Genomic DNA, 283,159 nt, shown 5'->3' on the forward strand with positions numbered 1-283,159 from the left:
GTCTCTGCTCCTCCAGCTCTCTACCCAGGTCTGCACACGTGCAGTCCTGCACGCTCCCCAGTCCCCGCACGGCCCCAGAACGGGCCCCGTCCCCGTGTCTTCCCCCTACCCCCATCCTGTCCCCAGGGCGGTTCTCCCTTGGTTGCGTGCTGGGCTCACCTCTCGGGGTGGTTGTGGTCGATCATGTCCTGGCTGCTGGCGGCCAGCTGGCGGACGGTCTGAGCGTAGTCGGCCAGGGCTTGCTCCAGCCCCTGATGCTTCTTCACCGCCGCCTGGGCGCTGAGCTCGTCCTGGGGACGACAGCGGGCGTCAGGGAGCGGCCTCTGCGGGGAGAGAGCGGCAGCCCCGCAGCCTGGCTCTGCCCGGCCTCTCACCTTGGCCTTCTCCTGGCCCATCATGTGCAGCTCCTGCTCACCCATCCAGGCCTCCGCCTCGGCGGCGTCGCGGTAGAACTGCTGGGCCCGCAGGGCGTCCTCCAGTCGCTTTCCTCGGAGCTCCAGCTCGCGGCCCAGCCGTCTCCACATCTCCTGCAGCTCGGCCAGCTCGGGGCCTGCCGCCGCGGTGCCCAGGGCACGCTGCCGCTCCGTGAGGTCCGCGATCCGCGGCTCGTGGCCCTGTATCTCCTTCTGCAGGGTCTGTCCCCAGTGGCAGAAGAGGTCACTCGGACAGGGGGCCCCTCCTCCTCCTCCCGTTCCCCCTCGCCCCTGCTCCGCAGCCAGCCCCTCACTCCCACGTCTTGTTCTCCCTCCGTCCTCCTCACTCGCTCCCTTTCAATCCACCTGGTCTGCGCTGGAGGGAACCCCCCCTCCCGCGGTGAGGGAAGGCCCACCCCTGCGGTGCGCGATCCCACACAGCCTTGAGGCGAGCCAGAGAAACCCCAAGGTTTTTAAAGAAAACACAAACTTCCGGGTCTGGGAGGCTCCTGGGACCTTTTTTTTTGCCCTTACACTTGGCCTCACCTGGTTTTTCTTCATGAGGAGCTGGACACTGGGCAGGTCCTTGCCGTGCTCCATGGAGCTAGCCATGGGCAGCCGCTCTGTCACCCACAACTGCAGGAGAAAGAGGGGGTCAGTGGAGGTCCTGAGGGCAAAGCAGGAGGAGGGACTGGACGGTGGGGAGACCTGCAGGGAGGTTTCTCTAGGTCTCCCAGTAAGTGTGTGCTGGGAACAGCCATCTCGGAGTCGGGCATGAAGGGCGTCCCCAAGAGTCCCTCGAGGGTCTCTGTTCAGCGCCAGACGTTACAGAGAACAGCACTGCTGGCATTGCCCCAGCATCCAGGAAGGAGACTAGAAAGCGACTGGCAGGGCGCAACTCGCCGGGACGCCGCCGCGACCCCATCGCAGCCCTAGCGACTCACGATCTCATCCTCCACGTCCCGGTGGAACTGGTGCTGCTCGCGAGAGGCCTGCAGGCGCTGGCAGCGCTCCTTCATGGGCTGGCACAGGGCCCGGAACTTCTCCTCCACGGCCCTCGAGGTCCTCTCCACCTCCCCTGCACCCTGGTCCTCCTGGGCCAGCGCTGTTGCCTGGGCCTGGATGGCCTCCACCTCCTTCTCTCGCACCGCCATCTCCCGTTCCAGCATCTGCGACCCGGGGAGGAAGGAGCCGTGGTCAGCGCGCGCACAGTTTATGCAGTCAACGGAGATTTCTCATCCCCAGGGTTCACCCCAGAGAGAGCATCCCCGCATGGCCTCACTCGGTGGAGCTCAACCCATAACACACGAGTCCAGGGCTGTGTGATAACTGGGCCACCTCCCGTTTATTGCTTCTCAGACCCAAATTCACCTCCGTGCCAGGTACATCTTACCCTGTTTTGAGACCTCGCAAGGGAACCCTGTCAATACTTGCCAGTGTTGGTGCAATGCTAGGCCTTGTGAGTAGGGGGCGCTAGAGGGACACTACAAGGCGCAGGAGGGGCGGCTGCTAGCTCGGGTTCCACTGTTGCCTTTCTTCTTGCTCCTGGGGCAAAACTAGCCCATCGTGTGCAGGAAATCCAGGGGCTCCCGCCCTCCAGCAAGTTTGGTGGCATCCCATCAGCAGCTTCCTAGTGGCCCGTCTTGGCCTGCCAGCTTTAGACCTGCTTGGTCCCATGATACCCTGGCAAAGTTCCACAACACCCAGTGGGCCTCAGCCCTCTCCATGGTCTGAAACGCCACCTTGGGGTGGTGGCGGGTGGGGGGCACCATGTTCCTCCTTGGGTACCCCTCCCCAGCCCTGGAGGTAGTAGCTGCTACTCCTGTATTCTTTATCGCAGGGACCAGCAAATCCTGCCCCCTGCCCGTTTTTGCAAATAAAGTTTTATTGGCACAGAGCCCTACCCATTACACATATAATTTTCCATTTTGCCTATGGCAGCTTTTACACTACAAGAATAGAGTTCTTGTGACGGACTCCGTATGACCTAAAGGAGCCAAACTGTTACTGTCTGTCTCCTTATAGTTTTCTGATCCCTACTTTTGAATTCTCTTTACCCTTTATGGTAGTTAGGCACCTTTTACTAATTGATACTTCTTTTTCTTAAAGTTTCCTTGTTCAAGTTAGAGTGTGGGTTCTGTCTCCTGACTTTGACCCGACTGATATGCATTCCCCAAGATTCTGATACTGTGGCCCACGGACCTCGCTTTGAGGAATACCAGGAAAGATGTTGTCTGTGAGGCCTTAGAATGACCTGCCAAGTCTCAGGAGCCACAGACCCCCTCCTCCTTTCTGCCGCAGTTCACTGTCCCCATCGCAACCACGGGCCTGCAGAGCACCTGTTGCTTTTTGAGCAGAATGTTGACGCTGGTGAGGTCCTTGCCGTAGTCGTCGGAGTGCAGCTGGGCCTGCAGACTCTCCAGCCAGCTCTCCAGGGCGGAGCAGCTCTGGGCAAACAGCTCGGCTCGGTTGGCATCGAAGAGGCTGCGGGCCTTGGCCTGGGTGGTGCTCTCCAGCCTGTCCCAGCGCTTGTGCAGGTCGTCCAGCTTCTCGGACACCAAAGCTTTCAGCTCTGGCTTCTCGAGGGTCAGCTCCCGCCCTTCCTGGGGGGTTGGGAGGGACACAGACAGGGTCAGTGTCAGAATTAGATGCCACGGGAACTTTATGGGTCAGTAGCGGCCCAGGGAGCTAAAGGGCAGTAGGAACCTGAGGTGTAGGCCACAAGTGCAAGTTCTTGGGTATTCTCTGCAACACACTCGTCTCAAAGGTTTCAAACCGCTCCTAAACCACGCCTCCCACTGCTGATTACACCCTACTTGTTCAAGGGCCAGCTCAAACCTCGTATCAACGAAGAAGCCACAGAGACCTTTCCTTTGTTGGGCTCCCTCGTGCTTACGGCTTCTGGGGCTGTGCACATGTGGTCTTGTGTACCCGCCGTCCTCTCCCGTTTCTCAGCGAGTCACCCTTCACCTGAGTTATGTACACGCGAGTCCCACCCGCTCTCCCCTCTCCCAGCCTTTCTGCTGGAGGACTTTGGTTGCTAGGGAGGTGGGGGAAGCATGGTCTCTTGACCTGTGTGCAAGGCAGACTGGAAGTGTCCGAGAAGCAGCCCAGGAGCTGGCGAGCAAACACTCAGCATCCTTGTGCCTTGGTTGGGATAACACCGATGCGTGTTCTACACTGTCTCCCAAGGTGCCTCGTTAGGACTGAGTGCCAGCTGCCCCCTGGGGTGACTGACGTGGCAGAGGACCCATTATTGAATGCCTTTCCTCTTCTATCCCAGCTCCCCACTCCCTTACTGGTGTTTTCTGTGCTCATCTCCCATATAAGTGGCCCGCACCAGAAGTCTCATTTCGGGGTCCGCTTCTAGAACACAAACCAAGGTGCTGCCTTGAAGCTGTCTTATGCCTGGCTGCCAGGATGAAAAGCTAGTGTTTAGCACTGCTCGGGCAACTCCGTGAGCCTTCGGCACAGTCCACACATCGACGCACAGTCCTTCTGTATGGTCAAGGCCCTTAGTGACCTGGCTGAGCAGGCTTTTCCCACCTTTTCTTCCGTGGGGCCCCTTTCCCCATTCTGTGCTCCTGCCAGACTGATTTAGCCCCTTGTTCCCGTACAGGCACCCCACGTTTCCTGTTTGTGCTGTTTTCTCTGCCTAAAAACATCATTCCTCAAATATCTCTGCTTGTCCAAATTCTACTCAAACTTCAGGGACTGCCCTGGAGGCTCCGGGCCCCTAGGATTCCTCTACCTCCTCTCTGCTTGTAAGCAGAGTTTTATGGGCACAGAGCTTTACGGGCACACGCAGAGGAACCAGGCTTTATCAGGCCCTCTCTTAACTGCATCTGTCATATTCTGCTTTGGATGTAACTTTGGTGTTTGCGGATCTGTCTCAAATCCTGGCGTAGCGTCATTTCTCAACGGCGCAGCCGGCAGCAGAATCTCCTTCACTCCGGCTCTCGGGGCCCTGTACAATGCTTCGCATATAGTAGCGCCAAATAAATATTTGCTGAACAAACGGAAACACCAGACATACACTGGTCTCCTCCTCTCCCCAGCCCTGCCCTTGAGGGAAGGAGAGTGTCTTTTTACATACCTTGCAGGGTGCTGAGCACACACAAGGTCGCCTGCCCAGGCATACTTGCTGAGCTGAAATAAAGTTTTACCTATACTCGGCTCTAGAGGAAGTGGTGGGTTTGGAGACTAAGCACCAGGAACAATAAGACTCATAAGCAGGGGTTGGTGAACTGGGCTCTGCGGGCCAAATGCGGCCCCCACCTGTTTTTATAAATAAAGTTTTATTGGAACACAGCTACGCTCAATCCTTATGTATTCTCAATGGCTGCTTTTACGGAGAGTTGAGTAGTCACAGCAGAAACCGTGTGGCCCGCAAAGCCGAAAATATTTACCACCTGGCGCTTGGCAGAAGTTTGCTGACCTCTGCTGAAGAGGGTCACCGTCATCGTGGTCCCGACCCAGGGATAGTTACCACGTTGATGCAAAGCTGCAGTTTGGCTCCCTACTGATTTGCACTTTTCCAAAGTTCTGGAGTCACTGTCTCAGAGACCTAAGACTTTCGTTCCCCAGAACTTAAGTTTCCATCTTGGAGGACTGGCACCAGAGACCCCATGGCCACTGACCCTGAAAGCACCCCAGCCCGAAGCCAGGATCCTGTCCTGAGGCGGCCCGGGGGCTCTCTTCTTGCTGCTGCTGTCACCCCACTCACCTTATCCACTTTGTCCAACCAGTCTTTGTTGGCGGCTAGCTCGGCCATGAACGCCTGGTGCTTCTGCCACTTGGTGTGCAGGTTGCGGGCCTCGTCGTAGGACACGTCCTGGGCTGTCAGCATCTTCTCGTCAATCCAGAGCTTCAGCTGCACCAAGCACCGAGCGGGGGTGGAGAAGGGCAGAGTACATTTCAGATGCGCGGAGGCACAAGGGGGTGAGGCGAGCTAGGAGAAGAGCTGGCTGCGGGGAGACGCCAGGCCAAGAGGGGGTCCGCGCTCTTACTCAGGAGCCACTGCAGTGGTCTTACTCTGGGCTCAGCAAGCCAGGGCACGTCGGCAAACGGATGGCTGGGAAATGCGGGAGGGGACATGGGGGAATAGGGAGCCTTACCTCCTGACAGTCTTGCAGGAAATGCTGCTGCTCTCGGTTGTCCCGAAGACGGCCCAGAAGCTGCTGCACTGCTTCTTGATTTTTCTTGTGTCTGTAATGACAGGCTCTTGTGAAGCCCTCGAACTTGCTGTCAAAGGGTTATGACCCTCTAATTAACCTAGAAGCCTGCAGTCCTCCTGCTACGGGCTCGATGCCTTCGAGGAGCACTAACCCGGGATCACTGATGCCCGGCGTCCGGCTAGGCCAGCGGACGTCGCCTCCCCTGGTGGGGGGTAGGCAGACCTTCCCAGCTCATGGCCTCAGCCCTCCCTGGCCACTAACTTCTTCCTCCTCTGCTTTTTGTCAGCCCCCACCACCATCCGTCTGTCCATGCTGCGTTCGGCAGCGTCTCCATCAGCGGAACAGGCCGGGCTGCTCTCGCTTGCTTCCCCATCACCATACCTCCTCTCGATGGAGTCGGCTTTCTCCTGGATCTTCTCGGCGTGGATATTGCCCCCAGACACAAGCTGGCGCCCAGACTCCAGCAGCCCGCGGATCCGTTCTCCGTTGGCATCCATGGTGCTCATGAAATCCTCCAGTTTTTTTATGGCGGCATCCGCGGCTTGGAGCGTCCCCGGCATCTCCGTGTGGGACAAAACGTAGTCCTGTGCGGGAGGACAGGGATGCAGCTCACTTCTCAAAAGTACACGTCGACCTTTCGGAAGGGCCCTACCACGAGGACACATCGGACGTGGCGGCCAGCTGGGGAGGGGAGGGAGGGTGGTCTGGCTCGAAGACCATGTGGGGGGGGGGCGCCCCGTTACCCCACGGGCTTGCAAAGTAACAGCGGAGCTGGGCCAGAGGAACTTAGCAGCCCAAATCCTGTTTCAAATTTTTTTTAGCCACTGATTTGATTCAGCAGCTACACAAGTCAGGTTTTCTATTTCTTCTCAAGTCAGTTTTGGCAAATTACATTTACATTTTTTTTTTTTTTTTAAAGTAAGCTCTACACCCAGAGTGGGCTTTGAACCCATGATCCTGAGATCAAGAGTCACACGTCCTACTGACTAAGCCAGTTGGGCACCTACATCTATTTTTTTTTTCCCTACATCCATATTTCCCTGCACGGTCTCCCTGTCCGTCCTGGTTTCTCAGTTTTTCCACCTGCTGCCATTTCCTTCCCATCCACCTCTCTCGTCCACCCTTCCCGGTCCCTAGTCCCTTCTTTGGAGGGGGGTGGGGAGTCTCTGTGTCCCCGGGCTCTCACCTGGCTGCTGAGCACACCCTCGGCCTGGCGCGCGTCCCGCAGAAAGCCTTGGAAGCCATGGGCCTGGGCCAGGCGGCCTTGCCGGCTCTCCCACATGCGGCCCAGCTCCTCCCAGCCGGTGCCCAGGGCTTCCAGGCGCTGCCGCAGGAAGAGGCACTGTGGGTCAGCCTGGTCCCTGGTCACCTCCTCTCCCAGGGCCCGGAGCCGGCTGTACTCGCCGCGGGCCCGCTCCACCTCTCCCCGCAGGCTGGCGTGTTGGGCCAGGAGGGCCTCTGCCTCCGGCAGGGTGGCTGGCCCTTCTTCCGAGGCCACGGAGGTCTGTGTGCGACCGAGCCACGCCTGGAAGTCATCCAAGCTGCGTAGGAAGTCCTGCAGCCGCCGCGCCTCGCCCAGTGACTCTTCTCGGCGCCGCATGGTGGCCCTCAGGTCTTCCCAGCCGGCTTGGACCTCTCCAAGCCGGGCGTGGATGGCAGGGGCTTGGGTGGGGTGGCCGGCGGCCAGGGCATCGGCCTCTCGGGCCAGTTCGCCCACCCGTGCGGCGATGGCCTCCAGGTCCCGCTCGGTGCCGGCCAGCTTCCGCTGCAGGGCCAGCACCCCGGCCAGGTCATTGCCCAGGCCCTGGGTGGACTCGATGACCTTGGTCTTTTCTCTCATCCAGGCCTGGGTCTCCGTACACTCCAGGTGGTAGTTCTGGATGCTCAGGGCTGACGTCAGAGCTGCCTTCTTGCCGTCGGCCAGGGTCCGGAACTGCTGCCACCTGAGGGTCGAGGGAGGGTCTGGTGATTGGAGTCACTCAGCTGCCCTGCGCTGCCCGGGTCTATCTGGAAGCTTCTTCCCTGCCTCCCTCTGCTTTGGGATATTCTACCACCAGCTCTGCTCCTGGCTCCTCCTCCCCTGAACCCCTGATTGCTCCCTGTCCAGCCTCAAGCCCGCTTGGACTACCTTCACCCCCTCCACTCCTTCCCTCATTTCCGGCCTCTGCCCTGCAAGGTACACCAGAGGGCCTTCCTGCCTCGTTTTCAGTCTCCATACCACGCCCTCCAGGACTCCCCTGCGGCTGCCATCCCCATCTGCTGCCCCCTTTCTGGGCTCCCCTCCCCAAGCCCACCTGTGGTTGAGCTGCTTCTGGGTAGTGACAATGCTGTCCTTGCCCGGCGGCTTGGCCTTCAGCAGCTGCTCCGCAATGTCGTTCACGGCAGTAATCCGGGCTGCGAGGGCGTTCATCTCGGGCTCCAGGGTCTCGAACCTGAGCAGGAGGAAGACGGTACAAGAGGTGGCCATGGGTCGTGGACGTGGTGGTGCACCAGCCCACCTCCCCTAGATGCCCAGGAAAATGCCTCTCTGTCAACGTGTGGCTGATTTATAGGACATCTGCACATCTGAACCTATGAGGTTTGCAGTATCTGTGGGTCAGGTGGGGAGCCCCAAGTCCCCCCAGACAAGTAGAAGAGCAGTCATCTCTAGAGCGACTCAAGTAGATGATGGTAGTTAAATATCGGGAACAGGTGCACGAACCAACGTAAGGCCTGGCCCAGTGCCTCGTTCTTTATTAGATCCTCCCTATACCTCCTGGGACTGACCCCTTAGCCGCCTAGTTGGGTCGCATCCTACTACCAGGTGTTAAAGAATGAATTGATAACCAAAAATATTTGTTTGAGTGATAAGGGTATGAAGCCCAACTTCTGTGATACTCTCACAGCCTGCAAACGGTTTCTATAAAGGGCCAGAGAGCAAATATTCCAGGCTGTGTGGGCCATAAGGTCCCTGTCACGAGTATTTAGCTCTGCTGTTGTAGTGCAAAAGCAGCCAGGGATGATATGGAAATGAATGAGCCTGGCTCTGTTCCAATAAAGCTTTATTTAAAAAAAAAAAAAAAAGGCAACAGGCTGGATTTGCCACTAGAATTATAGTATGCTGATCCCTGTCATAGCATATCTTGGAAACTTTAAAAAAAAATCCTAAATACATTTTTAAAACCATCAGGAAATTTGACTATAGGATGAGTAATAGATGATATCAAGGAATTGCTAATTCTGTTCTATGTGATAATTAACAGTAGGGTGGTTCTAAGAGAAAAATTTCTGGGGCTCAGTAGGTTAAAGCCTCTGCCTTCGGCTCAGTTCATGATCCCAGAGTCCTGGGATCAAGCCCCACACTGGGCTCTCTGCTTAGCAGGGAGCCTGCTTCCTCCTCTCTCTCTCTGCCTGCCTCTTTGCCTACTTGTGATCTCTGTCTGTTAAATAAACAATAAAACAAAACCTTTAAAAAAATTTCCTTTCTCACGGATTTATTATCCGTGAGATGTATTATCCTGTAAATACAGCTACTTGATGAAGTGAATCAGTGTACCTATCTAAAGGTCTATAACATAAAAGCCTCCACTATTTTAATTCTCCACAATTAAAAAATAATTTATTATATATTATACATTCTTCCTAATTCTTAGAGGACACATCGTGGGGAACACAGAAGTGAAATGATATTCTGGAGATCTGCTAATCTTTTAAAAAATATTTTATTTTTATTTATTTATTTGAGAGAGAGAGAGACAGCGAGAGAGAGCATGAGCGAGGAGAAGGTCAGAGGGAGAAGCAGACTCCCCGTGGAACTGGGAGTCCGATGTGGGACTCGATCCCAGGACTCCAGGATCATGACCTGAGCTAAAGGCAGCCACCTAACCAACTGAGCCACCCAGGCGCCCCTGGAGGTCTGCTAATTTTTAAAATGAAAAATAATCAAATATAGCAAGACGCCGACTATCGCTGAATCTGGTGATGGTGATGTAGGAGTTTGTGGTAGGTTTTCTCCCTTTGAGTATGTCTGACATTTTTCAAGAAAACAAAACCCAGACCACTGTTAAGACACAAAGGGTCGGAGGTGCCTGGGTGGTTCAGTGGTTGAGCCTCTGCCTTCGGCTCAGGTCATGATCCCAGAGTGCTGGGATCAAGCCCTGCATGCGGCTCCCTGCTTAGTGGGGAGCCTGCTTCTCCCTCTCCCTACTTGCACTCTCTTGCTCCCTGTCTCAAATAAATAAATAAAATCTTAAAAAGAAAGAAAAAAAAAGACTCAAAGGGTCGTAGCAAGAGCAGGCGGTTTATGGTAGGGCCGGTGGCCCAAACGTGGGCGGCCCCACTCGCCAGGCCTGCAGTGGTGGGGCTGGGGGAGGTCTGCGGGGGGGGGGGGGGTGCCTACCTCTGCTGCACCACCTCCAGGTCCTCCAGGCGCTCGGGCAGGGCCAGCCCATTGAGCCACTGCTCCTTCTCCTCCACCCACAGGCCGCAGGCCCCGGCCTCACTGAGCATGGTGTAGAGCGCCAGGCCCGCCTCCAGGGCCCGCGCACGCTCGCCTGCCTGGGCCTGCAGCTCCTCGTAGTGCCGCTCCAGGCTGGGCACCCTGCCCTGCACCTCCGGTGTGCGGCTCAGCGCAGGGGGCAGGGCGGCGGCCTGGTCCCTCAGGGCATCCAGGGCTGGCCGGTGGCTGCGGATCTCCTCCTCCAGGGCCCGGTGCTGTCGGGCCAGGGCCTGCGTGGAGAACTCGTCGTGCCCCAGCTCGGGGCTGGACACCAGGCGCAGCGCGTCCACCAGCCAGGCCTCCATGTCGTTCGCGTCGGCCTGGAACTGGTAGAGGCTGGCGGCCTGGGCGAGCCGCTGGGCGCGCTCCTCCGCCAGGGCCTCCAGCCGCTCCCACTGGGCCTGCAGCTCTGCGGTGCGGGCGGCGGCCTGGCTGGCGCCGGGGTGGCCCTCGGCGACCAGCTGCCGGCCCTGTTCCAGCGTCAGCTTCAAGGGCCCCAGGCGGCCGCTCATCTCGCCCCGCAGGGCCGTGTGTTTGTTGAGCAGGCGGAGGGCGCCGGTCAGGTCCCGGCCGGTGTCTGCGGAGGCCAGGAGGTGCTGCTGCTCCCGCACCCAGGCCTCGGCCTCACCCGCCTCCCAGAGGAAACGCCAGAGGCGCCGGGACTCCTCCAGCCGCGCCCTCCGGGTGGCGGCCAACTCGCACAGTGCCTCGTAGCTCTGCTCCAGGGAGGCCACCCGCTCCGACACCAGCTGGGGGTCGCAGGGTTTGTACTCTGAAAAGGTTGGGGTGGAGGGTTGAGAGCTGTAGCCCAGCCAGCCCGCTGCCCCGACCAGTCCCTGGTTGTGAATCTCCACCGCCCCCGCCCCTATCCCTGAGGCCCCCTCCCCAGCCCCAGCCCCTCCCATCTGCCCCCACGCTTCCCGTGCCAGCTTTTCCTCCTTCCCCAGGTTCACCTTTGCTTGGGTCGCAGAAGCGCAGGGCCGAGGCACTGACGGCGCGCACCCTCTCGGCCTGCACGGCGATGTCGGCTTCCACCAGCTCATGTAGCTGCAGCAGGTCCTCCACTCCGGCCAGGTGTTTGCCCAGGTCCTGAGACTGCAGCCGGCCCTGTGGGGACAGGCGGCATGCCGGTGCCCACCCGAGGGCCTCCCACCCAACCTCCTTGGGTGGCTGCGGGGGTCACACCCCGAGGAGCACAGCTGCCCCTGTCCGTGGGCTCCCACTCACACAGGCAGTGGCACCCCAGCTCTGGGCCGGCACCCCCGTCACCTTGTACTCAACTGCCCTCCTATGGAACGACCGACTTTCTTACTAAATCTTGCTCCCCAAATCTCTGTTCTGACTCATCTTGTCAGCCCCAGAATTCTCACCACCCTCCTGCGGGTCACTGCTCAGCCCCCTGCACCCCAGCAAGTCCAGGGTCTCTCCAGACCCACCGTCCTCTCCGTCCCTTGCCTAGATCCCCGCACCGCACCTAACTGCCCTTTGGGCTGTCCACGGCCCTCCTGCACATTGTGGTCACAGTGACCTTTAAAAACATGAAGGCAGAATCATGTCTCTCCTTTCCAGAAACTTCTGATCACGCTCAGTGATCCATGCTACTCTGAACAAGACCCAAAGCCTGAGCAGGCCTGGCAGGCCCAGGGAAGTGGGGGTGAGGGGCTGGCTGTTCCCACCCTTACCTCATCCACGGCCCCTCCTGTTCTTCCAGTGCCCCTGGCCCTCCTTCCGACGCGAACGCCGCACGCCTGTGCAGGCCCAGGGCTGTTCTTCTGCCTATGACACTCCCTGCTCACACCTCCCCACGCCGGCTCCTTGTGGGTCTGCGGTTCCTCAGAGGCCTTCCTGAATTTCACCCTGCGGCCCTGTGTCCCCGGAGGGTCTGCCTGCTATTCTGTTTCATGACAGGCCCAGGGGTTCCCTCAGCAGCCTCCTTCCACTAGAAGGTGAGCCCCACGATGGCAGGGCCCATTGGCTCTGCGTACGAGGCCCGGTGTGGGGACCTGCTCCCCCGAGAGGCTCCCCCACGCCCCCTGGGCCGTCGGTTACCTTCATCTCCTCCATCCAGTCCATGAGGTAGAGCAGGTCCTGAAACACCTTCTGCAGCTCCAGGGTGAGCAGGAGCCGCTCCCGCCGGGCCGCGACCATCTGCCGCAGGAAGTCCCAGAGCCGCGCCACGTTGTGCTGCCGCGCCGCGATGCGCCTGATGTCGTGGTAGCGCTCGGCCGCCAGCTCCGCGGCCACGGCGTCCACGGCCTGCACCCGGCCGCTGTAGGCCACGATGTCCGTCTCGATGGCCTCGTGCTTGCGCACGGCCGCCTCGACGGCCGCCAGCTCCAGCCCAAAGTTGTCCTAGGGCAGACGGCAGGCAAGGGGCAAGGGGAAGTGGGGGAGCGCAGGCCCCCAGCTCGGCCCACCGGCCGCGTCTGCCCTCCAGGGCACTCCCGCCTCGAGACGCCAACTCCACAAGGTGGCCCGTCTCCTCTCTATCCTGTCCCAGCCTGGCTCCCTTTCCCCAGTTCCAGCCTCCGGACCCTGGTGCCCCCGGTTCCGGGGACTCTGGGTTGTCTTCTGGTGATGGCCTCCTTGTTTCTTTAGCTTCCCCACATGGCAGGCCTCCTAACCCACCTCCCTCTCCCCCTCCCTCTCTCTCTGTACCTCCTGCCCAGCCTGCACAGACCAAGAGCCCCCGCCCCCCTCGCTCTACCTGGGACACGAGGCGCTGGTTCTCGCTAAGCCAGGTCTCCCGCATGGCCGCTTTGCGGTCGAAGCGGGCGGCCAGCTGCTCCAGCTTCTCCTGGCGGATCAGCTCGGTGCGCAGGGCCAGCTCGCGCTCGTGCTCCGCTTTCTCCAGCCGCTCCCAAGCCTGCGAGGTAGGGGGACAGGGTTGGTGAGGAGGGGTCATCGGGACTGGGGGGCACATGAGGAGTGCCAGAGGAGCTCTGTCTAGCGGGTGTGGTCGGACGTGGTCAGTGAGACACTTGTGCATGGAAGCAGGAGAAACGGACAGCATGAGGGCCACGCAACCACGTGAAAGCACTTCTGCTTGCGCATGAAAACCGGAAGGGGACAGGGAACAGTGAAGACCACTGGATTTGTCTGTGGTGGTGGGACTAGAGGTGAACCTTATCACTTATATTAATCTTATGCAGGAGGCCAGGACAAGCCTTCCGATCAGGGCCGTGGGGGGTGCTGGTGCCAAGGATGGGACATCTGTGGGGCAAGGAGGGGGGCCGGGCACCTTGTTGATGTCAGAGATGAGCCGGCCCTCGCGGGGCGTGTAGACCTTCTGATTGTTGGCCCGCAGCTTGCTCTGGATGGTGAAGAGCAGAACTTCCAAGTTCCCCTTCTCGGTGAACCTGAGGCAGGAGGCCGGGCTGGGGTCAGAGTCAAAGGCCACACAGGCACAAGGACTCTACATTTCAAACCGAAAGGACCTGTGGTGCTTGTCTTCTCGTGAGCTCAGTGCAAAAGCCAGAAAATATGGGCAAGCAAAAAGAACATAATTTGAAAACAAATGAAAACTAGACAGAAATGACCAGTTACACTTCGGCATGTGTGTACTTCTTCTTCCTTTCTCTTTTCTTTTTTTTTTTTGTTTTGGTTACACAGATGGGATTATTCCAGAACCACGGCTGACGATCACTGAGGACTCATCCACCATGAGGCAGGCCCTGCTCGTGTCTGGCTCTCACTGTCACCCGTATTCTCTCATCACTTTCATTTTCCAGTTGGGAAAACGGAGGCACGGAGAGGCCGGAGAAGCTGCCCAGTCCTCATGACTGCTTGACGGCAGAGGCAGGATTTGAACTCAGGTACTTCGAACCTGACCCCTTAGCCACGTGCTCCCTGCCGCCTACAAATAAGCGGGTCTGTAAACTGCTTCTTCGTTTCCGTTTCATGAACATCTTTTCATGCCAGTAAGTGCATTCCTTTAACACGATCTCTAGTGGCTCTCCCCGGACTTATTTTTCTTTTACAAAGGTCAGGTGAGTGAACATCCTGGAAGTTCTAACTTCCAGAAAGCAGAGGGCTTTCTGGGTCACAGGGCCCAAACCTCAACCATTCAAACCTCACCTCAAACCATTCTTGGAATGTGTAGGAACAGACGTTTTCTGGATTAGTATTAGTTTGGGGGCTAAACGTATTAACTGCGGAAGAGCTCAATACTGGGCAAGCGAAGGTTGTAGCATGTGCCGTAGAGAGCTGCCTCCTGGCGATCCCATTTAGAAAGTCCATTTCTAAAGCAGACCAACAGAGCCTTTGCAGCATGCGCAGAAGCAGCCACACTCCTGTGTTGCTGGTGATGATCTGCCCGTCAGATCCAGTCCGCCTGGCCCTAAGCTGGCATTGGGTTCTGGGACACTCCAGCCAGTAATATCGGAGTGGATTGCGTTGACTCTACCTACCATAGTAAGCATTTCCCCAATGTGATATATATATTTTTTTAATGGATCATCATTTAAAAAATTTATCTTGGAATTGCTTCTGGCACTTTGAACTGGGGGAAATGAGCCTTCCCTGCATTTATGTCCTGCCAAATCTCCCTCCCAAAAGACCATCCTAATTTAGGCTCAGGGCTGGCACGTTGCAGCCGGGGGCGGCCCAGGGACACCTACTTGGGTGGCTTTTCCACGGTGCGGTAAGAATTGAAGGACTGCAGCTGGTTCTGGACCCCACTCAGGGAGTTGGCCAGCTGCCTGTCATTGAGGGTCACAATTGTTTGCTCGATCCACTGCAGCAGCTCCGAGGCCAAGGACTCATACTTCTCCACGAGGCGCTCAGCCTCCATGGCATGGTCCAGCACCTGCGAGACAGCAACAAGGGGGTCTTGCCGACGGGGTCCCTGGCCCAGCACAGCAGCTCCCCACTGTCTCTGCTTTCAGGAAGGAAGACCCCTAGGCCTGAGCTCTGTCCCACCCGCCTCACGGCAGAGGGGTACCTTGCCAATCCTTTTGCCTTCCACGGCCAGAGCCTTCATCTTGGAGAAGTAGTGATAGTAAGTAGCCACATAAGTGATGATCGATTTCTCGTCTGGTTGGTCCACATTCACATCTGAGAAGAAGGAACACTCAGGTCAGGCCCTGATGTTTAGAGATTAGAAACCTGCCTTCTAGAAGTACACCTGCAACTTGGAGCGCTTACCCCAATCCCAGGGCCCCCACCTCAGCCCTCCGAAACTGACATCCTTCCTGCTCCTCTCAGGGCAAAAAGACAAATAAATCATTTGGACTAAAAGGACATGAGGAAGCGAAGTTTCTCCCCACCCCCCACCTCCTCTAGAAACAAGCAGAGGACAAAATGCAGAAGCCCAAGGAGACTTTTACCCAGTGTTTCTAAGGGAGACCAAAATTAGCTGTTGAGGGCAGGAAAGGCAAGAAAAGAAACAGCATTCCAGTTTGGGGATGGATCTTGTACTTAGGGGCTGGAAAACTGTCTAAGAAATCAGTGGATTTGGGGGCAGCAACATGGAAGATAAAAACCAAGCTTCCCGAAGCTGGAATGTGCAGAGGGAGGGGCCCAGCGAGCCCCAGCTGTTCTCAGGGCCATCTTGGGGCTCGGTCATGGCTATTTCTGACCTCAGTCCCAAAGCTCAGCTGTGAGTCTAAGGAGGTGAGTGTCCTTTGGGCAAACCAGCTTCTACCACAAAGACCAAGACTGGGACTTGAAATGCCTGGGTTCTACGCCCACAGTCGGCAGATTCTACCCTACCTACAGGGAACACTATAGGGCTGGAAGCTCTTGCGGTCCCCTCTGAAAGTCCACAGGCAAGAAGGGCCCATCGAAGTCATGTCATAAAGTTATAGGAGACTTTGTTTTACTTAAATGTTCTTTATCATAACTGTGCCTCTCAAATGCTTTCCCAGGAACCTGTGTGCGCGACTTCCGTCGCTAGATGGCTGATGAGTGTCGCTCTGGACTGAGATGGGGCTATGGTGGGACAGAAAACAGGGAGAAAAATACAGAGACGCAAGTCTGCGCAGTGAGCTTAGGGAGGAGCGTTTCCAGCAGGGAAGCCTCTTGGCCCTCCTCTGCCTCCCTTTTCTGGCAGCACCGAGCCTGCTCTCCCTGAGAACTGGCTGAGGAAGCAGGTCTGGAGTTTGGATCTCTGCCCCACCCGCTGTATGACCTCAGGAAAGCCACTTAACCCGGTGGATAGGTCCCCATCTTCTCTTCCATAAACTGAGGACAGTAACGGCCCTGATTTCCAGAGCGTGTAGTGAGGACTGAGTTGAGTAAAGCCTGTCGAGTGCAGGGCCAGGTCCGAAATAAGAGCCAGGGACCACTGCCTGTCTCAGCAACATCCAGATCACAACCAGCGGGGCCAGTCAGCAGGGCCCGCTGACCGTAAGGCCAGAGCTGGGTGAGATCTCAGTGTCACGCAGCTTAAGTTAGAACCCTAGAATTTTAGAGGAAGACGGAACCTTAGAGACCTCAGAGACCAATCTTCTCATTTTAGAGATGAGGAAAATGAGCCACAGAGAGGTTAAGCGACTGGCTCTAAGTCACAGAGCTGCTCTGTGGCGGGGCTGGCATAGAACCACATTCGAGGGCTCTTTCTGCCATAGGACTGCCCGTCTCCCTACATCTTTTTTTGGAGGAGGGATGTAATTTTCACATCATACAATTCCCCCTTTTATAGGGGACAATTCAGCGGCTTTTAGTACCTTCACAAAGTGGTGCAGTCCTCACCATGATCTGTTCCAGAACATTCTGATCACCCCCAGAGGAAACTCCATACCCATTAGCAGTCACCTGACCCCAGCCCCCTGCCCTTAGCCCCTGGCCCCCACTCATCTGCCTCTGCCTCTATCCCACAGCACTTTCTTTCCGTCACTTTGACCCACCTTCGGGATCCAGCAACTTCGTGAGCCCCAGCTCCTTCTCAGCCAGATTGAAAGCATTTTGCAGGTTATAATGTGCATTGCATTTCTTCAGAGACTCAAAATCCAGCAGATCCGGCCTACAAGGGGAGGGGGTAGAGAAGGTATCAAGAGCACGTGAGCCCCTAAAGAGGAAAAGTGAAGCCACCCCTGTCTTTATCCCTGCCACCAACTCCATTTTGTCCCGAACCAGGCACCCCAAGCCCACACCCACTGCTCCCACCTGCCCTGGCTCCCACCACTGCCCTCTGTGCAGCGTGGCGCCCCCACATCCCAGCTCTCGTCTGAACGTTCACCCTCGTCACTGCCGGGTAGCCCATCTCATGGTCCGTGTGGGCGTGTGCGCGCCCGAGGGCCATGAGCCCGTCCGGCCGCCCGGCAGGCTCGCCGACCCCAGCCCCTCACCGGTGCTTGTGCACAATGGCGTTGAAGGCCAGCCCGTCCCTCCAGCTGGTCGTGAAGTTGTGCACGTTGACATTGGGATACCTATAAATGGAGACCGGGAAGAACAGTGAGTAGGGCCTAGCCCCGGTCTGTGACTCAAGGATGGATCCCCAGCTCGTGGCTCGGGGAGCCCATCCCTCCTTTACCGCACAGCCTCGGTGCGGCCAACCCTCCAGGGCCACGGTCCCTGGGCAGCCTCACCCCGCCGTCTTCATCTGGCACCACAGCAGCAGGGCGTCCTTGGCCGACTTCTTCTCCTTGTTGTCTTCTGTTTCCACACTGATGTCTTGGATCTAAGAAGGAAAGAAGGGAGCGCCTCAGTCCCCCAACAGGGGCTCCTGGAGTTATCGGAGATACTTGGAGATACACAGCAGGAAACTGCTCTTTGTAGACTTCTGGAAGAAGGGTGCCGGGATGGAACCGGAGGACTTTTCCTCCTGGGATAATGACCACAAAACATCAGTTCAAAAGGATTTGAGGCAGCAGGATGGGGTCGGGAGTCAGAAGAGTGGAAGGGCCTCAAAGTGAAGGATGCTGGCTCCTTGGAGCGGGGAGTGGCGAGGGGGTGAGTGAGAGCGCTGCCTGGGAGCTGGGTTTCCAAGGGGACAGCTCTTTCCTGGAGCTCTGCTCCAGGCTGGGAGGAGCGCCGGGGAGTGAGGGGACCACCGGGAGAACTGCGATGGTATGGGGACACTGGCCTGCCTATGCTCAGAGCATAAGAAGCAACAGGGTGACTGTTCTAGAGAGGCAAGCAGAGTTGGAAGCGGACGAGTGGACCAATGACCAGGCCCCAGGTAGAGTTCTCAAACTCTCAGGGGTGAAGGTTGGTCCAGTTTGTACAATCTCCCGTCCCTTGTGGACCAACATGTGGTCCTACCACATGTGGCCAGTGAACAGACCAGGCCACGGGGGACCTGCCACAGAAGTCTGACAACACCCACACTGGTCTCTACCCCGTGGGAGGGGGAGGCGGTCTGGGTCTGGGGCTTGGATAGCACAGCAACCTCAAACACTCTATGAAGTTCTAGACCCTGCGTGTTTTCATCAGTCCCGCTGTGGACTGGCAGTGCCCGATGGCGGTACAGCGCCGATGTGGGACGTCCACTCTGCGAGACGCTGTGCCGGGCTACCTGGAACCGAAGGATGATGGTCCAGACCAGCCCAAGGGTCAGACGGTGGTTTCCATCCACAATGTCGTGGGAGCCCATGTTTTCCAAGTGCACTTTCTGCTCCTTCAGGAACTGGAGGGCCTTGTCCACGTTCTCCAGGCAGTGGATCCGCATGCGGCCTTTGGTGGGCTTTGGCTGTGAAGGGACAGGGGACACAACAACATGGGACTGTGGGGCTCCTCCTCTTTCCCTCTTAGCCTTCTCAGGGCCCTGATCTACGCACCTTCCCCAGGACCCCCGTTGGAAACGCGGGTACAGCCCCCAAGCCTGGGCCCAAGTTCAGGAGCCAAAGTGCAGTTTCCAGAAGTGGCTTGGGCAGATTAAGATTCCCAAGGGAATTAATTGCACCCAGAGTGGGTGGGAAAAGAAAAGTTTTCAATGGGGCCACTGTTCCTGTCTCCGTGAAGCAATGCTCTTATTTAATCCAGGTGGCAAAGCCTCTCAAAACAAAACCATCTTCTGAGCAGAGGGCAGCCAACTGCTTCCCGCTCTGCGCCGTCACTCTTCAAAGGGCGACACCCAGCTTGTCCCCCTGACCACTGTTTCTTGGGCTCCCTCCTCCCTCTGTGACCACAGCTCACCAGTGTCTCTCCCGAGAGCACCTCGAGGAGCCTCAGGAGGTTACGTCCATCCCGGAGGTCACTGTACAGGTCTCCTACCCGGCATGTCACCCGGGCCAGGTGCGAGTTCACCCACTTGGTGAAGGTTTTCTTCTGCACAGCTTCTCGCTCATCTGTGGCGGCAACAAGGGGTCATTTCTGTCCTTCAAGTACAGTGCACCTGCTTCTAAACACCAGCTGTCGGGGTTGGGGGGCTGGGGGGTGCTTGAGGACCCAAAAGTGAGGTCTAGGAAGGAGGAGGGGCAGGAAAACGCCTGAGACAAAATCCCTGACTTAAAAAGCAGGGAATAAAGAAATTGGGATGAGCTCATAGGGTAAAAAAGAGAAATGAGCAAACAGGCTTTGAGAAGAAAGGAGGAAAGAAATTAGAAGCAGTGAGACATGCGAGGAAGGGCTGGGATCTGGGATCAGGGCTGTCCTATAACAGTGGAGAGACACTGTTATCATCATCAGTCTTGCTGTCCTCATCTGTTAAATGGGCATACTGCTTGACTTTCCACTTCAACCCGTGACTGTTGACGAAATGAGACAATGTACGTCAGCTGCCCCGCACACATGATGCCTGCTCCTTGATGAGTTACAGTTATCCGGGCATGATCTAACCCGAAGGAGACCCAGAGCTCTCGGAAGCAGCAGGAGGCGTGGCCATTCTCTTTGCTGGCGGACAGGGCGTGGACTTAAATGACACCAGCAGCTCTTCCAAGTGGTCATTAGAAGGACAAGACATTACAGAGGCTCTAGCCTCCTGAGTCAGCTTGTTCTTCTGGGATAATTTAAAGAAAAGATGGGGCTCCTCTACTTCTGGGGTAGGCTCATTCAGTTCATTCAGGGCTACAGTGGGATCCAGTCCTGGGACAGCAACATCCCAACTCTAAGACGGAAAACAATCTTGAATGTTGGGAATAAGGAAATCGCTGAGCCCAGGACACACAGGGGGGATAAAACAGGCAGAGCTGGCTGCCGATCTCAAAGAAGGTGAGGAAATGCCTTGTTGCCTGGCCCACAGGACAGGCTGCTGATGAAGCATGCTTTCTAGGTTCCACAGGAAAATTTAACATTTTAGACGTTATAAACGACAAAGTGAGGGAAGAGGGTCTGGCCACTCGGATTTCTGCCTGTTTCCCCCACAGGAGCCCAGTGCGAGGACCCAATCCAAGGGGCTGAAGCCTGAAGAGTCACTTTTGTTTCCCTTCTCAGCCCCAGCATCTCAGAAACCGAAAAGACCCATCCCTGAATTTCACATTCCTGTGCACCTCACCCATAAAACATAACGACACACCCACGTCTATTCCTGTCTCTCTTACCTCCAAGCCCAGTACCTAAGCCAGCCTCCTCCGGGTCCTAACAACTACACCGGCAGGCCCCTGCTCTGTGGGCCGCCTTTCAGGGTCTCCAGGCCCTGCCTGAGCCCAGCACTGCCCAGAGCACCGGCCATGGCTGGAGGCGTGAAAATGGCCCTGATGCCAGGCACACTGGGGTGAGGCCATTCTGGCCTACAGGTAGAAAAAGAGAGGAAGACCAAATCCGTAGCAGCTAGGAGAAAACTGGGCAAAGCCAAGGCCCAGAGATAAAGCATCACTTTACAAGGTGTCCACAACATCCGCAGGCACCCCCCCCAGACTCAGTGGTCCTGGAAATACACTGAAATATCGGTGCCAGAATGAACACAGGCCTGCCCGTCCGCACCAACTCCCTTTGACACACTCCCTGGTTTACACACACACACACACACACACACACACACAGAGCTCCAGACACCCACTCAAAAAACAAAAGCCACAGGGACAAGCCCTGGGTGGCTCGGCCGGCCGGGTGACCGCTGTCTCTCCTAACAGCCATCCCAGCAGGTGCTTCTCCTCCAAACCCTTAGCGGGGACAGCGGACCGGCTCGGTGCTGACGCGGGCGCTGCCACCACGCTCACGTCCCTTCTTCCACGGGGGCCCAAGCCTTTCCCGACTCTGCGGGCGCCCATGGGTTGGGTCCCAGGTAGTCCGTCCCCGCGCACACGGTCTCGCCGGCTTTGCTCGGGCCCCTCCGTCCCGGGGCCCCTGGGCGCGGCCGCTCACCTTGAAGCTGCTTGAAGCGGCCTTCCAGCACGCTGGCGTACTGCGCCGGGTTGATGAAGGCGGCCGGCGACAGCAGGAGGCCCCCCGGGCTCTGAGCCCCCTCCACGGCCTCATAGTAGAAGTCGCCCGCGCCGTTGAGGCCGGGCCCGTGCGCCCCGCTCACCCCGTTCCCATTCATGCCGCCCGCTGCCTCTCACGCGGCCCGGGGCCCGCCGTCCATGCCCTGCCCGCGCCGCGCGCCACGGCTCCGCTCCGCGCCTCCCCCCTGCCCCACCGCAGCGCGGGGTCCCGAGCGCCCGGGCTCCCGGCGGGGAGTCGGTCCGAAGGCAGGGGACGTGTCGCGGAGCGGCGGGAAGCCGAGCGCCGGCCGTCTGAGCGCCCGAGCTCCGGGGCCCGTGGGCAGAGCACACCTGGCTGCGGCGAGGGGAGACCGAGGCGGCTCCCGACAAACAGGTCGGACGGTGCCGGGGGAGGGGCGGGAGGCGGGGCGCGGCTCGCGGCGGCGGCGGGCCGGGCCCTGCGCGGCGAACAGGGAACCGCCGGCGCCTTGCGGACCGGCCCCCCGCCCCACCCCCCGCCCCGGGCCCCAGCTGCTCAGCGCGGGTCCCCGAAGCAAACTCCTGCCTCTCGAAGGTCGGCAGGTGGGACAAGGATGGTCCCTCTTGGGGTGACTGTAGGAGGTCCCCCCTTCAGGACCTGAGCTCTGGTCCCCAGCTCGTAGGGCAGAGAGAGAGAGAAATCCCTGGAGAGGTGAAACCAGCTCCGTAGGTGCGGGGCACTCCGCTGGGCGGTTGCTTAAGTTCTCTGATCTGTGAAATTGGTGTTCCGGTCTTCCCCACTTGTTTGTCACCGCTTCTGGTTCCCGACCCTTCCCTGGCGGGAGGCTCACCAAGCCCTCCTCAACCAGGCCATCCCTGGCCCCCAGTGCATCCTGCTGCTGGGACGTCTGCCAGATTCTCTTCCCATCTCTCCCTGGGCTTCAGCTCATGGCCCTTACAGGCTACTCTCGGTCTCTCCTGTCTTCATTCATTATTTCTCTGACGCCTGCTGGTGCGAGGGGCCGTGCTAGGTGAAGCCCACACAGGAGAGCCCGGTTTGGTGGTGGAGAAATGACAGCTCAAAGTGGCATGTGTCACTTGGGCTACAAACATGGGGACAGTCCTGGGTGGCATGTGCACAGACATCATGACCCCAAAACCGGGGTACCAGGGAAACTTCTCCTCAAAGAGGTGACATTGTCCACAACCCACTGTTCTGTCTTCTCTTGTCTGCAGAAACACTGAAATGAGTATTTCACAAGCCAGCTTGAGACTCAACCAGAAGGGCAGAGACGTCGGGGGAGAAAATACACGATAGGGCTTCCCAGACCTAAAGCCACCACGCAAGGGTCCTGGGATGCTGTGCTGCCGGAGAGGAATTACCTGGAGAGCTTTTTAAAAAATCCTCATTTCTGGACCATATATGGGTCCAACGATCCTAATTCAGTGCATCTCGGAGGGGGCTTCGGGATGTGTATTTGTAAAACTGTCCCTGGGTGAGCCTATAAAAAGTGCTGCCCGGTTTGGGAACCACCCCCTCAGTGTCTCCCTTCTCCCAGGAGGCCACCACCCACTCATGCTGGGGACTCTGCCTGCGATGGCGGGGCGTGGCTGTGGCTTCCTCCCAGGGCATGGGGCTGGGAGGCCAGCAGGTCGGTGGAGGAGATGAGGGTGGGCCGGAGGAGGGAAGCCAGACGGGGTGGGTGGCCTTAGGGTGTGTGGGTGACTCAGCCCCACGCCAGCCAGCCGCTGACGGTGTCAGGTGGCAGCTGCACTCTTGTTGCCATGACAACTCCTCCCGGAACGCAGGGAGGCCCGTCAGACGGGTTTGTTTGTGCTCAGCGGAGCTGAGGGAAGAGCCCAGGCCGTAGGGGAGGGCAGAGGAAGAGGCGGGTTGAGAACAAATCGGGGAGAATGGGCGGCTGCAGAAACCGGCGGCGGGTGGAGGGAACCTGCTTCAGGGAACAGGTAGACGAAATAATGGGAGGAACAGGAGGCAGGTGGAAGGAACAGGTGGGGAAGGAAGGGGGAGGGTCATGGACTGGGAGAGATAACAGGTGTGACAGGTGACAGGGAAAACCAAGGAAGGCCCAACGAGGGGATGAAAGGTAAGGGACAGATGGGTGGAGATGGCAGGACTAAATGCCAGAGAGTTAAAGACCATGACTCAGGGGCAGAGGGGAACAGAGCCGCGTCCTATGCTTGGGGAAGGGAAGATGGGGAACATTTTGGACTGTATGAAGTTTGTTCTTGGAACTGCAGTTGGGGACCAGGGGCTTGACGGGGTAATCCGGATCAGCTGGCAGCTTAGAAAGAAAGTTGGTCTTCCTGTGACATTGGAGGACTCTCCCTGACTAGTTTCTCTCCCCAGCCTCCTCAGCATCTCCCCTGGCCCTCCCCTGACCTCACCTGCCAGGGCCTTAATGCGGGACCTCTCAAAGAGGCGGGCTGAGCTGCTGTCATTGTCCCAGTCCGAGTCGGGCAGGTCCCAGCGGTTGTTGATGTCGCTGTACTGGCCCTGGATCTCCAAGCTGTCGAAGTCTGTGGGTGACAGGGTGCTGCTCATGGTGGTAGGTGGCCGCCTGCTCCTGCAAGGGGGAACGTGGCTGGTGAGGGGCATCTCAGGACCACTGCGCCCACTACTCACCATGTCCTTCTCTCCTCTTGCCCTAGATCTTCTCCACTCTCCTGAGGGCCAAAGGCTGTGGTTTCTCTTGTCAATGGAGATCAGCCCCTAGTGGGAGAGGGGAAGCCACAGTGGGGAAGCAGAGGACAGGAACCCAAGAGATGAACATGGAGGGGGACAGGAAGGCAAGAGTGTCTCAGAGTGCTGTGGCAGAGAAAACAGGCTCCAGGGAGGGACAGTGGGTGAAGCTGGAGACTGAAAATGACGATGGCTAACAGCATGGCTCGGGAGGGCAGTGCACAAACCAGGGTAGCACAGGAAGCAGACGTAGGACCCCAGTCTAAACTGGAGTTCTTCCATTTCGTGGTTCCACAAACTGCTCGGAGCTCCCACTCCACATAAGACGACCTCTTATACCCAGTCCGTGATCTGAGATGAAAAGACCCTAATCCTGCTCTCCAGCTGAGATGGATTTAGAATACACCAGGAAGCCTGTGATGCACTCTTAGGTAAGTAGAGACAAAGTGCCCAAGAGTTCAGAGGAGGACACGGTATGGTTCTCTCCCCCTTTGTTCCCTTTTGTTTGCTCCAGGGAATACCTGACAGGTGCTAGGTAAATGTCAGCTGTGAGACGTGGCCCTGCTATGTACATGTGTCACCTCACCACAACCCTTACGGGGCAAGGGTTCATGGTCATCCCCACTCATAGAGGAAGCTGCACGGTGAAAGTTAAGTCATGGTTCAAGGTCACACAGCTGGAAGGAGCAGAGCTGGGTTCCAGAGAGAGGTTCTTTCTGACTTTGGGGAACAAGCTCCCAATCATCACACTTACATGTTCCTCGAGCATCCTGGAGTCCTTTGGAGCTCCCTGGGAAGCATCAGCAGCCGGGGCTCCCTTCAAGGGCCCAGGCTAGGGAAATTAGGACCACATATGCTTGCCAGCACTACTCATGGGTCTACGTTATGCAAACTCTGTCCTTCTCAAAACGAACAAAGGAGATTCAGATTAGCTGCTCGGGATTTAAAAAACCCTCTACTGTCCAGTTTCTTGTATATTTCAGCATTCAGCAGCCGTTCAAGGGAATGGAGGGGGCTGGGTCTGCAACTTCATTAGAACCCCAAGTCTGCATTTCTCATTTTCCTAGTACTTTTCAAACATGAAGACATTTTAACCCTTAACACCACTTCCTAGGGTGAAGGCTATGATATTGGCAGTCTCTGGTTCCGGGAGGGTGGACAGGAGGATCTCGTGTGTAGTTTGGGGGAAAGGAGAAGGGATGGGTGGTGAGTTGTGGGTGGGTAGGGAGGTGTGTTCCCCTGGGCACGCAAAAGCAGAACTTGGCTTCTGTCATTAACTGGTTCCATGAAGCTGAACCTGACCCTGACCCACAGGGAGCCAGGACTGTCTGCCCCTCCCCTTTCTCTCAAAGAGAAATCAGGCACAAGGATTTCCCTGGGAGTAGCATTAATGAGGTGTGAGGTATAAGGTCCAAGGCTCCTAGACTGGGTTTTGCATTCCCTGTAATAGGGAAAAGAACTTAATTTCCACTAGCTGGGACACCTTGCTCCTTTAAAATTCATCATTTCTCTTAATACCCAACAGATTCTTTGAATTTTCTCTGTAAATATTTATATAAAAATAAATTCTAGGGCAGAATTGAGTCACCCTGAGCAAAGAGTGCTGTGGGCAAGGTGTGACCTGAACTAGAGTCACCTAATGCTGGCAGACACTGAACAGGGAAGGAGCTTAAGCCCCGAACTGGTACCAATTCCATTTTTCTCAGCCATTCAGGTCCAGGCTTCCTTGCCAGTAGCCATGCACACACTTAGCTCTGGGATTGACATTTCCAGCACTCACATGCTCTCTACATAGACCTCCCCACAAAAGTCCTACACACATACAATGCCCTTCAGCCTTCTGTTTCCATAACCCTTTTTCCTTTTATCAAGAGTCACAGAACCTACTAAAGCCAGCCCCCAGGCCTATGGCCAATAAACTGTTTAAAAAGGACTAATTTGGGGGGTACTTGGCTGGCTCATTCAGAAGAGCATGTGACTCTTGATCTCGGGGTCATGAGTTCGAGCCCCACATTGGGTATAGAGATTACTTAAACAAATAAAACTAAAAGATAACAAAAACAAACAAACAAAATACACAACTGAGTTTGGATTCCTTTAGGTGGGCCTGGCACTTTCCAGTTCTCTGCAGACCCCACCATTCCCTCTCTCCTTCCCAGCCATGTCACATATATATATATTTTTAGATTTTATTTATTTATTTGATGACAGAGATCACAAGTAGGCAGAGAGGCAGGCAGAGAGAGAGGAGGAAGCAGGCTCCCTGCTAAGCAGAGGGCCTGATATGGGGCTCGATCCCAGGGCCCTGGGATCATGACCTGAGCGGAAGGCAGAGGTTTTAACCCACTAAGTCACCCAGGCACCCCCATGTCACATATTTTTGTCATCTCTGGGGCCCCGAAGACCTCGAGATTCTTAAATCTTCCTTTATATCTTAGTACTACCAAAGAGCAGACCCTTAAAGAGATAGACTGACTCTGTCTCCAAACCACTGTGTGTCCTTGGGACCCCATAACCTGCACAAAACTTAAACATGTATTACTCTGGATTCCTTTTGGTGATCCAACCTGGTCTTCCCGTAGTGGGACCCAGGCGTGGGATCCAGACCTCCCAGTGAGGTCTGGCTGTTAGAGCCTCTCCATGGAATCCTATCATTTTGCAGAGAAAGTATGGATTTGGAATCTCCCCTCCTCCCAAAGAAAAATTCAGCTACTTAAATGCTCCTTTGGCCAAGTCAAATTTTGACACACATGCTTTGTGTCCTGAGTTCCCAGGGATGCCGTCAGATAGATAAGAACCAGGATGGCACCGGTGTCCTTCGATTACGGATCTCTCTAGGGCCACATGTTGGGATTCCAAGGAGTTGGTTCCCACGGACTTGCATGTGAATAGTGCTCTCTGGTGTTGTTCAGTGCTATTGCCTCTGAGGTTTGGCTGACAAGCATTTGCGCTCTGCAGTCCCTGGCCTTTGGGACAATACTTGGTGTTCTCTGTCCCCTGCTGCCATCTCCAGATTCCTACAGTTTTCTACGGAGTTTCTTTACATAGATCCTGCTCCGAGTTCTTTCATTGAGTACATCACTCCTCACCTAGGATCTGGGTCTCCATACTCACATCTGCTTAGTCTGCTTGTCCACCAGACTCATGACCCCTGTGTGTCTGTATGCTGAAGAATCCTCATTCTCCCCATGGATTCCCAAACTCCGGCAACAGGATGGCACGGCAGCTAATCCAGATTACAGTTCCACCGGCACCTTATTCTTAGCCACTGACCTCGAGGCCAGGCCCAAGTAGCTTACATTGTTCATGCTAGAATAAAGCCAACTCCCACCAGCTGCAAGCCTGGGGGTCCTGCTGGATTCTCCACCGGCTGCTGCTGGATTCAGCCGCGGGCGGGTCCTCAAGGGCAGCTGTCCCACTTCCCCTTTCCTCCCGTTTCAGCTGGCATGCAGGCTCGAAATCCTATCCCCTGGCTATATAGCCTGTCTTGTACCCTAATTCCTCCTCTGGCCACATATCGCTCCTGATTAAGTCTTTGCCTCCCTCAGAGACAGTTGATGGTTCTCTCCTCTGAGATCCCACAGCACATGGGAGAGAAGCTATTACTGCCCCCGTCACATTGTATTACTCTTGCTTGTTTATGAGCCTCTCTGCGAGCTCCATTTTTAACCCATGGAGGCAAGGGCTGCGTCTTATTCATGTTTGTCTTTTCCCAGCCTGGTACAAGAGGCATTCAGGAAAGAAATAGTGAATGACTCGACCGTAACTCTTTTTTCTTCTTTCTTTCTTTTCTGGTTTTTTTTTTTTTTTTTTTTTTTTTTTGCCAGCCAATTGATGTCTTTCTTAGAGCTGGAGAAAGACACAAGGAAAGAATAAAAATAGGAATGGAGGAGACCCTCTGTCGAAGTACGCTCAGGGTTAAACTCTATAGTTCAGGATGAGGGATTCTCCAACTTGCATGAATTACAATGACCTGGAGGCTATTAAAACACAGACCACTGGGCCCTGACCTGAGGGCCCCCTTGTCCCCTTCCTCCCTTACCCCCACCACAAGGTTTCTGATTCAGTAGATCTGGGGTGAGGCCCAGGAGCCTGCTTTTCCTCCTTGTTCCCAGAGGACACTAAAGACCTGATTTGAGGGTACCGTTGTCCAAAGATGAGGAGCGATAGAATTGGCTAGGGGAGCTATGAGGACTGAAGAGACACCAAGTTTCAGGGGTGAGGGTGATCCGAGGTTAACTTCTGGGTGGGTTCAGGCTCTATCCAATGCTGAACTCAAAATGTAACTTCTCTGAGAAACTTCAAGACCCACAAAGAACCAGAAGGGTCAGGCGATGAGAGAGGAAATGAAGACAGAGTGAACTCTGGATCTAATGAGACAAATAGAGCGGAGGCCCTGACACAGGCGAATCACAGATGTGCGGAAGAAGGACGAGATGGCTGGAGATGCTATGGGCGGTGGGGGGGGGGGGGGGGAGAGTTGACCAAATGACAGCAGGGTGAGTAACAGATGAGAAGAAATGGGGACCTTGGCCAAATAAAAATCTTAGACTCAAAGTCTGAGTGGACCGGCAGAGACATAAAAGGAAAAAGGGATTACAAATAAACTCAGGGCTCCTAGGAGGGCCAAAGAAAACGCACTCAGGGCAATCAGAGACCCTTGCAGAGAAAAACATCCTAACCCATTTCCCTCAAGGCTGTATTCCTGGTGAAACGCAGGGACTCTCCTCCACGGAACTTAAGGACCAGGCTGAAGAGTGGCACTGAATTGTTGTTTGATCCTCTCTGGAATCCTCCACTCAAGGCAGAATTATTCAGACTAATTTTCACTCCCTTGCTATGCCCCTCCCCCAAGCCTGCACCGGCTGGGTTACATCAGTTTCTCCAAGGGACAAATCTAAGATCCATAATAACTTTTTCCTCTCTAAACCTTTCCTCTTCCGAATTGACCAAGAGCTTGGTCCAGCACTCGACGCATATTTGGAACTCACTCTGCCCCTTCCACCTTCAAGGAAAACTGGTTCGTGGATACCCTGCCCGTGCCTGCCTGAACCGACCGGCTCGCCGGCGCTGGAACCGTGGCGGCTCGAGGGAGAGGAGGAGGGCGGCGGAGAAGCAACCCGCGGAGAAAACATGCAGCAGGTTAGGAAAGGGACAAGCCCGCGGCGCAGCCGAGCATGCAACGCCACGGGGTCAGTGGGGTGAAGTCGTCCCGCGCCAGAGTGGACAGTAAATGCCCACCGTGGTGCTGGAGTTGGAACACCCCAGCGCGGAGGCCTTGCGGGGTAGTTGTGTGCGGGGCGGACTCTAAGCCGTCCGGATGTCCCGGCCACAGAAACACCTTCCGCCGCTCCTTCCCCACCGGCCGAAGGGGGCTGCATGCTCCCTCTGCCAGCGCTCTGGTCCCCACGGCCAGCCGTGTCCCCTCTCACACACAGTCAGGAAGCATAAAGGGGCGCATGGGGATAGCTACCAAAGAGGCTTAGGAGGAGCCCCCCCGGCTCCCGAGGGAAGCCCCCAGCAAGCTCCGGAGAGGGAGCCGGGCGTCCGTACACGCCGGGCACAGACGACGGCAGAGCGTGTCCGCAGCACCTGGATCAGCGCCGGCGGTCGGCGGAGGAGCGGCGGCCACCGGCACAGCCGGCGCTGTCACACACGCTCCCAGCACAGCCGGCCCGAGCCCTCAACGCGTTTGTCAGCCGCAACTCTTGCAAGACTCTTCGCTCCGCTCCGGAAAGGCCCGCGTCCCCCACGCCTCGACCCTCACCCCCGGTACCTGGGTGGCTGGCACATGACTCTCCATCCTGTCCCCCGGACCGGGCGGGAGCGAGGGCCAGGCGCCGCATCCTCCCTCCTCGGCTCCCGCGGCCGGCCCCGAGCCCCGACCCCGACCCCAACCCCGCCGCCCGCACGCGGCCGCACAAAGCGCGCCGCCCCGCCGCCGGGACAAAGCGGGCCCGGGCGCCGGCACCTACCTCGGTGCGGAGCGCCGGCCGGCCAGGCGGGAGTGCGGCGGACGGGGGCGCACCGGTCGTCGCCGCGCCCGCAGCCCCGCCGCGAGGGGCGGTTGCGGGCGGCGGCGGCGGGTGGCCGGGCGGCAGCGGCGGGGCGCACGGCGAGCGGCGGCGGGCGCTGTCACGGGGCGCGAGCGGCGCGGGGGGCGCGCGGGGCCGGCGGCGGCGGGGCGCGTGGCGGCGCGCGGGCGCGAGCGGCGGGACTGCGGCGCCGCGGAAGGAGGACAATAGCCTCCCCCCTGCCGCAGGCCGCCGGCTCCCGCGGGAGGCCCGGGACCATCTGGAGCCGACGGCCCCGCGGGGCTCGGGGCGGGGCCCGAATCACCCCCTCCCCGCCCGGCGCCATGGTAACCGCGGCCCCTCTCGGTTCTCGGCACAGCTCCCCGGCCCCGGGGTCGCTGACCTTCCCCGGGGCGACCACGGCGGCCGCTCTGCGGCCGGCTCCCGACCCCCGCCACCTTCCGTGTGGGTGCTCCCCATAATGCTGCCTTCCGGTCAACCCTGGGCCATCTGGGTACCCCCCACAGCTGGCGGGGCTCGGGCTCCGCAGTTTGAGGACCCCCACCTTTGTCCCTACTCCTTCTTTCCTCCAAAACCTGTATCCCCGAGACACGCAATCCTGTCACGGCACTCACCGCCCGGAAGGTTTCCCCAAATTCAGCCTCCGTTTTCCTTTTCAAATTCTCTCTGGGCACCTCCAGTTCATCTCCCTTTAAGCAAGCCTCTCCTCCATCCTCTCTCCCGAGCATCCTCCTTCAGGCAGGTAGGGCGGCTCTCCTTCCCAAAGCGTCTCCATGGTCTCCGTGGTGGAGATTTCGCCTGCTTGCAGATCAGATTCTCGGAACAGTCATCCCCGCAGCTTCTCTCCGCTCCTTCTCAGCTCTTCTCATTTATCAACCGGGAGAATTCCGGCCTACTCACTGTCTTAAAAGGGAGTGGGGGTGGGGATGGACAGTTCTAGGCCTGGCACAGCTGGGTTTCTCCTTGATTTAGTAGCATCTGAGTGGTCCAAGGTCTTAGGTCGTTAAGCAATGTAAACTGCTATCTGTCTGCTTGAGAGAGAAAAGAATTATGCCCAAGTAATAATAAAGTTATAAAGTGCCAGTTGGGTATTAAAAGTGCATTATCCCATGTGACCCCCACCCCCACCCCCCACCAACTCCACACTCCAGCTCTAAGAGGTAGGTACTGTTCTTCCAGACTAGGAGACTAAACTTGGAGATGAACTAGTAATAATAGATAGGGTTTTGTACAGAGCAATCAGAATTTAACCATTAGATTATTCTGTCCCTGAGGATGTGGGCCTGTTTCCACAGGGGAAATGCCTGAAATGGCCAAGGAAGGGCAACGTGAAGAATGGGCTTGGCATGAATTATTGGGTTTAAGGATTTATTTATTTACGGGTAACGGAGTTGTAGGATTTTGCTCCTTTCTGAAAAGGTACACTTAGTGAAACAGACCTGTAAGTGACTGAAGTAGTTTACAGTTATGATTTTGGCAAGGTGAAATTATTTGTTTTAAACTTATTTGAAAACATTTTCAAGGGAAAAAAAAAAAAAAAGCCCTGCTACCAATCCTCTCTGGTTGTATCATCTCTCACCTACCTGGCCTTGGTTTTCCTAGACTATAAAATGGGTCGGGAGGCGTATCAGGGAGTTGTACTAAAAGATGACCCAGAAGCTCTCTTCTCGCTGATAGTCTGATTCCACCACTCAACTGGAACAGTGATTCCACCACCGAACTGAAACTGGGATGTGCCTCACCAGTAGCCACAACTGCTATTTATTACTTTTTTTATTTAAAGATTTCTATTTATTTATTTGACAGAGATTGCAAGTAGGCAGAGAGGCAGGCAGATGGGGGGGCAGGATCCCCGCTGAGCAGAGAGCCTGACACAGGGTTTGGGGTTCGATCCCAGGACTCTGAGATCATGACCTGAGCCAAAGGCAGAGGCTCAACCCACTGAGCTACCCAGACGCTCCTATTACTTGTTTTTTAACAGTCACGGAAATCAAAGAAGTGAGGGCATAAGCTGCAACCGTTCCCAAGGATACATGAGAGTTCAGGGGGCAAGGGGCCAATAAGGTGTTTTTGGTCATCAAGGAGACTTGGTCAGGGATATTAAAGCTGTTGGGATGAGAATCAGCTAATCTGCCAACGGAGCCAGGACACCTGCTATGCTGGTATGGGAACCAAGGGTCTGAAAAAAGCTATTGGATTGTGACCCAGTTAGAAGACAAGGATATTAGATCTTATGGGCAACATACTAATAAGATCTTTTCTATAGTATTTCCCATTTTTAGCATTTCATAGTCCTTTGAAAAGCCTTGTAGGGTAAACGTTATCATTCAGCAAACTGATGTTCAGATGCCTAAGTGAATGCCCAAGTTCAGAGTTAGTTCATGGTGGAGACGTCAGGTCTTCTGATCCCTAATATGTTCTTTCCCTTCTGCTAGAGAGAGTATAACAGAGTGGTTAAAGGCATCAATTTTGGAGTCAGACTCTTTGGGTTTAAAAGTGGTTTTGCCACTTACTTGCTATTGACCTCAAACAAATTACTTAAACTCTCTGGGATTCAGTCTCCTTACCTGCAAAATGGTATCAAAAGGTGGGGATCAGATGAGTTATTGCAGATAAACAAGAACAGCTCCTGGCACACAGTAAGCCCTCAACCAGCGTCAGCCGTTACTATTTTACCATGTTATTCTTTTACCATACTATTTCCCAGTTTGGGGAGGAAGCAGACTCAAAAAAAGGAACACTGAGATCGCTAGTTTCAGTTGCTTTGGAAACTTGTTATTTTGCTCTGTAGTGCATCAGCATAGTCAATGATGAAGGAAAAAAAGTCAGCTTCCTTTTTAGGTGAGTTGCAAAAGTGAATGGAATGAAATCAGCCAACTGTGCTGAGCTTCTCTGAGAATCCAGATTTGCTACTTAAGTTACCAAGATTCATGGAAAGGTCTGGTAACACTTCCTGCCACCAGACAGACCTAGCCGAATGTTCATCTCTCATTCCTGTATCATGGAAAAGGTGTCTCTTCTGTCTGAGACTGATTCTTCTGGCTTCTGCACGAAGTGCCATTCCCTCCTGCAGTCTCATGGCATCTAGTCATTCTGGTGAGTTCCCTCTCTTTGGGCTTCTTCCCATCAGCATGTGAACACGCTCAAGTTTTAACAAGTGAGAGATCCTGAGCCTCCTCCAAGTCTTTCCCTTACTCTTTATGACCACGATCTTCTTGGGTGATTTGAATGCATTGGCTCCACTACCTTGCCTCCCCTTTAACCAAACATTCATTTAAAAACAATTTGGCTTGGAGCACCTGGGTGTCTCAGTGGGTTAAAGCCTCTGCCTTCGGCTCAGGTCATGATCCTGGGATCCCGGAGCCTGTTTCCCCCTCCTCCCCTGCCTGCCTCTCTGCCTACTTGTGATCTCTGTCTGTCAAATAAATAAATAAAATTTTAAAAAAATTTTGGCTTAGGGGCGCTTGGGTGGCATAGTCGGTTGAGGGTCCAACTCTTGGTTTCCACTCAGGTCATGATCTCCGGGTCCTGGGATTGCGCCCCGTTTCAGGCTCCACACTCCACAGAGTCTGCTTGAGATTTTCTCTCTCCCTCTGCCCTTCCCTCTCATGTGCTCTGTCTCAAATAAAGAAATAGAACTTAAACAGACAAACAAACAAAAAAACTGCCTAGCTTATGTGTCAGGCACTGTGCTGGGTTCTGGGGCATCTAATGATGAGTAACATGGACAGTCTCTATCTTCTTGGAGCTTATATTCTGGGAGGGTTGACAGACATTAATAAAATAACCCCTGAGGTATATAATCACAAAGTATAATGAATGAAAGTTTCAGGATGCTAGGTGAGAGTCTAACAAAGAGTCATAATCTGGTTGGGGGAGTGTGAAGGGAGACCTCCCCCAGATCATTTGAGCTGAGATTTGACATAAGAGAAGTGTTAACTAGGCTGAGAATGGGGAAAATTGTAATGGTAACTAACTCTAATTGGGGACTGCATTTTTAATGCTTCACGCATGTAATTTCATTTCATTCTTATAAAAACCCTGACAGGTAAGTATTAACCTCATTTCACAGAAGAAAAAACGGAAGCATAGAAAGATGAAGTGTCTTGCCCAGGGTCAGTTAGCCAGGCTGGGGTAAAGCTAGGATTTTTAACCCAGACGTCTGACACCTGAACCATGTTCTTAGCTACAGAGACACAGAGCATGTGAATGCCAAACCCGAAGCAGCAAGATGCTTGGTACGTGTAGTAAATGGAGAGGACAGTGGAGGAAAAACAAGGGCAAGAGGAATGTGTTGTAAATCCGGGCTGGGAAAATCTGCAAGGACTACAACATGCAGGACTTTCCAGGTCATTTAAAGAATTTCGGTTTTCACCTTTGGAGCCTGCGGGAACTATTGGAGGATTTGAAGCAAAGAAGTGATCAACTATGTATTTTAAAAAGATGACTCCAGCTGCTGGGTGGGGAATGGAGGGGTGCGCCCGTTGACGTGAAAAACCAGTGAAGAGGCTACCACTGGGATTTAGATGGGAGAGAAGATGGTAGCTTGAATATGAATGCTGGCAGTGGAGATAGAGGACCACATAGGTAGGAAGAACTGACAAGAGGTGATGATGGCTTAGACACAGGGTCGGGAGAGAGTTGTCGTGGATAGATCGTGCAGCTGGAAGACTGGAGGTACCATTGACTGAGATGAAGCACACTGGGAGACGACCAGGTTTGGGTGGGGGGAGTGTCTTGGAACTTGCTGGGTTTGAGATATCTTTGAACTAATCAAGTGGACATTCTAAGTAGTCAGTGGTATCTGGGTGTGCAGCTCAAAGGGGGCCCTGGACTTATGATAAACATCTGGAAGACACCAGTGCAGGGCCAGATGGTGAGTGAAGGAGATGGACGGACACTGATGCAATTGGTTTAGTCCAACGCAGTATAACTTCTATTCCTCCGCAGCTGCTTTCAACAAAGTCATCATTAGTCCTCTTGCTAAATCCAGTGTTAATTTCCAGTTACTGTTCCTCTTGGCAGTGGTTGACTTCAATTATGTCTGCTTCTTGAAATTTTCTTCCTTTGGTTTACGGTTGCCACACTCCTGAATTTCCTTCAATTCCTGTGGTCCCTCCTTTGTTCCTTTTGTGAGTTCCTTTCCACTTGTCACTTAATTGTGTTGTTGCCATTGGTGGTTGTGGTTCACTCTAGGCCCTTTCTTCATTCTGTGCATTCTTCGTGGGCCCCCCATCTACCACTCTGCAGCCAGAGCATCTTTTTAATACAAAATTCTGACAGATTACTCCTCTGCTGAAACTCCTTCGGTGGCTTTGCAGTGCTTTGGGATAAAGTCCAGAGTTCTTTTTTTTTTTTTTTTTGAGATTTTATTTATTTATTTGACAGACAGAGACCACAAGTAGGCAGAGAGACACGCAGAGAGAGAGGAGGAAGCAGACTCCCTGCTGATCAGAGAGCCCGATGTGGCTTGATCCCAGGACCCTGGGATCACGACCTGAGCCGAAGGCAGATCCCTTAATCCACTGAGCCACTCAGGAGCCCCAAAGTCCAGAGCTCTTAACAGAGTTGACACACACTGCTTACTTCTCTAGCCTCATTGCTCACCACTCCTCACTTGATATCCTATGTCCTCTAGACATAAAGAATCTGTTTGGGTTTTTCCATTGTTTGTGGGATTTTGAACACAATATTCCCTTTGGAAACTCTTCCTTTTCGATTCACCTAGATTTTACTCATCTGTTATGTCTAAATTTAGGTGTCACTTCTGGACTCTAAGTCTGGGACAGGGGCCTTCTGACAGCACTCCCTGTGATTGGCACATCCACTGTGCTCCCTCTTAGATGGTGAACTCTGGGAGAGAAGGGAGCACATCCATGTCTTGGTTGTGTCCCCAGTAGAGCAGACATGTAAATATCTGTGCAATATATTGACGAATGACATAAAAGACTTCGGGAGAGAAGGGGATTCCTTGTTGTAAAATGATAAAACTAGATGTTTTCATATCAAACAATGCATTTTCTGTTTCCTGTTTCTTTAACCTTGACTCTATCTCCATCATTAAGCTGGAGCAAGTGCTTTTTAGAAGCAGTATCTTCTACATAGGGATGATATAGAAAGATCAGGGTCAAAGGCTTGGGCTTTTTAATCCTTAACTAGACCTTTTAAAATTGATCATAGAGGGGATGTCCCTCAAGGGGGAGGGATAGAGAGAGAGGGTGAAGCAGGCTTCCCACCGAGCAGGAAGTCCGATGTGGGCCTCAGTCCCAGGACCCTGGGATCATGACCTGAGCCTAAAGCAGATGCTTAACTGAGTAAGCCACCTAGGTGCCCCTAGAGGGATTTTTTTTTTCCCTTCAGAAGTTTCTGTTTAAATATCAAGAGACAGAATGTGACAAACCTAAAGCTTAGAATTTATACCATTATCTGGTGAAATGAGAAGGACATGTGGGTTTCCCCTCTACACAGAAATACAATCCTTTTTAAGTCTAGAGCAGAATTGGAAAAGATTAGAAAAAGAGGGAAAGAGTTTAGATGCACCTTTGGGCTCTGTTTTCTGTGCTCATCACAAATAATAGTAGACCGAAGAGTCTTATGCTCCATTCCATTCCTAGAACTCTGAGAAGACAAAGCATTTCAAAGTACCCTGTGCTAACAAGGGACAGCTGCCACAGAGTAGAAGTGGCATTGTCACCTGCGTAGGTAAAGCAGGTCTGAGATAAACTGCATTTCCTTACTACTTACAGCCTGAACCTGAGTCTCCTTGGCTCCTCTACTGTTGGGGGAAATTTTAAAAGTTCCTTGGTGTCCAGCCCCTGAGAGGGGTGTGAGAGTGAGCTGAGAGCCAGATGTCCATTGAGGATTGCTTTGGAGTTGGGGCTGAGCTGAGGGCTGCAAGACTCAAGCCAGAGGCCAGATGGAGACTCAGTAGTACCAGGAAGGGCTGAGATGGGAGCCACTGAGCTCCTCAGGAAGCAGTCACTGTACCTTTCTAATCCACCCACCAGGGAACGCCGTAGTAGGTGCAGTGGCCATAGAGTCCAATGGCCAAGATCAAGTGAGGCAAGAGAAACAGAAGATGGCCCTTGACCTTGATGCCCCTCCCTGAGGTCAGCATGATATGTGAACCACCAACTAGAACACTGTGGGGAGAAGGAAAGAGAATCCTAAGAGACGGAGTTTAAAACGGAAAGATTGAGTTGGCTGGAATTGGCAAAGTTCATTATTTTTCTGCCATTAGCAGAAATAGGGGGTTGAAGAGGTAGGTTAAGAAATACAGAGAATTGGGTGCCTGGGTGGCTCAGTCAGTTAAGTGTCTGCCTTCAGCTGAGGTCAGGATCCCAGAGTCCCGGGATCGAGTCCCGCATTGGGCTCTCCGCTCAGAGAGGAGTCCACTTCCCCTCTACCCTTCCTCCTTGCTGTGATCTCTCCTTCTCTCACTCCTTCTTTCTCTCAAATAAACAAAATCTTAAAAAAAGAAAAAGAAATACGGAAAATTGCGTACGTCCTCACCTGCGTGGATGACTTGAGGTTATAAACAAGCCTGGGGTAGAAAGTAAAGGTCAGAAAGGCGGACTTGAAAAGGAGAGTTCTGGTGCCTTACAAGGACTGACCTGATTTCCTGTCGGGGGCCCGGAAGCTTGTGTAACACAAGCTGGGGGCAAGATTTGCGAAGAACGATCATGTATTTGAAAGCAAAAGTCTGCGGATGAGTCAAGATAAAGTGTCAAGTCAAACCGGGTGTTCTGATGCTGGGGTGGGTGGAGGACGGGCACAGCAGACAGACTACTACCTGGAGCTCCCTTATATAGCGGAGAAAAGTCTGAGGTTCTAGGAGCCTTGAGGGGCATGTTCTGAGCTGCGCAACATTGTGTGTGCCTGCTGTTGGGGACTAAACTGGAGATACCGGGACAGATTTGAGGACATGGAAGTATTACATCCATTTGTCTTCGTCCAGTTTGGATTCAAACCAGCATTTTATTTATGGATCTTCCCTCCCCAACTATTTTTAACTTGCAACCCTAAATACAATTAAAAACTGGACCAAAACCATGTTTGAATGATTTCAGCCCGTCTAGGAGCAGACTGGGATCAACCATGATGCCAGTATCTTTGACTTTACCTGTCAATAACGAACACTTCTTTCTCCTAAGAAGCTTCTGCCACAAAGCCTTGAGAATACACAAATCCTTTGAAAAAGTGTCTGATCACACCCATCTGCCTGAAATAAATTTTGGCAGCATCTGCTTCATACTAACAGCTGAAGGGAAGTCTTTGGAGTTCTTTGATCAAATTGCACTGAGAAATGTGAGTTGTGTGGGAAACCTACAAAGAGTACATTTTTGGGTGCCAGAACCCAAAATGAGTAGACTTAGTGTACATCTTTGAAGCTGGAAACGTCTTAGGTCAGTTTTCCGTATTGTAGCCTAATTGTGCGGTAAACAGCTAGGTAGGTACACAGCTATGTAGCCAGTCATTTCGATTATTATTGGCATCTGAAACTTCCCCATGGTTAAGACTCTGGAGTTTTATGGCCTTGTTGGAACCTGGGTCCATCATTTTCTAATTCTGTGATCTTGCATAAGTTATGTAACTTCGCTAAGCCTTGGTTTCCTCATCTGTAAATAGGGGATAAGTTTAAAGGAATTGTGGTGAGAAATTAGTGTATTTCAGGTGCAGATTAGGGCTCAATAAATGTTAGCTATTGTTATTATCATCATTATTTTACTTGTTTTGTATGCAGGCAAATCTTGCCTTAAGTAGAATGTCATGTATGGAAATCTAGATTTGCATAAACGTTTAATGGGAAAGAACTTTGCATTACAACAAAATTCTTCAGTCTATGAAAGAAGCAATAACAGGGTTTCTTTGAGATAGTCAACTTCTCAGTGTGTCTAAAACAATTTGATTCACACACAACTAGATTTACACAATGCATTAGGAACATAGCTAGTGTACAAAGCACAGGACATCTGTAATACAATCATTCAGGCCAGGTCTGAACCACTATGAAAAGTTAACAATAACAATCCCGGGTATTCCCCTCTGTCCTTTATTAAAAGGATTAGGTGACTGCTCTGTGATTTCAAAGAGCAGAGCTGGGACCAACGGGTGGAAAAAAGAGTAGGGGAGTTTCAGTTCAATATAATGGAAAACTCCCTACCAAATCACTGCTGTCCAAAACTGGAATGGGTTGCTTCTGAGGTGGCAAATTTCCCAACACAAGGTATTCAAGTAAAAGCAAGATATCAACTTGTCAGGACTGTTGGAATGACTATTACATAAAACAGGGAGGTGAATTAGGGCAGTGTTTCACAACCCTAAGCACACAAAATATATTGTGCAAACTAGATCAGTTCTCTACCTTGGATACCAAGGGTTGAGGAAGGAGGCAGAGGGAGGCTATTCAGAGGAGGATTGGGGATAAAGGAAATGAACTGGAAAAAAAAAATATTGCTCCTCTGGTTGGGAAATACCAGATTAAATGACTACTAAGATTTTCTCTAATTTAAAGAGTATGGGGACTCCTGGCTGGCTCAGTTGGCAGAATGTGCAACTCTTTTGATTTTGGGTTATAAAAATCAGAGCCCCATGTTGGGTGGAGAGATTACTTCAGGATTAAAAAAAAGTATCTTAAGGTGAGCCTGGGTGGCTCAGTCGGTTAAGTGTCTGCCTTCGGCTCAGGTCATGATCCCAGGGTTGAGTCCACATTGGGCTCCCCACTCAGTGGGAAGCCTGCTTCTCCCTCTCCTACTCCCTGTTTGTGTCCCCTCTTTCACTGTGTGTGTGTGTCTCTCTCAAATAAATGGAGAAAATCTTTTTAAAAACTCTTAAAAAAGTAAAGATTCCAAGACTCTCAAATTGTTTCACAGATGTTATTTTAACTATATTCCTGGGATAATTTTCCTATTTTAGTTGAGGAAAACTAGAACATAACACTGAAAATGAGTGGTAAAATAGGAAAAGAATTCAGACATCCTCGCCCTTTTAGTCTTTTGATCCCACAGCCTCTTTTCAGCTAGTGAGAAGGGAAGTTGAATAAACAGAAGATGATAGTGGCCTTAAAGCTAGAATGGAGGAGATCAAGTCAGCTTCGGAGATGAAGGGAAAATCAGCTTCACCAAGGCTCTGTATTACTAGCTTTAAAGACTCCATATACTGGCATGCCTGGTAAAGTCCTTAGAGTACTGGAACCAGACAAAGATGGAACCAAGACTAAACTTGTGGAGCCAGTTCCTCTTGAATGTGGCTTCTAGAAGAAGAATCTTTTTTCCAGTTACCCCACTTGTCTTTTGAATAAACAGGATCATCTGGCCTTTGGACCAACAGACTTACTCAGCCATATGTGACCAGATCCCACTGCTGTTTCCATTCCTAAGGTTTCTATGCCACAAAGAATATCTGTCATCCAGTGGACATCAGCTAGTGGGACAAACCCAACCCTGCCTAGAGAGAAACTTAAAAGCCAATTAGAGAGCAGAATGAGCTGTGTGATATAGATTTTATTGGTTCTCTAGGAAGAATAGAAATTAGACATTAACAGGGAAGGAATGAAATCTCCTGGGCTGGCCCAGGAGCCTATTACTGATGGGTGAGGGATCAGACTCTGTGTACACAGGGGGACTGTCACCAGGAAAACCAGGAAGCTATCTGGTATCACAGTCATTCTAAAAGTAGAGGAAGGAAACATCAGGAAAAGAGGTGAGGAAAATAACACTCTAGCTATACAAACTCTAGTACTGTCTTGGGACAGAGTCGTTCCTTTCCCCATAAGTTTCAGAATAAGGAAGGACAAACGGTGTAGGCAAAGAATTGGCACAAAAGTCAGCACCACTATGGCTACCAGTGCCCCCACAACCCAACATACCTCTGCGAGAACATCCCTGTCTGACCCCGGATAGCAGAGGGAGGTGAGTAGAGAAGCTGCCCCAGATTCTGTGCTCCAGGTGGAGAAGGCCTCAAGAAGGTGAAGGGATGAGCTAATCTGAGCTTCCTGGCCCCATTTCCAAGGATGTGATTAGTGGAGAGGCACCTGGGACCTGCTCCATTTCAGGAAACCCGGTTATGGGAACTGGTGGGGGACAGACTTGGCTCAGGACCCGAGAGAAGCAGTTAACCCTTTCCTATTGCATGTATGGGAAACAGCCTCTTTTAATAGTTTCCCAGGGGGAAATAAACTTCTCAAATGGATTTACTTTTGCATCAGCCTCATAAGGGGGACCACGGGGATATTTTCCACTTAAGTTTCTATAGTCAATCTCTTCAGGGCCTCCTTAGAATGCTCTCAGGGAGCCTAAGCACAAGGTAGACCTAAGAGGTGTCTAGGAAAGATATCCACAGAGAGGGCACATTCGAAAGGGAAAGACAGCTTGGCAGTTCCTTAAATGTCACTGTTCATGGCAGCATTTCTTAGGATGTTCTTGGTTCCACTTAAATCCTTGGGCTTGGGTCAGAATCTTCAGATGGGGTCTCTTGTATCCAGACAGGGGATTTTTTCTCAGAATAAACAAGATGTTCAAAGCAGACATGCAACACTATTTCAAATACTGAGATGGGCAGAGGAATACAAGCAGAATTAATATGGCACTAAGTGTAAGGACTGGAGATAACTGGCCCCCTGAAGACACTGATAATAAGACCCTGAACACCAGGGCTGAAAATGTCCAGAGTAGCTTCCAAAAGCCCCTTGGCTGACCTGGTTGACTAAGGTGACCTTAACCTTGGGCAGGTCACTTAACGTCTTTGGACCTCAAATTTCTTCATCTATTTAAGATAATTGATAACCTCTACAGCCCCTTCTGACTCTGACATTCTATTGCTCTGAGGATAGGGTCTGAGTAAAAACAATTTTAACAATGTGGAGCCCAATAGTGTGTTAGTTACTAGACCCCAAGCAGGATGGGGGCACCCACTGATGGCTTAGGGAAGGTTTGGGAGCTGTGGCTCATTCAAACCTTAGTTTGTGGTAGAGGAGGGCATCTGAGTTCATTGGCTCCTTAGATTTTGAATGGAGGGGCTGGATTTTCACAGTAATGTTAATGTTCTCATACTATAGAACTCTGAGACAAGCAATCATATTCAAGTGGAGATGTACTGGGTAGCTGTAGGGGAGTGGAAAGAGGTGTTAAGAGATCTTGTTTGTTTCAGATTCTGGCCCTGTCATTTACAACTCACTGTCATACAAGCTCTTCTTGGAACCTCATCTTCATGTTTTATAAAACAAGGACAACACCTTCCATACAATGTTGGGAGGATTACTTAAGAAAAAGTGAAGATGGGCGCCTGGGTGGCTCAGTGGTTAAGCCGCTGCCTTCGGCTCAGGTCATGATCTCAGGGTCCTGGGATCGAGTCCCGCATCGGGCTCTCTGCTCGGCAGGGAGCCTGCTTCCTCCTCTCTCTCTCTCTGCCTGCCTCTCTGCCTGCTTGTGATCTCTCTCTGTCAAATAAATAAATAAAATCTTTAAAAAAAAAAAAAAAGAAAAAGAAAAAGTGAAGATCACGTAACACAGAGTAAATGCCCACCAAACGTTGAGACTGCATCAAATCTTGCCTAAAGGGGGCACCTGACTAGCCCCATCTGTTGAGTGTGGGGCTCTTGATCTCATGACATGAGTTCAAGCCCTATGTTGGGCATGGAGACTATGTTTAAAAAAAAAAAAAAAAAAAAAAAGGGCTTGCCTAACTGCAAGAGTTTATACTATGGAAGTCCTGATGGCAGCCCTCATATCAAAACTTCCCTTCCTCACTTCTGTCTACATCCTGTATGGAAGATGACTGTGTCCTTGGTCTCTGTCAGGCCTCCTCTGATTCTAGGATAGTGCTGGGTGTTCCACTGCAGGTTCATCCCTGAGGCTCACTCCAAGGCCAATGGCTGGAAGCCAGGAAAACCAACTCATCTGAAGTACTTCTACATTGGAAACTGTTCTCCACCCTTCATTCCCAATGCCACTCTCAAGGTGGGGCAATTCCTGCTGAGCCAGACTCTTTATGGGAGATGCTTTGAAAAGTCATCCTCAGAGACTTGGTTCCTCACTGATTGATAGCGAATATAGTGAAGATAGTTAAGTATCTCACAAGCTACTTGTGAGAGTGAAAAAACCGTGTGTAATGAGCCAGTGGTGTCAGACAACACGCAGTCATTCAGCAAACGTGAGCTCCCTTCTCCCTGGCAACTCCTTTGCCTAAAGGAATACTGGAGAGAGAAGAGAGTGAAAGGGAGAGGCAGGTTCCAACTCTCTTATCAAGTCTGAGATGGTTTTGTGATGAATTTTCCAGACATAAAAGCCACCTTTCTCCAGTAGGTCTACTGTGAGCCACTGAGATGGAGAGGGTGGTCAGTGGTGCTGAGCATGGACTGGCCAAGATTCAGGTCTCAGCAGACATGTTCTTTGGAGTGGAAGGAAGGCCATATACTGGACGGGCATTCTGATAGCTTCCCCCATCTGTTCTGCCCAATCCTGGCTTCTTGGAGCTGGGGTGGAAGAATTTCCCCTGAAGGACAGCAGCCAACACCCTGTACCACCCTTCTTCTTGGGCAACTCTTTGCCACACAGGAATCTCTCTCGCCTGTTTCTTTCAGCTGCCTGGGAACCAGCTGCCAGATTTTCAGTTTGGGCTCAAGCCCCGCTCACCTCATCCCTCCCTGAACCTGCCCAGAGTCCAGCAGCTGGTCTAGAGTAATACCATCCTTCCAGCTGGGAACACTCTGAAAACCCCAGAGCTTGTCGTGTCAGCCGGAGCCCGAGAAAGCCAGCTCCTGCGGTTGGCATAGTTAGTGCAGAGCCAAACGTGGGGCAGGACCTATTCCCCCGCGGGGGCCCTTCCACGTCCTGCCTGGGGCCAGCCAGGAAGCTCGGGATTAGGCTGGGGACATGCGTGGGGCAGGTTGCCAGATAAAATACAGGACGCCCAATTTTGAATTTCAGATGAGCGAAATATTTATTAGTATATGTATGTCCCATATAGTTCATGGGATAGACATATGCTTAAATTTTTTTAAAAAAATCTTAAATTCAATTTTAATTAGCCGTCCTGTATTTTTATTTGCTAAATCTGGGAACCAGAGGTTGGCCTAGGGCACTTGGGACAGCCCCCGCAGGAGGAGAGGCTGCTCAGGAGCCAAGAACCGGCTTGGGGATCCCGCACCGGGCCCCAGCAGCTTCTCCCGGCTGAGGGCTGCTTCTCCGCGGGACCGTGGGAAAGTCTCTTTCCGGAGGAAGGAGAGCCTTGGCCTGGCCCCATTCCCGCTCGCCTCGAGCTTCAGTCGGCGCCCGCGGGTTCTCCCCAGCTCGGCGGCCGACCCTCCCGCCCGCCCACGGGCCCTCGCGGCTCCCGGCACCTCCTCACCGCTCCTGGCAAGCCCCGGCGGTTCGCGGCCTGGGGGCGGTGCGGCGCGAAGTGCGCAAGCGCGGCGGGCCGGTGGGCGGGGCGCGCGCGCGCGGGCGGGAAGAACGCCCAGCGGCCGGGCGTGGGCGCCCGCGGAGGTCGACGTCCCGGCGGGCAGCCGGCGGTGGGCGTTGCTGCTGCTGCTGCCCCCGCGCCATGGAGGGCTCGGCCGTGGCAGTCTGCGAGGTGATGCCGGGGAGGGAGAGAAAACAGAAGACACTCTGGGAAGGGTTTTGTGAGGGGTCCGCGAAGTCTGGGCAGAAGGGTCTGGGAGTGCCTGAGGTGGAAATGAGGTGCTTCGGTGACAGCCCGCCGGCCCCACACGGGGCTGTGAGGAGCTAATGAGGGGGCCCCCGCGCAGAGAGGAACAGCCCCTCAGCTGGGGGGACGCCCCACCTGACAGCCCAGAAAACCCGGACCCCGGAGGCTGAAGTGCTGGCCAGGCGTTAGCGGACCGGGGTAGGGCGTGGAGAGCACCCGGGGAGCCCCCCCCCAACCCGGGCCGAGGGGGCGCGCACGAAGGTCGCCTGGGCAGCCGCGGGCGGAAGGCGGGAGCAGTGCGGGCTTAGTGGCAGTGAGCGAGAGTCGCGTGCAGCCGGCCGGTGGGCCACGGCGTGGGGCGCCTTCCTGGGTGGGGCCCCGAGCCGTCGGAGGATGGACAGGGGCCTCCCGGAGCTCCGACCACCCCGCGCGGGCCCGAGAACCTTCCCGCCCTGGGGGGTGGGGCGGAAGGCCCGGCGCCGCCACGCCACGTGAGCTCTCCCGGGGCGGCACCTTGCAGCCGCCGCCTGATGCGATTCTCAGGCACTGGTCTTGTAAGGGGAACGAGGCAGAACAGAACCACAGGCCAGACGGGGCTGACCTGAAGGCACGCGAGAGTTCGCCCGGTGCTCTTGCCTCCTCCGCTGTGCTCGAAGGAAGTTGGAGGATTCGATTTTACAGACGGCCGACGCTAGGCTAGAACCGAGGGCTTCTGACTCCCCGGCCAGTGTTCTTTTCCCAACCGCGCTCTCGCGGGTGAAGACCGTGCGGGAAAATCTTAACAGAGGGGAGCACGCTGCGTCCGACGGTTGTGAAGGAAGGGGTTAGATTGCAGGAACGCCTGGAAACCATTTTTATAAACTCTGGTACACATTAGGATCTTCATTCCCAAGGTCTCTTACTGAGATATGTTTGCCTTTAAGAAAAGGGGTACTTGGGGCGCTTGGTGGCTCAGTCGTTGAGTGTCTGCCTTTGGCTCAGGTCTTGATCCCAGGGTCTTGGGATCAGCCCCGCCTCGGGCTCCCTGCTGGGCAGAGTGGGGTGGGGTGGTGGGGGAGCTGGTTCTCCCTCTCCCACTTCTGCTTGTATTCCCTCTCTTGCTGGGTCTCTCTGTCAAATAAATAAATAAAATCTTTAAAAAAGAAAGAAAGAAAGAAAGAAAAGGGGTAATAATCTTCCCTAAGGTACCTGAGTGTGGAAGTGAGAGTGTACTTTCATAAGTGATGGAGTTAAATACAGTATATTTTAAATTTGTCTCATCAAGATTGAATGTTTTGTCTAGACATCTTGGAAACCTTAAAACTTACATTGTGTGCAGTCTTCACTGCAGATGAACTTATTCGAAATAAAAGCTAATGTCTATTAACCACTTACTATTATATACGCAGAGCACCGCGTTAAGCACTTTGCTCTTATTTTGTTTACATTTCACAGAAGCCATACCTGGTAGTTTTGTCTTCATTTTGGTAAATGAGGAAGCTGAGGTAGAGAGGAGTTAAATAACTTGCCCAAGGTCACATGGCACATCAGGGATTTGGACCCAGGCATCTGCCTCCAAAGCCAGTGCTCTTAACTTGTATTCTGATCTTCAGAAATGATGATTTAATGAAAGGTAAAGATGATTCATAGCTGGATGCTAGTCTTATTCATAATCTTCATATTGGTTTTTACTTGGGGAGAAAAAAAAGAAACAGGAAAAACAAACTCCTACACAATTTTTCCAAATTATTATTTCCAGATGAACTTACCCTTTGAATAAAGCAATTTATTGTCTCCATTTCCTCTCTTGTTGGGCATTTTGTTAATTTCCTTTGTCTCCTTTTTTATGTCACCTTTCTAGTTGTTTCTTCTGTAGACACAATGCTTTGTTCTGAACAAAATCTAAATCTGACATTTTGCAAGCAAGAATACTTTTTGGAAATTAAGATTGTTAACTGTGTCATAAATTTGATATTACCTTGATTTCTAAAGATTTGTTTACTTTGAATTGTGCCCTTTTCAGATTTTGAAATATTTAATAATTCACTGGAAGTGTGAAACAGCAGGAACATCAAAGGGAGCATTGCTAGAAGGACAGCTAGTGATTTCCATGGAAGCATTAAATTCTAAGCACCAAGAAAATACTCTTCATTGTGTAACAACTAGTAAGTAGATGAAGAAATATTGATTTTTCTCTCTTTGTTTTGTTATGATTTGTTATATTTAACTTAAAATTTTAAGTTAGTCAAAATCTTTTATCAAGTTATCACTTCAGGGTTATTCCATAGTTAAAATAAATAATTATGTAACAAGTATCTGGTGATAGATTTACAAGTGTGTTATACAGGAAAGGTGAGTACAATGACTCTTATCAGAAGACCATTAATTTTACTGGCTTAAGAATTCTTAGAAACTTAAAAAAAATTCTTAGAAACTGTCTCCTTGCTCTTGGTTTTAACCTCCTCTTTCATAGCAAAATTATATTACATTGAATTTTATCCTCTTTTACATGTCCAGCCTTTGGTAGTTGGAAGAGAGACTTCCAAAATAAAAAGGAGAAGAAATAATGATGAGCGGTGCATACCTTAAAAATCCCAACTTTGCAGTTAGTTTGAAAATAAACCTTTTCTATTTGGCTCTTTTTAAAAAAATATTTTATTTATTTATTTGACAGACAGAGATCACAAGTAGGCAGAGAGGCAGGCAGAGAGAGATAGGAAAGCAGGCTCCCTGCTGAGCATAGAGCCCAATGTGGGGCTCAATGACAGGACCCTGAGAACATGACTGGAGCCAAAGGCAGAGGCTTAACCCACTGAGCCACCCTTCCATTTGGCTTTTATCCCCTCATTATTTCTGCATATACTCTTGAGGGAAGGGTGATGCATGCATTGATTGTCTCTGGAACAACTAATTTTCTTCAGCTTTTGAAGCAATAACTTGTTTGGGGGTGTGTGTGTGTGTGTGTGTGTGTGTGTGTGTGTATCTATCTATCTAGGTTTCTTTGGGGGTGTGTGTGTGTGTGTGTGTGTGTGTGTGTGTGTATCTATCTATCTAGGTTTCTTTGGGGGTGTGTGTGTGTGTGTGTGTGTGTGTGTGTGTGTATCTATCTATCTAGGTTTACTGAAGGATACTTGGGGATGAAATTATCCCATCAGCCTTAGGGGAGTCATCCTGAGTACCAGCTGAGGCTGAATAGTACTTTAGACTCTACAAGACATTGTGTCACTGAACTGGAATGCCCTGTCTTCTCTTTGGGTACTAGTAGTACACATCCTTGAGAGAAGTATGATAGGTTGGTTTGCTCTTACTGTGCATGAACTGCATTCTGACTGGACAGAGTTCCCACCATGCATAAGAGAGTTTTGGTTAGCTAGATAGCTATGGTGATGCTGGTCTGTATATGGTTGTGTTAGTTTATGAATTGATTCTAATCCAATAAACTGGCCAAGGTAGCAGGGTTGAGGACTTGAGCCATAGTAGTAGCTTTTGGCAAAAAAACCAATTCCATAGGCATTTTGAGCTTAATGGACTTGTTCAGACCATGTGAAATATAGGGACCTTTTTATTGTCTTCATTGTCTCTCATCTTTATGTAATAATTTTCATAATTTTTTGGTAGAAGGAAGGGTGATACATGTTTATCATAAAGCATTCCAACATTACAGACACATATATTATGGAAAGGGAGACTTTCTAGTCTTTTCATCCCTTGATATAATTACTAATTAACATTCAATATGCCTTCTGCTAGATTTTTCTATGTGTAAATTCATAGTCTCTCACTATGAGAGAGGAAAGGCCAGATTGTGAATCTTCTGGGATGGAAGGGTAAGAGAGGTATCTCAGCATTTAGTCTTTATGTTCATTCAGGCCAGTTATTTTTAATACAACTTTGGTCCTCAACTCAAAAACCCATGCTTTGTCTTTATCAAAGGATAACCCTTTCTCCACTGCCTGCCAAGGTTAGGAAGGGTCAGTACCTAGAATGCTAGTGGAGCAAAGCATCTAAAGACCTGACTACTTCTTAAATTCATTTTTTCAACCAACTCTCCTTATTTTAGCTCCCATGCCACCTCTAATTCTGAAGGTTCCCGATTCTGCCATTCCTGAATCTTTGGGGGATTTTGTAGCGTCATTTGGGTTGTTTCTTGGCCGTTCTCTTTTTTGGATTATAATTCAATTTCTAAGGTCCCCTGAATCCTATCCCACTTGTCCTTCTGCTTTTCAGTTTCTAGAATTTAAATATCATCATCTTTGTTTCTTCTCTGTCCTAGTCGGTTTATTCCTCTTAAAAAATACCCCTTCTGTTGTTTTATTGCAGTTTCAGGAGGTGGTAGAAATAATGGGTATGTTCAATCTGTCATCTTTTTAAAGATTTATTTATTTATTTTAGAGACAGGAGTTAGAGAACTAGCTGGGGAAGGGCAGAGAGAGAGACTCGGAAGCAGGCTCCATTCCATGCCCAGCATGGAGTCCCAAAGAGGGCTCTATCTCGTGACCCTGATCAGAATCATGACCTGAGCTGAAACCAAGAGTCTGATGCCTGACCAACTGTGCTACTCAGGCGCTCCTTAGTCTGTCATCTTTGCTTGAAAGTATGAAGTGGTGTATTTGGTCTGAAATCTCTGATGATGAAAAACCATGTATTAGTTTTCTAGGGCTGCTATTAAAAAGTACCACAAACATAAAATAAGTTTATTCCCTCACAGGTATGGAGGCCAAAAGTCCAAAATCAAGGTCTAAGTAGGGTTGGTTCCTTCTGGACACTCTGAGCAAGGAATCTATTCCATGCCTCTCTCTTTTCCTTTGGTGATTGCCAGCAAGATCTTGGTGTTGGCTTTTAGGCGTATCACTTCAGTCTCTGCCTCTGCCTTCATGGGATAGTCTCCGTCTGTGTCTCCATGTAGTCTTAAAAGGACACCAGTTGGATTTAGGTCCACCATAACCAGTATGACCTCATCTTAATTTGATTACATTTGTGAAGACCCTGTTTCAAAGACATATTCACAAGTACTGGGGCTTAGTTCTTCAAAATCTCTTTCAGAAGCACAAAATTCAACTCACAACATGAGCAAATTTTATTGCTAGAATGACCCATCTATGAGAAACTGAAGAGATCACTACAGAGTTTTTCCATCAGTAATTGATGAAGTCTTTAACACATTATTTATTGCAGTGTTTTTCATAGTGTGCTACAGAATGTTTATATGAGTTATGAGGAAGGAGTTTGTATTCATATAAATTTGGGGAATGCTGATAAAAATCAAATGAGGGGTGCTGGGGTGTCTCAGTTGGTTGAGCAACCAACTCTTGATTTTGGCTCTGGTTGTGATCTCAGGGTTGTGAGAGTGAGCCCTACATTGGTCTCTGCACTGGGTGTGGAACCTGCTTAAGATTCTCTCTCTCCCTCTACTCCCCACCCTCCCCATTTGGTCTTGAAAAAAAAAAACCATTAAATGAGTTTCATTATATCTTCTCAAAACCTTTGATATGCTACTGTAGACCATGAATCTTCAAAAATGGGCAATAGTATACAATATTTCCCAAACATATTTGACCTCATAGCTCTTTTTAAAAAAAAAAAATCATTTGCTGTTCTTTAGAGGGAATTTTGGGGAATGCTGTTGTTTTATTTTATTTTATTATTTTTTTATTTTTTAAAGATTTTATTTATTTGACAGAGAGAGAGATCACAAGCAGGCAGAGAGGCAGGCAGAGAGAGGAGGAAGCAGGCTCCCTGTTGAGCAGGAGCCCGATGTGGGGCTCAATCCCAGGACCCTGAGATCATGACCTGAGCCGAAGGCAGAGGATTAACCCACTGAACCACCCAAGTGCTCCATTGCTGTTGCTTTAAAAATGATGTTTTACATATAAGTCTGTGTTGTTATCTTTGCATTTGAAGGATATCTCTTCATTACTTTAGTACAGAGACATTAGAAGGATAGCTGAAAATTGGGAGCTGGAAAGGGTGTGGAGCAGGCAGGATAATTGCTCTCTGAGTACATTCACTGAAAATGACCCATTTTCTTTCTTTCTTCTTCTTCTTATTTTTTTTTTTAAGATTTTTGTTTATTTCTTTGACGGAAAAAGCACACACACAAGTGGGGGAGCAGCAGGGAGAGGGAGAAGCAGGCCTCCCGCTGAGCAGGGAGCCCAATGCGGGACTCGATCCCAGGATCCTGGAATCGTGACCTGAACTGAAGGCAGCCGCTTAACTGACTGAGCCACCCAGGTGCCCTGAAAGTGACCTATTTCCAACAATAGTTGATATGGTACTTGTTAAAATTAAAAAGAATGTTTGAGGAGACAGTGTGACATATGCAATTGAGAATTATCATGGATGCACTGTGAGGTATATTGGTTCTATTTTTTTTTCTTATTAATGTTCAGTTCCTCAGTAATCACTAGTGTAGGCCTGCCACCACCTGCCATCCCTGTCCCAGTGATCTGCTCTCAAGTTAGAACCAGTGTTGTGCCTGTGAAGAATGTTAAGAAGAAAGATAATATTTTTTTAAAAAGATTTTACTTTTTTATTTGACAGAGAGAGCACAAACCGGGGGAGTGGCAGATAGAGAGGGAGAGGCAGGAAGCCTGATGTGGAGCTCCATCCCAGGACCTCACGATCCTGACCTGAATTGAAGGCAGATGCTTAACTGATTGAGCCACCCAGGCACCCTGAGATGATTTTTTTTAAAGATTTTATTCATTTATTTGACAGAGAGAGAAATCACAAGTAGGCAGAGAGGCAGGCGGAGAGAGAGGGGGAAGCAGGCTCCCTCCTGAGCAGAGAGCCCGATGCGGGGCTTAAATCATTCAAAATCTGGAAATGTAAAGCCCTGTTCTTTTTTTTTTAATTTTAAAGATTTTATTTATTTATTTGACAGAGAGAGAGAGATCAGAAGTAGACAGAGAGGAGGAAGCAGGCTCCCCACCAAGCAGAGTGCCTGACGCTGGACTCAATCAATCCCAGGACCCTGAGATCATGACCTGAGCTGAAGACAGAGGCTTAATGCACTGAGCCACCCATGCACCCTAAATCCCCGTTCTAATAGAATTTCAGTAGAACTTATTGTGATGACAGAAATGTTCTCTATCTGTGCTGTTTAGCACAGTAGCCATTAGCCACCCTTGGCTAATGACCACTTGAAATATGGCTAGTGTGACAGAGGAATCTTACTTTTCATTTGTTTTAATTTAGCTAAATTTAAATTTAAATTTAAATAGCTACATGTATCTAGTGGCTACTGTATTTTGACTGCACACATTTAGAGAACAATTGCCTCTCACTGTTCAGTTCTACTCAGCCTCTTTCCCCTGCGTGAGGAATATACATTTCTAGAGAGAGACACACACATTTTCATTGGTTCCTATAGCAGCGATTCTTAGATTCTTAACTGTGGGTTAACCCTCTGGGGGAGAGATGTTCAATTTAGAAAAAGTCTCTAGATGGTTCTGAGGGCATAGGTACCTGCTTCATTTTTCATCCTCTTCCCCTGAGGTATCATTGCTCTAGGGGCACCTGGCTGGATCAGGCAGTTGAGCATGTGACTCTTGATCTCAGGGTTGTGAGTTTGAGCCCCACATTGAGGGGTAAGAGTTTACTTAAAATTTTTTTTTTAAAAAGATTGTTGGTGTAAATGTTTTGATGTTCAGAGTTAGAACTCTAGATATGAAGAATTCTTACCTGGTAGTCTAATATTTTCTACTAGGGAATAAATTATTTAAAAGAAGGGCCAAATTTTTAAATTGAATCTTACACTGGAAGGTGAGTTATTGGCATGATATATTCTGATTACTAGCTATAGTTTGCACTCTTCCTATAATCATTTTCTCTCAGGAATAGTAATACCTAAAGAAGCGGTCTTGGTATTGGGAATAGGTGAAAAAGACTTGCCATTTAGTTCTCATCTCCAAAAAGTTATTCTGCTGCCAGAGAGTTGTTAAAGCCTCATAATGCTTCTTTGGTGTCTCCATTTTTAATAAACCCATTACAAAGTGGTCACCTTTTTTATGTTCTGTATCTATAAACTGTTTTTAGGCTCCCATTAGATTCTTTAGATAAATCTGTTTAATTGTTTGTGATATTTCTTTGTATTCTGTTTCTTACAGTTGCTTCTGCAGGAAACATTTACGGTGGTTTGGTTCTCAAGAAGTTCCTAAAAGGTAAAGAAAGAATTACTCTACTTTTGTGAGATTAAGTCTCTTCCTGGCAGTGAATTTGGTATTTTCTAAAACAGACAAACTGAATGATAGTGTTGCCAGATTTAGCAAATAAAAATACAGGATGCCCACTTAAATTTTAATTTCAGAAAAACAATGAGTAATTTTGTAGTGTAAGTGTGTTCCATGCAATATTTTGTCCTGTATTTTATCTGGCAATCCTACAGAAAGATGATGTATAAAATTGTATAGATACAGGAATGAACAAGATAACTAGGTCTCTAGCTTCTCTGAATACTATCTATACAACTTCAGGCAAAATTATCACAGATACAAAATAAAATTTTTGGTAAAGTATTTGTTTCCATCTACCTCAAAGAAATAATGCGTGGAGAAGGCATTATAAATTGTTTTGGCCAGTTTTAATACTGTACTCCACATGCCAAAGTTGGTGTGGTTTAGGAAGTTTTGGTGACCCTGGTTTTAGCTCTTCTTTCCTTTGACTTGAGAATAATCTAAACCAAAAGGATATATATTTATTTTAAGGAGATCAAAATGATCTGAGAATTGTTGTGCTTTCATGTTTATCTTCTATAGTTGTGTGGTTTGTAAATTATTTAATGGGCCTTTTCCTAATGTGTGGTTAATTTACAAATTTTACAAAAAATTTTTTTTGCAAGCTTATACCTTTTATTTAAAAAAGAATTTTTTTAAAAATTAACATGTAATATAGGGGTGCCTGGGTGGCTCAGTCATTGGGCATCTGCCTTCGGCTTGGGTCATGGTCCCAGGGTCCTGGGATTGGGCCCCACATCGGGCTCCCTGCTCAGTAGGAAGCCTGCTTCTTCCTCTGTCTTCCTCTGCCTGCTTCTTCCCCTGCTTGTGTTCCCTCTCTCAGTGTGTCTCTCTCTGCCAAATAAATAAAATCTTAAAAACGTATATAATGTATTATTTGTTTCAGGATACCGGTCTGTGATTCATCAGTCTTAAAAAATTCACAGCACTCACCGTGGCACATACCCTCTGCTGTGTCCATCACCCAGCCGTCCCATCCCTCCAGCAACCCTTGGTTTGTTTCCTGAGATTAAGAGTCTCTTTTGGTTGTCTCCTTCTCTGGTTTTGTATTGTTTCATTTTCCCCTCCCTTCCCCTATGATCCTCTGTCTTGTTTGTCAAATTCCTCATATCAGTGAGATCATATGATACTTGTTTTTCTCTGTGAGGTGAGTTTTTCCACCTTGTCATTTTGTCCAGAGAAGAACAGATGAATGAGAGAACAAAATGCTAAAAGGGTAACAATGACCCCAGAAGAATATACACAAAACAAATCAGAAGAGACCTAGAAGGTGGTCACTTTTCTGTTCATAGGATTGCTGCTCTTTTCTTTGATCTCCTGTTGAGTTTGTAGGCTGTTCAGAATGATTGGATAACTATCTAGCTATATTCCTGGGACCAGAAAAAATTTAGGTCCCCTGCTCCTCCACCATCTTGCTCCTCCTTACAAAATAATTTTTTTAAAAATTATTTATTTTTTTATTTGACAGAGATCACAAGAGTCAGACACTTTTTACCAACTGAGCCACCTAGGTGCCTCTGTATCCTAAATTCTTAATGGACCTCAGCTTTTTGCTCTGTGAATCTTATTTCTTTCTTTTAAAAATTTTTTATTATTTATTTTTAAAAAAGATTTTATTTGAGAGAGAGAGCTTGTGTGTGAGTGAGGGAGCATGAGCTGTGGTGAGAGGAGGGCCAGAGGGAAAGGGCCAAGCAGACTCCATCAAGAAGGGAGCCTGATGCGGGGCTCAATCCCAGGACCTTGGACCACGACCTGAGCCAAAGGCAGACACTTAACTGACTGAGCCACCCAGGTGCTCCCCCATCTTAGGTTCTTCTTGGTGTGCACACATTTGAAGGCAGTAATTGTGGTGGACAATAGCTCCATAACAAAAATTCTGTGAAACCTTGAGTAGAATGTTCTCCTGTGGTAATCATCATAACGACGATTCATTGAGCATTAACTATACACTTAGCTTTGTGCTTGACATGGAGGGGTTATAGAGATGATCAAGACAGATTTGGTGTCTTCCTTATGCATACACCTAAGATCTTTTAATCAATTAATTCTACTGCCTCCCAAAGCCTATGTCTGGAAGAAAAGGAGAATCAGCTTATTGTCCTGGAGAGATTGCTCTGATTCTCAGACTTTGAGAAGCCCGAGTCCAGCTTTAAGAATTATGAGTTAACTACCTCAAAACCATCTGGCCTATTTATCAATCTTTAGTCCTCTTCTTTTTTGAATTCTGCCATTTGGGTGATCAAGGAATGGAAAGATCATTCTTAAGGCAACTGCTTTAGTTAATATGTGTGAAAATGCTTTGAAAGAAGTGCAAATCCATGTAAATAACAGGGAGTATGTTGTTATTAGCACTAAGGAAGTAATAGGAATATTTCCTGAAACAAGCCTATACTTAACACACCTGTACAGTCAGCGATCAGATTGTATCTAATATAATTTCTTCAATTAATATTTGTGAAAGTGCTTTGAGAAAAGTGAAAAACCTATGTAGGTACAAGGGAATGGATTTATTATCACTGTTAATACCTGGAGAGAAGATTTTGAGTTGAATTAGGGTATGGAATAACCACCTGTTATTATGTTAACACAAAATTTAAACAGTTTGTGTCATGGTAACTTAGTTTTAATTCTTTTAAAAGCTCACAGCAATTTTATGCATATTTATTTATTTATTTATTTATTTAAAGATTTTATTTATTTATTTGACAGTAGATGGAGAGGCAGGCAGAGAGAGAGAGAGAGAAGCAGGCTCCCTGCTAAGCAGAGAGCCCGATGCGGGACTCGATCCCAAGACCCTGAGATCATGACCTGAGCTGAAGGCAGCGGCTTAACCCACTGAGCCACCCAGGTGCCCCTATTTATTTATTTTTATATCCTTGGTGATAAGGTATAGGTGGCTAACTTTTTGTATTACATATCAATTAGACAATAAAAATTGAGTCATTTAATCATAGTTAATCACATTTAATAACCAACTTCAGCCTATTTTCCAGGCTCATAATACTAACCTCCAGTCAATAATGCTATTTATTTTACTAATTAGTAATAAAAATGACTCCGTGAAACTCACAAAGGAAATTGTCCAAGTTTAAGATTTAAATCCCTTAGCTCCTTGGTTTATGCACCATTAACTATGGCTTTATTACTATGGTTATTTATTTAGGATTCCTATAACATTATTAATGAATTGCTTTATTTTTTAAAAAGATTTTATTTATTTATTTGACAGAGGAAGATCACAAGTAGGCAGACGGAGAGGGTGGCGGAGTTGGGAGGGGGGAAACAGGCTCCCTGCAGAGCAGAGAGCCCGATGTGGGGCTTGATCCCAGGATCCTGAGATCATGACCTGAGCCCAGGGCCCTGAGATCATTACCTGAGCTAAAGGCAGAGGCTTAACCCACTGAGCCACCCAGGTGCCTCATAATGAACTGTTTTAAATTGGTCCATTCACAAGTCTTTACACTGTTTAATTAGCTTCATTAGAAAGTTTCTGATGGCTGATTCATTAACCATCAGATTTCCAGATGTTAAAAAAAATTAATTATCTATATAAAATTAACAGTATGCCTCTGAATTCACCTTAACTATTTTGTTCTCTTCATTGCTTGGTTGTTGTTTCTCATTGCCTAAAATAAGGTCTGATCTCTCTTTGGGGAACTGTGCTGTTGTAGAGCCATCCACCTTTAATTTTCTTCTTCAGTCTGTTCTATCAGGATTGTATAGGTATTTTTCACTGGCTCTGGAATACCTCTATTTGTATACAAACAGGCTCTTATTTTGGGGTGTTTTATTTATGTTGGAATAAGAAGTAATCAAGATAATCTCTCCTTTTTACTTCCTCTGTATGGTTTATGTTCTCTTTCTTGCTCACTTTATTCTCTGCTTCCTAACTGTTCTTACTTTTATCCTGAAAACATTTAATTGAACATCCACCTTGCCACAGGAAGTCATAGGGAGAGGTAGATCTGAAAATAAAATGTAATGTGATTATCACATACTATACCAGAGTATAGTACTGTAATGGAGGTACGTAAATTCAAGGTGCTTCTTTGGTAACCTAGAGGATAATCCTTAAAGTTCAGTCACCCATATACCTTTCTTCCATTCATTATTCTGTATTATTATTCTGTATTTACTTCAGATAGCTTTTCTACTTTTAAAAGTTTTAATATCAATTCTATGCTGATGAGATTTATTTTTTTCTGTCACTAATATGTTTTCAGCTTTGATTGTCAATTAAACTATTCCATTTGAAGGTTCCTTTGAAATATATGTGCAACATATCTGAAATGGGTTTCATTTTCTTGCTACTAACTTGCTCTGTAATGTCTCCATTTCTTTCAGTGATACTAACATTCAGAATTTTCCAAGCTTATAAATTTTGAGGGTTTTTTGGCATCTTCTTTTTTCTTTTCTCCATTATCTAATCTTACTGAACTTTGGTTAGTTTTCCTTTTATTGTATAGGATTATTATTTATTCATTTATATATGAATTTAAATATTTCTTTAAGTTCCTACCTTGATGACTCCCAGTTGCTTATTAGGATAACACCTCAGACCAGATGCTAGGTCTCTGTCAATTAGAATAACTTTTGTACTTTGAAGGATGGTGTCCATTAGTATAGACAAATTCTTAAGTGTTTAAAAACTCTCATTACTTCATATTGATATATGCACTATTATTTTGTGTGATATGCTTATCCATTTATATATAGAAATCCATTTTATATCCATTATATATCTGCTTACCCATTTATGTAGAATTACTTCTATCATAAAAATCTATTTAGCAAAATATAATGATTTTAGTTTATCCTTCTTGTCCAGATCTACTTCCTATCATGTCCTATGCTAGTGAAAAAAAGTAAAAAAAATAAAGGGTAGAAGAGAGTGATAAGATGAAGGAATATGAAAAATCTTGTGTTTATAGGTCCCTGTTTTGCTGTTTTTTTATTCATATTATTTTGATTTCTTTTTTATTTTTTAATTAGCTCCTCCTCATTCCCATGTTTATTGACATAATTTAACTCTTGTAAAATACAGCTTAACCAGTCGTGTTCAATTGTTTTTCCCAAGTCAGAAAATTTACAGCCTTTTTTTTTTCCTTCAGAAAGAAAACTAGATAAGAATACTAATCCTTGAAAGTAGGGAAGACAGCTGTGCTATTGATGTATAGTTATATGATTATGATAGTCTAGTTTTTACCTCTTTGTTGTGTTCCCTTTTGCTGCCAGGGGGATTTTATAAAAAAGTTTAGTTTAATTTTGTCCTCTTTGTTAATATGTTGTGAAAGGAAGTGGAAAGTCATCCTTTTTGTACATTAGAGAGATTGATGGGTCCAGGCTTGCTGATCACTGAGTGAGAAATTCATGATGGTGAACTCTTGGATGTCTGACCTAATACATATTTTTAAACCTGAAATTCTCATATTCAAAGATTAAATTCTATTTTAATTTTATGTCTTACAAGATCAGCAAGTCTAAGACTCAGTACTCATCTAACACTTTTTCCCCAGGAGCTCATTTTGTAGACATGATCTCATTCATTCTCCAGAGGTAGGTCAGACTTACGTGTTATCATTTCTTTTTCTGAGATGAGGAGACTGAGTTTTACCTCAGCCTCATATATTAAATTTAGAAGCAAGAGAAGAATTTGTGGGGTCATAGGACATTGGTTACCCTATGAGTCCACATTTAATCCTAAAACTTTTGGTACATCCAAAACAGTCTCTTGCTGCTAAATTTGCATAACATGTAGCAAGATTTTGTAAAGAGAAGATTGATTGGAGATCAAGAGAATTATTAAATTCTCTTTTATAAAATTATATAAATTCTCATATATTAAAATAAATGAATTTGTTAGGATGCCTGACTAACTCAGTCTGTGGAACATGCAACTCTTGATTTCAGGGTTGTGAGTTTGAGCCCCACGGTGGGTATAGAGATTACTTAAAAAATAAAATCTTTAAAAAAATGAATTTGTCGTCTTTTGCTTCCTTAATATTTATTTTCTCTTTTCCCTGTTAAACGTATGTAATCATACTTCACTATTGAGAATATATTCAAGATTTGATATGAAGGGAAAGGAGATGGAAAAAACATGAACATTGACATGTTTCTTTTCCTTTTGAGGTAGGGTAGGTGGAGGAAGAAGAAAAGGAGAGCTCTTAACATCAGAGATCCTGGGAGTTGTCTCATCCTGTAGGCAAGTGGCCTTTATTCAGTAGTTAGTGGGAGCTAGCCTACATTGTACCTGCTTTGGCTTAAAATCCTTGGACTGTTGTTACTCCTCATTGTGTAATCAAGTGGGCACTTATTGCTCCAACTCTGGCCTCTTGGGTTATATCGCTTTCATCTCCATAGCAGATCATGTTAGCAGCCTATGGCAGTGAATTTGGCTGGTATGGGAAGAAGGGACATTTTGAGTATTATTTCCGGAGTAGACTTTATGGTTACCCACTTAGCACATTTAAAAAAGTCATATGACACTATATATAACAGTTAACTCAAAATGTATCAAAGACCTAGATATAAGAGCTAAAACTATAAAACTCTTAAACAAGAAAATATAGGTGTAAATCTTCATAGGACATTTAAAGCACAAGCAACCAAAGAAAAAATAGATAAATTGGATGTCAACAATATTAAAAACTTTTGTATTTCAAAGAGCACTATCAGGGGGCCTGGGTGACTCAGCCATTGAGGGGCTACCTTCAGCTCAGGTCATGATCCCAGGGTCCTGGGATTGAGCCCCACATTGGTCTCCCTGCTCTGTGGGAAGCCTTATTCTCTCTCTCCCACGCCCCCTGCTGTGTTCATTCTCTCCCTGTGTCTCTGTCAAATAAATAAAATATTAAAAAAAAAAAAAAAGAAAAAGCACCATCAGGAAAGTGAAGAGATAATAATTACATGATGTGATGGAAGTATTAGCTTAGGCTAGGGCAGTAATCATTTTGGAACATGTAAGTATCAGATTTACAGGTTGTACACCTTAACTTTACACACTGTTATATAGCAATTGTACCTCAATAAAACCGAGAAAAAAAATTTTTTAAAAGAGAGAAAAGACAACCTACAGAATGGGAGAAAATATTTTCAAATCAAGTATCTGATAGGAGTCTAATTTAATCCAGAGTGCAAAAACAACTTTTACAACTCAACAATAAAAAGACAACTAATTTTAAAATAGGGAAAAGATATGAATAGATGTTTGTTATGAATTGAATGTTTGTGTCCTCCCAAAATTCATATGTTGAAGCCCTAATCCCCAATGCAAGGGTATTTGGAGATGAGGCCTTTGGGAGGTAATTAGGGTTAGATTAGGTCATGAGGATGGGACCTTTATGATGGGATTAGTGCTTTTTTTTTTTTTAAGATTTTCTTTATTTGGGAGAGAGAGAGAGCATGAGAGGGGAGAAGATCAGAGGGAGAAGCAGACTCCCCATGGAGCTGGGAGGCCAGCGTGGGACTCCATCCCAGGACTCCGGGATCATGACCTGAGCTGAAGGCAGTCGCCCAACCAACAGATCCACCCAGGTGCCCCTGGGATTAGTGCTTTTATGAGAAGAGGAAGAAAGAGTAATATCTCTCCCAAGTGCACCTACCCAGGAAAAGCTATGTGAGGACACAATGAGAAGGCAACTGTCTGCAAGTGCTCTCACTGGGAACTGAATTGTTGGCACCCTGACACTGGACTTCTCAGCCTTCAAATCCGTGTGAAGTAAATTTCCACTGGTTAAGCCTCCTAGTCTGTGATACTTTGTTATGGCAGCCTGAGCAGGTGAAGACAACATTTATCTATATAAATGGCCAATAAACCCATGAGAAAATGTTCAACATCTTTTTAGGGAAATGAAAACCAAAACCATAATGAGGGGTGCCGGAGTGGTTCAGTCAGTTGAGCATCTGCCTTTGGCTTGGGTCATCATCTAGGGATCCTGGGATTGAGCCCCGCATTGGGTTCCCTGCTCAAGCGCGGAGCCTGCTTCTCCCTCTCTCTCTGCCCTTCCTCCCCACTCGTGTGTCTCTCTCTCAAATAAATAAAATCTTAAAAAAAAACCATAATGAGATACTACTTAATACCCTACTAATATGACTGTAATTTAAAAAGTAACAGGTATTGATAAGCATATTAATAACAGGGACCCTCGTACTTTGTTGGTAGGAATGTAAAATGGTGCAGCCACTTTGAAAAAACAGTTTTGAGGTTCCTCGAAAAGAGTTAAACATAGAGTTATCTTTACTCAGCAGTGTCCACACAAAATCTCATGCACTAATATTTATGGCAGCATTATACATAATAGCCCAAAACTGAAAACAACACAAATGTCCGTTAATTAATGAGCGAGATGTGCTCTATTTACACAATGGAGTAGTATTCAGCCATTAAAAATAATGAAGTCTTGGTATATGTTACAACATGGATGAAAATTGGAAATACGCTAAGTGAAAGAAGCTGGATACAGAACGCCACACATTGTATGATTCTATTTATATGAAATGTACAAAGGAGAGTAGAGGGAGAAGGGAGGAATGGGGGGTTAGTATTAATGGGTATGAGTTTTTCTTCTTGGTGTAGTGAAAATGTTCTGGAGTTAGTGGTGATTGTTGTATAACCTTGTGAGTGTACTAAAAGGCACTTAGAATAGTGAAATATATGGTGTGGATTATATACCAGGTTTAAAATAAATCCCCCCCCCACCAGTGTTTATAGCAGTACTATCCATGGTATCCAAAATATGGAAAGAGCTCAAATGTCCATTGGCTGATGGGTGGTTAAAGATATGATATACACACACACACATGCACATGCACGCACACAGGCTGGAATATTCCTGAGCCATCAGAAAGAATGCAGTCTTGCTATTTGCAACATCATGGATGGAAATAGACTGTATTATGCCAAGTGAAATAAGTTCGAGGAAAACAAATACCATATGATTTCACTTGTGGAATTTAAGAAACAAAACAGGTGAACATAGGGGAAGGGAAGGAAAAATAAGATAAAAACAGAAATGGAGGCAAACCATAAACTTTTTTTTAAATTTTTAATTTTTTATTAACATTTAATGTATTATTTGCCCCAAGGGTACAGGTCTGTGAATCACCAGGTTTACACACTTCACAGCACTCACCATAGCACATACCTCCCTAATGTCCATAACCCAACCACCCTCTCCCTGTCCTCCTTCCCCCAGCAACCCTCGGTTTGTTTTGTGAGATTAAGAGTCTCTTATGTTGTGTCTCCCTCCTGATCCCATCTTACTTCATTTTTTCCTTCCCTACCCCCTAAGCTCCCCACGTTGCCTCTCAAATTCTTCATATCTGGGAGATCATATGATAATCGCCTTTCTCTGATTGATTTATTTCGCTCAGCATAATACCCTCTGGTTCCATCCACATCATTGCAAATGGCAAGATTTCATTTCTTTTGATGGTTGCGTAGTATTCCATTGTGTGTATATATCACATCTTCATCCATTCATCTGTTGATGGACATCTAGGTTCTTTCCATAGTTTAGCTATTGTGGACATTGCAGCTATAAACATTCGGGTGCATGTGCCCCTTTGGATCACTACATTTGTATCTTTAGGGTAAATACCCAGTAGTGCAATTGCTGGATCATGGGGTAGCTCTATTTTCAACTTTTTTAGAAACCCCATGCTGTTTACCAGAGTGGTTGCACCAGCTTGCATTCCCACCAACAGTTTAGGAGGGTTCCCCTTTCTCTGCATTCTCGCCAGCATCTGTCATTTCCTGACTTGTTACTTTTAGCCATTCTGAATGGTGTGAGGTGGTATCTCATTGAACCATAAGAAACTCTTAACTATAGGGAACAAAGGGTTGCTGGAGGGGAGGTGGGTATGTGGATGGGGGGTAAACAGGTGTTGAGCATTAAAGAGGACACTTGTAATAAACACTGGGTGTTACATGTAAGTGATGAATCACTAAATTCTACCCCTGAAACTAATACTATACTATATGTTAACTAGCTTGAATGTAAATAAAATTTTAAAAGAAAGAAAAAAGAAGTAGTTATATGAAATTGACATTTTTTGAACTGTCATTTTCCCCTTTCCTTCTCTATATTGACACTGCTTCTGGCCTCCCTACCCATGGTTAATTAACCACTTGGGCCAGTATAATCCCCTGCTGCCTTGATTTTCTATCTTTCCTTACGGCCTTTAAGCTTGAATAAACCCCTTCTGTTTGTTTTTCCCATTCTTATTTCTAAGCTGCCAAATGTTGCTAGTATAAATCATAACTCTGGGCACACTACAAATATAAGTAGAATTTTTAACTTTATAAGGGTTTTCAATAATTATTTTATTTATTGAAAACCCTTATAAAGTTAAAAATCGTTTAATTTTGATACTGTATATTTCAACCTACTTGAACTCATCTAAACAAATTTACCTTCTGTTTTTACGGGGAAGATTGAGATTGTCCAAGTGGTATTTCTTTAAATTCTCTTTGTAACTTAAATTTGAAATACCAAGTTGTAATGAGAAAATCTGTCTATTAGCTTCATAGGCTTAGACAAATCAGTCTTATGGCAACTACTTCATCTGCAATATTATCTTTTCAGAAGTTTGACTGTATGTAGAACCTAATTTGTAATTGTTTTATTATAAAATGCTTTTATATTATAAGGAAGTGCTTTTGATAAAGTAGGTATAAGGTATTTATTTAAAAAGTTCGTACAAAAAGTTCACAAACTTATCTAAATGTCTGTAGTTAGCCTTAAGATGTAGAATAAATATTGGGGTACCTGGGTGGTGCAGTTGATTAAGCACCTGCCTTCGGCGAGAGGTCATGATCCCAGGGTCCTGGAATAGAGCCCAGTGTCACACTTCTTGCTCAGTGGGAGTCTCCTCCTCCCCTGCTCATGTTTTTCTCTTTCTCTCTCAAATAAATAAATAAAATCTTAAAAAAAAGATGTCAAATACATTTCGAAGAATACTGGTTGTAGTCCTGACTCTGACATTAACTACTTGGTGTGAGTTTGGTTATCTTGATCTTTTTGTACTTGGGATTCTCAGAATATAAAATGTAGGGTTTCACAGTGTAAACAAATTTCAAGATCCAGTTTTTAAATTCTGCTTTTCATCTCTGTACCTTAATTTTCTGATATATAAAGTGAAAAACATGGTCTCTTTCACAATTAGCTTTAATTTTGTAATGAGAAACCAATTTTTAAAAGCATAAAGCATCATGTAAATAAACATGAACATATTCTATATTTCCAGAAGTATTTCTCATCCTATAAAAAAGGATAAATGTGCTATTTCTCTGGGCTTTAGTCCCTTCATGTTGAACCTATGTCACATCATTTTTGCTATTTAAATCTTTGCCAATGTTACACTGGCTTCTTTGCCCTATGTGCATATGTTACCAAGTCTTTTCCAGTCTTAGAAAAGAAGGAAAAAAGACAACCAGTCCTCAATCCTACTATTTTTCTCTTTTCTTCCGTAAATTTAAGGGAGCAATCTCTATTCACTGCTCTTACTTATTCTTTTTCACTCAATTCCCTAGTCCCTTATAAATTAACTCTTCACTTTAACCAAATATATTTATTGTAGAACTGCAGGAAAATGTAGTAAAATATAAAGAAAAAAATAAAAATTGTAAGTCCACCATTCAAGGCTAATAATTTTTAACATTTTGATGGTTTTTCTTGCAATCCTTTTTCTTTTTTTTTTTTTTTAAGATTTTTTTGTTTGTTTATTTGTTTGACAGAGAGAGATCACAAGTAGGCAGAGAAATAGGCAGAGAGATACTGTATCTTTTGGAATTATGATATGGTGTTTAAAATCTGTTAATATGATGACTTACAGTGGTAGACCTTCTTAGGAAAGAGGTCTGACCTTATGAAAGAAGGTAGACCTTCTTATGAAACATCCTTGCAGTTCCATCACAGTTTTATCATGAAGTTTTATATATCCTGGACTTAGCTTTTACATCTGTATTCTCAGTGAGATTGGTTTCTGTTGTCTTTGTCCTGTTTTGGTAGCAAGATCATTATATTAGCTTTGTAAAAATGAGTTGGATAGGTTTATCCATTTCTGTTATGGAACTTTTTATATCTGTTCTTTGGAGATTTGGTAAAACTAACCTGTTTAAAAAAAAAAGTCATCTGAACCTGGTATTTTGGGTGGAGGAAGGGGAGTGGAAAATATTTTTTATAACAAACTTGTTTTCTTTGATGATGTTTGGTTTAAATTTTCTGTTTCTCCTAGGGTCAATTCCATATATATATATATATATATATATATATATTTTTTTTTTTTTTTTAAGGTAAGGGAGGGGTAGAGGGAGATGAGAGAAAATTTTATGTGTGGAGACCAATGTGGGGCTTGATATCACAACCCTGAAATCATGTCCTGAGCCAAAATCAAGAGTCAGGCACTTAACACCCTGAGCCAGCTAGGCTCAGTGTATTTAAAAAAAAATATACGAACACATACAAATTATTTCTTACTCCATTTCAGTCATTCATCCAGTATATATTTATTGAGCAAACTGCTATGTGTTAGGCATTTCATTTTATTTTTTAATTTCATTGATACATTTTTATGATTTAAAAATATTTGTATTCTTATCTCTTTGGGATCTATGTTATTTTTTTGTTTGTTTGTCTTTAATTTGACACAGAGAGAGAGATCACAAGTAGGCAGAGACAGGCAGAGAGAGGGAGGAGCAGGCTCCCTGCTGAGCAGAGACCCTGACACCGGGCTCGATCCCAGGACCCTGAGATCATGACCTGAGCTGAAAGCAGAGGTTTAACCCGCTGAGCTACTCAGGCACCCCCGGGATCTATGTTATTTTTGTGCCTTTTTCTTAGTGGTGGTGATCATTATACTAATAGCAAACATTTCATTTTATACATGAAAAGGTGAAGTAGCTTGTTCAATCACAAAGCTAGTAAGTGGTTGAGTGGGATATATGAACCTAGACAGATTGGCTGCAGACACTCTTACCCACTATTCAATAGTAATATGGTTTACTCTATAGTATACTATTTTGCCCCAGGTTTGCCTATGATATTAGCTTTTTACATAACCAACTCTCGTTTATGCTCAATAAATGAACAGATACTAATTTCTCTCTTCCTTTGACAACTTTTTACTTTACTCTTATACCACAAGTTGAAGAAATCTATAGCCTGTATCACATTTGGTGGTTGAGTTGTTGAGGTTGTGTGAAGAAGCAGGTGTACGTTTGGAAAAATGATCAAGTTTTTTCTCCCTTCATTCTCAACTTACATCCTTTTGGTTTGGGAACCAGTAGTAGTATGAGGCTCAAATGTATATTCCCTTGTTGGAGACTTGAGTGATCATATCTTTCCTTCCTGGAGCCCACTGAATATGCAGCAGTGGCTACTAGTCTCTCTACCTTTTTTGAGGGAGTAAATGAGGATTTGACACAATATTTTTTAAAGGTTCTGATCCATTAAAATATTCTGCTTTCTATTTCTTTCTCTAAAGCATGTCTGGGGAACACCTGGGTGGCTCAGTTGGTTAAGCGTCTGCCTTCGGCTCCGGTCATGATCCCAGGGTCCTGGAATTGAGTCCCACACTGGGCTCGTTGCTCAGCAGGGAGCCTGCTACTCCCTCTGCCTGTCACTTTCCCTGCTTGTATTCTCTCTCTGACAAATAGATAAAATCTTAAAAAAAAATAATGTCCAGGGTTGTTTTATAATGTGGAAATAATTAGCCAATTTAACTAATGACATCAAGCCACAGAGCCAACCAAAGAACTTTTCATCTTTTGGCTTAATTGGCTTCCTTCTTTAAAATGCTTGATATGGCTGCTTTATTTACTGGTACGTTATTTGCAAGCATTATGATAAAGTTATGTTAAAGGACAGGAGTCAGACCAAGTGAGACCAAATAGTTACTGGTTTGTTGAGTCTCTTGAAAAAATAAAACAACATGTAGCCAGATCTTAACGTTTGCCCCCCACACATGAATTATTTTTAAAAGGAGCTTTCTGTTAATAGAAGCAATATTACCCATTTTAGAATATTAGAAAACAGAGAAAAAGAAAACACTTCTTGCATGATAAATCTTGGCATTTTATTATATTCTCTGCAAACTCCCCCCGATGTATTTTTAATGTAGTTGTAATCACAATATATATAGTTTTGTCCTTTTTAACTTAATATGTAAGTATTTTTTCATGTTATGACATAGTCTTCTAGTCCTTATTTTTAATGGGTAAATTGTCCATAAGATGTATCATTTTCATTTTGTATCATTAATCATTTTAATAGTAATCATTTTCATTATTTTAAATTTGATCATTTTAATCATTTCATTTAACCATAATCATTTTAATATTTTTAGGCATTTAAGTTTAGTTTTTCCTTCCATTATTATGAATAATGGTGAGTTGCAATGATTAGGAACTCATAGGTGTGTCTTTGAGCAAGTTTTTGATCTTTTGAAAGAAGCTAACTCATAAAGCTGTTTTGAGGATTAAATGAGGTAATACACATAATGCATGTAGCATAGTGGTTGTTCCGAGTACATAGTTCTCAATAAATGCTAATGTAGGGACGCCTGGGTGGCTCAGTTGGTTAAGCAGCTGCCTTCGGCTCAGGTCATGATCCCAGGGTCTTGGGATCGAGTCCCACATCAGGCTCCTTGCTCGGCAGAGAGCCTGCTTCTCCCTCTGCCTCTGCCTGCCTCTCTGTCTGCCTGTGCTCGCTCACTCTCTCTCCCTCTGTCTCTGACAAATAAATAAAATCTTTAAAAAAAAATGCTAATGTAAATGTCACTGGGATGAATAGCTTAATGTATATAGCTTTTTACTTAACTGAGAAATTTAGGGCTAATTTCCCTAAAATGGAATTAACTTAGTCTGTGAACATTTTTTATGGTTCCTGAAATTGGTTTTAAAAACATTGTGTCATGTAATGTAGCATTTCTAAGTGAAGACACCAACTTCCTATACTTTGCTAGCCTTGGGAATTTTAATTACTTTAAATATTTTAGCCAATTTAATAGTTAATGAAATGGTATATAATTTCAATTTGTGTTTGTTTGAACCTTTTTATAAATGTTTCCTATCTGCACTTTCTTTTTTTCTGAACTTTTTCCATGTTTTTAGGGCTAAATTTCTAAGGTGAAATTTAGAATAAATTTGGCCATTAGCTGTATGCTGTGATGTCAATATTTATGTTTCCCCAGACATCCATATGTTGGAATCTTAATTCTCAGTGTGCTGGTATTAGGAGATGGGACCTTCGGGATGCTTAGGTCATGTGGATGGAACCTTCACAAATGGGATTAGTACCCTTTTAAGAGAGACTTCACAGACCTTTCTAGGTCCTTATGCCATGTGAGAATGCAAGAAGTCTGGAACCTGAAAGAGGGCCCAGAACCCGACAAAGCTGGGACACTCATCATGGACTTAACAGCTTCCAGAACTATGAGAAATAAACATCTGTTGTTTATAAGCCACCCAGTTCTGTGGTATTTTGTTAGAGCATCCCAAATGGACTAAGATAGTATGCAATTTATATTTTTAGGCTTGATACCATGATTTACAAATCATTGACATTCATTTTACTATTGTAATGCCATTTTGTTTTGAGATGAATAGTTGGCTATGGAATGATAGGTCTAGTGTAATGATTTCCCAGATTGTATTTTCTTCTAATATTTACTGATATAAGGGTCTCATTGTGGAAGTACTTGAAGAGCTAGAATATTATTTTAAAATGTTCTTTAAACAAAAGCTATTTGTGTGATGATGTTCTTTTCCAAACAGATTAAAATGATATTTATGCTGTGTTACTTATGTTATTAAAATCAATTTTACTCTAAATAGGTACATATAGTGATTGAAAACACAGACTTTAAAGTCAGGTCAATGCTAAACCCTAACTTTTACATAAGATGTAACATTTGAAAACCAGTTTTCTCAGTTTGAAAGTGGGGATAATAAGGGAATTCCTATCTCATAGAATTAAATTAATTTAGTTAGGTAATATTATAAAGTGTAAGTCCAGTCAGTTGCTTTTTGTTTTGCTCCAAACTTTCTGAAAGGATTTCCTGAATAAAATCACTTGTTTTGGGGAAGCTAAAAAACTAAATGGCATAAGTTGTCTTTATTAATTGGAAAAAAAAAACCCACTTTGATTTCTCCATACCTTTTATTCCCACTCAAAAAGGAATAATTTCTTTGCATATTGATTACCAGATATAAAGAGCATAAGCTGTATAGCTTAATCATTGGCAGGAATTTTATTTTTTAAGGCATTCTAGACTTTTCTGTATTTATTTGATATATCAAATCTAAGTTTTTTAGTATTTAATTACTCTATGGGCATTTAAAATTAATTTTTTCTTATGAACTATTTTATATGTGTGATATAAAACAAAGAATAATGAAAGAAACATATATCACCCATACTTCTAGAGATAATTACTATTAACATTTAAATATTTTTCCTTAAGGTCTTTTCTTCTTTACCTATATATTTTCATAAATACCATTTTCCATAGTATGTCTTATATTTCTCACTTATAGTAAGCATTTTCTTATTTCATAAGAAGTCTTTGAAAATACCATTTATAAAATCACAGTGGGGGTCCTAGCCAATGTAATAAAGCAAGAAAAATGAAAGGCATAGAAGTTGGGAGGCATAAGTAAAAGACATAAGTAAAACTGTCTTTATTTACAGATGAAATGATTGTTTATATACAAAATTAGGGAATCTGCAAATAGTATTAGAAAAATATGTGTATGTAACAAGGTCACAGGGTATAAAGTCTATAAACAAAAAAAATATTTTGATATACTAGTGGCAAACAACTGGAAAATAAAACTTAAAAAACAGTTCTAGGGTACCTGGATGGCTTAGTTGGTGGAACAAATGACTCCTGAACTTGGGGTTATGAATTCGAGTCCCACTTTGGGTGTAGAACTTACTTTAAAAAAAAAAATTGCATTTGGGATGCCTGGTTGGCTCAGTTGGTTAAGCATCGAGTCCATTTCAGCTCATGTCATGATCTCAGGTTCCTGAGACTGAGCTTTGCATTGGTCTCCTCACTCAGTGGGTAGTCTGCTTCTCTCCTTTGTGTCTCTGCCTCTGTTCTTATGCTTGCTTTCTCTCTCTCTCTCTAAAATAAAATAAGCAAATCTTTCTTTAAAAAATGCCTTTAAAATATTTCCATTTATAATAGCATCAAAACACATAAAACAGGGATAAATTTTATGTAAAAAGTTGTTCTCGAGGCAACTGGGTGGCTCAGTTGGCTAAGCATTTGGCTTTGACTCAGGTCGTGATCCCAGGGTCCTGGGATTGAGCCCCTCATTGGGCTCCCTGCTCAGTGGAGAATCTGTTTCTCCCTCTGCCTTTATTGCTCCCCCAGCTCGTGCTCTCTCTCTGTCAAAATAAATAAATAGAATCTTTAAAAAATAGAGGTGCTCTATGCTGAAAATTACAAAACATTGTTGAGAGAAATTAATGGAGGTATGTACCATTGGAAGATTGGAAGATTCAGTATTTCTTTTTTTTTTTTTTTTTAGATTTTATTTATTTATTTGACAGAGAGATCACAAGTAGGCAGAGAGACAGGCAGAGAGAGAGGGGGAAGCAGGCTCCCCTCTGAGCAGAGAGGCCAACTTGAGGCTCGATCCCAGGACCCTGAGACCATGACCTGAGCCAAAGGCAGGAGCTTTACCCATTGAGTCACCCAGGGGCCCCAGATTCAGTATTTCTAAGATGTCTATTCTTCCCAAATTGATCTATGAATTCAACACAATCATAATATCAGTAGACTTTTTGTAGAAATTGACAAACTGGTTAAAAATTTATGGGGACTATAGCAAGGCTGCAAGATAAAAGGTTAACGTACAAAAGTTAGTTGGGTTTTTATATGCTATCAATGAACAAGTAAAGTTTTAAGTTAAAAACAGATTACTGTTTACGTTAGCACCCCCTAAAATGAAATACTTAGGTATAACATAAAAAAATGTACAAGATCTATTGAGGAAATCTATAAAGCTTTCAAGAAAGATATCAAAGAAGAATAAGTGGAAGAGACGTTCCATGTCATGGTTAAGAAGATTCAATATTGACATGACATCTGTTCTTCCCAACTTGATGCAGAGATCCAATGCAGTCTCAGTCATAATCCCAGCAAGTTATTTTGTGAATATTGACAAACTGATTGTAAAGTTTTTATGGAGAGGCAAAAGGCCAGGAATAGCCAACTCAGTATTAGAGAAGAACAAAGTCATAGAACTGACACTACCTGACTTCAAGACTTACTATAAAGCTACAGTAATCAGAACACTCTGGTTTTTCTCCACATCCTCACCAACACTTGTTTCTTGTGTTTTTTATTTTAGCCATTCTGACAGGTGTGAGGTGATGTCTCATACTTTAGATTTGCATTTTCCATGATGATGAGTGATATTGAACATCTTTTCATGTGTCTGTTGGCCATCTGAATGTCTTCTTTGGAGAAATATCTGTGCATGTTTTTGCCCATTATTTAATTAGATTGTTTAGGGTTTTTTTGGTGTTATATAGGTTTTTTATATATTTTGCATACTAACCCTTTATCGGTTGTGTTATTTGCAAATACCTTCTCCCATTCAGTAGTTGTCTTTTAGTTTTGTTGCCTGACTCCTTTGCTGTATAGAAACTTTTTATTTTGATGTAGTCCCAATAGTTTTATTTTTTGCTTTTGTTTCCCTTGCTTCAGGAGACATAAATCTAGAAAGATGTTGTTATGGCTGATGTCAGAGAAATTACTGCCTTTGTTCTTTTCTAGGATTTTTATGGTTTCAGGTTCTTAACCTATTCTGAGGTTACTTTTGCGTATGGTGTAAGAAAGTGGTCCAGTTTCACTTTTTGCATGTAGCTGTCCAGTTTTCCCAACACCATTTGTTGAAGAGACCTTTCCCCATTGCATATTCTTTCCTCCTTTGTTGAAGATTAATTGACTCCATTTAATCATGAGTTTATTTCTGGGCTCCCTATTCTGTTTAGTTGATCTGTGTGTCTTTTTTTGTGTCCATACCATACTGTTTTGATTGCTATAGCTTTGTAAGTTAGTTAAGTGTCTGCTTTTGGCTCAGGTTATGACCCCAGGGTCCTGGGATCAAGCCATGCATCAGCCTCCTTGCTCAGTGGGGATTCTGCTTCTCCGTTTCCCTCTGCCCCTTCCCCCTACTCATGCTCTGACTCTCAAATAAATAAATAAAATCTTCAAAAAAATAAATGTCCAGCCATCCGGTCCTGGACATTTGTTTGTTGGGAGTTTGTGGATTACTGATTCAATGTCATTGCTGGCAATCAGTCTGTTAAATTTTCTATTTCTTCCTAATTTGTTTTGGGGAGGTTGTGTTTCTAGGAATTTATCCATTTCTTCTAAGTTGTCCAATTTCTTGGCATATACTTTTTTATCTTTTTTTCTTATCCTTTGTATTTCTGTGTGTTGGTTATTTCTCCTCTTTCATCTCTTTCATTTCTGATTTTGTTTGAGTCTTCTCTCTCCTTTTTTGGTGGGGAGGGTCTGGCTAAAGTCTTTTTTTAAAAGATTTATTTACTTATCTGACAGAGAGAGAGGAAGAGTGAACACAAGTAGGCGGAGTGGCAAGCAGAAGGAAAGGGAGAAGCAGGCTCCCTGCTGAGCAGAGACCCTGACTTGGGGCTCAATCCCAGGACCCTGGGATCATGATCCAAGCTGAAGGCAGACACTTAACTGACTGAGCTACACAGGCATGTCTTTTTTTTTTTTTTTTTTTAAGATTTTACTTGTTTGAGAGAGAGGGAGAACACATACGAGCAGAGGAAGAGGGAGAAGCAAGGAGCCTAATGTGGGGCTTGTTCCCAAGACTCTGGTATTATGACCTGAGCTGAAAGCAGTTGCTTAACGGACTGAGCCACCCAAGTCTGGCTAAAGTCTTAACAATTTTCTTGATCTTTTCAAAGAGCCAACTCCTGGTTTCATAGATCTTCTCTATTTTTTTTTTTTTTTTTAGTTTCTCTTTCATTTATTTCTGCTCTAATCTTTATTATTTCCTTCCTTCTACTGGTTTTGGGTTTTGCTTGTGCTTTTTCTAGTTCCTTTAGGTATAAGGTTAGGTTGTTCATTTGAGATTTTTCTTGCTTCTTGAATAAGCCCATGTTGCTATAAATGTCCCTCTTAAAACAGCTTTTGCTGGATTCTGAAGACTTTGGATTGTTGTGTTTTCATTTTCATTTGTCTCCATGTATTTTTTAATTTGTTCTTTGATTTCTTGGTTGACTCATTGCTTAGTAGCATGTTATTCACCCTCCATGTATTTGTGTTCTTTCCAGATTTTCTCTTGTGGTTGATTTCTAGTTGTGTAGCATTGTGATCAGAGAAGGTGCATGGTATGACTTCAGTCTTCCTGAATTTGTTGTAATTCGTTTTGTGGCCTCACATGTGATCTATTCTGGAGAATGTTCCATGTGCATTTGAAAAGAATATGTATTCTATTCTTTTAGGGTAGAATGTTTTGAATATTTCTGTTAGATCCATCTAGTCCAATATGTCATTCAGAGCCACTATTGATTTTCTGTTTGGATGATCTGTGCATAGATATAAGCGGGGTGTTCAAGTCCCTTACTATTACTGTAATACTATAGATTACTTCTTTTATGTTTGTTATGAGCTGTTTTGTGTATTTGGGTTCCTCTCATGTTGGGTGCGTAAATATTGACAGTTCTTACATATTTTTGTTGGATTGTTCCCTTTATGATTATGTGGTGTCCTTCTTTGTCTCTTCTTGCAGTCTTTTGTTTAAAGTCTATTTTGTCTGATACAAGTAGTAGTACCCTGGCTTTGTTTTCACTTCCATTTGCATGATAACTATTTTTCCATCATTGCACTTTCAATCTGCCTATGTCTTTAGATCTGAAATGAGTTTCTTGTAGGCAGCATAGAATGGGTCTTGCTTTTTTATCCATTCTGTCACCCTATGTCTTTTTTTTTTTTGTATTTTATTTATTTATTATTTGGGGGGTGGTAGGGAAAGAGAGAATCTCAAGCAGGCTCCATACTCAGCATAGAGCCCAACATGGGGCTTGATCCCAAGACCCCAGGGTTATGACCTGAGCCAAAATCAAGGGCCAGACACTTAACTGACTGAGCCACCCAGACACACCACCCTATGTCTTTCTTTTGATTGGAGCATTTAGTCCATTTATATTCAAAATGGTTATTGATAGATATGTATTTATTGCCAATTCCTTCCTTCTTTTGTGGTTGTTTTTGTAGTTCTTCTCTGTTACCTTCTGCTCTTGCTTCCTTTCTCATAGTTTGCTCGTTTTCTTTAGTGATTTTCTTTGATTCCTTTCTCTTTTTTTGTATATCTGTTACCAGTTTTTGATTTGTGGTTACCATTAGGTTTATATATAACATCTTACACTTATAGCAGTCTATATTAAGTTGGTGGTTACTTAAGTTTGAACCCATTCTAAAAGCACTACATTTTTACTCCTTTCTTCCCCTGCTATGAATATGGGGTCACATCCTTATATTTTGTGAATCTCTTGACTGGTTCTTTTTTTTTTTTTTTTTTTAAAGATTTATTTATTTGACAGAGAGAAATCACAAGTAGACAGAGAGGCAGCCAGAGAGAGAGAGAGAGGGAAGCAAGCTCCCTGCTGAGCAGAGAGCCCGATGCGGGACCCGATCCCAGGACCCTGAGATCATGACCTGAGCTGAAGGCAGCGGCTCAATCCACTGAGCCACCCAGGCGCCCCTTGACTGGTTCTTATACATTGTTCATTTTACTTTGGTGCTTCCTACTTTTCTTATTCCTGCTTATGATCTTTCCATTCAGAGTTGCCTTTAACATTTTTTGTAGGGCTGGTTTAATGGTGACAAATTCCTTTAACCTTTGTTTGTCTGGAAAACTCTATCTCTCCTATTCTAAATGATAGTCTTGCTTGATAGAGTATTAGCTGCAGGGTTTTATTTTTTTCTTTTAGCACTTTGAATGTATCATGCCACTTGTCTAAAAAGTTTCTGCTGAAAAATCCCAGGAGAGGGAGAGTGATAGCCTTATGGGGTTTTCCTCTGTGTGTAATTGTTTTGTTGCTTTTAAAATTCTTAACCATTACTTTTTGCCATTTTATTTATTATATGTCTTAGTGTGGACTTCCTTGGGTTGATTTTGTTGGGGAGGGTCTCTATACCTTCTGGATCTGGACTTCTTTTTTTTTTTTTTAAAGATTTTTATTTATTTATTTGACAGAGAGAGATCACAAGTAGGCAGAGAGGCAGGCAGAGAGAGAGGGGAGGAAGCAGGCTCCCTGCTGAGCAGAGAGCCCGACGCGGGACTCGATCCCAGGACCCCGAGATCATGACCTGAGCCGAAGGCAGCGGCTTAACCCACTGAGCCACCCAGGCGCCCCTGGATCTGGACTTCTGTTTCCTTCCCCAGATTCAGGAAGTTTTCAGCCATCATTTCTTCAGACTAGTTTTCTGCCCCCTTTCTCTCACTTCTTCTGGGACCCCTATAATGCAAATGTTATACTTGATGGTGTTGCAGAATTCTCTTAAGCCTATTCTTATTTTTTATTATTTTTCTCTCTCCTGTTCCATTTGATCACTTTCCATTACTCTTCCTCCAGGTCACTGATGCATTCTTCTACTTACAGTCTGCTATTCATTCCCTCTAGAATATTTTTGATCTCAGTTATTGAGTTCTTTGCCTCTGATTGGTTCTTTTTTTGCTTTCTTTCTTTTTGCTGAAAGTCACACTGATGTCCTCCACTCTTTTCTCAAATCCACTGATTATCTTTAAGACCATTATTGTAAATTCTCTATAAGGTGTATTACTTACCTCCATTTTATTTAGCTCTTTTGCTGTGATTTTGTCCCGTTCTTTAATTTGGGACATATTCTTATGTCTCCTCATTTTGTCTAACTCTCTCTGTCGGTTTCTATGTGTTGGGAAGGTCACCTATGCCTCCTGCTCTTGAAATTAGTGGCCTTATGAAGGAGAGGTCCTGTAGTGTCCTGAAGTACAACGTCCCCTGCTCACCAGAACCTCGCATTTCAGGGGTGTTTCCCATGTGTGTTGCATGTGCCCTGCTGAGCTGCACTTCCCTTCATTCCAGTCTTCAGTGGCTCTCTTTGCCAGTAGTGGGCAGTGTTTTGTCCCTGTGTTAGTGGGCCAGGGCGGGGCTACCTTGGGTTTGAGCTTAGTCTGACCAGTCATTTGTCAGAGCTGTGGTAGCCTCAAACTGTAAGGCAGTTTCCCTGTGTTGTCCTGAGAAGTTTTTGTTGGTGGGTGGGGCCTGCAGTCAGACCAGATGTCTACCCACTGCTAGGGCTGCAGTCAGACTGGTGTGTGTGGTTATCTTCCCCTCTCCTCAGGGGAGGAGTCACTTTGGAATTGTGCTAGCCCCTCCAGGGACTGCTTACACACTGCCAGGGTTGTGGCATCATTCTGAATGGGCTCCTGCCAAGGATGTGTTGTTGAAGGGAGTGTGTCCACAAGAGAATATAGGGGTGGGTAGGGCCCATGGTACCAGCAAAGTCTGCCAGTCTGCTGCAGGAGAAGACCTGCAGCCAGTGGAAAACCCCTGCCCAGGCCAGGATGGAGGGGGACACTATAGCAGGAGAATCCTAACAGAGGCATGCTGTTAGCAAGCTAGGTGGAAAGTGTTTGTTCTGTACTGGTTCTTGCAGGAGTCTCTGTATTTAGGCTGGGAGCCAGGGGAGGGAAATGGTGACAGCCGGCTCTTTAATTCCTTTTTTTTTTTTTTTTTTAAGATTTGCTTATTTTAGAGACAGTGAGAGTATGAGCAGAGGGAGGGACAGAGGGAGAGTGAGAGGAAGAAGCAGACTCCCCGCTGAGCAAGGAGCTTGATGGAGGGCTCAATCCCAGGATCCAAAATCAGACATTTAACCTACTGAACCACTCAGGGCCCCACCTCTCCCCACCTCTCCCCACCGCCTCTGCCACCCCAGCTCTTTTCTTCTTGGAGAAGTCTTAATTGTTTTTCTTTTCTTTCTTTTTTTTTTTTTTTTAAAGATTTTATTTATTTATTGACAGAGAGAAATCACAAGTAGATGGAGAGGCAGGCGGAGAGAGAGAGAGGGAAGCAGGCTCCCTGCTGAGCAGAGAGCCCGATGTGGGACTCGATCCCAGAATCCTGAGATCATGACCTGAGCCGAAGGCAGCGGCTTAACCCACTGAGCCACCCAGGCGCCCCTTAATTGTTTTTCAAACTGTGGTTTCAATGCTGTATTGCAGCCGGGCTATTTGTTGTACTGTCTCTTTAAGGATGGGAACTCAGTTTCCTATCCCTTCCAGCTCTTCCAGAGCTTAGCTGCTGATTTTTAAAGTTTCAGGCATTAGGCGCTACAGATTGAAAGAACTTGTGAACTTAGGCGCCTCTAGTTTTCAAAGCCAAATGTTATGGGGATTTGTTATCCTAGTGCAGGTCACCTGTGCCTGGGTTGCCTGGTGTAGGGTCTTTTCTCCCCTCTCTATGCCCTGGTGTCCCTCCCTCCCATGGACAGTCATTTTGGCTCTTGACCTTTTCTGCCCTTCTTAGGATCCTCCTACTCGTCCTCTTCCCCAGAAGTCTCCAAACGTTATTAATTTTTTAAAAACAAGGAAAATAAAAGGGCATCTGGGTGACTCAGTTGAGCACCTAACTCTTGATCTCACCTTAGGTCTTGATCTCAAGGTCATGAGTTTAAGCCCCACATTGGGCTCCATGCTGGGTGTGGAGCCTACTTAAAAAACAAATAAGGGGCACCTGGATGGCTCATTCAATTAAGCATCAGACTCTTGATTTCTGTTCAGGTCATGATTAAGATTGAGCCCTGTGTCTGGCTCTGTACCCAGCAGGGTGTCTGCTTGAGATTTTCTCTCTCCCTCTGCCCATCCCCTCGCCCACACTCTCTCAAAAAATAAATAAGTAAAATCTTTAAAACAAACAAAACAACAACAAAAAAACAGGGAAAATATATGTAAATGGAAATGAGCTAAGATAATTAAAACAAACTTGAAAAAGAAGAACATTACTGGAGGGCTTAGCCTACCCTGCAAAGTACTTTCTATGAAGCTACAGTAATTAAGACAGTGTTGACTTGGCATAAAGACAACAGTGGGGAAGAATAGAATCCAGAAATCAGTTACTTGATTTTTTTTTAATAAAAGTAAAACAATCCAGTGAGAAAAATATTTAATTGAGGTATAATTGATGTATAACATTATTTAGTTTCAGGTATACAACATAATGAATTGACATTTGTATGCATTGTGAAATGATCACTACATTAAGTCTAGTTAACATCCATCACCATACATAGATGCAAACTTTTTTCTCATGATGGTAGCTTTTAAGATCTATTCTTTTAGCAACTTTCAAATGTGCAATACAGTATTATTAACTGTAGTCACCATGGTGAACATTACATTCTCTTGACTTCTTTATTTTATGACTGGAAGTTTGTATCTTTTGACTCCTGCAGCCCCATTCCTCTACCCAGGAACTACCAGTCTGTTCTCTGTATCTATAAGCTAATGTTTTTCTTTTTTTCTTTAAGATTTAATTTATTTGGTTGAGAGAGACAGCATAAGCAGGGGGGTGGGAGGGGCAGAGGGAGAGGGAGAAGCGGACTCCCCATTGAGCAGGGAGCCCAACATGATCCCTGAGATCATGTCCTGAGCCAAAGGCAGACGCTTAATCTACTGAGCCATGCAAGTGCCTCTCATTTTTTTCTTTAAGATTCCACGCGTAAGTAAGATCACAAGATATTTGTCTTTCTTTATTTGACTTCACTTAGCATAATGCCCTTATTGTTCATCTGTGTTGTCACTAAGAGCAAGATTTCATTTTTCTAAAGGTTCAATAATATTCCTGTGTGTGTGTGTGCCGTATTTTCTTTATCTATTTGTCTACTAGTGGAGACTTAGGTTGTTTCCATGTTGTGGCTATTGTAAATAATGCTGCAATAACATGTGTTGCATATATCTTTTCAAATTAGTATTTTTGTTGTCTTTATGTAAATAGCCAGAAGTGGAGTTGCTGGATCATATGGTAGTTATAATGTTAATTTTCTGAAGAAGCTTCATACTGTTTTTCTTAGTGTTTGCACCAATTTATATTCTCACCAGTAGTGCACAAGGGTTCACTTTTCTCCACATCCTCGCCAACACTTTATTATTATCTTTTTGGTAATAGCCATTCTGACAGGTGTGAGGTGATACCTCATTGTGGTTTTGATTTGCATTTCCCTGATGACTAGTGATATTGAGTGTCTTTTCATGTACGTATTAGCCATCTGTATATCTTCTTTAGAAAAATGTCTATTCATATCCTTTGCCCATTTTTTAATCAGATTGTTTGGGTTTTTTGCTCATATATTTGTATGAGTGCTTTATATATTACTCCTTATTTAGATATATAATTTGCAGGTTTTTTTCTCACTTTCAGTAAGTTGCCTTTTTGTTTGTTTGTTTGTTTTGTTTTGTTTTCCTTAGCTCTGCAGAAGATTTTAGTTTGATGTAGTCACACTTGGTTATTTTAATTTTTGTTGCCTTTGTTTTTGGTGTGAAATCCCAAAAAACTAATTACCAAGACCAATATCAAAAAACTTCCTGTCCGTTTTCTTCTAGGAGTTTTATGATTTCAGGTCTTAACATTCAGGTCTTTTTTTAAAAAATATTTTATTTATTTGTTTGACAGACAGAGATCACAGGTAGGCAGAGAGGCAGGTAGAGAAAGAGGAAGGGAAGCAGGCTCCCTGCTGAGCAGAGAGCCCTATGCGGGGCTTGATCCCAGGACCCTAGGACCCTAGGACCCTAGGACCATGACCTGAGCCGAAGGCAGAGGCTTTAACCCACTGAGCCACCCAGGCGCCCCTTGACAATCAGGTCTTTAATCCATTTGAGTTAATTTTCATGTATGGTGTAAAATAATGTTCCAGTTTCATTCTTTTGCAAAGCATTTACATTTTTAATTTGAAAATAATTTTAGACTTACAGAAGAGTTGCAAAAACAGTACAAAGAATTCTTATATACTCTTCATCCAGCTTCCCCTATAGTTGGTACTTTAAGTACCTATAGTGCAGTTATCAAAACTGAGAAATTAACATTGGTAAAATAATACTAATTAAACTACAGACTTCATTAGATTTTACCAGTTTTTCTACTAATGTTCTTTTTCGGTTCCTGGATCCATTACAGGATCTCACTTTTCATTTTATTGTTATGTTTTATTAATCTCTTTCAGTCTGTGACAGTTTTTCAGTGTTCCTATTTTTTCATGACCTTGATACTTTTGAAGAGTATTTGTCAGGTATTTTTTAGAATGTCTTGCAGTTAGAGATTGTGTGATATTTTCTTATATTAGATTGACGTTATGCATTATTGGGAACAATACCAGAGATGATGTATTCATTTCATTGTATCATATGAAGGAACTAATGATATTGAGGTCTTTTTCTTAGTGAAATTTACCTTGGTCATTTAGTTAAAACCACATTGAGATACCGCCTTACACCAGTTAGGATGACTAAAATTAACGAGACAGTAAAAAACAAGTGTTGGAGAGGATGTGGAGAAAAGGGAACCCTCTTACACTGTTGATGTGTATGCAAGTTGGTGTAGCCACTTTGGAAAACAGTGTGGGGATTCCTTAAGAAATTAAAAATAGAGCTACCCTATGACCCTGCATTTACACTACTGGGTATTTACCCCCAAGATGCAGATGTAGTGAACAGAAGGGCCATTTGTACCCCAATGTTCATAGCAGCAATGGCCACAGTTGCCAAACTGTGGAAAGAACCAAGATGCCCTTCAACAGACAAATGGGTAAAGAAGATATGGTCCATATATACAATGGAATATTATGCCTCCATCAGAAAGGATGAATACCCAACTTTTGTATCAACATGGACGGGACTGGAAGAGATTATGCTGAGTGAAGTAAGTCAAGCAGAGAGAGTTAATTATTATATGGTTTTACTTATCTGTGGATCATAAGGAATAACAGAGAGGACATTGGGAGATGGAGAGAAGAAGTGAGTTGGGGAAAATTGGAGGGGGAGACAAACCATGAGAGACTGTGGCCTCTGAGAAACAATCTGAGGATTTTGGAGGGGAGAGGGGAGGGGGTTGGATGAGCCTGGTGGTGGGTATTATGGAGGATATTATGGAGCACTGGGTGTGGTGCATAAACAACAAATTTTGGAACACTGAAAAAAATTAAATTAAAAAGAAGAAAGAGGGGCACCTGGGTGGCTCAGTTGGTTGAGTGCTGCCTTTGGCTCAGGTCATGGTCCCAGGTTCCTGGGATGTAGTCCTGCATCAGGCTCTCTGCTTATGAGGGAGCCTGCTTCCCCCCTCTTTCTCTGCCTGCCTCTCTGTCTACTTGTGATCTCTCTCTCTCTCTGTCAAATAAATAAATAAAATCTTTTATTAAAAAAAAGAAGAAAGAAAAATATCTTTTGTATTTGCTTATTTATTTATGGTGTTCTTCATTTCTTCCTTCCCATTGGGTTTTCTTCTAAAGTACATCCTTTAGCATTTCTTATAGTCAAGTCTTCTGCCAACAAGTTATTTAATCTTCTGTTTATCTTAAAATGTCTTTATCTTGGAGGTGCCTGGGTGGTTCAGTCAGTTAAGCATCTGCCTTTGGCTGTTTATGACCTTAGGGTCCTGGGATCGAACCCTGCATCAGGCTCCCTGCTTAGTGGGGAGTCTGCTTCTCCATTTCCCTCTGCCTCTCTCTCAGCTCATTCTTTTTCCCTTTCAAAGAAATAAGTAAGGGACACCTTGGTGGCTCAGTCATTAAGCATCTGCCTGCAGCTCAGGTCATGATCCTGGGGTCCTGGGATCAAGCTCTACATCGGGTTCCCTGCTCGGCAGGAAGCCTGCTTCTCCCTCTGCCACTCCCCCTTGCTTGTGTTCCTGCTCTTGCTATCTCTTTCTCTGTCAAATAAATAAAATATTTAAAAATAAATAAATAAAATCTTTAAAAAAAGTACCCTAAAAATTAGAATGTCTTTATCTTACCATTATTTTAAAAGGATATTTCAGTGGATTTGAAATTCTAGTTTGACAGTATTTTAAAAGATGTTCCATTGGGGCGCCCAGGTGGCTCAGTGGGTTGGGCCCTCTGCCTTCGGCTCAGGTCATGATCCCAGGGTCCTGGGATTGAGCCCCGCATCAGGCTGGCTGCTTGGCGGGAAGCCTGCTTTCCCCCTCTCTCTCTGCCTGCCTCTCTGCCTACTTGTGATCTCTTTCTGTGGGATGGATAAATAAAATCTTAAAAAAAAAAAAAAAAAAGATGTTCCATTGTCTTAGGGATTCCATTGTTTCTCAGAAGAAGTTAGCTGTAATTCATATTATAGTTCCTCTGTATGTAATATGTGCTTTTTCCCCAGCTTGTTTCAAGATTCTCTACTTTTTTTTTTATTAATCACTTTGTCCATTATGTACTTAGTTGTGATTTTATTTGCATTTATCCTACTTGGAGTTTGCTGAGCTTTTTACATCTTAATAGTTTTCATCAAATTAAAATAATTTATCCATGATTTTTTCCTATTTTTCCTGTCCCATTCCACTTTCTTTTCCTTCTAGAACTCACATTATACATGTTGTGACTGGTTGGTATTGTTCTATAGGTCTCTAGGATTCTATTCATTTTTCTTGAATCCCTTTTCCTCTACTGTTTAGATTGGGTAATTTTTGTTCTTTGTCTTCAATAATTTCACTGATTCTTCTTCCATATCTAATCTATTAAAACTGTCCCGAAAATTCTTCATTTCAGTTATTGAACTTTACAGTTGTGGAATTTCCATTTTGGTTCTTCTTTTACAGTGTACATTTTTCTGCTGATATTTCCTATCAGTTGACTAATTTAAACTACCTTTATGCCTTTGAACATATTTATAATAGTTTGTGCTTTAAAGTCTCTCCTAAATGTAGTAATTATTATAGGCTTGGTTTTTTATGGCTTTTTTTCATATAAGTTACCTTTTTTTTCTTTGCATGTCTCATAAATCATTATTTTATATTGGATAATATGTTCATATTTTATATTCAGTTTTATGTCCAAGGAGTGTTAATTTTTGTTCTAGCAGGCTAATCACCTTAACCCTGTGTTGGCTTGTTTTTGTACATTTTATAGAGTTGGTATGTAGAAACCCAAGTCATTTTATAAACTCTTCTAACTTGATACCACACAACATCCAAATTATCTTTTCTGTGGATCTTGTTGAGACTGTTTTGTTTTGTTTTGTTTTTTAGGGTAGATCAAGAACAGATTTCCTCTACAAAGTGGTTTTTTTTCCCCCCTACTAAAGCCTTACTTTTTTGACCTCTTAGCTGGATACCATCAGTTTTATCAAGGTCTCTCCATTCTGGTTAGACCTGAAAGCCAACATTTTCTAGCAATGCTTGACCATTCTTGTTCCATTCTCAACACCATTGCAGCTGTTCTCTGGGAAATTTTATACAGTCTCGCTGGTACATGAATAGCCCACCTTTTGGCCAAGGACTCATTGGGAGCTCTCACACAGACTTTGAATACCCACTTCTTCATAGGTCCCTCCCCTCCAGTGCCCTGCCTTATAGAATCCAGGTACTTTGGCAATTCTGAACTCTGTTCTGTGTCTCCTCATCTTACTGGAACCGCTGTATTCTGCTTGGGCTCTAGGTCCCTGCTCAGTGGACAAGAAAATTTCCATAGGAAGACATCCAGGGCAATCATAAGCTTACCTCAGGAATTTCCCTTCTGTCAGGGATAACAGTCTTGTGCTCTCTCTTATCCAGAGCCTGAAAACAACTGATTCATATGTTTTATCGTAGCTTTTGGTGGGAAGGCTGATTTGGTACCTGTTATTTCATCATTGTTGGATAGAGAAGTTCCAGTATATTGTTCTGATGTATACTCCCATTGCCACATGATTGAACTTTTGCTACTTCATCTTTAACAGTTGAAGAATTATGTGAAGAGATAGTTTGGTATTGTTGATGATATAATTCTTTTGTTCTTATCCCCACAGTATCCTAGCAAAAGGTGCAAACATTTTTAAATATTTTGTTTATTTGAGAGAAAGAGGAAACATGAGCAGGAGGGGGCGGGCAGAGGGAGAGGAAGAAGCAGACTCCCCACTGAGCAGGTATCCCGATGTGGGGCTCCATTCCAGGACCCTGGGATCATGACCTTAGTCGAAGGCAGATGCTTAACAGCCTGAGCCACCCAGGTGCCCGAAAAAGTGCAAATTTAGAATCATTTTTGAGTGGTCATGCTGGTTTATTTAGTTTATTTTGTCCTTTCACCAAGAGCTTGTAGAACATAATGTTTAAAGCTGCTCATTCTTTAATGACAGTTTGATTCTCTTAAAAGTCCAGATTCAAGTTAGTTTTTTTCTGGTCTTTGACAATAATACTTAATTATTTTCTGGCATGTAGTATTGCCGATAGGAAGTCTAACATGTATCTGGGTGATTTCCTTCTCTTTTGTAGTGTTTAGGGTTTTCTCTTTATCTTTGTTATTCTGGGTTTCAATGTGATATATTCAGTTGTGTGATTTTTTTGTGCCTTTTTTTTTTTAAAGAAATTTATCATGCTTGGCATTTGGTAAATTTATTCAAACAGAACTTACATCTGTCTTTGTTATAATTCTCAGTTATTTATTCTGGACCTATATTTTAAATGAAAATTTTTAGTATTTCTTTTTAAAATCTATCTTCAATGTCCTTAGGGATGTGCCTATTTTGGACATTTCATATAAATGATATAATACAATATGTAAACTTTTGTGTCTAGTTTCTCTCTCTCTTTTTCTTTCTTAAAATTTGTTTATTTACTTATTTGACAAAGAGATAGAGCCAGAGAGAACAAACTGGGCAGAACAAACTGAGCAGAGGGAGAAGGAGAAGCAGGCATCTCCCTGAGCATGGAGCCCAATGTTGGGTTTGATCCCAGGACCCTGGGAGCAAGACCTAAGCCAAAGGCAGACACTTAACCAACTACACCACCCAGGTACCCTTTGTCTGGGTTCTTTCATTAAGCATAACATAATGTTTTCCAGATTTATCCATGTTATAGCATGTAATAGAACTTAATTTATTTTTTATGGTTGAAGATATTACATATTTTGTTAATCTGTTTATTTCTGATAGACACTCAGGTTGTTTTTACCTTTTCCTACTATGAATCATGCTGCTATGAAAGAGTCAAGTAGAATGGAACTGGAGGCTAGTATGCTAAGTTAAATAAGTCAGTCAGAGAAAGATAATTATCATATGATCTCACTGATACAAAGAATTTGAGAAACGAGACAGGATCATAGGGGAAGGGAGGAAAAAAATGAAACAAGATGAAACCAGGGAGGGGGACAAACCAAGAGACTCTCAATCTCAGGAAACAAACTGAGGGTTGCTAGACAGAAGTGGGGTAGGAGGGATAGGACGGCTGAGTGATGGACACTGGGGAGGGTCTGTGCCATGGCGAGTGCTGTGAATTGTGTAAGACTGATGAATCACAGACCTGTACCCCTGAAACAAATAATACATTATATTTTAATTAAAAAAAAAAAGAAAGATTCAAGTACTACCTTCTTTTAAATGTGTTCTTTTATAGTTACTAATCTGCTTTCCATAACATTTTCATTTCAAATACTGTATCTTTAATTTCCAAGATTTTTAACAGGGTTTTCCTCCCTTAAATTTTCTGTTTAATCAATGACAATATATTCTTTTTTGAAAAAAATTTTTATTTTAGTATAGTTGACACAGAGTGATACATTAATTTCAGGTATACAGCATAGTGATTCAACATCTATATATGTTATGCTATGCTCAACACAAGTGTAGCTACCATCTGTCACCATACAACACTATTACAACATCATTGACTATATTCCCGCTATACTTCTTATTCCCATAACCTATTCATTCCATAATGAGAAGCCTATAACTGTTATTCCCCATTCCCCATTTTACCCATCTCCTATCCCTCTCCCCTCTAACAACCATCAGTTGGTTCTCTGTTATTTATAGGTCTGATTCTTTTTGTTTGCTTGTTTTTTCATTTGTTTTGTTTTTTAGATTCCAGTTATGAGTGCAACTTATATGGCATTTGTCTTTCTCAGTCTAACTTATTTCACTTAGAGTACCATCCATGTGGTCCCAAATGAACCCAATTTTTACAGCTGTGTAATATTCCTGTGTGTGTGTACACCACATCTTATTCATTTGTCTTTCAGTGGACACTTGGTTTGCTTCCATATCTTGACCATTGTAAATAATGCTGCAGTCAACACCGCGGTGCATATGTCTTTTTGAATTAGTTTTTTCCTTTTTGTTTGTGGTAAATGCCCAGGAGTGGAATTATTGGATCATATGGTAGTTCTATTTTTAATTTTTTGAGGAAACTCCATACTGTTTTCAACAGTGGATATACCAATTTATTCTCCCACAAACAGTGCATGACAGTTCCTTTTTGTCCATATTCCTGCCACATTAATTCTTATTTTTCATTTGAACCATTCAAAAGTATAAGGTGATATCTTATTTTGGTTTTGATTTGCATTTCCATGATGATTAGTGATGCTGAACATCTTTTCATGTGTCTGTTGTTCATGTGTCTTTTCATGGCCATCTGTATGTCTTTTTTTAGAGAAATGTCTATTCAGATCATCTGCCCATTTTTAATTGGATTATTTGTGAGGTTTTGGTGGTATTCTTTATTTTGGATATCAGCCCCTTATCAGGCATATCATTTGCTCATATCTCCTTTCATTTGGTAGGTTGCCCATTTTATTTTTATTTTTTTAAATTTAAATTCTAGTTAAAATAGGTTGCCTTTTGGTTTGTTGATAGTTTCCTTTTCAGATTTTTTTTGTTAATTCTGTTTCCTCATGTATAAGTTTTACTAGTTGATATGTGTCACATTTTTCATGGTATTGATCTTTGTTCATTGGTAATTTTTAGTTAAGAGTTAATTGTCCATCATCTATTTGTTTTGAACACGTCCTGCATCGATAAGCTTCCAGTAGGAGGTTCTCTGTTGCTGAGCCCTAATCTTGCAGGAGTGTGTGTGTGTGTGTGTGTGTGTGTGTGTGTGTGTGTTTAAATTTTGCTTGAGTGGCAAGATAGAAAGCCTCTTAATAGATTATAGAAAGCATCTTAATAGATTATATCATTCTGAGTCTTGTTTCCACTTCTATTACATAGCTGTTAAGGCCCTCAATCTGCATCATTGATGCTGCTGCTAGCATCACTTGACTTTAACCAACTCTCTAGTAGACAGGTGACAAATCTCTGGCTGTTGTTCATATTTTGGTTCCTTGTTTAGATCCCCTATGTGTGGCCTGTGCAGATCTTGGCCTGTGTGGATCTTGTTCTTAAACTTGTGGCTGTTGCAATATTAGCCCCATTTTTTCCCTCTAGTCCAAGCCCCACATATGGTGTGCATCTTTGGTCCTTTCCTACCGTTGTAGATTCTTTCTCTTTTTCCTTTCTGAAAATGAGGAAAATATACCTTTCCATTTCTGGTCTATAAAAATTTCTCTCTTTTTCTCACCACGACTATGTATTAAGTTGTAGACATACTTGTTTTAATAGGTGATGGGGATTAAGGAGTGCACTTGTGACAGGCATTGAGTGATGTATGGAAGTGTTGAATCACTATTATTGTACACCTGAGACTAATATTACACTGTATATTAATTAAATATGCTCTAAATTTAAAACTTTAAAATATTTGTTTTATCATTTTATGTGTTCGAATAGGAAGATGCAGTTTTAACTTATGCTCAACTTATCTTGAAATAGAAGTTTTATTTCAATATTAATATTAGCTTTACTTATAATAATAAATTTTATTTATAATAATAATTTATAATAGTATTAGTTTTATTGTTCTGGTTTTCACATTTAACTCTAGTCACTCCATCTGGATTTTGATTTATGTGTGGGTGTGAAGTGAGGCAATTGAAATTCATTTCCCTCAAATCAGTACATATTTTATTTGAATTGTTATGATTTCTTGAGTCCTTAGTTTGTTTTTTTAATTTTTTAAAAAAGATTTTATTTATTTATTTGACAGGTAGAGATCATAAGTAGGCAGAGAGGGGGATGCAGGCTCCCTGCTGATACGGATGCAGGGCTCATCCCAGGAACCTGAGATCATGACCTGAGCCAAAGGCAGAGGCACTTTTCTCTGTTCTTTACTGTATTGGTACTTCAAAGACAAGGTAGATTTAATTACAGTGTAATTAAATTTAATTTAATTACAGTGAAAAAAGGGGGTCACCTAAGGTCAGAAAGTTGGTCAGTGTTAAAACTGAAGATTGATTCAAGTCATCTTGGGTCAGTGCCAAGTTCACTAAATTTCAGTGTAGCATAACCTTGCTACTATAATATCCTATGCTTTATGACTGAATTATATTTGAAAAACAATGACAAGAAAAATACTACCCATTAAGATTGATAGCCAGGTCCTGATAATGTTCATACTTTTTGAGATGGTTAAAGCTTTATTAGATGTGTAGTATGATGCTGTAGGAGAAAGTTGTACTATTAGGATGTATTTTGTTATCAGGTTTTTAAGGTTGAATTCTTGTATAATATCAGCATTGTCAACCTCATATACAAGGTAGAGCTTGTATAATTTTTTATTCATCTGTAGTTCTTTATTATAATAGTACTGTGGAAGGGCAATAAGGGGTGTGGGATATTTGGGGGTTTTTTCCTTTATAGTATGAGTGCCAGGGTACAGAAAAGAAGAACATTGATGCAAATTTTGATGATGCAGGACCTGCTGGTGCTTTGTGGAAAGATAGTTCTAAGTCTACATATGTAAATACTCCAAGTGGTTAACTTATGAATTAAATTAGCAAGAATTTGCTTTACTTCGTTAGAGACTGGCACAAACCCAGTATGTTGTTAACAAACATACTTTCAACCATTCTGAGTTTATCTTTATGTATGGTATAAGAGAATGGTCGAGTTTCATTCTTTTTTACACAGCTGTCCAGTTTTCCCAGCACCATTTATTGAAGAGACTGTCTTTTTTCCTGCTTTGTTGAAGATTATTTGACCAGAGTTGAGGGTCCATATGTGGTCTCTCTACTCTGTTCCATTGGTCTATGTGTCTGTTTTTGTGCCAGTACCATGCAGTCTTGGTGATCACAGCTTTCTAATATAACTTGAAATCAGGCAATGTGATGCCCCTAGTTTGTTTTTCTTTTTCAACATTTCCTTGGTGATTCGGGGTCTTTTCTGGTCCCATACAAATTTTAGGATTGTTTGTTCCAGTGCTTTGAAAAATGCTGATGGTGTTTTGATCAGGATGGCATTGAAAGTATAGATTGCTCTGGGCAGCATAGACATTTTAACTATGTTTATTCTTTGATCCATGAACATGGAATGTTTTTCCATCTTTTTTTGTCTTCTTCAATTTCTTTCATGAGTGTTCTATAGTTCCTCGAGTATGGATCCTTTATGTCTTTGGTTAGGTTTATTCCAAGGTATCTTATGATTTTTGATGCTATTGTAAATGGAACCATTCTCTAATTTCCCTTTCTACACTTTCATTGTTAGTATATAAGAAAGCAGCTGATTTCTGTGCATTGATTTTGTATCCTGCCACAATACGAATTGCTGTATGAGTTCTAGTAATTTCGGGGTGGAGTCTTTGGGTTTTCCACAAAAAGTGTCATGTCATCTGCGAAAAGAGAGAGTTTGACTTCTCCTTTGCCAATTTGAATACATTTTATTTCTTTTTGTTGTCTAATTGTTGTTGCTAGGACTTCTAGTACTATGTTGAACAATAGTGGTGAGAGTGGGCATCCTTGTTGTGTTCCTGATCTCAGTGGGAAGGCTCTCAGCTTTTCCCCATTGAGCATGATATTCACTGTGGGTTTTTCACAGATGGATTTTATGAAGTTGAGAAATGTTCCTCTATCCCTATACTCCGAAGAGTTTTAATCAGGAAAGGATGCTGTAGTTTGTCAAATGCTTTTTCTGCATTAATTGAGAGGACCGTGTGGTTCTTCCCTCTTTTCTTATTAATTTGTTCTATCACATTGATTGATTTGTGAATGTTGGACCATCCTTGCATCCCAGGAATAAATCCCACCTGGTCATGGTAGATAATCTTTTTAATGTACTGTTGGATCCTATTACTAGGATCTTGTTGAGAATTTTGGCATCCATATTTATCAGGGATATTGGTCTGAAATTCTCCTTTATGAGGGGGTCTTTGCCTGGTTTGGGGATCAAGGTAATGCTGGCTTCGTAGAAAGAGGCTGGAAGTTTTTCTTCTGTTTCTGTTTTTTGAAACAGCTTCAGGAGAATATGTATTATTTCTTCTTTGACTGTTTGGTAGAATTTCCCAGGGAATCTAGCAGATCCTTAACTCTTGTGTTTTGAGAGGTTTTTGATTACTGCTTCAATCTTGTTACTAGTTATTGGTCTATTCAGGTTGTCAATTTCTTCCTGTTTCAGTCTTAGAAACTTATAGGTTTCCAGGAATGCATCCATTTCTTCTAGATTGCTTAACTTATTGGCATATAGCTGTTGATAATAATTTCTGATGATCATTTCTATTTCCTTTGTGTTGGTTGTGGTCTCTCCCCTTTCATTCATAATTTTTGTTAATTTCGATCCTTTCTTTTTTCTTTTGGATTAGTCTGGCCAGTGGTTTATCAATCTTATTAATTCTTTCAAAGAACCAGCTTCTAGTTTCGTTGATGTGTTCTACTGTATCTCTAGTTTCTAACTCATTGATCTCTGCTTTAATCTTAATTATTTCTCTTCTTGTGTATGGAGTAGGCTTAAGAAGATATGGTTTATATATACAATGAAGTATTACTTAGCCATCAGAAGGGATGAATACCCAACTTTTGCATCAACATGGGTGGGACTGGAGGAGATTATGCTGAGTGAAATAAGTCAAGCAGAGAAAGTCAATTGTCATATGGTTTTACTTACTTGTGAAACATAAGGAATAACATAGAAGGCATTAGGAGAAGGAAAGGAAAAGTGAAGGGGGGTGGATTGGAAGAGGAGATGAGCCTTGAGAGACTGTGGACTCTGAGAAACAAACTGAGGGTTTTAGAGAAGAGGTGGATGAGAGGATGGGTGAGCCTGGTGGTGGGTATTAAGGAGGGCACAGATTGCATGGAGCACTGGGTATTATATGTAAAGAATAAATCTTGAAACACTTCATCAAAAACTAATGAAGTGTTGTATGGTGACTAACATAACACAATTTAAAAAATACTGTATTAGATAAATGCTTGAGACGTCATTCTTGAATTTTTCTGCTTTCAGTTCTTAATTAGCTCACTAACTGGGTTTGAGTTTATTAAATAATGAGTTAATTTATGGGCCCAGCACACTTCCACTGCGCAACTCTGCTAATAATGAGTTGATTTATTAAAAAATACAAGAATATGGGGTGCCTGGGTGGCTCAGTGGGTTAAAGCCTCTGCCTTCAGCTCAGGTCATGATCCCGGGGTCCTGGGATCAAGCCCCGCATCGGGCTCTCTGCTCGGCAGACAGCCTGCTTCCTCCACTCTCTCTCTCTGCCTGCTTCTCTGCCTGCTTGTGATCTCTGTCTTTCAAATAAATAAATAAATAAAATTTAAAAAAATTAAAAAAAAATACAAAAATATAAGCTAGAGGAGTGCCTGGGTGATTCAGTTGTTAAGTGCCTGTCTTAGGCTCAGGTCATGATCCCAGGGCCCGGGGATCAAGCCCTGCATTGAGCTCCCTGCTCATTGGGAAGCCTGCTTCTCCTCTCACTCCCCCTGCTTGTGTTCCCTTTCTCACTGTCTCTCTGTCAAATAAATAAATAAAATCTTAAAAAAAAAAAAAGAATATAAGCTAGAGCTATCAGCTTTGAAGATTTCTGGCTTTGCACATGACCTTGTGGAAATTAACTGAAAATACAAATTGATTTAGCAAACGTGAAAAATTGAAAACATGAGATTAAACGTCTTAACCCCATAAAGTAATTCTAAATGTTCAAGCAATTTGCTGATGCATAGCCATTTCCAGTCATATTTTGAATTTTGCAGATAATCTTTTCATCAGGGAAATGCCTTCTTGGCTCATCAGTTTAATAAACAATTCCAGAAATTCTGGTGCTTTTCCAAACTGCTTTTTCTTTTTGTCACCATTTCTTCTCACACAGAAATACAATCTCTACTGCCTGGATTCTCTGCAAAACTGAATTGGACTTCAGAGGAAGCCAGCTATTCTCAGGACGTATCAGGGGTAACACCCTTCCAGATGATTTTTGAGGCAAGTTTGTTGTGGTTCTATAAATTACTGATGTCTTAATTCTTATTTTTCTACAAATCCAGTAAAGCCTAGGTCCATCACAGTTCCAAGCTGAAATAAGGCGTTGGTTCCCAGACTTCTCCGTGCAGATGTTGAAATGCTTGGTAGCTTCCAAAATACTGGTATTTGTGTCCCACTCCAAGAGGCTGTGATTTAAGTGTTCTAGGGTGCAGTGTTAGTTTGCTCATTTGGCCATTAAAAAAAAATACTACGGATTGGGTGGTTAAAAAATAGAGACTTATTTCCTCATACTTTTGGAGGCTAGAAGTTTAAGATTAAAGTGGCTAGTCATTGTTTCCTCACATGGCCTTTCCTCTGTACGTGAAGAGAGAATACTCTTGTGTCTTTCTCTTCTGTAAGGGCACCTGTCTTATCACATTAGGGCTCCATGTTTATGACCTCACTTAACCTTAATTATGTTTTTAAGGCTCTATCTCCAACTATAGTCACATGGGGGGCTGGGCTTCAATGTGTGAATTTTGGGAGATACAATTTAGTCCATACTGATGGAGCTTGGGCTTTGGAATATTTTTGAAATTCCAGATGGGAAAAAATCCCAGATGATTCCTAATGGGCAGATAAATTTGAGAGCCACCGAAATAAGCCATTATTTGAATTTGGATCTCCTGAAAAAGAAAATAAAAATGGATTCTCAGTGCAGATGCTATTTGGATACATTTTTATTAAGTTGGCTTAAAGATCTTTATTGATTTATTTGAAGCTCAGATTTATGAGGTTGACTGTTGAGTTCTCCATTCTCTTTAACAAATCTCTGATCCCCTATCTTTCTTTCCTTTGAGTTTGTGGAGTCATAAAGAATTAGAATTTTTTTTTAAGACTTTATTTAGGGGCACCTGGGTGGCTCAGCCAGTTAAGCATCTGCCTTTAGCTCAGTAGAGAGCCTGCTTCTCCCTCTCCCTCTGCTGCTCCTCCTGCTTGTGCCCTCTCTCTGTCAAATAAATAAAATCTTTAAAAAAAGAGAGAGAGGTTTGACAAAGCACAAGCCAGGGTTGGGGGGATGCGGGATTGGGCAGAGGGAGAGGGAGAATGCCCCCCCCCCGAACAGGGAGCCCAATGAAGGGCTTGATCCCACGGGTCTGAGATCAGGACCTGAGCCAAAGGCAGTTACTTAACTGACTGAGCCACTCAGGAGCCCCAGAACTAGAGTACTTTAAATATTCTCCCAAGAAACATTTGGGAAGCCTTTCTTTTTTTGGACAATTATATGCTCCTTCTCAAAGGAAATGGGTGCAGTATTGCGACAATAGATATCTCTGGCTGTGCTTTATCTTCTTTAGGGGAATGATGGGTAAACAATCTGGAGCAATTAATGGTTAGTCGACTCTGAAACTATTAATTTCAAGTAGCAATAAAAAAAGCTGATTTCAATGAACCAAGGAAAGCAGTTCTAGAAAAGGAGATCATGTGTTTTAACCAGTTTAAACAAACAATTATTTTTATAACTAACATTTATATATTATTTAAGCCTCCTGACAGTTTTGTGAAGTGGGTAGAACAGGGATTATCCCCCCATTTTACAGATGCAAGAACCCTGAGATTCAGAGAGTTCAGTTGATTTACCCAAGGTCATGCGAAAGTTAAGTGACAGAATTAGAATTTGAACCAAAGTCTTACTCATTTTATTCAGGTCTGTTTAAATATTTATTCACTCATTCAGGAGCCTGTGTTTGCTCAAGTTGGCCTCACTGTGCTAGATGTTGAAGGTACAGAGTCCCAAGACACATTACTTGATAAAGGAAAAGATAAACAAGCAAACAAATAATTACAAATACAGTGTAATATGTATCATATGTACGTATCAAAAGATTTTCTTGGGGGGGACACCTGGGTGGCTCAGTGGGTTAGAGCCTTTGCCTTCGGCTCAGGTCATGATCCCCGGGTGCTGGGATCAAGCCCTGCATCGGGCTCTTTGCTTGGCTGGGAGCCTGCTTCCCTTCCTCTCTCTCCGTGCCTATCTCTCTGCCTACTTGTGATCTCTGTCAAATAAATAAATAAAATCTTAAAAAAAAAAAAAGATTTTCTGGGTATAAGGGATTCAGAGACTTGAAAGAATAGGAAGTTGTCTTCAGACTTACGGAGTTTGTCTCATTTTTTTTTTCCTTATTGCAAAAGCAGTGTTTCCCTCAGGAAAATCAAAGAGAGCATTTAAAACACAGATAATTTGACTTAATCGTGGTAGCCACTGTTAACATCTTGGTGTGCATCTTTTCACGCAAGAGTGAGGCATTTCAGTGTCAGGTTTTTAGAATAGTACAGTTCCAAACTAGGCCATGGAAATAGGTGGAAATGCGTGGATGTCAAGGTCACTAGAGTTGAAGAGGTCAGGAATTTGTGAGACTTAAGTTGTTCCTTAAGCCATCAACTTGGATGAGGAAGTCAGCCCAGTTGATGGCAGCTCTTTCTTTTTTTTTTAATATTCTTATTTATTTCTTTGACAGAGAAATCACAAGTAGGGAGAGAGAGGCTGGCAGAGAGAGAGGGGGAAACAGGCTCCCCGCTGAGCAGAGAGCCTGATGCCGGGCTCGATCCCAGGACCCTGAGATCATGACCTGAGAGGAAGGCAGAAGCTCAACCCACTGAGCTACCCAGGCGCCCTTGATGGCAGGCTGAAAATGCTGAGGACACTGAGCTCAGTGCCTGCAGTCAGCTGGCAATGGATGAAAAGTGGCAAAAAGTAGTCTGACCTCAGAGGAGCAGGAACAAGAGTTCCCTGAAAGCTTTTGTTCCATTACATCTCATCGTCTCTGGTACTGTGCAGTTATTTAAAAGATATTTGAAGAGAGTGAGAAGAGAAGTAGGGGGAGAATATGAACAAATTCATCATATATACCTCAAACGGGGAGAAGAGTCAGGTAGCAAGGTTCACAGTGGAAGCTAGTGAATGGAGACATCCATGAACCATAAGTGACTCTTAATCTCACAAAACAAACTGAGGGTTGCTGGGGGGAGGGGGTTTGGGAGAAGGGGGTGGGAATATGGACATTGGGGAGGGTATGTGCTTTGGTGAGTGCTGTGAAGTGTGTAAACCTGGTGATTCACAGACCTGTACCCCTGGGGATAAAAATATATGTTTATAAAAAATAAAAAATTATATTTAAAAAAAAGCAGTAATAAATGATCCACTGCTCTGGGCACGTGAGGAGAGCCAATCCCAGGGAATACTGAAGAGAATGTCATTTAGGAGAGATGCAAGGTCTTGTGTTTATGCTGAGTCAGTCCTGCATCTTGGGTTCCATTCGGCTGGTAACATGTCCCTCCAAAGACAGTTTGATTTTACAAGATCTTCTTGAAAACTTTATCCATTTTTATATTATTTCTGCTATGGTACTAAGTGATAAAATTGGTAGAGGTACACGTGTATTTCAAACATATCTTCATGTTTATCTATCTCTATTTCTCTATATACATATTTAACTAGAGACAGGATGAGACAGAAGCACAGATTTACTTTCTTCTAGACAGTCATATAGGGCCTATGACAACCTGAGTTCAGTTTGAAACTATAAAATAGCTTTGATATTATCTGTGATATAATTAGATTTGTGTCTAAAGGTGAAGGCTGGAACATATGATTCAATAATCTTTGCTGCTGCCCAGGGCTGGCAGCATCTATGTTTTCCTAACAACACTTAAGTAAATTCACTGCTTCTATATGTATGTCAGGCTGGGGTACTGGGTTTCTGACACCCAACTCTAAAAGGCTTTAAAAGACTTTGTAGACATAGACACATATATTTTCTTTTTGAAAAGATTTTATTTATTTATTTGACAGAGAGAGAGAGATCACAAGTAGGCAGAGAGGCAGGCAGAGGGGGAAGCAGGCTCCCTGCTGAGCTGAGAGCCTGATGTGGGGCTCAATCCCAGGACCCTGAGACCATGACCTGAGCTGAAGGCAGAGGCCCAACCCTCTGAGCCACCCAGGCGCCCCCAACACATACATTTTCAGTCCCTCTCAATAAATTATGAGTAGATTATAAAAGGAGCTATTTGCTTTGTGTTAGCTGTCCTCTGCTGACGTGATATTAGGTCACTTTATCCTCTCAGTCTAGATTAGATACCAGTTCTTCTTGTGTTTTTCTTTGGCATTTCTTAATATATGTAAATCATAGAACATTTCACATTGTCATATACATTATTTATTTGTCTTTCTCTTCTACTTAACTGTGAACTCTTCAAATTCATATTGTTTTATTTACCTCTGTAGGCCCAGGTTACATAAACTCCATTCAGTGTTTTGAGTGGTTCAGTAGTTTGCATAAGCATTGCCTGTCAGACTCCATAAAAGTGATGATAGATTACATAATATCTGATTCTGAAAGCTATATGCATAGATAATGAACTGTCTTGGAGAGACAGTATTACATAATGGAATGTGGGCTTTGAAGTTAGATCTAGGTTTGAATCCCAGTTTTGACACTTAGCTAGCTACGTGTTACCTTGGAAAAAATTAAACAACTTATTTAGTCTCATTATTCTCGTAAATAAAATGGGGGATATTTCCTACTTGCATATAAACTGTTTGGCATGTAGCAGGTGTTCAGTAAGTGGTAGCTCTCATCATTATTAATTGTAGCCCCTCTCTGGTAGCCACTCAAGGAATTTTCACTTTTTTGGTTGCCTTACTGCTAGATTTAATTAGCCCTTTCTGTGATATACCCTATAATAACCAAGGCTACAGAAGTTTGAAACTGTTCCAAGAAGTTGTTTTCTAAGTGCTAAGTACAGAAAATGCTTTGAAGAGCTCAATGCTTTTCTTCTATTTGAACATCTTATAATAAAGTTTTTTTTTTTTTTTTTAAAGTAGGCTCCTCACCCAGTGTGGACCCCAACACTGGGCTTGAATTCACAACTCTGAGATCAAGACCTGACCTGAGATGAAGAGTCAGGCATTTAACCGACTGAGCCACCCAGGCACCTCTGTAGTAAAAAATTTTTTTGAAAGATTTTATCTATTTATTTGACAGACAGAGATCACAAGTAAGCAGAGAGGCAGGCAGAGAGAGAGGGAAGCAGGCTCCCTGCTGAGCAGAGAGACCGATGTGGGGCTCAATCCCAGGACCCTGAGATCATGACCCGAGCTGAAGGCAGAGGCTTTAACCCACTGAGCCACCCAGGTGCCCCTGTAGTAAAATTTTTTAAATGAAGGATGTGACTATGATGTGTATTCTGCAGTTACTGTTTAATCACTACTGTTTACATGCAGGAATAATCCTAGATCTGTTTCCAGAATTTTTTAATCATTCCCATCTACTTTTCTGATAATTTTTAGTAATGATTCTATAATAATCTTTCTAATTTTCCCCACTCACTGCATACTTCTCGTTCTCATTTTCAATGTATTTACAAAAAGTATTATAGAAATTTATTCTGTTTCTTCATCATTATGTTATATGTTGAGGTCTAGGACCATTTTTTTCTTTAATATGTACCTACTACATGGCTCTATATTCTCTGATCCACCAATAAGAACTTACTGATTTTTTACTCTATTTCTTCTCATTTTCCTAGACTCTCCATTTTCTAAAGACTCCTTCTAACTTTGGGTTTAGGGACATTGTATTAAATGGAGTGAATCATTACAGGAAAGTGGTTAATACTAAAGCTTTGGAGGCAGATTAGGTAACCTTGAGAAAATTATTTGACCTCTTTGAGACTTATTGTTTTCTCATCCATAAAATGTGGGTTATATGTAACTCTCGAGGCTTTGTGAGGGGTAAGTGAGGTAATAGAAGTAAGATACTTTAGCTCCATTCCTGGAATGGAGAAAGCTCTCATTAAATTGTAAATTTTATTATATTTATAGGGAGGTATCTGGGTATATTGATTGAAAAGAGCATGGACAATTGGTAATAGACAAACTTAGGGTCAAATTCTGGCTCTATCACTGAAAAGCTGGGTAACCTTAGGCAAGTTGCTTAACTTCTCTAGGTCTCTCTCTCTTTTTTTTTTTTTAAGATTTTATTTATTTATTTGACAGACAGAGATCATAAGCAGGCAGAGAGACAGGCAGAGAGAGGAAGGGAAGCAAGCTCCATGCTGAGCAGAGAGCCCGATGCGGGGCTTGGTCCCAGGATGCTGGGATCATGACCTGAGCTGAAGGCAGAGGCTTTAACCCAATGAGCCACCCAGGTGCCTCTAGGTCTCATTTTAAAAAATATATATATCTAGGGGCACCTGGGTGGCTCAGTCATTAAGCATCTGCCTTTTGCTCAGGTCATGGTCTCAGGGTCCTAGGATCAAGTACCACATTGGGCTCCCTGCTCAGCAAGGAGCCTGCTTCTCCCTCTCACATTCCCCCTGCTTGTGTTCCCTCTCTCGCTGTCTCTCTCTGTGTCAAATAAATAAATAAAATCTTAAAAAAAAAAAAAAGCCTACTGGGGTGCCTGGGTGGCTCAGTGGGTTAAGCCTCTGCCTTCAGCTCAGGTCATGGTCTCAGGGTTCTGGGATTGAGTCCTGATCGGGCTCCCTGCTTAGTGGGGAACCTGCTTCTCCCTCTCCCTCTGCCTGCCACTCTGCCTTCTTGTGCTCTCTCTCTGTCAAATAAATAGTGAACTTTAAAAAAAAAAACTCTAAAGAAAGGATAGTAGTACCTGCCTTGAGGATTTTTGTGAGGTAATATAGGTAGAACACCTGCACAATGCTTGCTACATAGTAGGCATTCCACAAGTGATATCTACTGTTGTTGCCATGTATAATATATAACTTAAAGATTATTACTTGATCCTTACAACAGTTCTGTGAGGTGGAATTGGGTAATTTTTTTTTAAAGATTATTTATTTTAGAGAGAGAAAGCACAAGCGATGGGCAGACACAGAGGGAAAGGGAGGAGCGGACTCCCTACTGATCAGGGAGCCCAAAGTGGGGCTCCATCCCAGGACCCTAAGATCATAACTTGAGCTGAAGGCAGATGCTTAACCAGCTACTTAACCAAGCCATCCAGATGCCCCTAGAACGGATGACTTTTATCCTTGTTTTACAGATTAGTAAATAAAATTCAGAGCAATTAAGAGCTAGTACTAGAACTCAAGTCTTCTGACTTGTGAACTTTTTGCTTTACAGCTTTTCCTTAAAAAAAAAAAAATGAGTAGATAAATGAATTGATGCTGAAAAATAGTTCCTTTTAGTGTCTGCTCCTTTCACTACATTCTTTTTTTTTTTTTTTAAGATAGAGATCACAAGTAGGCAGAGAGACAGGCAGACAGAGGTGGGGAGAAGCAGGCTGCCCGCTGAGAAGAGAGCCCAATGAGGGGCTTTATCCCAGGACCCTGAGATCATGACCTGAGCCGAAGGCAGAGGCTTTAACCCACTGAGCCACCCAGGCACCCCCTTTCACTACATTCTTAATACAAATCAATTCACATCAGGATGGTAGAGCTAAGGTAGTGTTACTTTTCTTAGTTCCAGCCTGAATTACTTTTAAATTTGTTCCAAAAGGTGGTTTTGAAATTGTGTCTCCAGAAGGTCCATGAAATAGTTTAGCTCAAGAAATGATAGCTATTAGGTTGCCTTTTATGTCCAGTTCTTAGATCCAAAGGTGTTTCCCCTTGGATATCTGAAAAGCTTTCTGAGGGGTAAGTTACCTTTATAGGAAGAAATACCTCTATTCATTTATTTAAAGATTTATTAAAGCTTTATTTATTTATTTTAGAGAGGCAGGGAGGGGCAGAGGGAAGGAGAATCTTAAGTGGACTCCACGCAGAGCCCAATGTGGGGCTCGACCTAACCACTCCCAGATCATGACCTGAGCTGAAACCAAAAGTCAAACGCTCAACTGACTACCACCCAGATGCCCCAAGAAATAACATAATTTAATTTATTTGTGCTCTTGGGTTTGTGTATGTGTGGTGGATGTTTTTGTTGTGTTGTTGCAGGTTGATGAAAAGCCCAGAACTCTGATGACAGATAGTCTGGTGATAAAGAATTTTTTACATAAAATTGTCATGGTACACCCTAAGGTAAGCTGTTCTTTGGCACAGTGATGCTTCTCTTTTCATTTTTAGGAGACCTCTACTCTGTAGGAGATGAAATTATATGGTTGGTCCACTTTCTTTCCATGATAATGATTACAACTTTTAATATTGAATTGATTTGGTTTCTTTGTCCCTAACACAGTGTTGATGTTGGTCATGTGACATAGCTGAGAGCCCTTGGATATAGAGCTTTCCTTGTGTTCTTGTTTTTACTTCCTTACTGTTTTATTGTATCAGTTTAGATTCATTCCCCCCCCCCCATGTGCTTCATTTTTCTATTAAATCTGGATAATGAACCTGGCTGACCATCTTCTTTTCCGAAGTGACCAGAAGAGCAAATCGGGAAATTCTGATAAAGTACTTCAAACTTTGGAGAGCTATAATTTTTTTTAAAAGATTTATTTATTTGACAGGCAGAGATGACAAGTAGGCAGAGAAATAGGCAGAGAGAGAGGTGGAAGCAGGCTCCCCGCTGAGTAGAGAGCCCGATGTGGGGCTCGATCTTAGGACCCCGGGATCATGACCTGAGCCGAAAGCAGAGGCTTAACCCACTGAGCCAATCAGATGCCCCAAGAGCTATAATTTTTTATAATTAGCTATAGTTAGGTATGTTTATAGGGATGCACACTATTAAGTATGCTTTTTAACTTCTCCTTTTCTTCTCTTGGTAGCTTTCTACTTTTTCTGTCTTTAGCAGGGCTCAGTGCTTATTATGCCAGTCACAATTTCTGAGTGCTTTCCACACACTCACTCACTCACCCCATGCAGCAGCCCTTGTGAAGTAGGTTTTATCAGCACCATTCCCATTTTATAGCTGAGGAAACTATGGTAGAGAGGTTAAGTAACTTGCAGAGCTGGGATTTGAATTCAGGCAGGCTGGCTCTAGAGTTCTTGATTACCCGTTACGTTACACAGAAAAGAAAAATGTATGTCAAAGGAAGGAAATAATTAGAACAGTGAAGTGAATTGCAGGGAGGACAAAAGTCAGAGACGGGCAGGGGAAGAAAAAGCAAAGGAAAAAGCATGGAATGTTCTATGTATAAAAACAGTGGAAAGAATAAAGAGAAAAATTGAAGTCCTTTAAAGGGGAGAAGAGATAACATTGGGAAAAGAAAAGAGAAAAAAGGGTAGTTTTGACAGGTTCAAAGTGGGTTCATTGTTGTGATAATCTGTGGCCACTTGGAATTGAAGTCTAGGACTCAGTTTATTTAAGATGTAGAATTTGAGCACAGATAAATGGTAATGTATTAATTATATTATGTTCAGGGAAAGGACAAGTTAAAAAAAAAAGTGGATATAAAGAATATCTTCCCCTTTGGGAATTAAGTATGGAAGTTTTTAATCTCTGTCCTGGTTTGTGTTAAATCTCATACTCCATTTACTTTGCAGATTAAATTTAATTTCAGTGTAAAGGTGAATGGAGTCCTTTCCGTGGAAGTCTTTGGGTAAGTCCTTAAATCCTGGCTTAAGCTTATCCTGTGGCTTTATAGTTTTTCTCCATCATTATTGTATTGTTTCTAGTAGCTTCACAATTTGACTTTTTTTTTTTTTTTAGGATTTTTTTTATTTTAGAGAGAAAGAGTGCGCCTATGCACCTGTGTGTGGGAGGGAGGGGCAGAGGGTAAGAGAAACCCAAGTAGACTCCATTTTGAGTGCAGAGCCTGATGCGGGGCTCCAGGAAAGCCTTGATCTCATGACCATGAGATCATGACGTTAGCCGGAATCAAGAGTTGGATGCTCAGCCAGCTATATCACCCACATAGGTGCCCCACAGTTTGACTTCTTGACCCAAACTCACCCTGAATCTAATTTTCTTAGAGCCCCACATTTTCTTATTCTATGTTAGCTTTTATTTTTTTTCAGATTGAATAAATTTCTTTTCTCATGTTAGCTTTTAATGAGCAGGTAGATTCATCTAAACATTTCATTTCTTTTCCTCTCCCTTGAGTGGGTGATCTTAAAAATTGCCATTTTCCCCTTAGTTAATCGGCTATTGAATTCTAGTAATCTTTGGGGGTGATGGTAGTCATGGGCCAGAATTTGTATCAGGTAAATAATGGTTTTAGAATCCCTGAAATATGGCTTAATTTTTCTTTGCTTTGCAGGACAAAGAATGAACCCACTTTGAACCTGTCGAATGGAATTGCTCTTGTTATAAGCTGTCGGCATTATGTGAGGTGAAGGGGAAAAGCACTGTGGTCCCTCTCCACATTTTAATCTCCTGTTATGAGTATGAATGTGGGTAGAAATTGAAAGTAGCCTCACTTGTCATTTCTTAGGGCCAGGTATCAGATTCTCTGTCAGAAAAGTGAAAGTAGAATTTTGAAGCTATTGGTATTGAAAACATTTATTATTTCTGGTTTCTTGAATATATTCTAATTGACCCAAGGACATGTCCCTTCTCTTTCCCATCTGTAAATGAAACAAAACAAACCCTGCTAATTTCATTCTTATTTACATATGAGAAGAGAGGAATGACTTTTTAGATAGTTACCTGAACTCTTGGATAGAAAGATACTATGAATAGAAAGGAATTTTTTGTATGTTATTATTTGTGCGTCAGCATTTTGCATATGTTTGGAAATCCTCTTTCTCTCTACCTTTACCTTCTTCAAATTACCAAAAAAAAAAAAAGAAAGAAAGAAGGAAAGAAAGAAAGAAAGAAAGACGAAAAAATCCATGGAGAAGATGATAAATAAATGGAATAGAACCCTCTGCCTTGCCTTCCTGTGCTGTCCATTTACCATAGAATCCAAAGTGAATGTGCATTATAGCAAGAAAAATACTAATTTTTAAAAAGATTTTATTTATTTATTTGACAGCGATCACAAGTGGGCGCAGAGGCAGGCAGAGAGAGAGAGAGAAAGGGAAGCAGGCTCCCTGCCGAGCAGAGAGCCCGATGTGGGGCTCATCCCAGGACCCTGAGATCACGACCTGAGCTGAAGGCAGAGGCCGTAGTCCACTGAGCCACCCAGGCGCCCCAAGACTAATTTGTTACTAAGATCAACTCATTAATTCTTTATTCAGTAGTTTTCAAATCCATTTGTATGCCCTGAATCATCACTGTTAGTCATAGGATCTTAAGGCTTGAAGAGACTCCTCGTGGCTTTTTAGTTTTACTCTTAATCAGAATTACAATTCAGAATTACAATTCTTTAATATGTGCAGGAAACAAAACCCCCAACCTTAACTTTCTTTTGTAGTCCTCTGCTATCATACAATCTTTACAGGTAGACAGCTCATGAACACAGATTTTCTGAAAAAGTTTAAGCCTCTGAGCCAGTGTTTGTGGACATATCTTCCTGGATGACCTCATCAGTTTAAAGAGAGAGGAAAGTCTTTGTTGGGTGTGGAGCCTACTTTATTTATTTATGTTTAAAGATTTTATTTTAGGTAATCTCTACACCCGGCGTGGGGCTCAAACTCACAACCCCAAGATCAAGAGTTGCACACTCTACCAACTGAGCCAGCCAAAAAACCAAAAAACTTAAGAATCAAAAAAGCTAAATTTGTCTTACCTGTTTTTTCACAGTAAACCAAAATTTGCTACAGCTGAATTACTCTGCAGCAGAATCCATCCTGTCCTAGGACATCCAGTAATGCTTTTCATCCCTGATGACATGGCTGGCACGGGCTTGCTGGGAAAGCTGACACTGACTCCAGCCGCTGCTCTGTGTCCCTGCCCAGAGGTCTTTCCCAACCAGCTGAATAGGATTTCTTCGGTTTCCATATCCTTTTGATGACAGAGTCCATCAAAATCTTCAAATTCATTGTCTTGAAAAATGGATTTTTTAAGATTTTATTTATTTATTTATTATAGAGAGCGAGAGAAACAGTGAGCAGGGGTAGGAGCAGAGCAAGAAGGACAAGCGGACTCTGAGTTGAGCATAGAACCCAATGCGGGACTCAGTGCCATGACCCTGAGCTCATGACCTGCACTGAAATCAAGAGTTGGGCACTTAATTGACTAGGCCACCCAAGCACCCTGAAAAAAATGAAAAATTTTAAAAATATTTTATTTATTTATTTGACAGACAGAGATTACAAGTAGGCAGAGAGGCAGGCAAAGAGAGGAGGAAGCAGGCTCCCTGCTGAGCAGAGAGCCCGATGTGGGGCTCGATCCTAGGACCCTGGGATCACAACCCGAGCCAAAGGCAGAGGCTTTAACCCACTGAGCCACCCAGGTGCCCCCCCAAAAATGAATTTTTATATCTCAATTCTAAAAAAAAAAAATCCTTGGCATATAAACTCTGTGCCTAGAAGCCAGTATGATTTGTATAAAAATAAAAATCCAGTATGAAAGCCAAGCTTGAGAATTTTTCCAAAAACTGGAAACTATAAAATGTGACACATGTGCCACATGCTTGTCATGTAATTTAGTATGATGAAGCATGGAATGAATGGTGCAAGCAGGAGAGATGAGGCTGGGAAAGTAGTTGGAGTTGAACATGGCTCTTGTGAGTCACACTAAGGAGTGTAAACTTCATTGTCTTTATAGTGGGAAACCATTGGATGTTTTAGGAGTCTCAGGCAGCAATTATGCAGTGGGATAGGAGAGAGAATTCAGTAAACATTACGTAAATTCATAAGTGACCTCAACAAGAGATAATGCTTGCCTCAGTTAAAAGTGTGAGGAGCGTAGAAAAGAGAAACTTATCATTGGAAGTAATCAACATAATGAGGCAACCAATTCATTGTTAGGGTAGGGAGAGATTAGGGGCAGGGAATGGCCAAAGTTGATGTCCAGATTTCTACATCCAAAAGAGGCAAATCTATAGAGACAGAAAGTGGATAGAGAGGGATTTTTTTAGGAGGTGATAAAAATGGTCTAAAATTGATGGTGGTGATGGTTGCACAATTTTTTAAATATACTACGACCTATTTAACTGTGCACTTTAAATGGGTAAACTGTATGTTATGTGTTATCTTTAAAACTCAGTAAGCTGTTTAAAAACATTTTCCATAGTGGGGGACCTGGGTGGCTCAGTGGGTTAAAAACATTTCCATAGATGGCTGATAGAATAATGATACTGTCAATTAGAAACAAATCATAAATGGCAGATTTGGAAGGTAAAGAAGATTAGCTGAGGTTTAAACACGTTTATGGTTCCTGCAGGATGTCCCTTGAAAATGACAAGCAGCTACATAGAAATTTTGGTCTGGAAATTGGAAGTGGTCAGATTTAGAGATATATTTTTGAGCGTCAACATTTCCTTTCATGGACTCAGTGTAGCATAGTGCTGTGGTTAGAGCATGGCACAAGAGTGTAAATGCTGGATTCACCACTAATTGGCTGTGACTTTATTCAGCTTACTTAACAACCTAAACTTTTATTTCATCAGCTTTAAAACAGAGATAATACTACTTGGTAGATTTATTTATTTCCCCTTGCAAAGGTTTTGTTGTTGTTATAGTTACTCTTTTGTGATTTGTTTGTTTTTGGACTGATAATATAGTAATCTATGTGAGGCTCCTAGCATTCTGCCTGACATTTAATAAGTGTTCAATAAATATTAGGTATTATTGTTATATGACTGAAGCTATATGAGTAAATGTAGTTATATATAGTAGAGTATAAAGAATAAGAACAGCAGAAGGCGAAGGTCATGGAATAAATGTTAGCTGAAAATATCATTAGGGAGGAGGAAGGAGCGGGATGGTGATAAAGATTATGCATGGACTTTTGGATTTTAAAAACCTTAATATCTAGGTCATATAGAAGAGGATAAAGTAAAATATAAATATTTCTCCTTCCTCCCCATGCCATTCCCCAGAGGGAATAAGGCACATTTTCTATCCTCTTGAACTTTACATTTAGTGGGACATTTTATTTTATTTTATTTTATTTTATTTATTTGAAAGAGAGAGAATGAGAGAGAGCACAAGAGCGGGGAGGGTCAGAGGGAGAAGCAGACTCCCCACTGAGCAGGGAGCCAGATGCGGGACTTGATCCTGAGGTCCAGGATCATGACCTGAGCCAAAGGCAGTTGCTTAACTGACTGACCCACCCAGGCGCCCCTTAGTGGGACATTTTAATAAATAGATGTCAGGTAGTGATAAGTATAGTAAAGATAAAGCAGGTAAAGAGATAATGATAGGGAAGTTATTTAAATATTATAGCCCAAGGAGACTCTAGAGAGGTGATGTTTTAGTGAAGAGAAAGAGAACTAACAGAAAACTCTGGTAGGATTACAGTTTCTGAAAATGGCCAAGTAGGTAATTTAGACTCACCCTCCCATTGAGGACAAATGCTGTATGAAATATTAAAACATCATAAAAGAATCTAAGAGCTAGTGAGTAGGGAGAAATTTCTGGGCCAACATAGGAGAAAACAGGAATCACAGAATGCTTGAGCCCCCATTGGGGGCTGCTTTTGCCCTAAGGTCATTTGCAAATTAGAGCAAACAGCCTAGAAGCTAAGATGCACTTCCAAATTGATGTAGGACAAAAAAGCCAAAGAGTTTAGGGCTTGCTGAGCTGGGGTGCTGTTAAAAGTTCCTCTTGTTTTGGGCAGGGATAACTAAAAGCTTACACTTTATGGAGTAGGTGAACCTGAAATAAACCATCCTTTACATGAGCTCATATATTTTTTGGGTCATCTGGGAAGTCTAGAAAATCTTAAGCTTTCAGAATGGATTAAGATGATTCTAGATTTCTAATTCTCCCAGATGCCCTGTAGAAGCAAACAAAAATTCTTTCTAGATAGATAGATGACCACATCTATGCTTCAAATTATTTAACAGATGCTTTCTCAAAATGTCCAGCTCATGTGCACATTTCTTTCTCTCTGTCATACACACCCCCCCCACACACACACCTAGGTACAAGAGTGCACAAGGTAACATGAACAAAAGCTAGCAAAAACAGAAGCAACAGAAGAACCCACTGGGACTCCAGATATGGGTAATATCAGACATTGACTTTAAAAATAAAAAATTATGTTTACTGTGCTTATGAAATTGAAAGCCAACCTTAAAAATCTTGCCAGGGAGCAGAGAAAGACAACTACCATATGATCTCCCTGATATGAGGAAGTGGTGATGCAACATGGGGGCTTAAGTGGGTAGGAGAAGAATAAATGAAACAAGATGGGATTGGGAGGGAGACAAACCATAAGTGACTCTTAATCTCACAAAACAAACTGAGGGTTTCTGGGGAAGGGGGTGGGATTATGGACATTGGGGAGGGTATGTGCTTTGGTGAGTGCTGTGAAGTGTGTAAACCTGGTGATTTACAGACCTGTACCCCTGGGGATAAAAATATATGTTTATAAAAAATTAAAAAATTAAAAAAAAATCTTGCCAGGGAACTGTAAACTATAAAATATGACAAAAATTTTAAAAGAACCAAACAGAAATTGTAGAATCAAAAAAGATAATGACCAATATTGAAATTAAATAGATTTAACAACAGATTAGATATAGCACAAGTGAATTTGTAAAGTAGAAGATGAGGATAGCAAAAACTAGTAAAATAAAGTAAAGAGAGACAGAAGTATGGAAAATACAGAAGAGAAGTTAACAGGTGAGAGGAAACAGTGAGATCATTTAATGTACATTTAATTTCCATCCCAAAGGGGAAGAGAGAAAATGGGGCAGAAACAGTCTTTGAAGAACTAATGGCGGAAGCAACTAAAACAGATTTTAGAGCTCAATAATCAAGCAAGATAAATAAAAAGATATATATGCCTGTAGAAAATCAAAAATAAGAAGAAAAATCAGCTAAGAAAGATAGATTTCTTCAAAAGAGAAACAAATTGCAGCTGACTTCCCCATTCCAACAGGATGTAGTAGTATAATAATGTTAATGTCCTGAAACTAAAAAATCAAGCTGGAATCCCAGAATTTACAGAAATCCCAGTATTTACAGAAATACTGTAAAAGTATTTCTCAAGATAAAAGATAATGAACTTACCCATATAGATTGTCATAATTCATACAGTAAAAAGATTAGTTCAGCTGACTTTAGAATATACTGTTTTGATGTACATTCATGGTGGGATATACTCTAAGAATGAAGTAAACTGTAAAGCACTCTTGAAATTCTTTTAGTGACCTTGATTCTTAGTAATAACATTGGTATTATACTGAAATTATTATATACTTATTATAAAGCAAGTAATTATATTAACATTGTTGGGAACCAAAATTTGTAGCATAAGATAACAGATACAGGAGTATAAATTCAAAAAAATTTTTATTTTGAAATAAAAAAATTTTTAAGTAACTTTTTAAAATATTTTATTTATTTATTTGACAGACAGGGATCACAAGTAGGCAGAGAGGCAGACAGAGAGAGAGGAGGAAGCAGGCTCCCTGCTGAGCAGAGAGCCCGATGCAGGGCTTGATTCCAGGACCCTGGGGTCGTGACCTGAGCCAAAGGCAGAGGCTTTAAGCCACTGAGCCACACAGGCGCCCCCCCCTTTTTTTTTTATTTGACAGATTTATTTATTTGACAGACATCACAAGTAGGCAGAGAGGCAGGCAGAGAGAGAGAGGAGGAAGCAGGCTCCCTGCTGAGCAGAGAACCCAATGCGGGACTCGATCCCGGGACCCCGAGACCACGACCTGAGCCGAAGGCAGCGGCTCAACCCACTGAGCCACCCAGGTGCCCCCAGGCGCCCCTTTTTAAAGTAGAATTAAAGATACCAGTGTGTATCTCTGTTTTCTGACCTTTGAAATTATATATTTCTTAGCTCTGTCTGCTAAATAAACAAAAAACAAACAAGTGTAGGAACAATGAGCACTCCCTAATACTAAAATGTGTTCTCTAAATGTCATTGCTCACTAAAAAGGAGGAATGACTGATTCTAGGTCTAAAGTAGAAATGTACAAGATACGGGTCACCTGGGTGGCTCAATCAGTTAAGCATCTGCCTTCGGCTCAGGTCATGATCCTAGGGTCCTGGGATTGAGCTCCACATGGGGCTCTCTGGCCAGTGGGGAGTCTGCTTCTCCCTCCCCCTCTTCCCTTCTCATTCCACTGTCTCTCTCCTCCGCCACCCCTATGCATGCTTTCTCTCAAATAGATAAATCAAATCTTTAAAAAAAAAAAAAACCTACAAGATGAGCCTGGGTATCTTACGTTAATCCGGAAAGCAAAGAAGCTATCAAAGTCCATGAGATTATGTCAACTTCAGAAATTCTACTTCCAGCTAAGAGCAAATAACAGGGACTGGATCCAACTTCCTACCATAAACAAATAAAAAAATGGACAAGTTATATAAACAATAGATAGTATAGGACAGTGGGTCTATAGAGAGGAGATACGAACAAACCCTGTGTTGTACCACTGTACAATCTAGAGAGAACTTCATAGGGAGGTTATACCCAGCTAGAGTCTAGTGATCTCTCTGAGTTGAGAAGACAAAGTTGAGAGTTTAGGGAGGTTCAGAGAGCTAGAACTTATAGAGTACCAAAGAGGAGATGAATATAGAGATTTTTTTTTTAGGATTTTATTTATTTACTTGACAGAGAAAGATCACAAGTGGCAGAGAGCCAGGCAGAGAAAGAGAGGGGAAGCAGGCTCCCTGCTGAGCAGAGAGCCCAATGTGGGGCTCGATCCCAGAACCCCGAGATCATGACCTGAGCTGAAGGCAGAGGCTTTAACCCACTGAGCCACGCAGGCACCCCGAGGAGATGAATATAGAGAGAAAGCTCCAGACAGAGGAGAATTCCTGGAGTACCCACAGACCTGGGAATGGTTTCTGTTCCTACGAGACAGGATGGAAAACCTCATATTTCATAAAGTATCAGTTGGAGTCCTAAGAAGGTTTTGCCTGAATATAGTGGAGGAGTCAGCCCTAGCCCTAGCTTCCCTGGTCCCACCTAACAAAGCTTGAAAGTATGATCCGAAAAGCTCAAACTATTCCTAAGTAACTTTATAGTGTTTGAGAAAAAAAGTTCAAGAATATTTACAGGAATACAAAAAGGTCCTGCATTTGACCAGATAAATTTCATAATGCTGGGCATCCAATAAAAAATTACTTGGCATGCAAACAAACAGGAAAATAGGACCGATAATGAAAGAAAAAAGATTGGTCAACTGCCTAAAATGACATAGGTAATAAGATTGTAAACAAGGACATTAAGACAGGTATAACTGTACCCATATATTCAGGGTGTGAGAAGAAAATATTGAACATCTTAAATAAAGAGGCAAAAGCTATAAAAAGCACCCAAATTGAACAACCAGACATAGAAATTACAACTTTTAGGATGAAAATACACTGGATGAGATCAGTGACAGATGTACACATTGCAGAGGAAAATATTAGTGAGCTTGAAGACATGGCAATAGAAACTAAAATGAAACCCAAAAAAGACTAAAAAAGTGAACAAAGCTTCAGTGAACTGTGGGATAACTTCAAGTGGCCTAATTTAGAGACATGTAATTGGATTCCTGCGGGGAGGGAGGGCAGATAAAATATTTGAGGAAATAATGTTCCCCAAATTTCTAAATTTGATGAAAAGTATAAATCTACAAATGCAAGAAGATCAACAAACTTTAAACATAAGAAACTTGAATAAAATTATATCAAGATACATCATTATCAAATTGGTTAAAGCCAATAATAAAGAAAAAAAAACTTTAAAAGAGACTAAGGTAAAAAGACATATATAATATACTGGGGAACCAAGATGAGAATTAAGATTTCTCATTGGAAACTGTAAGTTTGGAGAAAGTTAAACAATGTTTTTATTTGTTATTTTTATTCTTTTTAAGAGAGAGCACATGAGCGGGGGAGTGGAGGGACAGAGGAAGAGGGAGAATCTTTTTGCTTTTTTAAAGATTTTATTTATTTATTTGAGAGAGAATGAGTTAGAGCATGAGAGGGGAGAGGGTCAGAGGGAGAAGCAGTGTCCCCCACTGAGCAGGCACGCCCCCCCCCACCGATGCGGAACTCGATCCCAAGACTCAGACATGAGTTGAAAGTAGTTGCTTAACCAACTGAACCACCCAGGCGCTGTCCCCCGCCTTTTAAAGATTTTATTTATTTTAGAGAACGTGGGAGGGGCAGGGAAAGAGAGAGACTCTCCAGCAGACTCTCCACTGAGTACAGAACCCAAAACAGGGCTGTCTCAGGGCCCTGAGATCATGACCCGAGCTGAAACCAAGAGTCAGATGCTTAACCCACTTCACCACCCAGCCTCCTAGAAAGGGAGAGAGAGAATCTTTTTTTTTTTTTTTAAGTATTTTTATTTATTTATTTACTTGACAGAGAGAGAGAGATCATAAGTAGGTGGAGAGGCAGACAGGGAGAGGAGGAAGCAGATTCCCCACAGAGGAGAAAGCCTGATGCAGGGCTCGATTCCAGGCCCCCAGGATTGTGACCTGAGCTGAAAGCAGAGGCTTTAACCTACTGAGCCACCCAGGTGCCCCGGGAGAGAGAGATTCTTAAGCAGGCTGAACACTGAGCATGGAGCCCAAGGTGGGGCTTGATCTCACGACCCTGAGAACAAGACCTGACCCGAAATCAAGAGTCAGACACTTAACCAACTGAGCCACACAGGTGCCACTGAAGCAACATTTTTAAAATAGTAAAAACAAAAACAAAAACTTAACCTGGATTCTATACCAAAAGTAAATATTTTCAAAAACAAAGGCAAAATAAAGAATTTTTCAGATGTACAAAAGATTTCAAAAACCAGCAGATCTATATTGTAAGAAATGTTAAAGGAAATGCTTCAGACAGAAGATGGAATTCTGGATCTACACAAATAAAGAGGAGCACTGGAGACCATAACTATGTGAATAGATATAAAAGATTTTTGCCGTATTTTTTTTTTTTTAAGATTTATTTATTTATTTATTTGTCAGAGAGAGAGGAGCGAGAGTGAGTGCAGGCAGACAGAGTGGCAGGTAGAGGCAGAGGGAGAAGCAGGCTCCCTGCCAAGCAAGGAGCCCGATGTGGGACTCGATCCCAGGACGCTGGGATCATAACCTGGGCCGAAGGGAGCTGCTTAACCAACTGAGCCACCCAGGCGTCCCTGCCGTATTTTTAAAAATAAGACAGTGACTTTAAAAATTTTTTTATTTTTATTTTTTAAAGATTTTATTTGTTTGACAGAGAGATCACAATTAGGCAGAGAGGCAGGCAAGAGAGAGGGGGAGGCAGACTCCCCGGCCAGCAGAGAGTGTGATATGGGGCTCGATCCCAAGACCCTGAGATAGTGACCTGGGCCCAAGGCAGAGGCTTAACTCACTGAGCCACACAGGTACCCTGATAGTTGGCTTTTTAAAGCAAAAAAAAAAAGCCATTGGTATATAAGATTTATATGCTATGTCACAGTAAAATGAGTGACAATAGTACGAAGACCAAGGGGGGGGGATGGAAGTATTTTTGCAGGATTCTTATACTTTATGTGTGTTAACTCTTATAATATCACTTAAAAGTAGGTAGTGATAAAGTTGTATACTATAAAGCCTAAAGCAATCCCTAAGTTATTACAGCAAAGAATTAAAACGAATAAGTCAAAAAGGAGGTTAAAAATGGAATTACCAAAAAAACACCGAGTCCAAAATAGAATCCAAAAATAGAAAAGAGGGAAATACAAGAAACAAATGCAAAACACATAATAAGATGGTAGATTTAAACCCAACCATAACAGTACTTATATTAAAAGTAAATGGTTTCAACACCCCAATGAAAAGATAGTCACACATTTTGACTCTTCAGACACTCCACTCTTACTAAGTTCGCAGTACCTCAAAGCTCCCCTGGCTCTAAAAAGTGAATGTGTTGGCCTTAGCTCCTGTGTAAATATCTTGGATTTGTGACAGCGACTTCATTTAGGGATACTGTCTTGCCTTGTTCTGCTGGGACTTTTCATTGTGCCTACGGGAGAGGATTTTAATCTTCACACTTAATTCTTGATGTGTACCCTGTTAAAAAGAGGATGAAAACAAAAAAAGATAAGGGAAAATATATTTCTGGTTTATTTAGCTTTGGTTTAGGGGACAAAAAGGGTTAAGTATTAGTTCTTAACTGAAGAATTTTGCCCTCATGGGACATTTGGGAATGTCTGGGGAATTTTTGACTGTCATGACTCAGGAGCAGCTTGCTACTGGCATCTAGTAGGTAGAAGCCAGGGGTACTGCTAAACATCCTGCAGTTCACAGGACAGCCCCTACAACAATTATCTGACTTGAAGTGCCAGTAGTGCTAAGGTGAAGAAACCCTGGGTAAAAGGAAGGGTGAGGGGAGGAGCAAAATCAAGAGAAGGAAACCATTTCAGAGGTCCTGGCCCCCTTGGTCTTGGTTAGAGAATAGGGTTAGAGAAGGTAAAGAATTTCCTTCTTAATCTGAATATACTCAGATACTTACTGAAAGATATTTCTTTATATATACTTCTAGTATGTATAACACCATATTTTACTGATTTTTACCTGTATCTCCAGTACTATAAATATGATAACTCAAAGGTAGGTATTAAATCTGGATATTCATCTTTGTATCCTCTGAATTTAATATGGTGTTTAGCTTGTAGTACCACTCAAACCTACGATGGAATAAGTAGGATGAATATATAAACTAAATGTCCCAATACTATACCTGTAGCACACACTTATTAAACCCGGAATAAATTTCTAGGGATTCTAGTGGACCTTCTCTGGTGTCTCACACCTTTATTCAATGTGGAAAGGAATAGGTAATCATCTAGCACCCTAGTTTATTTCTGGGAGTGTGAACCAGGTCAGTGTTATGTTTGTTTTATGCAAATGAATACATAGTCATAAAAAACTAAAATCTAGTAGTTTTCTTTAGCAACTATACATATTTCTCTATGGACCATCAGGTCTGCCTCTGATATTGCCAGGTCAGGAGCAGCCAACTACTACTGTCTTCAAAGATACCTCTTATTTCATTGATTGGAAGAAATACCACTTGTCTATGGTGCCCAGTTTGGATCTCAATTTGGATAGAGGTACATCTCCCTCTCTTTGCACAGGAATAAAGAAACCTGGAGGATATTAGAAAATGCAAGGAAATATAAATAGCAGATTACATAAAAAGTAGGAGACAGTGATCTGATGGTTTATGTTGGGGGCTGCTGGTGAGGGTCTAAGTTTCGGAATCTACATGAAGTGCGGCAAAGAGGTCAATAGTCAAAGACGCGTTAGAGCCTGACTGTTTGGGTATTACCTGTTAATGCTGGTTTTCCTCGCATTTCTTCTACTGCCTTCTCTCTTCCTGGTCCTCTAGAGATAGTCAGTAGGCCTCCATCTTGTAATGACTTGTTCAGAGGGTTGCTGTCGTACCTTAATCTGTCAACTCTGGGGTTTTAGAAAGGTTAGTAACATCACTGAACTATTATGGAAGAGAAATATTTTCTAGTGAAATGAGAAAATTCACATAAAATTACTTATAAAAAATTAGAACACCGTATAAATTCAAAGCAGGAGTATAAACCACACAGTAATCAGCTTAGGACGCTGGCTGTAGTATTCATATAGATCCTAACCACATTAACTTGGGGTGAATCACACCGAAATGTGGACACTTAATAACTGGACCAAAAAACAAAACTGGAAAGTAGGGATATGCAACCAGGAGGTGATATCTAGGAGGTTTACAGACTTGAGCTTGACTATTGTTTGCTACAATCCTCCAAAATTTAGGAGGTAGTCTGGTAAACTGGATGCTGAGGAAGGTGACCAGTGGGGAAGAGGCATTCTAGAACTGTGCCTGGAATGAGAAGACTGAAGCCTCCTGGGGTGAAGTATCTCAGGGGAAATGATAGAATCTTCTCTAGGTAGTAAGACTCAGAGTAAGGATTTTTTTTCTTGAGTAGGTAGTTGTTCCAGAGGGTGTAATGAAAGGAGGGTGTCTTTGAATAGGGTCTGTCTGTGGAGGTGAGTGCTTTTGTGAAGAAAGAATGCCTGGTCTTAACAGGTGGGATGTCATGCGATTAAAATTTTTGAGTCTCTAGGGCTCTCCATATCTCCTTTTCTCTTTCAATTTTTATTTTCATGCTTTGTTGGTTTCCTTCACTTTTTGCCAATTCACAGTGCCTGAACTTGCTCAGTTTACTTTGGAAATGAGTAATGTAGAAAATATCCCCTCATCTCCTTCCCTCACTCATTACTGTAAAGGACAGAACCAGAATCCACATGGAGGTACTTCTTCGTATGGACCTGGGTGAAACTTAGAGGACTATCATGATTGTATTCTAAAGGATCAAGGTGCTAGAAAGTGACTGTAGGGCATCAGATTACCTGGGGATACAAATACAATATAGTAATGTAGTTAAGAACACAGATTTTTGAGTCTGTCTAAAACAGTTCCACCACCTTACTGCCTCATGTTGGGCAATGTATTTAATCTATTGGTGCCTTTTTTAAATCTGTAAAATGATATAAGGATAGGTCCTATGCCATAGTGTTGTTGAGAAGACTAAGTATTTAGATAGTCCATGTGAAGAATTTAACACAATGAAGTAAGCATTTAATACAAATTAGCTCTTGTCATTATTGTTATTCAGCTCTGACTCTAACCTCTGCCCCTTACTAGTGATATCTATCTGGGAAAGTCATGTGGGGAATCAGCAACTGTATTATACTAATGTTTCCTAGTAAGTTCTAAGGAGTGCTGTTTGGTTTGCATTTTGCACACCCAGTTGTTATTTTGATGTTCCTTCTGTGAGTCCCTATTCTTTGCTTCCATCAAGTGGATAGAAAAATAGGTTCAGGAGGAGAAGGGAGTATTTGAATTTAGATCTGTCTCAGATCCTTCTTTGAGGTATAGGTTCTTTATTTACTCAGCATTCTGAGGGCTTTACTTATGTTAGAATACCATGTAATATCTTGTCCTCTAGATTTGCTGCTTCCAGATGTGAGTTATCAGGTGGAATCCAGTGTCGGAGATCAGTCTCAGAATATGGACTCCCAGGGACAAACGCTGCTGCTTTTTCTCTTTGTGGATTTTCACAGCGGATTTCCAGACCAGCAAACAGAACTGTGGAGTAGGTATAGGGGCTGCCAGTTTGGGTGTGCTTAAATGATAAGAAAGTAAAGAAAGGGAGACTTTATATGATGCACATGTCTGAATTACATATATTTCTGTAGAAAAATGAATTTTAATGAAAAACCTTGCCTAAAAAAGTTAAACTATATGCTCTATGGAAAAGGTAAGTATCTTGAAACACCCCTCAAATGATGACATTCCCAGATTTAGTTGGCCAGATATCCGTGGATACTTCTGTAATGATCTCTACAAAGTCTGTTACCTTAGATGAGTGGTTTTCAACCTTAGCTGCTTGATATATTACCTGGTGAGCTTCTAAAAAATGCCCAGACATCACCCCCAGGGATTATGATTTCCTTGGACTGAGACAGGATTCAGATAGCAGTATATTTTTAAAGCTCAGGCCTGAGAACTGCCCACCACATTACCACTTTTCCAGGTGGAATCCAGAAACATTACTCTCACTGCTTAGCCTTGAGGCAACATCTTTCTCAGCTACAACATAGGGAGGTATGGGCATGTAATGGTATGAATGACTTTTCTGTGACTGCCACATGGACCTCTGGAAAGGGAGAAATGGTCCTTGTTCAGGCATACAAAGGGGGACTTTAGAGTTTATGTAACAAATTGGTGATAACCTTTTACCAGAAAGGTTCTGGTTGGTGGTCTGTGAAATGCATGCATCAGAATCACCTACAGTATTTGAGAATATGCTGCTTCCTGAGCCAAGGATTAACTCACTGCTTTGTTATAATGTAAAAATATGGTATGGCTCAAGAGTCTGCATTTTTAACAAGATTCTCAGGTAATTTTTAAATATAGTGAAGTTTGAAAACCACTGAGTGTGAGTTGGCTTATGCATTTTAATCCAATAAATACTGAGATATAAATTTAAGTGTTTCCTTTTTCTTTAATATTTTATTTATTTGAGAGAGTGTGAGCAGGGGAAGGGGAGGGACAGAGGAAGAGGAAGGAGACACTCTGCTGAGCAGGGGGGCTTGCTCCCAGGGCTCAATCAGGGATCATTATCTGGGCTGAAGGCAGACACTTAACCAACTGAGCACCTAGGGGCCCCAAAGAGAGTTTCCCAATCCCTCCTAAACTTGGAAATAGCAAGACATGGAGCTTATAAATGTGCGAGGAGAGGTTCAGAAGCCTCCCTTTCAGTGTTCCCAATATGCTGCTGTGTGCTCTGTGAGCCACTGTTTTTTCTTGTGGCTCTGCTCCAGCTATCGCCGTGCTCACTTGCTGTGGCCCTGCTCCCACGGAGTCACGAGAGAAAGGAGACAGCTCCTGCTGACTGGTGCCAACTATTTATTGAACAAACTGGTGTCAGCTGTGGGATTTTTTTTGCTTCCCGATTTCTCTGCTTCTCTGGTCTTCCCCAGTATGTGTATATTGTTTAGGAGAGAAGCACACCGCTTTTGTGGGTTCTGGCTTGCTGCTCTTCATTTGAAGAGCTGTTGTCTGGTGCCCCACTCTTCCACTCATCAAGGCCCTGGAATGGGACCCAGACTAATGAGGCTTCCAGCAGGGAGGACAAAGTGAGGAGGCCTAGGGTTGTTACCAGCCTGCACTCTTAGGGACAGAGGCTGATAAGAAAAAAATCTTAGTATAGTGGAAAGGACTTCAGGGTAGAATCAAGAAAGCTGGCTATTATCTTAGTTCTGCTATCGAATTCCTTGGTGATTTTTGGGAAACAAGTCACATAAGTCATCTGATCTCTCCTTTTCATGTATTTAATGTGAGATTGTTAGACTAGGTGCTATCAAAGCCCCTCCAAGTCTAAGACCCTCTTACGACTCAAGATCTCTGTCTTTTGGCAGGCTTTTTTTGTTGGTTGTTGTTTGGTTTCGATTTTGTTTGTTTTATTTTGTTTTGTTTTGAGGTCGGCTAGAGGCATTATCATATTCAGTCTTCCCTGGGATGACAGAGAGTCTCATACCATTTTCTGAATCCTATCAAACACACCTGAAGAACTCAGATTCCTCAAAAATCAGTGGTTCCTGTCATTCTTGCAGTAATTTGATCGTTCATACATCTCTGCTTAGCTTGACTCTGAGGGCCTGTAGCAACTCAGGTAGTTGACACTTGATATTGGATTAAATAGAAATTCATCACTGCATTAGTAAACATACTAAGTATCTTTAAAAAAAAAAAAAAAGATTTATTTGAGAGAGTGGGGAGGGCAGAGAGAGAGAGAGAAAATCCTGAAACAGACTCTCTGCTGAGCATGGAGCCCAATGATGCTGTCACTGGGCTTGATCTCAAGGAGCCCGAGATGATGACCTGAGCCGAAATCAACAGCAAGCTGCTCAACTGACTGAACCACCCAGGAGCCCCCATACTATGTATCTTTATAAATTTCCTTACACATCTGGTAGTGTAGGACTAGCCTTTGAAAAAGGGTATATGGTAAAGGTAGGTAGATATAGATATATGAATAGAGACACAGTAAATTTTTTTTAAAGATTATTTATTTATTTATTTGACAGAGATCACAAGTAGGCAGAGAGGCAGGCAGAGAGAGAGGAGGAAGCGGACTCTCCGCTGAGCAGAGAGCCTGAAGCAGGGCTCGATCCCAGGACCCTGGGATCATGACCTGAGCCAAAGGCAGAGGCTTTAAACCATTGAGCCACCGAGGCGCCTCAAGACACAGTAATTTTATCTTCTTTCTCCCATATTCTTTCTCATATCCTTGAAAGCTTTCTGTAGAGCTACTTTTAGGAAACAGATTGTACAGAACTACAGTCTGTTTCCATGTGTCTTAAAAAATCACTTAACTGGCCTCCTGCCCACCTTGTCATGGTAACTTTTCTATGATTAACTCATTATTTTGCTACAACGTTAAAGGCATCTGGTAGTATCATCAGTTTTAGGGGAACAAACTTGTAGCTTTTTAATTAAATGTCTGCTTTCAAAAAGGGCCTAACTGGTTTCTTGAGGCTATTTTTAGCACCAAACAATAGAAAACTGTAATCCATACGATATCATCATAGCAATGGCAATATTGTCCCGTTGCATATTGCAATGTACATTTAAAAACACTTCACACATATTATCCCAGTTTATCTGCGCAACATGCCTGAGAGCAGGTGGTATAAAGCCGGTTTTAGTTTTGAAGTGAGAAAAGCGAAGGGACTCGGTCACCACCAGCTAGTGGTTGAATTCACTCTGGAATCTATGTTCTCCAGACTCCAATTTTGGATTCCTTTTGAGCAGACCACATTTTGCATTCCTTTCTGGGATAGAATCATGGTGCCTTGTGGTAGAAAATGTACCTTCTGGTTTGCATTTTTAATGCAGCCCTGAGAAAAGCCAGCTGTGGGCTGCTTCACCATAGTCTTTGCACGGAGTATTCAGGGGAGAACAGAAAAATAGTGAAAAAGGAAAGGTTAATTACAAGGATTTTCTCAGGTATAAAGTGAATTTGTCTTCCCATGTCTGTTGTCTCTGGGTCATCAGGGTAGTCTGTTATTGTTTGACCTCTTTTACCTATGTCTCTTAACTGTTAGCTTTTCTTCTGAGCAGTGGTGCCTATGGTTAATTAGAAATAGCCCCATTTAAAAATACCTTGAAGAAAAAAATAAAATAAAATAAAAAATAAATAAAAATGCCTTGTACCAGCAGTCTCAGAGTCCTCTTTGTGAGTGTTAACTTTTTTTGTATCACAGGATAGGTGAAAGGATTGAGACCCTGACAGTAACAGTGGCTCACCCCAACAGTGAAGCTCACATAGGAAGGGAGTAGGGTAGACACACTGTCCAACAGGCCTTTCCTTTTTCTCTCCTCCTCCTCTTCCTCCTCCTATCCTTTGGAAGTCACCAGTGTCATTGTTTATAGTATGTGGTATATAGTTCTGTTTCTGATATGAATTAAACAGGATCCCTCACTTGTCTCTTCAAAAATAATGTCAACCTTCACACTTAGTTTTTGAAGTCTTTTTCATTTGCAAGTGGAATTGGGTGGGTTTTAAGTTGCTGACCTTTTGTTGTTGTTTGTTTTCGGGGGATTTTGTTTTGTTTTTGGGGTTTTTTGTGGGGGTGGTTTTGATTGTTTGGTCTAAAAAAGTAATTATTTGTGGATAGGCAAAAGTGTCCTCTTCTTCCAAGAGGCCTCTTTCTCATTCCACCCCTAACTCATAGCACCATAACAGCAGTCTTGAAGTCTTGGACATTCTCATTCAAAAAGTTACCAATATTTTCCCTCCCCTTAGGAGTCCACACTTTGCTCACCACTCATCTCAGTGCCATCCTCATGGAGAGCCACAGCGCAGTGCAAGATTCCATCCAGGTTGCCATGGACCAGGCCTTGGAGCAGCATCACCAGGCTACCAAGGTAATAAGAAATTCCTAAGAACTAGAGGATATGACCGAGCTTGAGAGCCCTTCCTCCCTTAATGCCTAGTCTTCTTTTGTCACCTTGGCTGATCCTTACATGGCCTCTAGCCTGGGAACTCAAGATTTAACTTAGCATATGTCACTGTACCAGCTTGCATAGTCTTACCTCCTAATGGGTGAATTTGAGTAAATAGGGACAAAATAATCGAGAAAAATGACTAATAATGAGCCTTTCCTTATCTTTCTTCCCTTTCACACATGCGTTTGGAGCTACTGCTTTTCTAAATCTTACATTTTCCCCTCATTTCCTAATGGTTTAAAACATCACGTTCCCTCTTTTTTTTTTTTTAAGATTTTGTTTATTTATTTATTTACTTATTTATTTTATTTCTTTTTAGCATAACAGAATTCATTGTTTATGCACTACACCCAGTGCTCCATGCAATCCGTGCCCTCCATAAATACCACCACGTGGCTCCCCCAACCTCCCACCCCCCCCACCCCTTCAAAACCCTCAGATTGTTTTTCAGAGTTCATAGTCTCTCATGGTTCATCTCCCCTTCCAATTTCCCTCAACTCCCTTCTCTCCATCTCCCTATATCCTCCATGTTATTTGTTATGCTCCACAAATAAGTGAAACCATATGATAATTGACTCTCTCTGCTTGACTTATTTCACTCAACATAATCTCTTCCAGTCCTGTCCATGTTAATACAAAAGTTGGGTATTCATTCTTTCTGATGGAGGCATAATACTACATAGTGTATATGGTCCACATCTTCCTTATCCATTCGTCCGTTGAAGGGCATCTTGGTTCTTTCTACAGTTTGGTGACCGTGGCCATCGCTGCTATAGACATTGGGGTACAGATGGCCCTTCTTTTCACTACATCTGTATCTTTGGGGTAAATACCCAGTATTACAATGCAGGGTCATAGGGAAGCTCTATTTTTAATTTCTTAAGGAATCTCCACACTGTTCTCCAAAGTGGCTGCACCAACTTGCATTCCCACCAACAGTGTAAGAGGGTTCCCCTTTCTCCACATCCTCTCCAACACACGTTGTTTCCTGTCTTGCTAATTTTGGCCATTCTAACTGGTGTAAGGTGAGAGAGAGAGTGAACAAGAGAGAGCGAGTGAGCATAAGCTTAGGGTGTCGGGGAAGAGGGAGGAGCCCAGGGAGAGGGAGAAGCAGCCTCCTCGCTGAGCAGGGATCTTGATCCTGGGACTCCAGGATCATGACCTGAGCCCAAGGCAGAGGCTTAACCAACTGATCAACCCAGGTGCCCCAACACTTTCTCTTTTTATCTGACTTTCTGACTTCCTATATCCTATATACTTTTTGTAACATATTTCTTAAATTCATATGGCCCCCTTTGAGGGAAAAAACCACTACACTAAGAGGGCAAAGTTTAAAGCTTTTTTTTTTTTTTAATAGCAGGCACATCTGTTTTATTGCCTAGTGTCTTATGGCTTATCTTTTCTGAATATTTCTGTGTCAGTAAGTGATCTCTGCAAAAGGGGAGAGAACATTGTTTCAGTCCGTAAGTGTCTTTTCTATGGCATGATCTCAGTAAGTATTGTTGATGGGGGTGGGGGAAGAGTTTTTGAAATCCTGCTCTTACTGAAATCTTTTATTCCTTTGGGATTCTCTGAACCAGTAGCTTGGGATTATTATAAACTACCATCTCTTCTTAATATGTTCCTTAGGATCTTCAGAAATTTCAGGCCTCACTTTCAGTGGCTGTGAATTCCATCATGAGTATCGTGACTGGAAGCACCAGCAACAGCTTCAGAAAGATCTGTCTCCAGGCCCTTCAAGTTAGTGGGAGCTTGGGGCTGCTTAATAGTGCCAGGGTTCTAATGATATTCTACTGCCCAACACAGCATTATGTACAGAGCTTTTAGAAACATTATTTTATTTTATCCTACTGTGATCAAAAATTCTGACTTTACATACATAGTGTCAGGCCTGTGGTGTTTTAAGAAATATTTACTGAATGGATAGTATGTATGTACTACTTTATAAATGAGAAAATAAGTTATCTAAAATTTCTACTTGCCTTAGGTCACATAGCTGGTTACAGTTAGAACCAAGATTAGACAGTGATTCCCAGCTCCTTATTGAAGAATGTTTTGGTACCTCATGGTGACAGAAAACACTGGAAATAACTGAGTAGCCTTAAGTATTACATATGATTGGCAGTATAGAATAGTATAACAATGAAGACTGAGGCCTGAGTTCAATTCTTGGCTCATTTACTTACTGGCTATGTGGACTTAGGCTGGTGCTTAATTAGTCTGAGTTTCATATATAAAGTGGAAAAAATAATAGTGCCTCAGAGGGTTATTGCGATGGCGAGGGTGAAGTTTGAACATGCATGTAGCACACGGTAGGTTCTGAATAAATGTTAGTTTCTTTCCTTCCTTTTAGGAATGTGTGCTGACCAGTTGGTATTAGCAGTGCGTGATCCACTCATTCGATGTCTGTTGCTTTATTTTTTTGTACCTTTTTTCTTGAAAAAATAGTATAATACATTCAAAATTTAAAGTAATAGCTAATAATATTTATCACTATAATTAAAATTTTTGGATATTATTTCGTACAAGTTATATTGTATAGTTGTAACTGAAGAATTCTACATTCATATATAACTTGACACTTCCCCGTTCTAAAATTTGTATCAGTTAGCCAATTTCACTACATTGGTTTAATCTAATTTAATAACCCATTCCCTTAATAATAGGCATTTACATTGCTTATATTCTTTCTGCCAGTATAAATAATATTTCAGTTAATACCTCTGTGTGATATCTTGCTTCTTCTGAATTATTTCCTAGAATAAAGTTCTATAAGTGGAGTTACTAGGTCTAAGAGCATAACACCTTTATAATCTAGTGCCTCCTACAGCTTCAGCTTTCTGGATCATGTGGATAGCACAGGGTAATGAGAAGAATGCCACATTGGAAATCCTTAGGTCAGGCCTAACTTTTGTATAACAAGTCATGAAATCTTAGGTGGGTTACTTCACCTTTTTGGATTTTAGTTTTCTCATCTATAAAATTCGTTTGTTGTATTAGGGCATTACTCTTGTCCCCTTCAACTCGAATATCCTGCAATTCTATACTAAAACTTAGAAGCTATTACCCATTCCTTATGGATGCTATTATCTTCTTCTTTTATTTACTAAAAGACTTATTTGAGGAAAAGTTCTTGTATCAGTCTTAGTTGAATATGGTGAAGCCTCTGCTCTCCTGGCACTTGTTTTAGAAGAAAGCAGTTTATATAACCCCTTTATGAACAGAGAAATCTCTGGGATATGTATTTCCTATAGAGATAGGAGAGCAAAGGCCTTGTTTGAAAGATCTTGGTTAGGTAACAGACACTGGAAGCCATAGGAGCCACAACTACTTGTCTCATGGCATGTATCCCAGGCCGCCTCTCTAGTTCTATGTATCCATAGGAATTAAGGAAACTCCAAACATAACATGAGGGATATCAGTGGTTTGCCTTCCTATTTGTCTCATCCTCTTCCCATATCCTGTGGGTGCATTCCCTTTGGTTGCCAGTACTGGAATTCAGCACATTTCATCTCTGGCCCATTTTAGGCAGTTGACACTCAAGAATTTGGGACCAAACTGCACAAATCATTTCATGACATCACCCGGCACCGATCTCTTCCCTACCGCTCATGTGAGACAAAGCAGGTAAGTATAAAATACTAATTGTACTTGGTGGAGATCTTCCATACTGATGTGTGGGAACCCTGAATACGGGTGATTAGGGGCAGGTATTTTAGATTGCACAATCTGAGGTTAGTCTTTCAGTAGGGAAGCCCTTGGTTTAGGAAAACTTTATAAAATACAGTATTACACAAAGGTCAAGAGCATAGCTAGATGTTGCTCAAATTCTATTTCAGCCACTAACTAGTTGTGTAGTATTGTGGAAGCTGTTTAACCTTTCTAAGCCTTAGTTTCTTTATCAATAAAATAGGAATGATACATAACCTGAAATAACTGTTGTGAGGTTTGAATAAAATAATGTATGTAAAGTGCTGAGCACATAGCTACCATTACAGTGGTGATGACAGAGTGGAGTATTTTTGTTTAGTTTTGTCTAATCAAAGCCATACTTTATTTACCTTTCTGGGTGCTGGAGATAGAGAATTGCATTAGTTGGGGTCTCCGCCCTCAAGGAGCTCAAACAGCTTCATCTGGTTTTATGACAGACTCCTCTAATGAGTGAAAAGATTCATAGCTGGGAGATTCTGTATATCTCGAGATTGCAGGTATAACTGAAACAGTGTTCCATCTAAAGCCCACTCTTCTGGCTTTCTTGGTTCCAATCAGTAGGACTGGCCTTTGTGGAACTAAAGTATAATATGAGTAAATAAAAGAGAGTAAGGGTGATACTATTATACAGTGGCTTCTGGCCAAGACAGAGTGTCAGGAACTAGATTTACTCTCTTGACTGAAATTTAAAAAAAATCCAGACACAACATATAAAACAATGGTTCTCAAGACATTGAACAGCAATGAATAGGATAGTCTTTCCTGAGATGTGGAAAACAAATGAAGTGAGCCCTATGATTACCCTAACATACTGCCTAGAGAAAGTACAGAAGCCATTGAACAGGGAGAAGATATCCAGGCAAAGCCTAGTGGTTTCCCTGAGTTGAATAGATGAAGCTAGGAATTCCCGTATGCCAAAACAGATAAAGTTTTCAGGGTGAACTATCAGAAAAGAAAGAACTCCTTACAGAGAGAATTCTGAGAATCTGCAGGGTTCCTTCTCTATTATTCAGATGAGTATGAATCAGCTCAGTCTTGTGAAGAAACTATTCAGGTAAAGAACCACCCAGAAGGATTAGAGGGAATAATATGCAGAGCTTAAAAGGGCCGGGAATAGTGCCTATTTCCATCAACCAGAGAGGAAAGCTTTATAATTTATGGAGCATGATATAGAATACTAAGAAGATTCTTGCCTTTGGAATGGAGGAAAATTAAACCTCTGCCTAATAAACACTCCTCTGGTCCTGCCTAACAAAGCTTAAAAGCAGAAGCAAGACGAGGAATCAAGTTGTTTCCAAGTAATTCAACAGCATCACAGAACAAAGGTCAAGAATATTTATAGGATTATTAGAAATACCCAGCACCCACTATGGTAATAGTCACAGTACCTTGCCTCTAATCAGAATTAATAGGTATGGTGAGAAGCAGGAATATACAACCCATAATGAAGAGAAAACTTTTTTTTTTAAGAATTTATTTATTTATTTGACAAAAAGAGACCACAAGTAGGCAGAGAGGCAGGCAGAGAGAGAGAGGAGGAAGCAGGCTCCCCGATGAGCAGAGAGCCCGACACGGGACTCGATCCCAGGACCCTGGGATCATGACCTGAGCCGAAGGCAGTGGCCCAACCCACTGAGCCACCCAGGTGCCCCTAAGAGAAAACTCTTAATTGGTCAATCAATCATTGAATCAAAACTGATCCAGAACTGACACAGAAGTTAGAATTAGTAGACAAAGACATTAAGAGAGTTATTATTATAACCGTATTCCGTATGTTCAGGAAGAAGCTAGAGGAAAGACTGAACATATCAAGTAGAGACATGGAAAGTATAAAAAAGGCCCAAAATGAACTGTAAAGATGAAAACTATGATGTCTCCAAGGTAGAAATTATACTGAATAGTATGAATGGCACATTGGACACTTAAGGAGAAACACACAGCAATAGAAACTATCTGAAATGAAACACAGCATTTTAAAATAATAATAATAATATCAAAGGGGCAGTTGGGTGGCTCAGTCAATTAAGCATCTGATTCTTGATCTTGACTCAGGTTGTGATGTCAAGATCATGAGATTGAGCCCTGCACTGGGGTCCATGCTCAGCCTGGAGTCTGGTTAAGGTTCTCTCCCTCTCCAACTAATGATGTACTCTCTGCTGGCTAATTGAACATAATATAAATAAATAAATAAATAAAATAACTTAATCTGTTAAAAAAAAGATTCCCTCTTCCCTCCCACTCTTTTCCACTCCACTAACGCCCCCTGCTCACACATGTGTGTGTTCTCCCTAAAAAAGATTAATTAAAAGGGTAAGATTTCTTTACAAATAATAATAATAAAACATAGAATATCATGAGTTATGGGACAGCTTCACGTAGCCTAAATATATGTGTAATTGGGGAATCTGAAGAAGAAATGGGGCAGAAAATGTATTTGAGGGAACAATGGCTGAAAACTTTCCAAATTGATAGAATCTATAGATCTAAGTAGATCTAAGAATCTTAAGAAACACCAAGCCCTTGGGGTGCCTGTGTGGCTCAGTGGCTCAGTGGGTTAAAGCCTCTGCCTTCGGCTCAGGTCATGATCCCAGGGTCCTGGGATTGAGCCCCACATGGGGCTCTCTGCTCAGCAGGGAGCCTGCTTCCTCCTCTCTCTCTGCCTGCTTCTCTGCTTACTTGTGATCTCTGTCTGTCAAATAAATAAAAGAAACACCAGCCCACAAAACAAAACTACACAAACATAATTAAATAGGTTAAAACCAGTGGTGAAAAAAATCTTATAAACAAATGGGTGAGGAAAGCTTATTTACAAGGAAACAAAGATAAGGATTACAGAAAATTTCTCATCAGAAACAGTGTAAGCTAAAAGAAAATGGAGCAACATCTTTACAGTACTGGAGAAAAAACCTTCAACCTAGGATTATTTACCTAATGAAAATTAAATTTTTAAGAAAAAAAGAAGATGAAGTAAGGACCTTTTCTGACATACAAGAGTTGAAAGAATTCATTATCAGCAGATGAGAAATGTAAAGGAAGTACTTCAAGTAGGAGAACGGTGATACCAGCTAGAAACCTGAATCTACACGAAGGAATGAAGAGTACGGAAAATGGTGACTACGAGGATAAATATAAAGACTTTTTTTTCTCTCATTACCTTAATCTCTTTAAAACATAATTAACTTTTTAAAGCAAAAATAACAATAATGGAAGCGCCCGGGTGGCTCAGTGAGTTAAGCCTCTGCCTATGGCTCAGATCATGATCCAAGGGTCCTGGGATCCAGCCCCACATTGGGCTCTCTGCTCAGCAGGGAGCCTGCTTCCCCCCTTCTCTCTGCCTGCCTCTCTGCCTACTTGTGATCTCTCTCTGTCAAATAAATTAAAAAGAAATCTTTTTTAAAAAATAGCAATAATGTATTGTAAGGTTTATAACCTATGGTGAAGTAAAGTGTTATGATAAGAGCACAAAAACCAAGAGGAGAAAAATGGAAATATACTGTTGCAAAGACTTATACTGTATGCGGAGTGGCTAATATTACTTGAGGATAGACTGGTAAGTTAAGATGAAAGGAACCATCAGAATAATACAAGAAGGAGTTGCAGCTATTAAACCAAGAAAGGAGATAAAACGGAGTCATAAAACATATTCAGCCTTCCGGAGAATGAAAAGATAAGCCACAGACTGGGAGAAAATAATTGGAAGAGACACATATGATTAAGAGACTATTATCCAAAATATACAAAGAACTTTTAAAACTCACAAAAAAAAAAAAAAAAAAAAGGGCCAAAGACCTTATCAGACACCTCACCAAAGAAGACTTGAGATGGCAAATAAGCACATGAAAAGATGCCCCACATCTTATGTCATCAGGGAAATGCAAATTAAAACAATGAGATACCCCTACATACCTATTATGGTAGCCAAAATCCAGAACACGACACCAAATGCCGGCAAGGATGTGGAACAGTAGGAACTCTCATTCATTGCTGGTGAGAATGCAAGATGATACAACTACTTTGGAAGGCAATTTGGTAATTTCTTAAAAAACTAAATACACTCTTGACCATGTGATCCAAAAATCATGCTTCTTGGTATTTATCCAAATGAGTTAAAACTTAGGTTCACACAGAAACCTGCACATGGATGTTTACAGCAGCTTGGCGGCAATCAAGATGTCCTTCAGCAGGTGAATGGTTAAATAAACTGGCATACCCAGACAATGGAATATTATTTTACACTAAGAAGAAATGAGCCATAAAGCCATGAAAACACATGGAGGAAGCCTAAAGGTATATATATTTTTAAAAGATTTTATTCATTTATTTGAGAGAGAAGATGAGAAGGGGGAGGGTCAGAGGGAGAAGCAGACTCCCTACCGAGCAGGGAGCCTGATGCAGGACTCCCTTCCAGAACTCCAGGATCAGGACCTGAGCTGAAGGCAGTTGCTTAACCAACTGAGCCACCCAGGCACCCCCTAAAGGTATATTATTAAATAAGTCAGTATGAAAAAGCAGAACATTCTGGAAAAGGCAAAACTATGGAGATAGTAAAAAGATCAGTGATTTCCAAGGGTTAAAGGAAAAGGAGGAATTAATATACAAAACACAGAGGACTTTTAGGGCAGTGAAACTACTCTGTATGATTCTGTAATGGTGAGTACAAGTCATACATTAGTCCAGAGCCATGGAATATACAACACTAGGGGTAAACCCTCATGTAAACTATGGACTTTGAATGACAATGATGTGTCAATGTAGGTTTATCATTTGTAACAAATGTACCAGTCTGATGGGGGATGTTTATAATGGAAAAGGCTATACAGATATGGGGCAGAGGCATAAGAGAAATCTCTGTACCTTTTCCTCAGTTTTGCTATAAACTTAAAACTGCTCTAAAAAGTAAAGTCCCTTTTTAAAAAATAATCAAAAAGAGGGCAGAGAAAGAGGAAGAAGAAGAAAAGAAAACAAAGTACAGATGAGACAAATAGAAAGCAGTTAGCAAGAAGATATATTTAAACTCAGCCATATCAATTATCATATTAAATGTGGTCTTTACAACTAATTACATGAAAAGATTGAGACTGTTAGATTAAATAAAGAGAACAATATGCTGCCTATAAGAATCCCACTTTAAAATACAGAAGTAGGGGCGCTTGGGTGGCTCAGTGGTTAAAGCCTCTGCCTTCAGCTCAGGTCATGATCCCAGGGTCCTGGGATTGAGCCCCGCATTGGGCTCTCTGCTCAGCAGGAAGCCTGCTTCCCTTCCTCTCTCTCTGCCTGCCTCTCAGCCTACTTGTGATCTCTGTCTGTCAAATGAATAAATAAAATGTAAAAAAAAAAAAAAATCTGCAAAAAAAAAAAAAAGCATTGAGGGGCATCTGGGTGGCTCAGTGGGTTAAAGCCTCTGCCTTTAGCTCAGGTCATGATCTCAGGGTCCTGGGATCAAGCCCCGCTTCGGGCTCTCTGCTCAGTGGGGAGCCTGCTTCTTCTTTTCTCTCTCTCTCTCTCTCTGCCTGCTTTTCTGCCGACTTGTGATCTCTGTCTGTCATATAAATATATAAAATCTTTAAAAAAAAAAACATTGAAAAGGCTATAAAGCAGATTTCAGAGCAAACAATATTACTAGGGATAAAGAGGGCCATTTCATAATGATGAATACAATACAGTGTGTACAGTGTAATGAAGATAATGGCCCCAAATGTTCATGAAACTCTTTTTTAAAGATACTTATTTGAGGGGCGCCTGGGTGGCTCAGTGGGTTAAGCTGCTGCCTTCGGCTCAGGTCATGATCTCAGGGTCCTGGGATCGAGTCCCACGTTGGGCTCTCTGCTCAGCAGGGAGCTTGCTTCCCTTCCTTTCTCTCTGCCTGCCTCTCTGTCTATTTGTGATCTCTATCAAATAAATAAATAAATAAAAATCTTAAAAAAAAAAAGATACTTATTTGACAGAGAGAGAGATCACAAGTAGAGAGGCAGGTGGAGAAAGAGGGAGAAGCAGGCTCCCCGCTCAGCAGAGAGCCCGATGTGGGGCTCGATCCCAAGACCCTGAGATCATGACCTGGGCCCAAGGCAGAGGCTTTAACCCACTGAGCCACCCAGGCACTCCTCATGAAACTTTTGAGAGAACTTTAAAATAAATGAAGAATAGAATTATTGTAAGAAGAAATAGACAAATTCACAATTTTTAAAAAAGATTTTATTTATTTATTTGACAGAGAGAGAGAGACCACAAGTAGGCTGAGAGGCAGGCAGAGAGAGGGGGAAGCAGACTCCCTGCAGAGCAGAGAGCCTGATGCGGGGCTCAATCCAGGACCCTGAGATCATGACCTGAGCTGAAGGCAGAGGCTTAAACCACTGAGCCACCCAGGTGCCCCACAAATTCACAATTATATTTGGAAATTTCAACATACTTCTATTAATAATTGATAAAATAGACAGAAAATCAGTAAGTCTGTGGAAGTCCTAAGTAATACTATGAATTAACTTCACCTAACTTATATTCATAAAAAGTCCTGCCCAACCACAGCAGAATATTTTTCTCAAGTACAAAAGGGACATTTAACAAGGTAAACCATATTCTGAGCCATTAAATACATCTCAATAAACTTAAAAGAATTCAAGTCATATAAAGTATGTTTTTGACCACAGTTGGATTTAAGTAAAATCAGTGACAGAATGATATCTAGAAAATTTCAAATATCTGGAAATTAAATGACACACTTATAAATAACCCATGCACCAAACACAAAAGCAAAAGAGAAAGTAAAAAATAATTTAAATGGAAATGCAAATTATCAAAATCTGTGAGCTCTCTCTAAAGCAATACTTAGAGAGAAAAATGCCTATGTTAGAAAAGGAAAAGTTCCCAAATCAATGGTCTTAGCTTCCAACTTAAACTAGAACAAGAAGAGCAAATTACACACAAACAGAAGAAATTAAATAATAAAGTCAGAGTGGAAGTCAGTAAAATAGAAAACAGAAAAACAGTAGGGAAAAATCAATGAGGATTTAAAGGAGGTTTATTGAGAATATTAATAAAATTGACAAACATTTAACCAGACTAATCAGGATAAAAGAAGATACAAATTTCTTTCTTTTTTTTTTTTGTATCTTTTAAAAAATTAACATATAACCTATTATTTGCCCCAGGGGTACAGGTCTGTGAATCATCAGGCTTATACATTTCACAGCACTCACCATAGCACATAACCTCCCCAATGTCCATAACCCAGCCACCCTATCCCTAACTCCCCACCCCCCAGCAACCTCCAGTTTATTTCGTAAGATTAAGAGTCTCTTATGGTTTGTCTCCCTCCCGATCCCATTTTGTTTCATCTTTTCCTTTCCTACCCACCACAACCCCCTGCCCTATCTCTCAAATTCCTCATATCAGAGAGATCATATGATAACTGTCTTTCTCTGATTGACTTATTTTGCTCAGCATAATACCATCTAGTTCCGGATGGAACTAGATTGTTGCAAATGGCAAGATTTCATTTCTTTTGATGGCTGCATAGTATTCCATTATATTTTTAGACCACAGAAGACACAAATTTCTACTATTAGAAATTAGAGAAGTGACATCTCAGATATTAAAAGGATTATCAAGGGTTATTATGAGCAGTGCTGAATGTCATCATGTTAAATTTTAAATAATTTATCAGTAAATTTGACAACTTAGATCAAATGGACAAGTTCCCTGAAGGACAGAAATTACTAAAGTTCACTCAAGAGGAAACAGCTCTAGGGGCAGCTAGGTGGCTCAGTCGGTTAGGCAAGTGCCTTCAGCTGAAGTCATGATCCCAGGATCCTGGAGTGAGCCCCTTATTGGGCTCCCTGCTCAGTAGAGTTTTAGCTTCTCCCTCTTCGTCTGCCCCTCCTCCTCCCACTCCCACTCTGCCCTTCTCCCTGCTCATGCACGTGGTCTCTTTCTCAAATACATAAAATCTTAAAAAAAAAAAAAAAGCAATAGCTCTATATACCTGGTCTGTTACACCTATGTCTATTAAAGAGATTGGATTTTTAGTTAAAAACCTTACCTTAATATTGAGAATATTTTAAAACTCTCAAAACTTAAGCATAAGAAAACAACCCAGTTTTTAAAATGGGCACAAGATTTGAACACACATTTCACAAAAGATACAAAAGAAGAAAGATGCTTAACATTAGTCATGAGGGAAAATGCAAGTCAGAAGCATAACTTCACACCTACTTGGTATAAAGAGACTGACCATACCAGGTATCGGCCAGGATATGGAGGAACTCTTGCACCCTGTCTGTAGGAAGAAAAAGCTAGCTGTACAATCACTCTGGAGAAGTTTGGCAGCTTCTTAAAAAGTTAAGTATATACATATGATCCATCCATTCTACTCTTAAGTATTAACCCAAGAGAAATGAAAACCTATATGTCCACACAAAAATTTATATACTAATGTTCATGGCACCTCTGTCATATAACCCCAAACTGGAAGCAACCCAGTGTCAGTAGGTAAATGGAAGTAAATGGTTCATTCAATGGAATACTACTCCGCAATGAAAGGAATGAACTGTTGGTATACACAGTAGCATGAGTGAGTCTCTAAACAGCCATGCTAAATGAAAACCCTTGAAATACTGGATTAGCTGTAATAGCAGCTGGGGTGGGGGGGCATCCCTGAAATACAAGAGTACATACTATGGGATTGCATTTATATAAAATTCTTCAGTGCGCCTGGGTGGCTCAGTCATTAAGTGTCTGGCTTTGGCTCAGGTCATGATGCCAGTGTCCTGAGATGGAGCCCCATATCAGGCTCTCTGCTCAGCGGGGAGACTGCTTCTCCCTCTCCGGCTCCCCTGTGTTTGTGTTCCCTCTCTTGCTATCCCTCTCTGTCATAAACAAATCTAAAAATAAATTTTTTTTTTTAGAATGCTAACTAATCTTTACCTACAGATTAGTGGTTGCTTAAAGATAGGAGATATAAGAGTTCAAGGGAATGATTATGAAGGTCAGAGGATACTTTTGAGGATAATGGATGTATTCATTACCTTGATTGGGATGATCAAAAAGTATGTATATATGCCCAAATATGTATGTATGCCCAAACTTACCTAATTGTACATTTAATATAAATGCAGCTTACCATAACTGTGTAAGTTATATTCCAATAAAGTTGCTATACAAAATTACAGATACTGTTTCTGACAAAAAATAGGCCCTTTTGCACTTCTACTATTTCTCTCTCTCTTCTACTTTAGTTTGCCTGATTTGGATGGGGGTGTTTAGTGCCTAGGATCACACCCAAGGATCACAGCATCTCATCAACTGCTTTGTAGTTAGAAAGGCTAGAGGATGGGAGTGAAATCCTTATGAAAGCTCCTTTTACCACAACTTTTCTGTACCTTCTAGGAAGCCTGTTCCTCGGAATGCATCTGCCATTCCCTTCAGCTAGTTCACTGCAAGTACTCTCGCTGATTTCACTCCAACTTGGAAAGTTGATGCCCACAAAGTTGAACAAACTAATTTCCACAAACTTAATGGTTTAAAAACACCAAAATTTATTATCTCACGGTTCTGGAGTCCAGAAGTCTGAAATAGGGGCACATGGGTGGCTAAGTTGGTTAGGCTTTGGAGTCTTTTGATTTCACCTCAGGTCTTGATCTCAAGTCCAGCATGGAGCCTATTTAAAAAAAAGAAGAAGAAGAAGAAGAAGTCGTCTCAAATCAAGGTTTTAGGAAACCATTGCTCCCTTGGAATCCTTCCATTCCCCTACCAGCTTCTGTTGGCTCTCAGTGCTCCTTGCCTTGTATCTACAATACTCCAGTCTCTGCCTCCATCTTCAACACAGGGCCTTTTTCCTATGTCTCTCAAATTTCCCTCTGCCTCTTTTATAAGACCTGTCATTGGATTTTTGGCCTACTCTTAATCCATCATGATCTTGAGATCGTTAATTACTTTTAAAAAGACCTTTTTTTCCAAATAAGGTCATATTTACAGGTTCTGGGGGTCAAGACTTGGACATACTTTTTTAGGAGCCACTGTTCCATTCACTACAGCCATCCACTCCTTCAGATTTCTAGGGATAAGCATGTGCCATTATCATAGGACCAAAGATATATGGGTAGGATCTAGAAGTGTTTCGTCCTGTGAAGACCTTTTGCTTGGGCCTCTCTGATATCCCAGTGAGATCTCAAAAGGAAATTATCTGACCTCTTTTGCCCCCATTCTGTTACCATAGTGATGGTTCATAGCCTCAGGGCCATTCATAGCCCAATTAATTTGGCAGATGGCTAGTGAAGTCAAGATCTTACCCAGTACTAGGTCTTGGAAGGAAGTAATATTCATTGAATTCTTAATCTGTGTCAGGATTTCCACTTTAATATCAAAAAGATCCTACAAAATAGGTTGTAGTTTTCCCATTTTATAGATGAAGAAACTGGTTAGAGAACTTTCCTAATTTGCTTGGGATGACATAGCAAATGTCAAGGCTAGGCTTTGCACTGAGGTCTCCTAGTTTCAAAGCCTAGTAACGTTGTTACCGTATAGGACTGGTACTGGAATGTTCCACACCATATAGCCCAGGGAAGATGAGTGATCAGAGGCACTCGTGAGCAGATCCTCTGCTTCTGCACTCAAGATCATTACGGTTTTCCTTCTGGTGATGTCCTTTTAGTGATAAATAACTTGTTAGTGGCACAAGAGTGGCACCCAGTGGCTTTAGCTAAAAACTACAAGATCAATGATGATAGGTCAAATTCTTTTACCTCTGGACCAGTCCCTCAGTTTCCACTTTTAAACAGATAAAGTAGAAAAGCTGAACTCTTCAATAATATAGACTAAGACAATCTGACTATTACATAGTTTACGGAGAAGAGGAAGAAATGAGAGAATATGTGTTTAGAGTTTTATAGAATATATTTAAGAGAAGCCCATGCCAGAGTGGAGATTTATAAGCTGGGTGTTGGAACATACGACAGTGGGCCATGAAGGAACAAGGTAGTTCTCCAGGGCTAGTATCACAGATGTGTGTAGCAGCTGAGAACATAAGTCCCTAATAAATAAGAACAGTAACAGGGAAGTAGTTGTTAGGATAGTTATTGTCTTCCAGGAGGGCGGTGGGGTAAGACCAGAATCAAATGTCTTGGTGTTAAATCCAAGGAGGTATATCCCAGAGATCCAGCTGTTTCATTTGGGGGAACTGACGATGAATGAAGAGTGTGCAAGATTCCTCTAAGGCTGAGGGCTATATATTGAGAGTGGGTATTTCCTTGGTGATAGTTGTTTTAGGATAGGAGAAAGGTTTTGTCTATTACATGAGATTTTCCAGACAACAATGAAATAAAAGAATAAACTTTCTCTCAAAGAATTTCTTAAAAATGGAAATTGTTTTAGTGCTGTTTCTTTTTTCACACCATCGGAGCCATCTTTACCCTTCTGTGTTCCTTGGAAAGTACTTAGGAGTTTTAGTAAATAATACATGATGAGTATTTTTTTTTTTATTGAGTTACAATTCACATACCATAAAATCTACCATTTAAAAAAATATATTCACTGTGTTGTGCAACAGTCACCACTAAATTCTACAATATCCCCATCATGCCAAAAAGAAACCCTGTACCTATTTGTAGTCAGTCCCAATTTCCCCTCCTCCCAACCTCTGGCAACCATTAGTCTACCCTCTGTCTCCATTGATGTGCCTACTCTGGATATTTCATGTAAATGGATCACATAATAAGTAGCCTTTTGTGTCTGGCTTCTTTCACTAAGCATAATGTTTTTAAGATTCATCCATGTTTTAACATGTGATAGTGTTTCCTTTTTATGGTTGAATAATATCCTTTTGTATGGATATACCACATTTTCTGTCCATTCATCAGTTGATGAGTATTTGTGTTATTTGCACTTTGGGTGATTATGTATAACCTTGGAACATTTACAGGTGGACATATGTTTGCAATACTCTTGGTTATATATCTCGTAGTAGAATTGCTGGGTTGTAGATAACCCTATGTTTAACTTTTTTTCTTTTTTAAAGATTTTACTTTTTTTTTTTTTTTTAAAGATTTTAAGTAATCTCTGCACCCAACGTGGGGCTCAAACTCACAACCCTGAGATTAAGAGTCACATGCTTTTCCGACTGAGCCAGCCAGGCGCCCCACTATGTTTAACTTTTTGATGAACTTTCATACTATTTTCCAAACTGGCCATTTTACTTTCCCACCAGCAGTGTGTAACGGGTCCAGCTTTTCCACATCCTCCTGGTGCTGCCTGTTACTACTGTTGTTGTTATTACTACTACCATCCTGCTGGGTGTAAAGTATCTCATAGTGGTTTTGATTTGCATTTCTCTAATGAATAATGATGTTGAGCATCTTTTCATGGGTTTGTTGGCCATTTGTCTCTTTTTTGGAGAAGGGTCTCCAAATCTATCAAACTCATTTTTTAAAAAGATTTTATTTATTTATTTGTCAGGGAGATAGAGAGAGCACAGGCAGGCAGAGTGGCAGGCAAAGGGAGAAGCAAGCTCCCTACGGAGCAAGGAGCCTGATGTGGGACTCGATCCCAGGACTCTGGGATCATGACCTGAGCCGAAGGTAGCCACTCAATCGACTGAGCCACCCAGGCATCCCTACCAAACTCATTTTTAAAAAAAATATTTACTTATTTGGGGCACCTGGGTGGCTCAGTGGGTTAAAGCCTCTGCCTTTGGCTCAGGTCATGATCCCAGGGTCCTGGGATTGAGCCCCGCATGGGGCTCTCTGCTCAGCGGGGAGCCTGCTTCCTCCTCTCTCTGACTCCCTCTCTGCCTATTTGTAATCTCTGTCTGTCAAATAAATAAAATTTTTTAAAAAATATTTACTTATTTGACACCAGGAGAGAGAGAAAGCACACAAGTAGACAGAGTGGCAGGCAGAGGGAGAGGCTCTCCCTTGAGCACAGAGCCTCATGCAAGGTGGGGTTTGCTCCCAGGACCCTGGGACCATGAACTGAGCCAAAGGCATATGCTTAACCAACTGAGCCACCCAAGTGCCCCAAACCCATTTTTAATTGGGCTGTTATTTTATTGTTGAATTATAAGAGTTCTTTATTCTGGATACAACACCCTTATCAGATGTGAATTGTGAATATTTTCTTCCATCTTGTGAGTTGGGTTTTCACTTCACAGCACCCTTTGAAGCCCAAAGTTTTTAATTTTTAAAGACAGGAAGTCTCTTTTATGTACTTGTATTCTTGAAAGACAAGAAGCTAGGAGAGTTGGGCTGATCTTAGAACTTTTCTCTGTCCAAATCGAACCAAGTGTGCCAGGGCTCTGAAAGGCTACAGAGACCACAGAATGTGTCCTGTGGCTTTCCAGGTTTGACCCCAGTCAGTTGCATGTTGAGCACTTACCTGTGCAAGGTACACTGTGCTGGCTGTAAAGGGACACAGGCACAATGAGCCTTACCGTTCAAGGAATTTAAAGTGTGGAAATGGGGCACCTGGGTGGCTCAGTTAGTTAAGCGTTTGACTCTTGATTCTGGCTCAGGTCATGGTCTCAGGGTCGTGAGACTGAACCCTGTTTCGGGCTCGCTCTCTCTCTCTATACCTCCCCCACTTGTGTGCACTCTCTACATACCTAAATAAATAAACAAAATCTTAATATGGAAAACACACACACAAAAATGATAAAACAAGGGCAGGCAGTGCATCTTCAGAGCCCAAGGAGTGGGACAGACGGTGAGTGCGTGTCTGGAATTCAGAGGAGGAAGGGAATGCCCAGGGTGCCTGGAATGAGCTGCAAAGGCTCAGACTCTAGAAGGAAGCCTTGATTGGAGCTGAGGAGGGGGACTCACAGGAGCCAGGCAGAAGGAAGAGGGAGTTCCAGGTGAGGGAAGACAGCCCTGGGAGGTGGTCAAAGCCACCAGGCCGACTCACCTCATTGGGGCTTTTTCAAGTTCCTGCAAAACTCACTTAGTACTTCTGATTTTTAAAGCAGCTGCTCCCAGAGGAAAATGCGGAGGAGAACACAGAGGACGCACAGGAGAACAGCCTGGAGCTCCTTGCAGGTACAGTCTCAGCTTTTAAGGTGAGCCCAGGACCAAAGCTCAGGAGTAAAAAATGTTCACTTGAAGCTTTCAAACTGCATCTTCCACCACAGCAAAACCCTGGGATTTGGCTGACTCCCACCGGCCACAAGCGGGGTTCTGGGGCAGCAGGGGGGGGGGCGGATTCCCTCCCCGAAGCTGGAATGACAGAACTAGAAACTCCTCATGAAGTTTGTGCAGTTAAAGATAGTTGCACATGGAGGGCCGGGGCCCTGAATCCAGTTCATTCCTTGTGTCTTTTCTCTGTCATTAGTGCTGATAAGCTCTCCCTGGTTTACTTCTCTGTTTGGGGCTCTGGAGATCACTTGGGCGCGTGGAATACCACCTCAGCCCTGATGTATCCTATGGGGGTAGTTGTGTGTGACATGATTGTACTGGTCTTCCCCCTCTCCCTCCAACACTCACACAGATCCAGCAGTGACAGAGGGATGTGTGTACGGCTGGAAATCACCACAGCCACTGGCATCTGAGCCTGATAGTGCAGGTGCCAGACACTAGTCTGAGGTTTTAATTTTTTTTTTAAAGATTTTATTTATTTGACAGAGATCACAAGTAGGCAGAGAGGCAGGCAGAGAGAGGAGGAAACAGGCCCCCCACTGAGCAGATAGCCCAATGCAGGCTCAATCCCACAACCCTGAGATCATGACTTGAGCCGAAGGCAGAGGCTTTAACCCACTGAGCCACACAGGCACGCCCTGAGGTTTTAATTTTTTTTTTTAAGATTTATTTTGGGGGGGAGAAGGGGCAGCAGGCATGGGGATGGGGTGGGGGGGACAGAGGAAGAGAATCTCAAGCAGACTCCATGCTGAGTGCAGAGCCCGATGCAGCTCGATCTCACAACCCTGAGATCATGACCTGAGCCCAAATCCAGAGTCAGATGCTCTATTGGCTGAGCCACCCAGGCACTGCGACTCTTAAAAGCTTTTAAAATGCATAAATGCTCTTCATTCTCAAAACAATCCTATGAGATAGTGTTACTATTCTCATTTTACAGATATGTCAGTAAAATGGTCACACAGGGTAGTAAATGAGAGAGCCAGAATTTAAACCCAGGTAGCCTGGGTCCAGTCTGTCTCTGAGAGCCAATCCCAGCAGGGATGCACTGTCATAACAGCACCTCGGCTTGAGGGAATTTGGGGACTGACTGTAGTACCTATACTTTGTTGGTAAAATTCCTCTTTCCAGGGTCACAATTACAACATGCTGCGTGTTGTCCAGACTTAGGCCTAAGAGGTGCTCCTGAGTCTGTCAGTTTAACCTTGTTTTAAATGCGGTGGGGGCTGTTGCTACTGAAAAGAACGCTGCAGTGAAGGCTTGTGTAAAGCAACTTATCTATTCATATAAATTCAGATTTGGAGACTTAAAAAAGAATGGATACAACTCAGTACATATGCAGTGAAGAGTAGTAAAAAAGGAACTCTTTTTTAGAAGGAAAAATTAACATTTTATCCAGCACTTTCTGTGGATCCAGGGGGATACCAGACTTTCCCACAGTGGCCACTGGGAGCCTGGTCTCCTCCAGCAGGGGCAGCGCCGGTCCCGTTTCCCAAGAGACAGTCCAGACTCAGAGGTTGCTCTGGGGGTGGATAACCTGAATGTCAGGCTATGCTTTCTCCACTGTGCAATATAAGCCTTAAAATCTAGGTATTTATAAATCTGGTGGAGCCTGGAAGACTGGGTGAGCTGCTCTGCTTTACACAGCTGCAGTCTAGTCACCATCAGTCCTGTGTCCCACATGGGCAGTTCTGCTAAAGAAGATCAGTGAAAGTTGGTTGACGCCACCATATATCCACGATCTATTCACTAGGTAGCCTTCAGCTAGCAGTCCTTTATGTTGTCTTCTGGCCTTCTCGTCGCTGGCTATTTGATTCTTTAAAATACCTACCCAGCCTCTGCCTCCTGACTTAGCCTCCTACTTCACACTTAGTGCCCAAACTATATCAGAACGGGGACCCATCTCTGCCAGGCTCAGGGGTGGCCTCAGCCCTACTGCTCTCTCAGGACCTTCTTGCATCAGCTACCACTTCTGCACCTTTCCTCTTTCTACTGTTCTCTCCCCTCAGCAGGGCAATCTCTCACTACTTAAAAGGAAATTTCCCATGATCTTGAACTTCTTTCTCCCCATCACATCACAGCCAGGGTTCTCAAAAAAGCAAGCTGTACCCTCTCCCTTTTTTCCTCCCATTCGCTCATTCTAACCCAGGGCATTTGCTTTCTCTGTGGCCTCTGCACTGCAAGGTCTTGTTTGGGAAGACTTCATAAGTACCAAATCATACATTTATCTTTACCGTGCTTGAACTATTTACAGAATTCCGCACTATTAGATGGTGACTCTTTTCCCCTCTGATCTTTCTCTTCAACCAGCCTCCTTTGGCCACTCCCTTAAAAGTGCTTGTATAGCACTCCTTCCCTAGCTGCTTTCTTCCATCTCAGGCATTGAACCTTGCTTCTGGGCTCAGGACTTACCAGTTGGCATGACAAGCCCAGGCCTTTCTTGAGTGCCAGATGGAAGATTTATCTGCTAACTAGACAGCTCCATGTGGCGGTCCCATGGTCCTACCTCCGTCAGGATCTTCTGTGTTTTTAAGATTTTATTTATTTGAGAGACAGTAAGAGAGAGCACAACCAGGGGGTAAGGGCAGAGGGAGAAGCAGACTCCCAACCAAGCAGAAGTCCGATGTGGGACTAGATCCCAGAACCCTGGGATCATGACGTGAGCCAAAGGCAGACACTCAACCCACTGAGCCACTAGGCGCCCCTCTCTGGGAAGATTAATAGCACCACAACCCATCCAGTTTTTCACATCTGAAATGAGATTCATTCACTAGCCGCTCATTCTCATGTATCACACCTAGTCTCACAACAAAGCCTGTTGATCTGATTTGGCCTCATAAATATACTTCTTAACCTGGTGGTGCCTCCATCCATTCCTACTCCCTTCACTCTCTGGGGCTCTTGAGGTTTTCATGTGGTTGGTTTTTTTTGGTGGTGGTTTTTTTTTTTTTTTTTTTTTTTTTTGAGAGAGAAAGCGAGAGAGTGTGTGCCTGCAAGCACAGGGGTAGGGGAGAGGGAGAGTCTTAAGCAGACTCCATGCTGAGCACAGAACCCCACGTGAGGCTCGATCTCATGACCCTGAGATCACAACCTGAGCTGAAACCAAGAGTGGGATGCTTAACCTATTGCACTACCAAGGTGTCCCAAGGTCTTCCTATTTCTAATTTGATTTTAAGCCACACTTTTGACAGGAAAATCTAAAATACAAAATTAACAATACATCTCCAGTGCTTATTTCAGTTCTTCACTGCCTACTTTCTACAGGTAAAAATCCATTTTTTAGTCTTCTCTGAATTCTACTAACCCTTTCAGATCCATCTCCTAGGGACCCCCCCCCACCCACTTCGCATTTTATGTGGGATACTAATTAATGTTTGGGGTATTTGCATCTTTCCACCTGGAATTCCTTTCCTTTCCCTTGTTGGGGAAATACTGGTTCCCCATATTTCTATTCGTCCTTTAAAACCCAGCTCAGACAGCTCAGGGAAACCTTTCTTCACCTCTAGGGATGGTTAGCAACTTCTTTTTCTGTTCTATCCATGGGCTTTGGACACACTTCTGCATCCCTCCTAGCATTTGTGAGCGTCACGCAGCATCGGCTCATTGAGCTACATTCCCAGGACCTGCTCAGAAGGAACTATGGGTAAAAGCTCACTGTAAATTTGCACAAGTCCGTCAGTTAATACAGGGAGACTGCCAATGGGCACCGCTCAACGTACTGTGAGCTATGAAGGGAGAGGTGAGGCTGGCTTTCAGGCAGGGGATCACAGCTCGGCAGGGAGGCAGGAGCTGGACAGTGCAAACTCCACCCGAAATCTGTGTGCAGTGGAGCCCCAAGCGAGACTGAAACAATTCTGCTGCCTCAGCCCAAACCTGACTGAAAAGAATTTGAGGTGGGAGGGCTAAGAAAGATGGCACCAGTTCCTTCCTTTCTGCTGCCCCAAGGGTCTTTCTAGCACAGGGCCGTGGGCACAAGTGGACTTGTCTTCGCCTAGGGACCAGCGGGCAAGTGGAAAACAAGAGGCTCCAGCAGGGCCTGGAGGAGACACGGGCCTTCCTCTCTGCCAGGGGCCCGAGCCAGTCAGAGGCCGCCGCGTGCCGCACGAAGCCCACAGCGGCCTCCCTGACGCCTAGCGGGAGCAGGACGAGCCCCGGGGGCGACCTGGAGGTAACCCGCGAGGGTCGCGCAGGGGAAGGCTCAGCGGGAGGCGGAGACGGCCGCTGTCGGTGGGTCCTCACCCTGGGCTCCCTTTCCTCCCGCAGGACTCGCTCTGGCAGCGGGAGGTCTCCAACCTGTCTGAGTGGCTGAATCCCGGCCCTGAGCCCTAAGTTGGGTGCCTCCCCCCGCCCAACTCCCCTGCACTTCCACGCCTACCCGCCAGCTGTTAACCGCCGCGTGCTGTCTGTTGTTCAATAAACCTGCTCTGCGCGCGCCGCCTCTGCTTCCGTGTTGGGGGCGGGGTCAGGGGCGGGGCATCTCCGCCGCCGGATGACGTAACCCCGCACTTCCGGCAGGCGCGGGTCGAGCGCCAGCGGGATCGCGTCACTGGTGCGCGCCGCGGGTCCGGGCGCGATGGCGGCGCTGGGCGGGGATGGGCTGCGCCTGCTGTCCGTGTCACGGCCGGAGCGGCAGCCCGAGTCGGCGGCTCTCGGTGGTCCGGGCCCTGGGCTTTGCTGCTGGGTGTCAGTGTTCTCCTGTCTCAGTCTTGCCTGCTCCTACGTGGGCAGCCTCTACGTCTGGAAGAGCGAGCTACCCAGGTGCGGGGGCTGCGCGCGCGGGCGGAACCCGCGCCTCCGCGAGGCGGGGCTGCGGGCGGAGCTTGGGAGAACCGGGGGCGGGGCCGCGCCGTCCAGAGGAGTCTGGGGGCCCCCAGAACTTACTGCTTCCTCCGTAGGGACCACCCTGCCGTCATCAAGCGGCGCTTCACTAGCGTCTTGGTGGTGTCCAGTCTCTCGCCCCTCTGCGTGCTACTCTGGAGAGAACTCACAGGCATCCAGGTGCGAAGGAGGTGGGGCAGAGGGCAAGAGGGGGTGGATCTTTGGGGTCTCTAGGGGAGGGCGAGCTAGACTGATGCCTCCTTTCCTGTGGCTCAGCCAGGCACATCCCTGCTCACCCTGATGGGCTTCAGGTTGGAGGGTATTTTCCCAGCAGCGCTGCTGCCCCTGCTGCTGACCATGGTGAGTGCTCTCGTTTTATTTTTCTCTTGGTATTAATGTGATTTTTCTTTCCATGCCCCCCCCCTTTTTAATCTTCATTGTGTCCGTCTTTGGACTGAAGGGTAACAGAACTTGTGAGATGGCCCTTGGTCCTCGGGTATGGATGGGTGGGAAATCCTGAGACCAGGAGGCTTGAAGTTTCGTGAGGCCTTTTCTGAGCAAGGGCAGTGGATTATGGCTTAAGCCTTTCCTTTTTTGATCGCCCGTTTTTCTGTCTCCAGATCCTTTTCCTGGGCCCACTGATGCAGCTCTCTATGGATTGCCCATGTGATCTGACAGATGGGTTGAAGGTTGTCTTAGGTGAGTCCTTAGGGCTGAAGGAAAAAGTAGGCACAGGCAGCCCAGTTCAGTGGAAGAAGGGAGTAAGCAGGCTCCTGGTGGGACTTGGACAGGAGATGAAGATGTTCTCTCTATAGCCTGTCTTAACATGTAGCAGACGGCCTGTTAAGAGTTGGTTTCTGCATTCATGGAGGTCCCTAGGAAGCTGTAGCGGTACTTTGTGTGGACTAAAGACCTTTCTTCCTTAACATTTGACTACTTCAAATCAGAGCTGGTCTTGAGTTCTGATTTTGATGTTTCCAGAATTTACTACCAGGATATCCTGCCTCAGTTACTACTACCTTTCTTTTTGGTCCTCTTGAAACATTTGTTTTATACTTGGTGTGGTAACAAAACTTGACTCTTCTTTGTTCTCAGGAGTATTGATGCCTGAGTTTGGCCTGGGAGAGGTTGTGGGAGAGGGGCCCTGGGGAGCCTCTAGGATCTCTGCTCAGTAGCTAATCACTGATTCGTCCTCGATCCCCTCCTTAGCCCCTCGCTCCTGGGCCCGCTGCCTCACAGACATGCGTTGGCTGCGGAACCAAGTGATTGCACCCCTGACAGAAGAACTGGTATTCCGGGCCTGTATGCTGCCCATGCTGGCGCCATGCACGGGCCTGGGCCCTGCCGTGTTCACCTGCCCACTCTTCTTTGGAGTTGGTGAGTTTGTCTAACCAAGTCCTGTTGAGATGCTCCCAGCACGAGCACCAGAAATGGGGTTTGGAGCAAGGGTGCGGCCTATGAGGCAGTTGTCGAGGAATGAGACCTAGTTCTTGCCTTCCTCCCAGCCCATTTTCACCACATTTTTGAGCAGCTTCGTTTCCGACAGAGCAGCGTGGGGAGCATCTTTCTGTCTGCAGGTGAGTCGTAGAAACCTTGCCTGGGGCAATCCTGGTTTGGGTGTGTAAGGGTGTCCCTGAAGGCAGTTCTGGAGGAAGACTTGGGAACAGAGGGATGTAGTGTGGGAAGGGCCCCTGGCCATGGGAGTTGGGGCGTAGAGGACAGCCATAGGTCCTGGGGGAGGCAGCCACTGCCCGCAGGGGGAAGGGGGTGTCTCTGGCTGATGGGTGTGCAGTGCTGGGGCAGAAGAACGTGCAGCTGTGGTCACTCGAGGCCTCCCCGTCTCCAGCGTTCCAGTTCTCCTACACAGCTGTCTTCGGTGCCTACACTGCTTTCCTCTTCATCCGCACAGGTTGGTCCTCAGTCTCTGACAGGTCCCCCGCCCCGGGGGAGCTCGGGCCCACAGGAGTGGGTGGGAGAGTGGGAATGCTGTGTTTGTGGTAGGAGTGCCAAGTGTCTTCCACTGTCGTTGAGACAGGCAGAACCAGGGCTTTCAGTCTGCTGAGGTCGGAGAGGTGGAAGGGAGCAGAGGCCCTGTGGTGTGTGGGTGGCCATTTATCTCCTGTTTCAGGAATGTGGGTGATTAGCCCTGGAAGGGCCCTGAGAGGGGTGGGGATGCTCCAAGAGCTGCTCTGTCTCCCCTCCCTAGGACACCTGATTGGGCCGGTTCTGTGTCACTCCTTCTGCAATTACATGGGCTTTCCTGCCGTGTGCGCTGCCCTGGAGCATCCGCAGAGGCGGCCCCTGCTGGCAGGCTATGCTCTGGGTGTGGGACTCTTCCTACTTCTGCTCCAGCCCCTCACGGACCCCAAGCTGTACGGCAGCCTTCCCCTTTGTGTGCTTTTGGAGCGGGCAGGGGACTCAGAGGCTCCCCTGTGCTCCTGACCCCTGCTCCTGACCCGTGCTCCCATGAACTCTCACGGGCTCCCCAGCCCCTCCCCACCAAGGGGTACTGCAGGGGAGGAGCTGGCTGGGGTCCCCGAGATCTCAGGAATTTTTGTAGGGGATTGAAGCCAGAGCTAGTTGAATCCCAGGGACCAAGAGAAAGGAGCAGATATCCAAAGGGTGCAGCCCCTCCAAAGGAGGTTGAGGAGCAGCTGGGAGTGAGGGGACAAGGGGCAGGTCCCAGGAGCTGTGCACTCCCTTCCTCACTTTGGACTGCTGCTTTTCTGAGCTCCTCTGCCCCCCTCTGCCTCTGAAAAGCTGCTCGGGGGTGGAATTTACAAAATCCCTCCCCCCAACTTCCCAGGGTTTTCTCATTGTCTTTTTGCATCAGGACTTTGTATTGAGATATTAAAGAGATTTAACTTGGGTAACATGGCCTTGGATCTTTGGGAATCAATCTGATTGGGTTCTTGTGTCCTCACCACCTTTCTTAGCTACTTTAAACCCTAAGCTCTGGGCAGTTCAGCCGGACAGGCACAGTTCCTGAAGTAAAGGGCAGGATGGGGTCCTCTGGCTGCCTTGGGTCTGCAGGCTCAGATGGACCTGGGACTAGAGGTGCCAGGTGTGAATTCAGCTCGACCTAGGGCCTGATGGCTCAGGATCAGGGAATGGAACCTCGGGCACTGATCCACGGTGGAAGCTCCAACCTGTGACCTGAGACGACAGAGGGCTGACTGGGCTCTCCACCGGGACCTCCCCGAAGTCTGCCAGCCTCACATTACAGAAGGAAGAACAAACACATTCAGAATGGGAAAGGAACCAGCTCAGTGTCACCTGGGAGTAGAGGCTTTTCTGGCTTGGACCTCTGCCACTGTGCCGCTAGTCTGGTCCCTGGAGGAACTCAGAACAAAGACTGCAGCCCTGAGAGCATCAAGGACCCCGCGGAACAACACTGGAACTCAAGGTTCATTCTTAGAGCTTTCTAGTGTTCTACCTGCCCTTGTGCTTGTGTTTCGGATAGTCTTCATTCCCCGCCTCTGGAACTTGAACTTTTAAGGAGTATTATACCTTGAGGTCTCACTCTAGACTGAAGATGGTTGCCCATCCTGTCCCGAGCCTGGTGGTTGAAAGGAAATGGGTGTGCAGTCCCTCCCCAGGGTACTGTGGGTTTAGCTGTGGCTACGCGACATTCACCTGAATCTAAAAGGTCATCATGATGGTCACACCTACCTTGCTGTGGAGAGCTTTCCTGTCTTCTGGCCTGTGTAGCAGCTGTTGGGGAGGCAGAGGAGGTGAGCATGGCCCTACTTTAGAGGGTACCTTTGGAGTCTTAGGGTCCAAAAAGGAAACCCAAAACTGTCCCCAAAATTAAGTTGTACCCCAAAAGCACGGGGCTGTGCTCTACCCCTTGCTCATGTTCCTGCTCAGGAACTGCCTAGTGCCCCCCCCATGTCACCTCTCCTGTGGGTGCTCAGGATGGGCAGCCATGCAGTCGGTCTGCTGTCCCCCTGCAGGTGAGGGGTTCTCCTGGAGGCTTGGTTAGGGAACGGGCAGAATGAGATCCTGAGACTCAGCCCACTACTCCTGACCGCCCACTAACACCCTCCTGCCCACCTCCAGAGTTTGGTGCCTGTTTACATCTCGGCCTCAGCTAATGGGGTGGGAGGTTGTCTCTGAGTTGAGGAAGTAAAGCACTCTGGTGGGGAAGCAAGGCCCCTGACAGATTGGGTCTGAACCCTCAGCCTCTTACTAGCTCTGGGGTCTTCGATGAGTTATTTAACCTTCGTAGGACTCCGTTTCTCTTTCCATGAAACAGGACTGACTCACTGTGTTCATGGGTGTTGAGTGCTTAGAGCAGCAACCCTTCCCACAACTTCTTAGCACAACTACTCCTGTTTGGGGTGTAAACTGCAGGCACTCCGTGGTGGCTGAAGCCAAGGCTGCTGTTCTCTACCCTCTAAGGAGGAAGACACAACTGACCTGCTCGTGCCATGGGGAGTCCCAGCAGGCAGCTCTGTCCCTCCGCTGAGTGGCGCTGCACAGGACCCGGTATGGAGGGGCAGGGGAAGCCAGTTTTATTGAGCAAAGTTCTCGGGACCTGGAGCCTAGGTCTCCTCCCAGGAGACAGGACCCCTAAACCTGCTCCCCCAGGTCTTCAGCCCACCTACACCACCACCTGTAATCTCCAACGAGGACAGGATCCTTGTTTGGCAAGAGATGACCATGTGAGCAGCTGTCCAGCAGGGAAGAGACAAGGCTGGAGGAGGGGAATGCGCCACAGCAGTGTGTCTCCTGCCACAAGCAGCTGAGGACAGGCGCTCCAAGGCTAGGCCTTTCTGCCCCCGGGCACTGTCTGGCCTGGGCCTGCCCTGGCAGCACAGTGTCTATGGAAGGCTTGGGGTGGGGATGGCCAGGCTGCCGACCTGGGGCAGATCACTCAATCTCCAGGATGAGGTCATCGCCCTCCAGTGTCATATCTGTGGTTACGTGGACCTTGCGGACTGTGCCCTCCATGGGGGACGTCACCACAGTCTCCATCTTCATGGCACTGAGCACACAGAGGGGCTGGCCCTTGGCCACCTTGGCCCCAGCTGCCACCTTGACGTCTATCACCTTCCCAGGCATAGGCGCCCCGATCTGGCCCTTCACGTCCTTCAGGGCCTTGGGATGGAAGTGCATCTCCTGCAGACGGGGCGGAGTGGGGGAGGCGTGAGGCACAGGCCCTCCCCGTCCCCACGCCCTGCCTGGCCCCGGAGGGACTATACCTTCATGGCCTGAGTGTCCTTGACCAGAATGGACCGCAGCTGTCCGTTGAGCTCAAAGAAGACCTGCCTCTGGCCGGCCCGGTTCAGGTCACTCACGGCGAGGGCTTTGATGTGCAGTGTCTTGCCCCGCTCCAGCTCCACCTGCAGGGAGGGCGAGGAGGCTCAGAGCTGGGGGTGGGGACAGCAAAACACACAGGCCTGGGCAGAGCAGCCCCCAGAGCCAGTCCCAGGCCAGTCCCCCAACCCTGGGCCTCGGCTCCTCACTTGCAAAGGCCTAGCCTCCTGGTCTCAAGGGTGCTTTGGGGACCTACAGCTTGTGAGGCGGGGCGACGGCCAAGCCAAAGCCTGGAGCTCTAGCTGTGCTGGTGTCCTTAGGGATTCAGGGGCAGGGGTCCTGGGGCGCAGTGTAGACAGGTGCCAGAGCCTGACCTCAAACTCCTCTGCAATTCTGGGTCCCTGCAGGAAGAGGCGGGTATTGAGGCTGTCCACGGGGCCAAAAGTAGCCGTGAAGTCCTTGAAGTGGGCAAAGACATCTGGATATATGGCCGCTGAGAGCACATCCTCTGGCGTCACCTCCTCCCCATGCCGCTCTATCAGCTCCTTCTCCAGCATCTGCAGATCCAGGGGTGGGAGGGAGGCTCCAGGCCGCCCCTCCACCCTTGGCAGGTCCTTTAGCACCTGGGGAGCAAAGCAGGGGGTCAGGTCTGATGCTTACACCCAGCCTCCCCCTCCCAGACTGTGCTGGGCCTTCCTACCTTAGAGCGAAAGGGCTCAGGGAACCCCCCGTGGGGAATGCCAATGTAGCCCTGCAGGAACTCTACCACGGAGCGGGGGAAGGACAGTTCTTCTGCCTGGGCTTCAGCCTCCGCCCGGCTCAGCCCATTCTGCACCATGAACTGGGCCAGGTCCCCCACGATCTTGGAGGACGGTGTCACCTGAAAAGAAAATCCCCTGGGTTAGGACACCTGGTGCCTTATGGATGCCCAGAAGCAGGGATAAGAACACTGGGGAAGGCTCACCTTGATGAGGTCACCCAGCATCTGGTTGGCCTCTACATAGGCTTTCTTGACCTCCTTAAACTTGGAGCCAAGCCCCATGCTGTGGGCCTGGAAGTGCAGGTTGGTGTACTGGCCCCCTGGGATCTCGTTCTCGTATACGTCCGAATTCCCAGACTTCATGGTGGCCGTGCAGTCAAAGGCCGCGTACAGTCCCCGGGCCCCCTCCCAGTACTCACTGTAGTCAAACACACGCTCCAGAGGCACCCCTGCAGGGAGGCCAGGGAAACAGCCTAAGCTCCCAGGTTCTCTTCCCAGCACCCCAGGGCCAGCTCAGGTCCCAGCTCAGGTGTGGGGCACGGAAGGCAAGGTCAGGAACTAACATCTGGATTCTAGCACAGGCCAGACGCCACCAGGACTCTGAGGGCCACAGCTGGGAGGGGAGGGTCATGCACCCTCGCTGTTCCTACCTGTGTCCAGGGGAGTCCCTCGGGTGCAGGCCACCAGGGCCCCCATGCTGGGCTGTGACGTCATCCCGGACATGGAATCAGCTGCCACATCCACCACATCGGCCCCAGCCTGGGCACAGGCCAGCATCGCTGCCACACCTGCCCCGGATGTGTCGTGCGTGTGGATGTGCAGCGGGAGGTCGGGGAACCGGTCCCTGAGGGAGCTGACCAGCATGGTGCAGGCCGCCGGCTTCAGCAGCCCCGCCATGTCCTGGGGCAAGGAGGAAAGCAAAGGCGGTAAGGGGGGGGCAGGTAAGGGCCTGGGGGGGGCCTGGGGAGTCCTGGGGCGGGGGTCCAGGCACCTTGATGCACAGGATATGGGTGCCGGCTCGCACCAGCTCTTCGGCCAAGCCCATGTAGTACTGTAGCGAGTACTTGGTGCGGCTGGGGTCGGCCACGTCCCCGGTGTAGGAGATGGCGGCCTCCACCACGCCGCCGGCACTGCCCGCGGCCTCCATGCCCAGGAGCAGATTGGGCATGTAGTTGAGGGAGTCAAAGACCCGGAAGACGTCCATGCCGTTCTCCTTGGCCACCTCACAGAACCTGAGTGGGCAGGAGAGCCCGAGGGTCAGTCCCACCTCACGGCCCGCCGCACCTCCCGCTCCGGCTCTGGCCTGGCAGGGGGAGGGGCACCCACTGAGCCAGTGAGGGGGGGGGCGGGGTGGACAAGGCCTTTTCTGGGGTAGGCTGGGCAGGGTCACCCCGGAGGCACGTGGCCCCCCAGAGCTGTCCTGCCCAGGTCAGAAGACAGCGGGCCACGCCCCGCGGGAGTGACGGTCTGAGCGGGAGAGCGGGCACCGAGCGAGCACTCGCTCCCGCGAGTTTTTAGTCCTTCCAGTTCTCCAGGCGTCAATTCTACACTCCACGAGATGCCAGATGGCAGCCCTCGCTGGGGACAGCCAGGAGGCTCCGCGCCAAGCCCCCTGCGGGGAGCACAGGCCATCGCAGTGTGGCGCGGCACGCGTGGGGTCACGCGCCAGTGTCTGCCCGCGCCCCTGACCCCAGGCTCACTTGAAGACCACGTTGTCGGGGTAGTTGGTGTAGCCCACGGCGTTGGCCCCCCGCAGCAGCATCTGGAACGGGATGTTGGGGATGAGCTCGCGGAGCTCCTGAAGCCGCCGCCAGGGACACTCGTACAGGAAGCGCATGGCAACATCAAACGTGGCTCCTGCGCGGGACCGAGAGGCCCGGGTCAGCCGCTCACTCCCCTGGGACTCCACCACACCCTGCAGCTCCGCGGCTGAGCCCCGGGCCCGCACAGCCGTCCCGCACGCCTTCCGGACCCCCCTCCTTCCCACCCCAGCCCCGGCCCCAGCCCTTGCAGACTTTTCCCTTTGCGGCTCCCAGGGTAGCTCAGAACAGTGTCCTCTGCGCCCCCTTTCACAGCCTTGCGGCCAGTTCTCTGTGCTGGGACGAGCAAGCTGGTGGCTCCTCCCTGTCTTTGAGCTACTGGGGTCTCAGCTCTGTGAGGCGTGTCCGGAGCGGGCACCAGTCGCTGCTGAACAAATGAACACACGCCTCGCGCACCCCCCACTGATTTCCTCGGTGTGAACGTCTCTAGCTTCCGGAGTGGCCACACTGATACCCGATTCCTTCCGGGGGCTGCCCTGGCCTCCAGCCCTCCCCCGGCCTACCTCCCCAGTTCTCTATGCTGAAGAGGTTGCTGAAGTTGTGGGCGACGTAGGGGGAAATCTTTTTGAGATCGTGCGTTCGCACGCGAGTGGCCAGCAGGGACTGGTGGGCATCCCGGAAGGTCGTGTCCATCAGCAGCAGCCCCTCGTGGTTCCGCACGGCCCGAGCAAAGCCCTCCGGCCCCTCCCGCAGCAAGATGTCTCGGAAACCGGCCGGGGGCGGGCCTAGGGCAGACCGGGGTGTCAGCAGCTGTCCCGCAGGCAGCCACCTCCCGTCTCCCCGAGTTGGCACAATGAATCTCACCTACCTATGGGCACCGCGGGGACAAGAGGGTCCGTGGGGCTGGGGCTGGCCTTGACGGGGATTGGGGTGCTTGGGCCATTCACCATGACATGACCTAGGGAGGGAGGAAGTGGTGGGATGAGGCCAGGCGGGGGAGAGTCCCACAGGAGGGCAGAAGTGACAGCGGACGGGCCTGGGGATGATGGCTCCTCCCGGACCCCCAGGCCTCTCCAAAGCCAGGGCCTCCTGGATCCACGCAGTGGGGACCTACTGACGGCCGCATGGACGGAAAACGGGGCATCTCCGAGATCCGGAGCAAGGAAGGAGGTGGGCAAGGTGGGAGGGTGAAGCCAAGGAGGGCGGGACCGCGGGGGCTGGGACTCTTCTAGGCAGGGGGTCAGGAGCAAGGCCTCTGGGAGGGGAGAGCAGGGCAGTCCGGGGTCAGACCGAGGTAGTGCAGCAGCTTCTGAGCCCGGTTCTGCGCAGGCCGCAGCTGGAACAGGTCCGGGTTCTCGTCGATGAACTGGGTGTCCACGGTGCCCGCCAGGAACTGCTGGTTGTTGAGCACGTTCTGCAGGAAGGGGATGTTGGTCTGCAGGACAGAGCGGGGAGCGTCACCATGTAGCACGGGTGGGGAAGAGGCGGCCGAAGGTGCCAGCCACCCTAGACCAGCAGAGCCCCCCTGCCACCCTGTCCCCCAGGATACTAGGCTGAGGTCTGAGGCCTCCCTGTGGGATGACACTGTCCCATCTCACCAACCCCCTATCCTGGCAAAGTGCCCTGAGTGTCAGAGGGCTGAGCCCACCCCCCCCCCCGCCCGCCCAACCGTGCTCCCCCCAGAACAGGTGCTGAATCACTTCCTCCTTCCTCAGTGATCTGGAAGTTCGTTCCTCCCTTCCACACAGCCCAGGAAACGGGTCAGGCCTTTCCCACAACCCTGCGACACACGGCAGCCATGCTCCCCTTCCCAGTCATGCTTCTTGACAGATGTCCCTACGCCCCCCACCCCTAACAGCCGTACTCGGGCGGCCTCAGCTCCATCGCGGCGGCCAACTCCTACGGCCCTCTCCCACCTGGGCACTGTTGCCCTGGGCTTCCAAGACCTCCTGCTCTCCTCCTCCCCAGTCCCCACTGGGGGCTCCTCTCACCCCTGCAGGATGGAGTTCTCAGAGCTGTCACTGGGCCTCTTCTCCTCACACAGCACATTCTCCCCGGGTGCCTCATCCTGGACTTCCAGCTCCTGAGCCAAGACCCTAAAGTGGAAATGCCTCCTGGGCACCTCTCCTTGTGCGGCCCTCACACAAGCTCACCATGTCCGAAGTCCGCTTCCCTCGCCCGCCGTCCTCTGCCTTCTGCTGGGTGCTCACTGTCCACCCCGTCACCCCAACCTACGCTCCATCACACCCAGCAGCCACTCCTGTGTCACTGGCCAGGCCAGATGGTTCTACCATGGTCACCTCTAGACTCTATGAGCCCTTGTCTCCAGACATGTCATCTGCCAGGCTTCAAAGTCACGGCCCCCTCCAGCCACACCGGAGTCCGCCTCGTGAGCTCTCATGCCGCCACACCTCTGCACCTGCCTGGTAGGCTCTTCCAGGAAGTCTGAACTTGAAGGCCTCTGGCGGTACCTCCCCCTCTCTAGCCGGGATCAGCTGTTGCAAAGTGCCTCCTGGGCGTCAGCTTTCGCTGGTCTGCGCTCTTCCTACACCTGCGAGCCCTGGGAGCGTTCTGGGGCAGGGCTGCTGCAGGACGTGCCTGTGTCCACCTGCTTTGTGCCCAAGGGCCCTCTTTTTCTTTTTTTTAATTTTATTTATTTGACAGAGAGAGAGCGAAGGAAAGGGAACACAAGCAGGGGAAGTGGGGAAGGGAGAAGCAGGCTCCCCACTGAGCGGGGTGCCTCATGCGGGGCTTAATCCCAGGACCTTGAGATCATGACCTGAGCCAAAGGCAGCCGCTTAACCCACGGAGCCACCCTCCCCCCGCCCCTCATTAAACTACTAGGTGGCAGCTTCAAGCTGAAGTCGGGCAAGTCCAACCCAGAGGCCACATGGTGGCCTGGAAGCCAGCACGGAGACATGTCCCATGACTGCGCCACCTCCTGGGTGGAATTGGAGCATGCACTGCCTGTGAGCACAGGCAGTCACTTCAGATAAGGTATCTCTGTGTGTCATCCACTCATCATCTCTGTCGGCAACTTCAACAGGGACTCATGCTTCTGGGCCCTGCTGCTACTCCGAGAAGTTTTACCTGTCACCCCCTCCACCCTGGGCTCCTAAAGCCTGAAAGTCCAGGCGGAAAGGGTGCCTCCCCCAAAGTCACTGCGGAGTGGGACTCCGCCAACACTGCCTCATGCCTCTCTGGTGCGACAGAGTGGCAATCTGTCCCTGAGACTAGTCCCTGCCCCTCCTAAAGAGATGGAGCTTTTCATCCGGCCCAAGGCACAGCATGTGAGAAGATACAAGCAGCGAAGCCATCTAACGAACCTAGAACCACATGCGGGTAAGAGGGATTCTCAGAGGCCTCCCCTGGTCCACCCTCCGTTGCCCCATGTGTAGACCCCTCCCCCTTGGAGATTTTGTGGGGGATCAGTCATCCCTCTGAACGGTGAGCTCAATGCGGGCACAGCCAGGACCATCCGTTCCTGATGTGCCCCTACTCTCAGCACAGAGCGGCTTGTGAGGGATGCCAGCAGACTGTGTTGCGAGGGAATGACAACTCTCCGGGAGGTGAAGGGAGGAGCTACCCCCACTGCTGAGCGCCAGAGTGGACCTGGGCCACACTCCAGTGCCTTCCTTCTGCAAACGCAACAGCTGAGGCCCTGGGAGCAGCAATGGTCAGGAAAAGCTTCCAGCTGCCAGGCAGCTGCGCCCCTCAAAGGCGACATCTCTCCTCTCGGCCCCACGACGCACGTGCGGACGTGTCATTCATACCCCTTGGCCAAAACGAGTGAAGTGTTTTCAGCGGTTCAATAACTTGCCTAAGGTTACCTGCTGCACGGGGCAGAATCGGAATTCCGTTTCCCAGGGCTCCTGGCCCCCCCCCCCAGTCCCTAGGAATCACGTCTGGAGGGAAGGGGCAGGGGCGCAGGTGGGGGTGTCCGGGGAGCCTGAGGACTAGGAGATACCTGGAGAAGTGGCGACTCGCTTCCCGGAGGACCAGAGCGCGCTGGCTGGCTCCGAGCACTCGGCGCGCCCACCGGAGCCCCGGCCCTCGCAGGGAGGAAGCCGGGAACCCTCCTCCCACCGCACCCCCGGCCGGGAGCCCCTTCTTAGCCCAGAGGAGCTCACCCCCGGGCGGCCTCCCAGCCGCACAGCCTGACCGGGGGAGGGGGGGGAGGGGCCGCGGGCTCGGCGAGGACCACTGACGCGCGGCTGCGAACGGCGTGCAGCCGCCGGCCTGCTGGGAAGCGGCGCCGCGCCGACCAATCGGGCCGGAGGCGGAGACCGGTTGGCTCCCGAGCGTGCCGGGCGGGGCGGCGAGGCCGGGCGGGGGAGCGAGGGGCGGGGCGCGGCACCAGCCGGGAGGCCGAGCCCTCTCCGCCCCACCCCGCAGCCGGCCTGCCGGGGGCGTCGCCCCAGCCCCTCACCGCCCCCCCCCCCCACCCCAGGCCCCGTGCCTGTTGGGGACCCTCCACGTGACTCGGTGATGCAGAACGGTTATGACCTTCAGCGTGTGTCTGTGAGGGTCCCAACAACAGTGCGGGTTTGCGCCCGGCCCTGCCTGTGGGTGCGGGGACGTGTGGGTGTGTGGGCATGTGTGGGTGTGTTGGGGAGGGTGCCCGGCGACATGTGACAAAGGCTCCCGTCTCTGGGAGATGGTGAAGGGGCCCGCGAGCCGGCGCTTTGTCTGGCTGTCTGCGGAGTGACGGCTGGCGCGGCGGCGGCGGGCGCCCGTGCGGTGCAGGATGCCGGGGCGCCAGGGTGGCCGGGGGCGCGCGCGCCTGTGCCAGGGTGAGTGCGCTGCGGCAGCGCCGGGGGACTGCGCGGCGGGCCCGCGCCAGCCCGGGCCTCGGGCGTGACCGGGAGCCACCCGTGGGCGCTGCAGTGGCCGCGTGTCCCCGTGACCTCAGGAGCCAGCCGGCCCGGGTGGATCCCCGTGCGCCCCTCCCTGTCCGCCCTCCACGTGCGTGTCCGCGGAGCGCGTGCTCGCCGGCGCGCACCCGCCTGCCTGTCGCTGCCGCCGCCGCCGCCGCCGCCGCGAGCCGCCGGGAAAAGGTGCCGGGAACCGAGAGAGCCGGGGCCGCGGGCCCGAGCGCCATGGGCAGGAGGGCGCGCGGCGGGCGGCCGGTCAGCCCCGGGCCTCGCCCCCGCGGGAGAGCCGCCTGGAGTCGGCGGGGGCTGGCCAGGCCCACGGGGAGGCCGGCCCGCGCCCCTTGAGCTACAGACACCAGGTGAGGGGGCCGCGGGGCACGGCAGCGGTAGCTGGCCAGGGAGGGGCGACGGGCCACGGGAGGGGCTGGGAGGGGGCGCCTTCTCTGGCGGGGGAGGGGATGGCGCGGAGGGAGGGGGCTGGCGGTTCCTGGAGACGCCAGAGAAAGGAAGTTCCGGGACCCTCCCTGCTCTAGTGCCCACCTCCGCTTCCTGCCTCATGCTGCACCTTGTCCCCAGAGCCAGGACCCCCCTACCCGCTTGGGAAATGTGACCTTTATTCCGGGGGTGGGTGGGGGGAGGCTGGCCCTGCAGGCCCCAGCCTTCTTTCTGCCCCTGGGAGAGGGGGAGAGTCCTGGGGCCTCTGGCCCTGAGGCCACCCCCCCCCCCACACACACATACCCAGGCCAGGCTCTGGAAGCTGGCCCTTGAGACTGGGCGGTGGGCACAGGGGGCACCTGCACCTGCCCCACCTGTGCCTGGGCTCCGGCCCTTCCCTGCAGGGCGCTCACCATGGCCCCGCCACTCCTGCTGCTGCTGCTGGCCAGCGGAGCGGCCGCCTGCCCACTGCCCTGTGTCTGCCAGAACCTGTCTGAGTCGCTCAGCACCCTCTGTGCCCACCGAGGCCTGCTGTTTGTGCCACCCAACGTGGACCGGCGCACAGTGGAGTTGCGGCTGGCGGACAACTTCATCCAGGCCTTGGGGCCGCCAGACTTCCGAAACATGACGGGGCTGGTGGACCTGACACTGTCCCGGAACGCTATCACCCGCATCGGGGCCCGCGCTTTCGGGGACCTGGAGAGCTTGCGCTCCCTGCACCTGGACGGCAACAGGCTGGTGGAGCTGGGCTCCGGCAGCCTCCGCGGCCCCGTCAACCTGCAGCACCTCATCCTCAGCGGCAACCAGCTGGGCCGCATCTCGCCTGGGGCCTTCGACGACTTCCTGGACAGCCTGGAGGACCTGGACCTGTCCTACAACAACCTGCGGCAGGTGCCCTGGGCGGGCATCGGCGCCATGCCCGCGCTGCACACCCTCAACCTGGACCACAACCTCATCGACGCGCTGCCCCCGGGCGCCTTCGCCCAGCTCAGCCAGCTCTCCCGCCTCGACCTCACGTCCAACCGCCTGGCCACGCTGGCCCCCGACCCGCTCTTCTCCCGGGGCCGCGACGCCGAGGCCTCGCCCGCCCCCCTGGTGCTGAGCTTCAGTGGGAACCCCCTGCACTGCAACTGCGAGCTGCTGTGGCTGCGGCGGCTGGCGCGGCCCGACGACCTGGAGACGTGCGCCTCCCCGCCGGGCCTGGCCGGCCGCTACTTCTGGGCCGTGCCCGAGGGCGAGTTCTCCTGTGAGCCCCCGCTCATCGCGCGCCACACGCAGCGCCTCTGGGTGCTGGAGGGCCAGCGGGCCACGCTGCGGTGCCGGGCCCTCGGCGACCCCGCGCCCACTATGCACTGGGTCGGCCCTGACGACCGGCTGGTTGGCAACTCCTCCAGAGCCCGGGCTTTCCCCAATGGGACCCTGGAGATCGGAGTGACGGGCTCCGGGGATGCAGGGGGCTACACCTGCATTGCTACCAACCCTGCCGGAGAGGCCACAGCCCGGGTCGAGCTCCGCGTGCTGGCCCTGCCCCACGGCGGGAACGGCAGCGCGGAGGGGGGCCGCCCGGGGCCCTCGGACATTGCTGCCTCGGCCCGCACCGCCGCTGAGGGCGAGGGGACACTAGAGTCTGAGCCAGCTGTGCAGGTGACGGAGGTGACTGCGACCTCAGGGCTGGTGAGCTGGGGGCCGGGGCGGCCTGCAGACCCCGTGTGGATGTTCCAGATCCAGTACAACAGCAGTGAGGACGAGACCCTCATCTACCGGTGAGGGTGCGGCCCGCAGCCCCCGCATGGCTCCCTCTGGCCCTCAGAGCCCCCTCTAGCCCTCCCAGACTTGGCCACTTCCACACACCCCTCCTCAGCTTCTGAGCTCCCTGCAGAGAGGGGGCGGCGGGGGGCAGGCACCAGGGAGAGGTGGGAAGTGCCCCATGGGGTCCTCAGTCCAGGCCTCTTGGCGTTTGGTCTCTGTGCAGAGGCGCACAACCCTGGGCCGCGCGCACCGCCTTCTTTCTGGCCCTGGCCACGTGCCACGTGCCTCCACACCGCCTCCCCCGCTTGCCCTGGGCTTGTGCATCCACACACTCGCCCGTCCAGCCCCGTGCTCTGTCCCCAGCTGCACACACTCGTGCCTGTCTTGGCTTCTCGGCCTTCTGGAGTAAACCGAGGCCCAGGTGGTCCCAGGGGAAGGGAGTGTTCCCAGGAGGGAGCTGGGAGCCGGGGGTGAGGGTGGGGGCGGGTGCCGAGGGGGCGGGGGCTGGGGTCAGAGCCCGGACCTAGGCTCTGACCACCCACCCCTGCCCACAGGATTGTCCCGGCCTCCAGCCACCACTTCCTGCTGAAGCACCTCGTCCCCGGTGCCGACTATGACCTCTGCCTGCTGGCCCTGTCACCTGCCGCTGGGCCTTCCGACCTCACAGCCACTAGGCTGCTGGGCTGTGCCCACTTCTCCACGCTGCCGGCTGCACCCCTGTGCCACGCCCTGCAGGCCCACGTGCTGGGCGGGACCCTGACCGTGGCCGTGGGGGGTGTGCTGGTGGCTGCCTTACTGGTCTTCACTGTGGCCTTGCTGGTTCGGGGCCGGGGGGCCGGGAACGGCCGCCTCCCCCTCAAGCTCAGCCACGTCCAATCCCAGACCAATGGAGGCCCCAGCCCCACGCCCAAGGCCCACCCACCGCGGAGCCCACCACCGAGGCCGCAACGCAGCTGCTCCCTGGACCTGGGAGACGCCGGCGGGTGCTACGGTTACGCCAGGCGCCTTGGAGGGGCCTGGGCCCGGAGGAGCCACTCTGTGCATGGGGGGCTGCTCGGGGCAGGGTGCCGGGGGGTGGGGGGCAGCACGGAGCAGCTGGAGGAGAGTGTGGTGTGAGGGGAAGGGAGTGAGCCCGGGGTGGGCCGGGAAAGGGGCACAGAGCCTGGGACCGGCAGCCGCTGGGCCCGGTGGGTCAACACGGCCTGGGAGTCCCTCCTGATTTTACCCTTGGTACCTCAGGCCTCCTTTGTACTTGGCAGGACAAGGGGCCCTTGCCCCAGTTCTGGCCTCCAGGCCCGCATTCCTCTGACGGGTGCTCACAGCCGCCGAGGCAGGGCTGCAGCCACCAAGCAGGAGTCTTGTTTTTCTTTATAATAAAATTGTTGCGTACACCTCTGTGCTAGCCTTGTCTTGTCCTGCTAGGCTCCCTGACGGGGGAGGGGGACAGGTGGGCCAGTAGACACCCCCAAACAAGACAGGGTCAGGTTCAGGGCCACTAGCCCCACAGAGGTGGCCCAAAGAGCTCAGGGTGCCCTTGGCCTTGCCTAACAGCAGGTGCTTGGGGCTGGCGCCTCCTGTCCCAGGTGAGCCAGACCGGCCCCTCGAGAAGGGGAGGGGCTGTGCTGGAGCCCTCTGGGCCCGGTGCCTGCACCTCTAAGTGCAGAGAGCACCCCTTCCTGGCACGACATGGGCAAGATGGGACGGCCTCGTGGAAGCACGGACGCCGGGCAGCACAGAGGGCCACGGGCACGAGGGCCACGGCACCGCCCTTCAGTGCGAAGGGACCTTTGGCTGGCAACACTCCAACTCTGTATAAAGTTCCCATGGCTTCCACTGGAGACCGCCTCACCACTTCCCAGGGCAGCTTCTGGATTTGTACCCTGTTACCCCAGAAGGACTGGAAAGGCTTACAATTCCACTGCTTTGGTATCAGCCCAAGACCTGGAAGGTTCGTCAGTCCTAGAGGTCCTGAGCACCAGCTGCTCCACTGGTTTCCCCCCCCACCCTGCTTCTTCCCGAGGCTTCGCTCGAGGCTTGTCTGGAAAGCCTGAGTCAAATGGTTGCTGGACACGGGAGCGGCAGACGCTGGGATGAGGAGGCACTGCCCTGCTTTTGTTCCCCACCTCGACAAGCTGCAGTCCGGGGGGCGCGGCCGGGCCCTGCTCTAACTCCCCTTGACCAAGACCCCTGCCGGCCTCTGGCCCTGGGCACAATCCCGGCTCCCAAGCGTCAGCTGGGAGGATCCGATGCTCCCGACACGAAAGACAGCGGACGTGGGGCTCTCCACGGCGCTTGGCCCCCCCAGACGCTTTAAGAACATGAGATGCCTGAGCGCCAGCGCAGATGGCAGACACCGGCACCCCACAGCCCGTGATGCGGCCCGGACCACAGTGGCCGCCACACCTGTGCCAAGGAGCACACAGTGCCCGTGTGTGAGGCCTGCCGGGTTCGAGCGGGCAGCCCGCGGAGAGCTGGACGACGGGCATGTGCGCGCACACGTGGGCCGCCAAGCCCCCACCCCGGCGTGTCTGCAGTTCACTCACACGTGAGCCCGGACATGGCCCAGGGGAGATCCCGGATTAAATAAATGAAACAAGGTCCTCCGCGGAACAGCACGAGAACAGGAACCCTCCAAGGGGCCGCGGGGAGAAGGCGGAGGCGGCCCGGGGCTGAGGGGAGGGGGGCCTGGGGTGTGCCGGGCACGGAGCTGCCGGGCCTGGACGGCTCTCGATGTGGCAGGAGCCCATAGCCTCGCTGGGGTGCACATCTGGGGAGGACTCTGGTGCCCCAAGGAACCAGAAACATACATCCCACAGCTGGCCTTCCCACCTTCCTCCTGGTGAGCCCCGGGACCCCCGCCTCCCTTCTCTGCCCTCAGCACCCTAGGGCAGGAGGTCCTCGTGAGCCTGCCAGGCTGGGGGACGGGGAGGGTCTGATGACCTGGGCACACAAGCGTAGGGACCAGCGGTAAGGACAACAGGCCAACGAGGGCAGGCAGGTGAAGGGTGGGGTAGTCGGGCCCCATACAAGGGTCATGGCACATACTGGCCCCCAGAGCTTCCCCAGGACACCATGCTGGAAACATCAAGGCCCCTAGGGAGGACGTCACGACACATCTCTGTGTGCGCAGGAACCCCCAGACCAGGAGCCCGGAGGCTTCCCATGGGAGAGCACCGAGACCCCAACACTTGGGGAACGGCCACCGCGTCTGAGGTGGGCCACGGGCCTGAGGGGAGACGGCTGACCCCCCACTGGCTCTGCAGGTCCCCTGCCTCCCTCCTCCCCTCTCAAGTGCTTTTTCAACAGGCTTCTGCACCCACTGGAGCCCCTGCCAGGACACGTCAGAGCCGCGCCGGTGCGTGCAAGGACGGGCCCCGGGCACGGCGAGAGGACAGAGGGGCTGGGTGGCACAGTCCGCTGCGGCGGGACCCTCCTCCCTGCCCTCGTGCCGCAGGGCCTCTGCAGGCAGCCCCTGGCCCGGGGATGCCCACGGATACGCAGGCAGAGCCGGCCTCCGGGACAGGACAGCATGCGCCTGTGGTTTCGTCTCCGGCTACAGACACCGGGAGCCAAGAAGCCACCGAGGATGTCAGGTCCCTGCCTGGCAGCTGAGCCCCGGGCCTCCCCCCGGCCTCCCTCAGACCTCCGGCTGCTGCCTCCTCCCCTGGCTGTCCCAAAGGCACCCGACATGACACCCACGTGCCAGGCCAGGGGACAGGGCAAGGAGGGCCGGCGGGGGGCTCACTTTATGCCAAGGGACCTCTTCCGCACGGGCTGTGCTCTCTCACCCAGGGTCTTCCTGGGACTCAGAACTACCTGGCGAGCGTGTTCAGAATGCAGGCTCTGGGCCCCCCACCCCAACCGATGAGATCAGAATTTCCAGACGGGAGACCCGTGATCTGCTGACCGAAAAGCCTCCAGGTGATCTCCCCTAAGAAGGACAAGCAGGAGCATGGGGCTCCCCGGAGCAAGACTCCCGGCTCTGGCCGAGGGCCCCGAGTACCCGAGCACCCGAGGAGCCCAGGCCCACTCCCAGGGTGGCGGAGGGGCCCAGCCCCAGCAGAGCAGCCAGGAGAGTCGCCGTGCGGCCAAGGGGCAGGCCCAAGGGACGGCCTCTCACCTTTACACCTCGGACCCGGAACTCGGCAAGGGCTCTGCTCATCTTGGTGGCAGCCGTAGGGTGATCTTTGCCGTGCGCGATGACTTTGACGAGCAGGGAGTCGTAGTGTGGGGAGATGACAGCCCCTTGGAAGGCCGACGCGTTATCCAGGCGGATGCCCATGCCCTCTCCGCTCCGGAACACCTGTGGACGGGGGTGGACAGAGTCAGGAACCGGGTCGGGAGCGGGAGTCCGGATGCGGCCCCCAGTCCAGGCTGGACGTGTGCGGGTGGGGCCGGGCGCCAGGCCTAGCACAAGGGGCGCCAGCTCTGGCTGGGGAAGTTCTGCCTCATTCCCACCAGTGAAGCCCGGGGCATCCCACCTTCTCTGGCTGCCACATGGTCACCGTATCCTTCCCCTGAGAGAAGCTGGCAGGGGAGGAGGCGAGAAAAGGCGCAGGGGAGGACCCCCCCGGCCAGCCCCAGGCCCGCACGCCCCGAGCCCAGGGCGGGTGCAGAGCTCCGCAGAGCACAGAAGAGGGGCCCCTGGGCAGGCCGCAGCCGGATGCCCTGACCTTCCTCCTGCCTGCATGACCAACCCTCCTGCCTCTTAGGCTCACTGATCCCATGGACATCTGTGCCCACCACATGCCAGGCACCAAGGTGAGCAGTTAAAAGAGGACCCCTGATCCCAGGGGCTCCCAGGCTGCTGGGCACAGGTGGACGAACAAGGAACTCGGACTGGTGACAGGGACATCGCAGGACACGAGCAGGACAGGGAGGGAAGGCAGGCCAAGGGGTTTTAACATGTGCTGTGAAGCGATGGGGAAGCCCTCAGTGTCCCCCCACTTTCCCTTCCTTCCAAGAGGGGAGAATGGGAGGGGGAGGGCGCAGAGGCAGAGGAGATGCGACGAGCGGGGAGGAGGCGGCCCCGGGGCTCTCGGGAGAGCAGGTCCGGCCCGCACGCTCCGAGGGGGAAGCAGGGCAGAGCGGTGCGGGTCCTGCAGCCGACTCGCGGGGGCGGGCGGGGGTTCCAAGTCCACGGCTGGATGGGGCAGGGCCCCGGGGGACAGAGGTTTAGCGTGTCTGGGGTAACAGGTACAGACACGAGAGCCCACACCCGGGCCAGGGGACCCCCGTGAGGCACGGGGAGGGGGCACGGGGAGCGGGGGGGACGGCCCCGGGACACGGGACACCCACTGCACCAGGGTTCTGCTTCTAAGGGACACAGGCCTGTGTTCGATAAAAAGGAACTTAATAAAATATTTAAGGGCGAACACTCAGCTGTGAGCAGGAACTGTCAGCTAAAAATATTCTGTGGTAAACCAGGCTCCGAGGAGCCAGAACGTGGAAATGGAGGTGGAGGAAGGCCACCGGGCGTCGCAGGGCTGCCCCTTCCCCACTGAGGGCAGACAAGTCAGGGCCCCCGCTGGACAGCATTCCGGCCTTCAGGCTGGCCCCCACCTACAGGCTTCGACTGTTCCAGAAATGGAATTCCAGTGGCAGCTCTGCCTCAAGCCTTCCGGCTCCGCAACTGTCAGAATCCAGCTCTCCCGTTCCCTCCCCGCATCACTTGTTTCTCAGAAGCCTAGTATCCGCCTCCAAATCAGCCTGGCCCTCTCCCCGGGCCAGAACCTGAGCTCTCGCACAGTCCTGCTCCCTCAGAGGCTCTAAGCAGATGGGGAGGTGGTAAAGCAGCAGAGCTGGCAGCAGTGCCGCTGAAGGTTCCGGAACATTCTCAGCCAACGTGAGCGAGAGGACCAGGGACGTGCACCCCGCAGCTCAGAGGGTGCCTGCCCCGGGCCGGCGCAGGGACGTGAGTGCGGAGGGGAGGGGTGGGGGAGGGAGGGATGTCTGTGCTGAGGAGGGGGGAGCACAGCAGACACTCCCGGGACAGAGGCACAGCAGGGCCCACCCCCACGTCTGCCCACTCAGCCCCTGGCACCCCGAGGCAGCCTCCTCCCTGCCCTCCACCATCTCCCTGGCTCCCCCCTTGATCCCTACTAGGCCCCTTGTTCAGCCGGGCCCTTCCACTGGCACATCCGGGCCCCAGTCCTTTGCCCCAGCCCCCGGGGCCTGCCTGGCCGACCACACTCCCTCGGACTGAAGGCAGGAGGGAGGCCGCTGCTCTGTCCGTGGGATCTCGCAAGAAGCTGAAGTCAAGGGCCTGGGCTTCGTTTCTGGGGACCCTGCATTTGGCTCCACCCACTGGTCTGCTCCCCGGTCCACGGGACTCCCTTGCCTGTGTCTTCGCCTGCGCTCCCGGCCGTCTCCGCCTGCGCTCTCGGCCGTCTCCCCCGGAACGCTCTCTCCCTGACCCTTGGACCGAGCCCGGCTCCGGTCTACCCTCAGCCGGCCTCGGCCAACCCTGGCCAACCCCGGCAAGGGTGCTCGTGCCCGGCCAGGCCCACAGGAGGGTCTCTCTGCCCCGACAGAGACCAGGGTGTGCGCCGTGGGCAGGCGGGCGTACCTCGATGCGGCCAGTGTCCGGCTGGAAGCTGCGCGCGGGGTCCTCCGTGGTGACCCGGCACTGGATGGCACAGCCATTGATCCGGATGTTCTCCTGCCGCAGGCCCAGGTCGGGCAGGCTCCGGCCCTCGGCCACGTGGATCTGGGCGTGGACCAGGTCCACACTGCAGGGAGGCGCAGAGCGTGAGGCAGGGGATGGACGGGGAGAAAGGTCCCCACCCGTCTGCGGACCCTTCACCAGCCTGGGTGGCAGGCTCCCTCCAGCCAGACCAGCATCCCCTGCCCCTGGCCCGGGGGACAGAAGTCCAGGCAGCTGGAACAAGGAGGGCGGCCGGGGAGGGCTCCGCTGAAACGTCTGCCTGCCCCGGAGCTCGCCACCCAACGCCCCCTCGCCACGCCCCGCCCTACTGCCTGCCCAGGGCCCTTCTGTCCTCCGGCCTCCCCCAAGCCCTCCCTTGATCAAGCCGGACTTGAAGCCTCAGACACTCTACACGGAGAGCCGTGTGCACTACACCCTGAGAGAGGCGGGGGCTGTGAGTGCGGGGCTGGCTGACAGGGGAACGACGGGCTGTTGGGAGGGTCTGTGCGGGGCTGCGCAGCAGTGAGGATGCCGCCGTCCTCCTGGGATCCGGGCCTCGGCCGCACCTACACCCCAGACCGCACCCCATGGAAGACCTCAACCTCAGTGCACAGAACTCTCCTAATGTGTATGATTTATAAGCTTGGCCTCACGGACTGCAAGGTTCCTAGGGACAGTGACAGATCCAAGCCTAACAGCTGTTTCAAAAACAAAACAGAACAAAATAACAAAAAACTCAAAGTTTAAAATGTGTTGTCACTGAGGCCTGTTGACAGGGGCAGCCTGTAACCGGCACCGGCAGCTCTCCCGTGGCGCCCTGTACTTCCTGCTGGAGCATGTCACAGCAGCGCCGGCGACTGCGTGCAGCCTGGACTGAGGCTGGGCCTCCACTGTGATGCTCTGGGAGTCTGTCACTCCCAGCTGAGGAGCCCGAGGGTCAGAGAGGCTGCAGCTCGCCCCAGCTCTGTGTGGGTAGTGGCCGGGGAGGAACCTGCACCTGGTCTGACAAAAAAACCCCACTCCCAAGCTGGCACAGATGTCCGTCCTGAACAGAGCAGGCCTGCGGCTGGCCCGAGACACACAGCGTGTTCACCATGGGGCAATCAGGCCAAGTCTCGTGGAGCCAGAGTCAGATGCCTGAGCATCCACCTCAGCTCAGGCTTTAACCTCGAGAGGACAGAGTCTGAAGCCTCCGCGCATCTGCTGGGCACAGGCAGGCCCCCACAGCATCCTCAACCTCAGGAGAGGGTCGGGGGAGGAACAAACTGTCAGGAAAGTTCGGGTGAGAGGGACCGGCCCCGAGCCAGGGCTTCACACTTCAATGGCTCAAAATAGGATCTTGAAACTACTGGGTGGTTTACAAAAAGGGCAGATTTTTAAGTGTCTCTACTCAGTGCTGTGGGAGCACAAACGGACACAATCTGAGGCTCAGGGAACCACACAGGAACCGTCTATCCAGGACTTTTCAGAGGGGAGGGAGAGATCTACACACCAAGACGGAAACGACCCACCCCCCTTATGGGCCTCAGAAACCAGCAACGACCCGACTGCCTAGCATGAGAGGGGGCTGGCTACCTCCCTAAGCTACGAGACACGCACACCTGCAGTTCGGAGAACAGGGGCTTGGAGGACGCCTTCCACACATACGGATTATAAAAGTACAACAGAAATTCTCCACGTAACATCTCAGTTGCGGCAAGCTGTTTACAGAGTTAAGTAAGTACGGAGATGAAACAAAACCAGGACAGTTAAAGCAGGAACAGGCGATGCTGGGCTGGCCGGACCTGGGCCTCCGGCTCACCCGGAACCCGGGAGACCACACCTTCCTCCAGCAGGCCTGAGCCGCCTCCGCATCCCGGTTCCGAGAGAGGGGGATCTCAGTCTTTTTTTTACTTGCTCCTTTACTCTTTTTTTTTTTAAGTTTTTCACTTTTTTTTTTAAGATTTTACTTATTTATTTGACAGAGATCACAAGTAGGCAGAGGCAGGCAGAGAGAGAGGAGGAAGCAGGCTCCCTGCTGAGCAGAGAGCCCGATGCGGGGCTCGATCCCAGGACCCTGAGCTCGATCCCAGGACCCTGAGATCATGACCTGAGCCGAAGGCAGAGGCTTAACCCACTGAACCACCCAGGCGCCCCTGTTCCTTTATTCTTACAATAGGGCATATAATACTTTTCTTTTTTTCTCTCTCTCTTTTCTGAGAAAGAGAATCACCTTAAGCTGGCTCCATCCCAGGACCCCAAGACCATGACCTGTGCCGAAATCAGGAATCAGACGCTTGACCCACTGAACCACCAGGCAGGCACGCCCCATGTAATGCTCTTCTAATGGTAATTTTTGTAAAAAGCAAATACCTAGACCCCCGACTGCTCTCCAGTACAGTGGAGACAAGCTGAGCTCCCAGGAGCCTCTGGGTGGATTTTACTGGCGACCCAGAAGCTGCCCCGTCCCAGCGGCTGCCACCCCCTCCCACAACCCCCCCTCCCCAAGCCCGCCCCACTCACTCGGTGATCTCCTCGGTGACAGTGTGCTCCACCTGCAGGCGGGAGTTGACCTCGATGAAGTAGTGTTTGCCGTGTTTGTCCACCAGGAACTCCACGGTGCCCGCGTTCTCGTAGCCCACCTGCGGGACGGCCGTGTCAGTGGGGCCGACCACCACTTGGGCTCAGCCACAGCCATGGGGCCGCTTCCGTAAGGAACAGACCGCCACGCGCCCTGCCCCAATGGAGGGCGCAACCAGTCTTGCCCCCGGAGAGGGCGCTCGCAGCCCCCACAGCCCACGGCCGGGCCCCTGCCTGGACGGCTTCCCGGGGCCCCGGCCCGGGCCTCTGATGGCTGCCCCTGGCTTGTCTGGGGCACGACGTCATGAGCTGCCGCCGGCCCCGGCCCCGGTCCCCTCTCCCTGGAGGACAGGCCCCACCACGCCTACCCCAGCCTCTGCTGGACCTTCTCATTCTCGGAGGGTTCCTAGAAAGTTCCCCCTGCTCTACTCACCACCACCTCTGGCCAGGACCCATAGAGGTGTCCTCTGAGAGGAAGCAACAGTGAGGATTCTAAGGCGACATTCAACCCTCATTGCAGTCTCACTCTGGTCCTAGCAGGACCACAGAATAGACGACAGTCCGCTCAAGTCGGTTACAGAGTGACACACGTGACCTAAGCCAATAAATTAGACCCAACTCCAGGTAAGCTTCCTCCTCCTACGAAATAACCCAAATGTCAACTCCAAATCAGATCCTGACCAAGCCTATTAACTGCGGCTGAGACCTCTGCCCGGCGCTGACCCTGCCTCTCAGCCGGGGAAGGTCCCGGAATCATCTGCTGCCCAGGAGGTCTGAGAGAGCACAGTTCTAGAAAGACACAGGACCCAGGCCCACCCTGTCTGCTAGGGAAGGCAGATCTGAGCAGAGGCTCTCCCTCAGAGCGCCGGGAAGGGGTGGTAAGGGTGCGGACTAGGTGCCTGAACCCGGAGAGGGGGTGGGCTCAGGAGGGCCCAGGCCTGGCCACGACAGATGTTCTCTGGGCAGGCCGGCGACCGGTCACTGCTGGGGGAGCCAGCTGCCATCTCCTGTCTCCATGGCCAGCCGAGCAGAGACTGGCGCAGGAGGACCTGAGGACTCAGTGGGGGGCAATAAATGTGATGCGGGGAACAGTCGAGAACAAAGGAGAAGAAATGCCTTAGCAATGGTTCTTATCTGAACAGGACGCACTGGATCCCACTCCTTTCGTTCCGGGGGAGTCGGCGCCACGCAGAGGCTCTGTCTGTGCACAGGGAGCGGCCAGTGGCCTCTTTCCCTCCCTTTCCTCAGCCTTCCTGGGTCCCAGGCTTGGTCCCTGGGCCTGGCACCTCTGCTCTCACACAGCGAGGGTCCCAAGGACCCCGAGTCAGCCCTTTCTCCTCCCAAACAGTCCCCACCCCGCCCTCCCGGAGCCGGTCACGCAGCCTCCCCGCTCCCTGGCAGGCTGTCCACCTCCAGACAGGGCCCCTGGCAAGAGGCCTAAGCTGGCGGAGCCAGAGGGAGCCACTAGAACGGTCTATCCACGTGACAGACCATCCCCGAAGGGCCCTGCCCTTCACCTGCTTAGCAAGTTTGACGGAGTCACTGGTGAGCCTCGTCCGAAGCTGGGGGTCCAGGTGGGCAGCGGGGGCAATCTCCACCACCTTCTGATGCCGCCGCTGGATGGAACAGTCTCGCTCGTACAGGTGCAGAATGTTTCCGTACTGGTCTCCTACAGTGGAAGGGAGACTCAGCTTCTCCAGGGATCTGAACACCCACCAACCGCCGTAGGACTACGGGGCCAGTTGACGCCCACTCCCAGCAGTCCGGGCAGCCGGGACAGAAACCTCCACCGCCAAGGCCCGGGCCCTGACCGGTGCGGCCTCCACAGCCTGCCTTCCTGCGGGAGGGGCTTCCCGAGGGACGGCTCCTGGAGATCAGCCGCCCTGAGCCCGGAAAGCGCCCAGGGACGCCCCCACTCACCCAGGATCTGCACCTCGATGTGGCGTGGCTTCTCGATGAACTTCTCCACAAACAGCGCCCCGTTCCCAAAGGCGGCCAGAGCCTCTGAGTAGGCCCGGTTGTAGTTCTCCTCCAGCTCCTGAGAGGGCAAGCGGAGCTCGGTCTCTCCCTCTGCAGGACCCCCGCCCGCTCCTGAACCCCAGGTCTGCTCTGTGGGTGCTTTCACAGGCCAGCTGGGCTTCCGCTCACCTCATAGCTGTGCACGACCCTCATGCCGCGCCCCCCGCCCCCATAGGCGGCCTTGAAGATAATGGGGAAGCCGTAGGTGTTGGAGAACTCATGGGCCTCGTGCAGGGAGGTGATGGGGGCATCTGTGCCAGGGACCACGGGGACACCTGTTGGGAGACAGGCACGTGGGTCCTCTGTAACAGGCTGGAATCCTGCCCAAACCCGCCACCCCCTCCTCGGACAGCCCCTCTCGAGCCATGAGGCCCCCAGAGGCCTGTCCACCACACGCACCTGCGGCAATGGCGATGGCCCGGGCCTCCACCTTATCTCCCATCTTGCGGACCACCTCAGGGCTTGGCCCAATGAAGCGGACCCCGGCATCCTGGCAGGCTTGGGCAAAGTCTGCGCGCTCCGACAGGAACCCGTAGCCAGGGTGCACGGCATCGACATTGTTTTCCTAGGGGCACGAGCAGTCAGAGGAAGGCAGCGACTCTCCAATTCCTTCCCACAGGCCGAGAACCACTGCGTGGCTCGCACACCTCCCCCCCACCGCGCTTGGCCCATCCATCGGTCCATCCACGCCTTCATTTAGCCATTCCCCTACACACAGACACTTACTGGGGGCCGGTCTGGGGGCCAGGCCCAGCACGCAGGCCCAGCCCTGCTCACCTTGGCCACTTTGATGATGTCTGGGATGTGGAGATAGGCCTGCACTGGGGCGAGGCCGCGGCCAATGAGGTAGGCTTCGTCTGCTTTCTGTCGGTGCATCTGGCCTGTGTCCTGCTCCGAGTACACAGCCACAGTGCGGATACCCAGCTCCGTGCAGGCCCGGAACACACGGATGGCGATCTCGCCTTGGAGGGAAGGGGCAATAGACAAGCCACTAGATTCCTGGGTCCTTACAGAAGCAGAAGCAGGGCGGGGAGCTGGTGTGCAGGGCCGAGGCAGCACAGGAACACTAAGGCTGGGTTGGATACAGGGCTCCTCTTGCTGGCCCCAAGGGCACTCACCTCTGTTGGCCACCATAACTTTCTTGATGGGCTTGTACTCCAAGCGCCGGACATTTGGGGAGGCAGCAGGGGCGGTGGAGGTTCGGCGGATACCCAGGAGCCTCAGGCCCCCACGGATGGTTTGGAACTTCAGCATCTGGGAAGTCAGAGCAGGATTAGAACGGCTTTGGCAAGGAGGGTCCCCCAAGAAGAGTGAGGGTCCGGCTCTGGCCCTGCAGCGGCCCCACGCAAAATCCAGCAACCTCCCCTCTCCCCCTCCCTCAATTCCTGGCCAAACCCAATATTTCCTGGAGGGCTAACGGCGTGTAGGGAATCAAGCAGTCAAACCAGAACTCAAGCTCACCGGAGCATTCTGGTAACTTAGACAACTTCACACTCTTTTTTTTTTTTTTTTTTTTAAAGGTTTTATTTATTTATTTGACAGAGAGAGATCACAGTAGGCAGAGAGGCAGGCAGAGAGAGAGAGGGGGAAGCAGGCTCCCCGCTGAGCAGAGAGCCCCACGCGGGGCTCGATCCCAGAACCCTGAGATCATGACCTGAGCCAAAGGCAGTGGCTTAATCCACTGAGCCACCCCGGCGCCCCGACAACTTCACACTCTTAAAGCAATCCTGCGTGCGCGCGGTGTGTGCTGGTCAGAGGGCCCAGCGGCCTGGGTTTTAGAACCTCCCCGTGCCACACTAGCTCATGTCCCTCCACTGGGGTTCTGCCTGGCCAGGTCACGAGGGTAACGACAGACTGACCTGCACGGATGCACCATCCCAGGAAGCAAAGCCTCCGCTCAAACTTCAGGAGTGCGACTTGGTGACACGGTGACAGAGCCTCCTTTTCTCCGTGGCTCCTCGAAGAGCACTGAACCTCAGGTTTCCCCCCGCCCCACCATCTCCCTTCGTGGACCCACTAGCAGCCTGACCCTCTGAGACCCGTTTCACATAACTGGCCCTCTGGGAGGGGCACTCTTTCCGGGGGGGGGGGGGGTGGCCCTGCCAGAACCCGCCACCCTGGCAGAGAGCACCGCCCTCACCTTGTCCTGGGCACCGAATGCCACTCCACTCGGGGCGGCCGGCAGATCTGGGTGGGGACAAGGGCCCCACAGAAAGAGTCCAAACCACCACACAGGTCAAAAAGTCAAAAGAGGCAAAAAAAGCTCTTGCTCCTTTAGGACAAGCCCAGCGACAGAGTGAACAGGAACGGTCCAGAGACCAGGAGCAGTTTCACCACAGACAGAAGAGAACAGCGAGCGGCCACTTCACCTATTAAATCAGCGACAGTGCTGAAACCACTGGGACTCAGTGCTGGCAAGGCCTGTGGGAGACAGACCTGCGAGGTGAGGGCTGGGTGTGCAGCAGCTCCTGGAAAGCTCCCTGGAAATCCCATCACGAGCCTTTGAAATATTTATGCCCCTTGGGCCTAAATAAGAATTCGCCATTCTAAGATTCCAACCCAAGGAAACGTTCTAAAATGGGAACCAAGGTGGATGCAGAAAGATGTTCAAAACAGTGTTATTTACAACAGCAAATAATCAGAGGCCACTCAGAGATCCAACACTACGGCACCTACACGGACCCTCTGTAACGATTAAAGATGACTGTCCGCACCGCTCCGAGAACAAGGGGAATGCCTGTGACACAATGTGATGCTCTGGCAATTAGAAGGGTAAATATGATTTCATGACGCTTTGTTTAGGCGAGGAAATAACTGGAAGGAGCGCTGTCAGAAGCACGTGAGTCACCCCCACGTTCTAGAACGGTGCCGTGTTGTTCTCTTCCTTATGCTTCTCCAGACAGTCTGTGTCTTCTCCACTGGGGGGATGTCATTTCCAATGAGCACAACACAGACATATATGGAAGGGACTGGAAGATCTCTACGGAAAAAGGCTAAGTGCGCCGGCTCCGTCGTCCCCCGGGGGCTGGTGAAGACCCCGGTCTATCCTGCGTGAGGCTGGGCGCCCTCCCCCCACAGTGGGGCCACCTCACCTGCCTCACCCCGTGCCCCAGGGGAGCCGCTGGGTCTTCCTCACCTGTCCACAGGTGTGCAGCCTCATAGCTGGTGCCAGGGCACCAGGATTCTCAAACTTCCAGAAGTTTCAGCTATTTCCGGGGAGGCCCATGTTTTTCTCCCACCTGGGTGGGTTTGTTCCTGCTGTCACTCAGGCACCTACCCCGTCTTGGCTATGAACAGCCCCTCATACTCCCACTCCCTTTCCCAGCTACAGAAAAGGATCCCGGAGGCTGCGCAGAGGGTGGGCACAAGTGCCTCCCAGTCCACAGCGAGGCAAAGAGGGAGCCTGAAACACCCACGCAGGCCTCAGAGCACCCCCGCCCCCCACGTCTATCCTCACAGACACTGCTGCCCGGCTTCCCTGGCAATATGACCTTCCCTACCAAGAGCTGGGCTCGGGCCGGGGCGCGAGCCTCCAAATACCCCGAACCCGTGTCCAAGCAGATCAGGCCCTGGGGCGCAGGAGAGCGCCTAGAGGTTCACAGAGAGGACCGATCAGGGTCCTCTCCCCAAAGCCAGAGCGGTGGGGAAAGGGGCGGAGAGAGTGGGTGCCTCGAGTCACAGGCCCGGGTCTGCTCCCAGCTGGGCCTGCCTGAGCTGTGAGATCTGGGGACCCGAGGCCCCATTTCCTTGTCTGTGAGCTAGCACCAACCCCCCAACCTCGGCGGGTCATCCTGGGGACCCGGAGCATGGAGCAATTGCTGGGCCACTAGCACTTTCCTCCCAGAAGAGCAAAGGCAGGGGGCCCCCCTCGGCTTCTCCGCAGCACTCACCCTGCACCAGCACTCACCCTGCACCAGGGAGGCACCCAAGCCACTTCTGCCCAGGGAGGCTGTGGGCGACTGGCTGCTCCGCCTGAGGCCACCGTACTGGGTTACGGTGTCCAGGCACGAGAGTTCTGAAAGCCCACGTGGTAGCCAAGACTGAAATCAGGGGAAGAGGTGCCCACAGTGGCTCCGGGGCCTGGAGCCAGGAGAGGCAGGGAGGTTGGGTCATGAACAAAGCAGGTGATTCACAGCCTGCAGCCCACTCCTTTGACCCCTGGGACCAGGGAAGACTCCAAGGGACGTGATGTGAGGCAGGACACCAGCCAGCAGAAGGACAGCAGAGAGCCTGGCCAGCCGGGACTGACTTGAAACCTGCTGCCACTTGAGGTTAAAGGCACAGAAACATCAGGGAGTGGGCCGAGCGGGGTCCAGGGAGGCTAGCAGGGAGCAGCTCATGTGCCTGACAGAGGACAGAGGTCACGCTGCTCCTCAAAGCCCAGACAGAGCCCAGAAGCTCCACGCATAGTGGAGTCACACACGACCCTGACCTGCTCCCCACCCCCTCCCGCCAGCGCCACTGCCTGGCTCCTAGGAGGACACAGGGACCAACGAAAATGTCCTCTTGTTCCCAGCACATGTGCACCCTTCTTAGAACATGGCTCACCCAGCATCCTGCCTCGTCCCTTGTCAAATCCTCTGCTCCTCCTAGACCCGAAACCCAGAGGTTGGGGGGTCAGCTGCCTGGTGTCTCCTAAGGCCTTTCCAGAATCAACTATAGCTGGAGAAAACAGGCAGGACAGGAGTGGGCTGCCTCACAGAGCCCTCTCCTCCGGGAAGCAGGACATCGTGAGTTGCGTGTGACAAGTCCGCTCGGGTATGTTGAGCTTGTGGGTTCTGAGATGGGCCAAAGGGGGGCCCTGCGCGGGCGGATGCCGCTGCTGCCTGCATCTCGCCCCCTCTCCCAACCCGGGGTGGGGGGCACCCGTGTGCAGTGCTTTTTTTTTGGCGGGGGCGGTGGGCGTGGAGGCAGGAAGCCACACTGTCGGGGAGGCGCCTGGCCAGACACAGGGGTCGAAGCAGAGCCCCGAGGTGGGAGTGGAGGCAGCGGGAGGCCGCCGGGCACCACGCTGCCCTCCCACAGCCCTCCCAGAGGGGCTGCCTCTGGCATTCAGTGGGGCCCCGCACTCAGGGTGGAGTGGAGTGGCCTGAGCGCCAGCCTCTCCCCACAGGGGCGCTTTCCCAGAAACAGCGTCCGGAGCGCGGGCCTCCCCCAGACCCTGTTCCAGGCGACATCCTTCGCACCCTCACACCGGGGCGGAGAACAGCCCGACGTGCGGGTCGCAGGTGAGTGCTGCGGGGCCGGTCCCAGGCTCCCACCATGGGTTTTTGGTGGGTGGATGGTAAGCAACCAAGAAATCCTCAAACTCACTGGCAGTTTGGCTAAGAATCTCGCTTAAAGGCTCCAAGGGCTTCGTTAACCAAACCTGGCATCTTGGAAAGCCCTGGAACCCTTGGGCCAGGGAGGCTGCTGTCCCGGGAGGACAGCCTCGCCAGCTGGATCTCCTCAGGAGAGGCGCCTCGATGCCGCCCGAGCGCAGCGGGCCTCTGGTCACCCGCCCCGGGCACGCCACGTCACCCTGCTCCACGCTGGGGACACACATGCGCCACGGCTCCTTCCCTGACCTCGGCGACGGTCAGGGAAGAAACAGGTACAGAAAAGCAACCATGGTCACCCGCAGATCCCTTAGCCTGGTTTTCTTTCCAGAGAGCTGGCAGCCCCCGAGAGGCCCGTGTGCTATTTCCTACACATGCCAGCTGACAGGTCGCTTTCCTTGGCCTCAGGTTGCACATTCGAGCCTGGGAATAAGACGGCTTTGACTCTCACTCGGGACGTGTAAACCACGCCCTGGCGGCGAGCGGGAGGCCCAGGCAAGCGGGGAGGGTCTCCGGCAGCTGCTCTCTCCCCACAGCCGCCCTGCACGACTCCACACTTCCTACCTCCCTGAGCAGGATTTCTCCGACAGGAGACCAAGCAGCTCAGCGTTCTCCTTGCAGAAGGCAGGGATAACCATCAAGTCAGGAAGGGGCCTGCAGCCACCTGTGGAAGGAGGAAGGGGACCGACCCCTTCTGCCCAGCCTCGATGATCTGCCCACTCGGCTTCGAGGACACGCGGCACTCCCCAGGCTCTGCCCGCACGCCAGGCCGGGGCTGGCCGGCGGGACCCGCGCTGACTGCACGCCAGCAGGGCCTGTCCTCTCTACCAGGTACCGCACGGGACAAGACCTGACTCCGGCAACTCTCTACAGTGCCCATCACGCCCTTGGACAGATAAGGAACCGCATCCCAGGTGACCCAGCAGGGCTGGGTTTGAGCCCAGTGTGGCTGCTGCTTCCAGAGCGGGAGCGCTCCTCCACCAGAGCACACGGAGTCATCCCCAACTAAAGGAGTAAGCTGTGGCTTTCATTGAAAGCAGATCGCGATGGGCGCCTGGAAACCAAAGCTGCCCGAACCCCGGCCTGAACTTCCAGCAGGGCCGCTAGAGGCCTCTGCAGGCCCCACCTGAGAGCAGGCGGACAGTGCCAGAAACCCCGTGTCCCCTGTAAGCCAGGGCAGCTTCAGTTTCTCCAATAAGCCATCAAAATGTCACTGGAAGTGCCACCACTTCAGACCTCAACTACATCTCCCAGGCTGCCTCTTGCAAGCAGGAGCATAACCAGATTCGGTCAGGCCATCGTCGTCCACGTTTTGGTCCACACGGTAGGCCACTGCACTCAGGGTGGGTGTGCCCTCAGCCAGAGGAGCCCTGCTGGGACCAGGGGAGGGCAGTCACCGTCGTGGTGTAGCCAGGCGTCAGGAACCAGAACGCCCCTTCAAGGATGTGTCCTGCTTCCGTCCTCAACAGTCCTCCCGCAGCATCTCCGGCGGCCTCGGAGGGCAGCGGTGGGCAGGCGCACACTGGAAGGGGAAGCCACGGCCCTATTTCGGGGCTGCCTGGCTGATGGTGGTTTCGGAGACCCCCAGGCTGGGCTCCCGTCGCCTGTTCCCAAGCCCCTCGGCACGTCCGTGTCGGAGGCGTGTAGGAGGGCAGCTGGAGGGGCTGAAACGGGCTCAGAAACCGGCCCCAGGAATCTCCAAATGAACAAACAAGACTCCCATACATCTAGTGCTCCGACCCTCCCAGCGCTGGCAGCCCCACCAGGCTCCAGCCCTGGCCCCCAGCCGGCCTCGGCAGGGCCAGCAAAAGCAGGTCAAAAGCAGAGGAAAGGAGTTCTTGGCAGAGGACTGCGGCCGTGGCAAAAGCCAGCCTCTGATGCGTGGGGCTGCTCCCCGCGAGCTTTCTCTCCAGGCAGCTCTGTGCTGTCCTAAACGGGTCCATCGGGGGCCCCAGGGCTGGCGGCCAATGGGGACAGATGAAAGGAAAGGACTGAGCCAGTATCAAAGCACCCAAGAGAGGCTTGATTAAGGCTGAGATGTCTGGGTAGGGGGAGCCGAAGGGAGGACACGAAACAGTGAAGGTGACAGACGAAGAAGAAAGGGGAGCAAGACTACAAAGTCAGCGACGGGCGTGGAAACAGCACGTGGCCTGGAGCAGCGCAGCGGGCTCCTACCCTGAGCGGCGTGGTTCAGAGCCTCACCAGCATGGCTCCACGGGCCCTTGATTGAAGGCGGCAGGGAGAGGGGAGGAGGGCGGGACAGCCACCCTGGGCCCAACCGTGCTGCGTGGGCTGCCGGGATACGGAGGCGGGGGATGGAGCAGGCTGGGAGAGAGGAGGCGAGCCCGAGCCCGGGGCCTGGGTGTGCAGGGCGGTGGCTGGGAAGGCCAGGGACCAGGACGGGGCAACTGGCACCGCAGTGGCCACCCTGAGCAGGCCAGGGACCAGGACGGGGCAACTGGCACCGCAGTGGCCACCCTGAGCCAGCCTCTTTCAAGGACAGGGCGACCTGCAGGTCAAACACTGCCCCCTGGTGCAAAAGGAGAGCTACTGCTGACCAGCGCACACCTGCCAGGGCAGTGTCGCGAGGCCGGTCACCCCCAGGGCTCCACATCCTTCAGGACTCACTCAGAAGACCTTCCTGGACATCCCGCCTCGAGCTCTACACCCTCCCTGGAAAATCTCTGTCACTGCCCTTCCCATACCCCACTGACTTCCTGTCTATGGAGGATGTCCGTGAGGTCATGTCTGCCCTTGGGAAGGAGCACTTCATGTAACGATTCGTGGACCCATCTCAGGAGACACTGAGGAGCCTCCGTTTATTTTGTCCTTCACCATCTCCTAAGTGCTCTGTACCGTGCCTGACGCCGTGATTAAACGTCTGGGGAACGAATGGATGAATGAACAAAGGAATGAATGCTCCAGATCACACAAATTTCCAGAAATATACCCCACTGAGACCAAGAGTCATGGCCCTCCTCGGAGCAGCACACAGACGCTGCACACAGATGAGAGCCCAAAGTACTGACAAGGAAGTTGACTAAATGGGCAAAGTCAGCAAAAAGCACCGGCCCGAGTGGAAGCCAAGAGCCGGGAGAGCTGAGTAAGGCGACCAGCATTAAAGCCTTCGTTCTGGACAGTGGCTGGACGGTGGCTATGCAGGGGGACAGACCCCAGAGGGCAGCAGGCATGTGAGTGGGCCAGGAAGAAGCTCCCCGACCCCTTCATAGCACACCACCCCGGCAGAAGGGTCATGGAAGATCACCTCCCCAGTCGCTCACCCAGTTCACCCCAGTCCCAACATGTCAGGGAAGTGGATGCCAGTATATGGGCTGAACCGTGTTCCCCAAGGTCGTCTATGGAAGTCTCAACCCCAGGACCTCAGAACGTGAACTTAATTGAAACTGCAAGGTATTCAGTGAAAATGAGGCCCTTAGGGGTCCCTAATACAACATGCTTGCTGTCCTTACAAAAAGGGGAAATTTGGAACCAGAGAAAGACAAACACAGAGAGCAGATCATGTGAAGACACACAGGAAGAAGAGGGTCACATGTCCAGAGAGATTCATCTAGAAGGATTGCTGGAAAGTACCAGAAGCCAGGAGAGAAGGAAGGACCCTCCCCTACAGCTTTTGGAGGAAACAAGGCCCTGCCAACACCTTGATTTTAGACTCGTGGCCTCTAGAAGTGATAATAAATCTCGGGGCGCCTGGGTGGCTCAGTGGGTTAAAGCCTCTGCCTTCGGCTCAGGTCATGATCCCACGGTCCTGATATCGAGCCCCGCATCGGGCTCTCTGCTCAGCAGGGAGCCTGCTTCCCTTCCTCTCTCTGCCTGCCTCTCTGCCTACCTGTGATCTCTGTCAAATAAATAAATAAAATCTTTTAAAAATAACTCTCTGTTATGCGTTTCGGGGACTTCACTATGGCAGGCCTAGGAAATTAACAGACCAGGTTCCCCACTAATGACCATTACCTTCAGAGACCCTATAACCAAGGACCAGGACCAGGGGAGACACAGGCTGGGAAAATGTCCCTTTCTTTCACCTGCTCATGCTGGCACAGGCCACAGCAGGGCCTTCAGAGCACAGCTATTTAGGATTGTGATCAGTGTCCCCTCCCGGGAAGGCCGAGTGGGAGGCCGTGACCATGGGCAGCGCCAGCACCAGCACAGAGCCGCACGGAGAGCGGGCAGCAGCAGGACAACCTCCTGAAGGACACCAGGGCCATCTCTTCAAGGCCAAACCCTCAAGGCCGAGGAAGAGGTGCCCACGGTCTGGGATGGGGCAGCTGGAGCAAAGGCACAAGAGGAGCAGCTCGGGGTCGTGCACTGAGGCCAGAGGCAGGAGCGAACGTGCTGCGTAGGCCGGGGCCCCGCACCGGGACTCTGACACCCGGTTGCGAGCTCGCCGGCACAGCACGGGCTGGGGCCGCAGCTCCCAGGGCGGGAGGTCCCAGCCCAGAAACCAGGCAGGCGAGAAGAGACCGGCAGGACCCCCTGGCCATTCTGAGGAAGCTGGATTTGAGAAGGAAAGACCAGAAGGCGGAATGCATGTTCCAGTTTAGGGAAGAGACAAAAACCAGGAAACGCGGCAGCTCTGCCAGCACCTCTCGGATGCGGGGCAGCGACCCGTGGCTCCCGCCCGAAAAGCAGGGACGAATGGCACGGTGACGTCCAGTTAAAGAACACAGAAGTGGCTGCAGGTATAGAGCAGCGAGGAAGAGCAACGTGTGCAGGCCCCCGTGAGGGCCACGCGGTCCTGAGTCCCCTGTGGTCATGCGCCAGGTCCTCCAAACCCTCCCCACGACAGTTCCCTGCACCCTGAGAGCTCAGGTCTAGAGCCGCAGGAGGTGAAACCCAGACAGACCAGATGGTGCTACCCCTGAACCCAGGCCCTAGAGAGGCTCCACCCGGGAGGACAAATGACAGAGCCCAGTTCGAGCCCAGGAACCAGGGAAGGGTGGCCAGGCAGGACAGGGACGCCAAACACCCCTCAGCTTCCACCAGGCAGCCCCGGGCTGATGGGCAGGCAGCACGACAAGGACTCCTCTCTAGGAAGCCACCAGCCCAGGGAAGAGCCACAGTGACCAGTAGGTGCCGGGGGAAGTGGCTGCCTCAGTCTCCCCTCTGAGGCCAGAGATGAGCAGCCCTAAGGGTCCTGCCCCACCCAGGTTCCAACCCACGTCCCTGTCAGTCTTCAGTAGGAACGGACAGCCAAGATCACCAGCTACTTGAGGCAGTCACCCCAAATTCACCAAAACAAATGGGGAATAAAAAACGGAGAACTCTGAGGAGAAGAGTAACATGGAGAGCAGATAGTTAGGAAAAAAAAAAAACAACTGTAATTAATCTCAGAGAAGTAAGAGAAGCTATCGCATTGAAAGGCGGCAGCTATTTTAAAGGCAACGAGAAAGAGCTCTAGGAAATTAAAAATAGAGTTGCAGACACTTTTAACCATAATAAATAGAAGAATGAGAAGACAGTTGAGGACATCGCTCAGAGAGCAGAACAGGAAGACTGGCCCACGGCAGTCCCGGGGCTGGGGACGGGCCCTCCGGCGGCGGTGGCGAGGGCGCTTGGAGATGCCAGCATGATGCCGTGAGTCCCACCTGGCAAGGGAGCCGGGCGGGATCCACCAGCTTCCTGCGCGAGTTTTCTGGCACAACCATCACAAACCACCCCAGACGCGGCAGCCTGAAGCAACAAGGATCTGTGCCCTCCCCGTGGCGGAGGCCAGAAGTTCCAAATCAGCTGCATGAGCCCAAAGCGAGCCATGCTCCCCCCAGACTCCCCCCAGAGTCTCAGAAGGGGGTGTCCTACCCCACAGCCCCCTGCCTATGGCACCTATGACACCTCGGGTTGTGGCCACATCCCTCCGGTCCTGGCCTGTGCGGGCGCTCAGCCTCCCCTGGCGTGTATCATCTCCCGCCTCTCTCTTTCGAGAACACACGTGACAGCATTAATGGGTCCCTAGATAATCTGGGGCCATCTCCCCATGTCAAGGTCCTTCCCTTCATCACCTGCACAAAAACCCTTTTGCCACTGACAGGTTCCACGGATGCGAATCCAGAGACCTTCAGGGCCGTCATCCAGGCTGCTATGCTTCCAAAATGGAGAACGAGAAGGTGGTCACGTAACAGTTAACAGGGACACTGAGCCAGAAGCTACTTCCGAGGGAAGATGTCCTCCAACCTAGAACTCTCCACCCGGTTAGACTATCAATCACGTGCAGGGGCAAAACAGACATGGTGTCGGGTACACCCAGCCAAGGCAAGCTTACTGCCCAGGAGCTGGTTTGCCTGGGAAGCTCCCGGTGAAGGGGCATCAAGACCAGAGAGTAAATAACCCGAGATGAACACGGAGATGGCACAGGAGATGCGAGCGAGCGCTCAGAAAGATGGTGACCGGGAACCCCTGCCCGGACAACTGCGGAAACCAGAAGGGCTGGGGGGAGAGTCCAGGAGACAGAGGGGAAGGGGGCAGTAAGCCAACGACAGAAGAGGCTACAACGCCCGACGTCCTTGAAAAAACGGAGAGGAGGGGTAGCGTGCGACTGACGGATGAGGAACGGGGCAAACAGGAGCTCGAAGAAGCTGCCGTACAAGAGAAGCTTGTACGAGAAAACTGTACAAGAAGTTGTACAAGGAAATGTTTCCACATATGCACGAGGGGTTCTCAAGTGTGAGTATTTTCTTGATTTTAATATGTACAAACTGAAAATGTACTTAAACCAAAACGGTTTCCTAACCGGGGAAGTGCGTGCAGGAGGGGGGCTGGGGCAGAGGTAAAAGCGAATGAATTCTTGCACAGCACAATGCACGGCCTGGGCAGCAGCTAGGAGTGAAGGGTTTGTCTCTGAGGAGACAATCAGGGAGGGCAGGCTGGACAGGGACTGAAGGAGTTTTGGAGCCTCATGACACAATTTGACCTCCCAAGTGTCCGCATGAATCACTTCGATAACATTACAGTTCAAGTTCACAAAATGAAAAGCGCATCCCAGGAACAGCGCAGTTTCTCCTGCTTTTCTTCCAGTCCCATCCCCCAGCTCTCTCCTCCTCCCCTGATCCCCAGGGGCCAGCACAGGCCAGTCTCTGGCGGGTGCTGCTCCCCCTTTGTGGGTTTTACACTGATCAGACAGATGTGTACCCAGGCCATATACCTGTGTTTTAATTTTTCCATAAATGATACACTATCATTGTTTAACTCACTCTTTTCACCCAATGTATTTGGAATCTATGCACATTGTTACAAGTCGATCTAGCTCATTAATTTTAATGAGCTGTATAATAGTATACAGACTACAGCTCAACCATGCTCAAATGAGAGACACAGACCAGAGGTGGCCTCCAATTTTAGCGATTAAAAACTGTGATGTGGGGCGCAGGGGGTGCTCAGTGGGTTAAGCCTCTGACTTCAGCTCAGGTCATGATCTCAGGGTCCTGAGTCCTACAACAGGCCCTCTGCTCGGTGGGGTGCCTGCTTCCCCACCCCCCGGCCCCACCCCGCCTGCCTCTCTGACTACTTGTGATTTCTCTCTCTTGTGTGTCAAATAAATCAGTAAAATCTGAAAAACAAAAACAAAACAAAAAACGGTGATGAAAGATTGACAGATCCTTGTTGCAACTCGGGGCAGGTACAGCAAATTCATGGTATTATTTGCTTCATTTTTATGGATGTTTGGAAACAACCACAGTAATCTCAATTGAAATATTAAAAAATTGGGGCGCTTGGGTGGCTCGGTGGGTTAAAGCCTCTGCCTTCGGCTCAGGTCATGATCTCAGGGCCCTGGGATGGAGCCCCGGATTGTGCCTCTCTGCCTGCTTGTGATCTCTCTGTCAGATAAATAAAATCTTTAAAAAAAATATTAAAAAATGAATAACCTTGAACTCATATACAAAATGTGTGGGAATTTCTCCAGGGCCTACATGTAGAATTGGAACTTCTGTCTCAGACAGCAGGCACATTTTACCTTTTTTTTCTTAAAGAGAGAGAGAGAGAGACAGAGAGAGAGAGTGTGTGTGTGTGTGTGTGTGCGTGCCTGTGTGTATACAAGTCGCGGTGGGAGGGAGGGGGGGCAGGGGCAGAGGGAGAGAGAGACTCCCAGGCAGGCCCCATACTCAGTGCAGAGCCCGACACTGAGCCCGATCTCATGACCTGAGCCAAAAATCAAGACTTAGAAACTCAACTGACTGAGCCACCCAGGTGCCCCCGGCAGGCACATTTTCAACATCAATACTGCCTAACAGCTCTCTAAGGCAGCTGTCCTGGTAACTCACGCAGCCACCAGAAGCACAACAGAATTTCTATTTCCCCACATCCCTGCTCACTCTTCTGTCAGACTTTGATTTTTGTCAGTCTCATGGGCAGAAAGTCATTTCTCTGATTATTGGTAAAATTGGATATTTTCTTAAGATTACTGAGATTGTTTTTAGGTTTTCTCTTTGATGAATTGCCTGTTCATATCATTTGCCCCTTTTTCTAATAGATTGGTTGTCTTTTTTTTACTAAGTGTAATAAGTCCTTAAATATTCTAAATATGAACCATTCTCCATTATATACCTGGAAGGCATCTTCCTGCCTGACAAAGTAGGTTGTGAGTCTGAGGAAGAGCAGAGGGAGAGGAAGCGGGGAGGGCAGTAGGAGACCAAAGCAAGCCCAGGCGGGTCTCCCCGGTACAAGTGAAAAGACTGACCAGAAGTCCATAGAGAAGGCCTTCCTCCTCCGAGACAGAAGTACCGACATTCTCTGGGACAGTCCCAGCAGAAACATGCCAGCGCCTGGCCACAGGCAGCTACAATATGTAGCTGGTTGGGACCCAGTGTCAGCTAATGCACTGACCGGGCCAAGGTGTGAAATGGCCGGTAGATCTTACGCTCTGGCTCTCCGGGCTGAGAAGCCCAGACATCACGTTCCAGGAGGCACAACCGGAAGACAGTGGCCCACAGAAGAAAAGTCTGCAGATGGCAGGGCACCCCGCGCACATGCAAACTCCTGGTTAGCAGCAGCTGTTGCGGTGGGCCCAGGCTGCATCACAGATGACTGATACTTGAGTTTAAGAATAACGTCTGGCCAGTCAGATCAGCAAAAGATACAGATGAGACAGAGCAGTGGCATCTCCCTCTGAGGGGGTCTTAAAAGAATTTAGACAGTTTTCCGAAAGAGTCGGTTTAGATCAAGTGACTCTTCTGGAATAGCAAAATAGGAAACTGATTGTATGAGACTTCTTGAGTTTCTGTTATGCTTATCCTTGGAGAATGGGGAAGCAAAAGCAGTTTTCTATCCGTGTTTTGGCATATTCCTACAAAACAGTATTTTAATATTCTTTCTTTAGAGGAACAAAAGCAAAATTTACACCTTAGGGGTTCCGGTGTTAAGAATGTTGTTCTCTACAGCGTACGGTGGATCAGAGACCTGCGGCCCTCAGCGCAGCCGGGCCAGAGAACCACCAACAGCAAGACCGGGCCCTTCGATCTCCTCCCGACTGGGTTCTCAACCACCATAAAACTAGCTGAGGGTGGCCATTTGGTTAAGATCTGATTTTTAGATAAATAAAAAAATTTATCTGAAATAAATATTTCAGGTAAATATTCAGATAAATTCAGATCTGATTTCAAATAAATTTTTCAAAGTGTGAGTATATCCCATGCACTATGTGGGGTATATTACAAAGTTATTTGCTGTTTATCCAAAGTTAAATTTAACTAGGCAGCCTATTTTGTCTGTATTTTACCCCAACAGGCCAGTGGTGCTGGGGGCCCGCTGGGTGTGAGAGGAAAGAAACCTGTGAGGGAAATTCTCAGACGCGAGCGCAGCAGACAGGGAAGGCCCTGCTTACAGTCCCGGGGTCCCACCGCCCGGGGTTCACATCAGGGCTCCACCGAGCCCACGGACTCTGGACAAGTTGCTTAACCTCTGTCATCTTCATCGTAGTGACAGCAACAGCACATAGGGTTGTTGCAAAGACAACCACGAGTTAGTTCATGCTTGTGAAGCCCTCGGCTCAGCGCCTGGCACGAAGCAGCTTTCGCTGTAACTGTCAGCTTCTCGTGTTAGAAGCTGGACGGCGGGGCTGGCCCTGCTTCTGACGGAGAGAGGTGGCGGGGGAAGGCCTGGAAGGGAGCGCCAGAGGACAGCGGAGGTCCAGTCGAGGCTGGGCTGTGCCATGAAGCATTGCTTATTGTGAGGACACTCTGAAGCACGCCTCGACCCCAACAAGACAACCTAAGAAACAGGGTCCGCCTGCCCAGCCCATCACGTCATTGGGGACCCACCTGAGCCCCACGCAGCGGATGCGGCTGCTCCCACCCGCTCCCACCGGCTCCCTGACTCTGCACCTGCCCCACTCCGGGCTCTGTGGCATCTCACTGGGAGCCGACGCTCGGCCACACTGGGCAGATGTAGACCGCAGAAACTGGCAAACTCGGCGATCAGGGCCCTTTCCCCACCTCTGGGACAGGCCCTGACGGAGCACCAGAGAGCCTAGCAGACCGCCGCTGTGTTGCAGAGACTGGGGGCGGGGTGTGGGGGGTGAATGGCGCCCCTTCTCCATTTTCTCCTTTGGCTACAGAATCCAAATAAAGAGGCCTCTGTCTCCATTGTAAAAGCCTGACATACAAGTGCTTAATTCAGTTAAAACATGAGGGTGAGCCGAGGAAGAAATGAATCTGGCACGTTCTGAGTCTTCCCGCAGCTCAGAACCCATCCCGCGACACCAATTAACCTGTGAGAATACCAACCTAAAGATTCTTTTAATAATCTCATTTAACAACATGATAATTATTGTTTTGTTTTCTAAGGGATGGATTTCTTTGTTCATATCCTTGACACCGTGTCCCCCCCCATCCCCCCGCCTGCCACGCCCCCCCTTAAACAACATAGGCATTTGCAGATTGAAGTGCGAGGATTTAAAATAACAGCTGTTGGATGGACATGTCCAATGTCTGTTCTAAAACAGAACTTAGCCCTCCCTCCTCACCCTCTTCCTGCTCCCCCAAATAACACCCCAAAACCCAAAACCCACACTTCTTCCTGTCTTCCGTCTCCCCAGGAACTAGGGTTTAAACTAGGGTCCTCCTTCCTTTCGCTTCTTTGAACACACCCTAGACTATGGCCTTCGTGTTACTTCGACTAGTGCAAAAGCCTCCTCACCATAACCAGCCATGACCCTCGGCTGGATTCAGCTACCGATCCGTGCTACGTACGCCTGGTAGTTAGCGCCCCCGACCGAGGCCTTATTTCACTATCCTCTAACCCCCACGCCACTACCCGCAGGTCAGCTCTCCCCCCGCCCCCGCAGGCCCTCTCCTATCACCAGCACCACCTCCTTTCCATCCTCACTACCCATCGGTCCTCAGCCTCCTGAATCTTCTAACTCCAGCCAAACTGCCTCCTTCTTGTTCCCAAAGAACCCCAGCACTCCCCATCTCCCTGGGAGCACGTCTTCCCCGGAACTCCCCCACTGACCACCCTTCTCCTTGTGCTGATCCGTGCAAAGCCTGCTTGTGGCATCTCATTTTCCTTTCTCTTAAAATTCCACCAAAACCCAAGTGAAGAATTTTTTGTTTTTATAAAGTTCTATACCTCAATGACAGGGAGACCAGGAGAGTAGACCACAGCCAAGCAACTGTGGAAGCCGGAAGACAGTTCTCAAAAACTGGCCTCGAGGCCTCTCTTGGGTGGCAGGGAAGGCTGCCCACATGCAGCCGTCTCTTCCACAGAATCCACGAAAGCCTAGAGAACCGTGGCCCCGGGGCCCCTGGGCCTGGGATGAACTGTTCCTCGTGTGGCTGTAGACCATCCCCCTCCTGGCCTCTCCCAAAGAACAGATGTTTACCTCCCAAAGAACAGATGTTTACTCTCTGGAGATGGCAAAGCTCTGGGTCTATACTGGGGGACAGGAGGCCCAGCTGAAGGCCTGGTTACCTTGTCAAAAATGGTGGAGGAATGTTAAGTAAGCCTATGCATCCTGCCCTGTACCCCACTCGGCTCTCACAACACAGCAGCCTGCCCTTCCCCTCCTCGGAGACCTGACCCAACTCAAGAGGGAAGACCTCAGGATATGACACTGAGGTTCCCAACAAAGGACACGCACGTCACCTTCTGTGCAGCTCAGAAACCAGGCAGCTTGCAGCCCCTGATGAGGACAGATGCCCTCAAGGGTAGAGACCAAAAGAAAGCAGCAGAAAAAAGCAACTGGGAGAAAACAGCCTGGGCAAGGAAAAAAAGACAAACACACATTAGCATCCTCTGAGAAGTATGGAAAGCCCACAATACCAGCGAATCAACAGGCTGTGCACATACTGTCCAAGGCCCATTCAGAGAGCAGACAGAGCCCTTGGAAATTAAAAATATGATGGGGTAAACGAATGAATCCACAGAAGGGCTGGAAGACAAGGTAAGGGAGACCTCCTAGAAATGGAAGCAGAAAGACAAAAAACGAAAACAGGCCCGAGAGTGAAGAGAATCTGGGGGCTGTCCAAGGGCCCCGAGAGCTGAGTGACAGGAGTCTCAGATAGAGAGAGCACAGAAAAACAAAGGGGTTACAGTAAATTCTAGAAACTCCCTCAAGAGAAGCACATTTCCACACGGAAGGGCGCACCCGGAGCCAACAAGACGGACGAACCCACACCCACACCAGGCATGTTGTGAAATTTCAGGTCTTGTGAGTTTTCCGAAAAGGGGGGAAAGGACACAAAGAATCAGACATCGATGAGGTCTGCATTTCTCAACAGCAACTCGGGGGCCAAATGGTACAAAGCAATCCTTTCAAAACTGCAAAGGAAAAAGTTCAAACCTGAAACCCCTCATCCAGTTAAACTACCAATGCCCTATGCAGGTAAAATAGAAACAGGCCGCCGTGCCTGAGCTCCCCTGCACCTGGCACTCCTTCTCAGGAAGCTACCTGGACAAGCCCCACCAAAAGGAGACGGCGGACAGGCCAGAAAGGGGGCAGGAGCTGTAGAGGACCAGGTAAGGCAAGGACCAGGCAGGATCCTCTCCACGGGCACCCCTCTCTCCAGGGGACCTGAAGGAAAGCAGAGCCAGCGTTCCTACTGATGGGACCCACGGGGAGCCTGTCTGAACACAACTGGGAGGAAGGGCGGTGGCATAAATGACACCTTAGCCGGAGCCTTCTGTCCCCAGGCACCAGCAGGGGAAGAAGTCCAACCTGTGCCACCAGCAGGACTCCGCTACAGAGACATACGTTTGCTTCTATGCATGTAGAATATTCATAGACGGACACTCGAGGGGCGGGTAACAGCAGGTGCCTTTGCAGAAGAGATGTGAGGAAAAAGTCTATTTTGAACCATTTACCCTTTTGACTTTACATCATAGGGCTGAATATTGAAAATATAAGTAAATACAGGGCACCTGGCTGGTTCAGTTGGTTAATTAAGCGTCTGCGCCTGCTTTCTGCACAGGTCATGATCCCAGGGGCCTGGGACTGGGACTGAGTCCCTCACGGGCTCCCCGCTCAGCAGGCATTTGCTTCTCCCTCTGCCCTCGACCACCCCGCTCCCGGCTCTCTCAATCCCCCGACCTCTCAGAAAAAAAAAAAATGTAAATACAATATATGACAAGGGGATCTTCCCACTCTCAAGGCCCCTCCCACAGGGAGCCTCCCTTGGTTTCCCAACCATGGCCCAGAGCCTGTCAGGTGTCTGGTGTCCTCTTCCTGCCTGCCTCTCCCTGGGTGCTAGGTAGCTGGTGCTGGCTGAGGGCGGACCTCAAGCTCTCTGTGGTCACATCTCACTCATCTTTGAACCTGCCCCAAGAACTCTGCAGGGGAAGTTTAATTTTCTGCCTACTGGATGCCAGGTCCCTTCTAGTTTGCTTAATTCCTACCACAATCCCAGGAGTTCAACCCTGACTTTACTGATAAGAAAAAATCAGCCTCAGGAGGGCCCACAGAGAGAAGCCAACTCAAGAATCACCAAGCCCGTCCAAATCCAGACCCCCTGTTTTTCACGAGCCTACCTAGTTTGGTGCCTGGTTCACAGAAGAGTTCCAGAACCATTTCACCAAACCAAAATGCAAACTGGGTTGGAAATAAAATTTTCCACGGGGTCTTCCCATGCTCTGAGACCCAGAAAAGGAGGCGGAGGGTGCTCCGTGGCAGGCAGCACCTCTGCCCCGCCAGCAGCAGTTTCCTCATGAAGTCACAGACTTGACCTATGGGATCACCGCCCGGGGCCAGGTCTGTGTGGGTTTTGTTAAACAGCATTATTGAGGTCAAATTCACAAACCAGACAGTTCGCACACTGAAGTACAATTCAGTGGTGTTTCGTCTATGGAGTCGTCTATCCGTCACCACAATCCGTTCCAGAGCACGTCCATACCGCTTAGCTGTCCTGTCCGCCAAGTCCCAGCTCACTAAGCTAAGGTTCTCTCTCTCTCTCTCTCTCTCTCTTTCTGTTTGCCCATTCGGGATGTTTCATATAAAGGAATAAGAAGGTCCTTTGTGTCTGGCTTCTTTCATTCAGCAAAAGGTGCTCGAGGTTCCTCCACATCAAAGCAGGGGCCAGACCGTCAGTCCCTTTCACTGCCAAGTACTGCCCCTGCAGAGACAGACCGCGTCTTACCCGGTCTCAGGCAGGTGGACATCCGGTGGATGTTCCTACGCGCTGGCTGTTAGGAACAGCGCTGCTGTGAGCACGTGTGTGCGGGATTCTGGGTGCATGCGTGTTTCATCTCTCTGCTCGGGACAGGCAGCTGGAGTCTATGGGGACTCTATGTTGAACTGCTCGAGGGACTGCCGGACTGTTTCCCACAGCAGCGGCTCCATCTTAGAGCCCACCAGCTCCCCCACATCCTCGCCAACCCTTCTAACTGTCTTTTTGAGCAGCTGCCCTAGAAGGGACGAAGTGGCATCTCATCGTCATTTTGACTTACATTTCCCTGATGCTAATGATGTTGAGTGTACTTTCACATGCTTACTAGCCATCTGTCTATCTTCTTCGGAAAAAATGTCTATTCAGATCCCTTGTCCATTTTTATTTTTTTTAAAAGACTTTATTTGTGGGGCGCCTGGGTGGCTCAGTGGGTTAAGCCTCTACCTTCGGCTCAGGTCATAATCCCAGGGGCCTGGGATCGAGTCCCGCATTGGGCTCTCTGCTCAGCAGGGAGCCTGCTTCTCCTCATCTCTCTCTCTGTCTGTCTCTCTATTTGTGATCTCTCTCTCTGTCAAATAAATAAATAAAATCTTTAAAAAAAAAAAAAAGACTTTATTTGTTTGAGAGAGAGAGAGTACACATGCATGAGCACAAGTGTGTGTTTGCGGGTGCGGGGGAGGCATAGGGGCAGACACGCAGAATTCCTGCTGAGCACAGGGCTGGATCCCAGGACCCTGAGATCATGACCTGAGCCAAATTCAGGTGCTTAACCGCCTGAGCCACCCAGGCGTCCCTCCCTTGTCCATTTTTAAGATGGATTATTTGTCTTTTTACTGCTGAGTTGTAAGAGTTCTTTATATATTCTAGATACAAGTTCTAGAAAGAAATTCCCTGTAAGATTTGCAAAAATTTTCTCCCATTCTTTGCGTTGCCTTTTTGCTTTCTTGACAGTGTCCTTTGCTGCACAGTTTTCAATACTGATGAAGTCTGACTGATCTATTTTCTTTTACTGCTTGCGCTTTTGCTATTGTAGCTAAGAAACCGCTACCTACCCCAACCTCACGAAGATTTACGATTGTGTTTCCTTCTGAAAGTTTGATGGTTTTAGCTCTTGCATTCAGGTATTTGATCCATTTTGATCTCTGACTGTGGGAAAAGGCAGGTGTCCAATTTCATTCTTTGGCATGAGGACATCCAGCTGTTCCAGCGCCATTAAACTGTCTTGGCACCCTTGTCACAAACCAATTGACCGTAAGTGTGAGGATTTATTTCTGTGCTCTCAATTCCATTCCGTTCATCTCTAGGTCTGTCGTTATGCCAACACCATACTGTCTTGATTACTGTAGCTTTGTACAAAGTTCTGAGTCAGAAAGTGTGAGTCCTCCAACTGAGTACTTTCCCAAGATTCTTCTGGTTGTCTGCTGCCCTCGCACTCCCATGTGGAGTCTAGGATCATCGTGCCAGTTTCTGCAACTAAAGGCAGCGGACATTGTAAAAGACCCTGCACTGAATCTGCAGGTCACTGGAGGGGGAGGGTACTGTCCTTGTAACAGGATTAATTCTGATCCATGAAGATGGGGAGTCCATTTATTTATTTAATTAAGAATTAAATAAATTTTTTTTTTTAAAGATTTTATCTATTCGACAGAGAGAGATCACAAGTAGGCAGAGAGGCAGGCAGAGAGAGAGGAGGAAGCAGGCTCCCCGCCGAGCAGAGAGCCCGATGTGGGGCTCGATCCCAGGACCCTGGGATCATGACCCGAGCCAAAAGCAGAGGCTTTAACCCACTGAGCCACCCAGGCGCCCCATGAATTAAATAAATTCTTAAAAAAGAAAAAATTCTTAAATTTTTTTTCAGCAATGTTTTAAGCTGTTGTCAGTTTTACATTTCTCTCATTAAATTTTTTTCTTAAGAATTTTATTCTTCTTGATGCTGTTCTACATGAAACTTTTCATTTTCTATTTGTTCACTGCTACTGTATAGAAATAGTTGATTTCTGTATATTGATTTTATGTCCTGCAACCCTGCTGAACGCTTTTATTCCTTCATTTTAATAAGTTTTTAGTGGATTCTTTAAGCTTTCCTATATAAGATCATGTCCGCTGCAAATATACATCCGCTTCTTTTTTTTCCAATCTGTATGCCTTTCATTTCATTATCTCTCCTAATTGCCCTTGATAACCAAATTTGAAACTGGTGACTAATTTTGAATGGGAGGTAGCCCGTCCCAGAAAGCAGCAGCTGCTCTGATGCACAGGAAGCCAGAGCCCTCATTCCTCTGCTTGTCACGCTTGTTAAGTGGATGTTTCCACAGAGATTTGGCCTTTAGGAGAAGCTTCCTGGTTGGTCACTCTCTGCTCTGCGCCCAGGGAATCTGAGACCTGTGAAAGGGCTCCCCCCCTTTTTCAGCCTGGTTTCCAGTACGTTCAGCCACCGGGAGGCACAAACAGGAGAGAGCATGGGTCTATCTTCCCCACTCTCTACAGGCTTAGGTGCCATAGGCCTGGCCGGGGGTGCTTCCTGCCACTGAGACAGTCCCTGCTGGGCGTTCCGCCCTCCACGCTGCCAACCCTCCCTGGAGTCTAGAGAAAGCACTGTTTCCTCTCCCAATGGGAAGTAATGGCTTCCCACTGCTGCCCATTCTGGGTGCCTCAACGTCCCTGGTTTGGCGCCTGCTTGCTTGGCCTGATTAATTCAGTTTCTCAGAATCGGTGTGTGACCTCAGCCATTCCTAGCAACCTTTACCACTACTATGCTAGACACCAACCCCCAGACATCCCCTTGGAAGGGACAGAACCTGGCTCACTAGAAAACCTGGTTCTCTGGGTAAACAGATCACTGAAGTGTCTAGTCCATAAGCCAAGGACAGGAAATTCAAAGGCAAAGTGCTTCAGTTCCTAGCAGGAAGAAAGTAAACCACCACCCTGACAGGGTAAGACCTCGACTGTGGCCGCTGCTACTTGCTCCCTTCATTCCGGACTCCGGGAAAACACAGGTCAGCCGCCCCCTGAGCTGACTTTCACCCTCTGCTTTGGAATCTGAGCACAAAACCTGCACGAGAGGCTTTTCCCAGATGGAGTTGTAGGCACCACTATTGCTGGTTTCATCCGCATGACCAAAGCCGCGTGGCAAAGTGTCAGAGCCACTGATGACATCTGCCTGGGCTGCTCCTGGGTGCCAGTCACCGCAGTAAGCGCTGCACACCATCCCATTCAATCGCCCAAACCCTTGTCTGGCGGGCGTTACAGCCCCAGCTTTGTAAGTAAGGACACGGAGACTCGCGATAACTAGCTAGGCCCTGGCTTCGAAGCCGAAAGGCGCCATACTCCGGTGTGCCCGTCACCCCACACCGTGCTTCACTCTGGGCGCTAAGTCCCAGGAGCCGCCCGCGGATCGCAGCCTTACCAGCCACCTTACCCGTTACCCCTCTCTCCCTTCCCTGCCTGTCAACCTCCAACTAGCCTCAACCACCACACCTGCCACCTGCCCAGGCGACAGCTGGGTACCACTCCATCGCTGTGGAAGAGTGGGAGGAGCCCAGCTGAGCATCCTGCTGAGAGGAGCAGGACCTTCCCTGAGACTGTTCTGGAGCTCTGCAGAAGTGACCAGAGGCTCCCGCTGGCCTTTACCCTGGCGTCCCCTGCAAAGGGAGAGCAGGCGCCTGCCAGGAGCTCCGCAGCTCCAACCCTTCGCCTCCCCACAGGCTCTGACTTGTCAAGACTCACTTTCCCGCCCTTCGATAGCAGGAGGCGTGTTCTGATAGCAGGGGGCATCTTCTTTTGAACTGAAGAGCTTCTCCTCCACCTTGAGGAGTTCGATTGACAGTTCTCTGAGAACTTTGGGCTTCCTGGGAGACCCCCTAGAGACCGGAGTAGGAACTGAATTTCGCAAGTCCCAGGCGACAGACTGCCCCCTCCTCTTCTCAGTCCCAACTCCTCCAGGAGGTCTCCTCGGTGCATCCACCCTCCATCTGGGGAAGATGTCATGTGTTTTAATAGTTGAAAAAACCACAATAATGAATGACAGCTCCAAGTGTCTGTACGGTGCCAGACCGCCGGACAAGGTTCTTTCCCGACGCTCAGGAGGTGGGTAGAGCTCCCTGTGCCAGCTTTACGGAGCGGCGCCCCGCCCGCTGGAATCACAGTCAACAGCAGCACACACACTCCCGGCTCTCCGCAGTCTGGAAGGTGCTCGGAGAGACACTCTCATTTGCTACCAACAGCAACTCTGCCTCCTAGGGAGGGCAAGCATTACCTCCATTTTACAGATAAGGAAAATGGGGCTTTCCAGGCCCATCGGCTGACCCACATCACTTCCCGAACTCCCTGACCCGCATCACTTCCCGAACTCCCTGCTGCGGCCACACACCACACTGCTCTTTTCAAGCAACTCAGGGCGTCCACAGTCCCAGGAGCCGGGACTTTGGAAGGATAAAGGAAAAAGCAGCCAGGGTCCTGCCCCACCCCCCACCCTTGGGTGGGGCTGGAAGCTCCCTCCCCCGAGGGTGGGACCGAAGTCTTGATAAAGTGGAGGTGGAGCCAGACGCTGCTGAGATTCCCTGGAAAGGGCAAAGTCTTTTGAGTCAGAAAACTCAGGTTCAAATTCCAGCTTTGTCACTGTCTGCTCGAATGACCTTGGGGATCACTCCGCTTCACTGCCCTTGAGTGACATAGCGATGTATAAAAACTATAGAATTTGGCTTTCCTCCCTAGTTCCTGGCAAAGAGCTCCTAAAACCCTTGAAGAGTTTCTTGAGTGCTAGGGAAGATGGGAGCAGCTTTTCTCATTCGCAGTAAGCGCCTTTTAATTGCACCTGACTTTATACTAACGAAGCGACCCCTATGGGCCCCTAGATAGCTTCAGGCAGGGGCTGCTCGCTGGACAAACCAACCCCAGAAGCAGAAGGTTGGAAATTCCATGGAGAGGAAGGGAGGGACCAGAGATTGAGTTCATCACCGATGGCACGCCTCCGAAACGATGTGGAGGAGAGCGCTCCCAGGAGGGTGAGTGCATCCACACACCACGGGGCTGGTGGACCCCAGTCATGAGGACAGAAGCCCCTACACTCAGGACTCTTCCAGATTCCACATATGTACCTCCTAATCTGGCGATCTATCTGTATCCTTTATGAGAAGCCAGTAACAGTAAGGAAGGCAGTATTCTGAGTTCTGTGAACAGTTCTAAAAATTACCAAACCAGAGGACAGGATCATGGTCTACTCTGATTTATAGCGGGCGGGTCAGAGCTCCAGAAGGCCAGGTCTTGTGATTGGTGTCTAACATGCCGGCCGTCTTGTGGGCCTGAGCCCTTTACCCAGGGGGTCTGCTGCAAGTAGGGGTACCTGGGTGGCTCAGTTGGTTGGGTGACTGCCTTTGGCTCAGGTCATGATCCTGGAGTCCTGGGATCGAGTCCCACATCGGGCTCCCTGCTCACCGGGGAGTCTGCTTCTCCCTCTGACCCTTCCCCTTCTCATGCTCACTCTCTCTTTCTCGCTAATAAATAAATAAATAAATAAATAAATTTTTTAAAAAGAAGAAAAGAAGAAGCTGCAAGTTGCACTCCTGAGACTAGGATTAGTTTCACGCAACTGGAGCCTCCCCACATGTTTCTGGAGCCCCTACTGCCCGTAACACACTCTAGAGGGACAGAGGAGAATGTAACCAACCTGGGCCTCTGCCCTCACGAAACTTGCTGCCTGGTGAGGAAAAGAGACCAGCCAACTTGCAGTAGCGGGGAGAGCAAGTAGCCAGCATCTTAAAGGATCCGCCCGGGGGAAAGGGAGATTAGAGAAGGGTGAAGGGTAAAGCGGTTGAGGCAAGTTAAGTAAGTGACGTGGAGGAGGGGCTCGGCCTGGGCTCCAGAGGCCCAGAGGCCCCAGGGCAGCGGCACCTGGCCCACAGGGCATCAGTGTGGAGCAGTGGTGAGAGGGAACCCCGGGGCCTCTCCCAGTGTGCATGCTCTTGCCTGATTAGTTCAGAGTCATGGTCGGGTGACACCAAGTAGATGATGATCAGGTGAGAAGTCTGGTACGGAACCAACAAAAGATGAAATTGGAGAGGTTTAGTGAAATGACAGGCAGAGAAAGTGTTCATTCATTCATTCAACAGTGACGGAGCCTTCGCAACAGGTACCATTAGGCACCGGAGGTAAGCCGAACAAGAGAGAAGAGGTCCTCGCCTTCATGAAACCGAGGGTTTCGTTCTAACCAGGAGCAAACCGAGGGCACAAGTGAGATCATTCCAGACCCAGACCTTCCGATTTGTAAGCACAGACTGTCATCTTGCCCTAGAATTTCTCCTGATGACAGGTCTCCCTCTGAGTAAGCCAAAAGGGAATGAGGTCCAGAAGCCACATTCGTCCCACCATCCCTGGTCCAGAACACTAGGAGAAACGACACATTTCTCCCCAAATTCTGCTCTGGGAAGTTTGGGACAAAGTAAAGGGAAATGTACGTCCTTCTCACCTGTCCTCAACACGCAGGGGTACTCCCTTCCTAAATCCTCACCCCATGTCTCTCATGACCCGGAAAATCTGGCTGTCTGGCCTGGGGGCAGTGGGAGATAACCCGCGGCCATCTAGGGCCCTTAGCCTCTCTGTCACTAGAACTGAGGGAAAGGTTTGCTTCTAAGCAAAAGTCGTTTCGCATTATACCAGAGTAGTGGGTCCTGCGGAAAGCCAGAAATCTGTTCTCCCAAAAATGTGGGTAGTTACATACTTTCCCTCCACGGCTCTCTATGACGTCATCACAGAATCGCCTCTTGAAGAGAACTGATCTTGGCCCTTCCGTGTCCCAGATTCCTAAAGAGAGCCAGGCCTCCCCATTCCACAGCTCCAGAGCATTTGTCAAGCCCAAGCTGCCCAAGGAGCTGGAGCACAGCACGTGTGGGACCCCGAGCCCCTGGCAGAACTCTTACTGCTTCACCATTTCCACAAGGCAACCTAGTCAAGGGACCCACATGCCCTTTCCCCTAGCTGTCACCACCACACAAAGGCATCCCGGCCCAGAGCTCTGGGACCTACACCACATCTTCCTCTGTCCCCAAGGTCTCAGGAAGAACCTGTGTTCATTCTCAAGTAGGGTTTGCCCCACCTTGGGCTCCTTGGTTTTGACCATCCCTCACCAGAACTGTCCCCACAGGCCTGTGTGCCATGATCCAGCCCACCCGTCCCCAGGGTTCCTGTCTCCAAGGACTATTCCCAGAACCCGTCTGCCCTCTTTCTTCTAGTAGCAATAGACTGCCAAGGTCCAGAGGGAAGAGAAACAATGACCACAGTGCATGGTCCCCCACCAGTGACCACCGGTGCACACACCCACCCGGACAGTGTGCCTGGGACTGCTGAGAGGTGGTCTTACCGTGGCAGCTGGTCTGCAGAGCCCCAGGGAGGCCAGAGCGTTCCTGGTACCGGAATACCCAAATCTAGGCCCTCTGCCCACAGCCTGTTTATAATTGACGTTCTAGGTTAAGCCTCTGTCAATGACTTTCTAGAATTATCCCCTCCCTACAGCTCAGAGGAGAGAGCTGCTTATGAGCCAATCTCTGGCTCAGCAGTAGACCTTGAACAGCTTGTTTGAGAGAAGGAAAAAACAAAACCAGGCCAGGGGTGAGCCGGGAGAGGGCGGTCAAAAACACTGCCTATGGGTTCTCGGGAAGGATTAAAGGGCAGCAGTGTTTGGCCTTTACCAGGAAAAGAGGGCCAAGGACAGGAGAGCCAGCCAGGTGAGAGAGCTTCTGGCCTAAGGACAGGAACAGAGAACCTGACAGCTGAAGAAAAAATGAGGACTCTGAGGTCTACCTCCTCCTGCTGGGATCTTACCAAGTCTCAGGTTGTCCCTGTGGGATCTGCAGACACCCTGGTCCTTTCTCCCCTGGGGCCAGGAGACAGGATTCCTCCCAAGGGCACATGTTACCAAGTGGCTCTTGTGAGCCCTTGGCCTGGTCTGACTTCATTAGCAAGGCTTTTAAATGCCTTAACATATCATTAAACCCACTCAGATCAGCCCATTTAACAGAGCGCCATCCCCGAGACGGCTCTAGTCCAGAACCGGGACAGAGTGCCTACGCCATGGATGCCGCCCCACTATCACCAAAATAAAACCAGCCCAGGTGAGCTCAGACGAGAGTTCTTGGAGGAGGCGCAGTCAGTAAGTCACTGTTCAATCTTTGCTAAGCTTCTAGAACCCGAGGTTTACTGGTCAGAGGGGCCTTCCCCACTTCTGAGTGCTCACTCCCGGGCAAGGCAGGTGGCATCCGGGGAAGCAGGAAGGACACTGCTGCTGCTGCTGAAATGCGGGCACGCCTGACCGAGGCAGGGGCTCTAAGTCAGGGGCGAGCCCAAACATCAGGAGTCCCTGCGAGGTTCAACGCAAACTCAGCCTGGGTGGGAGCCTGCTTCCTCCTCTCAGATCCCAGACCTCACTGAGTAGGGGTACTCTGCTACCCCCTTGCCTCCAGCTTTCTCCAGAGCTTTCTCCAGGCAGCTTTCTGCCTCCCCTCCAGCCCACCAAGGAAGGGAGCTAAGCCCCCACGCGCCCTGACGAAGGCAAGCAGCTGCAGGTCTGGGAAGAGGCCAGCGACCCTGCAGGGGGCCTGCCCAGGAAGAGTGAGAGGAGAGGGTCGGCTGTGATGCCCGGCGGGAACCCAGTAGAGGCTCCCTGCATCCGGTGCCCCGGCTTTTCGCTGTGGCAGGCCTCGGCCTCCCACGCCATCGGGACAGGCGCCCAGCGAGGCTTCCCCGGCTGAAGGCAGAGCAGCACTTTGAGACTGGCCAGTCTGGCTGGTGGAGCGCTGAGCGGGGATGCTGGAGGGAGCCGCTGGCATCAGGCTGGCACACAGGCCTCGGCCTCATCCAGGGGCAGGGAGGGGAGCAAGGATGCTCTGAGGGACGTTTCTGCAGCACGAGACCTTAGCCCAGCACTTGCATGCACCTTACCTCAATCTCCCTACACCACGGGGATGAAGGGCCACGGATCCCCAGTGATGAAGGGGAACGGAGACCCTCCTGGCACCCGTGCAGAAACAGGTCCGAGAAGGCCTGGACATTCAGAGGCTACATGGGGAAAGGCATAAACTGTGGGTGAGGGCCCCTGGCTAGGAAGTGGCTGAAATCAGGGAAGACGGGACTCTCTTCCCCAACGCTCGGGACATGCTGGCAACAAGGGGCTGCGCACAAGCATCTCTTGAGCAGACATGAGAGAAGGATGGGGCGTCACAGTGAGCCACACCTGGGCTTGGATCGTAGCTCCGCTCCATGTCAGCGTGTGACCCTGGGCAGGTCCCTTCACCTGCAAGCCTCGATTCAGTCATTTGTAAAATGGGAATCAGCAACACACAGCTTGCAGGGCCGCTGGTGAGGGCTCAATGGACCTGATTATCATGAATGGCCAGCTGCGAGGTCCAACTGTTCCCAATTTTTCTCATAAAAGTAGAATGAGAAGAAGGCAGTCCGGAAGGAGAAACATTCTACTGCTTCTCCAACTTCTGTTAATCTCCCAGCACTAAGGAACTCGGAGGAGGACGGGCTAAGGGGAAAGACTGGTGGTCGAACAGGCTCCGTTAGGTAGCTGGGTACACGGCGTCTTCCTCTGTAACCTCCTGGACACCCACAGGTATCGCAAAGATGCATGAAATCTGGTGCCTTTCTCCCCCTAGCACCCAGGTCACCCAGCTTTGAGCAGGGATGGTCCCAGGAGCAGAGCCCTGGGTTCTGAGAGCTGTGAGGACCTGCCCCTCTCTAGGGTCAGTCAGAGGGGGCTGGGGACAACTTCCAGTGGCACCGATGCCACTTCCCATGGGACACTTCTCACGAGCCCCAGCTGGGTCCGAGCAGGCTTCATTTCTAACACTCGGAGATAAAGCAGAAGAAAAGAAACCTTCAGAACAGGTGTCTCTGCTCGTCCATATTCGAAGCTGCCCGGGACTTGGCCTGCGGCGGGCACTTCACAGGCGGTCACCAGACTGCGCCAAGAATACCACTGCCGGGGGCCACGGTGCTCTGTTTTCTGGTCAACACAGTGCAGCCTGCCCAGCTGTCTCTACCAGCTGTGGCGACACAGAGCGATGCAGGAACAGGGGTGGGCCCTGCCCTCATGGCGCTGGCATCAGCGAAGACACTAGACATGGAAAGAAGTGAAATGAACTGCTCGGCACGGCGGCTCCAGTAAACACTGTACTGCGTATCTGAAAGTTCCTAAGAGGGATCTCAAAAGTTCATCACAAGAAAAACAAACGTGTAACTACGTGTGGTGAAGGATATTAACCAGACGTACTGGGACTACCTCACAATACATACTGTGCATACATACATACTGAACCATTACCCCATACACTTGAAAGCAATACTGTCAATTACACCTCAATAAAAAAAAAGGGCCGCCTGGGTGGCTCAGTCCATTAAGTGTCTACTTTCGGCTCAGGTCATGATCTCCAGGTCCTGAGATTGAGTCCTGGGTTGGGGGGGGGTCCCTGCTCAGCAGAGAGTCTGTTTGTCCCTCTCCCTCCACCCCTCCCCCTGCTTGTGCTCGCTCTTTCCCTCACTCTCTCTCTCAAATAGATGAATAAAATCTTAAAAAAGAGAGAGAGAGAGAGAAAAGAAAAATAAACCAAGGGGGAGAAAGTCAAAGGAAGCGTGATGGGCACTATCGTACAGAAATCAGCAGCAGGCGTCAGCTCTAAGCTACTGGTAGGTGAAGGGGGACCGAGGATCCAGAAGGGCACCATAGGAGGGAGTCTGAAAGAGGAGGAGCGGGACAGGTGGACTGTAGGGAAGGAGGAAGGGCAAGCATCCAGGAAGAGGGAGCAGTGTGACAGGGACACCACCTGGCTTTGCATGCCCGCAGCCATGCATAGCTTGGCGTGGCTGGGGCAGCAGGTGCCAGAATGAGGCTGGGGAAGAAGGCGAGCTCACTGCATCGCAGAAACATAATCATCTGTGCCGCTGCTTTCCATCTAAGCAGAACATCCAGCATCAAAAACTGTGCCAGTTAGGGGCGCCTGGGTGGCCCAGTCAGTAAGCTCTACCTCTGGCTCAGATCATGGTCTCCGGGACCTAGGATCGAGCCCAGTACCAGGCTCCCTGCTCTGTGGGGAGTTTGCTCCTCCCCTTGCTCCGCCCCCTGCTCATGCTCACTTGCTCCCTCTTACTCTGTCTTTCTCTCTCTCTCAAATAAATATTTTTTTAAAAACCTGCACCGGTTAACGTTCTATATAGTTGTAAAATACTGTCAAGGCCACCAAGGTCTGCTACTTCATAGGTGTTTTCCTACTTTAGAAAAACAGAAGTGGGAGTGGGGAGGAAGGGTCCGGCTCAGTGAAACCAACGGCAAAGATACTCAGCGCTGTTCTGGTTCACGGGTGCTCGGGTGTGGAAATAACGCCACAGCCCGGGATGTGACAGACCAGATGCCAGCGACTCCAAGAAGGAAGCCGTCTGTCTGTGCTCTGCTCCGGGGGCGGCCGATGAGAGCAGGTCTTGAGTCATTCCCATGCCTGTCTCCCATCGGCCCGGCAGCGGGGACCCCTCTGTCCTCTGTCCCCTTGTCCCCCTTTCTTCTACATCACCCCAAATCCGGCCATAGAGGCTGCAAGATTCCACTTCCATGGAGCAAGCAGGCAGGCAGAGTGTCTTTGATTTACTGAAAAAGCTTGTAAAGAATGTCCACTGGGTAATGAAAATGATGCCAGGTGCTCCAGAGAAACAGAGAGGGAGAGAGTCAGCCCCGGAAGGGAGCAGCAAACCCATCATTCTGAGATCCCAGCTGCAGGCCAAGGACCAAACACTTCTGGACTGATCCAATCCAACCCGGTGCTGATGAGCGTCAGCTTCCGAGCAAGCCCCCATCCCCTCCCGCCTCCCCACGCCTCTCCCTCTTGCAGCACCGTAACTGCAGTTTTTGAACAGTGCTGAACACGTAACTCACTCTCTGACCTGGGAGTTTCCAAGGCCCTCTGAACTTTCACCTGCTGGTGTGTGGCAGGCTGTGATCTGAGTCATCTGGTGGAGTGGCTTTAAGAACTTAATTAGGTCGCCTATTTTGGAAATACCTCAGAGAGTCTGGCACGCTGGAAATGCCCAGAAAAGTGACCCCAGTGGTCAGCCCTTGTGGTATCAGCCTTAATCCTTCTCTTCCCTTCATGTCCTGGGGCTCTGTGTAGAGACAGACACAGAAATGGGGGCGGGGGGAAGGACAGAGTAGATGTCAGGGCACCTGGTGGCTCAGGAAAAAAGAACAGAGGGCCAGTCCCACTCAGGATGATGCCTGGAAAGAGGAGTGGGCTGTGATTCAGAAAAATCCTGGACCTACCTCTGCTACCACTAATGAGTGCTGTGCCAAGAAGCAAGTCACCCTGCTCTCTGGGCATCAGTGTCTTCAACTACTAGGCCAGGAACAGTAAGACCATGCCGCCTTCACGAGGGCAGTGTGAACAACAACAACAACAACAACAAAAACACAAGAAAATCTCTACAGCAGTGCACTGTGCTACCTAAGTACCAGGCCCTGTGGGGACTCAGTCTAGTTGAGGAGACAGTTGGGGCCGAGGCAGGGGGGAGTGGAGTAAATCAATACAGTTTATTATTATTTTTTAAAAGATTTTATGTATTTGACAGACAGAGATCACAAGTAGGCAGGGAGAGAGGAGGAAGCAGGCTCTCCGCTGAGCAGAGAGCCCAATGTGGGGCTCGATCCCAGGACCCTGGGATCATGACCTGAGCCGAAAGCAGAGGCTTTAACCTACTGAGCCACCCAGGCGCCCCGAACAGTTTAATCAATATAGAGTAAGATAAGAATCAAAAAGAAGGGGCATCTGGGGGACTCAGTCGTTAAGCATCTGCCTTCAGCTCAGGTCATGATCCCAGCAGCCTAGCACCCTGAGATCGAGCCCCCACACCAGGCTCCCCGCTCAGTGGGGAGCCTGCTTCTCCCTCTCCAGCTTGTGTTCCCTCTCTCCCTCTATCTCTGTCATAAATAAATAAAATCTAAAAAAAAAAAAAGAATAAAATACCAAAGAACAAATTTAACAAAAGAAGTACAAGACTGGTACACTAAAAACTACAAAATACCACTGAAAACATCTGAACAAAAAAGCAAAACACCTCAAGTTCATGGATCAGAGACTGAAACATTGTTAAAATGGCAATACTCCCCAAAATGATTCAAAACAAACCCTAACAAGAACTGCAGCTTCCGGGGCACCTGGGTGGCTCAGTGGGTTAAAGCCTCTGCCTTTGGCTCAGGTCATGATCCCAGGGTCCAGGGATAGAGCCTTGCATCAGGCTCTCTGCTCAGCGGGGAGCCTGCTTCCTCCTCTCTCTACCTGCCTCTCTGCTTACTTGTAATCTCTGTCAAGTAAATAAATAAAATCTTTAAAAAAAGAAAAGAAAAGAACTGCAGCTTCCTTTAGTTGCAGAAATTGGCAAGATGATCCTAAAATTCATAAGGGAATGCAACAGAACCAGAACCACCAGAAGAATCTTGAAAAAGAAGAACACCGTTGGAAGAGTCACATTTGCCAATTCCAAAACTCGCTAGAAAGCTACAGTAATCAAGACGGGGTGGGGCGGGGCCAGAGGGACAGAAGACAAATCCAGGGGACAGCCTTGAGAGCACGTAAGTTAGCCCTCATAGTTAGTCAATTATCTTCAGCAGGGTGTCAAAAACGATTCAACAAACGGTGCTATTATAATGACTGGAGAGCCACAACCAAAAGAATCAATTTGGACCTCTACCTCCCACCATTTATAGAAATTCACACAAAATGGATCAGACATAAATGCAAGGGCTAAAACTATAAAACTCTTAGGATAAAATATAAATCTCTGTGGCCTTGGCTTCTTAGCTCCGACAGAAGACTTGTGAGAAACCAAGGAAAACAGATAAATTGGCTTCATCAAAATGAAAAACCTTTTGTGCTCCCAAGGACACCAAGAAAGAGAAAAGACAACCACACGGGATGGGAGAAAGTTTTTACAAATCATGTAACCTTCTAAGGGTCTAATATCCAGAATATATACTTCAAAACACACATATACACACACACAAAAACCCTCTTGTACCTCAACCGCAAAAATACTTCATTAAAAATGAGCAGGAGATCTGAACAGGTATTTCTGCAAAGGAAGAAAAATGGCCAATAAGCACACGAAGAGATGCCCGAGGTCATTAGAGAAATGCCCATCAAAACCACAGTGAGACAGTCTTTACACCCACCAGGGTGGCGGAAGTCCACAAGCCAGTCACAAGTACTGACGATGACACAGAGAAATCAGAGCCCTCATACACCGCCGGTGGGAATATAAAACAGTGCAGCCACTTCAGAAAACTCTCTGGAGTTCCTCAAATGATTAAATACTGAATTACCATACGACCCGGCTCTGAGACAGAAACACAAGAGAAACAGAAATATGTGTCTACACCAACTGTGTACACAAAGGGTCACAGCGGCACAGGCCAGAATAACCAAAAGTGGAAACAACCCAAAGGTCCAACTGGTGAATGGATAAACATGTGGTCTATCCGTACAATGGGATATTATTCAGCCAAGAAAAAGATGACTGGATTACTACTTGTGACAAAGTGGGTGAAGCTTGAAAACATCCTAACTGAAAAAAGCCAGACATAAAAGGCCACATACTGTCTGACTCCATTTATATGAAATGTCTGGAATAGGCAAAACCACAGAGACAGAAGCAAATGATTGGTTGCCAGGGGCTGGGGGGACGGGATAACAGAGTGCTGATGGGCACAGGGTTTCCTTCTGGGGTTAGGAGTATGTTCGGGAATAGCAGTGTTGGTTACACAACACTGAATACACTAAAGCCACTGAATTAAACCTTTAAAAGGGGTGTATTTTATAGTATATAAATTATCTCTCAAGTAAAGATATTATAAAAGTGAATTTTTTAAGATTTTATTTATTTGACAGAGATCACAAATAAGCAGAGAGGCAGGCGGGGGGAGGGGGGGGAAGCAGGCTCCCCGCAGAGCAGAGATCTGGATGTGAGGCTCGATCCCAGGACCCTGGGATCATGACCCAAGCCAAAGGCAGAGGCCCCAACCCACTGAGCCACCCAGGTGCCCCTAAAAATGAATTTTTAAAAGTAACGCATGTTAGGGGCACCTGAGTGGCACCTGAGTGGCTCAGTGGGTTAAGCCATTGCCTTTGGCCTAGGTCATGATCTCAGGGTCCTGAGATGAAGCCCCCCATGGGGCTCTCTGCTCAGCAGGGAGCCTGCTTCCCTCTCTCTCTCTCTGCCTGCCTCTCTGCCTATTGTTATTTCTCTGTCAAATAAATAAATAAAATCTTTAAAAAAAAACCCGCATGTTAAAACTCCTTGAAAAGTTAAAATCCTTGCACGAATAAAAATTTTAACCACCCATCAGACGTCTATATGCTCTCTGACCTCAGACAATCTTGTAGTAAGGGGAACTGAGCTTTGTGTAGGCAAAGCAAACGCAGTGCAGGGTTATTCTGGGATGTGGTACCCTCATTTATGTTTCTTAATGTTTTAAAATAATAAATACATTACAGGTTAACATCCTTTTCATAAAACATAACTATTTTTTAAAATTTTTTTAAAAGATTTTATTTATTTTTTTGACAGGTAGAGATCACAAGTAGGCAGATAGGCAGAGAGAAAGAAGAGAAAGCAGGCTCCCCACTGAGCAGAGAGCTGACGAGGCTCAACCCACTGAGCCACCCAGGCGCTTCCTACTTTTTATTTTTTATTAACATATAATGTATTATTAGCCCCAAGGGTACAGGTTTGTGAATTGCCAGGTTTACACACTTCACAGCACTCACCATAGCACATACCTTCCCCCAAAAACATAACTATACTTTCAAAAACACTTAGAAGAGTGGTATCACTTTACATGTTTTAAATCTACTTCATGTCCAGCTTAACAGAAGATACTAGATTCTCATATCTGTGCTTCTGCATTCAGTCTGTTGTGATAAGTGATGCTCACGAGGAAAATCTGGACAACTCACCCAGGCATGTATTAACAAAAGGGAGGAATAGTTTAGTAGCCATTTCAGACAATGCTGGAGTCTCCTGTTTGATACTATACCAAAACCTGATCAACAGTAATTAATGATAATGTGAGATAGGAAACCCTACGAACCTTAATGTACTGTGTTATTTTAAAATCCACTGGGGGTGCCTGGGTGGCTCAGTGGGTTAAAGCCTCTGCCTTTGGCTCAGGTCGTGATCCCAGGGTCCTGGGATCAAGCCCCACATCGGTCTCTCTGCTCAGCAGGGAACATGCTTTCCCCTGTCTCTCTCTCTCTGTCTCTGCCTACTTGTGATCTCTGTCTGTCAAATAAATAAAATCTTAAAAAAAAATCCACTGGCCTATCTTGAAATATAAATGGGCCCTTTACCCAACATGATTTTGTAACCTTACACACCACACTGGTCATTTGGAAAAATACTGGTTCACAGGCTTATGCTGATCTTCCAGATGGGGACACATTTTCTAATAAAACACCAAGATGTCACATGTCTAATATTACCACCAATAAAATCATCAGAAAGTCTAAGGGCTGAAAAGCAGCGGAGCTCATGACGGTGGGTAAAAGCTTTCCAAAACACTCACTGTGGCTTGACAGCTTGAATTTGGCCACCGGCAATAAATGTTATTAGCGATTTTCTTTGAAGCGATGGGTTTGCTACAACCATTTTTCAAGAAAAGTCAGTTGAGTAGCCAAGTCTGAATAACCACAACTGCCTGCTCTTTCGAGTACAAACAGCATTCCCTGCAAAAAGCGGCCAGTTCAGCTCGCAACCCACACAACCCCAGGAGTGCCCGTCCTCAGCCTGCAACACAGTTCAGCCCGGGCAGCGACAGCGCATCTCGCCACACAGGGGAGGAAGGACGTGCACACACCACACGTGTGGGGAGTCAATGAAATGGCCATCTTCCTGCTTCGTCAAGGCCACTGCTGTGCAAAGCCAGCTCCTGGCATGGCAAGCGTGTGGAGGCCAAGGGCTCCGTGCCCCCACCCCCACCCCGCCGCCCTGACTCCGTGGACTCCAGCAGCCTCGCCCAGCTGGCTTCTGCAACAGCCGTGCACTTGTGAGGCTTCTGCAACAGCCGTGCACTTGTGAGCGCACGGGGAGAGGCAAGTCACCTCTCGTTAGCATTACAACTACCATCTGGACTTAGGGACCCCCTTGAAATAGGCCTACGAACCCCACTTGAAGAGACACTCCTCTAGGAGGCCCCTCCCTGCAGACTGGGAGAAGGGCAAAGCACCTTTAAAAGAAAACAAACCGCCTCCTTCGCGCAGGAACATAAGCAGAGGCGCCAGAGGGAGGTGAGCTGGGGTTCCTGTTCTGAGTCAGGGCAGCGGGGCCTGACTCAACGCCCTGTAACTGACGCCCTGTAACTGACACCTGAGAAGGCCCGGAGCCGGCGCCCCGCAAAGACCGCTCGCTGCTGCGCTCTCCACCTTTGACAAACGAGCTCTCTACCCGGCTCGCTCGCCCACCCCTGCTCCACTGTTTGGTGCCTTTGACCTCAGCATAAAAGAGGCACCTTCCGTTCTTGGGCTTGTACTCATTTCCACACCAGAGAGCAGGCCACGTGGTAAACGGGTGCCGCTGGAGGGCCGCAAGAAGGCACAGAGAAAGGAGGGCGGCAAACAGCATCCTCTGCCTCGGTCCAGCTGCCCCCACCCAGGCCCCAGCGTCGGCTCACCCTGCATTCCCACCACATTCCCTTCCTGCCCATCAGGGCGGGCCTACATTCCTGCCAGCTAGCTCCTCCGTTCAGTGTGAACAAAGGGGTCTCCCCACTTTTCCTTCGGTCACAGCTAAGCCCTCCTGGTAGGGGAGGGCCCTGCTCTCAGCACCTCGGTTCTTAGCTCTCACCCCACAGTGACTAACACAAGACCCCAAGTTGGCTCACAGCCCTGCCCTCCCAGGATATTCACTGGAACACCGTGAAGTCAGAGTGGGAACGGATTTCTCATCCGAGACGTGACTACGGCCAAGAGCAGCAGCAGAAAAGCCACAGCCTGGGAGTTCAAACGAAGAAAACAAAGTGCCATTCAGGCCCTGGGGAACAAACAATGGGCCCTTATCCTCCTCTCTGGGGCAGGCCAAGAGGAGCAATGCAGAGCTGGAGGGCCCAACCGGCAGCCCTCCGGCAGGTCTGCCCTAGGATATGCAGGGCCCCAGGCAAATATTTTGGGGGAGGAATGCCTCATCTATATAAAAACTTGAGTCACAGGGTACCTACATGGCTCAGTGGGCATCTGCCTCTGTCTTGGGCCTCACTCCAGCTCAGGTCATGATCCCAGGGTTGTGGGATCGAGCCGCATCCACTCTCTGCTCAGTGGGGAGCCTGCTTCCCCCTCTCTCCATGCCTGCCTCTCTGCCTACTTGTGATCTCTCTCTCTCTCTGACAAATAAATAAATAAAATATTTTTTTAAAAATAAAAAATAAAAACTTGAGTCATGCACACTTCGTGTTATCAGCACCATCTTGGCTGTCCAATCTCACACAAGCCTACAAAAGAAATAATACTGCGACCTCCAGTGGGAGCCATCCTGGAACTGGGCCCAGACATGAGACCCTGGGACAAACTCTTAGGACATCTGGTTGTCCCTGAACAGGGCAGAGGGTTGAGAGCACCCCAAAGATACAATATGGGTCCCTGAACTCAGGGCTGGGAATGCCCAGCCAGAACGGCACTGGAGGGGAACCCAGAAGAGTCACGGGGGGGTACTCCCACACGTGGGGCTCTCTGAGATATGAGTTCCAGGCAGGGAGGACACATGCCTGCCCAAAGGTGGCACTGGCCCTGGGACATAGCCACAGTTGTAGGCCTTCAAAAAAAGAAATCTAGATGCGGCGCCTGGATGGCTCAGTGGGTTAAGCCTCTGCCTTTGGCTCAGGTCCTGATCTCAAGGTCCTGGGATAGAGACCCGCATTGGGCTCTCTGCTCAGCAGGGAGCCTGCTTCCCTCTCTCTTTCTCTCTCTCTCTCTCTCTCTGCCTGCCTCTCTGCCTACTTGTGATCTCTGTCTGTCAAATAAATAAATACAATCTTTAAAAAAAGAAAAGAAATCTTAGGAACTCATAGCCAGGGTGCTTCCTGTGTCCTGGGTCACCCAGCACGCGGGCAACCTGAAAACAACTCAGTCCCCTTCACCGGCACTCATCCCTCCCTTCCTGTCTCTCCCAGCGAGGGCCACAGCTAAGAGGCCAAAAGAAAACCCTGAGAAGACTTTGCTGGGAGCTCTTTAAGCCTGGCCCAAAGTAAATGCTCCGCAAGTGTGCAGAGAGAGTAAGCCCAGACAACCCACAACCTGACCCTCCGCTGCTGGCAAGTAAGCATGTAATTAACTAGAAACAGACCCCGTCCCCTGGGGGCATTTCTGCCATCACCTCAGTGATACCACAGGGGCTGGTTAAGAGCAATGGCACCAGAGGTCCCAGGGTGTGCCACTGGAAAGGGGCTCACCAGGTCTGCAAACAGCTCCGGGAACCCCAATCCAGCCAGGGACTTGGGGAAGGGGAAGAAGGGGTAGGGAGCGGTGGAAGACAGTGGTGCCTGGCGTAGCTCCTCCCGCCCTCTGTTCCAGTTCCGGGAGTGCTGAGTTGGAGTCGCTAAACCCTGCCTAAGGTTCCCTGTGTTCTGCCAAGATCCACACCCAGCCGCTGCCCGCTGTGGAGGCAGATAACTGGCCGGCCGGCCCTCCCGGTTAAGGTGCTCTCCCTCCCACGTCGCTTTTCTTCCCAGCACTTATCACAGCCGTAACTGAACAGTAACTGGCCTTCTACCTGTCTGCTCTGATGCCAAGCGACCAGGGCTCCATCTTTCTGGCTCCCTGTTGTGTCTCCAACAGGTAGCATGGGGTCTGGAACACATGAGTACTCAATAATTAGTTGGGGGACACATGCAAGTGTCTGTCAACTACACAGTGGCCCCTGAAGGCGAGGGCCAGCTGCGGAGCACTCCATGCCGAGTGATCATGGAGACCAAGGACCCCAGGGGTGATTCACCATTCAGCCCAGCCCACTATCTTCTCTTAGCAATGGGAGGCCAGGTTCATGGTTATGGACAGAAGGCCTGTTCTGCTTGCTGCCAAGCAGTATTACAGGTATGACCTGCGCTCCTCACAAAGTAAAACAGAGCTTTACTTCCCAAGCGACATGGCTGGCTGGACGCAGCAAGGAGCTCACCCCACTGCCAGGCTGGAGAACACAACTTACTCATCTCTGCATCCCAAACCCTGCAGAACAAAAAATCGAACAGGCACGAGGTATATGTCTGGGGACCTAAGAAGCCCTTAAGGGAGAGATAAAGTGCGGCAGACTGTCCAGGGGACTTGGTGACAGATTTCTCAGGCCCAGTTCTATGCAACCATCTACCAGAATGACAGCCCTAATTCTTCTCGGGAACAGAGGTGAGAGCGCTGTGTTTGCTGGAAGAGTCCACGCAAACTGGGATCAGTTTCCAGACCGGCCCTCACCTGCCTCTGATCTGGATAAGAGGGGGATGGAGAAGTGGTAAGCTAAGAAGAGAGGTCAAGCCTGAAATTCCAGAACTGCGCTCCAGGGAAAACCTGAGCCAGGCCTGGAAGGCTGGCTGTATGTTTCAGCAGCTGTGTGTCTGCAGCTCGGACGTCGCTCTCGGGCTGTGTCTGGTGTGTGGACGTCGCCTTAGCTGGGCCTCAGCTTCAGTGTAATCAAACACCTGAACACAGGCATGTCAGCTGCTTACGTGGATGTAAGTCACCAAAAAGGGGAAAGGGTCTGGAAAACTGTTGTCATTCTTGTGTAACAAGGCAGAGATGATTTTTTGGCCTGGACTTGGGTGACCTGGGGCAACAGGTGCCCCAGCCGTCTGGAACAGCTGCACTAAGAGCCAACGGCCGGCTGCAGGGAAGGTCCAGGAGGACCTCCAGCTACAAGCAGGGGAGAAAATGGAATCTTGTCCCCTAAGTTACACGTTTTTATCTCTGTGGAACACCCACCATCCACTACAAAATCTTGACTCAAAATGCCCAAGTCCCTTTCCTGGCAGAAGGCTGAGAGCTCTCTAGGTGGTGAGGAAAACAAAATGAAATCCTCTTTCCTCCTCCTAAATCATTTTGCATTAAAGGAAACAGTCACAGGAAGCCAATGAGAATTTGTCTCACTGGCAACTCCTGCAAAGGGCAACAAACAAACCAGCAAGCCTCACTACTTCCATCGGTCTCTTTTTGGGGGTGTGGGTGGGAAGATGAGACGCAAAGGAATAAGTAAACAGAATGACTAAAAGTTTTCTCCACCCCCTAAGCCTCCAAGTGTTCTGTTTTTCACCCTGGCCTCGAAGCAGAGTCCCGGACGCGTTGAGGCCCACAAAACACTTCTGTCTTATCCCTGAAGACTCCTCTATCCAAAAGCACCTCCAACACAGCAGCTCAGAGAGGAGACAGACCGAGCCCCGCAGGCCTGCAGGCCCACGGGAGCCTTCAGCACTCACAGAAGCCAGAGGGTTTCAGGAGACCCTGGGAAGCTCAGATAATCCCGGCACCTTGGGCCCAAGTGGACTGTCTCAAGCCATCAGGTTGGTCTCAAAAGGTAAAACAAATGAAGAAAAACTTTCTAGTTTCAAGTTCCCCCTTCCCTGGTACCCTTAAAGAGCATCTTTTTGGAAGTTGGGGAAGGGGCTTCCCAGGTGCCATCAGAGGCTCCCCTGAGACCTTCTGGAGCTGGTAAGAGCGAAGGAACAGAAGCCACTGCTTCGGGGAAGGGGTCACTGCTTCGGGGAAGGGGTGGGAGGGACAGAGTAGTGACAACAGTGGAACAGGCTCTAGGCCAGAGGCAGTGAATGGGCCGATGCAAGGATCTGTGCTAGGAATAGCAAACAAATAGCAAGGAGCGGGGGAGGGGGGAGCCTCTACCTCCCAATGCTGAGAAAAAAATGAGGCCTGGCAGTGAGGGGCCTGGCCCAGGCTCCCCCTCTGAATGAGGTCAGAATCAAAATCTAGGCCTCAACTCCTTGGGAAGAGACACCAGATTACTCAGGAGGAGCGTAAGTTTATTAAACAGGCATCAGGTCAAAGGCACATTCATCAGTGACCCACACTTCTGCAAGCGATCCTGGTTTGATGAGGTCAGATGCAGCCTTGAGAATGCAGGTTACTACAATGCCTGGCACAAAACGTTCGTGGAATGAACACAGATGAATGGATTCAGAATGAGGCTGGTCTGATCTGGAGTCATCAGAGTAGCACAGACAGCTGGTGCGTATATAATTTGGAACAAGGCAGCTCACTTCACCAGGGACCCAGAAGAGACCACGCCTCCGGCTGGGGTACAAAGGGGGTGGCAGGGGGAGCAAGGAGATGTGTTCTCAGACCCCCCTTGCCAACAAGATGAACCTCAGCTGGCACAGTAGACAGCCTGGAGAACGGTGCCTGGCTACTCATCAACAGGGCTGTCAGCCCCAGATCTCGGCATGTGGGGCTGGGAGAAATGGGGGGGGGGGGGGTAGGAGAAATGGCACGGACCTAAGACCAGGTGTGGTGTGCAGCCTGTCTTCTAGAAACCTGTTAACAGCTTCAGAAAGAGCAAGGGGCCGACTCTCGGCAATGGCTTCCTGTCAAGTCCAGGCTCTCAAGGGCGCCCTCTGTCTTCGCCATGCCCTCCTCCACGCAGCTTCACCCGGGGCTCTCTACCCTCTGTGGGGGGGTATCTCCCACCTCTTTAGGAAACAGCACTGCTCCTGGACTCACGATGGTTCGGTGCAGACCAGTGTGATGCAATGCGGCCAAGGACAAGGCGGCTTCCCAGGCCGGCGGCCTCACTGCCCCCGACCCCATCCGCCCGCACCCGTGCCCCACCGCATGGCGAGGGAGAGCACCCGCTCTCACCAGGACATAAAGCAGCGGGGCAACAAGCTTCCCAAACACCCAACTGTTTGCTAAAAAAGACTCCTCCTTGACGTTTCTTCAAACCCTCGGGCAGGCGCATCTTTCTCCTCACGATGGCCTGAAGCAGCAGCACTGTCCAGGGCAAATGAAAGCGAAAATGAAAGAGGCCGAGGAAAATTTTGGGATTTAGACAAGAACCAAGATGTTCTGAGCCAAGAATCCTGCTTCTACACCGCGAGCATCATGTCCGGGGAACAGCAGGGAAGGAAAAAGAAAAGGAAGGAGAGGCTTCGCGAGAGACACCGGCATAGAAACCGACAACAGAAGCCGGGCCAGTCAGAGACAGCAGCAACCGCGTGGCCTCCTGGCAGAGGGCGGCCGCGGCTTCTGTCGGCAGCGGCGCCGGGCCGGGGCCCGGGGGTCTGGCCAGAGAGCCGAGTCTGCCCCCGGTCTCCGCCGCTCTATCCCTAGACAACTTGGGGCAAGGAGATCACCGCCAGGAGCCTCCGTTTCCTCAGGGCAACACCTTCGGCCTCCAGAAGAGACCTCAGCAGAGCAGAACAAATGTAGCTGCCGTTACACTCTACGACTGATTTCTGTGACACACATTTAGTTTGAAATGGGCGGGAAGAACAAACAACCAGCAGATACAAACCCACCCAAGAATTCTGCTCTCATTTTCCTCCCACTTTGGAGCGCTCCCTGAGAATTTTGGACTGACAAGGCCCTACAAAGAGAAAGCTGCCTCCCCCGACATCATTCATAAAGGGGTTCCTTCCCTAACCCCCGCCTCGGTTAAACAGAAAAAAGGAGAGCCCGCATCCTCCTCATCACAATCCCCCCGTGCTTGTGAATGAGGCTGTGGACCCCTTTGTCTGCATGGAGCCCACTGGGCCTCTACAATCCCAGAACAAACATTCTGAAAGAAAGAAGCTTTCCGACAGCCTCAATTGAAATCTGCGTGATAAGGCGCTTCAAACCAAAATAAACAGTGTAATGGCAGGAAGGACAGAGGCAGCTACAGACGGATGCACTTTCATTCAACAAGCACCGGCCTCAACCGAAGATTAAAACTTCCTTTCAGGGGCACCTGAATGGCTCAGTGGGTTAAGCCTCTGTCTTGGGCTCCGGTGATGATCTCAGGGTCCTAGGATCGAGCTCCGCATCGGGCTCTCTGCTCGGTGGGGAGCCTGCTTCCCCCCCTCCCCAACAACACCTGCCTCTCTGCCTACTTGTGATCTCTGTAAAATAAATAAATAAAGTCTTAAAAAAATAATAAAAAATAAAACATTTTTCAGTCTTCCCAGCGTCAACTAGGAAAACCAGCTCTGCCGGGTGTGCACCCGAAACTCCACGGAGAAGTTCTGCTTATCCCGTGCTCTACCCTTTCCTTCCCATCTCGGGTCCGCATCCCCTCACGGCTGCAGGTGACATGGGCACGAGTCGTCCTCCAGCCACAGGAAGTCGAGGGCCATTGGCCTCGCCAGCACTGAGTGGGCCTGTCCGTTCCCTCCTGGGCACCAAGCTCGTGTGCCGTTAGCTAAGAAGGCGGTTCTGGAGAAGGACACAAGGAGTACGGGAGCATCCTCGCTGCTGAAAACGAACTTCAAGAGAAAAGCCAGGTCAGTGGCATCAGCCTCCTAAGTAGAAAATGGCCCGTCCCAGCTGCCAGGTCTCATCTGGCCTGAGGCTGCTGAGCTGTGAGTGAGGCGGAGAAAGGGGACCAGATGCCACGGGGCGGCAAGAAGGCAGCCTAGTGATGTCTCAGCCACACACAAAGGGGAGGGAAGAGGTTTTCGAAGTCCACCGCTTCCTTTCCACAAAAGAGCCACGACATAGATGAAGATTTTCAACGGGTCACAGAAAAGCACACAGCTCTGGGATTCAGAAAAATCATGAAGCAAAAAAAAAGAGAGAGAAAGAGAAAAGTTGGGAATTAAGGGGGCATTGATGGGGCAGAACAAACAGCAAACACTATGCATTCTTTCTTCTTATTTGCAAACAAGATAGACATGATCTTTGGACAATAGGAAAATGGCATCCTAGGGTCCTGTCTCACAGAAGGTATCTAAGAAACTATTTGGAAAGAAGTGATGAAGGCCAAACTAATTCAAGATGCAGAGAAGATAATAAAAAGAATGATAGAACAGAAAGAGAGGGGAGGGGGGAAAAAAAAAAGAAGCTCCTTTGCTGACTTGGCATTGTCTGGAGGCTTCTAAAAGTAAAGGTCACAGTCCAAGCAAGACCATTATCTAAATCTTGCTTAAAATTAGCAAATATCATCTTTGTGATCAGAAAAGCCAAGCACACTATTTTCTGTCTGGAAAAAATATATACACAGCTTACAAATGCAAAATGTAGAGCTCTTACTGAAAGACACATAATTTAAGAGGTATTACCTCTTTCTGAAACAATCCTGAACAACGTAATTCCAGCTAACCTGCAAGTGTCCACATTAATGAAACGCAAAGAGCAAGCGGCAGTAATTCAGTAAATGTTTACAAAGAATCTCTTAAGTGCCTGGCATCATGTAGGATGTAGGAAGTAGAATTTTTTTAAATTATCCATCGTGGTAAATTGACAGGACCAGTGACAGGTACATGAACAGTTAGAACTGTTTGGCACAAGGGCCTAAACACGCACACACAGTGGTCACAAGTGCATACAAAGCGCACAGGCCTGCTGACAAAGAGGAGAACGAAGTTTCACATGGCATGAGGAAGCTTTCACTTTGCAACTCTAATTTTTTTAAGTGTGTTTCCCACCATTTTAAAGTGTGCAAGTTAGAACTTCACACTGCTGTGCGGCCATCACCACTATCTAATTCCAGAACATTTGTATCACCCCAAAAAGAAACCCAGTACTTTTTAAAAAAGATTTATTTGTTTACTTAGAGAGATAGAGAGAAAAAGAGAGAGGGAAGGAGGCATAGAGGAAGAGGGAAGAGAGCAGGAAGGGGCGGAGGGAGAGAGACTCTGAAGCAAGCTCTGCACCCAGCACAGAGCCTCATGCGTGGGGCTCGATCCCATGACCCATGAGATCATGACCTGAGCCAAAACCAAGAGTCGGGCGCTCAACTGACTGGGCCACCCAGGCATCCCAGAAACCCAGTACTATTAACCATCACCCCCCACTCCCTGACCCCTAGCAACTACCAGTCTACCTTCTGTCTCTATGAATTTGCCTACTATGGCCATTTCATATAAAGTCCATATACTATATGGCCTTTTGCACTAGCTTCTTTCACACAGCATAATGATTTCAAGGTTCACCCGTGCTGTGGCATGTGTGTCATTTCTTTTTATGGTTGAATAACATGTCATTTTGTGGATATACCAAATTTTGTTTATCCACTCATCAGCGGATAAACATCTGGGTCGTTTCTACTCTTGGGCTATTATGAATCATGCTGCTGTGAACATTCATGCCTACATAACATTTGAAATACATAATTTTTAACCATCCAGGCTGGCCTCCCTAGTTATGCTTTAATTAGTCAAGGACTTGAACCCAGTAGTCTGACTCCAGAGCTCAACTCCCAGGCACACCGCTGGACTTGTCTTCATTCCTAGCAGGGAAGATGGCAAAGTAAGTAGTTCCAGGAATCTGACTTCCCTCCTACACAACTACCGGCAGAATTTTCTGATATAACTATTTTGGAACTCAGGAGTCTGTTGGAATCTGTTGAAGTCTACAGTCTGCAATTTCCATGGGAATTCTTGGGGGGTAAGTTGCAGTTAATTTCTGTCAATTTCAGCTCTTAGCATAGTAGACTCTATGCATCACCAATCCCAAGCCACAAGGCAGGAAGAGGTGTGTATGTTCCTGGAGCAGGGGGCACGCAACATGTGGGAGCCAGAGGGAGCCAGAGAGGACCCTGACCTTCAAATATTGAAGATCTGTGCTCTGATCATTGACTGCTGCTCCTGATCACAGAGGAACAGAAAAAGAGGTGGGTGGCCATCGTTACTGCACTTTCCTCCACCGTTGCAAGACCCCACCCCTCCAGTTGAAGGGACTGCCTCTTTCCTTCCCTTCATTTTTTGCTTTTTCCCCTTTGGGGAGCTAGACAGTAAAGACGAGAACATCCTAAACAACTGCACATGCAAAACTGGAAAGTGACCATGTGCATGTTGGGAAGACGCACGAAAAACACCTATAAAGATCTTACATACACACCCCAGGCTGATCCTCAGCAAAGAGTCAGCCTACAACAATAATCAAAAAAAAAAAAAAAAAAAAAAAAAAACACCAATAAGCAAAGACAAAAAGCCCTGGGAAACAGGAAGTCTGACTTCCAGATACCACACTATTGGAATCAAATGCCCAGTGCTCAACAACAACAAAAATCACAAAGCATACAAAAAAACCAGAAAAGTATGGCCCATTCAAAGGAGAAAACAGATATTGTCTCTGAGAAAGACCTAATAGCAAATTTACTAGACAAAGACTTTTAAATAACTGTCTTAAAGATTCTCAAAGAATTGAAGAAAGATGTGGAGAAAGTCAAGGAAATTATGTGGAAATTATCAATAAAGATATTTTAAAAAACCAAACCAAAATGAAATTATAAAGCTAGAAACTACAATATCTGAAATGAAAAATATACTACAGCAATTCAAAGGCAGAGTTGAGCAGGCAGAAGAAAGAATCCATGAACCTGAAGACAGGACAATGGAAATTATCAAATGTGAAGAACAGAAAGAAAACACTGAAGAAAACTGAACAGAACATAAGGCATCTGCGGGACACCATCAAGCATACCAATATATGCACTGTAGGAGCCCAGAAGGAAGAGAGAAGAGAGACTATCTGAAGAAATAATGGCTGAAGACATCCCAATTTGATGAAAAACATGAGTATGAACATCCAAGAAGCTCAATGAACCCAATTAATATGAGAATATGAGACCCAAAAAGAGACCCACACCCAGGGCGCCTGGGTGGCTCAGTGGGTTAAGCCTCTGCCTTCGGCTCAGATCATGAGCTCAGGGTCCTGGGATGGAGCCCTGCATCGGGAGGGCTCTCTGCTCAGCAGCGAGCCTGCTTCCCCTCTCTCTCTGCTTGCCTGCCTATCTGCCTACTTGTGATCTCTCTCTGTCAAATAAACAAATAAAATCTTTTAAAAAGAGAGGGAGAGAGACCCATACCCAGACACATTATAATCAAATTTTCAAAGGACAAAAACAAAGAGAATCATGACAACAGCAGAGAGAAGCAGAGAGAAGCAAACTGTCACATCGAGGGATATTTAGCACTCTGTAATCAGAAATGCTCGAGGCCAAAATGCAGTGGAGCAATGTATTTGTAAGTGCTAAAAGGAAAAAACCCTATCAACCATAAATCCTGTATCTGGCAAAGATGTCCTTCAAAAGTGAGGGAGAAATTAAGACAGTCCCAGGTAAACAAAAACGGAAGGGGAGTCTGACCACTAGACCTGCCCTGCAAGACTCGCTCAGAGGAATCGTGCAAGATGATATGAACAGATACTAGATCGTAATTCAAAGCCATCAGCAGAAATAAAGATCTCAATAAAGGTAATTACATGGGCAATTATAAAAGCTAGTATTATCGCAACAAACTACTTTTCTACATCATTTAAGAGACTTAAACATTTGAAGAAAACAATTACTTGTGTAAACACTAGTATTATTGCAACTTTGGTTTGAAACTTTAAATCTTTTCTATACAATTTAGGAGACTAGTGCCTCTATAAGAATTATCAGTTTATGGGGCGCCGGGGTGGCTCAGTGGGTTAAGGCCTCTGCCTTCGGCTCGGGTCATGATCCCAGAGTCCTGGGATAGAGCCCTGCATCAGGCTCCCTGCTCGCCTGGAAGCCTGCTTCTCCCTCTCCCACTGCTTGTGTTCCTTCTCTTGCTGTCTCTCTCTCTGACAAATAAATAAAATCTTTAAAAATAAATAAATACTAAATAATTAAAATAAAAAAGTTATAAAAGAAGAGGAGCCATTCGGCGCAGGTCATGATCCCAAGGTTCTGGAACTGAGCCCCAGGTTGGGCTCCCTGGCTCAGTGGGGAGCCTGCTTCTCCTTCTCCATTTGCTGCTATGCCTGCTTGTGCTCTCTCTTGCTCTGTCAAATAAATAAATAAAATCTTTTAAAAATAAAAATAAAAAATAAAAAAGTTATGAGACAAAGATATTATATATTAATAAAGGAGTCAGCAGCGCAAGAAAATATAACAGTCATAAACATTTACACACCTCATGACTGATCATCAACTGACAAAGTTGAAGGGAGAAAGAAACAGTTCTACAGTAATAGTTGGAGACTTCAATATCCTACTCACAATAATGGATAGAACAACGAGACAGAGGAGGACTTCTAGAACACAATAAACCAAGTAGATCTAACAGATTTATACAGAACATTCTACCCAACAACAGAATACACATTCTTCTCAGTGCACGTGGGACATTTTCCAGAACAGATCATACATTAGCCCACAAATCAAATCTCGATTAAAAAGAGAGCAGCTAATCATGCAAGTACCTTTTCTGACCATGATGGGATAAAGTCAGAAATCAGTAACAAAAGGAAAACTAAAAAATTCACAGATACATGGAAATTAAACAACACATTTTTAAATAACCAGTGGCTCAAAGAAGAAATCATAAGGGAAATAATACTTAGACAAATGAAAATGAAAACACAACATACCAAAACTCATAAAATGCAGCGAAGGGAGTGCTAAGGGTAAAATTTACAGCCATAAATGCTCACATTAAAAAACAAGAGGGGCACCTGGCTGGCTCAGCTGGAGGAGCATGGAGCTCTTGATCTCAGGGCTGAGTGCTGGAGCTCCCCCATGCTGAGTGTAGAGATTACTTCAATAAACTTAAAAAAAAAAAACAAAAACAAACAAAAAAAAAACCAAGATCTCAAATCAACAACCTAATTTTACAACTTAAGGAATCAGAAAAAGAACTAACTCACTCAAAGTTAGAAGGAAGAAAATAATAAAGATTAAGAACAAAGATAAATGGAATTGAGAAAATCAGTAAATCCAAAAATTAATTCTTACAAAGATCCACAAAACTAACAAAAAAGTGGCCAGACAGACTAAAACAGAAAGAGAAAAGACTCAAATTACTAAAATGAGAAATAAAAGTAGGGATATTATAACCGATTCTACAGAAATTAAAAGGACTACGAGAAAACTCTAAACAATTACACATGACAAATTGGATAACCTAAATAAAATGGACAAGTTTGGGACGCCTGGGTGGCTCAGTTGGTTGAGCAGCTGCCTTCGGCTCAGGTCATGATCCCAACGTCCTGGGATCGAGTCCCACATCCAGCTCCTTGCTTGGCAGGGAGCCTGCTTCTCCCTCTGCCTCTGCCTTTGCCTGCCATTCTGTCTGCCTGTGCTCGCTCTCTCCCTCTCTCTCTCTGATAAATAAAATCTTAAAAATAATAATAATAAATAAAAAGTAAAAATAAAATGGACAAGTTCCTAGAAATACAAAACCTACCAAGACTAAATCATGAAGAAATAGAAAATCTGAATATAAGTAAAGAAACTGAATCATTAATAAAAATTTCCCAACAAAGGAAAGCCCTGGACCTGATGACTTCACTGGTAAATTCTATCCAACATTTAAAGATGAACTAATACCAATCCTTCTCAAACTTTTGCAAAAAACAAGAGGAGGGAGTACTTCCTAATTCATTTTATGAGGCCAGCAGAACCTTGATACTAAAGCCAAGGACACTGTAAAGAAAACTACGTATCAGAATCCCTTATGAACACTGCAAAAAATCCTCAAAAAAAAAAAAACCTAACAAACAATTTAGCCGCATATGATAAGGATTATACACCCTGGCCTAGTGAAATTTATTCCTGAAATGCACAGGTTCAATATATGAAAACAGATCAATGTAACAGACCACATCAACAAACGATGGAGGGGAAAAAAACATGTGATCATCTCAACTGATGCAGAAAAAGCATTGAACAAAATTCAACATCCTTTCAGGATAAAAACACTCAATGAAATAGGAATAGAAAGAAACAACCTCCACATAATAAAAGCTAGATATGAAAAACCCACAGCAAACATAATACTCAATGGGGAAAGGCTGAAAGTTTTCCCTCTAAGATCAGCAACATTGCAAGGATGCCCCCTTTCACTGCCACTGTTCAACACAGTACTGGAAGTTCTAACCACAGCAATTATGCAATAAAAAGAAATCAAAAGGCATCCAATTTGGAAAGAAGGAAGTAAAATTATCTCTGTTGGGATATGATCTTATAAGTAGAAAACAAAAGATACCACAAAAAAAAAAAGCTATTAGAATAAATAAATTCAGCTAGGTAGCAGGATACAAAACAAACACAAAAGTCAGCTGCATTTCTATAAGAAAATTACAAAAACAATTCCACTTACAATGGCCTCAAAAAGAACCAAATACTTAGGAATTAACTTAATCAAGGAGGTAAAAAGCTTGTATAATAAAAACTATAAAACACTGCTGAAAGAAATTAAAGAAAACATAAATAAATGGAAACATCCCAGGTTCATGGTTTGGAAGACTTAATATTATTAAAATGTCAATATTACCCTAAGCGTTCTACAGATTCAATGCAATCCCTAACAACAAAATCCTAATGATTTTTTTTTTTTGGCAGAAACAGAAAAAACCATCCTAAAATTCATATGGAATCTCAATGGACCCCAATTAGCCGAAATAACCTTAGAAAAAAAAAAGAACAGAACTGGAAGAAGTTCAGGAAGTGTGAACTTCCTGATCTCAAAACCTACTATGAAGCTACAGTAATCAAAATACTGTGGTACTGGAATAAAGAGTGTCATACAGACCAATGGAACAGAAATAAGAGCCCAGAATTAAACTCACATACATGATCAAAGTATTTTCAACAAAGATGCCAATGGCGAAAGGATACTCTTTTCAACAAATGTTGCCAGGAAAACTGGGAATCCTCATGCACATGAATGAAGCTGGATCTTTATCTAAGACCATATGCGAAAATTAACTCAAAATGGATCAGGAACTTAAATGTGAGTCCTAAAATAATAAAACGCAAAAGGAGGGGCGCCTGGGTGGCTCAGTGGGTTAAGCCGCTGCCTTCCGCTCAGGTCATGATCTCAGGGTCCTGGGATCGAGTCCCACATCGGGCTCTCTGCTCAGCAGGGAGCCTGCTTCCCTTCCTCTCTCTCTGCCTGCCTCTCTGCCTAACTTGTGATCTCTCTCTGTCAAATAAATAAATAAAAATCTTAAAAAAAAAAAAACGCAGAAGGAAACATAGGACAAAAACTTCATGATTGGTCTTGGCAGTGATTTCTTGGATATAACACCAAAAGCACAAGTAACTAAAGAAAAAATAAACAAAGCATACTTAATGAAAATTTTTAAATTTTGTGCATCAAAACATTATTCCCAGAGTAAAAAGGCAACCCACAGGATGGAAGAAACACTGACAAGTAATATATCCAATAAAGGACTGATATCCAGAATATACAGAACTCCTAAAACTCAACAACAAAACAAACCACCCAATTCAAAAATGGGCAAAGGACCTGAACAGACATTTCTCCAAAGAAGATATATGAATGGCCACTAAGCATATGAAAAGACAAAGTATAATAGTGGTTTCCAGGGCACAGATGGGAGGGAAGAATGGAAGTTATTGGTTAACGGAATCATGGAAAGAGTTTCACTTTTACAGGTAAAAAAAGTTACAGGGTTGGATGGTTGTGACAGTCGCAAGCAACGTGAATACACTTTTAATGCCAGTGAACTTTACATTTAAAAATGTTTAAGATGGCAAATTTTATGTCATGTGTATTTTACCACAATAAAAAAAAAAAAAAAGGGAAAAATAAGCAGCTTCTTCAGCATCCAGACAGCAGAAGGACATTATAAAAAGGTTATAAAAAAGGTTTTGTTTTGTTGAGAGAGAGCATGGGCCAGAGCCAGAGCCAGGGCCAGGGCATAGAGCCTGATGCAGGACTCAGTTTCACGACACTGAGATCATGACCTGAGCTAAAATCAACAGTCAGATGCTTAACTGACTGAGCTACCCAAGCACCACAAAAAAGGGGGGGGGGCATTTATTTTTCTTTTTTAAATTATTTATTTGACAGAGAGACAACAGCAAGAGAGGGAACACAAGCAGGGGGAGCGGGAGAGGGAGATGCAGGCCTCTTGCTAAGCAGGGAGCCTGATGTGGGGCTCGATCCCAGAATCCTGGGATTATCACCTTAGCTGAAGATAGACGCTTAATGACTAAGCCACCCAGGTGCCCCCCAAAAAAGGTTTTTAAAAAAATAAAAAGAATCAGGCCACCCTGAAATTAACACCTACCAAGATCAACTGGCAGTAGCAGAATGACAATGGATGTGGGATATTCAGAATGACAATGGGATATTTACACAGTCTCCCCAGGAATGCAAAAAATGTGAAAACTATGGAGAATTTCAGAAATCAAAACATCTGGAAAAGCAACTATGCTCAAGCAGGAATCTGCAACCAGAGACAAGGAGTTCCGGGATCTAAAATAGGATCGTTTTAAAACTCTGTTGACAGGTATGGAAAACTACCTCTGTCACTCCTGCTCTCTAAGCTACCCCATCTATGGAGTGAATGCTAGTGTGGACCTAGCCCCCAGCATACCTACTTGGTACAGATGCGCCAACCACAGGGCTTTACAAGGAGAAGGGTAGACCTCAGGGATTCTATCCTCCATTACAAATTCAAAGTGGCCTCCCAGGACAAATCAATGGCACATGAATTTAAGATGCGTGAGAGAGGGACGCCTGGGTGGCTCAGTTGGTTAGGCAGCTGCCTTCGGCTCGGGTCATGATCCCAGCGTCCTGGGATCGAGTCCCACATCGGGCTCCTTGCTCAGCAGGGAGCCTGCTTCTCCCTCTGCCTGCCATTCTGTCTGCCTGTGCTCGCTCTCTCCCCCTCTCTCCCTCTGATAAATAAATAAAATCTTTAAAAAAAAAGATGCGTGAGAGATTTCCAGGCCCAACCCAAGCATCCAAGTACTACAGTTCCAGGGAAATGGCCCAAACCACGTCCATAAGATCAGTAGCGGTTTTATTCTCAAGGGATAAAGCTGAAGACCCATGACCAGGGGAGCCACATCCTAGGGATGAAAGGGTCCTGCCTCAAAAGCACTACTTCAAAATTAAACAAGAATTTTCCTAGCAGGGTTAGATAAACATTGATGAACCCCCCCCCAAAAGAAAAGAAAGAAAGAAAGAAAGAAACAACAGACCCCAAATGGAGTCCCTTGTGTCAAGCCCTACAACAGCAAGCCAGTATTTAATACCTAATTGCATGTTCAATCTCTCCCTGGAATGTAATCTTAAACCAGTCAATCTAGACTCTTCTCTGTCAGCAGTAGTGAAGCATCTGCCTGATAGACCCCTTCGGTCCGCCAAAGACTTCCTTGTTCCTGTACCTTCTGCCTACAAAAGTCTCCCGTTACATAGAGCTCTTCAGAGTTCCTTTCTATTTGCTACACGAGATGCTGCCTCACTCATGCATCACTGAATAAAGACAAATCCTCAGATTTACCCAGCTGAATTTTTTAGGTTTGTTTTTTAACACCATCCATGCCTCCTGCAGATAACTAAAAATGCTGAATAAAATACCTGCATATATATGTATATGTTTCTTTCTTTTAAGATTTTTATTTCTTTAACAGTGAGACAGAGAAAGAGCACAAGGAGGCAGAAAGACAGGTAGAGGGAGAGAAGCAGGCGCTCCGCGGAGCAGGGAGCCTGATGTGGGGGCTCAATCCCAGGACCTTGGAATCACAACCAGAGCCAAAGGCAGACACTTAACCTACTGAGCCATGCAGGTGCCCCTTATGTATTTATTTCGTAGAAGTTTTTTAATCAAATTAGCCTTCAGCTCATCCATACTGTAGAAAGCTACGGAACAGGGAAAATGAAGGGAGTTCAGTACATCCACATGGACACAACCCAACCGTGCTGAGTGAGTCAGAGGTCTACAGTAGGACTCCGTGTCTGCGATGTTCAAACACAGGCAAACACTAAACAGTAAGTTACTCAGAGATTGGTCACAGGCGGTAAAACTACTGAGAAAAATCAAGAGGCCACCGGGATGGCTCAACCTGTTAAGAGGCTGACTCCTGATTTGGGCGCAGGCCATGATTTCAGTGTCAGAGATCCACTGCTGAGTAGGGAATCTGCTTGGGATTCTCTCTAAGTCAATGAATCAGGAAGCAAGGACGGAAGGAAGGAAAAGCAGCAAGGGAGGGAGAGAGGAAGGAAGGGAAGGAAGAGAAATTCAAGAGAATGGTTATTCCAAAGGACAGCTGTGGGGTAAGGCCCTTCAGCAGATGCGGGGGTGCTTATAAGATCAAGTCTTTTTTATTCCTTAACTTGGGGGATAGAAACATAAACATCTATTATTTTGTTTTAATGGATCCTTATGTTTAATGTATGCATATGTTTTAAATACCTCTTCTGTGTGATACATTTTGTAGTAAACATATGGCCAAAAAAAAAAAAGAAAGAAAGAAAAGCTATGGAATGTTACACGGCTTTTAAAGAGCGAAGCCCATGTCTGTACTGATACGGGAAGATCTCTAACACACTGGTAAGTGAAAATGGCATGGAGCAGAGAGAGAGGATAGGAGGAAAAAGGAATAGAAATAGATTTGTATTTTAAATGGACCCATCATCTCTAAAAGGACAGACAAGACACTTGAACCAGAGGGGGCCTCTCGGAGCGGAACTAGGTTTCAAGAGATCACAAAACAAGGCTTCTGTATACGTCTATTGTGTCAGATGCAAACATTACTTAGCTAAAACACATGCTTTTTTTCTTTTTCTTTTCTTTTCTTTCTTTCTTTTTTTTTTTTTTTAAGTTAAACCCTAACCCCTGCTTTACCAAGTGGTAAGCTTGTAAGAAGACTAGGCTCACGTGTGGTGCCTCTAGGGGATGAGGGAGCAGAAGGCTGGCTGAAGACAGCAGAAGCTGACCCCCTGCACACACACACCCCCACTCCAGGGTGGGACAGGTTGACATTCTTCCAGAAATCTCCCAACTGTCTTCATGTTAACACCCTGCTAAAGGGGAAAAACAGTTTTTGTTTTTTTTTAAAAGATTTTATTTATTTATTTGACAGACAGAGATCACAAGGAGGCAGAGAGACAGGCAGAGAGAGAGGAGGAAGCAGGCCCCCTGCTGAGCAGAGAGCCCGATGCCCAGGACCCTGAGATCATGACCTGAGCGGAAGGCAGAGGCTTTAACCCACTGAGCCACCCAGGCGCCCCAGGGGGGAAAACAGTATTAACTTGACAATGGCAAGGCCTCCAATATCTAGTATGTCTTCTTTAGCATATGAAAGTTCTTTTGAAACCCTTTTCCTTACTCCCCCCACGCGCCCCACCTACCCACCCCCACACCCAGCCAAGTGTACAACCAGCCACCCCTCACAATGCCAGCGCAGCAGCTCTCTCTGCCCGCGGGTCCTGTCCTCGAGCTTTAACAGACCACCATTTTGCACCAAAGACGTCTCAAGAATCCTTTATCAGTCAGCTCTGGACCTCACCTCACTGAACTTCACCTATATTCCAAAACCACGCCCCGAGGGCCATTGCCTGGGTCACACCTGGGCATCCTGACTCCTCTGTAGGTTTTCCACCAGACCTCAGTTCTCAGGGCTGAAGGCACTCCACTATCCCAAAGATTTCACCGCAAGGGTACCGCAGCCCATCCAAGTCCAGAATCCTACAGGGACCCTGTGATACTCTAATAATAAATAGGAATTTGGTCTTTATTCCCGGTTTCCCTGGCATAAGAGATCCTAAAACCCCTGCAATTTCCAGAGACCGGGGGCAGGGTGGGGGGGTGTCTTTTACTATTCACAACAAGCCCTTTTCAACCACACCAGAGTCTATGTTAATGAGATCACTCTTGGTGTGCCCCTAGATAGAGTTCGGGAGGGGGCTGGTTGCCAGAGGAACCAAAGGTGAGATTAGAGGGTTGGATGGCTCAGCCCCATCCCTGGGCCTCAGGAAGGGAGACTAAAGATGGAGTTAATCACGAATAGCCAATCATGCCTGCGTAATGAACCCTCCATAAATACCCTCAACAACAGAGTTCAGAAAGCTGCTTGCTGGCGAATGCCTCCGCGTGCTGGAAGGGAGGCGTCCCCCCAACTCCACCGGAACAGAAGTTCCTGTGCTCAGGATCCTTCTGGACTTTACCCAAAGCACCCCTTCATCTGGCTGTTCATTTGCATTCTTTATAATAATCAGTAAACCTAAGTAAAGTAAAGTCTCTCCCTGAGTTCTGTGAGCCGTCAGAGCAAACGATCAGACCCAGGGAGGTGCTCCTGGGAACGCCATCTTACAGCCTGTCGGTCAGAAGTAAGGCAACGCAGCATTTGTGACCAGCCTGTGAACTGGAGGCCATCTATTGCGAATGAGCCCTTAACCCAAGGGGTCTGCACGAACTCCAGGTGGTTAGTGTCAGAACTGAATTAAACTTAGGACACCCAGTTGGTATCAGTCAGAACATTGGTTGTGTTAGGAAAAATACCACGCATTTAGTGTCTGAGTGTTGTGGGTGAAAACCCACCATGAGAGATCTTCCGACGGGAACCCAACACTGACTGGACCCTTGGGCTTACTCTGCTTGGCTTACTGATCTGGGACAAAAACCTCAGAGAGACGGTGGCTGAAATGTCCTCCTGGGACCATGAATCTGCTAGAAACGGCGGTATTTGGCCTCTGCCCTGCACATGCCCTTCATCTGCCTCCTGGGGAAGAAACCCCGTTTCAAGCTGAGTTCTCTCCAGCTGGGGAAGTGAGCTAGGAGGAGGAGGAAAACAGACTGAGAGCTGTAAAAACAACCAAGAGTGAGGCCAGCTACAGGACTGGATGCAGACCTGTGTGTGGAAGGGAAAGCCGCCATCCCCTCACTCAGGACGGGTCTCAACGGCCCTCAGCAGGAGCCCCACCCGCCTGTCCCGCTCACCAAACGCCACTGCAAAGCCCCAGCACGGGAAACACAGAACAAAGCAGGTGGAGGAAGAACGGAGGCAGAGTCATAAATGCGCGTGCGGAGTGCGCAGGGAGGACCCCCCCAGCATGCCTCCCTCCCCTTGCTCCGAAAACCCGTGAAGAATAAAACCTCTCAAATTTAACCTCCACAAATACACCGTTTTGCCTAGAGTAAATGCCAGGCAGTCCCAGCTTCCACCTCCCCAGCCTTGGAAGGAAAGGGAAAGTTGCAATTACTGGAAGCCCTCTCTCTCCTGAAGAGCCCCGCCAGCCAACCAAGGGGCCGGGGGCTCCGACAGGCCACCGTGCAGACGACACGCCGGGCTCTCCCCTGGGCCCTGTCAGCAGCTCCTGCCCTAAAATCGGCAGGAAAGGGCAGGCCCTAGGAGGCAACAGCTGGGGAGGTTCAGGAACTTTGCTTTCTCTCTCTCCGCATGTTTTCTCCAAGTGCGTTTTCAGGACTAGCTGCTCTGGTCTCAAGCAAACTCGATTTCTCAGGAAACGGAGCGTGGGGCCTAACAGCCCAGCCCAACCGCGCCATTCCACGCCAACTCCCTGTGTCAGGCCTGTCGGGTCTGTCTCTTCGGCTCGACGAATGCGGCTGTTTTTCCAGCTCTGCAGCTCTGCATCTCTAGACGGAGGCAGAGTTGAAAACTCGAGCGGACTCCTTCCCGCACTGCACCCGAGGCGACCTTCCTTCCGGAGCGCACCTGCTCCTTCCTGCCCACGGCCGCCCGGTCGAAGTCCCTACAACAGCCGCTTCTCAGAGCTGCTCTCCCGCCCTGAACACCTGCCTCTCCCCGTTCCAGGCGCGAACACAGTCCCCAGGAGTTTCTCAAAACCCCATTTGCCCGTGGGAGGTCGCGCGCTCAAGCCTCTCGGGCTGCTTCTCGCCGTCCCAGACCCCAGCAGGCAGCTGGCCATTCAGGGAATGAAGCCCCCAACAGCAGCCAGTCTTCCAATGGGGTTTCCTAAGTGCAGGGCCGGTGGGTCTAGCAGCGAACACAGCAGGTGCGAACCTCCACCCTCCAGGGGCTTCCCCCGTCTTCCGCCCCGCAGCGAGGCTGGGGCATCGCCCTTCCCGATGGGCAGCTTTTCCCAGCACCATGACTTGTCTCCATGCGCCGCCACTCGAATGCTGTCCTCTCCTCTCTGTAGAGGCGGCTTTCAGGCCAACAGGCTTAAGCGATGACATGGAGAAAGTGTCCCCAGCGCGCCCCTGGGCTGAATGCCGACAGGACCATTGGGCGACTCACCTCAAAGTACTCACAGGCCCTAACTAACCAATGGGCTACTTACAGCCACAGTTTGGCAGTTACCCAAATAGGGAGAATTCTGCCCCGGCACCTCCTCACCCCCACCACTGCCTCGGGCAGTCTCTGCTTTGCCGTCCTGTCCTGTCCTCTGCTCCCTCGCTGTAGTCAATACACCTCCACTTCCTTTGTTCTGCCTCAGCTGATGCCGTCACTGCCCGTGCCCAGGCGTCCACCCCACATCTGGGGGCCCTCACATCTGGGAGAGGATACCCCATCTAGACACCACACTCTCTGCCAGCCCAAATAGGACCCCCTGTCTCAGAGCCAGCTCTCCCAAGAAGTCCATCCTGAGTAGCCACCCACCCGACCCCGTGCCCGCAACCTGCAGGCCCTCGGGCTCCTGCGCTCTGCCCCACACAGCTCCCCTGCGGCCGTCCTACCCCAGTACGACCAACACAGCCACCGCGATGACGGGTCTGCCGGGACCGCTTCACCGAAGTGATCTCGTTTAATTCCCCCAATGGCCCTGCGAGGCAGGTTTTATTGTCTGTATTTTACAGAGGAAGAAACCAAGGCTCAAAGGGACTCAGGAACTTGCCAGAAGTGACAGGGCTGGGAAAGGGCCAAACTCCACTCCTGACCACCTGACTCCAGGGCCCTGCACTTAGCCACGTCTCTGGGAAGCGCTGGCCTCCAGCCTGGCACTGAGCATCTCCCGGGCACAGACACAGCCCATGGTGAGGGCCAGTTGCGGCGGCCCCTCGTTCCCAAGCGAGCACATCCCGTGCCCCGGCACATGCCTGCCTCCTCCCCCCAGCCGTGGGATATGTGACCAAGGGCAAGGGCCATGTCGGATCCCCACTCTGGTGACCCCACCGCATCTAGCAAAGGGCCATGCCTGCCACAGGGTCACAGCAATTGCCTGAAGAGAAGTTTCTTGGAATCCGCACGGCAGTTACCTCTGCCTTTCTTAAAGCGTTCAGCTGTGACCCACAGGATTAGGTCAGGGGGAATTTATCCTGCCAGATACTCGAACTGCCATTTAAGACCATCGGAGGGAAAAAGGAGGGAAAGATGGCTCGGGTTGATAAAAACACCAACTGTGGCCTTGCAACCGGCTGGAACCAAACCGGCAAAAGCCCGGAAGACGGAGCCAAACTTCAGGTCTCACGGAAGTGGCCCAGGCTTCAGCCCTGGCAGGGAGGCTCCCAAATGGCCCGAAGTCCAAGTGACCACAAACAGTTCTAACGGAGGAAGGTACAAACCGCTGTCAGGAGAGGAACTATGAAGCCGGGAAGACTGAGTTTCAGGGTGATCGCTTCAGCCCCGTGCACGTGTCACCACGCCACAGCCACATCACTTCTGATCCCCTGTGGGACAGCAGGGAGGACTCCAGGCCAGGCATCAAGGTGCTGCTTTCAAAGCTTCCTGGCAGAGCCGGTTGACTCACTGAAGCCCTCTAGCCTCTGCTGTCATCCACAAACAGCAAATCCCTGACCTTGACCAGTGCCAGTAAGAACTGTCTGACGACATGATGACTCTGGAAAGGACTCTACACCTACGAGGAGCGTTTCCAACGACAGAAGCAGCAGAACACAGGCAGGCGGCGCAGCGGTGTCCTGGAAGTGCTACCTGGGATTAAAACTCCAGTATCTGCTGGAACCTTGACTGCACATCATGGGCAGGGGAGAAGCTGCCTCTATTAGATTATAGCAGCTGTTCTATTTTTCTTGAGGCAAAACTTTCTTTTTTTCTGTCTCGTAATTCCATTCTGCTATACCCTAAACAGTCAATAAAATTTTGTGAAATGTCCAGTAATATTTTTTTCTAAAGATTTTATTTATTTATTTGACAGAGAGAGCTCACAAGTAGACAGAGAGGGAGGCAGAGAGAAAGGGGGAAAGCAAGCTCCCCACTGAGCAGAGAGCCCGATGTGGGGCTCCATCCCAGGACTCTGGGATCATGACCTGAGCCGAAGGCAGAGGCTTAACCTGAGCCACCCAGGTGCCCCTCCAGTAATATTTTTAAAAGCTGTACTTCGAGAAGCTATTAAACTGGTTGGTCTGCATCTTTTTTTCTTTAAAGATTTTGGTTTTTTCTGACAGAGAGATCACAAGTAGGCAGAGCAGCAGGCAGGCAGAGAGAAAGGGGAAAAGCAGACTCCCCACTGAGCAGAGGGCCTGATGCAGGGCTCAATCCCAGGAACCTGAGATCATGACCTGAGCTGAAGGCAGAGGCTTAACTCACTGAGCCACCCAGGCACCCCATGGTCTGCATCTTTCAGGCAAAATGAGGAGGTATGAGGAGAGAGGCAGTAACTCTGAGACAGGGAGAATGAGGTCCCATGCACAAGAGTAGACAGACAGCTAGCCAAAGAAGGAAGCAACCCAGGCAGATTTCATTCATTGAACAAATATTCTGGGGGGCCTATTATGTTCTTGGCTTGCTAGAACACAGAATAAGCATCTCCTAGGCATTTCTAGAAATACTTGGGGAGGGAAATTTGGTAAAAGACTTCATGCAGATCAAGTGTGAAAGGACCTCAATTGTTAGTTAGGGACTAAACTGACATGTCATCCCTGAGGATAGAAGAGAACCAAGCTGTCTCAGACTCAAAGGTCAAATACATTGAAAGTTTGCCTCATTAGACATCAGTGTTCATCCTACTGCCTCCGGCCTCTGTGGTTTGCAGAGAGAAATCAGCTCTTAACCTTACCAAAGATCCCTTGTTGGGGCGCCTGGGTGGCTCAGTGGGTTAAAGCCTCTGCCTTCAGCTCAGGTCGCCCTGCATCGGGCTCTCTGCTCTGCGGGGAGCCTGCTTCCTCCTCTTTCTGCCTGCTTCTCTGCCTACTTGTGATCTCTGTCAAATAAATAAATAAAATCTTTAAAAAAAAAAATCTTACGGAGCCCAGTGACCCAGGGATCATTATGGATCCCAGGACCCTGTGATCATGACCTGAGCTGAAGGAAGATGCTTTAAGTGACTAAGCCACCCAGGCGTCCAAAAGAGAGGAATTCTGATAGTTGAAACCCAGTCCCTGCTCTTAAGTGTCACACAGTATTGTGAGTTGCACCCTTCTCTGCATTTTTTTTTAAAGCTGGTTATTCAAAATCAAAAGACACAGCAAAACAAAACAAAACAACACAAAAATTTAAACACGTAATTTTGTAATTCCAGCATCCAGGGAAAAAATTTTGGTATAACATTCCAAAATAACCAAAAAGGAGATGCTACACATTCTGTTTCATAATATACCTTTCTCCAATAAAAGCACCTTGTTCTAAGGTAACAAATTAGAAAGCAAGTTTGATTGGGGTAACATGGGCTATTTTCAAAGCTGTGCTGTATGACACTGAACAGACTACACATGCGGCGACACTTTTTTGATGTGAGTGTTGGTGGTTTCCCATTTTCTTTCATTTTTTCCATTTTTAAGATTTATTTTTAAGTCATCTCTACACCCAATGTGGGGCTGGAACTTACAACCCAGAGATCAAGAGTCACCTGCTCCATTAACTGGGCCAGCCAGGTGCCCCGGTTTCCCATTTTCTGCTATGAACATGTGGATCTGAACAGCCCAGTTTGTCATGTCTAGAACTGGCATTGCTGTGCTGAATGCTCTATTTATTTATTTACTCTAAGTTTTACGTGTGATCTCTCTGTCCCCCGTCATTTAATGCCCTGCCTGTGGTGGAGGAGAGCCCCTTCCTCTCTCTCTGAACAGAGATTCTGTTGGCGCAGGGAGGTCACCGCCATCAATAAACTCCAATACGCTCTACATTGTCACACACTACCGCTTCACCACCTGAAGGGGAAACTCAGAGCCAAAGCTGAACACAGACTGTATTTCAAACAGCAAAGCATTTTCAACCAGGTCCCACTAACTACCCATAAAGTTTCCTGAGGCCACACTCAGTGATGAGGATGGGAATGCAAGTCCACATTCATCATCTAACAACAAATCCATAAAAAGAATCTGATAGTAATGGCCCCTCCAAAGAGATCAGTAGCCCTGTACTGCAAGGTCAGGGTGAAGTCAGGGTTCTCATCATTTCTAGGAAGGTGAACCTGAAGAAAGGGAAAAGGCAGGTGTGGGTTGCTGTCGCCAGGATTTCTTGGTAACCAAGACTGACCGGAAACCACCAGTCCTCCGAAGGCCCAGCCTCCCTTTCTCTTCATTTGAGAAGATGTAAGCAACTGATGGGTGGGGGTTGGAATGCCAGATCTAGACCCAGAAGACTGGGACTCGAAATTCTAGAACTGCTGGGTCACTGGCCTGATTTTACAGATAGTCCCTGGTCAGAGCAAGTTCTGGAAGATACACAGAACCTCAATTCCACCTAATTTGTACTTTTAATTCCACCTAGTTTGCAGCCATAGTGCATGAGAAATGAAGCCTTAAATAGGTTAATTGAATCCAGTGATCCAGTCACACGGTATGGCAGCCTGGGTGGGAAAGTGTAGAGTTCCGTGGCAAGAAGATCAGGCGATGTGATGCTTTGATCTGGGGCATATGGGCTGTGAGGCTCTCCCCATTTGGGAGCAAAACGGCAATGAATCAGGACTCTGCTTAGCAGGTGTCCTCAAAGGAAAAGACCTAGTTTCATCCTGGCCAGCAATCTCTTGAATTACAAAGAAATGTCATCTAGTCCAGAAAGAAACTCCTGAAGTTGCTTAGGAAAATAACTTACTATAGTTTGAAATCTAAGCAATTAAAGATTCTATAATTCCATGAAGTTAAAGCATTAAGAATAAATATGCCCAGGGCACCTGGGTGGCTCAGTGGGTTAAGCCTCTGCCTTCGGCTCGGGTCATGATCTCAGGGGTCCTGGGATGGAGCCCTGCGTCAGGCTCTCTGCTTGGTGGGGAGCCTGCTTCCTCCTCTTTCTCTGCCTGCCTCTCTGCCTACTTGTGACCTCTCTCTCGGTCAAATAAATAAATAAAATCTTAAAAAAAAAAAAAAAAAAGAATAAACATGCCCAAGAAAATAGAAACTATAGTATTTATAATTTTGAGTAAAGAAATCTGCACGTATCTGTTATTTTATGCACTTCAATTCAAGGGAATTCAGTCTGTTCAGAATTAACAAGTCAGTCTCAAGATTCCGATTAAAATCAGACATGATTTTAAGGATTTTATTAAGTTTAAAACCAGTGTGGCAGATGACGAACGAGTACACACACTCAAAGATGCTCACTATCATCAGCCACCAAGGAAATTCACACTGAAACCACAAGACACCAACACATGTCTTTTAGAATGGCTAAAATTTAGAGGACTGACCATATCCAGGGCCAGCGAGATGTGGAGAGACTGGAGCTCGTACACCACGGGTGGGCGTGTAAGATGGCACAGACACTCTGGAAGAAGACGGGGCAAGTTCAGTTACATATACACCTACCATACGCTCTGGCCACTCCACCGCCACATGACTGCTCAAGAGAAAGGAACTAACTATGTGCCCGATAAAGACTTGGACACAAACATTCAGAGCAGCTTTATTTGGCACCACCCAAAACTGGAAACAACTGAAATGACCAACGGCAGGTGAATTAGCAAACAGACTGTGGGGCGCCCACATACTGGACTGCTACCCAGAAGCCAACGGGGAAGGACTACTGATGGGTGCGGCAACACGGACAAATCTCAAAATAAGTGTGCTGAGCGAGAGAAGCCAAACAAAAAAAGGATACACACTCTACGATTCCACTTATGTAAAATTCCCCGAAATGCAAACTGTTATCTACAGTAACAGAAAGCAGCTCAGTGGGTACTCGGGAAGGGAGAAGCGGAGAGCAGTGGGAGGGGAGGCCTACCGAGGGGCACGAGGACACTTTCAGAGGTGATGGATGTGTTCACTGTCTTAACTGTGGTTAAGGTCTCCCAAGAGGAAACATACGGGGAAACGTATGTTTCCCCATATGTACATACAGTGTACACAGAAGATGAGCGATTTATTATGTTAACGATACCTCAATGAAGTGAGCAGAATAACTTCAAAATGTTAAAACATAAAACAATACTAAGAATGTTTAAGAGAATTTGTCAGGTTAATTTATTAGACTTACAGGGATTATTTAAGCATTAGGGATGTTTGTTAAGCAGACAACTGGAAGTATTAAAACAATTAAAGAAAGTTGAATGCAATTTACAAATTCAATTTAAAATTTTCAAATGAATTAAGTTCACAAAGGAATCAAGTCCTCATCAAAAGGTCCCTTCAAACTGGTTAGAATTTTCTAGAATCATAAACAGAACAGAAAAATATATAGGCTTTACTTAAAAGCAAAATTTAAAAGAGTAGAGGCACCGGCTGGCTGGCTCAGTTGATTAAGCATCTGACTATTCATTTCTGCTCAGGTCATGATCTCAGGGTTGTGAGACTGAGCCCCATGTCAGCTCATGCTGGGCATGGAGCCTGTTTAAAATTGTCTCTCCCTCCCCTCTGCCCCTCTCCACTCTCTCCAGAATAAACAATACATTTATTATTAACGATTTCATATTAATAAATTTCACACTGATGAACAACACAGCAGTAAAAGCACTCGAAGCAGACACTGATGTGCAAATACAACAGATCAGAGCACGCGTGCTCCGGAGTAACCACAGTCCCTCCCAGACCCTGGGCTGGCCAGTGACAGACATGCAAAAGGTGCCACACAGATCCTAGAGACTAAGCATGACTCAGCACAGAGCGAGCACGGAATTTTCCCTAAGGCCCCGGCCAGGGATGGATGTCTGTAGGGAGGGAGGGGAGCTGCCACATGTGGAGTCTGGCCCCACTCCACACACAGCTGGTGGAAACGCACTCAGAGCAGCCCTGGCGATCCGCCCGCCTTCTCCGGCTTGCAGGCCAATCAGGGTAAGGAGTTATGGGACAGCGGTGGCGATGAGGGGGTGCTGGGATGACCTCCGCCACACCTTCTGGCATGCTACCTAAGACAACAGCACACTCCCATCCCCCTCCCTCTAGGATCACCAAGGAGACAGCAGAGGAAGACAGGGCAGCCACCTTCTGTGGCAGTCTTAGTTCAGTAACTAAGGAAAACTCCTAGGACTCGGCGGGGACTTGGGGATGAAGCACCAGACAAGCCTTAACAGATCAGATGACATGGTCAAAGGCAGCCCTTCCTGGCAACTAATGTTCCCTTGCTGATGGATCTGGGGGAAGACAGATAAGAAAAGAGGGCACTCTTTAAGAAGTGGGGGAAGGCCAGAATCTTGGATTCTGCTAATCAGCCTTCTGCGGGCCCCCATTTCTCAGCTGCGTGAGACAGGTGGTTAGGGCTCTCACCCAACTCACCCCGCTTTCCTCGAAGGGACGCAAGTACGGGCAGTAACGTTCCACTCCACCAACCAAGAACAGAAGGCGAGAGCAAGCAGAGAGAACAGGGCAGTGGAACCTTTGTGGAGGGTATAGTCCATCAAAAATCCGTATCCATGGCCATAAAGCAGGCCTTTACTCTACCTGCTTTTCATGTGATGAGAATTTTTTTTTCTTTTAAGGTAGGCTCCACACCCAATGTGGGGCTTGAACTCACAACCCTGAGATCAAGGGTCACATGTCCTACCCACTAAGCCAGCCAGGCACCCCACTCCACCCGCTTTTCAAAGCAAACACAAACGTAGAGTGGAAACCGGCCACGGCTGGTCCAAGACCTAGAACTAGAGAAGGCTGTGGGAACATCTCAGAACATGTCAGAACAATGCCTGGGTCATGACCGGTCACCTGAGAAAAATCCCCACACAATGGGCGGAAACTCAAGAATCCCAACGCCAAGGAAGCTTCGCCCTGGGCACAGAGTCTGAGCTCTGGGGAAAGTTGGGAACCACGAAGCCGCCAGAGCACCTGGCTATGAAGCGACCTGCCTCCGGGTGTGGGCAAGAGCCATGATCAGTGCCTGAAACACAGGTGGGCGCGCCAGAGAGCGAGGCTCGGGCCAGGCCAGGACGTTCGTGCTAAATGAGCAGCGGGAGACAGGAGTGGGTCACTAGGTAGATTCCTGCCCAGGGGATGCACTCAGACCGGGCATTGGGGAAACCCTGTGCGAGAGCAGCAGCTGGTTTCACGGGACAGGGCTGCCGGAGCACTATGTGGGCAAAGAAGGTCCAACTTCGCCCCTTCACCCCCTTATCGCTGGGCCTCCTGAAGGCTGGATGTCCTTGCCTGGAAACAGCTCAAGTGTTTTTACAGCCAGCCGACAGAGCCCTCCCATGTCCTGCTTCACACCTCCCCGAGCCCCCCACTGCCTGGCTGCCTGCTCTACCCACTGACTCAAGGGGTCTTCCCTGAGACTGCCCAGCCCTAGACCTGCTTCTTGGGGTCCTGAGAAGCTCTGCTGCGCCCCCTTAACTAGCTTCCCCAGCCGCACCCTTCCAGACATCAGGCCTCCTGCACAGGCTGCCGGCTACCAACTGAGGCCAGCGGAGAACCAGATGTCAATTTCCCGGGTAAACCACGAGAGACCAGGAACAGACAAGGACTGCTTCTATTTTCCAAAACTCAGAGCTCGGCCTCTTTTATTTATTGAACTTGATGACTGACATGCCAGGACTGCGAACCTCTACACCGCTCCTGGAGAAGACCCACGCGCATCCCAGGGGCCTAGAATGAGGCATGGACTTACCAGGCACGGACTTACCCTCAGTTTTCTGTCAGCTCTCAGAAGGCAGCTGCTATCTAAAGTAAAAGAAAAAAAGAAGTGTTATCTTCATTTCTTCAGGCATTCCCCCAGAGAACCCAGGAGTGGCAAGAACACAGCTCTAGAATCCAGCGACCTGTTCCTTTGCTTCCATCTTAGGGACCTGGGGCGGGGGTGGGGGCCCAGGACAGCACAGGGCTGAGAGCATCCTGGCCCTTGTCCAACAGTGTGGGTGGCCAACAGTGTGGGCCCCACCCATGCCTCTCGGTCACCCATTCCCATAACCAGTCAAAGCCGCTTTTCTCATCTGTGAAATGGGGGTAACCGCAGCACCCAGCCTGCCCAGTTCGCAGTGACGCAACACACACAAGCCACTGGCACGAAGCCTGGTACAAAGGACGCTCACAGACATTAGCCAACGTGCTTAGTAAGGAGCGTTAGAGTAAAACCCTTTGCTGGCACCCACCACACAAGAACGAGAAGTTCTAAAAACCTTTTTTTTTTTTTTTAATTTTATTTATTCACCTGACGGAGATCACAAGCAGGCAGAGGGAGGGGAAAGCAGGCTCCCCGCTGAGCAGAGAGCCCGAGGCGGTGCTCGACCCCAGGACCCTGAGATGGAGATCACCAACTGAGCCGAAGGCAGAGGCCCAACCCACTGAGCCACCCAGGCATCCCGATTGTTTTCTGTGAAGTGTTTTCTCTTCCTGCCCACCTCCATTCAGCCCACGCCCACTTTCTCAGCAGAGCTGTCTCCAAGCCTCAGGAGCTACCTACCCCTTGGATTCCCTGAGCCTGGTTCCTGTCTCACCAAGCAACTTGACACTAATTAAGAACTGTCTTACGTGACCTGAGAGCTGATATGTCTGTCTCCTACTTCCCTATTTCCTCAGATCTTTTCCTTTAGTGCTAACATACACACAAGAGAGCACATCCCTTGTTTCAGACCCAAAGAAGCCCATCATTTTTTGGAGTTTTACAGACCACTTGGGGTTTTTTTTGTTTTTAACATTTTACTTATTTGAGAGCAAGTGACCATGGGGTGGCAGGGGGTATAGAAGCAGACCCGCTGAGCATGGTGCCCGACAGGGGGCCAATCCCATGACCCCAGGACCCCAAGCTCGTGACTAAGAGCAGAAGCCAAGATGCTTAATGGGCTGATCCACTCCAGCACCCCTGGACCACTTGTTTCTGAGAAGCCACACCTGTCAGCTCTAGCCATTGGTCAGTAAAGAGCAAAATGGAGACACAAGCCAGCAAGCTGCTGAATGGATTGAATCCATGTTCTAAGAAGATCAGCTGCCTTAAGAAATTATGTCAAGGCTCGAAATCTTTGGGGCATTCAAGTCAATAAAATATTTATCAAGCACATACCTTGCATGAGGCAGCCATGCCAGAAGGTACAGGCTCTGTTTCCAAAAAGCCCAAGAGCAAGTTGTTGAGGGCAAGCTAACAGAGGATGAAAACAGGTAATACAGGAGAGGGAACCAGGCACGGACCCCCGAGCCTGGCGGCCTGGGGCGGACGTGTACATGAGGGCCTAACAGCCCCTTGGTTGTAGGGCTGTTGTCATCACCAAGTAATACATGCGGTGGGATTAGCAAAAGCCCACATCCAACTGAACAGACTTGTAAAGACTTAATAATGCAGGAAAGCCTGAGTCCGGAGGAGTCAGAGAAAACAAGGTTGCCAAGGAACAAGACGGGGGGGGGGGGGGGGGCACCAAAAGGCAAGTCTGGGATGATGGCAAGCAGTCTCAGATGAGGCAGAGGCAGAAGAAGGTACCTGTGGAGAGAAATGGAAGAAAAAACCCAAGAGATGGCCTCACATCTTTTCGTTCAGGGGGTGAGAGGAATGTTCTTCCTTCCATCATTTCCCACGTCTACTATGGCGCCCTACTCCTTTGGCAGCTCAAGAACAGGTCTACAACTGAGACTAGAAGCAACTAGGACAGAGACCAAGGGAGAGTGAGTCAGGCCCAGATGAGGTTTCAGAGTAACAGGCAAAATGGCCCACTTCTGCAAAGGAGGCCTCCGGTGAGAAAGTAGCCCGCACACAGGCACTCTCTCTCTGGATGGGAGGAGTCAGGACCCAATCAGAAGAGGGTCAGATGCTGTTGGGAGACAGCCAACAAGAAGGCCCACCCTAATCCTCAAGGAAAATTCTACTCAAGGGAGGTGTCCAGCTCATACGGCAGGCAGCGTGCCAGTGACAGATCTGCATGGTCTGGGGCCTGGCCAGGCCTTCCTCCCAGATTCGCTGCCCTAGAACAGTCATCAGTGCAGTTCCTAAATGGGACCCTTTCCTGGTTCTCCAACTTCCTCACTGGTTTCCAATTTGAGCCATTTCCAGTAATTGAAACATTTGTCCACGGCACTGACAAGTCACAGGGCAGAGGGACACAGAGAACTGCGAGTTGGAATGTCCTGGGTCTGAAGTCTACCCTGCCATGGTCCCAGGGCCTCTGTGAGCACTGTTGGGAGGACTGGCACCTGGCACAGCACCTGGGGTACTGGGTGCCAGAAGGGAAACAAGGAGAAAGCAAAGAAGAGGGCAAAAAAGAAGAAAAGGGGGGGGGGAGGCAGGTGGCCTGTATTGGTACGTCAGAGGAAGCAAGGGTCCAGGAGGCTACCCAGCAGGGCGAACTTCCCAGAAGGATGATCCTGGAAGTAAGAACTGGCACAGGCTTTGGGAGAGAGAATAGAGAATAAGGCACAGAGGGGACTTTGGGACAAATTGTGGAAACTTTGGCTGGCAACCGAATTCAATTCAACAAACAGATATTGAGCAACTATGGTGAACAAAGCCCATTCCAGCAGGGCAGGGCAGGGGAGCCACTAAGAACCAGAGGCCGCTTGCTCACACAGAACACAGACACACACAACCTGTATCTGCTGGGCCCTCGGAGCCCAACCAAACCCCATTCTGCACTTGCAGACCCAATCTCACTTCTGCCTTTTTCTGCACCATAGCAAGCGCCCTCACCTTGTTACATCTCCTGGAGAGGCCTCTTCAAAGTGCCCGGCCAAACTTCTACTCAAGTGGGAAGTGCGACTCCTCCCATCTTCTCCCCCACACCTTCCTCAGCCTTTATCTTACAGGTTTTAGTTGCTTAAACTCAACTCTCCTCCATAATAAAACCTGGACTGCTCAAATCCAATCACTGCTTCTTCACTGAAGGATCCAGTGGAACTGAAGAAGACTCATGACTCATCTCCTCCAAGAAGCCTGCCCCAGTCTCGCCTATTTCTCCTCTCCCTGGCCTTGGTGTGTGGTCTGATTTGTGGGCCTTTACTGAATTTCCTAAGGGCCTCCTAGAGACCATGCTGCATCCACGCTGGGCTCTCTACAAACATCTGTGGCACGCTGACTCACTGGTTAGGTTCTTTCTTTTTCTCTCCCCGGTTTGCCAGCAGTCCTAGGGCAAGGATTAACCTCACCTCTGAAGTCTTCTTCCAATGCCCAGTTTAGGACTCCCAACATGGTAGGGGTGCAAAAGAATGCCATGGAGAGTTCCAGACTTAGGATGAGCACTGGGCAAACAGAAAAGCTGTCACTGACAGTAACCACAAACGCCAAGCACATCCAACCCCACCACAAGTGTCTGCATCGCAGGCAGGGAAAGGGTGGCAAGGGAAACCAGGGCTCCTGGCCCCAAGGAAGACAAAGCCAATGGAGGCTAACACTGGGATCTGGCAAACACCCGCACTTCCTGGAGCCTCAACTTTCTCAGCTGCAGAATGGGGACAACAGCCCTGGCCGCCTCTCGCTCCCAAAAGGAGTGTTTCGATTTTTAAGACTCATTTCAAAGCTGCCAGGAGCCTAGGGACTTGGCCTCACCTTAGCATGTGTTTGATGAGGAAAGAGCTCGAGAGAGGTGAAACAACTCACTCAAAAGTACACAAAACAAGTCCCGCTGGAAAGAACCTGCCAGGGCAGGTCCTCAAAGCCAGGGCTCCGATTCCGTGCCCAGGAGGGAACTTCCAGGACCGCCCGCTGCTCCTCACCGCCCCCGGCCAGTGCACTTTGTAAACTGCTACAAGCCCGAGAATAACGGGCTGAGTCCATCCCCACCTCCTCCTCCTCACGGAGCAGCCTAGGACGAATCGCTGCTTCCCCCTCCGAAATCCATGGAACCGAGGATCCCGACAGGGTTACTACGAGAATCCCTACGGCAGTCGGAGTGCAGGCACCTGGAACACAGAAAACCCTCGCCTTGCACCCCACGGCTTTCTGCAGGGCTAAGCAACTTCTAGTACGTTGGGGAACGCTTGGGCTCCCGATTTTGACAGACTTGTGTTCCAACGCTCAGGGACCTCGCCCTTGGCATTTGAGGGTTCCGCGCGTCAGTTTCTCCATCTGCAAAATGGGCCCGAGGGCAGGAGTAAGGCCGCCGGCCGCCGACGGGGACGCGGGGCAGACGGAGCCAGGCGAGGAGGCGGGCCGGGGTCCGGGCGACAGGACCCCAGAGCAGGGTCTCTGGAGCGCGTGCGCGCGCAGGGAGGAGGGCGGGGGTGGACCCGCGCCGGTCGGCCATCCCCGTGGGAGGGGGAGGGGGAGGGAAGAGGAGGGAGGGGCGCCGCACGTCGCGTCTCGCACCGCCCGCCGCCGTCTCCTCCAGCCGTCACTCGTGGAGCCCGCACCGCCTTGGCGCGCACGACCCTTACATAAGCGTCCCCCGCGGCGGTGCTGGCGCACGCCCACCCGCTCCGACCCGCCGCGAGTACAGGAAGGTGCGCAGCGCCGCCGGCACTCACCTCCGCGCCTCCGCCGCAAGTCGTCGCCACCGTCTCTACCGCCGCTACCTCCACTGACAGGGAACAGCTGCGGTTTCCGCGCAACCGAACTTGCTGCAGTCCTGGCCCCGCCTTACAGACTTCTTATTGGCTCAGGCAGCCCATCCCCTCCTGTTATTGGACAGTGACTCCCGTCACTCACCGCTCTCGGCTCAGGACTCCTCCCTACCCCCCGCCTACCCGTCACGTTTAAGCCTTGGCGCCCCACGTCAGCCCCGCCCCTCGCGTCGCCGGCGGGTCCCGGGATTGGTGAGGAGGCTGGGAGAGCCCGCCCCTGCCGCACCACCGCCTACTCCCTTGTCCATAGAGCCCCACGTGGGCCGCACCGCCGGGGCCTCCGCCCGCAATAGGCGGAAGTAACTGGGCTCCGGCGCGCTGTGATTGGCTGTCGGCGGGGGTGGGGAGGTGCGATTCATTCACCCGAGTAGCACGTGTCTCCGAAAGCCGCAAGCATAACAGATCGCACGGGGACTCAAGATATCTGGCCTGGACTTAAATGCACTGAGCTGACGGGGAAAAGGGGAGAGGAAAAGGGTTTGCGAAGGGCAGGGCGAAGGAGATGGCAGTCGTACCACACGGGTGTGCGTGATTTTGTCCCTTAGCTGTGGGAGTGGTGGTGATGGGCAAGAGTCCGTCTCTGTTTGACCTTGGACAAGCAAACTCATCACTCTGAGCCTCAGTTTCTTAATCTGCAAATCGAGACCCCTGGGGACCTAGAAGGTTTAGAAGGCTTGATTAAACAGAAAGCTTCATAAGCTGGGCTCTCTGCCAATTAGGAGATATGAGAGTGACCAAAACCAAACAAAATCTCTGCTTTACATTGAGAGAAAAGACATAATAAAATATAGGGTACACCAGATGGTAATCAGGGCATGGAGGAAAAATAACCCGCTTCCAGACCGTGGTAAGGATCAAGGACTATGAGAACATCTTGTTAACCAGAAATTGTTGATTGAGTATGGAGAAATATTACAACTCCATTCCCTGTCAAGTCTGTCACATTCTCTGTTTTGTCTCTCCAACTTTCTTGTCCTTCCTTCCACCTATCTGGCTGAACTTCAACGTAGGTCAGTCCAACACAGTTATTTTAGTAGCAGAGCAAGGATTAGAATCCCAGTTCTCCAGATCCACATAGTGATTCGATTAACAATTCATTTGATTGTGCACCTATGATGAGCCTAGTGCTATGCCAGTGCACAGTGGTGAAAAGACAGGCCCTGTGGCATCACACTGTAGAGCTTACATTCTATTAGATGCCCATCCTAGGACACTTCCCTGCATCAGAACTTCATTAATGCTGGAAAGAATTAAAGCACTGTGACCTTGGCCAGGGCCCCTCCCTCTCTGGATTGAATTTCCTCTTAGAAGCCATTGGACTCTGGGTGCCTGGGTGGCTGGGTGCCTGGGTGGCTCAGTTGGTTAAGTGTCTGCCCTTGGCTCAGGTCATGATCTCACAGTCCTGGGATCTAGTTCCTGCTGGGAGCCTGTTTCTCCCTTTCCCTTTGCCTGGAGCTTACCCAGCTTGTGTGTTCTCTCTCTCTCTCTCTCAAATAAAGAAATAAATAAGCAGATGAACTTGATAGACACTGAGTCCCGTATTATTCATCTAGCATGCCTACCTCGTGATTTCAACATTTTCTGTCTGTATCTTATATCCCTCACTGTTCACATGTAAAATGTGGACACTCGTGTCCCTCAGGAAAGGCAAAGCCCAGCTCTAGGGCTGGTCATGCTGTAGGCGCTATGAAGGTCAGGTCAGCCCTGGCTGGTCCCTGTGAACCTGTGGGTCTGGAGCAAAGAATGGGTGGCTCCAGCCCGGTTCAGGTGATTCCCATGTCAACAACCACTGGGCAGAGGTCTGAACAAAGAAAGTAATTGAGAACTAAAAAATGGACTGCTATGAACAGAAAAAGTATGAACAGTTAACACAGACATGTAAATTATCTAGTTCAAGTTAGATTAGGAAACAAGAAACTTTTCCATTGGGGCTTTTTCCTACCCCCAGGCTGAGCTCCCTGAGAGGACAGTTAGAAGGAATAGTCCATCCCAGATGGAGAAACTGCCCGGACAAAAACCTGAGTGGAGAGCCTAACATGACTTCGAGCATCCCTCTGTATGGGCGTCTGTACCACGAGTGATGGAATCTCTTTGGGACAAGGTGCCTGCTAGTGGGAAACACAGATTCTTGAGTGTGACTCCATCATTCTCACCAACTCAGAGGTCTTCAAATGACCAGCAGAATACTACTTGTATCCCTTTCTGGGGAATGAGATCCCTGCATTGCGTTGCTAGTTTAAGAAGCTCTCCAAATGGGGGGTGCCTGGGTGGCTCAGTGGATTAAGCCTCTGCCTTTGGCTCAGGTCATGGTCTCAGGGTCCTGGGATCGAGTCCCGCATCGGGCTCTCTGTTTGGCGAGGAGCCTGCTTCCTCCTCTCTCTCTCCCTGCCTGCCTTTCTGCCTACTTGTGATCTCTGTCTGTCAAATAAATAAATAAAGTCTTTAAAAAAATAATAAAATAAAAGAAGTTCTCCAAATGGTTCTAATGTGGATCAGTGTTGAGACCCACTAAGAGACCAAGAGAAGTTACTCTCTTGGCTTTCTGATAATAATACTCCCCCTGGGGCTCCTTAAAAACAAAACGGGGGATGCCTAGGTTGCTCAGTTGGTTAAGCGTCTGATTCTCGATTTGGGTCAGGTCTTCATCTCAGGGTGGTGCTAGTCCCTCTCCCTCTGCACCCCCCGCCCTGCACATGCACACTCTCATAAATAAATAAATAAATATTGTTTAAAAACAAATAAAAATAAAACAGATCCTGCCTCCCCCCATCCCTAATTCAGTAAGGATTCAGTAAATCTGGTGGTTGGGCCCAAGAATCTTTTTATCTTCTATTTATGTATCAAAAGCCCCAACTAATTCTTTTTTTTTTTTTTTAAGATTTTATTTCTTTATTTGACAGACAGAGATCACAGGAGGCAGAGAGGCAGAGAGAGAGGAAGGAAGCAGGCTCCCTGCTGAGCAGAGAGCTCGATGTGAGGCTTGATCCCAGGACCCTGGAATCATGACCTGAGCTGAAGGCAGAGGCTTTAACCCACTGAGCCACCCAGGTGCCCCTCTTTTTATTGTTTTTTCAAGATTTTATTTATCCATTTGAGAGAGAGAGCACAAGTGGGGAAGGGCAGAGGGAGTGGGACACACACCCAGCTGAGTGTGGAGCTCAACGTGGGGCTTGATCCCAGTTCCCTGAGATCAGGACCTAAGCCAAAGTCAGATGCTTAACCTACTGAGCCACCTGGGTGCCTCTCAACCCCCAACTGATTTTAAGGCCACCAAAACCTTGGGAAACTTCGCTGAGTTCCTAAGAGGCTACAGGGGAAGATGAGGCAGGAAAGACAGCTCAGAGCAATGTGGGGGAGCTAGTGAGGAGTCTCTCTCTGGTGTACAGAGCCCAGGCAGCACAGCTCAGTTGGAAGAGAGGGGTCCAGGGGTGGCCGCAGAGCAGCTCATGGGTTCCTGTTAAGCTAGGATTATGTCTGCCTTACTGCTTCTTAGTATCAGTCACTTTCTGTAAAGTTCTTGGTTTGTGTTTGTCTTCTGTATTCCCATTCCCTTCTCACATTTGAACGTTACCACTACAAGAGTTGAATGTGGTATACAGCAGATGCCTAATAAATAGTCAGCAAATGAAGGAATGGGAGTCATCAGCCAACCCCTGAGGCTGAGTGGAATCCACCAATAGAGAGGCGAGTTCAGAGGGCACCACATCTAAGCAGAAGGGGAGAGTTGAAGAGGGGGAGGGCACGGGCTGGCGGGAGGAGCAGAGTCTGAGGAGGTAGGCGTCTACAGTGCCCCAGACCAGGAAGGAGGAAGCGGGAGACAGGAGACAACAAGATACAGTCACTCCACCGCCATTTTGGCAACACCCAATGGAAAAAGGAGCTACTTGTCCCCCACCAAGCTGCTCTGAGACTAGAGTGGGGAGACACATCTCAAAGCGTAGGATTCCAAAACAGTGCAGTGCTGTGCTAGAGATAATGGCCAGAGTGCAATCCCAAAGAGGGATTCCTTACTCCATGAGGGGTGTAGAGGGCTTCCTGGAGGAGGCGGTGCCTATGCTAAGTCGATAGACGATAGATAGATAGACAGGCAGAGATAAGTTGAGAGCTTATCAGATAAATTTATTGGTAAAAGGAATCCCATTCAGAGCCTAAACAAAGGCAGGGAGGCACGATAGGATGAAGGTGTGGAGCGAGTTCAGGAATTACCGCCTGAGGTGGGAGCTGTGCGGAAGGCCCAGAGCAGTTAAGATAAGCAGAAGCACCCAGGTAGGTCCCTCAAACTGTAACAGCCACCATGAAGCCATCTCTCGCTGGTGACAGTCCAGAAGGCTTCCCTGAGGACCTCGCAAGCACAACCTAGATGTCCCAGATCCCCTGTCCTGGGAGACAAAAGAAAGTCACTTTCCTCTCTCTGTCCCCAGAGAGAGAGAGGAAACAGGCTCCCTGCCGAGCAGAGAGCCCGATGCTGGGCTCGATCCCAGAATCCTGGGATCACGACCCAACCCAGCCTGAAGACAAAATACTTAATGACTGAGCCACCCAGGTGCCTCAGAAAGTTACTTTTTTTTTAAAAAAAAAGATTTTATTTATTTATTTGACAGAGATCACAAGTAGGCAGAGAGGCAGGCAGAGAGAGAGGGAAGCAGGCTCCCTGCAGAGCAGAGAGCCCAATGGGGGGCTCCCTCCCAGAACCCTGGGATCATGACCTGAGCCAAAGGCAGAGGCTTTAACCCACTGAGCCACCCAGGCACCCAGAAAGTTACTTTTTAAAAAGATTAACCAAATACTAGCAGCTGGAACCTCAGATAGTTTGACTGCTGGAGAGACCTCAGGGTTAAATACTTCACGATGGAAAGAGGAGGTGAGAAGAATGGAGAAAGCCTGTCCTTTTTCGCAGGCTGGAGTTGTGGCTTCTATTCTTCGAAGCAGCCCAGAACCCCTGAGGTGTGTGATGGGGGATGGAGGTGGTTCAAGATCTGTTTCTTCTCCGGGCAGGTCCTCAAGTGTCCAGGCTGCCCCACCTACCCACCAACACCGTTGACCCATGCTGTACCTTGTGACAATGAAGAAAAAAGGCTCCTCTGGCGGCATCCTGGGGATGAGGCCCTTCTTAGGACAGCAGCAGAGTCATGCCAGCACATGACTGAGCTGGCAAAGCATGGGCAGGATTGCCATCCAAGCTTGCCAAGAGTATTTGTGCAGTGTGGAAACTGAACAACTGTAAGAGGCTGCCCTGGACCCTTGCCGTGGCCACCCAAATATGGTTTTGGGGTTGGAGGAAACTAAATCCCAATGCCTCCCCACTGCGGTCTCCAGGCTTAGTTAAGCCCACAGACCACCTACTCCTACGGACCTGGGATTCCTACACAGGGACCTGGACCAGACTCCTACACCCTGTCTTTTTGGCCTCCTCCTACTCTGGTTATTTGGCCCACTGGGCCTGTAGAGCCCATGCCGTCATGGGATCTCTACAAGAAGGTCAGACCTTCTACCTATGAAGGTGGGCCTTGGTCTAGTAAATCCCAGCCCCACAGCACTACAGGCCCAGACCAAGGCTGCTGCTCTTAGGCTAAGGCAGAGGAGGGTAAGATCCTCCCCTTGCTCCCACTCCAAGCCCCAGCTCCTCTGGTTCTCCCCCTGAGGCTCAGAGAAAGGAAAGACTTACCTCTGGATCACAGAGCTAGTCAGGGGCAGAGCCAGGTCCCTGCTTCCCAGGCTGTGGTCTTTTGGCTCCACTGGATTGCCTTGGGGGAAAAGAGAAGGCAAGAATGTGCAGAATTCAGAATTTCAAAGGGAGGGCTTTGATTTGAAATCTGAGTCCTAAAATCACAGTCCTCAGAGGCAGAAGGGCCTTGAGCAATTATGTTTCCAAGATTTCCCACAAGATACAGATGGTTGTGTAGACAGCTTCTCGGGCCCTGTCCATGCAGGGGGCTTGTGATGGACCAGCAACTGGTGTTTTTTAACAAGGGGCGTTTGGGACACTCCAGCGGGACCCAGCCATTTCACAGATGAGGAAGGAGGCTCACACAGGAGAAGGGACAGGCTCACCATCAACAGCCATCAGGTCCCACATATTAGAAAAACTACAAAAGCGCCTATACTGTGAGCTCCGGGACCCTACACCAATTGATCCTGATTGTTTTGTATGTAACGTAAAAATAATCTTCCCCTGATTCTTTGGGACTACATGTAGGAAGCCCTACAACACCTGGCAGAGAATGAGGGCTCAGAACATGGGAGCTTTTATAATCAATAGCATTATTATAATTTATCATTCCCTTTGCTTGATTTCTCCAAGTGCAAATGACGCCAAAGTCTGACATTGAACCTGATAGCCTGGCATTCTAGCCTCCTGTGGGGCAAAGGAAACCACAACCATGAACACATCTGGTGCCATTATTCTGAAGCAGAAGAACTAACTAGTTCCCCCAACACAGACTGTACTATAAGAGTTGCTCAGGTAAAGAGATGAATTATCAGTTGAAACATACACAATTTTAATTTAAATATGTGTATCTGGACAGTGTCTCACCACCCTTCTGGCAGGCATCATATTTTTAAGGAAGATTCTAGAGGCATTACCCATTTGGGTCATAGTTCTTTCTGATCATCCTGTAGGGTGTGTGAAGACGATCCACAAAGGGTGGTCACACATTTGCTAAGGCCTCCGTTTGTCGGTCTGACGCCACGAGGAAGAATGTAAGATCCACTACTGACTGTGTGTCTTTGGGCAAGTTGCTTCACCTCTCTGGGCTTCCGTTATTTCATCTGAAAAATGGGGCTAAGCTCCAGAGTAGTATGAAGATGAAATGTAAGCACAGACGTAAGGCTCCTGCAACAGAAGACACACTCCATCTCCATCTCCAGGCTTCCCTAGAGACTGGGCTCCATCAGCTTTTCCAGATTCTTCTCCCACCCTGGGGATAACCCTGTGTGTTCCCAGGCTCTGGTCGCCCATAGGATCTCAGCCCCCATCTCTACTGCACCAATCCATCTTGCTCTCAAGGCTAAGCTCCAACACCACCTCCTGCAGGCTGCCTGCCCAGATTCTCCCTACCCCCAAACCAAATGTGGTCTCCATCCTCCTTTCCTGCACTATCAGCGCTCGGTGTCTGTTTTTATATGTATGAGAATCCCTTGTCTTTTGGGCCTTACTCCTAGGTATCATCAAAAATTTTTTATTTATTTATTTATTTTTAAAGACTTTATTTATTTATTTGACAGGCAGAGATCATAAGTAGGCAGAGAGGCAGGCAGAGAGAGAGGAGGAAGCAGGCTCCCTGCTGAGCAGAGAGCCCGATGTGGGGCTCAATCCCAGGACCCTGAGATCATGACCCCAGCCGAAGGCAGAGGATTTAACCATTGAGCCACCCAGGTGCCCCTCATCAAAAATTTTTTAAAAAGTCTCACTTGAAGTGTGTAGATCCGGATTAATTTCATTGGCTCACTAATAAGAAAGAATAGCTGGTGGGCGGCCCCCATCTGTAGCTTTCCTGTGTATCAAGTCCCAGAACCCACTTTAGGAAAGAGATACAATGTGTTTCATTAATTTCACAGCACACCACTTCCCCCGCCCCCCATTTAACCTCTCTGAAATGAACAGCATCTTCCAATGAATGGGCAATGAGTACTCTTTTTTTTTTTTTTTAAGATTTTATTTATTTATTTGTGAGAGAGAGAGAGAGCACAAGCCGGAGAGTGAGGGGGTCAGGACCTGAGCCTAAGGCAGATACTTAACCTACTGAGCCACCCAGGCGCCCTGAGTATTCTTTCTTAATGATATATGAATTAATGCTACCTTTCATACCACCTTAGGTTGGGTAAAATAAGGTATTTTCCCCACTTTGTAGCTGATCAATTGCAGGCACATGAGGTTAAGCCACTCATTCAAACACAGAGCTATCACACAGAAGTGCCAGGCTCTAAACTCGGGCAGCGTGATGGTTTAAAATACAGACCTGGGGCACCTGGGTGGCTTGGTTAAGCATCTGACTCTTGATTTCGGCTTGGATCACCATCTCATGGTCTTGGGATGGAGTCCCTTCTGGCTCCGTGCTCAGCGGGGAGTCGGCTTGGGGCTTTCTCTCCCTCTGCCCTTCCCTCCTGCTTGTGCTTGCGTGGGTGTGCACGTGCAAACACACACACACACACACTCCCTCTCAAGTAAATAAATAAATCTTTTTTAAAATAATAAATAATACATTTTTAAAAAATAATAAAATCCCGGTCTGTGGGTAAGCAGCTCCATGATGTCCCCCAGCGATCCCGCCTCCTGGTGTCCAAGCTCTGTGGGGATCCCTCCCTGGAGTGGGGACGGAACCAGGTGACTCTCCCCCAGGAAGGAACAGAACAGGGCAGAAACGACGGGAGGTCACTTCTGAGACGGAGTTCCCCAAAGACTCTAGCTTTGGCCTGCCCCCATCTCTTGCCCTCCCATGGGCTGGTTCCAGCTCAAGTCAGCAGCCACGACGCCGTAAGCTGCCCTTGGGAGAGGCCCACGTGGCAACAGCCAGCAACCAGAGAGGAACTCAGGCCCTCGGGCCCTCAGGCCCTCCACCTGCAAAGAGCAGAGTCATGCCAACAGCCATCCGAGTGACCGGGGAGGCTGATTCCCCGCAGCTGAAGCTGGACATGGCAGCAGGCCCCTGACTGGAGCCTGTGAAGGACCTTGAGCCAGAGGTGCCCCCGCTCTCGGCCAGGCCTGGACTCCTGTCCCACAGGAGGTGCTACATGAGTGTTGCCTTAAGCCACTAGGTTTGGGGGTAATTTTTTTAGGCAGCAACAATGAAAAGTCTCCAATATTTAAGACAAAATATGTACTGCATCAGGTCCTGGGAACACAGAGATGGAAAGTCTTCAAGGGACACCCAGTGGAGGGAGGGAAGGCCTACGTGTGTGACTGTGACGGAGGGTGACTGGGAGGCGGGCAGGCCGCCAGGGACCAGCGCTCCTGCCCTCAAGAGGAAACCACGCTTAAAAAGATTTTACGCGCCCTGGAAGGAGCCCTCCATCCTCTCCGTAGGATAGATAAGTGATAAAAATCTGCTTGGCTGACCGGCCCAGAGGCTTAATCAGATTAAGCCAGTAAAAAGCCCTAGACTCAGAAATCCCGTGGCAACCCCTCCGGGTCTCCTTCCTCCTTGAAGTTTGTGCTATCACTTTTGCGATCGCTCAGTAAATCCCTCCGGTAACCTCGCATCCTGCCCGCCCCTCTGTCCCGTCTACGGCTTCGTTCTTCCCAGTGGCATGGCCAGGAACCGTGGGCATCAGCGGAGAAAGAAAAATCCTGTAACAATCTCTGTGTTTAAACTGTGTTGGGGGGTGGGGGGTGGGGAGCAGGAGGGGGGCTGCCTCCCTCAGCCATGCAGAGGGGACAGTGGGCTCCCAGGCTGGTTATCCCCGAGCACAGCAGCGTCTGGAAAAGGCAAGTGCTTCCCAGCTGACATGAAGGCAGGGAGGCAGCAGGGAAGGAAGGGAACACACATTTTGTCCATGGGCTGGGGAAGTTGTAAGATGACACACTTGGCAGGAGGATATCGAGCAGCTGCCTGCTTGACACAAGAGTGAGCATGATTCACCCCAGCACGTCCCAGAAGTCTGAGTCAGCGAACTCTTCCTGGACCAGGCTTCAGTGAGAGTGGGGGTTTGGGGGGAGGGGTTTTCTGAGCCCATTGCATGGGGGTGAGGGTCCTGATCGATAAACAATGGCTTTGCTGCCTTTCATCCAGCACCAGGGCTGGCCTCTGGGTTGGACATTAGAGGGTTGGTCAGGGTTGGAGTAAAGAGGGCCCTTCTTGGGGCGCCTGGGTGGCTCAGTGGGTTAAAGCCTCTGCCTTCAGCTCAGGTCATGATCCCAGGGTCCTGAGATCGAGCCCCACATCGGGCTCTCTGCTCAGCAGGGAGCCTGCTTCCCCCTTCTCTCTGCCTGCCTCTCGCCTATTTGTGATCTCTGTCTGTCAAATAAGTAAAATCTTTTTAAAAAAATTAAAAACAAAAAAAAGAGGACCCTTCTTCTCCATGCTCCTCTTCACCGTGGCTCTGCCTGAGCTCCTCTGGCTGAGAGACGAGCCTGGAGGACATGACAAGACCCTTCACCCCGGGAAGGCCTAGCAACCCCGAGAGACAGAGGAAAGAGAGCCAGGCCAGCCCTCGGGAGAGGTCAAGGATGAGCCCAGAGCTGCAGCCAGCGCTTCCCTGACCCCAGACAGGGGGCCCTGGGCAGCAGCCCAAACACAGAGGAGGACCCCCGGCTCTGGGTCCCACCTCGGCCACCAACACCAGAGCAGGGGGACCAGAATGGGCGCAGCATGGGTTCTGACCAAGGAGCGAGTCCCAGCTCAGCCTCTTACTGGGCGTGCTTCCCGCAGGTGGGTCCCCTCCGAGCCTCTGTTTCCCGATCTACAAAATGGGGATGACAGGGCCCACCTCACAGGGCTATCATGAGGCTGAAAGAGCCGCTGCTGGTGGTCTAGCTCTTCCACATCCACGATTTCATCGGATTTTCACAGCGACACATTTTGCAGCTGATAAGACCAAGTGAGAAGGGTTAGGGATTCGTCTGGGCTAATGAGTCATGTCCAGCCGCAGTAAAATATCCAGAAACGTACATTTTACTGTGTAGCCGTTTTTCTGTACAATTCAGTAGCACTACTGTGTTCATGGTGCCATTCTCCCAATCTCTGGGACGTTTCTTCTGGGGGTCTGAAGCCCTACAACCGGGAAACAACCAGTCCCTGGCAGCCCCCGCGCCACCTTCTGTCTCTATGAGTTTGACTCTTCTAGACCAGAACTGTCCCGTTTCCTACTTCCTTCTTAAATTTAATAATGTTTTCTTTTTCAGGGTGCCCCCTTGGTGGGATCTGTTCACGTGTCCCCACCGGCAGGAGGGGCATCTCTGCCCTCAGTGTTACCAGCATTGATGACTCGAGCTCTGTGCTTTGAAACTAGGTTAGTAAGTCCTTTTCCTGAGGAGATCCTGAAGGGCTGACCCAGGCCAGGGGACCTCGAATCTTCTCTCAGACACAACCGCTGGGGCTCTAAGCTTAGAGTTGAGAACTTAGAGAATTTGTCCTATGTTCCTTTGTCGCACAAGACCAGGTCATTGAGCATGCCTAGAACCATACTTTTGGACGATTTCTTTTTGGCCTTGGCCCCAGGTCTGCTCACCAGGTCTGTGTCTTTCTTGGATGACTTTCCCGCGGGTAGAGAGAGGCAGTGGGGGTGCTGACTCAGGGATGCTTGTACCCTGTGGCCTGCCCTTTGGTTTATGATGGCCACCTCAGCAGTACCAACCTTTGCCCCCAAATAAGTTCCCATCACAAGGGTAGAGACTCCAGGCCATCTCAGAAGCCACTGGCTAGCCAAGGGGCCTGCAGCTGTCCAGCGCTCTCGGCCTCCAGAACCATGGGGTCGGGCCCACGCAGCCAGTCCTTGCGAGGACCACGGCCCACCTACGGCAAACTCCAGGAGCCCTGGGGGAAGCCTCGAGAGAGCAGACTGCGCAGGGCACTGAGCCTCACGCAGGGGCATGAGGAGTCCAGGCCCTCCATCGAAGGCTCAGAAAGGCTGGAGTTGCCCGGTCAGGAGTGGCTGCCAGGGGGCCCGGAGGACACGGAGCGGCTCATCCAGGCCCAGCAAGGAAAAAGGCAGCAGTGGCGGAAGCAGTATCAGCAGGTTTGGCTGCGGGTTGATGGACGGAGGAGCACTGCAGGGGAATGGTGGGGACTCCACAGAGAGGGACCCAGGGCAGCAAAGGCTCAGAAGTAGAGACATGGGGGACCAAGGACCAAGAAGACAGCAGAACTGTCTGGCGATGAGGCTGGAAGAGAGGTATCCAGTCACCACGTTTCAGAGGGCCCTAAAGGCATTTGGGATTTATCCCCTAGGCACTGGGGAGTTACGGAAGGTTTTAGAGCCGGCTGGTGATAGGGTCAGAGCTGTTCTAAAATGATCCATCTGGCAGTGGTTACATGGGTGGATTTCGCTGGAGGCAAGGAGATCAGCCAATACAACTTCCCCGGGGTTACATCTTGTGTTCCTCTGCCCCAGGAAAGGGGGAATCCTGACCTCGTTGGTGGGAGCTGCGGGATCCTGGCCCTCCCTCCTTATTCTGGACGAGGTGTCCCCTCCTCCCCCCGCAGTGCCCCGGTCTCTGCGGTCTACCACCACCTCGTGGCAGTAGGTGGAACAACACTGAAGCCCACCGCAAAGCCCTGAGACCGAGCCCTGATCTCCCCACTCCTCTGTCTTCCAGCAGGTGAGGAGAAGATGGAAGAGCTTTGTCTCCAGCTTCCCGGGTGTGACCCTGAGCCGGCAAGCCTCCCCACAGCCCCCTCAGGGCACCACCAGCTAAGGGTGTCGGAAGCAGTGCAGGCCCCTGGGGCACCCAGACGGCATGGCTATGTCTGTTGACCCACCACTTCTGGGCCTTCTGGACCCCTCTGCATGGACCACTCGTGCCTTCCTTCCACGGTGCACCAAGGCCTCTGCCATCAGCTCACCCGAGGGTCCTGTGATTGCCCCTCGGCCCTGGCCCTCCACTCCAAAACCAGCCTGCAAGGAAGACCCCAAAAGGGCTGCGAAGAAGGGGGCTCATCTCTGTTTCCTGGTGGACTCTGCCCTCTGGGCAAGGGGGCATCCCTGGACAGTGACAGGTATGAGGGCCTTACCTGCCTAGAAGTAGGGGTGTTGACACCCTTCGCCCCACACAAGCCCAGTCATGAACTTCCAGGACAGAGCTCAGTGAAGCCAGACCCATGGCTGAGAGGTTCTTGTCCCCCCACGCTCCCCACGCCCCGCCTGCCAGCAGCTAGCGGTGGGCGAGACGGGTCTCCCTCCCTGACAGCGAGCCCTCCAGGGGCAAGGACTGAGTCAGGGCACTTGTCAGTACCGGAGCTGTGTGGCTGAAAGGCCCAGGCCTGTATGTGGTCACTTGAACCCTCACAGTGTCCCAGTGAAGGAAGCAGGGGATGCCTTCCCTCCTTGTGCGACCGAAATGGAAACTGAGGCCCAGAGTGAGGAAGGAATTATTGTTTTTGGCATCTCTGGCCCCACCCACACCCAGTTCCCACCCTTGGGGCTGAACCTAGGAATAAAGATTGCCAAGCTGAAGTAAACTACGTGCCTAGTGATTAATTTGCCTGATGAGGGAAAGGCTTGGCTCAGAATTTGCCAGAATGGTGGACTGGGGGCACCAGGGATGGGTTCCCCATGGGTCCCCAGGAGGCTGGGTCTTTCCTGCCACTTCTCTTGACCTCACTCCCCAGAGGACTTGCCACCCCTCCCACCAGCTTCGGGGAGAGTGCTTTGCCTTGTGCACTGTCATGAGGCTGGGCTCCCTCCGAGGCCCAGAAAGAGCGAAAGGCTCAAGGCTACACCGAAGGGACGGTCTTACCCCAAAGGGTCTGAGCTCTTTGAGAGACACTGGCACTTCTTGTGGGGTCCCTTGGCTGAAACAGACCCAAGGTCTAAGGTGAGGGGTGTCCCAGAGCGAGGTCTGTCCTGGGATGGTGGGAAGAGGGTCCAACCAGACAGAAAGGAAGGTTCCCGGTTTCCACAGAGTCCAGAACCCCGACAGGGCCACTGAGGAACAAGAGGGCTCCTGGGGAAATCTTGTTCTAGACAGCCACTGGGATCAGAGACTGGGGTGCCCGGCTTGGAAGCTGGAATCTGGGAGCTGATCAGAAGCTTCCAGACCAACAAGTCACAAACTTTAGAAGCTCGCTGCTCTGCCACCCTCTGCAGTAGCCTCTTGGGCGCCTCTGGGCAGCCCCAGGACTCCAGGAAGAATAGTTTGAGTCCATAGCTGTGGCAAACCCTCATCCAGAGGAGGAAACTGAGGCCCAGAAATGGGGAGGTGTCTTTGTCACCCTCCAGGTATCTGCCCTCTAGACTCATCCTGGCCTCTGTGTCCCCAGGGATTTTCTAGCCCGAATCCTTGCTGCTCTATTCGTCATGCTCTGTGACCGGTTTGTCCAGTTATGAACTTCCATCATCCACAAAACAGAAGGTTCTGTGGGGGCCTGGCCTGCTCACCACTAGGACCCCGGTGCCCGGCTCAGAGCCCGGCCCATACTAGGTACTCAATAAGTTGTTGAGTGAGTGAGGCACGCCTCCCATCCGGGGAGGAATTCTATTTTCCCTCCCCTTGAATCTGGTGGGCCCTGCCCTGCTCAGACTAACTGAATGCGGTAGAAATCACGATGTAGGACTTCTGAGCTGGGGCCTTAAGAGGCCTTGCTGCTTCTGTTTCTGGTCTCTTGGAGGCCAGTGGCCATGGGAAGGGGTCCACATGATCCGGCCTCAAAAGTGGCCCCGAAATAGATCCGTCCATATTCTAATCCCCAGAACCTGTGACTTTTGCTTGCTATGGAAAAAAAGACCTTTACAGATACAATTCAGTGGAGGAATGGGGCGCCTGGGTGGTTCAGTTGGTTAAGCGTCTGCCTTGGGTTCAGGTCATGATCCTGGGATCCTGGGAGCGAGTCCCACATGGGGCTCCCTGCTCAGTGAGAAGCCTGCTTCTCCTTCTCCCCCTCCCTCTCATGACCCCTGCTCATGCTCTCTCTGTCCCAAATAAATAAAATCTTTAAAAAATTAAGGATCTTGGGATGAGGAGGTCCTCTTGGATTCTTGGGGTGGGAGGCACCCAACTCCAACAAGAAGCTTCCTTAGAGAGACGCACAAAGGAAAAGACACAGAGGGCGAGGCCGTGAAGGCGGGGGCGGCGTGGAGTGCAGTGAAGTGACCACAAGCCCAGGAAGGCTAGGGTTGCCCGCAGCGACCAGTGGCCGCCAGCAGAGTCGGGAAATATCGTCCCCTGGAGCCTCCAGCCCCACGAGATAATACATTCTTATTGCTTAAGCCGCAGAATTTGGGGCATAGTTACAGGAGCCCCAAGAAACTAAGACAGTGTTTGTGTGATTCTGCCTGGCAGAGACTGGCCGGGTGTTGAAACCCGATGTGCCGGCTAGGTGACAGCTCCCAGACTTGGTGTGGCTTTGTGGCCAAGCTCTGGCCAGTGGAGCATGAGTACCCGTGGCACACATGCCCCTCCAGAACCAGTAGCCAAGCCTCCCCACCCAGCCCTCAATGCTTCCCTCTTCACTCACAGGCCTGCCCAGTGCAGAGGACCCAAGGGTGCTCTGAAGTTAGGGGATGACAGTGGCACAGAAGCAGAGCCCCCGTCACCCATCTCAACCATGCTAGGACCTCAACATAGGCCATAGGCTTCGTGTGAAGCCTCTGATTTGGGGGCTGCTCGTGACAGCCGCGAGTCTATCCCTGCTCTTTCCTGTCAGCTCTGTGTGGTTCCTTGGGGACGGAAACTTCCAGAAGGCGGGACAATTCTCTTTGCTCATTGCAAACCGCTCACCTTGGACGGTGTCTGTCTCCTTGAAGGTGCTCGGCAAACAGTTGTTGAAGTCCTGAGTCCTCTGCCACTAAGGGGTAGAGTTAGCTAGGCCGAGGGAGGGAGGGAGGGAGTGTTCCAGGTGGAGGGAGTTGCTTGGGAGGCCCAGAAAGAGCATCTGGGAGGTGCAAACCATGTGAATGGTCTATGGCAGGACAGATGTCCCTGGCTCAGGCTCTGGACATACATGTGGCCGACGGCCCCCTTCCCCACCTCCCTGTCTCCCCAGCTGTGCCCTCCTTGGGTCTTGCCCGTCTTGGTTTTGTCTGCACGTGAAGACTTCACTCCCCTGGGGTGGGCAGGCCACTGGGCTCAGGCCCGGCTCTGTGACTGTCCCTCACACACTCATGCCCCTGGGGGCCTCAGCTTCTGTCAAGAAGAGAGGATACCCTTGCCTTGTCAGCTTTTGGGGTGGGGTGAGTTGACAGGAAGGGGCACGGGCACCACACCAAGCTGGGCCACACCGAATAGGGGCTTGGGTTCAATCAAGGTGAGAGGGAGGGGGTCTAAGGCTGCTTCCGGGCCGGCCAGCTCCTGAGCCGACCAGCTAGCCGACCTCAGCGGACTTTGTCTGTATCACAGGTCTGAGCGGGAGGAGGTGACACCGTTGGAGGCCTCCCCGATGTGCGTGGCAGGGGTGACCTGTGTGGAGAGATGACGCAGCCAGCACCGGGCTCTCGAAGGGCTCCACCCTCGGCCCGCCTGTGCCCAAAGGTCACACAGAGCAGAGCAGGCTTTGTGCCCCCGGGTTCCGGTCCTGCTGCCCGCAGGGGAGAGCCTCCCTGGCCTCTCCCATGCTGTGGGGGCTCAGATCCAAGAGCTGGAGGGACCTGGGGCCCTTCAACCCACCCCCTGCCCCTCTGTGCGTTTCCAGAACCAGAGACACTATTTCTCAAGGTCCTTCCACAGGACCTTGGTGCTCAGGCTCACAGTTCTGCTTGAGAGGGAGACAGACAGGCAGACAGACTGATGACCAGCGGCTCTGTTTCGAAGCAGAATGGGGTAGGAGCTCACAAGGCAGATCAAGCAGGAGGCCCCATTCCTGAGCCAGCGGGATGCGAGGAGGCCAGCAGGTGGGGGGAAATATCCTGCAGGGGAAATGGGGCCACTTGGTTGCCATCACGGGGAAGGCAACAAGGCAAGCGGGGAACACCGCGTCCCCAAGCACCTCTCAGAGCAAGGACAGCGAATTCAGCTGGAAGGACACAGAGAGCCCAACGGATCCAGGCCGTTCGTTTTACAGACAAGGACACTCAGGTCCCAGCAGGCCAGAACTCTCTGCCCACCCTGTGCACACAAAGCCCCTTCACTCAGAGTGCCCAGATAGTCAGAAGGGCTGGAGGCCGAGCCTGAGTACCAAGCCTGGGGCCCCCGGCCCCTACCCTGCAACTAACTTGGGGAGTGATTTTGAGCCAGTGATTACCCTCCTCTGTAAAATGGAAATCTTGATCTCTGCGTCTTCCTGAGCCAAAGGGCACACCAAGCACCAAGTGCACAAAAGCTTTGCAAATCAGGGCATGCTGTGTTCTGAAAAGGAACAGCATCGCCGCCCCCTCCTCCCCACCTGCGTCATCAGGCAGGAGAGCAAAGTCTATAAAAGCTCTGTAGCCAAATGCCTGAGTTAAAGCCCTGACTCTGCCACTTACTAGCTCCGTGAACTTGGGCAAGACGCTAACCCCTCTTTCTGCCTCGGTCTCCTCATCTGTTCAATAAATGCAAAACCGACCCCTCCTCACTGGTTGCTGTATTCCCCAAGTGAACGCATGCAAAGCATTAAGAGCATTTGGTCCTCGGTTCCTAGCAGTTCCAGAAGGTTCACCTGATGTGACCCGGGGTGGGTCCCTTCTCTGAGCCTCAGCGGCCACCTCTGGCAAATGGGGGCGCTAATAATAGCATCAGACTAAAGGCATCCTGGGGATGAGATAGGCCAAGGCGCACATGCACTGAGCACGGGGCCAGCACACAGAAGTGCCTGTTCAATGAGAACCTGGCGCTCAGAGTACAGTGTGTCCTCACCTCACCTTGGCCTGGCTGGGCCTTGGCAGGGCTATGGGCATTAGGATCCAGGAAAGTGGGCCCAGCCGCAGACCAGACAGCTGCCCCAGGACCTCCCCAGGACGCAGTCTCTCCTCTAGTGCCAAGGCAGGAACGGGCGTGGGAGGAAGGTCTCTCATCACCCTGCACTGTGGTTGTCACCGAACCTTCCTGCCCCACCCCCACAAGGCCCTGTCTCCCTTCTCAGAGCTCCAGACACAAGCTGTCAGCTCAGCCGATACTTAGCCCTCTGTAAAATGGAAATCTTGGAAAATGGAAATCAGAGCCCTGCTCTGGGGAAGACTTCAGGCCGGATGACAGGCACAGCCCCTGGAATCCACCATGGCCACAGCCACGGAAGTGAACCCATATTCCAGGAGCTGGCTGGGGAAGCAGGTGTGCCCAGAGACGGGCTCTTGGAGAGTGGGCAGCAGAGAAGGCTTCTCGAACAGCGGAGAACAGGGCAAGGGTGACTCCCCGCCCTCCCAGAGGGAAGGGCACGGGGATATGGCTCAGCTGGAGTGTTGGGGAGATCCAGGCACATCTGCGTCTTCCTGGGGGACAGGTGAGAGTGGGGGAGGTGAGGACAGGTCCACGAGGGACAAGGCGCAAAGGACCAGGACACCACTTTGCCTGGGGAGCCGTCACAGGGTTTTCAGTAGCTGGGGAAAAGAGATAGCTTAAAGATTCCCTGTGACCCTCCAGCCCAGAGGATGGTGGAGACTCCCTGGGCGGAGGGCAGGTGGACTGTTCCCATTTCACAAATGAGAGTTCTCAGGCAGGTGGGGAGGCGGGCTTGGATGGGTCACACCCAGCGAGATGACGAGGCCGGGCGCTCCGTACTCCACACCCGGGCCCCCATCACATGCCTTGGCACAGATCCACCTTCTGTCTTCTTTCCTCTGCTGGGTCGCACCACCCCAGCTAGGAGCTCCCGGAGGGCGGGGTGCTTGGCCCCCACTTCCCAGGGCTGGCTGCGATCCTGACAGCTGGGGTTGGATTGGTTGGTGAGGACGGGCGCCAGGGAGGCTGACCACAGGTCTGGGCCCCTGCTTCTGCCCTTGGCGCTGGACACCCTCTCGATCTTTCCACATCCTCCTCCTACTTCTGTCTTCAGCTCCACCCTAGAAATGAGCAACCCACCTCTCCATCTCTGCTCGCACAGTTGCTGCCTCCTGGACCGCACGAACACCAGACGCCGTGACGGGTCAGTGTGCTTAGATCAATGTCATAGACCAGGATGTTTGGAGGGCTAGCATCCAAAGCTGTTCCAATGTCTGCCACTTCACCTTCCCACAGCAGAAGGGCCCTGGGGACTGGTGTAAATGTTCCATGGGGAGGTAAAGTGAGCTGGAGCCTGCCTAGTGGGCTCCCTGCAGCCAGCGGGTCCCTGAGAGAGGACGGTCTTCCTGGTCCGACTTCCAAGTCACTCCACAATGGAGACTCCATTCCGGGGATGGGGGCTGCGCAAGCCTGTTCCCAACCAAGAATCCTGGATCTTCAGAGACGTGGAGTAGGGGGTTTGGTTGGCTGGCTCAGGGGGCTCAGTTACCCATTTGCTCACTAGTTGTGTGACCTCTGGAAAGTCCTTCATCTTTTCTGGGCTGTGCCTTTTTTTACCTGGAAAATGAAAGGATTGAATAGTTTTCCAGGTACCCCTCTTTCTGTTTCAATCAACAAGAAACTCAACCTAAACCAGCTTGAGAAAAGAATATATTGGTACATATAACGAAAAAGTTTAAACACAGACTAGCTTCAGGTACAGCTTGCTCAGGGGATCAAAGCCATGCCTAGGACCTGTGTTATCACCCTCTCCGTCTCTCCATCTCTCTCTCAGATTCATTCTTTCTTCATGGTCTCCTCATGGATCTGCAGATCTCTCAGCCCCTATACCCAGGAGCACGCAGGGAAAGAATGCTTATCTCTGTCCATAGGCTCATCTCCGAACCAGTCAATGCTGACAGGTAATGCAAAGCTCTGACTGGTCAGATCTGATTTGTCTTCCCTGGAATCACATGGGACAAGATGGATGCTCCAACTAAAATATAAAGCTCTTATAGGAAATAGTCAATTGCCCAAGGTGACACAGCCCCCTTTAACATGTCACACAGCCTCCCTTTTACACGTCCCAAACCATCTTCCCAGTCATCTGGTCCACCCTGCCAACGCCAAGCTTTCCACAGGCAGGACCAGAAAACTCAATGGTCAGCACATCAGTTAGGGTCCTCCAGAGAAACAGAACCAGTGTGAGACATATACGCATACAGATTTATTATAAAGATAGGTTCACTGTAGGGGCAGGGCTAACAGTGTAAGTCCAAATCCAAGTCTGGATCTAAGTGCCAAGGCTGGAGAAAACTGATGTTCCAGCTCAAAGACAGCTGGACAGAGAGAGAATTCGGCTTCACTCTGCGTTTTGTTCTTTTCATGCCTCCAGCAGATTGGAAGAAGCCTGGCCACATTGGGGAGAGCTATCTGCTTTACTCAGTGGACCAGTTCAAATGTTAATCTCATCCAGGAATGTCCTCACAGGCACAGGCTGAATAATGTTTAATCAAGTGTCTGGGCCTCCCATGGGCCCAATTACACATGAAATTAACCATTATAGGGAATATTAACCGTTATAGCGAATCCCCCACTCTCTGTATGCCACTTCCCCCAGCTAATCTTGTTGGCCTCATCTTCCAAATTCATCCAAACTCAGAGAACTTGGCCTCCCTTGTAAGTACCACAGCCCTGGCCTGACCACCATCTCCCCTCATTAGGACCATGTTCATGGTTTCCTATTTGGTGGTCCCATTCCAACTTGGACCCCTGCCATCTACTTTCCACATGTGTCAAGGGTTAAGCCTCTACAGCTAAAGTCAGATCTGGGCACTCTTCTCAAGACTTGGAAATGGCTTCCTGTTCCTACACACCAAATCCCATGGCATACACCACCGGACACCATCTGGCTACCTTTCCAACCTCATCAGGAGCGCCCCCCCTCCACAGCCTTGGGCCTCAGCTCAATCACAATGACTTCCTGGACGTTCCTTAAGCATATTGACACACTCTCCCACCTCAGGGCCTTTGCACTTCCTATTGACTCCATGCAATGTTTTCCTGCAAAACCTGCCTCACTTCTCTTCAATCTCTGTTCATTCATTGCCTCATCACAGAGGAATTCCCTGACTTTTCTACCTAAAATAGCTCTCCCATCCTTCCTCTCTCTACCTTACCCGCTTATTCTGGCCAACATATGTTCTTACTCTTATTCTCTTTGCGACCAGAATATCAACTTCATATGCTTTGGGACCTGCTATATCCCCAATAACTGGTGCATAGTAGCTGTTCCATGAATTTGACACCAAAAGCAAAAATAAACAAGTGGGACTATGTCAACTAAAAAGCTTCTGCTTAGAAAAGAAACCATCAATAAAATGAAAATGGAATGGGAGAAAATATACATAACCCCTTATCAGAGATTAATATCCCAAATGCATACAGAACTCACACGGCTCAATAGCAAAAATACAATCTGATTAAAAAATGGGCAAAGAATCGGAATCAGCATTTTCCCCAAGAAGACACACAGATGGCCTACAGGTACAAGGAGAGAAGGGGACGTCACCTGTCTTCAGGGAAATGCAAGTCAAAACCACAATGAGATGTCACCTCACACCCTTTAGAATGGCCATTAGCAAAAAGACAAGAAATAACAAGTGTTGGCAAGGATGGGAGAAAAGGGAGCGCGCCACTCTACCCAGCCTCAGAGTTGTCAGAGGGGGTCTTCTCTGGATCCCACTTCTCTGGGTGGGTGGGTAGATCATCTTTTGCTACTCCTAATAAGCCCCCTTTTAACCACACCCAAGCTTGTGCTAACGAGGAGACATCTGGAAGTTGGAAGCAGCCCTGGGACTGGAAGGGTTGGAATTTTCGGTCCCACGTCTGGACCCCTGCGAGAGGAGAGGGACTGGAGACTGAGTTCTATCACCAATGGCCCATGATTTAATCAATCGTCCTATGAATGGAACCTCCACAAACATTCTAAACAACGGGATTCAGGAACTTCCTGGTTGGTGAACAGATCAAGGCAGTGGGAGGGGTGGTTCTCCTGGAGAGAGCCTGGAAGTCCCACATCCTTTCTATATCCTTTGCCCCATGCTTCTCTTCCATTTGGCTGTTCATCTGTATCCTTTATCATATCTTCTATAATAAACCGGCAAACAGGGATTCCCTGAGTTCTATGAGCCTTTCTAGCGAACTGTTGAACTTGAACCCTCGATGTGTAGCCAGTTGGTCAGAAGCAGAGGTGACTTAGCCTTATACCTGTGACCTATCACTGGCTTCTAAACAATCTTGTTTAGATTGTGGGGACAATCTTGTGGGACTGAGCCCTTCACCTGTAGGGTCCGTGCTAAATCCAAGTGGCTAGTGTGAGAATTAAATTGAAGGACACCTAGTTGGTATCTAAAGAGTTGGAGAATTGTTTTGGGTTTTTTTTTTAAAGACATATATTTGAGAGAGAGAGAGAGCGCATGAAGCGGGAGACAGAGGGAGAGGCAGACTCCTCACTGAGCAGGGAGCCCGACGTAGGGGTCCCAGGACCCTGGAACCATGACCTGAGCTGAAGGCAGATGTTTAACCAACTGAGCCACCCAGATGCCCCAAATTGTTTAATGTGAGGGAAAACCACACGTTTGGTGTCAAAAGCATTGTGAATATAGAGAGAAACGATTTTTCTCTTAGATGGTTATGAAAGAGAGCTCTCGGGAGACACAGCAAAAGCATTTAGGAGTGAAGGGGCATAACACTTACAGCCCATTCTCAAATAATGTATATATGGGAATATACACGTGTGAATGACAAAATCAGTGTGACAAAGATTGATGAATCAAGGTGGAGGTATACCAACCATCCTTGCAATTTCCCACAACTTTGAAATTTTCCCAAAATAAAAATTTTTACAAATAAAGCAATATGACACCATTGCAAAAGGAGAGGCAATTGGACAGCATACATCTCCTGATTTAAAAAACAGTACCACCAGGGTGCCTGGGTGGCTCAGTGGGTTAAAGCCTCTGCCTTCGGCTCAGGTCATGATCCCAGAGTCCTGGGATGGAGCCCAGCTTCCAGCTTCAGGCTCTCTGCTCAGCGGGGAGCCTGCTTCCTCCTCTCTCTCTCTGCCTGCTTCTTTGCCTACTTGTGATCTCTGTCTGTCAAATAAATACATAAAATCTTAAAAAAAAAAAGTACCACCTATGAAACAATCTTGCCCCCCCCCCCAAAATCGAGTCTGCGTCTTCTGAAACTTCTAGATCCAACTCCCAATCTATAAGATCCCACAGGGACAGAGAAACATGTTACATTACACCACAGGGCTGCAATCATCGAAATCCAGGCATGGGTGATCCCTACAGGATAGACCGCCAAGCTGTTTCTCAACAAATAAGTTACAAAGAAAATAAGAGAGATGGAGGGACACTCTAGAGTAAAAGAAACCTAACACATGAACCAATCACAGTGTATTAACCTTATTCGGGTACTAACTCAGACTTTTTTTTAAAAGAAATTCTTTTTTTTTAAATTTTATTTATTTATTTGACAGAGAGAGCACAAGCAGAGGGAGTGGCAGGCGGAGGGAGAGGGAGAAGCAGGCTCCGCACTGAGCAGGGAGTCCAATGCTGGGCTCAATTCCAGGACCTTGGGATTATGACCTGAGCAGAAGGCTGACGCCTAACTGACTGAGCCACCCAGGTGCCCTGTTGAAGGAAAATTCTTTAGGAAGTAACTGGCACTTTGAGTGCTGACCAAACATTTGATGGTACTATAGAACTATTCCTCTTGGGTGGGGGAGGGGAGGGGAAATTATACTATTATATTAATGAGAAGCTCCTCATCCTTGAGATGATTCTTGCGTTCTGTGGGTGAAATGATGCACCCTCTGGGATTTGCTTTAAAGGAGAGGAATGTGGATGGGAATGCAGACCAAGCTAGATCAGCCTAGAACTGAAGCAACAGGGTGGAGACTGCCTGGTTTTATGTTCAAAAGTCTCCACAATCAAGAGCTTTGGCAAAGCAGCCCTCTCTGGTAGTAGCGGCGAGAGCCGCTAACACACCCGCCCAGCCCTGCAGCCCAACTCCTCCCCTAGGGGTGCGGGGTGCCCGAGACAGCCCTGGAAGGGGACCCCCAAGTGCTCTGATAACAAAGACACCTGTGTCCAGGAGGACTGGGAAGACTTTGTTCCTGATCATTCTGTGAAACGTGAAGCGTGAATGAGGCACGCGAGCCGGAAGTGGCTGCGAACTAAGCCCACTGATGATGGTGACCAAGACGCCCCAGCAGAGGGCACGTGCTGTTCTGAGCAGGGCTCAAGACTCAGAACCTGACCCGGGGGAGTGGCGGAAGCCAGGCGGGATGTTTGGAGTTGGGGCCAGGCCCAGCTGAGTGGGGAAGGAACACTTAGCTCCGTATATTTGGAGATCTGTGGGCGGTGTTTATTTGCTGGGAAGTCTGGGTCCCTTCCCCTGGGGGTGCTTGAAGCCACAGTGGCCAAAGGATATGTCCTGGAGGTGGCTGGGGAGTGGGTGGCTGGGCTAGAACTGAGGACAGGGCAGGCTCCTGGCTGCAATTTAGCTGCTGACTCAAGGGGCTCAGAGGTGGCCCGGCCATGGGGAGGGCCTGGGAGAAGCCACCAACTTGCTGGGTGGACACAGATAAGCGTCCTCTCTCTAGAACTTGGTTTCTACATTTAAGCAGTTCTGTCCAGGGGCACCTGTCTCGCTTAGTGGAAGAGCATGCAACTCTTCATCTCAGGTTCCTGAGTTCGAGCCCCAAGTTGGCTGCAGAGATTACGAAAAACAAATAAACTTAAAAAATAATAAAAGAGTATGTCCATTGTCAGGCAGACCCAGGGAGGAATCCTGATTTTGCCACTTGCTGGCTCTGGTGTGGCTAATGGCGGGTGGGCTCCACTTTCTCACTACAAAATGGAGACAATAAAGTGACCAACATTACAGGTTGTCCTCAAGGGTCCATGAGACAAGTGAGGAAGTTCTTAGCGTGGGGCTGGATGCTCCAGAGGCACTCACTACATCAGCCCTGCTGGCGTCACTCGTGCTATGCCTTGGTGAAGGTCCCTCTAGCTCTGAAGAGACCAAACAGGTAAATCTTCCATATGAAAAGACACCATTAAAAAAAAAATAAAAAGAGGACACTATAGACACAGTTAACACACAGGAAACAGGAATAAAGGAGTAACTTGACAGTGAAAAACCTGTCAAATACTACCTCGGTGAGGTCAACATCAGTGATGATAAGCAGTATGACAAACATGGTGCTTTATCTCTGTGGTCTTCCCACAAAGCGCCCAGATGCTACCCAAACAGGAGAAAACGAACAGGTCCTAACTGAGAGACAGTCTACAAAACGCTAACCATTTGCCCTTAAAACTGCCAAGGTCATTAAACACACACACGGGAGGAGCAGAGGGAGAGGAAGAGAGAGAAACTCAAGCAGACTCCACACTGAGCGCAGAGCCTGATGTGAGGGTCAATCCCTCAACCCTGAGTTCAGGACCTGAGCCGAAATCAGGAGTCAGACCCTTAACTGATGGAGCCACCCAGGGATCGTGCTTGAGGTTCTCTCTCTCCCTCTGCTCCTCCCCCTGCTCTCTCTCCCACTCTATTTCTCTCTCTCTAAAATAAATAACTAAATCTTTTAAAACGAAAAAAAGAGGAGCATAAGAAGGCAAGGGGACTAAAGGTAATGTGGCATCCTGGATGGATTCTGGGACAAAAGGACATGGCTTAGAAAGGAAGGAAATCTGAAAAAGGTTAAACTCTAGTTAATAATAAAGTGTAAATGTTGGCTAATTAATTGTGACAGTTGTACCATACTAATTCACACTGAGGTGTTAATAGAGAATCGGGTGTGGCGTACTTGGGAATTCCTGTTGGACCTTTGCAAATTCTCTGTAAGCCTGAAATGATTCTGCGTTAAAGAGTATCAAAAGAGGTGTACCTGGGTGGCTCAGTCGTTGACCGTCTGCCTTTTGCTTGGGTCATGATCCTGGGGTCCTAGGATCGAGCCCCACATCTGGCTCCATGCTCAGCAGGAAGCCTGCTTCTCCCTTTCCCACTCCCCCTGCTTTTGTTCCCTCTCTCGCTGTGTCTCTTTCTGTCAAATAAATGGAATCTTAAAAAAAAAAAAAAAGTATCAAAAGAGAGAGGCACTTGGGTGGCTCAGTCGGTTAACCGTCTGTCTTCAGCCCAGGTCATGATCCCACAGTCCTGGAATCAAGCCCTGCATTGGGCTCTCTGCTCAGCCGGAAGCCTGCTTGTCCCGCTCCCTCTGCCCCTCCCCCTGCTTGTACCTTCACACTTTCTCTCTCTCTGTCAAATAAATAAATAAAATCTTTAAAAAAATATATCAAAAGAGAAAAAAGACAAGAGACAGTGGGGGAAAAATACATCAACCTCTAAAGCAAGGGGAAGATCTGTGGCCAAAATACACAGGAGCTTCTATACACAGTAACCAGAAGGAATCCGACTAAAACAACAATGAATCACCATCTTCTCACCTGAAGGGAAACCGGTGGTGATGAAGGCACAAGGCTAGAATCAGTGTTTGCAGGTGTGCAATCCCTGGTGCAACCTCTGGAGGAGGCAATTGGGCTGTAAATTTAAAAAATAAACGTGTTTGGGGGGCACCTGGGTGGCTCAGTGGGTTAAAGCCTCTGCCTTTGGCTCGGGTCATGATCCCAGGGTCCTGGGATGGAGCCCCATGTCGGGCTCTCTGCTTGGCGAGGAGCCTGCTTCCCTTCCTCTCTCTCTGCCTGCCTCTCTGCCTACTTGTGACCTCCGTCAAATAAATAAATAAAATCTTTTTTAAAAAATATAAAAATAAATGTGTTTGTTGCAGCATTATTAGTAATAACCAAAACTAGAAACAGCCTTAGCCCATCGACAAGAGACTACAATGCTCCCAGAAAATAAAACAGACTGCAAGAAAGTGAAAGGATGAGGTCAGCTTTTGGCACAAACAGTGCCACGGTCACGATTGACCCCGTACCATGCATCGTGGGCCAGCCTCTCCCTCAGTGTAAATTTCACAACTCTGTGACTTCATCGCTATTGTTATTCCCATTCTGCAGATGAGAACACTGAGTCACAGAGCCTGAGTAACTTTCCCAAGGTTGCATATGTAGTAAATAGCAAAGTGGGGATCTGAACCCAGGCAAGCTGGCTCGAAACGGAAAAAAAAAAAAAAAAAAAGTGTATACACGGATCTGTGTGTTTATGCAAATGCATAAATAAACAGCTGATTAATGTGCTCTCCTTTAGCGGGTGTCCCACAGGATGAGCCAAGAAGGTCCTTGGCTTCACACAGGATAGAAATCAAATGTGAGCTGAGAGGAAGTGAGAGCAGAGTTTTTTGAAGACATGAAGAGCTTTTTTGAAGACATGAAGAGCTGCAGACAGAGACAGAGCATCTGGGAGGCTCGGAAAGGAAGTAAGCGTGACTCTCCGCTTGGCTTGGGGCCTGGGCTCTCTACCGAGGATTGTGGCCTGGGCCTGGTGCACGTGTCTTCTCAGGCATCCAGGAGCAAGGACAGGTATGTACGGCGTTCCCTGTAAGCCACTTAGATCCTGGAGCTAGGGCTCTTAACGAGTCAGTAGTCTGGGAATACGCCCAGTCACTCCTTGTATGTTATCTGTTGTGCGAAAAGACTCTAAAGAGATCATTAAATCCTTGACCTCTACGAGGAGGACACACATGATCTGTTCTCCTGCATGCAGGAGGCGGGAGGCGGGAAGGTAGGGCGAGCTAGAACAGAAGCAGGAAAAGGAGCCAAAAAAGCAATTTTTCATGGGGTCCGTTTCGTTTCCTTGTCTCAACTGCACTAGGTTTCAAAGTGACGTGAATTTTCTGCCTTGAGCTAAGGTCAAAAATAGAAGCCAAACTTTCTCCAAGACTATGAGATTTAAGTGTAAATGGAAAGTGCCCAATGCTAAATTGGCAGTATTAGGATTTTGCTGCCACTGAGCAGAACTGTGGGCAAAGGGAGCTGAGCTTGACAGAGTTATAGATTCTGGTTTTTCGTACCAAATTTCGTGTTTCAGATCCTAAATGACAGCCATTTGTTTGATGTTTGGTACATTGATAGAGCTTCTGCAATTTAAGAAAAAGTTTAATGAGTGTATTTCTTAAACACGTGCATGAGTGAAAAGCAAAAAGGACCAAGGGCCATAAGGTTATCTGGGGTCTTCGGCACTCTAGTTTTGCTGTTGTTGCCATTTTAAAATTTATTGAGAGAGAGAGCGAGAGCGAGCGCGCGCCAGAGCCAGTGTGGGAGGAGATCGGGCAGGGCAGAGGGAGAGAAGGAGAGAGAATCTCAAGCAGACTCCCCACTAAACTTGGAGCCTGATGTGGCTGGCGTTCCCTCCCATGACCCTGAGATCATGACCTGAGCCAAAATCATGAGTCAGACACTTAACCAACTGAGCCACCCAGGCACCCCAAGGCAGCTCTAATTTTTTAAAGCCAAAGAATTAAGAACCTCATAGATTCTTCTCCCATTTGGCCTAGAAGTGGCTGGTTCCCTTTCTGTTACTGTGGGTGGTCCTCACGGCACAACTGGATACGATCAGAAGGGGATCAAAGGTGACAGGACCAAGCCCCACCTTCAAAGAGCACCTTATCATTTCTTGTGCCCACTAGGCGCCAACCCTGTGCATCAGGGTGAAGATGGTGGTAAGAGTCGCTATCATGGTGAAGTGACCAGTGGCCTAACAGGCACAAAACTGTCCGTGTGTGGAATGTCCTGACTGGGTGGGGACCAGTCTAGCAGGTGAGGGAAGAAGTCACCCAAGACAGAACTAAAGAGATAGAAGTTTACTGAATTCGTTGCAAGGGAACAGGAGGCAGGACAGCCAAGGGGAGATGGCCACGGGTGGTGGGGACCGGCCACCGTTACAGGGTGGAGGGAAGCAGTATGGGGATGTGCGGCATTTTCCCTTTTTTGGTAACTGTGCCTGATCATCCATAGCATTGACCGGTTAGGGCCTATGGCTTCATGTACCTGTTTGCATTCATCTCTGTGGTCACTGTGGTCTTAGCCTTGTTCAAGTTTCCACTGCACAAGCCTGTTGCCCAAAAGCGACCTCTACAACAGGGTTTGGGGGGAGCGCTAATGGGGTGAGGTAAGACACACGGAAGGGAACTCGGAGGCCAGTCATGGGGGCAGTGAGCGGTGGGCAGAAACAGCGTGCAGGGCGAGCGGGGGTCCTAACAAGCTTGAAGATTCCAAGTTCGGCGGGTGGGAAAACGCCAGTCAGACAACCCCAACGCCCCTGAAGGGCATGAGTGCTCTTTGCCCTGGAGGGCTGGGTCAGACAAAAGGGTAGACTGGGCTGAACAGGGCGCTGCCCAGGGTGAAGCAGCCAAGGCCCGATGAACCATGACCGAGAGCGAAAACTGGAGGTCAACTCCAAGGGACAGTGCCACCTGGTCGATCGAAAGGGGCAGGCGTGAGTCTGTGCAGGACATGAAAGCCCACTAGAAGGCTGGTTTATGGACTGGAGTGGATCGCGTCCTCTCCAAATTCCTATGTTGAAGCCTTAACTCCCAGGGTGACTGTATTTCGAGATCCGGCCTTTGGGGAAGTAATTAAGGTTAAACAAGGTTGTGAGGGTGGGGCCCTAATCAGTTAGGGCTGGTTTCTTTATAAGAGGAAAAGACCGCAGAGAGCATTTTCTTTGTTCACAGGACGCTTGAAAGTGAGAGGCCTTGTGAGGACAAAGTGGAAAGTGGCCCTCTACAAGCCAGGAAGAGAGGGCTCCCCAGAAAGGGACTTTGCCAGCACCTTGATCTTGGACTTCTGACCTCGGTAACTATGAGAAACTCAATTACTGTTGTGTGAGCCGCCCAGCCTATATAGTATTTGGTTATGGCTGCCCAAGCAGACTAGGATGGTCCGGGTGGAAAGATGATCTCATGGGGAGGCAAGGAGAGGAGGAGAACCCGTTAATAATGTGCAGGGCTTGATGCAAAATGTTAATGTGGACTTTTTTTTGAAAAATTACTGTGAATTGCAAGCCAGCAACAGCAGAGCATCAAACCATGCACACAGTCTGTACACCCAGCAAGACAGGCCAGAAGACGGGTTAGGGTGGAGGCCTGGAACCAACACACGCACGGGTGAGGAGGTCTGTCCCAGCCCCATGCTGGGGTCCTCGCGTGGGTTTGTACGCAAAGACCCGTACACACGACCAACTCAGAAGGCAAGTAAAGGCGGCGGTCGGACTTAAACTGCACTGCCCAGGAAGGGCAGTCAACAAACACAGAGATCAATTCTGCAGGAGGCGTAAAGCTGAGAAAGGAGCACGCAGGCGGCCCGGACCCCCTTTGCGGTGACGTCAACATCCCCCCCCCCCCCCCGCCCACTAAGAGCAGGCCTGCGCAGCCCTGTCTGGATCACGTGACAGCACACCTGGCCACACTGGATTGGAGCAGGGCCAATCACCTGACCCACGCCAGCCAATCAGAGCTCTCCCAAGGAAGGTGGCCCAGGTTGGGATTCTAGACGCTGTTACCCTGGGAGTTGGGGTGGCCTTTCTCCCTGGTGAGGGGCCTGCAGAGTGGGAAGAAGGGGGCCACAGAGGGAAGCCATTAGGGCTCATGGCGGTTCCACGTCCCTGATCCTTGTCCTTGGTGGACATCTGGCTGCCTTGGCGGGGCGCCTCGAGATGCAGACACGTTTGAGTCGTCCCCCTCTTCGGCTTCAGCGAGCTTGAGTGGGATTCTGTTCCTTGCCGGGGTGGGGCAAGGCTTCCCAGAGGAGGGGGAGGAAGCCGGGTTTCCAGGGATGAGCAGGAAATAGGAAGCGGATGACACGGTGTGAGAGTGGGGGTTCCTGGTGGGTGCTCTGCCGAGAGCTTCCTTCACACTCCCTCAGGTTTGCTATTTTTACCCAGCGCGTTCCCAGTTCCCAAGTGAGAGGCGATGATAAGAGGGAGTGGGAGAAGGCAGGATAGATTTATTAAAAGACTGGGTATGAATCAAAGGGTTTCTCTTCATTTCTGAGGGGGAACATTTCCTTTCTGATCCCGAAGAAGTCCCTCTTCATTGGATTTTCTCCTGTGGGTCCTTTTAGTCATCTGTTCATTCATCAACTCATTCCTCCTCCTCCTCCTGTTTTTCCTCCTCCTCCTCACTGCTATTACTACTGCTACTACTCCGTAGTCACTTGTTCGAATCCCACCTCAGCTACCTGCTAGTGGGTTTGCCCTTGGCCACATTTCTTTCTTCCCCAACAAGCACCACAGTCGTCTGATATGGGAACTTTCATGGTAGGAGTGTTGGGAGTTAGGGTGAGGAATGTTGGGAGGCTTAAATGAGTCAAACTATATAAAACACTAAGAACTGGGGCACCTGGGTGGCTCCCTCATTAAGCATCTGCCTTCAGCTTGGGTGATGAAGCAGGGTTCCCAATGAGCAGGGAGCCGCATGCAGGACTCTATCCCAGGACCCTGGGATCATGACCTGATCCAAAGGCAGACACTGAACCTACTGAGCCACCCAGGCATCCCATTGATTTTTTTTTTTTTAAGATTATTTATTTATTTATTTGACAGAGAGAGATCACAAGTAGGCAGAGAGGCAGGCAGAGAAAGGAGGAAGCAGGCTCCCTGCTGAGCAGAGAGCCCGATGCGGGACTCGATCCCAGGACCCTGAGATCATGACCTGAGCTGAAGGCAGCGGCCCAACCCACTGAGCCACTGACAAAGCGCTAAAGGACTGAGAGATGTCAGAGAAATGGAACCTGGTCCTCGGCCGACCAGCATCCCGTAGAAACAGGCACAGAAATAAATACTTCCGGGGCACTTGCTTGGCTCAGACAGTTAAGCCTTGGACTCTTGATTTCAGCTCAGATCATGATCTCAGGGTCATGACATTGGGCTCCATGCTGGACATGGAAACTGCTTAAGATTCTCTCTCTCCCTCTGCTCCCCCCTCCCCCCCAAAAAAGGGAAGCAAGAAATACTTTCATGACAGACTTTATATGTTGTTACACTAAAAGGAAGGCCAAGTTTCTGTGGGAAAGGAGAATGACTGACCTGTTGGAACAGTTCTGGAACGCATTGCAGGAGAGGGTTTTGAAGAATGAGGAGGAGCTTTATACAGAGGGAAGCTGATAAAAAACATTCCAGGCCAAAGGAATTGCACTGAGCAAAAGCCTGGAGACTAGAAAGGCTTGGTGTGTTTGGGGAATAGTTAGTAAGGTATCTTGCTGAAGCTTAAAAATGTATGGATGGCCCTAAGGGTCAGGAAGGGCTAGATAAGAAGCTGAAGATACAGGTGAGAAAATACCACAAAAATATCTTCCCTGGTTTCTGGCTTCCCAAGACTTTAAGAGAAAATATTTTGCCACCTCCCAGGCTAGAAAAAGAAGCAGAGTCTTGAGAATTACCTGGAGGAAGAATCTTCAGCCATTCATTTCTCCCCTGTGGGAGTGTCCAGGCCAACTATATCCCAGGGGCCCTTGAGGGGGAGGGTGTGGCATGATTGCTGGAGCTAGCAGCCTTGCCCAGGTCCAGGTTCCATCCACCTCTGTTGTGCTGGGTCCCCAGGGGTGGGTAGGACAGATGAGAGCCAAGATGGGCGTCAGAGTCTAGACTGTAGGCATCATGCTTTAGCTGGACTTGTGCAGTGCTAACCCCCCTTCCAACCTGAGTGCCCCTAGATCCCTTCCTGGGTTCATGCCCTTCATCTTGCCAGGACTGTTCTGGCTCTGTGTTAGCTGCTTGCCTAGCACCGTGCCGCTGACACCACCTCCAAATGCTCTTCGTGGCTGCCCTGCCTCCTGCTGGTGCCTGTGAGGCCCTGACAGCTGTCCCTGGGCATTCTGGGGAAGGGCGGCCTCAGCTGTGACTCAGGCTCTGGGGAGATATCAGGAGGTGTTTTCCTGTGATTCTTTTGCTTTATTTTAACAGGGGCTGTTGGCAGTGTTGCCACTTTTTTGGTCTTATCCCTGAATGTGCTGAGCCAAGGGAATTTTGGGTCTGGGGAAGTAGGGAAAGGGTTTGGGCCCCAAGTTCATTTAAGACTTTCCTAAGGCCCCAGGTTCTCCTTCTCCTGAAGGCCTCATCCCATAACACATCACACAAAATGTGTCCACATGTCACGATGAAGAGGACTGATTCTTAATCACACCATATTGAAGTGCAGTTTACTAGTTGGCAGAATATTCCTGCATGATCAAATATTAACTTTGATTTTCTTATCTTAGTTTGAAGGCAATAATTTCCCCAGTTTTTCGTGTGGTAGGCCCTTGCAAACTGGGTTGGAAGCACTGGGCTGTCTTTGAAGAGCCTCCCACAGAAGTCCCCCAACCCCTTGGCCCTCTGGTGGCCTCCCGCTCTAAACCCCACAGTGTCCCCTATCACAATTCCACCCTTTGTGACGAACCTCCCACAAAATCAACATGCTCGTTGGGTATGCGGGACTTGTCTCCCAGTCCAGCCCAGGCACACAGCGGGTGCTTAATAAATGGGCCTTGACTCTCTTCCCAGGGCCTGGAGATGGAGAGAGCCTGCGCCTGCAGGACAGACCTGACCTCATGTCCTACCTTTCCCAGTGGCTAACCCCCATCTCACTGCTCTTCACAGCAAGACTGTGAGATAGAAAGGATGAAGAGTGCCCACTGTACAGATGGGAAAACTGAGCTGCTTAGATGGGGTCCGTAGTGGTAAAAAACCAGCTGCAAAAGGCAGAGGGAGCCCCAGTGGCTGGTTGCGTTGGCAGCCAGACTAAGACTCAGACACTAAGACTCAGTGTCGGGCTGTGGTCAGGACAAGGGTGCGGTGCCTGGGAGAGAGCACAGGCAGGGGTCAAGGGCAGGAGAAGTCAGGGGAAGGCCCAGGCCCAGGGAAGGAGGCCCCAGAGCTGGGTGGGTCAGGAGGCTGGAGCTTTGGAACTAAAGCCCAGGTAAGGGTGCTGGGTGGCAGAAACTCCAGATCTGCCCCTCCCCCATATACCCCTCTCATCCCAGCAGAAAATACTGCTCTGGATGTGCATTTAAGGCCTGGAGATAAAGCCCAGATCACCGGGACCCACAAGGCCCTGCATGGCCCCTCTCCACCTGCACAGCCCCATCTTGCTCCATTCCCCTCTGCAAGTAAATTTCGTTCCCTCGGCAAATACTTACTGGGCACCTCCTAGTAAATATGGTACTGGACATGCAGGGTTGATCAGGTCAGCCTGCCTCCCTGCTTTCACGGAGCTCATGGCCAGTTCCCTCTGCTTGGAATGCCTTCTCCCACCACTTTTGTCTAGCCCAATGCCTGGTCATCTTTCAGGTCTAAGCTTAAAGGTCACCCTTTCCAGGAAGCCTTCTGGGAAACCCTTCCTGCTCAGATTGGGCTAGTCATACTCCTTTGTGCTCCCTGCATGCCTTATACTCCCTCACCACATTGCTTCGTTACTAGTTAGCCTCCTCCGTCAGGCTGCGAGCTTCGAGGGGGTAGGGCCTATCTCATTCATGGGCCCTAAGACCCGCCTTCATCTGAAAAATGCACCTAAAATGCCCGCAGGCGAAGGGCGCAAAGGAGCCTTGAAGTCAGCACCAGATCAGGTTTCCCCATTGGCTGCAAAGTGATAATAAGAGCCATCGCTCACAGAGCCCTGTTCCAGGTTCTCACCCGTCTAAGGAGGCGGTTCTGGTTGCTTTGCAGTTTGGGCAAACTGAGGCATTGAGAAGGTAGGGCACTTACCCAAGCTCACAAAGTGACTCTGGCGCCCTTAACCACGTGTGCTGCCTCTGAGGGTTGTGGAGAAGATTCTCGGATGTCAGATACTTAGTGCAAAGTAGGCACGTGCTAGAAAGGGCCTACAGAGGTTTTCCCCGAGGAGAGGGGACTCTTGGGGCAGGAGTTGGGGCTCTGAGGTCCAGGAGAGCCCGCCTTTCCTTTGGGAGGTAGAAGCAAGAATCTTACTTGTTGTTCCTGAGTTCTGAGCCTCGAGGGATCACACCCCTGTCTTCACAGGTGATGGGCTGTAGCGTCTGGCCGGAAAGTGGGTGTGGGTGGCTTGAGGCAGAGTAATTCAAGGTAATCGAGTCACTGAGTGGGGATGGGAGAAGGGCCCAGCTAGGCAATGTGTGGGGTGTCCCAGCGGAAAGACACCCTTAGGGACCAGCTGGAACCAGCCATACCCAGTGCTGAGCTCTGTGCCCGGCACTCATGTTTCTGTTCTCCAAGGAGCTCGGTCCCTCTCTGGGATGCTTCCGACTTGGGGGACTCTGACCATGAGAAAGTTCTTGTTTATGCTGAGCCGACCTCTGCTTCCCAGCGTTCTTCTGACAGGTGGTGCTCACGGCCCACTTGGCTCTCACCTCCCTTTTCTCCCTGCCGTGCTTCCGGGAGCCGAGCAAGCCATCCAGACCTTTCTGGTTTTCAGCCAAGACTCCTGCCTCTCTCCTCTTTGCCCCAACCCTGACATTCAAGGCCTCCAGGCCCTGCGTCCGTCCCCTTCACGCCCCGCCCCCTGCCAGCTCCTGGCCCACAGCTTCCCTCCCTGGGCCAAGGCCCCACCGGCCAGTTAGCAGGGCGCTGAGCGCACCAGATGCTCCCGCTTTGGACCCTCCCCTGTGAGGTCCTCCCTTCTCTTCCCTGCGAGGTTCCAGGCTCCTGCCAAGTGTGGCCTTCGCTGAGAAGCGTCCTCTGACCTCCGGGTCAGGGCCTCTCTGCCTGCAGACTCCCGGGGCGCTCTGCCCCATGCTCTGGCCCGTCCGGGTTCATGCCATCTGTATGAGGTTCCTGGGGCCGCTGTGACAAATGACCACAAGCACGGCAGCTTAAAATAAACAGAAGTTTATTTTTTCACAGTTCTGGAGGCCAGAAGTCTGAAATCAAGGTGCTGGCAGGGCTGGTTCCCTCTGGAGGCTTGAGGGAGCATCTCTTCCAGGCCTCTCTCCCAGCTTCCGGTGGCGACCAACTACCCTTGGCATGCCTTGGCTTGGGCTCCCGTGTCGTCTTCCCAGGGCCGCTTCTCTCTGTGTCTCTGTGTCTGTGATCTTCCTCTCTCTTCTCTTGGAAGGGCCCCAGCCACTGGATTTAGGGCTCCCTCTATATCCAAGGTGATCTCATCTTGAGATCCTTAATTATCTCAGCCAAGACCTGATTTCTTTTTTTTTTTTTTTAAGATTTATTTATTTATTTATTTATTTATTTGACAGGCAGAGATCACAAGTAGGCAGAAAGGCAGGGAGAGAGAGAGAGAGAGAGAGAGGAGGAAGCAGGCTCCCTGCTGAGCAGAGAGCCTGATGCGGGGCTGAATCCCAGGACCCTGGGATCATGACCTGAGCCGAAGGCAGAGGCACCCCCTACAACCGCCGTCAGGGGTCAGGAACAGCATCTCTTCTGCCTCTCCATCGCCACAGAAGATGCTTGTTGGGAGAAGACTATTGGCTGACGCAGTGACCGAGAATCCAAACAGTGTGCCCAGGGCAGATACCTGGGGAGGTGTGAGGGGGAGGCTAGGAGTTGAGCAGATGGAACAGGGAGCCACAGACACCATAGGCTAGCCTCCCTGCCTCCCCAGCACCAGCTTCTCTGGAGCGGGCTAGAGAAGGGGTCCCTGCCAGCCTGCTCTCTGCCTGGACACTGAGGCTGGACCATGAGGAAGGCATGTCCCCAGGGGCCTTGTGGGTAGAACTCAGGCTGGAGAATAAAGGCTGAGGGGTTGCCACAGGGGGAGGGGAGGGGTGGGTGCTGGGGTGATCGAACACCTGTTTTCACTTGAATGGAGGCAGTGACAAGGTTTGGCTTGAGGGTCTGAGGACACAGAGGGGCCTGGGTGTCCATCCTGCCCTCTGCAGGCACCTGAGCCCTGTGTGGTCTCCCTCTTCCTACATAGGTGTTTTCTGGCAGCTGGGAATGCCAGAGACAGGGGCGGGGGTAATACAAGGACATTCCCAGCCCGTGAACATGGGCCCTGGGAGCTGATGGGGGTGGGACGTGGGGAGGAGGGTCCCAGCCAACCTGGGCCTCTGGGCCACAGAGGCAGATGGACAGACACCCATCAGGAGGGAAGCGGCTGGCCGATAGGTCTCCCTGGGCACATCCTGGGCGGCTGGAAAGCACCCCCCCCCCCCAACCTGGCCTTCCATCCAGAGCTGCAGCCTCCACTTGAATTTCCTCTGCCCTAATGCCAGTGGCAGCCCCCGCTCCCAGTCAAGGGCTCTGAGCTACCCATGAATGGGGCACACCGGGTGTCTTGTGGGTGCCTGTTTGGAGGGTTACAACAGGGGAGCTGGGAGAATGAGTCCTGCCCCCACAAAAGGCACTTACATCCCCAGGCCCTCTCCAGGCTGAATCCCAGCCCCTCATGCTGGAAACGGCAGCTGGAGGAGCCACTTCCCACTGGGGTGTGGGGGAGGGAGGCACACAGGGCCAGGCATGGTGGGTGCCCTCGGGCTATGGTACAACGAGATCCCCAGCTGGGAGCAAAGGGAAGTTAAGCGGCTCCTTGGAGAGAGGGCGTTCAGGACTGGGGGCTAGGCTCAGGGGCTCTATGTGGATGTGATTTCAGCTTCACTGGACTTGGGTTCTCTGTCAGCAATAAGAGTTAATTACAGCATCAACCTGCTGGGATTAATGAGATAATGAATATAAAGAGGGTTTGAAACTTGTCTGAAGGATCCCAGCTGTTGTGGCCGTCACCACTGGAATCCCTGCGTGTTTGGAGCTTTAGAAAATTCCTCCCTATATGTGACCAGAAAGAACTATGAACACAGGAGGGTCCAGTTGCTCCTTCCTTCCTTCCTGGCTCTGGATCTCAAGCGGGTGGGGACGGGAGCAGGGGGACTGGAGAAGCCGGTGGGGGGGTGGGGAGGCCGGGCTGGATTTCACTGGGAAGCTGGGGAGCTCACGGCTAGAGAGAGATGCTATCTCTCTCCATCACAGAAAGGAGGCATGAGGACGGGCTGTGGGGGAGCCCCAACAGAATGTTCAGGCAGCTGGAGCCAGGTAGAGAAATCTGGGAAGCAGCAGGCAAGGGTAGGAGACAGGAGGAAAGGGATTTTGCTGAGCATTTATGAATGCGCTGCTTTGGCATTTTCTGGAGAGGCTTCTGGAAAAATGTAAATAACTTTTCAGCCATTTCAGATGCCAGACTAGTGTTTCTTTAAATGTGTAAGACAGCGTCTCCAAGTAGCATATATTATCGAAAAAGAGCATCACGAAACCTCCCCAAGGCAAGCTTGTTCTGGAACTACGCTCTAGTTCACGAGCCTCATGGATGGCATCGCAGGAACGATAGCATCTCCTCTTCCTAATTGGTTGTTGTGCCCCCAAGAGAGACCCTAAATCTGTCTATTCCTCTTCCTGGTAAAACTCTGTTCCAAGCTCTCACCTGCTCTCTTCCATCCCTCTTTCACAGAGTGGCCAGAAAAGAAGTCATGAAAATTGACCTCAGTGGTGGTCCCTGCTCCTGTCATCTCCTGTCATCCCAGATCTGCCACGGCGCATCTTGCTGATCCGTCTCTCCTTACCACCGCCTAAAGCTACGGGGTCCTCCCCTGCACAGCTCACCAAACTCCCTGCTGCCTCACGGCTTTGACACTGGCTCTTCCCTCTGCTTGGACTGCCCCGAGTCCTCGCACGGGGGGTGTAGCTCAAATGTCACCTCCTCAGAAGCCTTCCTTGCCCACCTAGTCCCCCTCTATCATGTCACCCTGCTTTATTGTCTTCATTAGAGTTACCAAAGTTTGTAAGCATCTCATTTCCTTATTGGTTTACTCATTTATCTCCTGTCTTCACCACTAGAGCATAAGCCCAGGGCCCCATCTGCCTCTTTCATGGTTATGTCTGCCTTGCGGGACAAGAAGACCCTTGGCTGGCTCTGTCCTTCCTCGGTCCACGAAGGTGGCAAGTAGAGCCCCTAGCCAGGGCACAGGCCACACTCATCTGTCACTATGCTGAGTGATATATGATTATGACATATTATGACATATCAGTCATATGTCATATCATATTATCATATCATCATATGATGATGTCATAAGTCATGATGATATCATCATATCATATCATAATATGACATATCATATTATGACATATATGAGTGACAACATGATCCCAAGGTGGCCAGGTATGGGAGCCATTAGAAATGAGGTTTCCGGGGCACCTGGGTGGCTCAGTGGGTTAAAGCCTCTGCTTTCAGCTTGGGTCATGATCCCAGGGTCCTGGGATCGAACCCCGAGTCGGGCTCTCTCTGCTCAGTGGGGAGCCTGCTTCCCTCCTCTCTCTCTGCCTGCCTCTCTGTCCACTCGTGAGCTCCCTCTGTCAAATACATAAATAAAATCTTAAAAAAAAAAAAAAAGAAAGAAAGAAAGAAAGAAAGAAATGAGGTTCCGTCTTCCTGCTCCAAGATCTCCAGCTACAAGCTGATGAGGAAGGAGATAGACAAGAAAGAGGCCAGGACTGGGCTCCCAGCCGCCCTAGAAAATTATGTGTTGCAGGGAGAGGCCCACAGCATCTTGGGGACTGATTCACACCCGAGCCAGCCCTCCTCCCAGACTCCTCCCCAGAGGGCATTGGGCCCCCATCCCCCCACCCTGTTTCTGGCCTTCCCGAAGCTGCTTACTCAAGACCCACCTGAGTGCTTTAGTTTCCTAATGCTGCTATGACAAATTACCACAGAATCGGGCCTGAAATTTATTCTCTTCCGGTTCTCGAGGTCAGGAATCTGAAATGGGTCCTACAGGGCAAGAATCAAGAACTCAGCAGGGTCAGTTCCTTCTGGAAGCTTGAGGGGAGAATCCATTTCCTTGCTTTTCTCCTGTTGCTAGAGACTGTCCTCATTCCTTGGCTCACGGCCCCGCATACCATGGTCTTTTGTCACTCCACTCGTCTCCAGCTTTGGCCCTCCCGCCTCCCCCGTGAAGACCCTTGTGATTACCCTGGGCTCATGGTGATAATCACGGACGCTGTCATCACAAGCTCCTTGACTTAATCAACACAAGCAGCATGCGTTTCCCTTTTATGGTGTGAGGAACCACTCATGGCCTGGGGTTGAGGCTGTGGACATGTTTGGAGGGTCATTATTCAGCTGCGACCTGGGTACCCCAAAAAACGGACCTCAATGGGTGGAACCTCAAACTCTGTTTCCCAGAGCCCCAGGGCTGGGGGGAAGCTCTGGCTTCAAGGCATAAAGTTTGCAAATCACCAGAATGGCTGTGAGAGCCTTAGGACTAACCCTCCCACTTCAGGGGACCAGCCTCCTCCTGCTGTTCAGCACCCCTCCCCTCCACCAGCTCTGCAGTTGCTTACTCTGCACACCTCCCATCCCCCAACATCCTGGCCACTGTCTGTGTTGGCACCCGCCCCCAGACCCAGGGGCTGCTGGCGCTGAGGGGTCAAGGGGTCCCAGTCCAAACACAGTGCTGACCGGGTCCCCCCACACCTCACCCAGCTCTGGTCTCCCCAGGTTCCCTTCTTCCCTTAGACCAGCCCCGTAGTTGGTCACAGCAAAGGTGAGGTTGAGATTGAAGAGGCCAGAGAAGGAAGAGAGTGTGGCCAAGAGGGAACCAGGGGTGGGTAGCCTGGGAAACGGTATAAGGCATGCCAGGCACCCTATAGGGCCTGAGCTTTGCAAGGTGGGGTGGGGACAGAGGGTGCCACATACCCCACCTGCTGTTCACTCACAGCCTGACTCCCCTCTTGCTTTCTGAGGCTCGGTTTCCCCATCTGCCTTGGGGCATGACAGAGTGAATAAGAAAATAGGAGGCATGAATCCGCCCAATCAGTTTGGGGGCTCTGGCAGGGAACCCAGCACCTCTCTCCCAAGCTCTGGCTGGCTGATCTGTGCCCTTCGTTTGAGACCTGTTACCTCCGAGGGCCCAATGCCCCTGGGCATGAGCTCTGAGGATAGGCAGATGTGAACCTAAACTCCCATCATGGGTGAGCAGCTTTCCTTCTCCAAGCTCAGTGTCTTCATCTATAAATTGGGGACGAACCTCACAAGGTTGGGGGGGGCATTAAAGGAGCGTGTGCACGACATACAGCAAGCCTTCGCAAACAGGAGCAGCTGCCGCCACCTGCCCCTGCATTTTCTTTGAAATAATTACACAGAACTGGAATTCATATGCTACTTGACATTGTGCAAGGTGTTTTCTTGGCTGTTACACCATGAAATCCTCCCAACAGTTGGTGATATTGGGGCAAATGATCCCAGTTTATGGAAGGGAGTGAGATAACTGAGACCAAGCCCACAGCACTTTCCAGAACTCACAGATAGAACTGGAAGGTTCTCCTGGGGTGGGAAGGAGTCTGAAGAGCTCTGATTTATTCGCATAAAGCCTCAACTTCTGCTTTTTGCTTCTCCCGTAGAAGCCCACATCAGCGTTGCCCATTTATGTGCTGATGGCACTTATTGAGTACCTACTGTGTGCCAGGCACTGTCCCAGATAGGCTATAAGGATGAAGACAGGCAGAATTGTCAAAGTGGGGAATTGAGACTCTGGAGCCAGGCTGCCTGGGTTCAAACCCCAGCTTTGCTGCCTTCCAGCTGTGTGACCATGAGCAAGTTACATAAGCCCTCTGAGCTCCAGCTGCCTCAATTGTAAAATCAGCCTAAGAATTGTATCTCCCCATGGGGTTGGGATGAGGACTCAATGCCTTAATATAATGTTAGAAGAGCACTTGGCAAATAGTATGCCCTGTGTTTGCGATTATTAGTCTAGTGAGGGATGCAGAAAATTAACTGTAAACACATAAATAAAATAATTGCGGATTATGGCTGGTGTTTTCAAGGAAATAAAGGACATGCTGTGGGGTGGAGAACTCCCT

The 283,159-nt window shown here is 48.8% G+C and overlaps 7 protein-coding genes and 2 long non-coding RNA genes across 24 annotated transcripts in view; 5 read left to right on the forward strand and 4 right to left on the reverse strand.

Moving 5' to 3' along the window:
* The window catches only part of SPTBN2 (spectrin beta, non-erythrocytic 2), a 38,330-nt gene extending 6,505 nt beyond the window's left edge, over nt 1–31,825 (reverse strand). Inside the window, exons 1-24 of one of the 3 annotated variants that reach the window (XM_082748606.1) lie at nt 30,643–31,825; nt 23,699–23,877; nt 19,146–19,297; nt 18,526–18,699; nt 17,597–17,688; nt 17,357–17,437; nt 16,916–17,031; nt 15,010–15,122; nt 14,687–14,874; nt 13,309–13,426; nt 12,775–12,933; nt 12,117–12,419; nt 11,021–11,174; nt 9,969–10,839; nt 7,885–8,022; nt 6,777–7,533; nt 5,972–6,174; nt 5,531–5,621; nt 5,140–5,286; nt 2,753–3,016; nt 1,358–1,582; nt 960–1,049; nt 375–635; nt 160–290 (exon numbers count right to left, since the gene is read on the reverse strand). In XM_082748606.1, the coding sequence (XP_082604732.1) occupies nt 160–290; nt 375–635; nt 960–1,049; nt 1,358–1,582; nt 2,753–3,016; nt 5,140–5,286; nt 5,531–5,621; nt 5,972–6,174; nt 6,777–7,533; nt 7,885–8,022; nt 9,969–10,839; nt 11,021–11,174; nt 12,117–12,419; nt 12,775–12,933; nt 13,309–13,426; nt 14,687–14,874; nt 15,010–15,122; nt 16,916–17,031; nt 17,357–17,437; nt 17,597–17,688; nt 18,526–18,699; nt 19,146–19,297; nt 23,699–23,855 (4,985 nt within the window). In that variant the 5' untranslated portion in view covers nt 23,856–23,877; nt 30,643–31,825. Of the gene's footprint in view, nt 1–159; nt 291–374; nt 636–959; nt 1,050–1,357; nt 1,583–2,752; nt 3,017–5,139; nt 5,287–5,530; nt 5,622–5,971; nt 6,175–6,776; nt 7,534–7,884; nt 8,023–9,968; nt 10,840–11,020; nt 11,175–12,116; nt 12,420–12,774; nt 12,934–13,308; nt 13,427–14,686; nt 14,875–15,009; nt 15,123–16,915; nt 17,032–17,356; nt 17,438–17,596; nt 17,689–18,525; nt 18,700–19,145; nt 19,298–21,251; nt 21,515–23,698; nt 23,878–29,968; nt 30,063–30,642 lie in introns of those variants that run through there. The other 2 variants (XM_082748607.1, XM_082748605.1) reach the window with 2 other exon arrangements.
* Nucleotides 24,034–33,475, forward strand: LOC309873304. The gene is made up of 3 exons (XR_014316277.1): nt 24,034–24,424; nt 29,006–29,135; nt 32,870–33,475. It is a non-coding gene; the product is annotated as an uncharacterized lncRNA (long non-coding RNA).
* A 10,997-nt stretch (nt 33,476–44,472) lies between these two features.
* TOP6BL (TOP6B like initiator of meiotic double strand breaks) lies at nt 44,473–142,846 on the forward strand. Its single transcript, XM_082748621.1, has 16 exons — nt 44,473–44,599; nt 46,677–46,818; nt 52,762–52,815; nt 92,067–92,176; nt 100,109–100,192; nt 101,597–101,652; nt 102,313–102,384; nt 103,740–103,929; nt 113,978–114,134; nt 116,025–116,171; nt 120,390–120,511; nt 122,222–122,332; nt 124,121–124,219; nt 138,252–138,321; nt 142,410–142,582; nt 142,678–142,846. Exons 1-16 carry the CDS (start codon nt 44,570–44,572, stop codon nt 142,741–142,743), a joined length of 1,683 nt encoding a protein of 560 aa, XP_082604747.1. The 5' UTR covers nt 44,473–44,569; the 3' UTR covers nt 142,744–142,846.
* Nucleotides 112,204–142,895, reverse strand: LOC309873303. Of its 3 annotated transcripts, XR_014316274.1 has the most exons (5): nt 142,790–142,895; nt 133,846–133,955; nt 120,409–120,503; nt 114,353–114,483; nt 112,204–113,091 (listed from the first exon to the last, which is right to left on the reverse strand). It is a non-coding gene; the product is annotated as an uncharacterized lncRNA (long non-coding RNA). The 3 variants fall into 3 exon arrangements; XR_014316275.1 differs by lacking the exons at nt 112,204–113,091; nt 114,353–114,483 and adding an exon at nt 116,112–116,201; XR_014316276.1 differs by lacking the exons at nt 112,204–113,091; nt 114,353–114,483 and adding an exon at nt 118,672–119,517.
* A 7-nt stretch (nt 142,896–142,902) lies between these two features.
* Nucleotides 142,903–146,105, forward strand: RCE1 (Ras converting CAAX endopeptidase 1). Of its 5 annotated transcripts, none has more exons than XM_082748616.1 (8): nt 142,903–143,172; nt 143,310–143,412; nt 143,509–143,592; nt 143,853–143,931; nt 144,442–144,609; nt 144,738–144,809; nt 145,025–145,141; nt 145,439–146,105. In XM_082748616.1, exons 1-8 carry the CDS (start codon nt 142,988–142,990, stop codon nt 145,672–145,674), a joined length of 1,044 nt encoding a protein of 347 aa, XP_082604742.1. In that variant the 5' UTR covers nt 142,903–142,987; the 3' UTR covers nt 145,675–146,105. The 5 variants fall into 5 exon arrangements, with proteins under 5 accessions (XP_082604742.1, XP_082604744.1, XP_082604745.1 ...); XM_082748618.1 differs by having other exon boundaries at nt 145,079–145,141; XM_082748617.1 differs by having other exon boundaries at nt 142,967–143,172; nt 143,513–143,592; nt 145,036–145,141.
* A 1,621-nt stretch (nt 146,106–147,726) lies between these two features.
* PC (pyruvate carboxylase) lies at nt 147,727–241,982 on the reverse strand. 7 transcript variants are annotated; one of them, XM_082748612.1, is made up of 23 exons: nt 241,783–241,872; nt 237,026–237,063; nt 198,447–199,334; nt 170,415–170,550; nt 170,074–170,258; nt 169,696–169,861; nt 169,426–169,571; nt 169,198–169,315; nt 168,795–168,946; nt 167,221–167,339; nt 164,641–164,803; nt 162,193–162,375; nt 152,305–152,449; nt 151,883–151,972; nt 151,578–151,799; nt 150,955–151,111; nt 150,246–150,486; nt 149,905–150,154; nt 149,459–149,703; nt 149,195–149,374; nt 148,869–149,117; nt 148,440–148,580; nt 147,727–148,356 (listed from the first exon to the last, which is right to left on the reverse strand). In XM_082748612.1, the coding sequence occupies exons 4-23, from the start codon at nt 170,548–170,550 to the stop codon at nt 148,108–148,110; spliced, it is 3,537 nt and encodes a 1,178-aa protein (XP_082604738.1). In that variant the 5' UTR covers nt 198,447–199,334; nt 237,026–237,063; nt 241,783–241,872; the 3' UTR covers nt 147,727–148,107. The 7 variants fall into 7 exon arrangements, with proteins under 7 accessions (XP_082604738.1, XP_082604734.1, XP_082604740.1 ...); XM_082748608.1 differs by lacking the exon at nt 198,447–199,334 and having other exon boundaries at nt 241,783–241,982; XM_082748614.1 differs by lacking the exon at nt 198,447–199,334 and having other exon boundaries at nt 237,011–237,063; nt 241,783–241,865.
* LOC309841309 (uncharacterized protein) lies at nt 153,002–156,446 on the reverse strand (the record flags this gene model as incomplete). Its single annotated transcript, XM_082684194.1, has 3 exons — nt 153,002–153,110; nt 155,145–156,331; nt 156,429–156,446. 3 exons carry the CDS (start codon nt 156,444–156,446, stop codon nt 153,002–153,004), a joined length of 1,314 nt encoding a protein of 437 aa, XP_082540320.1.
* LRFN4 (leucine rich repeat and fibronectin type III domain containing 4) lies at nt 156,093–159,463 on the forward strand. Its single transcript, XM_082748615.1, has 3 exons — nt 156,093–156,247; nt 156,728–158,086; nt 158,627–159,463. Exons 2-3 carry the CDS (start codon nt 156,738–156,740, stop codon nt 159,186–159,188), a joined length of 1,911 nt encoding a protein of 636 aa, XP_082604741.1. The 5' UTR covers nt 156,093–156,247; nt 156,728–156,737; the 3' UTR covers nt 159,189–159,463.
* Nucleotides 241,983–253,205: 11,223 nt separating the features above from the next.
* Nucleotides 253,206–254,986, forward strand: LOC309841385 (uncharacterized protein C11orf86 homolog). Of its 2 annotated transcripts, none has more exons than XM_082684270.1 (2): nt 253,206–253,554; nt 254,135–254,986. In XM_082684270.1, exons 1-2 carry the CDS (start codon nt 253,285–253,287, stop codon nt 254,231–254,233), a joined length of 369 nt encoding a protein of 122 aa, XP_082540396.1. In that variant the 5' UTR covers nt 253,206–253,284; the 3' UTR covers nt 254,234–254,986. The 2 variants fall into 2 exon arrangements, with proteins under 2 accessions (XP_082540396.1, XP_082540397.1); XM_082684271.1 differs by having other exon boundaries at nt 254,138–254,986.
* Nucleotides 254,987–283,159: the final 28,173 nt, after the last annotated feature.

The sequence above is a fragment of the Mustela nivalis genome (assembly GCF_964662115.1).
Source record: "Mustela nivalis genome assembly, chromosome: 9".
Lineage (NCBI taxonomy): Eukaryota > Metazoa > Chordata > Mammalia > Carnivora > Mustelidae > Mustela > Mustela nivalis.

Coding starts and splice junctions, on each gene's coding strand:
- TOP6BL (XM_082748621.1), top strand. CDS start 44,570: ATGGAGGGCTCGGCCGTGGCAGTCTGCGAG. Junction 103,930..113,977: donor AGCTGAATAGGATTTCTTCG/GTTTCCATATCC, acceptor TTTCTTTAGCAA/CTATACATATTTCTCTATGG. Junction 124,220..138,251: donor GCTCATGTGAGACAAAGCAG/GTAAGTATAAAA, acceptor TTTTTAAAGCAG/CTGCTCCCAGAGGAAAATGC.
- RCE1 (XM_082748616.1), top strand. CDS start 142,988: ATGGCGGCGCTGGGCGGGGATGGGCTGCGCCTGCTGTCCGTGTCACGG. Junction 143,413..143,508: donor GAGAACTCACAGGCATCCAG/GTGCGAAGGAGG, acceptor CCTGTGGCTCAG/CCAGGCACATCCCTGCTCAC. Junction 144,810..145,024: donor GAGCATCTTTCTGTCTGCAG/GTGAGTCGTAGA, acceptor ATGGGTGTGCAG/TGCTGGGGCAGAAGAACGTG.
- LRFN4 (XM_082748615.1), top strand. CDS start 156,738: ATGGCCCCGCCACTCCTGCTGCTGCTGCTGGCCAGCGGAGCGGCCGCC. Junction 158,087..158,626: donor GACGAGACCCTCATCTACCG/GTGAGGGTGCGG, acceptor CCCTGCCCACAG/GATTGTCCCGGCCTCCAGCC.
- PC (XM_082748608.1), bottom strand. CDS start 170,550: ATGCTGAAGTTCCAAACCATCCGTGGGGGCCTGAGGCTCCTGGGTATC. Junction 151,800..151,882: donor TGTCCCCGCGGTGCCCATAG/GTAGGTGAGATT, acceptor GGTCTGCCCTAG/GCCCGCCCCCGGCCGGTTTC. Junction 149,375..149,458: donor TGCTGGGTGACCTCATCAAG/GTGAGCCTTCCC, acceptor TTTTCTTTTCAG/GTGACACCGTCCTCCAAGAT.
- LOC309841385 (XM_082684270.1), top strand. CDS start 253,285: ATGGGGTCGGGCCCACGCAGCCAGTCCTTGCGAGGACCACGGCCCACC. Junction 253,555..254,134: donor GGCGGAAGCAGTATCAGCAG/GTTTGGCTGCGG, acceptor TCTGTCTTCCAG/CAGGTGAGGAGAAGATGGAA.